The 256,999-nt window shown below is 38.7% G+C and overlaps 2 protein-coding genes, 1 long non-coding RNA gene and 1 pseudogene across 3 annotated transcripts; 1 reads left to right on the forward strand and 3 right to left on the reverse strand.

Annotated features, from left to right (window-relative positions):
* Positions 1 to 36,571: 36,571 nt before the first annotated feature.
* On the forward strand, positions 36,572 to 104,771 carry LOC150002727 (uncharacterized). The gene is made up of 3 exons (XR_016512725.1): positions 36,572 to 36,755; positions 36,912 to 37,064; positions 104,490 to 104,771. It is a non-coding gene; the product is annotated as an uncharacterized LOC150002727 (long non-coding RNA).
* TAF4B (TATA-box binding protein associated factor 4b) lies at positions 50,426 to 186,681 on the reverse strand. The gene is made up of 15 exons (XM_090285690.1): positions 186,024 to 186,681; positions 165,411 to 165,556; positions 164,239 to 164,346; positions 160,105 to 160,254; positions 159,877 to 159,999; positions 150,323 to 150,412; positions 146,464 to 147,078; positions 140,373 to 140,505; positions 139,895 to 140,000; positions 112,214 to 112,383; positions 109,823 to 109,953; positions 102,764 to 102,889; positions 96,604 to 96,660; positions 82,082 to 82,192; positions 50,426 to 50,612 (listed from the first exon to the last, which is right to left on the reverse strand). Exons 1-15 carry the CDS (start codon positions 186,364 to 186,366, stop codon positions 50,445 to 50,447), a joined length of 2,577 nt encoding a protein of 858 aa, XP_090141816.1. The 5' UTR covers positions 186,367 to 186,681; the 3' UTR covers positions 50,426 to 50,444.
* A 15,789-nt stretch (positions 186,682 to 202,470) lies between these two features.
* On the reverse strand, positions 202,471 to 202,647 carry LOC150002729 (small ribosomal subunit protein eS27-like pseudogene; annotated as a pseudogene).
* A 14,612-nt stretch (positions 202,648 to 217,259) lies between these two features.
* On the reverse strand, positions 217,260 to 246,264 carry PSMA8 (proteasome 20S subunit alpha 8). Its single transcript, XM_090285124.1, has 7 exons — positions 246,163 to 246,264; positions 234,236 to 234,362; positions 229,413 to 229,537; positions 226,468 to 226,590; positions 222,712 to 222,831; positions 222,537 to 222,599; positions 217,260 to 217,352 (listed from the first exon to the last, which is right to left on the reverse strand). The coding sequence occupies exons 1-7, from the start codon at positions 246,262 to 246,264 to the stop codon at positions 217,260 to 217,262; spliced, it is 753 nt and encodes a 250-aa protein (XP_090141250.1).
* Between the last annotated feature and the right edge of the window lie 10,735 nt (positions 246,265 to 256,999).

The raw sequence follows: 256,999 nt of genomic DNA on the forward strand, positions 1-256,999 counted from the left end.
TCTCCCACCTGAAACAACTGAAGAATTGGACAAAATATATGAAACAATGGTTTTCAAGACATTGGACTTTAAACACCAGAGGACAGTGGTCTCTGAGAGGTGTGTAACAGTTGCCCTAAAAAAGATTCCAGAAGCCCAACTGTGAAGCCCCACCTGCTGACAGCCTGTCTCCTTCAGAGACTTTGCCTGTCTTAAGGAAACTGTGGACATGCTGAAGAGCCACATTAAAGAGGAACTGATGCAAGGGGAGGAGGCAGGCGGTGTGTATGAGTCCATGGCCCACCTTTCCACAGACCTGCTCATGAAATGCTCCCTCAAGCCCGGCTGTGACGAGGACCTGTACAAGTCCATGGCTGCCTTCGTCCCAGATGCCACTGAAGACCTCTATGTCGAAGTGCTTCAGGCCAGTACATCTAACCCAATCTCTGGACAAGGTTTCTCTTGGGCCACCAAGGACTCTATGATCCGCAAGTTTTTAGAAGGCAACAACGTGGGAATGGCCAATTTGGAGAGGGAGCTGTACCATCATGGTCCAGAAGGTGTTAATAACACAGTGGAGGGTGACGAGGCCTTTTCCATAGACCTGGCCAACAGGCCCCCTGCCCCAGTGCCCAGGCCAGAGGCCAGTGCTTCTAGCACTCACCAGCTGTCTGACAATGAACCATACATTTCCAAAGATTTTGCAGAAAAAAATCAAGAGCAGCCTGGGAATTTCTATGTTTCCTCTGAGAGCATCAGGAAAGAGCCTCCCGTCAGACCATGGAGAGACAGGCCCCAGTCAAATACATATGACACTTTTCCTGGAATGAAAACACCAGGCCAGCAACAGCTTATTACTCTACAGGGGCAGGTGAAGCTGGGCATTGTCAACGTGGGTGAAGCTGTGCTCCACTTCAAAGAGTGGCAGCTCAACCAAAAATGGTCTGAATCTTTTCGTTTCCAGCAGGAAAATCTAAAATGGCTAAGAGACAGCATCACCCGAAGACAGAGAGAGAAGCAAAAATTAGGAAAACAGACAGGTATGTGGCTTTCTGGGGGTGCTGCATTGTGAGGGACTTGGCTCTCCTTTCTGCTGGGACCTGAGTGGGCAGACTGCTTGTCCAGCACCCATCACCCTGTTTACATACCTAGGTCCCCACTCGACTGTGAGGTCCTTTTGGGCCACGGCTTTGTCTTGTTGATTCTGTATGTCTAGCACCTGGAACATAAGACATGTCAGCAAGCAAATGAATGAATGGCTTTAACTTTGTGTCCTTCTACCCTCCCATTCAAAGAGGATGGTAAAACTTTCTCCCCAGGTACCAACTGTCCCCTGGGCATTTAGGAAGATGTGTTTTTTGAGCAAAGAAAGGAGAAAATCCCACATGCAGAATATCAGTTTGGATTCAAGCGGGGAATTGTGTCATCAGTATCTACGCCACACGCTACTCCAAAAGCCCAGGCCCTAGGCCTAGCGGCGCTCCTGTCATGTGTCACACAGGTCCAATAGAGGGGCAAGAATTATGTTCAGTTGTGCACACTGAGGACCAGGCCCCTCTGTCCCCCCAACCCATCTGCCCTCAGGTGCTACCCATGTGGCACCATCGCCCTCAGCAAGGACTGGGCATTTGCTCACTCTGCATACTCCCAATGAGCAGCTGTGGCATGGTGGGTCTCTGTGGGCCACGCTGGCCAGCCTTACACCAAGAGGAGCTGGCAAAAAGCAACAGCATCGACAACAAAAAGGCTTTCATATCTGGGCTGGAGCCTCATTACATAGAATTAAGTTTGTGTACAAGTTCCGTAGTCTGTCTCCCAGTGCCATCAACAGCCCAGCTTCCCATGAACCTGGGCATGCTGCTAACACCCCAGTCTTCAAACAGGACGCCTTCCTGCCACACAGCCGTTGCTCATGCCTCTCCCTCGGACCTCTGTGAAAACTACCGGGTTGCAAGACCCAGCCTGGCAGCTCCTTCTCAGGGAAGCCTTCCTGGACCACTTCAGGCCAATGTTTTCCTTCCTCATTTGAGCATCTGTGGAACTACTATCTTTCCATCCATTGGATACTTCTTTTTTTGCTGCCTCTGATTGCTGTTGCTTCATCCTTCATTCAAACCATCAGCAATTCCCGAATACAACTTAAATCTGCTCATTTCCGACCATCTCCCACACCACAGCTGCAGCCAAACTGCCATCACACTTTTCTGGCTTAATGCAGGAGCCTCTTCAATCTTCTCTTTGCATCCATTATGATTCTTCTACATTTAATTCTACAAACTATAACCAAAGACCTTTAAAAAGTAAACAGAAAGATCATGCTACTCCCTTGCTGAAAATCCTCCAGGGGCTCTTGTCCCACCCAGAGGAAAGTCATACACCTCATTGTGGCCAATAAGGCGCTGCATGGTCTGACCCCTGAGCTCATCCCCCACACTTTGCCCTCCACCCTGTGCTCTCTAGTCGCAATGGACTCTGTTTTATTGCTCTGTCAGCCGAGGGTATTCTCCCCAGGGCTTTTGCACTTCCTGTCCCTCCCTCTGCTTCTGTTCCCACATCTTCACTGGCTGGCTCCATGCATCCTTCAGTGCTCGGCTGTAAGTTCTCTCTCCTCCTTAGAGAAGCCTTCTCTGTCATTCTCTCCAGAGTAGCCTCCTATGCCATGGCTTACCCTCTCTTTTCACACATCACAGACTGGAATTATCCTATGGTCCTGTTCCTGTTCTCATGATTATTCCAGCCCCCTCCCCAACAACTCTACCCCCTCACCTATTAAAAGCTCTGTAAGGGTAAAAAAAAAATAAAAAAAGAAAGATTCCAGGCAAAGTACAGGAAAGGGAAACCAAAGCAGAGGACCGTGGTCTCCCTGAGTTGAAGAGACAGAGCTGGCACTCTAGGAAAGCCAAGGCAGATTTTTCAGAGCAGAATAATGGAGAGGAGAGAGCTACACACACACACACACACACACACACACACACACACACACACACACACACACACAACCAAAGAACTTATGAGAGAATCTGTGGAGTCTTCAGCTAAGTACTTGATCAGTGTGTGTGTCTGAGGAAACTATCCAAAGCTAGGGAAAGAACCACATAGGAGAATTTAGAAAAAAACACCCATAGGTCACACAAGACCCACAAGAGTTCCTATTCCCATCAGCCAGAGTAGAAAACCTCATAACTAATGGGGCATTGACTAGATAACTCAGAATGCCTCAGTGGTGGGGAAAAAATCAGCCCTAAGTCAAACTTATATAACACTACACTCACCTAGCAAAGCTTAAAAGCAAATCTCAAAGGATCAAACTATTTCCAAGTAACTCAACCTCATGTGAAAACGAAGTTCAAGAATATTTTTAAGAATACAAATATATCCAGCACCCCAAAATGCAAAATTCACAGTATCTGGCATCTAATAAAAAATTACCAGACAGCAAAGAAGCAGGAAAATACAACCCATAGAAGAAAAATCAGTCTAAACCAACCTAGAAATAATAGAGATGATAGAATTAGTTGACAAAGACATTATAACAGTTATTAAACAATATTCCACATGTTCAAGAAGTCAAAGTAAAGACATCATGTGAAGTGGTGACATGGAAAAAAAATTTTTTTTTAAATAAATTTCTAATGCTGGCTGGTGTGGCTCAGTGGATTGAGCACCAGCCTGCAAACCGAAAGGTCACCAGTTCAATTCCCAGTCAGGGCACATTCTTGGGTTGTGGGCCAGAGACAACAGACTGATGTATGTCTCACACATCTATGTTTCCTTCCTCTCTTTCTCCCTCCATTCCCCTCCCTCTAAAATAATAAATAAATAAAATCTTTAAAAAATAAATTTCTAGAAATAAAAAATTACAGTAGCTGAAAATTACACCTGATAGGATTAAAAGCAGATTACACATTAGAGAGGGAAAAAAATTACTGAACATAAAGATAGAGCAATAGAAACTACCTAAAGTGAAACAGATTTTTTAAAAGGCTGTAACAAAATGAACTAAGCATCACTGAGCTGTGGGACCACTCCAATCAGCCTAATACACATGGAATTGGAATCCCTCTCAAGAAGAGGGGATGATGGGGGGAGGGAAAGGAACAGAAAAATATTTGAATTAATAATAGCTGAACATTTTCCAAATTTGAAGATGACTACCCATCCACAGATCCAAGAAGCTCGATGAATTCTAAACAAAAGAGACATTGTGGACTTGTAGCATTTATAGAAGTCAATAGCACAAGGAAGGGAGAAATGGAAATACAAGGTTCTCATATGTCAGGTGATATAATATCATTTGAAGGCAGACTGTTGTATGTTGAAGATGAGACCATAAACACTAAAGCAGCCTCTGAAACAATGCAACAAAGAGTTATATCTGGTAATCCCATAGGGATAAAAATGAAATAATAAATAATATTCATTTTGTCCAAAAGAAGGCAGAAAATGAAGGAAAGAAAACAAAGTATGATCAAGTAAGAAAAAAAATTAAAAATAGCACCCAGCTAGAATTGAAACCAAGCGATAGCAATAATAACATTAAATGTAAATGGCTTAATACATCAAATGAGAGACAAAGACTGTCAAATCATATGAAAATATAACATACAACTATACAGTGCCTACAAGAAACCCTTTTCAATTAAAAATGGGTTAAAGGTAAAAGAATGGAAAAAGATATACTATACTAACACTAATCAAAAGAAAGCTGGAGTTGCTATATTAATATCAGGCAGATTTCAGAGCAGAGAATATTACTAGGGATAAAAAGGCATTTCATAATTATAAAGCAGTCAGGAGAAGATGCACCTAGCCATTTTATTTTTGCACATAGCAACAGAGCATTGGGATAGAATATAGGAACTAAAACTTGATAGAATTGCAAGGAGATATAGGCAAATGACAGTTATTAGATTTCAACACAGCTCTCTTAAGAATTGATAGAAAAAGTAAATAGAAAATCAGTAAGAATATAGATGACTTGAACAACCCTAACAACATAAAAAAGAAATGAGTTAAGTCATACAAAAAATGTTCTCTAATGACAATGGTATTAAATTAGAAATCAACAACAAAAGTATCTCTGGAAAATCCCCAAATATTCGAAAACTAAGTAATACATTTTTAAATAATCCTAAGTCAAAGAAGAAATCAAACAGGCAATTAGGAAGTATTTAATAAAAATGAAAATACAACATATCAAAATGTGTTGGATTCTGCTGAAACAGTACTTGGGGGGAAAGTTATAGCACTAAACATCTACATGAGAAAATATGAGAGGTTTCCAATCAGTAACCCCAGCTTCCACCTTAAGAAACTAGAAAAAGAAGAGCCAATGAAATCCAAAGTAAACAAAAAATAAAAGTAATAAAGAAATAGAAGAGCCAATGAAATCCAAAGTAAACAGAAGAATAAAAGCAATAAGGATCAGAACAGAAATCAATAAAATAGAAAACAATAAAAAAATAGAGAAAAGCAATGAAGTTAAAAGCTGGTTCTCTGACAAAATCAGTAGCATTGATAAACCTCTAGACACACCGACCAGGGAGAAAAACGTGAGACAACACCAAGTCAGTACCCAGAAGAGTTAATTAATGAATTAATGAAGGAGTCCAGATTCCACGCTGAGCCTGGCCAACTGCCACACACGTGTCCCATGGACGCCTCAGGGTTCAGAGAGGCACACCAGATTGACAAACAGGCTGGGTGCTGTTTGTGTTGAGTAAGTTTTGCTAGGTCCATAAAAGTGTCTCTAACAAGTTTAATAACCTTCCAAATTACACATTTGCAACCCAAACGCTGCCCAGAAACAGTTTCTGTAAAAAAAAAAAGAAAAAAAAATGTTACTCTCCAGATGAATTAGTAATAAATTTCTTTTAAATTACTTCTGTTAGAAAAATAGTCTGACTTTAAACATTAAAATATTTTTAAAAATAGATTCTTAAATTCTGTACATTTTTAAACTAAGAAGATTTGTCAGAAAATCAAAACTAATTATGGCTTGTATTTCAAAGATGCTTTATGCCTGGCGTACTTGAATCCTAGCTATATCTGAATTTTAGCTAGGGCTGCCTCCTCTGCTTTGAAGCATAGGGAAGTAACTATAGGGTTAATCAGAGTGACTGGATGGGGTGGAGAAAAGAAACTTAACAGTCTGATCATCCCCTGTGCCTCTCCAGTCTGAATGAGGCTGATAAATGAGTTCATCAACCACACAAAATAGCCTTTGTTTTATTCCGTGGCTTACTGGCTTTCCACTGCTGAGAAGAGGTAACATGGTTTGCCTCAACTTGCCTACTTACCACTGGAACTTTTCATTTTTAGGCTTACGATACAGTAGAAGTATTTCCTGAAATTTGCTTTTATTTCAGTGTTAACCACTTTTCCCCACACTTTCATTTGAAAATATTCAAGCCTACAGAGAAGTTGAAATAATAGTACAAATCATACCATACACCCTTCACTTAGATTCATCAGTTATTAACATTTTGCCACATTTGCTCTCCCCCTTCTCTCTGTGTGTATTGTTTTTGCTGAACCAGTTGAAAATAAATTGTAAGCATCATGACAATCCACCCTAAGTATAATACTTCAGCACAAATTTCCTAAGAAAAAGAAGATACTCTTACACAACTCTCAAGAAATTAACCTGATGTGACAATCTCTCTCTCTCTCTCACTGTTAATATTCAAATTTGCCCAACTGTCCCAGTAATTTCTTTTAGAATTGTCTTGTTCCGTTTGCCAATCCTGGACCCAGTCAAGGACCACACATTGCTTTTAGGTGTCATATTGCTGAGCACTTTTGAACCCAGACTAAATGTCTGATTTTCCATTCCCACCAATTAGGAAGTCTCAGATAAATGAAAGCTTGATTTTGCAATTAATTCAGAAGCAATAACCCTTGAAGTAAAGTCCCAGGAGTAGACACACTGTTTCAGAAGGTGGAAGGAGCTACCATTAAATGATTCTTTTGAATAAATGACATAAGTCATTGAAAAATGGTGCAGGGCACTGAAGTCATGGAAAACCCTGTCTTCCAGTCCTGACATCGACACAAGAATCTGGTTCCAACCTCTCATCATCTGCAAAAGTCAGGATCACAGACAAACTGCTCAGGATGACACCCCCCACGGGCATCTTCACAATCACACACTTGGAGCAGGGGGTCACAAAAGATTCACCTCCACAGCATCCCTGCCACGGTCTTCCAGCTTCTCCTTCAGCACCTTGATCATGGGAAGCTCACGGAGTCCATCAGACTGGAAACCAGAACATCTGCTCTCCAGTCTTAGCTCCGCAGCTTGTGAGCTCCGTGACCTTGCAGAGGTCACGTAAACACTCCATAGCTGTTCATTTTCCTTAGCTATAATGAGAGTACATCATCACCTGCCTCAACTCTACCGGAAGGCTGTGTGGGGAACAAACAAGAAAGAGAATGTGGAAGGCAAAGCTCTGCACAAATGATGTCATCACCGCCATCAGATGCAACTTGCCCTTGTTACCTTGGTCCCTTCTCCTTGGCCCCCTGTCCTCCACTGTTTGAAGAAAGTCATTGGATGTGCCCTTAATATTTCCTTCACCAGATTAAGCAGCCCCATTTTCTTCAACTAAAACACCCCTGGTCTTGAAACTACAGTCAAGCATTGAACAACCAGAGGTTAAGGGTGCTGACCTTCCCTTCCCCACAGAGTTGAAAATCCACTATAAATTTTCACCCACTATAAATTTTTGTTCCAAGGGGGATTGGTTCCAGGGCCCCACCTGATATCAAAGTCTAAGAAAGCTCAAGTTCCCTATACAAGATAGTTAGGACAATGCATAGAGCCCCCACCCCCTCCCCACCCCCACCCTGCACCCGCACATTCCCAACCTCAGATTGAAAATACTCATTTTGAGCTGTGATTGGTTGAATCTGTGGATTGGAAACCCAGGAATACAGAGGACCAACTACGTTTATTGAAAAAATTCTCATGTAAGTGGATCCACCCAGTTCAAACCCATGCTCTTAAAGGGCTGACTGTATCCCCAGCTTAATGCAGCCCGAGAAGCAGACACCACCCTGAGCTGGACTTCTAGCAAGCCAGTAATCTTGTATCCCTTGAGCAATTGATCATTTATAACCAAATGAAGAACTTGCCACTGGCCCCAGTGAAATTTCACTGAACTGGTGTTTCATTCCTGCCTCTTACATCTGTCCTCCAGGAGGCCATTCATTCTCCTTTGAGTCTTGAGTCATCTGAGAACTCTGTGAGCATCACCTGTCCATCTCTCCCCAAGCCACTGATGTACCTGTCTAACTGAAGCACACTGTCAAAGTTCTCACTCCGGATGACACCAGACCATTAATCAGTATTCTGTGGGGACAAGTGTTCTCAACAGCTGTGACCTCACAGGACTGTGCTATCACTCCACATGGTTCATTCATTCGTTCACTCAGTTACTGAGCATCTGCCATGTACCAGCACTGCATATGCACCAGCCGCTTGAAGGCAAAGAAGATGAAATTGGTGTCCTTACAGCTTTTCTACAACAATATTCCTGATTATTATGTTTATGTCATTCTCCTTGTCCACCTGTAAGTCCATCAAAAAGGAAATGACTTCTTTTGAAAGGGTTGGGAATGTCTGCTTTCTTGGATAAACTATTAATAAACATTTAGTTCAGAATTTGGTAAGAAACTGGGGTGTCAGTTTAGACCCTGTCCGCATCTGAGAACAGTTCCGTAGCCCTCTTCCCTGTGAATGTATCACATACACACACCCTGTCTGTACCCCACTCCCATTTGTAGATGGAGCAGCTCTTTTTACCCAGGACCCTCATTGCATTGATCAGCCCAGAGTCCTTTACTTTTGGATATATAACCGGGTCTCAGTCTGGCTGGTCTTCCAAGAAGAGTAACATTCATCCTGGGCTCAGCAAGCCACCAAGGTCACTGCCGAGAGAGAGCTGAGAAGCGAATATGCAGCGGAAGCAGCAATGACAGCAACTGATTCCCTGGTTCTGGTTCACTCCAGAGGCCTGTACCCCTGCTCTCCCCTCCGGGACACCACTCTGAACCCCCTAACCTCTACTTTATTTAAGCTGCTTAAAATAGCTTCTGTTATTTGCAGTTTAAAAAATCCCACCTATGACATCAAATAAAAGAATGCCATTAATGGTCCACTTTTAGATGCTTTTTGATCATTGGATATCATTGACATTCAATTTTACACCCTCTCCTCCTTCTCTAGGAAATCTCACTAGCTAACACATCTATCTACAGGTCCTTTCCTTTTCTGGAAATGTGTGTCATCTAAACCAAGAGACTTAAATTCACGTGAAATCGCCAAGGGCCAGCCCACATTCTCACCAGTTCCGAGGTCCAGTTCCTTCCTTATTGTGTTTGTTCTACAACTTCCAACCTGAGGCCCATTTTCTGGGATTAGGAAGGCAGATGTCAAACAGCAGTGCAGTCAACCTGCCTTCTCTCACCCACACGTAGCATCGCACCGACTCCTCTCAGCAGCAGGCCTCCCCCTCCTCTTGCCTTGAGGAGCACTGTGCACAGTGGATCCCAGTGCAGCTCATCCTTGCCCTCTGCTCACGGCTATGTGACTTTGGGAAAGTTGGGCAACCTCTCTGTGCCTCAGAGTTCTCATCTATAAAGCAGGGGTGAGAGCGCTATCTACCTCTTGTGAGGATTTGAATAATTAAATTTAATACATGTAGAGAGGACAAGCCTCATTAAATCTTCACTATTATTTTTTCTCTTATTCTGACTAAAGCTAAAAGATTCCTCTCTTGTGTGTGCATTCAAAGTTCCTATAACCTTCGCTTTTAGTCTTCTTGTCATATTTTCACATTAAAATTTTTTTTCCTTAGTATCTTCCTGCTTTCTTGTGAATAAGAAAATAAAATCACCCTACCTGGGTGGTTCAGTCGAATGGAGCATCATCCTGTACATCAAAAGGTTATGGTTCGATCCCCGGTCAGGGTACATACCTAGCTTCTGGGTTGATCCCTGGTCAGGGCACATATGGGAGGCAATCAATTGATGTTTCTTTCTCACATCAATATCTTGCACCCTCTCTTTCTCTCTTTCTCTCCCTCTCTCTCCCTTCTTCACTCTCTAAAATCAATAAACTTGTCCTTGGGTGAAGATTAAAAAGAAAAGAAGAAAGAAAATAAAACCAAGGCCAACTACTGAGTTAAAAAGCCAAGCCCACAGATAAGAACTCACTCCTGGAATGTCTCACTGCACCCTCCAGATCGGTTCTTGACCCTACATTTGTCTTTCCAGACCACCCTTTCTTCCTGGACGTCACCCTCAGCTGACCTGGGACCTTGCTGCTGCTACATTCCCCATGCCACAAAATTTAGGCCAGAAGGCAGCGCTAAGCTGGTGCAAAAATGAACATTACCCTCCAGGAACCAGGAAAACGATCTCAGTGGGGCTTGTCAGCTTGGAAGTTCTTCACAGAGAAATCGGGGAGTCTCTCATTATACCCAGTTGAACAGCTTTGGTAGGCATCAGAGTTGAGAAGTCTCACATGGGAGGGAGGCTCTGAATTCTCCTTCCTGTTGGCTCTCCTCAACCCCTCCTTCATTTTCTCCTACTGAAGTAAAAGACATAAGTGAAGTAAAATTTAGCAAAACTGGTGCAGAGAAATTGGAGGCCCTAAATGAAGCACCGTTTTCAAAACCACACCCAGTTTTTGTTTACTGTTAGCACTGTCGATGGCACCATTCGACAAGCAGTGCTTGAAACAAGGAGAGAAGGAAGAAGGGAGCTTCATCCGTCCTCTTGCTGACCAAGCACTGAGTGGGGTGGCGTGCCAGGCACATGCTAGACACCAAGGACGCAGGCGGGAGGAGACGGCGTCCTGCCTTTGAGGGAGATGCTCCCAGCAAGCACAGGCGGGTGGGCTCGTACATATGTCGGCAGAGCTGGTAAATGCCTTGTAGGATGACCCCAGCAGGAAGACAAGGGCAGGGGAGTGGGAAGCAGAGGGTTTCCAGGTGGAGGCAAGAGTTCATCAGGGCAAAGCACAGAGACTAAGAATAGCAAGTTCCCTGTGGGCCAGGGCCAGGGCCAGGGGAGAGAGCTGGCGACCCCCCTAGGGCAGTTGGGAGGGGGGCGCTTTTTACTGCAGATCTCCAGACCCCTCTGCCTGACTCCGAATCCTTGGGGTGGGCCCCAGCAATCTACTTCCAGGTGTCCCTAAAGCCAGGGGGCCCTGTGTGGAAACCAGCTTATAGGCATTTTTAAGCAGAAGAGTAGTGTAACTAGATTTGCTTTTAAGAGACACTATTTTTGTGGCAGAATGGAGACGGAAGTACAGCAGACAGAGACCAAAGAGATAAATCAGGAGATTATTCCAGCTGTCTCGGGGAGCTATGATAAATGAAAGCAATTGGGAGGTGGAAAAGGGGGTAAATTCATGATATATTTCCAAGGTAGAAACAACAGAGCTTGATAAGCAATTACATGTGGGTGGTGAGGAAGAGAAAGGAATCAAGAATAATTCCAAAGTTGCTACCTCAGGTTTCCAGATGGGTGGGGAGATCTTAAGAAAAAGAGGGACTGGAGGGAGGCCAGGAAGAGGCCTGCATTTGTAGAGCAGGTAAAGGGGTCTCTCAATGGGGTTGAGTTGTGAGCATGTGGCAAGGAAGGTGCCTGTGGGCAACCAGATGTCCAGAGACGGGGGCACTGGTAGTTACAGTGGGCACTGGGGGGGAGGAGCTGAACTTAACGTGGCTTTAGAGTGGTGACTGACAAGACATTGCCCATGAAGCCACGGAGAGTGTGGGGCGGGGGGTGCAGTCCTTGTCTGAAGAAGCCACCAACTCTTAGAGGTGGGTGGAGACCCAGAAGAAAGAGCCCAAAGGGAGGAGAAAAACCAGTGTCCTATGGAGTAGGATGGATGGAGAATTTCAAAGAGAGAAGAGAGTGTCCAATGTCTGAGAGAAGTCAAATAGGAAGAGGACCAAAACCTCCCTATCAGGTATGGCGAAGACAAGGCCATGGCCAACCCTGGAGGAAACGGTTGTGCAGTGCTGGGACCCAGGACCAGACACAGTAGGCTGAGAAAGGAATCAAGGTGAGGAAGTGAAGGCAGTGGTTGCAGACTATTTATTCTTTTAGATCTTGTGAGGTAAGGGAGAGCCAGGGCAGTAGCCAGGAGGAAATGGCAGAATGACATACACAAATCCTTTTTTTTTCCTTTTAAAACTCTTTCCTTCATTAAAATGACGTGCCTTAACATGAGTCATTTGATAAAGTTACTATTTTCCACATTCTATGACCGAGAATTACTAGAAATATTTTCTACTGCATCAATTCCTGACCATGTCTCTGCAGACCATACAGGCTCAGCAAGTTAGGGTGGTAATAGTTTTCAGTTTGAATATTTGAGAACTTTATCTATTCATATCATCTCATATTTTTGCAGTAAAAAAATTAATACCAGTTATGAGTGAGCTGACCTGATGTTTGTAAGAAAGAATGTAAGTGATAAGAATGAGGTTCAAAATCCATACTTCTTGCATAACTCTTGCACCACAGACAGATGTGTTGCTATGAACAGGATGTGGCACCTTTAATCCTCACAACAGTTCAATAATACTACACAGTATAGCAAACATTTACATAGTTTTCACTATATCCGGGCAATATCCTAAGTGCTTCAATATATGGTTATATATTATATGAATATATGGAATATATATTTTCCCCTGGTTTTTACTGTTTGAGTAACAAGAATTAAAAAAAGAAATATTTTTTGTATATTTTATTGATTATGCTGTTACAGTTGTCCCAATTTCTTTTCTCTTTGCTCCCCTCCACCCAGTGACCCTCCTCCCTCCAGCCGTCCCCCACCCTTAGTCCATGTCCATGGGTCATGCATAAAGCTCTTTTCAACATCCCCCTGTCCATTCCCCACCCTCCAACTGTGCTTCTTAATTTCTGCACCATTTCCCTCCCTTTCCTCCCAGGTGCCCTCCCCCCACATCCTCCCTATATCTATGATTCTGTTCCCACTCTAGTTGTCTGCTTAGTTTACCTTTGTTCCATTCCCTCACTTCTGTTGTTGATGGTTGTGATACTGTTTTCATTTTAATGTTCACAGTTTTGATATCCTTTTTCTTAAATTTAAGTCCTTTTAACATTTCACATAATAACGGCTTGGTGATGATGAACTCCTTCAGCTTTACTTTGGGAAGCACTTCATCTGCCCTTCCATTCTGAATGATATCTTTGCTGGATAGAGTAATCATGGTTGTAGGGCCTTGTTTTTCATCACTTTGAATATTTCCTGCCAGTCCCTTCTTGACAGGAAAGTTTCTTTTGAGAAATCAGCTGACAGTCTTATAGGTACTCCTTTGTAAGTAATTCTCCTCTTCTCTCTTGCTGTTTTTAAGATTCTCTCCTTATCCTTAACCTTTGGCATTTTGATTACAATGTGTCTTGGAGTGGTTCTCCCTGGGTCTAGTTTGTTTGGGACTCTCTGTGCTTCCTGGACCTGTAAGTCCATTTCCTTCCCCAAATTAAGGAAGTTTTCCTTCATTATTTTTTCCCATAATTTTTCAATTTCTTGCTCTCCCTCTTCACCTTCTGGAAACCCTATGATTTGGATGTTGGCACGTTTATAGCCTCTCCTCACTTTTTCTAATTCTGATCTGCTCCTTCTGCATGGGTGGACTGTTTGTTTCTTCATTATGTTCCCATTTGTTGATTTGAACCCTGGTTTCCTTTCCTTCACCACTTGTTTCATATGGATTTTCCTTAATTTCAGCCAGGATAGCCTTCCTTCTTTCCCCATCCTGTTTAATCTTTGTTGTCAGAGCTGTGAGCATCCTAATCACCACTGCCTTAAACTGGGCTTCTGTTAAGTTGTCTATCTCCTCACCCGTTAGGGGTGCTATCTGCTCATTGCTTAGTTGTGTCACTGGGACCTTGATCTGCCCCCGCTGGGTCATACTTCTCTGTCTCCTCATCTTTCTGTGTTTGCCTCCGTGATTTGGGCAAGGGCTGTCGCACCTCTTATGTTATAGGGGGCGGAGCCTTAGGTATTTGTCATACGGGGCAACCCGTTTCACCACGTTGTGGTGCTGTGCGTGGGGGAAGGGTCAGAGAGGGAACAATGCCACCTGCCCAGCACTCGCCCCTTTTCCAGGCATTTCTCCCACTTCTGTGTGGGACTGGCACCCCTCTAGCTGCTGCCCTGGCCATCTGTCCCAAAGTGGGTGGGTCTGAGGACATTCTAGGACCTTGGGGCCCTTTATACAAGCAGACTCTGCTGAGAGACCGGCAGTTTCCTTCTCTGTCCCAACCCCCATGGGTTTGCACAGTCAGAAGCAATGAGGCTTGATTTTCCCTGGTGCTGGGACTGTGATTTGCAGGGTCTGGTCAGGAGCTGGGAATGCTTCCCAGATGTCCCTGCTGACTTTTTAAAAGCGTGTAACTGCACTTTCTTCCGGCCCGCCACTGCTGCCACCACCACACCATGTCCTCTTGCCCCAGCTCCGCCCCTCCTACCTGACTGGATGAGTATTTCTTCTTTATGTCTTTGTTTGTTGGACTTCCATGCAGCTTGATTTTCTGTAACTTCTGGTTGTCTCTAGTTTTGAGGTAGTTGTATTCCTTCTTAGTGGTGGAGGGAGACCCAGCGTGTCTGTCTAGGCCTCCATCTTGGCCAGAAGTCTGAAAAAAGAAATATTAATACCACATGGGGCAAACCCCAACCAAAGTACTCTGAAATATATAGTACAGTAAATCCCTTATTTTTATTTTGTTTTCATTTTGGATACTAGTGCTAAACTTCCAAATGTTGTAATTTAAAAAGAAATTTTATGCCCTTCTTATTTATTTCTAGAATGGGGAGGGGGAGGATAAAATTTTTGCTTTCTTATGTGACTCTCTTTAAAAATACTGCAGTGTAAAGTTTCTCAAATATAATATTTTTACCTTTGAAAGAAAAAAAAAATATTACGTAAAAGATACTACTTTTCCATTTTACGGATGTGGAAACTGTAGCTCAGGGAGCTTAAATACTCTGATCAAGGTCACACATCCAGTAAGTGGAGGTGAATGTTTTAAATGATTTTATTATATTTAGAAATGAAGGGGAAATGGCCAGATGTAGAAGTTAAAAACCCAGAAAGTCCAAAACCTGAAACAATCCAAATGTCCTCCAACAAGAGACTCAGTAAATAAACCGTGGTCCTATTTAAACAATAAAATACAACTCAGTGAGAACTACCAAGAACTGAAACAATATGAATGAATATCAAAAAAGTTATGCTGAATGAAAAACTGGGCAACCGAAGGAATACATGCTGTATGGTAACATTAATATGAAATCCCAGAACTGGAAAAACTAGTTTCCGGGGATAGAAGGCAGAACAGTGGTTACCAACTGTGTGGAGGTGAGAGGTGGGGGCTAGTGGTGAGAAAAGGGCTCGAGGGAACTTTCTGGGGTTACAAAGATGTTTTCTATGAAGGTCGTTGTCCCAAACGTAGTTCTATCTAAATAGACTTTAGAAAATAGAAAAGGATTCAGAGATAATTGATGGAGTAAAGCCAAGAGCAGGCTGAGAGGCTGGGTTAACAGCCAGAGATGGGCTTAGCTCCAGAGGCCTGTCTGGAGGCCTGAGAAGAAGGGAGAGTTAGCTCCATGGCCTGGACAGCAGCCAGCTGAGCAAGTCAGCATCAGAAGGCTCATGCGTCATCCTGCTGGAGGGATGAGCACAGGGGAGAATCCTTTTCCAAGGGCACAGGTTCTGGTGTTAAGGACTTTAGGGTTGGGACAGAACCCCCCCCCCCCCCTTTATAGATAAAAATCCAGGGTTAGTAATTTCTTCATGGTTACACAGCGAATTAGCCACAGGGCTGGGATTAGCACTTAGTTCTTATACATCAATAGGGTAAGTCAGTCGGAGAAGGGTCAGGATTCCTTCACCTCCTACTGCTATTGGGGGTTCTTATCATCACTTACACAAAGCCAGGGATGACTTCCAGTCCTTTTTTTACCAGTTAATAAGCATTCATTAACCACCGACCATTGGCCAGGTGCTATTAGGTGCTGAAAAATCCAGAAGTAAAAAGCCACCGCCCCTGTTCTCAGATAACTCAGGGTTGGTTAGGGGAGACCCACATGAACAGACAACACACTATAGTGTGAGAGCATATGGAAGGGGGATAAGGTTTACTGGTCAAGCAATTCTGCTAAGGTGAGGAGCTGAGAGACTTCACAGAGAAGATGCTAAGCCTTTGAGTGGATGGGGCAGGTCAAGGTTAGGGACTGAGAAGAAGAGTTTAAAAATAAAACAACTGCATTAAAAGCACAGGGAAGCACATGTACAAAGACACAAGAAACTGCCCTCCGCCTCCTCCCTATCCAAGACCCCAGGTCCCAGAGGCATAACCCTGGCGACCTCAGCTGAGTGCACCAGCCCAGGGGACCCATCGTCGCCATCAACCCCAAAACTGCCCACAAAGAGATGGACTTATATACTGAAAATAAATACGGCAGGAGCTCAAAATGCACTGATTCTAAAAATAGAATTTCCACAGCACAGCTAAGACTGAGTTTTAGTGAGTGGAAACACGATGTTTTGAAACACATTTTAACCAACACGATGATCTTAAACAGTCACCTAAACCAGTTCCATGGGCAGTCGTCCGGGGCAGTAACCTGCTGGCTTTCTCAGCCAGTTTCTCCTGCATCCAAGCAGCCTGCACACAGGCTGAAATGCAGGCTGCAGCTGCGCCAGTGATGGATAGCAACACAGAGGCGGCAGTAATGAAAAATTAATGAAAATGGTTCCTTCCATAAGAAAAATGATCTGTTCTCTCCCACCTTTGTATCGATTTTTGGCCAGCCCTGTAATTGGCAATGAATAATTTTATCCTGAGGTAAAGACGGGTGGAGGGGCAGAGCCTGGAATCCAGTAGATGTGGGCAGGCTCTCAGCCACATAGCAAAGCTTTGCCCTGGGAGGTGCACCTCCTGTCCCTCCCATGTTTTCTCCACACCTGAAACCTGTTTATCCCCAGCCCTGAAGCCTGAGTCATTGGAAAGTTACTGATAATGATGGCACTCTAATATTCTCATGTTCCCCCGCCTCTTGGGCTCACCTTTTCCTAGAGCAATCAATTAAAATAAATTCAGCCTCAACGTACACAATGCAGGGAGTCCTACCTCTCTCTCAATTTTTAAGGAATTCCCTGGGAAGTTATTTCTCTTCTGTCCTGTAGTCACCTCCACATCACACTCTATTCCAGTCTCACCTCTCCATCCTTCTTATCGCACCTGTCCTGACTGCCACACTTGGCCATGAGTCTGGATACAGCCCACCTCCTTGCCGCTCCAAGGACATTAACCTAGATTAGGTTAGTTTAAGTTTATTTAATCAGACTTTACTGGTGGTTAGAGGGCAGAAACTTCATTTGCCTTGCTCACCACTGAATCCCACACTGAGTTTTCATAGGAGCTTACAAATAACTATTGACCGAGAGTAGTCAGATTCACAGAAGCACAAAGCCCAGCACTGGCCATTGGGGCCTGGAGGAGCGGGAATTACTGTTTGATGGGGACAGGATTTCAGTTTGAGGAGATGAAAGTGTTCGAGATAGATGGTGGTGATGGCTGCACAACAATGTAAATGAAGGTAGGTTTCACGTTATGTATATTTTATCAAATAAAAAACTGAAGTTATGATATTATAAGTGAGGGTTGCAGCTCAGAATAAGAGGTAACCTAAAATTGAATATCTGACCTGAGGGTTCCTAACTTTCCCCGTCTGTAGCATGGCTGATCCCGAGGACTCCCAAGTGAGTGCTCTAAATCTATTCCTGTCACAGTCCAACTGGGGAGAAGAAAAATTAGAATTTCCATGTGTATATTCTAATTAATTCTTTAAGTTGTTCTATTTGGGGATAGACTTAAATGTACATAGTACAGAATAGCACAGATACACATGTGTATAATTTAAAAATAAACAGACTTACATTAGAGGAACGTTATTGATCGTTTATATTCCTCGTGTACACGCTCAACAACCTCTGCAGACACTTAGGATTACTCTGCATTGTCTGACTCACCCACTTCTTTTCTCCAGCTCTGCTTTTCTCAGATTAATGAATTTTATCTATCTATTTATTTAGAAGATTTTATTATTTTTAGAGAGAGGAAGGAAGAGAGACGGAGAGGGAGATAAACATCAATGTGAGCGAGAAACATAGATCTTGTATGTGCCCTGACCAGGACCAAACCCACAAGTTAGAAGTGCCCTGATCGGGAATCAAACTGGCAACCGTTTGCTTTGTGGGACGATGCCCCATCAACTGAGCCACATCAGTCAGGGAGAATTTTTATTTATTTTGGAAAAACTCTGGATTAGATAATCAGATAATTTTTAATCCTATGAATCTAATTAAAAGATGGTAAGGAGGCTCAGTTGGTTGAAGCATTGTTCTGTGCACCAAAAGGTTGTGGGTTCAACCCCTGGTCAGGGCATGTATGGGGGGCAACCAATCATTGTTTCTCTCACATTGGTGTTGCCTGCTCTCTCTGTCTCTCACTCCCTTCTTCTTAAAATCAATAAAAACATATGTTCAGGTGAGGATTAAAAAAAAGATAGTAAGATGTCTGAACTCCTATCCCAGTGGGCTGGGGGTTCTCATCTGACAGGGAAAGTGTGACAGACAGCCCATAATTCCAGCCCCAAACTCCCAAGTTTCCTTCCCTGAGCTGTGTAAGGACTAGTGCCTGGTTAGTGTGACCTGCAGGGCTGGTGGCTCATCTGCCATACTAGTGGTGCTAAAACACCTCGTTGGTGAAATATCTCACACTTCCATCTCTGCCTGTGACCACTCATTCCCTATCCTCTGGCAGTCAAAAAAGGGAGGAGGGGCGAGAGAGTTAGCTATTAGGAAAAACTTCCCAGTATACATAGGACTACTGTTTCTCACATCTTTTCAACCAATTTCAGCCCAGGGCACAAATTTCAAACAAAGTGGTCTTCAAATGCAATGGCAGATTGGAGGATGGAGGACAATTAGTGCTCACTCTGTCCTTTGGGCCAGGGGCACCTTTTTGCACTCCTCTCCCCCATGACTGCTAATCTGAGCTCGGGACCCAGTGGAAACAGCCTGGTCTGGAAGCGTGGAGCAGACCCAGCTCTTTCATGCATTGGCTTAAAAACCTTGAGCTAATAATTTGCATTCTTAAGCCTTGGTTTCCACATCTTAAAAAACGAGGGCAAATAATGTCCACCTCTCCCACTTCACAGGACCTTTGTAAAGATCGCATGAATGACTGGGTACAAGAAACATATGGAACCACACACTAGGGAGGCCCCAGGGTTATCAGATACCATCTGAGCTGGCCCCTCACTCACAAGGTCCAGCTTGGCAGGAAGGGACCATGCTCTGGACGCACTCATGGACCCCAGGGCGTGAGGTCTTCTGGAGCAAAGCCAAGGCTGTGGGGACTGCAGGTTACTACACAATCCCTCCTCCTATCTGATCCCGGCAGCTAACTTTCACGACTTGCCCTATGCCAGGCAGGTTAGGATGAAAGTGTCCGGGCTGAGATTCCATCCAGATACCACTGGTCCCTCTGTGATTAAACAGATACTGAATCTTACTCCCACAGTTTCTGGAAGGCAGAGCTGGCCTTTGGCTCTACGGGGCCCAAGGCAAGAATGGGTGAGGCCCTTCCTCCTCCTGCCATTCCCACCCAGTGCCACTTCTTTTGGGAACAGCAGGACACAGAAAGCCAGAAAAAAGGCAAAAGTGGAAGGCATAACAAAGACCAGGGAGCATGTGTGGCTTAACCGACTTGGTAAGTAAATGACTCAGGGACATGAAGCAAGGTGCAAAGTACATTTGGAGGCTTACCCTGTTGTTCTAGACTGGAACTCGGGAAACCTGGCTCTGCTCCCTGCTCTGGGTGGCCCTGAGCCAGTCACACCTCCTCCTCGGGTTTCTATAAAGCTGTAAATTGATGGGGCAGGACCAGAATCTCACTTCTTAAATGAGTGCGTTTAACCTCAGCTTACTCAGTGGTGAAAAGCTACAAGTTATTCCTCTTCCCAGAATGCCAATTTTATTTGTAGATTGAGAGAGACAACATTTTTCAAACAACTCTGTGAAATAAAATTCACATCCCACACAATCCATACAATTCAATTATTTTTAATATATTCACAGATTGTGCCACCATCACATATATCCATTGTAGACCATTTCCATCACCCAAACAGACACTACGCGCCCTTGAGCCATCACTGCTGTGTCCCCCAGCCCTCACAGCCCTCGGTGGCCACTAATCTACTTTCCACCTCTATAGTCACCTATTCTGGTCATTTCATATGAATGGAATCATACAATAGGAAGGGTAATATTTATATTACAACAAATGGCTATGTTATGAAAAGCATGTAAAAATACATTCATTTCTAAATCACAAAAGATACTTCCAAGAAATTTCCCTCATATCTGGCAGCTTCGTGTTAAATCTATGTCACTTTCAGGAACAGCAGCCCATGCTGCTCTGCCCTAGGGCCACTTTGCAGAGTCTGGGGAACACTGGACCTAATGATCGGTTATCCCCACTCCAGCGCCAGCCTTTAGAAGATGCCAGGAGAAACTGTTGGTGACTTTGTGTTACCATTTTTTCCCCTTCATCTCCTCATCTTTCCATCTTGTCTCACCTCCGCTCAGAGGTCTACATTTAAAACAACTAAGAAGATAAGATTATACTAATATTTCAGATTTCTATATAAAAGAATAACAGACACATGTTGTCTTCTGTGCCCACTCACCCTGTCCCATTCCCCCAGAGCCTTGGGAGGAGCTATTGATCTGTTTTAATCACTCCATTGTCCAGTGCAGTGCTTTGGAATATCACAGAGGCTCAATAAATATTTACTGGAAGAAAAAAATAGAAGGCAGGAAAGAAGGAGGGGAGGGGAAGCGAGTAAAGAGCCTTGGTTAATATAATCACACATGAAAGTTTGGCCATAAGAGACACTCAATATTAGCACAAGGAAGTTTGGCTTTTCTTCCAGGGTTGAAATCCTAAAGGAACTGACTTTGCCCCTTCAGTTCATCAAATGGAAAAGTAAAAAAGAAACCATGAGTAAAGGAAAGATATAGGAAGACTACACAGATAGGGGACTCCAGAATGCTCCTCAGGGAAGGACTGCATAGTCCTCTGAATTGGAGGAAAAGGAGACAGGCAGGAGCATGCTCTGCCTCTGGTTCAGGACTGTCTAATAGAAAGAGTTTCTTTCCAAGGTAAAGTCCTCACCCAACACGAACAACCCCAGGATGCTTCCTTGCAGACAGGGAAGGAGCTCAGGGCAATTTTGAGACAAAGAACCAACCATTCATCAGAAATACTGGCACAGAAACATGCAAGCCTGGGACCCAAGGGCCATCAAGACCATAGGCAAGTGGCCAGTGAACTTCCATAGATTTGGCCTGTCCTGGTTGCCTAGACCCCTGGCTGCCCAGACCCCAAGCTCTGAAGACAAGACATGAATAAAATGAGTTTCTAAGCCACATGAAATCTGTTAATTGAGACATGAGGATCACTGTTCTTATAAGCAAAGTGCTGCAAACAAGGGATCAGAAAAATAAAGCCCACTTCTCTCCCTTTGTAGCACTCAGCTTTTGATTGGTTAAACAAATGGGTCCCCCAACTCTGAGTCTTACAGCAACAACAGGTTTATTTCTTGCTCACATTTCACATCTTCTAGGGTTCAGCTCAGCTTTCCTTTCATCCCAGAACCAGGCTGGTCTCATGGCAGACAAAAAAGAATGAGAGAATTGGCGGGGACGTGCAGTGGTTCAGAAGTGGCATGTGCCACAGTCTCTCACATCTCACCGGCCAGCATAAGTCACATATGCCCAAGCCAATATCAACAAGGTAGAGAAGACTGATCCTCTCACAGGAAGGGCAGCCGGGCAACAAATAATTGCAGACAGTAGTATCGTCTACTTGCCACTCCACACATTGCCAGGAAGACTAGGCTGAATGTATTGAGGTCCAGAATCACAACTTTTCCTGTACCCCCAGTGCTTAACACAGAATATGGTTATAGTAGTTGCCAGGCTGCCTTTGCTCCAAGAAATCACCATGAGAACAGTCTAGGATTTCACACCGGGTTTATTGAAGAAAGGGAGGGAAAGGGGTTAGAGGTAAGAGGAAAACTCCTGGTCCAACTCAACGGCTCGTAGGAGCAAGGGAAGGGGGAGCAGGGGGGAAGGGAGAAAGAGAAAAAGAGGGAAGGGGAAAAAAAGGAGAAGAAAGGGGAGTGGAGAACTCCTGTTGCCCAGGAGAGCCCGTAGGAATCACCTGCCTGTTCACCTGCAGGCACCAAAGCCACACCTTTCCAAACATACATTTCGGTTAGGGTGAGTTTATACATTCAGCAGGTTATTTACATCTCCCTGCTTTTCCTCCATCAATATGTCATGCTAGGTCCACCAACATTTCTTCTGGGAATGAGCAAAGTCCATTTTTATTTCTTACGGGAGAAGCTGGGACCAGGTTAATTTGCATACAGTTCATTTGCATATGTCAAAAGTCCTCATGGGCAGTCCAGCTGCTGCCATGTTCTGACAGTAGTGTGCACAATAATGAAAGGATAGTGCCCCTTGAAAGGTAGAAAATAAGTACAATGACATTGCCAAGACTAGAAATCAAATATCCTGATAGCAGTCTTCTATCTTCCTATCAACACACCATGATGAAACGCAACCTCCTCAAGGGCTTTGACCTTGCATGTATCAATAACTTTGCTTTTCAGAAATTGTTACTGCCGCAGTCAAGACAACCAAACCAGCTGCTGACTAAGGGATTTAAAGACAAAGAAGGGTGAGTGGGTTGGACACAGGGTGGGGAGGTATTAAACCAGGAAACGTGGCAGTTTTAACTTAAAAAGTACTTTGGCATATATTATCTCATTTTTTCCATCCCAGAAACCTGATGAGAAAGCCAGGGCAAGGATTGTTGAAGCTGTTTGTGAGGAAGAAATCATGCTTATGCAGAATGCAGCAGTTCAATTCATCATTTTTAGACTCCCTCAGCCCAGTTTAGTCATGGCTCCGCCCCTTGTTAGCTGTGTGACTAAGGAAACTGCTTGACCTTGCTCACGCTGAGGGACACAGGCAACCACACAGCATCCTCGGGGCAGGCTGGGACTCACAGGGAGAAGGCTCAGCTAGCACCCAGGTGCTGGATTCCTTGAGCATGGAGCACCATGCTTGTGCTCCAGGGGAGGAAAGCTCCCCCTTTCTATTGAGCATAAAAGCAACCTTGCAGCATGAAGGACAAATCATTCCTGGCTACTAGGAAGTCTGAGCACAGACACAGGCTTTTTAGGGAGGTCCTGGGAATGCTGGTGCCTGGGACCTAGAGACAGCTACCAAGCCAAGACCATGCACAGCCCCTCCCACCTCAGAGAGAGGGGCACCTGGTCCCAGAAACCTGGTTGTTTGGCAACTTGAGGGTCATCCATTAAACACTTCACTAATCTCTCCATAGCCTTTCTGCATCTTAGTTTCCTCATCTGTAAAGTGGGTACATTTGCACCTCCCTGAGAAGAATGTAGTGAAATTAAAATGGAAAGTGCATGTAGAATCTTTGGCCCAGAACTTGGTGTACTCTCACTGCTTGGAAAGACTACTTGGCTACCCACAGCTAGAAGTAGTAGAGTTAGCTCCTAGACCTAGATTGTCTACATGCTGGTCCAGGGCCCTTGCAGTGACACAAGGCTGCCCCCTAAGCCCACTGCACTGTCAGCTCCAAGCACTGAACCTCAGTGGAGCCTGACTTACCTGTGGGCCTCTGTCCCAAGGCACCTGCTGTTCTAGGATACAGGGAGGAGCTCATGAATGTACTCACGAGCCATGGAGAATCTTTTCTGTTCAACACATGCTTCTCAATCCTTCACAAATCCAGGAGTTAAAATGAACATTCTAAAAAAATAATAAATGTACAAATTAAGCTTTCATGATAGGAATCCACTTCAGCAAAGACTCCTGAGAGCTGCCTGGGTCCCCAGGATCTCAGAGGGCATTCATTCCACAGAAGGAGAGTGGCCAGTGTGTACCCTACTCCAGACCTCACCAGGGGTGCTCTTACCCAGAGGAAGTGAGGCCCAGCCTTGGCCTTGTTATTCGAGAAACCCTGGTTCTTCTTGTTGACGCAGTGAAGAATTACAGACCAGTGAGCCTATTAGCATGCATGCAAAGCTTATTAGTGAATGGGAGAGCAAAAGTAAGGGTGGCCAAAGCCTGGGGTGGCAAGCTCACTCTAGGATGGCCAGAGGGCCAAGAGGGCCAAGAGCACCATGAGAGCTAAGAGAGCAAGTCCTTTGTGCTGAGGACTTACAAAGTTCGCAGGATGGGGTGAAGAACTTACATATTGATTGATGGATAAAGGTGGTGCCAGCTTTCCCTAGGGAGTTGTGACTACCCAAATATAGGTATGTATGAGGGGTCTGTTAGCCCAAATCCTTATCTTGGTCCAGGCCCTATTTGTTCATCTTGTTATAAAACAGATATGTGACAGGAGGCAGTTAATTAAAGTTGGGGCAGTTACCTGAAGTCATTTATAGGCTCTTTCTGTAAGCATTAGGGACTCCCTTGTAAAAAAGATAGCAACAGATAACGACCAGAGGTGGGCAATTAACCGAAGTTGTTTTATGGGCTTCTTCTTTGGGTACTGTGGACCTTCTCCTGCCTCGCTGGCCTTGGGATATAAACACAGTTTCAAAGGCTTTCCTTCCCAGATAATGGAAAGGCTACATAGAATTTCAAGGACTTTCCTCTTCCCATGCTAACATGGTATTTTCTTGTGATATTGAAACACCTAGCAATATTGTCAGACCAGGCCCAGGACTGCTGGGTTAGGGAGTGAGACATGTCTCCCTCCGCTTCTCATTCTGCTGTGACAGCCTCAGTGCTGAGTCACCTCAGCGCCCTTAATGGGGCAGGTGGTCACAGAAGGCCTCCATTCCTAGAGCCGTGACCCTAATGCAGTGTTCTCATAGGAACACTGATTTGGTGGGCAGAGGAGTTCTCAGAGCGCTTTCCCACCCACTCTTACTAAACCTTCAAAACTGTCTGGCTTACCTTCTTGCTGCTGATAGAATCTGAGTGCAGAAGTGATATGTCTAAGAACCAGGTAATACCAAACACATAGGGCCTTACTGTGTCTTTAGGGGTGGCCAAGACACCTTCACCTCCAGGGTCCCCTTCCTCCATAAAAAATATTAAAAGTTATGTTTTATGACTACACTGGCATGAAGACAAATATATTCCAGACTGGATTTATAGGTTACATATTCTATATTTATATATTCATTTTTCTTCTGATTTTAAAAGAAATTAAAACATTTTCATGGGTCCTAGGCCCTGTTGTGTGCTGTGCCTAGTGAAGTAGGCCCTGAAACCAGGGAAATTGAAGGGCCTGGTGATACCCTGAGCCCAAAGCCCATCCCCCTTAGGATGAGCCAACCATCTTCCTGAGAGGTCAAGCTGGTTGAATGAAAGACCCCTCCATGCAAAAGACTGCATGAGCTGGAACAAGATACTAGAGAGGGCCTCCATTTAACAAAAATGGGAAGCTCCACTAGGAGACCAGCACCACGAGAAATGAGAAAGGGCAGGTTTAAACAACAGGTTTTGAATCTATTGGTAGCCTCGGTGAACGCGCGCACACGTGAGAGCCTAATGGTTTATTAGCTGGGAAGTGAGTTGAGTTTTAAAAAGGGATATTAAGGAAGATAGAAAAACATCCATCTGACCTGGACGGGGAGCATCGCGTGCCCCCCAGAACGAAGCTTCTTCCGTCATTCAGACACTGGCTGACGCCTGTGGCGTCAGTCACCACCTGATGTTTGGGTGCGGACCGCTGGGAGGCGTGCCTGGAGGGGCTGCGCAGTAGTAGGGACAGGCGCGGAGAATAAGGGTGTCACAGCGCAGATGTGGGAGATGGCACAGGGGTGTGAACACCTGAGCCCAACCAGTGGCCAGCAGGAGGGATGCTCAAGGAGGGTGGAGTGGAAGGGACGCTGCCCAGGCCAGGGTCAAGAACCTGTGTGGGGAGCGCCAGGAGCCACACGCTTGGAAGCTGACCCTGGGTGCATGGATCCTACCCCAGCAGTTTCGGGGAAGGGGAAACCTTGTATGCATATGGTTTTTGTATTATAGCTATTTTACTTTTTCTTCAAATACAAAATTTTAAAATATATATTTTAGTATTTTCTGAGATATCAACATTTTTTAAATGTTATATACATTTAAATACACAAACTATTACACTAATAGAATTTTTTTTCAGAGACAACTTTTCGAGAATCTCTCTTCTCCAGATTGAGGCCTGCCGCCAAAGCCCTTGTAAGCGGTCCAGAGTTCCCCCCGGCGGCACGCAGCTCACTGCTCTGTCAGTCACTGCCTTGACTGTTCTGTGCAGCAACACCTGAGGTTTCAGTTCCCGCGGAGGTGGAGTTTTGAAACTCTCCTGTGTATTTCACAGCAAAGCCAGCCAAACTCATTCCGAAACTCCCTAAGAATTCCCCTCACTACATCTATAGAAGGAAGTAGAGTTGGAGAGAAGAAATCACATTGAATGGGGGTAGGCGAGGACCCTCCTTTTGGGAGCTCGCACACCTTCCGTTGCCCCTGACCCCTGGGTCCAACCATCTCCGTGACCCTGCCAGTGTAATATACAGAATTCCATCAGGGTTCAGGGTCAGACCCTGCATCCCACAGGAGGCTCAGCCCATAACTGAGTTTCCCCTTCACTCCAGGGCTCCGGCAGAGAGAAGATTGCTTGTTCTTACCTGTGCTGAGAAGAGCCAGACCCTCTCCACGCAGGCTGGTATGGAAGAAAAGCAGCAGCCTTGGAACAGAGATGTGATGTTTAGGCTCTTATTTCTCTAGTGCTTACATTTCTGCCTGGAATGTGAGCAAGTTCCCGCAGAAGGCTCCAAACTGGACCCCGAAGCAGAACGCACCTGGGCTTCCTACCTAGCTTCAGGAAGGCTGTGCCTTAGCCTTTTCAAGTCTCCCTTTCCTCATCTGTAAAATGGGCCCAACAATCCTCTGCCACCACAAGCCCCAGGGGTGCCATGAGTATGAAGTAAGTGGACAGACAGGAAGCATTTTCTAACTCTGGTGCACAGGGAGAATCTAATAAATGTTGGTTAACTATTATGATTTCTGCCCAGTTCCCAAAACCAAGTATTCTCAGCCTGGTGGGTTCAGAGCAGTCAAGCAGGTAGAAATGGTCTGCATGAAAGGATGATTTTTTTCCCATGATATTATTGTCTTCACTGCCCCACAATAACCCCTGTGGGATGCCCACCCTGTGGCACCAGCTTTTCCCTGTGAACCCACTCTCCTGGATTCATCTGTCTCCTTTGGCCCCTGCTCATGGCCATGGATGGGATGCCCTGTGATTCTCTTGGGTTTGTCCACTGTCCCCATTGCCCCATGCCCACTGCACACCAGCAAATGTCCTTTAGTTGCCATAACAATGCTAGCTGCTCCCCAAAGAACCGCTTCAAATTTTTACATCCTGAACCATTCTTTTCATGTTTAAACTAACAACAAAATGTCAGCCCACAAAAATAAGTTTTTCCCTTTCTATCAGAGAGAGGCATGAATGGGCAAAAAATTATTTAAAAGGTTTTTAGAATGAACAACTGAGACCTGTCAGTCCTGAGCAGGTTGGCAGGGGAGACTCAGCTTCCCCTCCACAGTGTGCTCTGACCAGCTCACCAGTGAGCTGCTGCCAAAAAATAATGGAAATGGGAAATGTCTGAGATGTGAGAATTTATGAAACTCCTTAAGCCCGACTCCCACAGAGCCTGGCTTGGCTCCTGGAAACAATCCAAGAACTATCACCCTAGCTCTGAAGACTACTAGCAATAAAACAGAGTTTTAATTATAACTGCTGATGTTCATTGTGAATCTCCAGAAAGGGAGAATAACATGCAGCATTTCCCAAACAAAACTCACCACAAAATGCTTTTATTTGAGAAGTTCTGAATGAATGGCTTCCTCAAGCATTGATCTAGGGACGATGACATGAGACAAGAGAAGACAAGCTCCTGGCACAAGGAGAGGGCAAGTCAAGCCATGCTGCCGCCATGCTGAAGTGAGATGCATGACCCTGGAGACAAGCAAAGGGTCATGCACTGAAGTGTATTCCCCTTCCCTTTTCTCTCCCATCTTTCTAAAAGTGTATGCTCCTGGGTATTTTCATTGTTCAACCGCAGCAACAATCTCTAACCCTCTGTGGGGGAGGCTCCAGGCCCTCTCATGGCACCAGACACCTGACCACAGCTCACATCCAGGACCAAGGCAGGAGCGAGCATCCTGAGTTTTGTTTTTGTGTTTTCTATGACTGTTGTTTCCATCATCAAATGGAATTTTTCAAAGTTGTCATTCTTATTGTTTTAAAGGATGATATTTATGGTTTGAAAGGAAGGGCTGCTAACCTCCTAAAATGAGGTTTAGTATCACCACAGACATTCTCACAATTAACCAAATCCCCAAGACCCCTATGAAGGGTGTATTGCCAAGGGCAGAAAAAGATGAAATTCACTCAGCATCATAAAAATATGCAATGAGCTTCACATCCCTTCTCATTTTCCAGTGATAGTCAAGCCAGGCAGGAATTCTTCTCTCACCTCACCATGTCCACTCCCACTGTCCATACCTGTTGGCCTCCACATTAACTGCTCACAGGTTGTCTTCCCTCCGACTCTCAGCTCCTGATAATGTGGACCTGCTCCAGCCCCAGCACGGTCAATGTCTTCTCTTGAATCCTGAAGAATTAGATGAATCTAGAATTTGTTTCTGCACAGTAGGAATAGGTACTCATTAATTAGACCAATAAAGGCTTATATTCACCTTGACCTGTGAGAGGTATGAAAAAAATCTCTTTATAGACTGCGCTCTGCTTTTCAGGCTGTGACCTTGCGAAAATTACATAATTGCTCTGAAGCTGCTCATTTATCTGTTAAAATTTTTAAAAATATAAGAAGGTAACTTCATTATATCATTTCACTTAATACTTACTAAAATCCTATGAGATGAGTGATATTAGCCTCATAGAAGTTGAGGAAAGTGACATTACCCAATCAGTACAGAGCAGAGTTGGGATTCAGATCCTGCTTGTTCTAACTGCAAAATCTATACTCCTTTTCCACATCCCTACACAATACCCTGGGGGATATACAAACTTCTGATATACCAGGCAGTGTACTAGAGAGCTGAGAAAGGAAAGAGACTGGCAGCAGAGACATGGGCAGGGAGCCTGGCATGCTAATACAGAGGTTGAAGTCCTAAACCAAAGGAACAGCACCTGGAAGGGAAAGAGATATTGTAAAAGTTGAACCAACTTGATAGGAGGTGAGGGAGAGAGGAGTAAGAAAGTGGGAGATACTCAAATAAACAGATTTTTGAGTCTAAACAGTAATGGAAGAGATAAATGCAATAAAAATTAGGGAAGGGAGCCATTTTGAGCATAGAAACACTAAATCAAAGTGTCTGGGAGGACTGAGGGATGCAAGATCTTAGATTTAAAGGATATTAGTTTAGCGTCAGAGAATCAGGATGTGAAAAGCAGACTTCCGGTCAAGGTGGAGGCATCGGTAGACACACTTTGCCTCTTTGTGCAACCACAAAAAGAGTTAGATAATTACAACTAAACCTCAAAACAAATATCACCCAGAACCATCAGAAAACAGAACTGTATGGAAGTCTGACAACCAAGGATTTAGATAAGCCACATTCATCCAGATGCATAGGAGGAGCAGAGAGGCGGAGAAGAGGAGGAGAGACAAGGAGATGGGGTGTGGCACAGAGAGGTGGTGGCGGTGTTAGAACAGGCATGGGCGGTCCCACATTCACATGTGGAGGATATCATCACCACGCCATTATTATATGAAATGTTAAAGGGATTTATTTAAGAAAAAGAACATCAAAACTATGAATGTTAAAAAGGCAACAAATTCACAACTGTCAAAAATTGAATCTAACAAACAAAAAAACTAAGCAGACAACCAGAAAAGGAACAGAATCATAGGTATGGAGATCATTTGGAGGGTTATCAGCTGGGAGGGGGAAGGAGGAGAAATGGGAGAAAGGTGCAGGGATTAAGAAGCATAACTGGTAGGTACAAAACAGACAGGGGATGTTAAAAATAGTAAAGGAAATGGAGAAGCCAAAGAACTTATATACAAAACCCATGGACATGAACTAAAAGAGGATTGTTGGAGGGAAGGGGGGTACTAGACAGAGGGGGCAAAGGGGGAAAGAATGAGACAACTGTAATAACATAATAAAATATACTTTTTAAAAAAGATGTGAAAAGCAGCCACATTAATAAAAGCTAAAGTCACAATGGCAGTACAGAGAGAAATGCTGCAGAGCTGACAACAGGCTTAGGAGTAGGGGTGGGCATAAAGGAAGAGCACTAGGGGGCGGGGAAGAACCGGACACAGCAGAATGACCTGGAGCAGAGAACACTATTCCAACAGGGGTGCTCAGAATCTGGTACAAGAAGCCAAGAAGAGGTGGTTGTGGTAATAAAAGAAAAGCTTTCTTTTTTGTTTAAACTGATTGATTTTAGAGACAGAGAAACATCATTTGTTTTCCCACCCATTTACAAATTCATTGGTTGATTCTTGTGTGTGCCCTGACCAGGGATTGGACCTGCAATCTCAGCACATTGGAACGATGCTCCAACTAACTGAGTAACTCAGCCAGGGTCAAGAATTTTGAAAGTTTTCATTTTTAAGAGCATAACCTGAATAGAGAGGTGAGGGTAGAGGTGAGGTTACAGGTGGTTGAAGAAAGACTCAGGGCACCCTGACTTTCTAGGCTAGTGAAAAGCTTGTAGCTTCCACCTTGATCTCTTAGGAACTTTCTCTAGGAGCCCTTAGGTGCATGTAAGAAGTAAGACTACCCTGAGAATGTCAGCTGTAATCGGCAATTCAGGGCAATTCCAGTCTTTCTGCAATCTCAGTAAAGGCACCAGACATATGAATGAGGCTGTCTTGGACCTGTCAGACCAGCCCATCAGCCAGTTTAATTCCACCAAGTGACCCTCAGGAGTCCGTATAGAGCAGGAAAATCCCTATCTTGTCCAGATTCCTGATCTGCAAACTTATAAATTAAAAGACATTACTTTAATCAATTAAGTTTTGAGGGTAGTTTGCTATTCATCAAGAGATAATCAGATCAGTAACCAACTCTAGCACAATGTAAAATCATTATGACCTAGAACATTAGAAAAATCAATTAATATAATTAACTCTATTAATAGATTAAATGAGAAAACAGTTCTCTGTCAATTAAAGCAGAAAAAATAGCTGTTAAAATATTACCATCATTCATGATTAAAAAAACAAAACAAACAGAAAACTCTAACAATCTAAGGATACAAAGGAACTTCTTCAACCTAGATATCATTCACAAATATTAGGGTGAAATAGCATATGTGTTTCCTTTAAAAGTTGTGAGAGTAGACACTCTCACTACTTTTAATTAATTTTCTACTGAAGATTCAAGCCAACAGAAGAGTGCAAGAAAAGTAAGAAGTGTAAGGACTGCGAAGGGAAAAAAAAACCTGTTGTTATCTGCAGGTGGTACAGTTGTCTTTAAAAACAACTCAAAAAATTTAAAGAAAATTGTCAGTATTGAGACTTCTGGCCAAGATAGAGGCGTAGACAGACATGCTGCATCTCCCTCCACAACTAAGAAGGAATACAACTACTTCAAAACTAGAAACAGCCAGAAGTTCCAGAAAATCAAAGTACATGGAAGTCCATCAAACAAGGATATAAAGAAGAAATACTCATCCAGACAGGTAGGAGGGGCAGAACCCAGGTGGAGGGGAAATGGCGTGGTGGTGGCAGCAGTGGCAACAGCAGCAGGCCGGCGGAAAGTGCAGTCACACGTTTTAAAAAGTCAGGAGGGACACCTGGGGAGCGTTCCCAGCCCCTCACCAGAGCAGCTCACTGTCCCAGCACCGGGGAAAATAAAGCCCCATTGCTTTTGACTGTGCAAACCAGTGGGGGTTGAGACGAAGGCAGAAACGGCTGTCTCAGCAGTTTGCTTGTTTAAAGGGCCCCCATGGACCTAGAACATCTGCAGACCCACCCACTCTGGGAACGACGGCCAGGGCAGCAGCTAGAGGGGCGCCAGTCTGGTGTGAAAGTGGGAGAAGTGCCACGAAAAGGGGCGAGCGCTGGGCAAATGGCATTGTTCCTTCTCAGACCCCTCCCCCACTTACAGCGCCACAAGGTGGCCAAACAGGTCGCCCGTTACTGATGAATCCCTAAGGCTCCACCCTTTACAACGTAGTAGGAGCGACAGCTTTCCCTGGGACACAGAAGCAAACAAACACAGGAGACTTACGGCCAAGATGGAGGCCTAGACTGACATGTCCTGTCTACCTCCACAACTAAGAAGGAATATAACTACCGCAAAACCAGCAATAACCAGAAATTTCAGAAAATAAATTGAAGTCCAACATATGAAGTTATAAAAAAGTGGTGCTCAACCGGACAGGTAGGAGGGGCAAAGCTGGGGAGGGGAGTTCAAGCTGTGATGTCCGCGGCAGCAACAGCAACGGCAGCAGGACAGCAGTAAGCACAGACACCCGTATTTAAGGGGAGGTGAGAAGTGCCTAGGGAGCACCCCCGGCTGCAGACCAGACCCGTCAGCTTGCATTTCCAAAGTTGGGGAAGGCAGACCCCCGTTGCCTTGGACTGTGAGGCCCAGTGGGGGTGGGGATGGAGGAGGAGGCTCCCTGTCTCTCAGCGGATATTGAACAGCAGGAATTCATCTTGGACCCTCACCCCTGCAGAAAACGCCCGGTTGTGACAAGTGCACAGGGCTCCGCCCCCCACCCCCCATAGCGTAAGAGGTGTGACAGCCCTGCCCAGGAAGCAAAGGTAAACACAAAACTGTTCAGGATGGCACAGATCATGATAGAGATCCCAGTGATGCTGCTGACCAGACAGCAAATTTCTAATCTAATGAAGCAGCAGATAGAAAATCTTTCTGAGGCACAGTTCAGAGCTTTGCTTATAAAAGCACTTACAGACCTGACAGCAGATCTTAAACAAGACGGGGAAGGAATGAAGGCTTGTCCTGATGAAATGAACAAAAACACCTACGGAACTAGTACTGAGGGCAAGAAAACCAGGGATCAAATCAACAAATCGAAACATAGGGAAGGAACAAACAGTTAACCAGTGCAGAAAGAGGAAACAAGAAGTGAGGAAAATGAGGAGAGGCTCAGAAACTTATCGGACAGGTATAAGTGGGCCAACATCCAAATCATAGGGTTGCCAGAAGGTAAAGAAGAAGAACTAGAAATTGAAAAATTATGTGAAAAAATAATGAAGCAGAACTTCCCAAACTTGGGGAAGGAAATTGACTTACAGGTCCAGGAAGCACAGAGAGTTCAAAAACAACTGAACCCAGGGAGAACCACACCAAGACACATTATAATCAAAATGTCAAAAATTAAGGATAAAGAGAGAATCTTAAAAGCAGCAAGAGAGAAGAAGAGAATTACATACAAAGGGGTCCCAATAAGACTGTCAGCTGATTTCTCAAAAGAAACTCTGCAGGCAAGAAGGGACTGGCAAGAAATACTCAAAGTATTCCAAAGCAAAAACCTACAACCACAATTACTCTATCCAGAGAAGCTGTCATTCAGAATATAAGGGCAGAGAAAGTGCTTCCAGGACAAAGTAAAACCATAGGAGTTCATCAGATCCAAACCACTATTATATGAAATGTTAAAGGGACTTGTTTAGGAGAAAGGATCAAAACTATGAACATTAAAATGAAAGCTGTATCACAACAACAGCAGAAGCTAGGGAATTGAAACAAAGGCAAACTAAGTAGGCAACAAGAGTGTGAAAAGAATTATAGGTATGGGGAATATTATGGGGGGAGGTCAGTGGGGAGGGGGAAGGGGGATAGGGAGGGAGATGGTACAGGAATTAGGAAGCATAGTAGGAGGGAGTGGAGTAGACAGGAAGATGTTGAGAGGAACTATATGCACAACCAATGGGCATGGACTAAAGGGGGGTGGACAACTGGAGGGAGGGATGTCACTGGATGGAGGGGAACAAAGGAAAAAGAAATTGGGACAATTGTAACAGCATAATCAATAAAGCATATTATAAAAAATAAAAAAATTATCAGTATTGATGGAATATGGATGGATAGGAAATCAGTATACAAAACCAAGTTTCTTTTCATCCATTGACAGCAAATGATAGAATACAATTTAGAGTAGCAGCATTCTTCCCATTTTATTGAATTTATTGAGGTGACATTGAATGGTAAAATATTTTAATCAATAAATATCCCAAATTTATTGACAGATTTAGTTCAATTCCAATCAAAACACCAACAGAGTTTTTATAGAACTTGAGAAGTTAATCTTAAAATTTATATGGAACAAGACTAACATAGCAGTCAATAAATTTCTGAAGAATGGGGGAGGACGAGTGCATCATAAGATATCAATATTCCTTTAATACATAAAACAGTGCAGTGTTGGAGAGACAAATTGATCAATAGAGTTGAGAGCCTCAAAGAGACCAATATTATAGATTAATGGAAAGATCAATACATAGTGGAATAATGGCTTATCTATATGGGGGAAAATTTATATTGGACCCTGAACTCACAGCATAAAAAATCAACTTTAGGTGGGCTAAATAGCTGAATGCAAAAGATAAAACTATAAAACTTTAAAAAGACAACATAGTAGACTATCTTTATTAATCTGTATGCAGTAGGGAAGGGTTCTGGAAACCAGACACAGTTATACTAATTCTAAAGGGAAAGATTAAAGTATTTAACTATGTTAAAAGGAATAACCACTGCTCATTAAAAGGCACCACAAAGGAAGTGAAATATAAGCCAAAACTGGAAGCATATATTTACAACATGAATAATTGACCAAGGATTGGTATCCAAAACATATATAAAAACATCTATAAAATCCACTAAGAGAAACAAGCAGAAGATTTGAATAGGTGCTTCACAATAGCTAATTTGCATATTAAAAGATACCTATCCTCATTAACCAACAGTGGAACTCAAACTGAAACCAGCATGAGCTATCACTTTCGCCCACTAGATTGGCAAGCATTAAAAACAACATCAAGCATTAGTAAGGAAACAAATGAAACACTTAGTACATTGTATGGCAGAGTGGAAACTCATCTAGCCACACCTAGTGCATATCCTAGAACTGAGAAATTTCATTTCTGGAGAAAGTCTTAAATAGGAGACATATCTAGAATGTTCACAGCATAGCAAGGAAGTCTGTAATAGTAAAAACCTGAAAACAACTTTAAGTGTTTGTCAGAATCAATATCTCCAATGCAACAGGGAAACCAGAGAGATGCACAGCCACAGCCAAAATGATGTTTATCAGGTGCCTGATGCTGTCAGAAAGCAGCAAGTTTGCAGAAGAATATTCTTCCGTCATGTACAGTCCAGAAACACACAATTCAGCATGAGCCACTTCTAAGGACCCCTGGCTGGTTTAGCTCAGTGGATTGAGCGTCGGCCTGCGAGCTAAGTGTCGCTGGTTCGATCTTCCAGTCAGGGCACATCAGAGAAGGAAAACTCTGACTCCAAAAAACCTCCGCTGCCTTGCGGCATACCTCTTCAGGGGAAAGGCTAAGGGAGTAAACCCCGACAGAAAATCCGGAGCCGGAGTCCCTAAGGCGGTTTGACATTGTAGTCAACACCGGCAACTCCTGCGGCGCACCTGAAGCCAAGCTGTATTGACTCCGTCTTTTCCTTGGACCCTTCAGCTGCGAAGAGAGGGGGGGTCTGCTGCATGGGCAACAGCAGACCCTCCATATTACCCTGCCCAGGCTCTGTAGCTTCAGCGTCATCGCAAGATGTCGATTCAACACGGGAGGAGACAGATACCATGTCACTCCCGAGTCGGACTGCACAGCCATTCTCGGCGGTGCAGATAGACTCTTAAGAAGCTACACCATCGTCTCTCGAGACGGACGGCTGCCGCCGCCGACGACTTCTAAGGAGAGAGAGAAAGGGGCAGAACAAGAAGGGGACCCAGGAGACACCAGAGTAGGAGAGATGGTCTTTTATTTCAAGTGAGTGTGGGGCACATCAGCATTCCCTGAGTCATTAGTCTTTTTATTCTATTCAATCTTATTAAAAACCATCAGTGAGGGTCACGCAGGACTGGTGACTGGCGTGGCCAGAGGTATATCTACAGGACAGCAAATCCTACTCAGCCTGAGCTTCCAGCCAGAGGGGCCTTGGGAAGAATGTGTTGTAATATTCTTCAATCATCCCTCAGAAGTAAGAAAATCTTTTGTTTTTCCTTTTTAAAACAGGTTTTCCACCTGAGCTAGATTCAGGGAAACCTGACTGCTGATTAGGGATTATGTATGTGTGAACCTGTGTGTGGCCGTGGGAGGGGTTGAAGAAGGGGGAGGGCAGGTGAGAAAGGAGGGAAGGGTGGCAGTGCGCTGGTTAGGGCCAGAAAGAGGAGGCACCAAGTGGGAGAGGTTATGGGAAAGCTCCTCTTAGCACCCAAAGGAAAAGGAGGATTAACTCTGAAGGCACCAATTAACGCACATCGCGTGTACACTCAGGGCCTGATGAAACCGGTTTGGTTGTGACCAACAGCCAAGGGAATGAAACACCGCTGGGCCTGATTTCACAGTGCCCTGGGGCAGATGCCTGGTAAATTCTTGAAGCAGAGGCTGTCCTGGGTTAGAGGGAAATGGGCACCTTGGGAGGAGGAATAAAGGGTTATGGCAGTTCCTGCCAGGTTCTTATCCTTGCAAGCTTCTAGCATCAATTAAAAACGCTTCCATTCTCTTGTGCCTGTCTGCCCAGGGACACGGTGGAATACTCGGCCTCACCTAATACTAGGGATTGCTCTGCTGTTGTTTTTCCTGAAGCAAAACTTGGCACTAGCCTCTAGCATGCCAGAAAGACAAGCCGGTCCCTCCCAGGCCATTCACTCTTCACCTCAGCTCCAGCAGGAAGGTAGGTGATGCATGAAGTGCCTCTGGGAAGGGGCTGTGTAGCTGGCCCGCTTCTCCAGGCCCACGGTTGGACTCAAAGGGCAGAGGGGGAGCCACTGAGGCTCCAGTTTGGCTGTCTTCAGAGCTACAGCTGTTGGGTCTTTTTGGTTTTTATTACATTAGTCTTCAAGTTTTTAATCAGCAAGAATCAGCGAAGCAGGCTTTATGGTGCCATAATTCTGCATGTTTTGTTATAAATATCCCCAGGCAAAGTTAAGGTTATTTCATAGGACTATCAAAGTAACACGCCCGCTTCGGTTGCAGCAAGGAATCTGTGAAGACTAGCAAGCAGGAAGCATACCATCTGCATTTTAAGAGGCTTTTGTTTTAATAAAATGGGTGCATATTTTTCTATAAAAGAGATTGACCAGCTTGGCAAATTCACAGCCTGTGAGAAGTAAAGATGCAGATTGGAGCCATGTTATAGTTGAATTAAAAAAAAGTCACCCGTGCACTCACTTCCCAGTAACAGTTGTGGGTTTTGGCGACACTAATGTTTACAATGAACTCTGGGAGCTCAGAGGCTCCGGGTCCAGTACAAGAGGCCTCAACTCTACCGAAGACGCTGACATCTGTGTTTTTATTAAGAGTTAAGACCCTCTCCTTCCCTCCCCTGAAAAAACATCAGATGAAAGTTTGAAACTGTTAAATCCAGGATGAAAACACACTCCCGTGGTTCCGTTTCATATATCGCATTAGGTCTTGCTTACTTAGACCCCGCAGAGGTCTGGCGTGGACACCAGTGAGCTCGCAGAGCGCAGTGCAGAGGCAGCAAACCCCCGTGGCTGCTTCTTTCCGGTTCATGATTACTGATGAGCCTAGGACATTTCCAGATTGTGCTTCCTGTCAGGGAAGATTTCACAATTCTTTTCCATCTAACTTCTCTACAGCCGCAATTCTTGAAGCAAAGGTTGTCCTGGGTTAGAAGGAAAGGTCTAGCGAGTGTCAGGTTTGGTAGGAAGTTTGTTCGCTTACCTGTTCGTTTACTAGCCTAGGCCCTGGTATTTGCATATTTAATCATCCGCCCTTGCACAGACTGACCCACAGAGGCCCGAGAGGAAAGGTGGGTGCCCGGAGCCAGGCTGCTCAGTCACTGAGGGTTTGGGAGGCAGAGCAGACGCAGTCCTGTCCCAACGTTTTTCCACCAAAACCCTTCCTGCTCCCCTCCTTCGGGCCTCTGCCACCCAGGTAGGCACGTTGTGAGATGCGCTGGCACCCATGACACACAGCGTGAACCCAGCCTGGTTCCTCAGGCTCCTTCTTTACTGAGACAGCAGCTACGGGCTCCGATGGTAGCCGCTCATCTAGATTGTGAGTAGGAAGACAGGGCACTGGCTGCGGGGCCAGTGACCCTTTCTGCCCTTTTGACTACGCTCTCCTTGGAGACCTTCCCGAGAGTGCATCCCAGGAACACTGCTGGCCTATCCCACACTCAGGTGCGTGACAAATGTCTTTATTGTCCTGAACTGCTGTCCCACATTTCTGAGCAGTTTGAATCGGGGACCCTTACGTGTGGCCTGTGAGCCAGGCGAGGCCTCTGCCCAGCACTTGTCGCTCAGGTAGCACCCCTGGGCCTGCTGTAACTTAGGGCTTCCCGTCCACCACGGTTGGTGACAGGGCTGTGTGGGTCTAAGGAGAGGTTACTCTCCCTGGCACCCATTAATGCCTACCTGGCCCCTCATAGCTCCTGGGGGCACAACCAGGAGCCAATAGTATTTGGAATAAGTTTCTTCCCTTGAACCCCTTCCTACAACAGGCAGACTAGACTCAAAGACGACAGACTAATTCCCGCAGTAAAACGATTGGAGAGCCTGTTGTTGGTTAACAGGCCTTCTGTTGGGGCCGGAGCGGAAGATGTGGAACTCTGGTTAGAGAAGGGTCTGGAAGTAAAACAGGTTTATCCACCTTGATTTGGAGCTGGAGGCTTCACTCCCAGGACAGGGTGGTGAGAGGGGAAAGCACTGAGCTTCTCTCCTCAGTTCTCCAGTTTGGGGAGAAATGGCTGTAATACCACATGACCATGAACCGCTGGGAGAAGGGGCCGTGGCAGGTGGAGACACAGCCGGCTTCCCGGGTCAGAACTGCACGCTGCTGAGAACGGCTGTGCGGAGCCTGCGGCCCCATGGACAGATGCCTAGGAAGCTGGGGGCAATCTTTTTATTACAGAACACATTTGAAAATGCTTAACCACGGTTCATGGTTTAAATGGCACGAGGCACCCTGCTGGCCGTGGCTTCCAGGAGGTGACTTAAAAGGGTCTGCACTTGGAAGACTCACCTTAGCCCTCTAGGAAGAGCCTGGAGAACCATGCCTGGGACTCAAAGGTGGCCTGTGCTGCCACCAACAGTCAGTACCGCGGGGCCCTGCCCAGCCGGTTTGGCTCCTGCTGACTTTTAGAATTTCCATTCCAGAGGAACAAAAAAAGGATGATAAAATCCCCAATTACGGCTTCTGTAGGCATTTCCTCCCCCAGGCTCAAGCTACCTGGCAGGCAACTAAGAAACTCCCCAGGTGCCGAGTGCCTGGGGAGGGGGGCCCCCACTGGCGCCAAGCCCCCCAGCCTGCCAGGGCCCACTCGCCCTCCCTCAGCCTTCAGACCACTGACCAGACGTGGGGTTCTCTGAAGTGAGGCTGCAGCAGAGGGGCGCTCCTTTTGCCTGTGACACCACTAGTCAAGTAGGGCCTCAGGGGCCAACCCCACAGGTGGGGTCCCCTGTAGACAGCCTGGAGCTGTGTCCCCACCCTCACCAATGTCAACAAAAAGGAGGAAAAGGGGGAGATAGGAACCCCGAGAAAGAGGCCCATGGTTATACAGGGCAGGGGCTCCGTGGGGCCCCTTCAAATGCTGGCTCGGGCAGCTGGGCAGTGACCCGTCTACTGGCCATTCTCTTGTTCTCTTGGAGACGGTGCCTGGCAGGCGGTGGGGCCGCCGGGGGGGGGGGGGGGCCTTAACACTGGACCAGCCCTGTATAAAAGACCACGGCCAATGGCTGTGAGTCAACAGGGGGCAGAGTGAAGATTATAGGAAAGCTGAGGGCCTCTCATACCTAAATTCAAGTGGGTATTATCTCTCATGAGAGGCCTGTGTAACAAAATATATAATGGAAAGGGTTTCAGAGTCGAGGGAGCTTGGGATGCATGCCCTCCCTGTGCGACCACCAGAGGGGTTGGGCCAGGTAGTTTGGTTACCCTGTGCTCCTCAGTTTGACTTACAAAGCTGTCATTCTGCACTTTGCACCTGACATACTCTAGCACTCAACAGAAAAGTAACAATTCCCCAAATAAGACATGTCATGGTAGCTCTGCTTCTTCCTGGACAACCTCCTTCAGCAGCCTAGGTAACTCTTACTTCTTCTTCTTCTTCTTTTTTTAAATAGGAATAACAAGACAGCTTTTAATGACAAAAAGGTAAAAATGGAATTAAAAAAAATAAGACTGAGAAGTCCCCTAAATGTCCCTCAACAGCAGGATGCATACACAGTGGCAAAGTCACACAATGAATGATATACAGCAATAAAAAAGTAAATAAACTGTAACACATCAGTATAGATGAATATAGATGAATCTCACAAATGTGTGCCCCCCAAATGGGGAAATAGACAACTAAATAATACATTATTTATATATAAACTCCTAGTGTTACACTAACACTCAAGTGTTAAAGTTCCAAGTCCCCATCTCTTGCACAGGAGGCCCTTGTCCCCTGCCCACCCCACCCCCAACCCCTGGGGCCTTGCACACCCTGTCACAGTACTTCGCACACCCCATGAAGTCATTTGGTGACAAGTCTCACCCATGTGGTTCATCTCTGTGTACTTATCACTAGGCTTGGGTACAATGGATGTGTGATAAAATAAAACAAGGTATTACTATCCCTAAGGTACATGATATTTATTCTTTTTCAAGAAGAAAGAGAAACTGAAAGAAAGGCAGGAAGTGAAACAAACAGAGCTTGGTGCAAACCACCAAACACCTCCCACTGTGCTTTTTCAGCCTTCACCTTTGCCACACTGAGCTCTGCTCACCTGCGGCCTGGATGTCTCACCTCCTACACAGGAAGCCCCTAGAGGCAGGGCGTCTGTCCTCTCCACCCTGTGATCCCTCGTAGGAGATGCAGAGCCTGGTACCCAGTAGGCAGCAAGCACACGTCTGCTGGATGCATGACAAAAGCAGTGAGCACGAGAGAGCCACAGACAAGAGCAGAGTGGTGCTCATGGAGGAAAAGTGGGAGAGAGCTGACAAACAAGGATCCTGGAGACCTGTAAGGAACAGGGGTAAAGATCTTACCAGGTGGCCCAAGCACATGCCTGGATGCCAGGCTCAAGACCACAGAGAAGACCTGAGTGGCTTGTTGGCTGATTCAGACCTCTGTCCCCTGGGCTCCAGTTTCTGCTTTGCCGTCCGCTATTCATGGACATTATTTTCCTCACCTGTAAGATTAGGTGCCTGTTCCAAGCTCTCTAAAATTCCTCTGAATAATTCATGTGTATAATTCCACCACCCCAAAAGCTCAGTAAAAGGCAATATTCTGTAGGTAAATATTGAATGAACAATGACCATTACAAAATTCAGAAAAATATTTAAAATATTTAAAAATATACTCAATTTATGAATCAAATGGAAAACTCATTACGACACATTTTTCAGAATCATATTCATGTGACATACATAACTCATTCACATAGTGAACCTAAAATGATTTGTTACTATTATTTCTATTGGTGCTATTACTACAAACACCTTTTATTATTATGGTGTCTGTTTAGATTTAAAAAATGGGTGGGCCAAAGTATTCTGATGTGAATCGAACTGGAAATTTAAAATATAAAAGATGTGGGAGCACTTGCTTAGAAATGGAACAAACTTTAATAATCTTTCCTAAGAGAATAAAACCAGATAAAGTGAAGTGGCATGGGGTGGCCTTTCTAAGTGGAAGAATCGTGCTGTTTCTCTTTGGAAATCCTAACTTTTTTCCAACCTTCCACTGCCCTAACCCCTTTAAATGCACTTGTATGTAGTCAGCTTGTACATCCATTGCTTTAATAAGTTCAGGGCTAGTTCTTAAATTTACCTGGCTCAGAAACTGACTCAGCATTCCCAGATTGTATAAAAAAATATATTTTGATATTACCAGTGTTCCTAGAAAATTACATAATTAGATGCATTCTATTGCTGTGCCCTTAGGCAAATCACCTAATCCCTCTGGGCTTTAACTTTTCGTTCTGCAATCTGATTATGTGGCAAAGTTCAGTACAACTTTGAAGTTCCTAAGCCTGGATCTGATCTGACTCACAGGGGTATGCAGTTTAGGCAAACCTAATATACAGAAAAGTCTGGATTTACTAAAAATCAACGGGAGTGGTGGTGCAAGTGTTTTGCAAATTTATAACATATATACAAATACTCTGGGCACCTTGTTAAATAAAATGCAGACTCTGACTGAGCAGCTCTGGGTGAGGCTAAGATTCTGCACCTAATTAGCTGCTGGTGATGCCCAGGCTGCTGGTCCACGGACCACACTTTGGGTGGTAAGAGTGCCATGCTAACGCCTGCCTCCCGTTGAACAACACTGTCAAGGGAATTTCCTTGCACGTGATCTGCCTTGCTTTGTACCCATGACACTGCCGTGCTGGTCACATCTGTCTGCACCAGGGACCAGCACCTGACTCCAGAGTAGCCATCCGCAGGCTGGACCTGTGAGATCCAAAAGGAAGAGTGTACACCCAACCACTTCTTCTCTCTAAGGAGGTTTGAATGGGACATGCAGAGAATTGTGCCCAGATGCAAAAATGCATGAGGCGGCACAGAACAGAGCAAAAGCAATGGCAGGAGAGTTAGTAGGAGGAGCACAGAGCAGCTGAGGCACTGCCACATCAAAGTCCTAGAGCTGAGAGAAAGTGATCCTGACACTGAGGGGCCAAAGGACAAGGCTGCTAGACTGTGTGCTGCACCGGTGACTTTTTGTTCTCCCAGAAGCCTGGCTCCAGGGTGCTGTATTCTGACTTTCCCTGTAAGCTCTGGTTAAACACTATGCATGCAGATGCCTCCAGCATCCCTCTGTGCCTTGGACCCTCAAGGCAACTCTTGCCTTTGAGGCAATCCTTTACTTCCCCAGGACTTTTCTGTAGCAAACACCCTTGAGACATGTTAAATACAACATAGTTAATGCCCAAGTTTCTCAAACAGACAGTAAGGGACCAACTCAGATCATCTTGCCAGAGCCAGGTGACCAATTCCCCTAAAGAGCAATGGCAAAAGAGGGGAGGGGATGGTAGTTTGCAGGGCTGCCATAACAGTATCACAAATGGAGAGGGGGGTGGAGGGGTTGTTAAACAACAGATTTATTTTCTCACAATTCTGGAGCCAAGAAGTTCCAGATCAAGGTGTCAAGAGGGTAGGTTTGAGGCTTCTCCCCTTGGCCGCCGCCTTGCTGTGTCCTCCCAAAATCTTCCCTCTGGACCCACGTGTACCCTAATCTCTTCCTGTTAATGTCACCAGTCATACTGGGTTAGGGGCTGCCCTAATGACCTCATTTTCACTTACCTACCTCTTTAAAGACCCTGTCTCTAAATACAGTCACATTCTGAGGTACAGGGCGTTAGGGCATCAACAAATGAATCAGGGTTGGGGGACACAGAATTTAGCTCGTAACAGATGGGGATCTTCCAAGCCATTGTCATGCTCTCCCTCGAAATGGCTTCTAGGCTGGTTAACCACGTGCTAGGTGGTGCACAGTAACTGAGCACGTTCTCCAGAGCTGCTCATGAATGCTCCAATAGTACTATCAGCTAGATATAGTCACACTTGGCCGTCCAGTGGTATCTGCTAGTTAATTGAAGTTGGAGGCTAGCAAGATACTGCATGATTTTATAGCTGCTTCTGTCTTATTCAAAACATTATGGACAAGTTGAATGAACATAGAAGGCATGCTTACAAGATTTGTGGGAGACACAAGGCTGACAGGAACAATGAATTGAATAGGTAATTTAGTCACTTGAACTCAAATGTTCCAAATAAGTCACAGAATCAAAATTTAAATGATCATGACTGGCTAGACTAATAGGCCAAAACCAACAAAATGAAGCATAGCAGAACACAATAGTGTTTTCCCTGTAGGTTAGTTAGAGAAGTGCTTCCTAAACTAGCGAGTGCAGGGATCAGCTGGGTATCTTGCTAACAGGCAGGTTCTGACTCAGTAGGTCTGAAGTGGGGCTTGAGATCCCATTTCTAACAAGTTCTGAGGTGAGTACGATGCTGCTGGTCCACTGTCTGAGCAGAGAGAGCGCAAAGCCCTGCAGTGATTAGTTAACCGTGAGTTCACACCACCACCATCTGACTCCGCACAGAGACAGTCATGGCATTCTGACCTGAGCAGTAAATGGGCCTGCGGTCCTCCCCCTCTCCAGCCCCACCTGCTGGGTTGCATTGAGCATAGGGAACCACTTTTATTTTTTTAATTTTACTGAATTTATTTGGATGACATTAGTTAATAAAAGCATATAGGTTTCAAGTGTACAATTCTATAATATATCATCTGCATATTGTATTGTATGTTCACCACCCAAAGGGATAGCATATTTTTCTTCTTTTTTCTAGTTATTGGACAGGTTTATTGAAGCTGAGTAGTTTCCCCACAATCCAAATGGTTTCTGGTACAAGCTGTATGATCTCTCTGACCACAAGGCCCCATCACCACATCAGGAAAGATAAACACCTGTTCATTCTGGAATATAATTTGGCATTAAACTGCACCCACACGTGGCTCTGTTTTGGGATACCAATCAGGCTCTCTGGAATGTCTGATTGCACACTTGGCCTTCAAAGAACATTTCCAGGTAGAGCTCATCCTCATCAATCCAATGAATCCAGCCTCTTCTTTTTCTTTTCCCCCTTTGGATATAAGTGAGTCTGTCATTGTCCCAGGTGACCAAGCACTATGCTGCATCTTCTGTTATCCAGGCCTCTGTTATCTTCATCAATTTTTTTTCCAAATTTAAATTGAACAAGGTAGCTCCTTAGGCTATTGAATGTGTGGATGGTAAAAGAATCTCCATTTTGCTCAATCACTTTCTTTAGCTTCAGCACAGAGCTCTCAAAGTAGTCGCTGCCGAGGTCAGCAGGCACGGAGAGGCTGGGGATGACACGTATGGGCCAAAGGGGAATCATGTTTTAAGTATATAGCAGAATATGACCAAGAGAACAATTCGTTAATACTGAGAACTATAATCTACACTGTGGATACTGACTCAGCATACAAAGAGGAATAGTAAGTGTAGCACAGGAAAAGGATAGCTAGGCTTACATACTTCGAGTGCTGTCACACTGGACAGAGATTAGCTCCAAAACATTAAAAAAACAAACAAAAAGACAACACAACACAACCAACCCCTACATCAGTGTAGGGATCTAGAATACAGGGTCTGGGGTTGTACGGACCTATGCTGGAATTCCAACTCCACTACTTTCTCTGTGACTTCCACTAAATTGGTAAACTTAACACACCAGTGTCCTTTTCAGTAAAATAGAAATAATAGTGTAACAGAATCCCTGGGCTTTCCGATTTGAAGCAGAACCCACAGGCTGTTTTGTTAGGGGCCCGACTGCCCACCGCCAGAATTATAACTCTCAATACCAGTTTAGTGAAAAGAAAAATAATAGTTTATTTAATAGTTATATAGATTTAGATTATTTGTGGATTTCTGTAGTTAAGTCTTATTTTCTTTAAAACACCCACAAACACATAATTCAGCCTCCCCTTACCAAATCAGGCTAGTTTTAGAAAAGTTAAGAGATACCATTTCCCTACTTCCTAGACACAGTTCAGCTTTACCGGTAGGTAGCTGCCAATCATTCAGTTCTGACTGGAGGCCTTGTTTGTGTTATGGTGCCCTCCAGCTTTTAATCCAGAACTGTGTGGATTTCCCAGCCTCCTTGTAAACTGCATGGAGTTCTCCCTTCTCAAGCCGCATGGTGTGTGTAGTTAAAATGTCTGCCACTTATTTTTAAATCCCTGACTGCGTCCTGTGACGCAGTGGGCATAGTACCCAGTTCTGACCATTCACAGAACCTCACACAGGCTCTGCGTGCTCTTTCCATACTGTCCCACCGTCCAAGACCCCTCCCATCTCCCCCAGCGTTGGATGCATCAAAGGCATTTGTGTAACAAAGACACCAGCCACTTAGCCCCAGGCATGCAAAGGCATCCTGAAAGCTGCTTCCTTTTCCCTATCCCCCAGCCTGCAGGCTCTGGGGACCCCCAGCCACCCCCTTCTGTAACAATAGCAGTAGCTATCTGTATTAATTAACTTAGCTGCTATAGTTATACATTATAATATAGTTATCATATATATTAATTAACTGCTATAACATATATTATGTTACTGGTTTATGTTAGATGTTCACTTCTCACTTTGTACCCCAAATTGGTGTTCTTGATCAGCAGGCAGTTTTGGCCTAAGCCACAACTCAGTGACCAAGCTCCTTCCTGGTGGCTCTGCCATCTTCATCAGGAGCCCTCTGAGGTCTCTGTGGAAAGGGACAGAACATGAGATAATACACAACAGGTTGAACAGTTTGTCATGAGCCAGCTCTGAAATGTCACACATCACTTCTGCCTCTGTGTCACTGGCCAGACCTCAGGCACACAGCCACACTTAACTACAGGGAGACTCAGAAATGCAGTCCAGCTGCGTGCCCAGGAGGTAAGAGGCAAGACTGAGATGCACAGCCAGGAAAATATTGCCTCAACACCATCTACAGTAAGAGAACTTTAAAAGATGTCAATCTGGCATTCTATTTTAAAGAAGAGTTGCTATTCAAATTGCTCTCATTAAGATTTACCAAGAAAGGCAAGTCCTAAAATGAGTTTCTTGAGAGTATTTTCTCACAAATATTCAGTGTGCAAAGTCTACAGATTTTACACATTTTAATTATACATGTTCCCCTCACCTAACCAGTCAGCATTCAAGTATATGGTAGCAAACACTTGCATAGCACAGGTCTATTTCTCCAAAAGAAAAGTAAGGCAAATATGGTCTGCTGAGGGCCAGCTCCCAACTGGTGTAACTTCAGTGAAAAAGCAAAGGCATCAATGCAATGTAATTGCAGTATATGTGAAAATACTAAGAGATGATTAAAAGTCAGAGAAAAAGATATTGATACCAGATGTAAATCATGCCGACATGTAAAAATAAAAGTTTCAGTCTGGTGAGGCATGTGAAATATCTGGAAATAATGCTAAAAACAGCAAAAAAGGAACAGGCTACCATGTGTTGTATAAACATATGAAATTTTGTATTTATATATCACTGAGTCTTGTTGAGGTCAAAGTTTCATAAACACTTAGTTGGTTCATTGTACAACTAGGTATAAAGTCCAACTTAATCAGCCTGAGATCTTGGTTCCTTATTTTTTTACAGAATATGCCTTAACATTGCTTGTGATTTTTGCTGTAACCATGACATAACTAGTATAAATGGTCTTAATTTTAAGTAAAGTTTTGCCAAAATTCTAATGAAATAAAATTTACCCCATATGCAAGTTTTAAGAAATACAGGCTTGAAAAGAATGTTAAAACTTGGCTTCTTTTTAAGAGAAGGATTTTACAGATGTTCAAGAGACCAACTAAAAGGTCAATAAGTCATAGTAAAGGTAAAATGGATGAAATGGGTAAATTTTATATGTAAAATATGCCTCAGTAAAGTTGCTTAAAAAAAAAAATAGATGGAGAATTCCTGGTAACTTCTTTTACTGTTCATCACCCAAGACATATATTGAAGGCAGAGGGTCACAAAGTTCAATGCTTAAAGGGATGAGACATAAGCCCCCATGTCTAAACTGGACAGCCAGTGGTTGGCTCCAGGGCATTACCATATAAAAGGCTATACTTAGTGATTTCAGATCTTAATTTTGGAAAGAAGTGGAAATATAGATTTTTGTGAATTAAAACATTGTCAACACTGTGTGAGTCACAGAAAATGCATTTGTAGACCAAATCTACTCCAAGGCCACCATTCTGCAAACTGAGCAGAAGAGTACCTTGGATACACTGTATTCATTCTTTGGTACATAAGCTATGCTTCAAGACACAAGATAAGATATACATTAAAATTAGCCCTGACCAGCATGGCTCAGTTGGTTGAGCATCATCCCACAAAGTTAAGTGTCACTGGTTCGATTCCCGAATAAAATCTGGCTCTGACCAGGTGGCTCAGCTGGTTGGAGCATTGTTCCATACACTAAAAGGTTGCAGGTTCAATCCCCTGTTGGGGCATGTATAGGAGGCAACAGATAGATGTTCTTTCTCTCTTCCCATCTCTCTGAAATCAATAAACATATCCTTGGGTGAAAAATTTTAAAAAATAATAAATAAACTTTGAAAAAGAATGCCTTAGTACCTTGATGGTCCAAGAAAAGCTTTTGTAATGAAAATGCTAAGCTTTCTTTGTGAGTCAAATAACATAGCAAGTTTACAACTATTTCAAAGAGAGTGATATAGCGAAACTTAAATCTGAAGTGCAGCTCTGGAACTCAAAAGCTGACACTCCAAAGTAATCCAGAAACAAGAAAGCTCCCCCACCCAGCAGATATGCTGTACTGCCCAGTCCCCCGCTTTAGATCTGACACTAAAGATACCAGCTTTCAAACTCAGACACTGAACAAAGTTATTCTTATAATAAAATAATTATTTTAATGAAGTATTTGAAATAATATTAGATATATGATCAACATGATTATACACAAATATGAGATTATACTACACTTTACCAAAAAATAAAGCTAAGCATTTAAGTATATTTAAATGCTTAAATATACAAAAACAGTTTTACATATAGATCTCTTTGTAAAGTACTCTTAACGCATACATAATTTATAACATTTTCCATAGCAACTTCCTGAAACAAACAAACAAAAAATGTGGCCAATTTAAAACTTACTCGAGTATGGACTATGGCCCTAACAGTCCCAGTGGGAAGAACAGGATGAAGAGTAACATACTTGAGGTGTTTCTTCCCCAGAATTTTTCTAAGAAGCATAGCTTTTCCATCTTTTTAAAACTTTCTTGGAGAACTTATTCTTTCTTTATGTGACTGTAACTATAGCTATTATCCACCACCAGCTATATGCCACACAAGTGGAATAAAAAAAAAAAAGCAGCATTTGTTTTACAAAACATCAGCTTCCTCAGCTGAATATATGTAACATGCTTCTTACAATATATTTAGAGCCAAGAGTCCGAGAGATGCACTTTTTGAGTACAGAATCCAAAATAGAGTCCCTATTGTAAAAAATTTTTAGTCACTGCTTAGGATTTATTTTTAATGCAACAAGATGCTTAAAACATAGGGTAACTAAAAAATTTTACAAAACTGTCCTTGAGATTTAAAACAATACACAAAACAAAAAGAACTTTGTTTTGAAATACTGTAATTTCAAAATGCTTAGTTAACATTTTCCTTTTCGGATGGGCTGCGATTGTTTTCTGTCAAATAAAACATGTACAGTTGCTTTGGCATTCCAATTCTACCACTGCCCCACTTTGGCATATGAAGCGCATTTCCCATTTTATGGTTCCATTTCCATTTTCTCCTCATCAGTTTGAACACAATGCCCCATCATTTCTTCTGATACTTTCCACCTTTTCTCTTTTTCAATGAGGTATATCAGCAGCTCCAATTTTAAAGTTTCCCTAACAAGGATGTCCCCTCATGTGGTGTCAGATGCAGAATATGGTGACATGAACCAGAGACTAGCAACCTCAGGCATAGACTATCCTCATTTGTCTCTGTTTTGACAGCACTGGGACTCACTTGATGAAAGTCACCACAAGCCCTAACTCTGTGGCTTGTCACCTTCAACTACAGAAGGCAACTGTCATAATTAGCTAAGCAACTTCTGATTCCTGCTCAGAAAACCTAACACTGAGACAGGTTCATTATAGGCTGAAATACAATTTCTTTGGTAAGCCATGACTCTTCCTCTCTTTCCCCTGCATCTTAATCCAGGCTATATTAGGGAAAGACACCTCACCTATAACAGTTTGACAAATGAAGCAAGTAGTGACAAATACGACCTTACCTTGCTGTGATTAAACACACAGCTAGGCATATGCCATTTTTGTGTAATCTGATTTCATAACCAATTTTCAGAAGACAAAGTTGAATTCTAATCATTAAGAACCCCCATGGGATGTATAAGTAAGATCGAATAAAAGTATAACTGTAAACAATGGTCTTCCCTACTGGTGATTTTTTTCCAGAAACTGAGATTTCAGGAGAGTGCAACAGTGCGCATCGTGTCTTCTTCGGCAGTCAACAGCAAGGATCTAGACAGAGTGCACTGGTCACTTCAGAAGGGCAAGGTACAACGCTCGAGAATACTTCATCTCCCTTTCTTGTTCCATACAGAATATTAAATCCCTGAGGCAGATTCTCGTGATTCTTGGACGAAGCAACTGTTTGGTGGTTGTCAAGCTGGATGTCCCAGAAGCGAGATAGTTGACTCTTAAGCCCTAACAGAAGAAAGGGAGAAACACGTTTAAAATAAGCAATCTTTCATAAAGGGAAACATGTCAATTCATCAAGTAAAAGCCTATGGCCACAGGGTTAGTACTGGGGATAATATAATGATTCAGGCTCAACCCTGTCCTCCAGGAGCCTGGTCTCTTAAGGGTTGTACGACGGCCGGCACACGCAGTTCATGACCTCATTTGCTCTGTCTCGCCAGGACTGTGGCAACAGCCTCTTAACTGATGTCTCTCCTTCCAGGTTCTACTTTATTCCATTTTTGCTGCATGCTGCAGGCCAGACTTTGCTCTTCAAAGGTCTTAGACAACACTTTCAGGAGTATTTTGATTGTGGTGATGATTTCATAGGTGTATGTGTATGTAAAAACCTATCAGATTATACACGTTAAATGTGTGCGGCCTTTTGTGTCAAAAAGAAAAATAAAAGTAAAATACTTACATGGTTCAGATCCCACTATTCCACGTTTCAAAAATCTTCTGGTTTCATTACAATCTTTTTATAACCACCAAGTTATAATTACTCCCGCTACATTTTTCTTGTTGTTGTTTTTATGGAAAGGAGAAAAGTCATTTTTTACAGCCTCCAAACCCTTATGGTCCAAACAAGTCAATTTCAAAGGCTCCCCATCGTCCAGAGTAGCTACTTGGGCACCTGCTAAGCACCTTCCACACATAATCTCTTTTATATAAAATTGCAGCAATCTACATGGGTAATGTCCCATTTATCAAGTGAGGAAACTAAGCTTTCATAGATTAAGCAACCTGTTCAAGATCACATAGCAATAGAGCTGGGACTCAAATTCTAATCTGATATAAAGGGAGTGCTCTTAGTCACTGTGCTATATTACCCATCACATCAAGTACAAACTCATCACTGGCTTTCCTCCAGCTTTACTTCCCATTGCTCCTTTACAAAGCATCTTAACTCCAGCAAAAAGGCAAAGATTGGCAAAATGCCACTGCAGGCCAATCTACTCAGCTTTTAAGACTCACTTCAAACGGGCATACTTACCCTCCCCCTCTCCCTGCAAGGAATTCTCACTGTAACAATCACCTTACATAGTACCACAGTATGTGCTACTGCAACACCCCACACCCACTAGACATAAACTCTCTGAGGACTGGGACTATCATTTCTATGACCTCTAGGACTTAGTAGAGTACACAGGTGAATGTAGATTAACAGCAACATTTCCTGAATTGAATGCAGTGGTTTAAGACAGAACCAATGTGAGTTCTAACTGTTCTTCGATAGATAAGGAAGATATGGTCATATATACAATGGAATACTACTAAGCCATAAGAAAAGAGGAAATACTATCATTTGCGACAACATGGATTGATCTTGAGAATATCATGCTAAATGAAATAAGTCAGAGAGATGAGGTCAAGAACCATATGATTTCACTCATATGTGGGATATAAAACTGAAAGCAACAAACAAACAAGGAAAAAAAACAAAAACTCACAGACACAGACAACAGTATGATGTTTACCAGAGGGAAGGAGAGTGGGGGCTCATAAAGGGTAAAGAAGGTCAAACATATGGTGACAGAAGATGATTTAACTTTGAGCAGTGGGTATACAATGCAATATACAGATAACGTATTATAGACTTATACACTTGAAACCGATTTAGTTATATTAACCGATGTCACCCCAATAAATTTAATAAACAAATAAATGACACAATATATCTGTATTATGAGTTTTCTAAATGTCAATCAATATGTCTATTTTAAAAATAAGATTCAAGAAATAAAAAATACAGAATATACTGCTGTAACTTATCACCGTCAAAATATTTTCATAAGATTTTTGCAGAACGGGCCCACCAGCTTTGGAACAAAAAGTACATATTAGGAAGAAAGTTAATGAAGTGTGTCATGGGCAGTGAGTAGCAATTTTGTTGTATATAGGACAGAACTTATCTGTTTAAAATTATAGTACATTTAAGTAGAAGCATTTTTCTTAGCCAAAAATTAGATATATTATGCTCAAGATGAAGCTATGTATTTTTACAAGTGTGTCCTACAAAGAGTTTGCCTAAAATCAGTTTAGTGTTTTATATAAATTTTGAAATTGAACATTTACATGAATACATTATGTCCTGGCAATTCTACTTTTGTGTAAATACCCAGAAATGTCATATATTCATCCAAAAACATGTATGAGAATATTTAGCACTACATTACATAACAGCACTTAAACCAGAAACAATCCAAATGCCCATTAAGAGTAGAATAAATTGTGGAACAGTCATACAAATGGAATACTACATTGCAATAACAAACTGAGTCACATGGATGAAAATCACAAAAACATTAAATGGAAGGATGCAGACACAGAGGAATACATATAGTTTGACTCCATTTCTATCTAGTTCAAAAAGAGGCACAGCTACAGAAGTCAGGATAATGATTCCTCTTGAGGGAGAACAGTAGTGACTAGAACGGGATAGGGAAGGTTTTCTGGTGATGTTCTTTCTTGATTAGAGTACTGCATGCATTGGTGTGTTTGTGCTGTGAAAGTTCAGTAAGCTCATGGTTTGTGTACTTTTCTGCATCCATGTTACATACTTCAATTAAAAAAAATAAAGCACTAAAAAAACCTCACTTGGCTAGGTAGAAAATAAAATGGGGAGCAAAGAGGGAAAAAGAAAAGAAAACAAGGCAAAACTGTTAAGCGGAAAAAATTTAGAGACCTAATGATCTGGATAAGTAACAAAGGGGTCACAGTTCATGCCTGTCATGTGACAGGCCTGAAGGATCCAGGGGACAGAGCCATATTACAGCTGCCAGCACAGGGTTGAAAAGGAGGTCAGTCCAACAGGATGCACCAGAAGTCCTGAGGCAATGATATAAATGAAACCAACCCCAAGGGACAGTCAGGATCCCCACAGAAATGTCGTTCATAACGCACAACTTTATGAAGGAGATAGCATTCCCTTCCCGCAAACAGTGACTGACTTAGAAAGTCAATCTTTCTTGAACCTGAATAAACGCCTACTATTTTATTCATGTGCTTATGACTTGGGCAAGTCCACAATCCGACTTGTCGTTTTCACAATGACCTAGCAGAACAGTCAGCTCCCTCTCAATTGACCATGGTGAGAGGGTAGAGCATGCACAGGTAACTTACAGTCATGAAAACGCAAACCTGCCGTTTCATCATCAGTTTTAACTTTCACCCCACCAAATTGTTTCCTCAAAGCTACTTAGGACTGATTTCTGGTCACACTATACTGTCAATGCCAAAGAATGCTAATGTAGTTAAGAAACCAGAATTTCTAAGAAAAAAAAGACTTCTGTGTGACACTGTACTATAGATTTCTGAAACAGTTTTCTTAATCAACTTTCTACATGCCGATATTCCTTAATCTGGATTCTTCACCTGGATGATAAGATGGTAAAATGGAAGATTAAGTTCAATAAAGATGCAAAGAAATAATTCACTTATCAAGTGCAAAACAGATGTTCCTGGAAGCATAATCAAACCTAAATGTTAACATACCTAACACTGTCAGGTTAATTAAGTTAGTCTTCACTAATTTATTCAATTATATCACTAAACAAAATTTCTTATTTTGTAACAAAACCTTTGAGGTACTCTTCTGCTCTAGTAAGAAAAATAAATGAACACTGTCAGTCACTAATTTCAAAGAAATAACACCATTTTAAGATGACACTAAGTAATTAAAAATAACCACTTATCAAAATTTTTATTCCCTCAATTTAATAGAGTAGGTTCTATGACATTAAATCTTCAGAAACTCTTCTATTCCCCTTTTCCACATTTCCTTACATTACTGCTATACTAACTGAGGAGCAGAAATCTCATCTGTATGAGCTCAAGCAGAAGGCTTCGTGAATCCCGCTGAGGTTCTCAGTGACTTCCTATGCGCCTCTATTTCTAAGAGCTGCCATCCAAGGCAACTTGGCTTCATGCCAGTCCCAATTCAAAAGTTATCTGGATCACGAGGCATCTACTATAGGCAAGGAACTGCTTTAGGCAGCATAAGGCACACAGACGGACTGAAGAGTGGTAAACACTAGCTGTCTACTCCATAAGCAACCTCACACAAATTACTTAACTTCTCTGTATCTCAGTTTCTTAATATGCAAAATACAGACAGTAATAGTGATTATCTCATAGGGTTGGCTTGAAAATTAAATGAGAACAGTGCCTGGCATGCAGTATATATATACTCTATAAATGCTGGCCCTTCCTATAATAAATTAATTCATTAGTCAATTGGAAGGCATGGAAGGCTTATACACAGGAAACAGTGTAATCCTAGTTCCAGGCCTTTCCTTCCACCTCTAGTTAAAACTAATTAAACTTTCCTGCCCATGTTATATTCTCCTAAGTCCTAGCTAACTTAAAGAACCAATTTGTCCTACCACACTTGCCTTTTCTGTCCCAGTGAAATTGTTGAATTTAGTGGAGCTTTGAATGCCTAAAGCTATAACGTAGACTAATGGGCATTTCAGACATGTGGCAGGCAAATGAAGGATATATCCTGGGACAGGAAGTTTTTCATAAGCTCTGCCAATCAAACAGTAGAGGAGCTTGCTGCTTTACAGAATCAACCAAGCTTATCAATACTGTCTCTAGAAGCTCACGACAACTTCTTCCACTCTATGCCCGGAATCATAAGACTAAGAAAACAGAAATGTGTCGCAGAATCTTAATAGTTAACTAGAAATAAAAATTGTAATTTTTAATAAAAAGCGGCAAAGCTTCATTGTATTTCTCAGATTACCTACCTGGTTATACTCTAACCCCATGTTACCATGGCAGCTCTAAAGGGATGATTCAAGTCTCAAACTTTAAAGAGAAAATAAGAACTAAACATAGGAATAGGGGGTGAAATGAAGATATGGCTTTAGAAGAAAAATCAAACGTACTCTAAGTCTTGGAAGCAAGGATAAACAAAAAGTACCTTGGTTGCCTGGCCTTGTGTAAGAGGAACTCTGAAAATCTGTATTAGAAAGACCTGAGCTTCTAGGACTGAAGGACAGCAGAGCAGGGAATACTGAGCTTCGAGTCTGACTGCCCTCTGCTGGTCAACAAGCAGAACTTTTGAAGCAACAGAATTGCCTTTTTTCACCTTCCTTTTATTCTTTTTCAGTTATTTCAGAACATTGACAACCCTGCATGTTAACTTCTGCCCTAGAATTTTGTTGCTTCTAAACCTGTTTCAACAGTTTTTATAAAAGTAATATGTCAAAATAGACTATGTGACATGTAGTCGTGGGCTTTGAGTTCTAACTAGTTGCATAATTAAGAGAGCAATCGAGATAATACTGGTTGTCCTATTTTAATGACCATCCCCCATTTTTATTCAAAAGAATGTTTTCTTAAATTCCAGACCTCTTGTTCAATCTCCTAGTGAAGTCTCCAGTTGAATGTACCAGAAATTCAACATGTTTCAAATCATATTCCTCCCCTTCTCCTTTTCCTATTTAAAGGAATACTAATACTAGTTAACTTCCAATGCCCAAACCAAAAAACCAGGTGTCATCTTACCCCTTTCTTCCTCTACATTCCATCCATCACTTATCAGTTCTACTGCCTTAGAATGATTTCCAAATCATCTACTTCTTTCTACATTTTCACTTCCATTATCTTCTGCCTAGACTCCTCCAACAACCTTCTAAGAAACCTACCTATTACCAGTTTTAACATTATTCACACTGTAAATGAGAATGATATTTCTAAAGCAATACATAATCTGATATTACATTTTCCTGCTTAAAATACTCCAATGGCTAAAAACTTCCTACAGGACCAAGTCCAAGTATCAAGTATGACATATGTAGTCACCAACGAGCACATCGAAGTTTCTCCCCAGTCTCATCTCTGTCTCGTTCCTTTCTTCCTGTCTCAAACTGTTAATCATGCCACAAAATATTTGTTTCTTCTTTGCTCCCGACAGTAATTCTCTCCCGGAATGCCTTCTCCAATCTCTGTTCTATCCTTGGATCCCATCACCTAAGTTCTTTAAGACAACACAGGTAGCAGGTTTCCCCAACGTTACAAACACGAACTCCAAGTCTAGATGCGGTACAACTCCTGTGCACTTTAGTACTACTGTACTCTGTATGTGACTTGACCACCACAGGGATTCAGTGTAATGCAACTACCGTTAACTTTCTCACTTGCAAGAAGGATTTTGTACCTCTGAATATTTTATAGTGTTTGGCACTTAGTTGATATTCAATCAATGTTTGTAGTATGATCAAGTGTCTAGCGCCCAATAATGTCACTTATGTGAATGGACAAACCGTGGAAATGAGCCATTTAAATGCTTTGGAGCATTTAAATTAAGATCCTTCTGTCATTCTTAGCTTTAAGTTAAATAAATCTGGAAGAAAAATATAAGGGTAAAGTCTTTCCATGGCTTGTTCCCAAGCATTACTCAGCCCTCTAAGAACTACCTCACCTACTCAGCTCTATGAAGCTGCCGCCATACAACTTTACACTAGAAGCTACAATATATCCACTGAGGGAGATGGATAAATTATAGTGTGCCAATGAAATGTGTAGAACATTTACTAACATGGATAAGATGTACGCATTATATCATTAAGTAAAAATCAGGTTAACAAAAATACTACTATGAATTTCATAAATATGTGATAGGATGTGGATAACTTTAATTTCCTTTTCTAAGTTTTCTCCAATAAACCTATTATTTTGATAAAAATAAACATTTTAAATATAAACACTCATATTACAGAATTAGGGGAGGAATGCTTAAATAAATCTCTAGTCTGAGGAATCAAAAGGTTTGAGGGACAAGAAATGGAAAGGGACCCGGGAAGAGCTGACAGTGAAGGACCCACTGGGAAGAGCAGAGAGGAAGACAGAATAGACTCTGGACACTAGATGAAAGAGAAAAGGGCAGGCGTTGGAGCTCCTGATTAGGGCGATCGAGCAGAGTTACGCTTGTGGAAAAGGGGACAGTTCCCATTTCAGATGAAATGAGGCAAATGTTGCTTTTAAAATCCAAATGTGTCCCTTTCTTTGTGATGGTAGAAGACAGATATAGCAAATCGTCTTTTACTACAGAATGCTCCAAACCACTGGACTCCTAGCAAGTTCACCAAGATGGCAGGCTCTGAATTTTTGTGATTCTCATCCTCTGGCATACATGCACCATACCAAAATGTCTATAGGAGTTATTTCTAGCTCACCAAAAAACCTCCGCTGCCTTGCGGCATACCTCTTCAGGGGAAAGGCTAAGGGAGTAAACCCCAACAGAAAATCCGGAGCCGGAGTCCCTAAGGCGGTTTGACGTTGTAGTCAACACCGGCAACTCCTGCGGCGCACCTGAAGCCAAGCTGTACTGACTCTGTCTTTCCCCTTGGATCCTTCAGCTGCGAAGAGAGGGGGGGTCTGCTGCATGGGCAACAGCTGGCCCTCCATATCACCCTGCCCAGGCTTTGTAGCTTCACTGGAGAGGACACTCCAGCATCATCGCAAGATGTCGACTCAACACGGGAGGAGACAGATACCGGTTATAAGCTCATCCGATTGGCGAAGGAAACGAGCGCCAGGGGTCTCCTCTGACGGTGGGAGAGGTCATCGCACCTCACTGGACAGCTACCGCCCGCCTCAAGCTGGGCAGCCCCCAGCCAATTAGGTGCCGTCTAGCCATGGCTCGCCTGCCCCACTGGGTGCGTGGGGATCAGAGAGGCGTCTCTCGAAAAGTGGGCCACAAAACACTCGCACCAGGCAATTCCAAGCAAAAAACAAGAAAGAAGCCTCCAGCTCTTCGCCTCGCTAGCTGGAACCTCAGGAACATGTGTCCCGGACTTACTGCAGACCTTCCGTGGATCAATGGTGCCAGGAAAACCGCCGTCATCGACAGGGAACTGGCACGACTAAACATCGACATTGCGGCTCTACAGGAGACCCGGTTGGCCGACAACGGAACTATCAGAGAAACCAACTACACCTTCTACTGGCAAGGGAAGTCTCCGGACCAACCAAGACAGCACGGTGTTGGGTTCGCTGTGAAGAACACGCTTGTTAACTCCATAGAGCCACCCACAGGAGGCACAGAGAGATTACTTACCCTCCGATTGTCAACAACTTTCGGCCCAGTGAGCATTCTTAGCGCGTACGCCCCAACCCTCTGCGCCACCACTGAAGAGAAAGAACAGTTCTACCATGCACTGGACGAAGCGTTATCCAAGATCCCCAGAAGTAACGCTCTTTATCTCCTTGGAGACTTCAACGCAAGAGTAGGAGCCGACCACATGGCCTGGCCCACCTGCCTCGGAAACTTTGGGAGAGGAAAGATCAATGAGAATGGTCAGCGACTGCTTGAGCTTTCGTGTCACCACGGCCTGTGCGTGACAAACACATTCTTCAAGTGCAAAGAGATCCACCAGGTGTCATGGAGGCACCCCCGCTCCCGCCACTGGCACCAGCTTGACCTCGTCATCACCAGAAGAACGGATATTGGCAGCACCCTCCTCACCCGCAGCTACCACAGTGCAGACTGCGACACGGACCATGCCCTCGTGGTAAGCAAGGTGCGCATAACGTCGAAGAGGTTGCACCACTCCAAGATGAAGGGTCGCCCACGCATCAACACCAGTTGTGCCAGCAACCCAGTTAAGACCCAGCCATTCATCAACAGAATGGAAGATGCACTCGGCGAGGGAGTGGCGGCAGACGACATTATCGAATCCAATTGGTCACGTCTCCGCGACGCCACATACAGCTCCGCCATTATTGCTTACGGGAAGAAAGAGCGGAAGAACGCTGACTGGTATGAGGCTCACTGGGAAGAAATGGAACCCGTGATTGAGGCTAAGAGGAAGGCCCTACTGGCTTACAAGGCCACGCCCACTCCCAGTACACTTCAACCCTACGGGCTGCCAGGAACAAAGTCCAGAAGACCGCCCGCCACTGTGCCAACACCTATTGGCTAAACCTGTGCAGAAGCATCCAGGAAGCCGCCGATATAGGCAACGCACGAGGAATGTATAAGGGTATCAAGAAGGCAACAGGCCCAATCCCCTCCAAGATCACCCCCCTTAAGTCCAAGACAGGTGAGGTCATCACTGACCAGGAACAGCAAATGCGGCGGTGGACCGAGCACTACCTCAAGCTGTACGCGATGAGGAACACCGTAACAGACACTGCTCTTAACGCCATCCCAGACCTACCAGTCATGGAGGAGCTAGACACCCCACCTACTGCGGCAGAGCTCGGCAAAGCCATCGACCGCCTCGCTTGCGGGAAAGCACCAGGAAGCGACGGAATCCCTCCAGAAATCCTAAAGAGCGGGAAACCAGTCCTGCTACAGCCGCTCCACCATCTACTCTGTCTCTGCTGGAAGGAGGGTTACATCCCCCAGGATATGAGAGACGCCAACATTATCACCATGTACAAGAACAAAGGAGACCGCAGTGACTGCAACAACTACCGGGGCATCTCTCTCCTCAGCGTTGTTGGCAAAGTATTCGCCCGGGTTGCTCTTGCCCGCCTGCAGACCCTTGCTTCCCGCATCTACCCAGAGTCCCAGTGTGGCTTCAGAGCTGGCCGATCAACAGTGGACATGATCTTCTCCCTACGCCAGCTGCAGGAGAAGTGTCACGAGCAGCATAAACCACTCTACTTCACCTTTATCGACCTCACGAAGGCATTTGATCTGGTCAGTCGAAGCGGACTCTTCAGCTTGCTATGGAAGATTGGCTGTCCACCACATCTGCTTGCTGTGGTCATGTCCTTTCACGACAACATGCACAGCACGGTGTCCTACAACGGCGCAACCTCTGAGGCCTTCCCAGTCAGCAGCGGAGTAAAGCAGGGCTGCGTCCTCGCGCCTACGCTGTTCGGAATCTTCTCCATGCTCCTCCAATACGCCTTTAAGGACTGCAGCGAGGGTGTCTTCATTCACACCAGATCCGATGGCAAGCTCTACAACCTGGCCCGTCTATGAGCCAAGACCAAAGTCAAAGAGGTGCTCATCCGTGAGATGCTCTTCGCCGACGACGCAGCCTTGACATCACACTCCGAAGAGGGACTCCAGCAGCTAGTCACTTGCCTTTCCCACGCATGCAAGGAGTTCGGACTAGCCATCAGCCTGACGAAGACGAACGTTATGGCTCAAGGCACGGGGACTCCCCCATGCATCACCATCGATGGATACACCCTGGAGGTTGTCAACGATTTCACTTACCTCGGGTCCACCATCTCGAGCTCTCTGTCAGTCGACTTGGAGGTCAATTGGAGAATCGCCAGGGCAGCCACAGTTATGGCCAAACTGAACCGGCGAGCGTGGAACAATTCCAGCCTCACTGAGAAAACCAGACTGCGCATCTACCAAGCCTGCGTACTCAGCACTCTCCTCTATGGCAGCGAGACGTGGACCACCTACGCAAGGCACGAAAGGAAACTCAACAGCTTCCACATGAGGTGCCTGCGACGCGTCCTGCATGTCGCCTGGCAGGATAAGGTCCCCAACTCCGAGGTGCTGAAGCGAGCCAACATGAGCAGTTTGCATGCAGTTCTTAGTGAGAGACGCCTCAGGTGGCTCGGCCATGTCAAAAGAATGGATGCAGGCCGTATTCCCAAAGACCTCCTCTACGGCGAGCTAGCAGAAGGCCAGAGGATGACAGGGCGCCCAAAACTGCGGTTCAAAGACATCTGCAAAAAGGACATGACACAATGCTCCATCAATCTCAACACATGGGAAGTTCAAGCAGACGACCGCCTAGCCTGGAGGCTTGTGGTCAGGCAAGGTACGTCACGCGCAGAGGCTGCGCGCAACGAGGAGGCGGTCCAGAAAAGATCGAGGCGGAAGCAGCGTCAACAGCAGCAACAACAGCCATCTGCCTTCACCTGTAACAAGTGCGGCAGGGATTGTCACTCCCGAGTCGGACTGCACAGCCATTCTCGGCGGTGCAGATAGACTCTCAAGAAGCTACGCCATCATCTCTCAAGACGGACGGCTGCCGACGACGACGACTAGATCTTGTAAACATGATATCAATATTTGGATTAGCATGACGGCCTGTTGAATGGAGAGGCTATCCAGGTCCTTGAAGACTAGCTTATGGCATAAGGCTTGGTTTAGGGATAGGTTAGTGATAGTATATTGCTGAGCATGCCAGTTGAAAGCAAACAAATTCTGACAGTCTTTACTAATAAGTATAGAGGGGGGAAAGGCATACACCAGAGCAGTATCTGCATACCAAATGCCAAGGTCTGCACTGATTTGCTCCAGCAACAAAACCCCAGCTGGATCAATCAATAACTGCAATTGAAGCCAATATCAGATTAAGTTTATGATAATCAATCCTCCTCCTCCAAGATCTGTCTGCCTTCTTTTACTGCCAAATAGATGAGTTAATGGAGATGTGGTAGGAATCACAACTTTGGCATCTTTCAAATCCTTAGTGGTGGCTCTGAAATCTCTCAAGGTAATAATTTCCTATTTTGGTAGGTAGATGACATTCTAGTGGCTTCCATTTGGCCTTCTCTCACTTCCAATGTGAGAACTCTGGTAGTTGTTAAGTATGTCTATTCCAATTATGCATTCCAGAAATATGGAAATAACCAGACTGGGCCCTACTGTGAGATGGACCCACACTTTAACTCTACTGACTGATGGAAAACAGTGGTGTTATAGGTCTCCAAGAATTCATTAGGTTCAGTCAGTGTTCAGCAAGCCCAAAAAAGTCTGATAATTTTCCCTTCCCCAATGCCCAGGCGCTCTGGTAAATGGCTATAAGTCTTTTGGGGACAGGCTAAAAGGAGAGTCACAGCATAAATTTTTGGTTGTACAGCAGGGTCTTTCCTCAAGAGGACCTCTCTGGGTCTGTGAACTGGCTTAAGTCCATGGACTGGTTGAAGGGCTATAACTCTTCACTGAGGCCATTTAAGTCACACTGCTGGTTCCCCAAAGAGTTAATAATAGGCTGCCTACCTATTCAGTTTTAGGGATACTACGATCAACTAACTAGTCAATGCCAAAGATCCCTGCAACTCAGATTATTCTGATATTAGCGCTTTGGCTTTGCTGACCATTACAGTAACTACACCTAATTTGTCTTCAGCAATTAAGTGCCACCTGTCTCTGCCTCAGATCTGAGATTCTATCACTCTGGCTGAATTTAGAATCCTAGTTTGATGGCAACAACTCCCATCATTACTGGCTTAAAAAGAATAATCAACAGAGCTCTTAAGGATGCTGAGGGTCCCCTCATGAATGTGTTATCTCAGAGCTTAGAGAAAAGGGGTGTCCTCTGGACCTATCCAGGGGACACGTGTGATCTAGTTGTTTTTAACGGAAAACCCACACTAGCAGTCTAATCTCCCTAAGCCTTTAGATAGCCTCCTCTACAGGATACAAATAAAGTTCTAACATGTATCTCAACTTTATTTATGTCGCCTTTCAGTCAATGAACCAACCAAAGTGTTAGAGCTGCTCCTAGCCCTCTGACCTAATTCCTTCAATCTGGAATCTCTACTTATGAGCCCATTTCAATAAATTCAGCCTGATCCAACTTTATATTCTTTCTACTCTGATTCCACACCCTTAGGATCCATTTCCACAACATAATCCAGGTAAATGCAGAAGAATCATGTAATTCTTTTACAATGTATCATACCTCTTTATAGGTAGTAACATTTAGTACCTCACCCTCTGTGGGCTGGTGGAACTTGATACTAGTTATAGCTATAGAAGGAATGAAAGGTGATGAGGGTAGGTCCTGAGAAAATCAGTAGTCTCTTATAGGCCACTGCTTAAGGAAAGTCATGACTGGTTCCTCGGGAGACTAAGCTCCCACAGACGGAGGCAGAAGGACTGGCGAAGGTGGCTAGGCAGAACTGAAGAGTTGAAGGTCCCCAGCTTCACTGGAGTCTGCCCATATTCCCACCCCAATCTTCAGTTTTCTATTCTTTCCTAATGTAATTTAACACAAGAGACTCTGCAAGACTAGAAATTCAATTTGCCTTGTACTTCAGACACCTGCAGGATTAGAATTTGGGTTTGGTTTTCAAAAATCTCTGCTTTGCCTACAAGATGTAGAGTTGTTCTTTTTTTTTTTTTTGGACAATCACAGAATTCAGAATCTAAAGCCTTTTCCTTCCCTAAGTTCCCCAGCATATAATTAAGGGACCAACCTATACCATTCTTTTTATTCTCACTAAAATGTTCTGTGGTAGTGAATACTGTCTCCCAAAGTCTTGTCTTCTATAGCCACTTGATTACTAGTGTTTACAGGTAAAAAAGTAACTTTTTTGCCAGTGCATTTCATGGATCACCAGTGTCCCCTTTGCTACTAGATGAAAGGTCATTAATGCCATTAAATCTAAGTAGACCAGAGAACCAATTGTGGAAAACCCAGAACTAATTCATGAACCCATCATTAAGGTGCTGGTTCTCCGCAGCTACTATAGTATAATCTGCATTGGTCAGCACTTGATCAGACAGCACTAGGGATGATACAAAATACAGCATTATTACATAGATAAGGCCTTATGCGATTGTGAACCTGGTCAAACAGTTTGTATTCTGCTGTTAACTGTGCATCTGATGCCAGGTCTGGCCCAGGGTTAGGAGAAACCAAAAGAGAAGGTCTGGGCAGAGCAGAGGAGCCACACTGCTCCCATGCCAACACCATTTGTGAACTGCAATAGCTCCCAGTGTCCCCACACTGACCTCTGGACAATAAGAAGGATATGGCTGCAGCTTTATTTCTGCCTTTCAAAATCAAAATGCCTCAAGGCCCACACTAAGCAGGAGCTATGAAAGAAAAGGAATTCTGGGAAGCAAAGCTTCAGCTTAGATAACCTGACACAATACAAATCCACCATACCATCTTTGCTCTTTATTTGAGACCTCCTCTTTTTTCCCCCCAGAAAGAATACTCCTAGTCTGTAATCTAAGTCAATTTTAACTCAAATACTACTGAATACAGTATTCCCTCACTTATCACAGGTATTATGTTCTAGACACCCCTGTGATAAGTGAAAATCCATGAAGTATGAACCTTACATTTATTTTAGTATTTATATATATTTTAAGGCTTTATAAACCCTTCCCACACATGTATAAACCATTCCCAGTCCCTTATTAACCTTTCCCACTCCCTTATTAACATTTTCCACACTTTTATAAATGCTTATGTTCTTCAACATATTCTACACTCTTAAACCTACGTAACTTTAACAACATACGTATGCAGTACCGCAAAAATCTCGCGATATAGGGAAAAATCCGCAATAAATAATATAATATTTTTAAAAATCCCACGATACAGTGAGGCTGTGATAAGTGAACCGCGATATAGAGAGGGACTACTGTACTCCTTGTTTTAAAGACTGTATTTATTTATTTTTAGAGACAGGCAGGGAGGGAAAAGGAGAGGGATGGAAACATCAGTGTGTGGCTGTCTCTCGCTTCTGAACCAACTGAGGACCTGGCCTGCAACCCAGGCATGTGCCCTGACTGGGAATCGAACTAGTGACCCTTTGGTTTGTAGGCTGGCACTCAATCCACTGAGCCACACCAGGTAGGGCTGAATACACTTATTGCTATTTTCTTCTCTCTTCCTTACTCTTGTGTATTTATGTCATTTTCACTCCTTTACTAATACTTAAGGGGAATTTGGGAAGAAGAAAAGATAAACCCATATGTAGAATTCAACATATTTCACAGAAGTTCCTGAAGATAGATGACAAAGAGTCAACCTTTAAGTCTCTGGAAAACTTAAAAGACCCCACTAAAATTTAGATTTATGATTAAGTCATTAATGAAAAAGACATATTTATTTATGAAAGTGCCAACAAGATAAATGGTAAAAAACATCACAAAATATTAGGAGCAGTTTCTTTATCTGAAGTAATAACATGCTCTAAATCCTAATGAGTCTACAAGATGTTTACATAAAGTATTAGATGACAATAAATCTGTTTAAATCTCTAGTAAGTCAGCTGTAATTATGGTTCCCCTGTAGCTGGCAAAAGAGAACAGAGGTAAAGAATGGTACTGCCGCCTGTGCCCCTAAAGGACATGAAGATTAAAGTTGTGCCCTTTCAATAACTTATGCACTTTTAGGAATGAGGAATCACCCACTGTGAACCAGAAAGAGAGGTGAATATCTTTCACAAATTCTGTTTGTTCCCTAACAGATTTTAAGCTGTTGAGTTTCCCCAAATCATTTCAGGCTTAATATTTCAATAATAATCTACTCATATCCTCAAATGATGAAAACAATGGTAAACAAAATAACATCTACAGAAGATCATTCAAATATCCATAAGAATTCACCTTGGTTTTATTTCAGAATATACACATTTCTAAGTTATGAAAAAAAACTGTCCATCAATAATTGTAATACTTAAAGTTTAAAAAATCCAAATATTTCTTTCATAGGGTACTAAAGAGTTGTTTGCCATTCTACAACATACTTTCATACAGAAAACAGAGCCTCAGCCTCTGAAGAGGGCGCACAGGAATGGTAGAGATACAAGTAATGAAAAAGTGTAGTGATTAGCACATTTTAAAACAGTTGATCACATATGTTGCTAACAAGGGAAGGGAGAAATACGCATTCACATGGTGGTGGAAACTGGCATGAATTTTTTGAAAAGCATTATGGAAATATCTCTTAAAATCTAACCCATTGACCCAGAAGTTCCACTTCTGAAAATCAATCTGCAAAATAAATTAGTACATGAGGACATAGGATGTTCAGTTTATAAAAAAACAAATGAACATATTCTAAATGTCTATTAAGAGGACCAGTGAATTATGCCACAGAAAGTATTTACCTTTATGGATGAATGTCCAAGCACACTACTCCACAAGTTGAAGAAAAGTACTTTTAGGATCATCCCATCATATTCGTTAACACCAAATTCTCTGGATATGTATCTGGGCTCCCCCCACCTACTAATTGCAAAACTCTGGAAAAGTAACTAATCCCCTCATAACTTAATTTTTTTCATTGACGGAAAACAGTATGATCTTACAGAGGAGTTATGAGGACTAAAAGAGATAGTACAATCTAAGTGTCTGATAAAGTACTATTATATAGGCATTAGAGAGTATATGTGTGTGTATGTATCAGTTGAACTATATAAAATTGTAAATAATAGTTTTTCACCTATAAAAATGCTAAATTCATTTAATTTAACCTAATATATGCATGGACATTTCTGGAAAGGTTAGACTTAAAAGTTGTTTTTAATACTCTTCTATACCATTTAGACATTTTGACCAGAGTTAACAAACATTCCTCTCTCCCAAATAAGAAGCTATCTGCTTTACTCTCCTTGCTTTACATAGTAGTATCTTAAAAGCTATGTCAGATATTGGAGGCCTGCTTCTTCCCCCTGCAAAATCGATAATCATCTGTTGAAAGAGCAATCTATCTTCTAATAATACTCTTCTAGAAGAAGTAATTTCCATTTCAGAGAAATTTAGACTTAAAATACTTGCACTGGAAAGGATCTTAGATATTACATACTTAAGTAAATTCATGCTAGTTTTAATACTGTCAGAAAGTTATCCCTGATATATAATCTAATTATATTCCAAAAAGCTCTGGTTTTAATAATTCTATATAACTATCCTCATACATACCCATCTTTATGTAAAGATGGGTGAAATAGTGAATTAAAGTCAAGGAATAAAAACAAAATAATATTTTCTACCAGGTACAAAGAAATGTGTGGGGCTCTCTGCTTGAGAAGGCCACCACTGGTCTAGTACTTTGGAAGCCCTATCCTGTTCCATGCTGAAATGATTCTTGGAAAGGCAATAATGGGGAAAATAATTAAGTCCAGAAATCCCTAATACCATCTTCTCTGAAGACAAAGCAATGGACTCCATCTCACTCTGTCTCCTGACTTTTCTTCTTATTTGACTCACACACACAGACACACACACCGACACACACACACCATGAGTTTCATCTGTGGTTGAACAGAACACTCTCCAAGACTATCACTGCCTCTGCAGGACATCCCTTCCCTACACTTCATTTTTGGTTATGAGCAGGAAGCTGCTGCTAAGATCTTTCTGTGCTTGTCTTTAAAATTAGATGCATCATTACTTGGCACTTAACTAGCTGACTTTCACTTCTTGGAAGGGGCACACCATCAAAACACAGAAATAATGGGAGGAAGAGAAATAGTATTGTTGTAAGGATTAGTAGGGTGGGCGGAAAATGGCTACCTTCTATATAAATTTCTTCAAAAACCCAGAGGTAGTTCTGGGGCTCCATTAAGTAATTCTTTTATTGAATACCTATGACATCCTAAGGCACTGAGGATATAATATTAAGTCACAAGGAAGAGAGAGGATGTTTCTGCCACTACAACTGATAAATTTTTTCTTAAATATATTTAAATTAGTGGAATGCCCAGGTAATTTTTTGGCTATCTATTAAAGTGACTACGAATATTTTTCTTTTTTATAAGAATAAAATTAAAAATTTCAAAATAGTAGGCACTCAATTTAATTTGCCAAATTAATACAAGTTATTTCTTCTCTGCTATCTCAAACCCTATCATGTACTTGTTATGTAACAAATCTCAAGAAAAAATTTTCAATGCACAATTCATTTTACTACTTTTATAGTGTTTCAGAACTTATTCACAGACATTTGATTTTTCTTCAAATAAACTCAGTTTATTTTCTCAAAAGAGCTTTTTGCCTACATAATTTTAAAAGCTGTATACCTGGTACCAAAAAAAATTGATGGGGTGAAGTTTTGAACCTTGACATATCTATTGTCTAAAATGTATTAAGCATTAATGACATGCTCTGCCCTTCACAGGACCAGGTGTCTAGCAAAACACAACTACATTTTTGTTTGTTTGTTTGTTTTAAGACACCCAGACACACCAAATAATAACCAAAAAACATATGGGAAAAATTCTTGCAACTCTTCTGTTTCCTTTACAGCATCACCATTTATTTCTCTATCATGTTTTTTCTTCTTTTAAATTGCTGTTTGCCTATAAAATTCTGAACTCCTTTCCCTCTGACTACCTCATCTTCCCCAATTAAAACACACTACCTAATGATATAAACATCAAGTCGGAGCGAAAGGGAAATGCTGATACAAAAGGTAGTTGCTAAATAGATGGTAACAAGACATTAAGGTTTATACAAAAAGTTCTAACAATATCTATAGCAAAATGCTGTAGGACAGTGATCTGTGGTACAGGATTTATCAAAAGTCCATCTCTTTCCCAAACAATCACTCTTCTGTAAGCTACAGCATAAACTATCCCTGACAACAAAACTTAACATGTTATTCAAAGATGGTCCTTCTCCTCTTCCTCCCCCTATATTCTTTAACTCTCCTCATAAAATACAGCAATGTGATACCTTCTATTACTAATTCTGCAGCGAGACCATCAAACATAAATGGTTAGAAATATAGATTTAGCGCTCCATAGTAGAAGCGTTTTATAGATTATATCCAAACGTTTTCCTGGTTAATAATATGTAAAAAAAATGCTTGTTTTAAAAATAAATATTTGCGAGAATATCCCAAATGAACTGCCTTATTTTCAAGTCCCATAAATTAAAAAAGTACAATAAAGAAGAAATGCCTTTTAGGAATGGACTCTTAACTGTGGGGAGTAAAAACAATACAATTATCAATATCTGACACTCATCTCTGAATTAAAATTCTACTGTGGAAAAAATACATTTGTCTGAAATCAGAATTAATTTTTCAATCAAATTTTCTAATTTATTGCTAAGCAAAGTTTCATAAAAGCTCTTTTTCCTTTTATCTTCAAGAGTTAGAATTATACCAACGGAGTACTCTAACCTGCTTCTAGATAGACAGTGCATATACTTATCCACATGGTAATTTCTTCATTTCAGTTAGCAAATGAACACTATTTTAAGCAACACAAAGTAGAACATGTATGGTATAAGTATCATGTAGCTGATTTGGTACTGTAACCACTTAATTTTTTTTTAATCAGCATTTTCAAACCGGTTGAATAATTAAATGTTCTCAGGAGGCCTCATTTATTTACACTTGTAAAAAAACTGCATGCTAACATTCCAATATTTGTACTTTCATAGCTCTAAAGTCACTTTTATATGTAATGACATGATTTTTCACATCTATTCAACAAAAGTAAAGAAACATTGTTACCAATGTTGATCATGAATAAGTTATAGAACTATTTGAAAGTGCTGCTAATAGAAAAAAAATGATTTCTAATCCAAGGATCTAAAATTAATATAGGAAAAAGTTATTAATGTCTTAACATTCTAAAAACCCCCAAACACATCACCTAAGCAAATACAGAAACAATACATACATGTAAATACTCTTAATCTTTAAGTAGGTTCTAATTTATTCTAAGTATTTATATAGCCTATATTAATTTCAAAACTATATATATATCTTCAAACCATAGCAGTAAATTCAGGACAAATTCAAGTACTACCAAGTAGTAAATTTTAATTATTTCCCTCCACTACAGCCAACAGGCTGTATAAATATTTGGTTGTATAAATAATTGGTACTTGTTGCTTTTTGCCAGGATAATACAAGGAGAGAGTAGCTAATGCTATTAAACTTTACCAAGACTTCTGAGAATATCAAGTGTAATTCTGTAAAGAGGCTAGTTACTAATACATAAATTATACAAATAAAAAATCTTTTAAAGCAGTTTTGCTTTGTTTTACATAATAGGAAAAAAAACACTAAAGGATGAAGGTCTAAAACTAATTTCTCTGAATTTATTATTATTATTGATTTATTACATACAAAAACAGTAATCTGTGAATGCTTCAAGTACTAAGCTTAATTTTCTGAATTTTATGATTCTTTAAACCACCATCATTATATTCAACCTTCCAAACTGAAAGCTCTTCCATCAATAGAAAAAACCTACATTTGAACTAAAGATAAAGAATTAGTCTTCAAAGAACTAAACTCTACTCCTCCCCCCTCTGGGACTATATGCCTATTCCAGAAAATTTAAATTAAGAAGATAAGATTTCAGTTTCCCGTCTATAAAGAAGAAAGCAAACAAAAAGTAAAGTCTCAGATTCCAAGGTCTAGAATAAAAATATAAATTGTTCCACGCATCATTTTTATATTATTGGTGAGGGAATAAAACAAGTGAATAAAGGGCTTTTAATAACCTTGACGAATGCAATCTAAGTTACTGAAGGAGCAAATAAGTCAGCAGAATTCTTAACTAACACTGAAAAATCAAATAGCAGGTTTCTCTCCATTTTCCCATATTTTAAAAGAAATTTGCCTTTAAAATTAAAACACCATGAATAAAAAAATTAACAAAAGAGATAGTATTAGGCTAATTTCAAAATAAGGGCTATACTAAAATGTCACTGGCTCATTAAAGAAGTGGATGTTTTCAATCAGGGTGGCATTAAAGTATTGGCTGTTGAATAATTCAGTGAAAGTCTGACAACTATCTAAGCTTAAAGTCCAGAAAATACAGGGGAAAATATATATGCTTAAATTCTCAAAACAAAAGAAGCACCAAACAGACAATTCAGTATATTTACATCCAAGTTAAAACACACCTGGTTTAAAATCTGAAGATAATTTTTTCATTTTGATGCTGATATATAGATCATATAAACTGATTTTTATTACTGTTTTTAAGCAGTTCATTTCTCCATTTCTCCACCCCCACCCCCACCTACCCTGTGGACTTTCTCAGATTCAAATATACAATCAATGAAAATACATTTTATAAACTAGAAAATGTTTAATGTTTCTGAAATTTGTGACAAGCTTAAATGAGACAGAAGTGAAGGTCTGGAGAGATTAATGGACAACATTTCAAATTCACTATGGCTCATTAGTACTAGTACAAAATACTATTAAAAGTTAAATAATTTTACTATTACTATGATGACAACAATGTCGATTTATTAAGCCTATACCTTTTAGGCCAGGAACTAACTAAGCACTTTACATAACGCAGGCCTTAAAACATTATAGGCAGGTATTATACCCATTTTCCAGATGAAGATAATTGAGGTATGAGGTTTAAAGAACTTGTCAAAGGTTACAAAACTTAGAGTGAAGAAGCAAACCCAGGTTTGTCTGAGTCAAAGAACATGTACTTATTCAACATGCTATGATAGTTCCTCACAAGCAAACATTTAACAGAATTTGTTGAATAATGCTACCATATAGAAAAGTAGGACAGGGACTTAGAAATCACTGTAGCTCTTTCTCGAAGGAGTTATAATATTATAAATAACAACTATGTGAATGAAAAAGTTACAAATAACTGTTCTTGTCACAAAAGAGAACAGTATGCTAACTAGGCCATATTTTTAAGTACATTTTATTGATTATGCTATTACAGCTGTCCCATTTTTTCCCCCTTTGCACTCCTTCACCCAGTACCCACCATCCCTCCAGTAATCCCTTCACCCCTTAGTTTATGACTATGGGTTGTGCATATAAGTTCTTAAGCTTCTCCATTTCATATACTGTTCTTAACATCCCCCTGTCTATTTTGTACCTACCAATTATGCTTCTTCATCCCTGTGCCTTTTCCCTCATTTTTCCCCTTCTCCCCCCCCCCCCGATAACCCTCCGAATGATCTCCAAATCTATGATTCTATTCCTGTTTTAGTTGTTTGCTTAGATTGTTCTTTTAGATTCACTTGCTGACAGTTGAGAGCTTGTTGTCATTTTAATGTTCATAGTTTTGATCCTCTTTTTCTTAAATAAGTCCCTTTAACTTTTCATAAAATAATGGCTTGGTGATGATGAACTCTTTATGCTTTACCTTGTCTGGGAAGCATTTTATCTGCCCTTCCATTCTAAATGATAGCTTTGCTGGATAGAGTAATCTAATTTGTAGGTCCTTGCTTTTCATCACTTTGAATACTTCTCGCCAATCCCTTCTTGCCTGCAAAGTTTCTTTTGAGAAATCTGCTGATAGTCTTATAGGAAGCTCTTTGTAGGTAACTCTCTACTTTCCTCTTGCTTCTATTAAGATTCTCTATTTATCTTTAACCTTTAGCATTTTAATTATGATGTGTCTTGGTGTGGTCCTCTTTGAGTCCAACTTGGTGGGACACTGTGCTTCCTGGACTTGTATGTCTATTTTCTTCACCAACTTAGGGAAGTTTCCTTTCACTATGTTTCCAAATAAGTTTTTAATTTCTTGCTCTTCCTCTTCTCCTTCTGGCATCCCTATGATTCTGATGTTGGCCTTTTGGAGATATTCCAGTCTTCTTATTCTCTCCTTGTTTTTCTTGAATTCTTGTTTCTTCATTCAGTTCTGGTTGAATGTTTATTTCTTCCTTATGTTCCAAATTGTTGGTTTGAACTCCAGCTTCCTTCCCTTTATTGTTGGTTCCCTGTGAATTTTTATTTCACCTAGTGTAGCCTGTATTTCTTCCCTTATGCTTTTGCCATACTCAACAAGTTCTCTTGAGCATCCTGATCACAAGTGTTTTGAATTCTTCATATGATAGGTTGGCTATCTCTGTTTAATTTAGTTCTTTTTCTTTGGGTTTTGATCTGTTCTTTCATTTGGGTCATGTTTCTTTGTCTCCTCATTTTAGCTGCCTCCCTGTGTTTGTTTCTATGGATTAGGTAGAGCTGCTTTGACTTTGTGTCTTGATAGTGTGGCCTAATGTAGTAGGTGTCCTGTAGGATCCAGTAGCACAGCTTCCCCTATCACCCAAGCTGGGTACTTGAGGTGTGCCCTTAGTGTGGGCTGAGTATACCCTCTTTGGTTGCTGCTGGTCGATCAATGGAAGGGATTTACCCAGGGCAGTCAGCTGCAAGGATTGGCTGTGAACACTGACCACCAAACTCTATCCTCTGTGGAGGGTCAGCTATGCAGGGGCAGGGTAGTGGTCCTGACTTCGTCTGTAGCTGTCCACTGGATGTGTGGGCCTTGGGGTTTTCTGGATGGTGCAGGGTGCAGGCCAAGGTCAGCCCCCACCTGTGTATTGCCTGGGGCACCCTGCCTGAGCTATAAAGCAATCTGAGATGGCTGATACTTGTGCTGGGCTTGGAGATTCCCAGGCAGGCCAAGCTATTGAATCTAAGCTGGCTGCTGCTAGTGCCAGTACTGGGGCTTACTGAGGCTTACTGAGGCCAGCTATTGTTGGTTTGAGAGGATTTAGAAAGTTGTTAAGCCCAGACCAGCCATTCGTATGGAAAAGCAGCTTGGATGGGCCTGTAAATTAGGTGGGGCAGAGTCTCTAGGGATCTTCAAGGCAGGTTAAATAGTGCTAGCCAGGTTGATGGAGTCTCAGATATGGCACCAGCTTGCTGGCTCTGTAGGTGGGGGAGGGCTTAGCACACAGACAATGGCCTCTGCTTGCCTTGATGCCAGGCACTTTAGTTCCTTGTATATCACTGGTGCCTTTCAAGCTGCTACCCAGGTGCTGGAGTTCAGAGGGAGTGAGTCTGAATAAGTGAGTTCATGTGTGAGTTCTTTAACTCTTTGAGTGCCAATGCCACTGTGAGCGATGCTAGCAAATTTTCCCAAAAGTGCCAGCATCGCTCCAGTGACTTTTTTCAATGGCTACAAATGTAAATAACAATGGAATAATTCGTATTTTGTTTTGTTCTCTTTTTTTTGTACCTCAGGTTATATATTGATATAATTTTTTCTCATGTTGATCCAAATTTCGAATTATATATGGCACTCAAAGTGTTAAGAGGAACCTGCTTGGGACTCCAGCAGTTTCTTCCATCGACACAATCCCTGCTGGTTTTTACAGTCAGAAGTTGTGGGGATTTATCTTCCTGGCTGGTGGGCCTGGTGCAGGGCTGGAAATCCTTGATCCTGAGATATCCCTCCTGAATTTTTATCCACCACACGTGTATGTGAGACCAGCATCTTCTGAGTCTGCACCCCTCCTACCAGTCTGATGGATGTGCTTCCTTTAATTCCATAGTAGTCAGACTTCCATTCCACTTGATTTCTGATGATTTTGAGTGATGGCTGTTCTCTATTTTTTGTTGTAATTTTGATGTAGTTGTGCAAAGAGGTGAGCCATGTCTTTCTACGCTGCCATCTTTGGGTATTCCTACCACTAACTAGGCCATATTTACAGGAACATTCTTAATGATGAAAAAGCATGCACAAGTCTTAATTAAACCTTTACAAACATTTATATACAAATAGACCAAAAATAAAGGGCAGTGGGTTGTTCTGTGCCAGAAAAGTAGAAACATAAAAAACTCTCTACTAGCCTAGTTTTACCACATTTTTAAATACACCATATTAAGATCTGGAATCTTGAGGACACTATTCTAAGTGAAACAAACCAGTCACAAAGGTTCCACTTATATGAGGCATCTAAGTAGTCAAATTCATTGACTCAAAATAGAATTGTGGTTATCAGGGGCTGGGGAAGGGGGAAATGGGAAGTTGTTTAGCAAGATGAAAGTTATGGAGATATGTTGCATAACATGTTATAAAACATGAATAACATTACTGTCTGTACATTAAAAAGGTTAAGATAGTAAAAAAGGAAGATTTGGTACTAATACACAAAGAGGCATAAATAAGATATACATCAATTCAGTAGTCCTGCTGAACTAACATAGTAGTTACTAGACATATGTGACAATTAAAATTTACATTAATTTTTAAAAATTAAAACTACTTCTTCAGTTACATAGCCACAGTTCGATTGCTCAGCAGACATATTTGGCTATTCAGGACACCACAGACAGACAACATTTTCATCAAAGAAAGTTCTATTAGATAGTACTGGCTCAGAATATACAGAAACAGATCCAAATACATATGGGAATTTGTATTCAATACGAAATTGTGTGTGAGCATCGGCTTCAGAACTCGTCAAATCCTGTACTCTTCACATTTCGATGAGAAAAAAAGTTTCAGCACTCAGCACTTGCTCGGGAATCATTACACTTGCTAGAATTTGTATGAATCATAATGCTGCCCCACAAGAGAAAATGCTCCATCATTCAGCACTCCTTGGTTTCGGCACTCATCATGAGTCCCAGAACGAATTAATGACAAGTACTGAGGTACCACTATATTTCAAATCATTGGGAAAAGAATTACAGGGTAAATAGTGTTGGAACAATTTGTTAGCCTGGGGGAGAATGAGTGAGAACTGAGGCCAATAAAGGTAACTCTGTATCTCAATGCTTATTAAAAAGAAATTGTGAATGAATCAAAGATTTGTATTTAAAAGGTAAAATAAAAGAAGTACTAACATAATTCTTAAATGGAATAATATGCACACATTGTTTAGCACAGTATATAGTAAACATTCAATAAGTGACACTATAAATAATTAACTAAAGCTGTATAATTATTATTCCAAGAAAGGCATTGACCAGTTCAATGCAGCAAAGAAATAAAGGTGGGTTTAAATAGATATATAAAAAAATGAACTTCTTGCTAAGTGAAATAAATCAGATGGACAAGGACAAGAACCATACAATTTCATCCATATGTTTAATATAAAACAAAAACAACAAACAAACAAATTCACAGACATAGACAACATTATGGTGGTTACCAGAGGGGAAGGGAAAAGGGGGAAGATGAAGAGAAGAAAGGGGGTCAAATATATGGTGATGGAGGGAGACTATAGAGTATGGGTGGGGAGCACACAATGGTGTATATAGATGTTACATTCTAAAGTTGTACACCTGAAACTTATATAATGTAATTAACCAATGTTACACCAATAAATTTAATTAAAATTAAAAAAAACATAATTCTAAAAAAGGTACAAAATTCTAAGAAAGGTACAAAATTCCACTTACAAAATAAATAAGCCTTGGGGATCTAATGTACAGCATGGGAAATATAGTTAATAATACTGTACAGCAGTCCCTCTCTATATTGCAGTTCACTTATTGCAGCCTCACTGTATTGCGGGATTTTTAAAAGTATATTTAATTATCACGGATTTTTCACTATATCGTGGGATTTTATGGTACTGTATACGTATTTATATGCATAGTATTTATGATTTTAATGATTTTTGCCTAAAAATTTTCAAAAAGTATATAAAAAAATATAATAAATGATTCTAACATTAAAAGAATATTAAATCAAAATAAAACACTGCACACGGTTTACAGTATGTATTTTTTTTTTGTGGATGAACACATACATTATGCTGAAAATGAGATGTACGCTCGAGCTTGTTTGCCTATGTGAGACTGTACACGGCACACGATTGGCTGATTGATGGAAGGCGACCAACCAGAGCCTTGTCTTGTGTATCCTGGGTGCTGATTGGCTCAGTAACCATAGCATCAGTCTGTCTGCTATCCCGCACTGTGCGCATATGTTCAGCATCTCGCCTTGTCCACTTCACTCCTACCTCTGATCGCTGTGAGTACTTTTGCTCTGTGGTGTTGTGTTTTATAAAATTTTCCTTAAAGACTGAATTTATTGCAAGCCCTATGATGCCACCCAAACATTCTGCATTTTCTAAGGATTCTAGCAGTGAACCCAAGTGCCAGAGGAAGATGCTTACCATAAAAGAGAAGGTGGAACTTCTCGACATGTTGAAGGAAGGGAGAAGCTATGCATCTGTTGGCTGCCATTGCAGGATCAACAAGTCTACGGTTTGCTATATAAAGGACAAGAAGAATAGCAGGTCTACGGCATCAGTGACTTTCAACAAAACAGCAAAGAGGGTGGTTACTTCCCGCAATAAGAGCATTGTGAAGATGGAGTCTACGGCCTGGCTGCTGTGGCTCAGTGGATTGAGCATTGGCCTGTGAACCAAGTGTCACTGGTTTGATTCCCAGTCAGGGCACATGACTAGGTTGCACATCAGGTCCCCAGTTGGGGGTGCGTGAGAGGCAACCACACAGTGATGTTTCTCTCCCTCTCTTTCTCCTTTCCGCTCTCTCTAAAAATAAACAAATAAATAATTTTTTAAAAAAGATGGAGTCTGCATTAGCTGTGTGGATAAACAATTGCAGAAAAAAGAATCTTGCTGGATACAAACACCATCCAGATGAAGGCCAAGTAACTGATGTTCACGACAGTGTTGAGAATGAAGAAGAGGATAACAATGATGATGATGAAGCAGGACCTTCAAGTGCTTCTCCAACCAGACCAACCCCATTCACTGCCAGCAAGGGCTGGTTTGACAAAGTTCAGAAACGCTTTGGACTCAAGAGCGTTCCTCTGCATGGAGAGGCTGCCTTTGTGGATAAAGCTGGAGCTGAGGAGTACGTGAACAACACATACAAAGACACCATCGAGGAAGGAGGCTATAAGCCTGAACAAGTTTTCAACATGGATGAAACGGGCTTATTCTGGAAATGGATGCCGCCTGGCACTTTCATTATGAAAGAAGCAGCAAAAGCCCCTGGTTTCAAGGCCCCAAAATATAAGGTAACTTTAATCAAGTGTGGGAATACTGTGGGCTTTATGATAAACCAGGGCTTATTTATAAGTCCAAGAACCCAAGGGCCCTAAAAAACAAAAATAAGAATGTGTTGCCTGTGTACTGGATGCACAACCCTAAGGCTTGGATCACGAAACTCCTCACAACTGATTGGTTTAATCAATATTTTATCCTGGAGGTTAAGGTTTATCTGGCAGAGAAAGGCCTTGATTTCAAAGTGCTTCTGACAATGGGCAATGCTGGAGGCCATGCTGTCGACCTGACGTATGATGGCCTCCAGATAGACTTCTTGCTGCTGAACACCACATCGCTCATTCAGCCAATGGATCAAGGTGTTATTCACACTTTTAAGGAGCTCTACACTTGAAACGCCTTGTGAAACCTCATTGAAGCTATGGACTCAGATGACAACTTCTCGCTAAAGGTATACTGGCGTGAATACACAATTGCATCATGTCTCCAAAATATTCAAAAGGCCATAAAGGATATGAAGAATGAGACTTTGAATGCCAGCTGGAAAAAAGTGTGGCCAGAAGTGGTCCATGATTACAAAGGATTCTCTCCTGATGAAATCCATCACTCTGCGGTGGATAAGGCTGTGAAGCTGGCAAAAATACTGGGAGGAGAGAGCTTCAGTGACATGACTACTGAAGACGTAAATACCCTGATCGATGTGTACTCTCAACCGTTGATTGACGGAGACCTGGAGGAGCTGATTAAGTCAGCAAGTGAGAAGAGGATGAGGAATAAGACGAACAATGGGTTGAAGAAGAGGAGGAGGTTGGCCTAAAACTTGATCGTCTTGCAACCATCGTCAGAATGGCCAAAGAACTTCAAGTGGGTGAAGAATGGGACCCCCATATTGTTCGTTCATTGCAGTTTGCATATTCAATCGACAGTGCCGTGTCAGTTTACAAAAAAACATTCTGAATCAGAAGAAGCAGCAGCACCAGCAACTCCCCATAACTATGTTCATTACTCGAACGAAGAGGTTGGTTACACCTACGCCTTTAGCGGAAGTAGAAGTTACGAATGGGGCCGAATAAGCTACTGCACCACCTGAAGAAGCGCCTGATGCAGTGGTGCCTTCAGAAGAGCTGTAATGCTCTTCTTTGCCATGTAGTATATTCATCTCATCTTCATCCCCTTCATCGTCATCAGTACTCCACAGCTTATTCATCATCTTCGTCATTCAAGTTGTAGTATACTTCACAGTTGAGTACCCATATAAAATTTTACAGACTGTATAGGTATGTTGTTAAAGTTATGTAGGTTTAAGAGTGTAGAATATGTTTAAGAACATAAGTAGTGTTTGTAAAAGTATGGAAAAGGTTAATAAGGGACTGGGAATAGTTTATAAGTGGGTGGGAAGGGTTTATAAAGCCTTAAAATATATATAAATGCTAAAATAAATGTAAGGTTCCTACTTCACAGATTTTCACCTATCGTGGGGGGGAAGGGGGTCTAGAACATAATACCTGCGATAAGTGAGGGAATACTGTACTATATTTTTGAAAGTTGGTAGGAGAGTAAATCTTAAAAGTTCTCATCACAAGAAAAAAATTGTAACTGTGTGGTGATGAATGTTAACTTACTAGACTTACTGTGGTGATCATTTCACAATATATACATAGGATATCAAATCATCATGTTGTATATTTGAAACCAATATAATGTTGCATGTCAATTATATCTCAATTAAAAAAAAAAGAGAGAAAGAAAGAAAAAGTAAGGCTTGTCCCTGGCCTGGTAGCTCAGTTGGTAAGTGTCATGCCAATAGGCCAAGGTTGTGGGTTTGAGCCCCAGGCACATACATGAATCAACCAATGAATGTGTAAATAAACGGAACAACTAACTGATGCCCCCCCCATCAATAAATAAAAATTAAAAAAAACAAAGGCTTTCTAAATATAATAAAAGCCCAGGAAACAAAAACTAAAGACTGATTTTTTTTTTAAAGGAAAATAAAGACTTCTAGATAAATAATGCCCAAACTGAAAGAAAAGTGGAGAGAGGTATGGAGTGTTCAATTTTCTTATTCAATTAAAACATATACCTCAGAGGGGAAAAGGAAAACTGAAAGTTCCAATATACATATACATGAAATCATGCTCTACTTTACTCATAATGTAAATACTCTATTAAAAATTCAATTTTTAAGCATAGATGGCAAGGATAATCCCCAGTGTTAATCAGTGTGGGACAAGAGGCACAAACAGATGTAAAAATGGACACAACTTATTCAGGGGGTAATTTTTAAATACTTATCAAAAAATCAAAGGTCAAAATTATATTTATGAATAAAATTATATTAAGTCTAGGATTAACTTTAACAATAACCTGAAGAGTAAAAAATTTACCTGAGAAGTTAGTATAGAATTAAATGAAACAAGATTAGGCATACATTAATAGTATTTGTAGCAGGGTGGAGGGTATAAAGGAACTCATTATACTATGGTCTCCTTCCTTGTATATGTTTGAATTTTTCCAAAAAGTTGTTGCTATTGTCCATACTGGTCAGATAAGTTATATTTATCTAAACACAGTACAGTTGTCCCTTGGTATCCAAAATGGACTGGTTCTATGACCCCCACAGATAGATGCTCACGTCCCTTATACAGAATGGTATGGTATCCACATATAACCTACACACATCTTCCCATATACTTTAATAATCTCCAGAGTACTTAAAATACCCAATGCAATGTAAATAGTATTTAAATAGATGTTATAATGTATTGTTTAGGGAATAATCACAAGAATAAAAAGTCTGTATGTGCTCGGTAGACATGGAACCATCATAGGCCTAACTACATAATACACACCAGGAACAATGTAACATTTTCTCAAGTATTTTCCTTCTGGTTGAATCTGAGGGTGCGGATATAGGGGGCTGACAATAAATCACACTTTTAAAAGTATCAAAGTAAATTATAGGAGGGAGATTATGGAAAAGGGGGGAAATCTGAAGGGCAGAACAATAGGCATAGTCTGATCTCATCTAAGTATAAACAAAATCAAACATGTGGATTTGTAAATGCACATGAGATATATGCCCACATTCATAAGTTTCTTTCGGGCTATGTGAAAATCTTACCAGTGGTTACATCTGATTGGGCAGGGGATGGGAGACTGGAAATTTGTGAGAAGTAAACATTTATTTTTTCAAATATTTTTATACTGTGAATTTTTTTTGTATGTGAACACACACTGCATTCATTACATTTATAATGAAAATAATCCTTTCTCTACTGAGGTGATTGTTATTCATTTAGGAACTATCAATATTAAATGTCAATGCTGGGGAGGAGCTCGTCTCAAAGCACATTTAAATTTTACAGAGCAGACAGATAAGCATGGCTCTTTATTGCTAACCCCATCTCAGGGCTCTCACTGTACCTCTATCTCAGCTCTGATGATCAATCTGAAAATCTAAAATTATATCAAATAATTGTTCTAAAGATGTAAGTAAGGTCCTTCCTGAGTGTTACACAATTAACAATATTTATTGAGTATAGATATGCCCGGTTCTGTGGGGAATACAAAAAATAAGATTATAGTCTTGCTCAAGAGGTTTAAACCTCACACACACAAAAAAAGACATATGCATACAAGGAACAGAGAACAAGGCCACACAAACACTATGTGCTCAGAAAACAAGTCAGTGTGGGAAAGAACAGTCAGAGTTCATGAAGAAATAAGACAGCAGATTTTATCTTAATATACAAGGTGGATTTAGATATGCAGAGGGGAGAAAGGATTACATAAGACCACTAGAAAGAATATACAGAAATAAAAAATTGAGATAGTGAGACTCAGTATGACTAGCGATGGCGAATAGGAAGAAGTATAAAACACATAATAAATAGGAGTAAAGTTCAAGGTGATACAAACCTTAAAAACCTGACAAAAGTTAAGATTTTATGAAATAGGCGAAGGGAAATTTTCATAAGCATTTGGCAGCAATAGTGTGCAAGGTAGGGTAAACTATAATTTGCATATCTTTTCTTCCTTTTGGCTTGCTTTCTTGACATGAAAAGTAAAATAACAAATATATCACTACCTCATTTCCAGACCCAGATTCCAGTGGTCTCTTCTTCCTTGGACCAATAGCAGCAAGGGCTGTGAGGTTAGCATCTCTTTGCTGTATCTGTGCAAGCTCCAACTGCTGTAACTAGAAGATGGAATTAAAAAAAAAAAAAGCAATGTTTACGCATAGTCATGCTCAGAGAGGGAAAGAAACTGATCACTAAGCATAATTCTGTGTTCTTCATCAAACAGGTTACAGTGTAAAATAAACATTAGCTTCTCCTAACAACCAAAGGCACATCATTTCCTGATTCACTTACTCCAACAAAGTCTTTTGTCCTGAATCTCTAAATGGAAGAGGCAGAAGTATAGAATATAAGAAAAAAAGAAGAAAATAAAGGCATCTAGAGCTAAATATCTTAGTTTAAGCACAAATAAGAAATGCTTTGCGAGCCAAGTGTCGCTGGTTCAATTCCTAGTCAGGGCACATGACTAGGTTGCACGTCAGGTCCCCAGTTGAGGGCATGAGTGAGAGGCAACCACACAGTGATATTTCTCTCCCCCTCTTTCTCCTTTCCCCTCTCTCTAAAAATAAAAATAAATAAACTAATTAATTTAAAAAATTGTTAAAAAGAAAAAAAATGCCTTAATAAAATTGAACAGTAAATTGGAGAGAAATTGGCCAAACCATAGTCAACCTTTTCAGACTAAAAGAAAATTACTTAAAAATAAAGTTCTTGATTTTATAGAAAATAGTTCTATGCTGTATGATTTATAAAACACATCACTAAAAATTAACTCAGTTAACTCTCATAACCACACCGAAAGGGATATGTGAATTGCTATAACATATGAAAATTTTACATATACCTCATCCTTTTTTTTTTTTTTTTCGTTAAAGGAGGTAATAAGGCTCTAGGAGGTTAGAAAATCTTCATAAAGGTCACACAAATAGTAAGCTGGAGAAACAGAACTCAGAGCCAAGTGTTCTCATCACAACATTTTCAATACAGCAAACCTTCTCACGGATTTACTCTACATTTATCTTCATGCGAAAAACTGAAAAATGAGTTAATATTGTTTTATTGTATAACTTTCATCATAGTTAACCCAGAATGACCAAATGTACAAGATATAATTTTTTAATAGGAAGGTACTAAACTATACAAGGGTACTCATGAAAGATAACCCATTAAAAGTCAGATCAATAAGACATTAAAACTGAAAAATAAAAGCATAGAACACAATATAGTTTTACCAAAGCAAGTGTCAAATGATATTCTTTCAAAAAACAAGATGAGGAAGTCAAAATAAAATATCACTATACAGGTCCTTAACCTTTTCCAGAAGAGCAAGAATGTTCAATTCCCATCAAAATCTTATTACTACAGAAGGAAAGGAGGAAAGACCCTGGCTCTCTGCTTGCTTGACAAGTATTCAAACAAGATCAGACACCAGGATAGTCAACTGAAAGTAACGTGTTGGGGAACTACACACACACACACACACACACACACACACACATATGAATGTGTTTATACTTTATATATTTATATAGATAAAATATAAAGAATATTTTTAAAAGGAACACTAACCAAATTTTTAACATATTTAAAAAAAGAGCAGGATGAAAATAGGAAAGCGTGTGTGGTAAAACAGGTGGTTTTAAGGAGGTACAAAGTAAAGGTCACTTCAGATTATTTTAGACAACAACAAAGAATAAATCATAACTGAATCTTAAGTAAAGCAGAAAACATTTAACTAAAATAGTTAATTAAGAACCATTGTCTATTTGTCCCACAAATTACAGGGCAGTAATCCTTTTAAATTGTGTATTTACTTATATAAAAATTGCTAGAAATCTATTTTCGAGAGTTGTAAACTATCTTTTATTGATGCTGGCCTTCTTAATAAAACAGTTTTAAAGTCTGATGCAGTGACATCCTGAAATTCTAGGTGACAAGATGGATTTTAGTTAATCTACCTAACAAATCAGACAAGCTATATTTCAGTCATTCTCTGTAAAGAAATGGCATCTGCAAGATAGTCACAGAAAATAAAGTTTTAAAATTGACCTGTGTCACAAATATCTCTCTCCATGTAGTAAAACATTTTCTCCCACTCTGCGAATTATACTTTGGTTGTTTGAAATCCCATACATGATATTTTGAAAAAATTTCAAAACCTTTAACAAAAATGAAACTGATTAGACTTTTCGTTGGCCTTATATTTATAACAAACTTTCTCAAAAACAATTTACCTTGGCCAGCACAGTACAGAAAAACTAGGCACTTTTAACAGGAACAGGAGGAAGTTCTGGGCATTAATGCAGCTTTGACACATAAGTGAGTGAAGACTAAAAGCTCAGTTCAGTAAAAACTGAACTGCTTGCCAGTGGAAACAGGATTGCAAAAGACATGATCATCTACATAGAAAACCTCAAGTGAGCTACAAAAAACAAAAACCCAAATCCTCCTAGGACTAATAAATGAGTTTAGCAAGGTTTCAAGATGCAAAGTCAGCATACTCAATGATTATGAGTACCTCTAAATAACATAAAGGTACAATTGGAAAAATTAATTTTTTTAAATGCCACTTATCATAATAGCTCTTCCCCACATGAAATAGCTTCATATATATCTACCATGTCGTCGTCGGCAGCCGTCCGTCTCGAGAGACGATGGTGTAGCTTCTTAAGAGTCTATCTGCACCGCCGAGAATGGCTGTGCAGTCCGACTCGGGAGTGACACGGTATCTGTCTCCTCCCGTGTTGAATCGACATCTTACGATGACACTGGAGTGTCCTCTCCAGTGAAGCTGAAGCTACAGAGCCTGGGCAGGGTGATATGGAGGGTCTGCTGTTGCCCATGCAGCAGACCCCCCCTCTCTTCGCAGCTGAAGGATCCAAGGGAAAGACGGAGTCAATACAGCTTGGCTTCAGGTGCGCCGCAGGAGTTGCCGGTGTTGACTACAACGTCAAACCGCCTTAGGGACTCCGGCTCCGGATTTTCTGTCGGGGTTTACTCCCTTAGCCTTTCCCCTGAAGAGGTATGCCGCAAGGCAGCGGAGGTTTTTTGGAGTCAGAGTTTTCCTTCTCTGATGTGCCCTGACTGGAAGATCGAACCAGCGACACTTAGCTCGCAGGCTGACGCTCAATCCACTGAGCCAAACCAGCCATATCTACCATGTACAGGTACTGTTATTCTATCAACCATGAAATGCGGATTAAAGTAATAAAAGCAAGCATACATAAGTGGTGAGAAATACTGTGTTCATGGATTGCAAGATACTACTGAGTAAAGTTTTCAATTCTCTCCAAGCTGATCTATAGATTTAACACCATTCCAATAAGTTTTTTTATAAATATGGATAAACTGATTCTAAAATTTATATGGGAAGGTAAAAGAACCAGAAAAGCTAGATCAATTTTGGAAAATAAGAAAAAAAAAAATAGAAAAAAGTACACCACACAATTTTAAAAATTACTATAAGGTTACTGCAATCAAAATAATGTGGGACAAAGGATGAACACAGATATGGGACAGAACAAAGAACTGAGAACTAGAACAACATAAATATGGCCAATTGATTTTTGATCAGAATAGAAAACAATTCCATTGAGAAAACAGTTTTTCCAACAAATATTGAAGCAATTGGACATCCACATGCAAAAAAAAAACTACCTTGACCTCAATATCTCACACCTTATACAAAAATTAACTCCAAATGTAAACAATAAACTTCCAGCAAAAAGCAGAAGAGAAAATCTTTATAACTTGGACCCAGCAAAAGGGATTTTTAGATATGATACTCACAGCAGGGTCCATAAAAGTTTGTTTGTTTTTGACAAATTGGACTTCATCAAAATTAAAAACTTTTGCTCTGTAAAAGAAACAGTTAAGCCCTGGTTGGTGTGGCTCAGTGGACTGAGGGCTGGCCTGAGAACCAAAGGGTCACTGGTTTGATTCCCAGTCAGGGCACATGTGTGTGTTGCAGGCAAAGTCCCCAGTCTGGAGGCACAGGAGAGGCAACCACACATTGCTGTTTCTCTCTCTCTCTTTCAAAATAATAAAACCTTAAAAAAAAAAAAATTAAGAGAACCAAAGTACAATCTATTTTATTTCTTCGTTTCCAATCTATGTGCCTTTTACTTCTTTCTCTTGCCTTATTGTGCTAACTAGGACTTACAATGTAATGTCAAATAATAGTGATAGAAGCAGACATCCTTGGTCTTTTTTCTAATTTTGGAAGAAAGCAATCAGTTCTTTCACCATTAAGAATATTAGTGGTAAGGTTTTAATAGCTAGCTGCCTTTTATCAGATTGAGGAAGCCCCTTTTTATTCCAAAATTCCTGACTTATTATTATTAATAGATTTTGAAATTCATCAGATATACTTCTGCATTAATTAACATAATTACATGATTTTTCTTTCTTTGACTGTTAACATGGTAGATTATGTTGACTGATTTTTGAACATTAAACTGGCTTTGCATTCCTGGGGGAATCTCTAATTGGTCATATTATTTTTATGTATTGCAAGATTTGATTTGCCAATATTTTGTTGAGGATGTTTACATTTCTGTTCATGGAGTTTACTGGTCTATAGTTGTCTTGTTTTGTAATGTCTTTCTTATTTTAGTATCAGGATAATGTTGTCTTCAGAAAATGAATTAGAAGAGTTTCTCTTCTTTTTTCTGGAAGATATTGTGTAGAAGTGATGTTAATTCTTCTGTAACTGGGAGAATTTAATAAGTAAAATTATCTGTATCTGAGATTTCTTTATTGGAAGGTTTTAGCTATAAATTCAATTTATTCAATAATTGCAGAAATATTGAGGCTATCTACTTCATCTTGGCCAAGTTTTGATAGTTTGTACTTTTCAAGAAACTGGTCATTTCATCCAACTTGTCAAACTATTTGCAGTTTTTCATTATAATCACTTCTTATCCTATTGACATCTGCAGGGTCGGTCATGATTTCCCATCTTTTTCTTCTGATATTGGTGATTTACATCTTATTTTTCATTGTTAGCCTTAGGAGATTTATCAATTTCATTGATCAAAGAACCAGCTTTGGTTAATTTGATTTTTTTCATTTCTTTCCTTCTGTTTTCAAAGTCATTGATTCCTGCTTTTAACTCTCATTTCCTTCCCTCTGCTGCTTTGGGTGTATATTGCTTTCCTTTTCCCAGTTTCTTAAGGTAATTTGAGACCTTTCTTCTTTTCTAACGTATTTATTTTCCCCATCCTATTATTTTAACCTATCTATATCATTACATTTGAAGTGAGTTTCTTATAGAAAGATATAGTTGAGTCAATTTTTTATTTACACTTAATGTAATGATTTAGATGTGTTTGAATTTAGAGCTACCATTTTATTATTTGTTTTTTGTTTCTTCCCTCTGTTTTTTATTTGTTTCCCTTTGCCTACTTGTTTGGGGTTATTTAAACTTTCAGTATTTCATTTTTATGTTCCTATTATTTTTACTATGTCTTTTAATATAGTTTTTCAAAAAAGTTTATTGGTGGCTCTAGAGATTACAATATATATACTTTAAACTTCAGTCTACTTGGAATCGATAGTTTACCACATCAAGTAGAATATAGACACTTTACCCATATATGTGTCCTTTTACTCTTACTCTCCACACTTCGTTACAGTTTTTTGATATGTTAAATACACATACATTGAAAATTCCTGACAATGTTATAATTCTCTTTCAATTAAGCATTTTTAAAAACTCAAAAACAGACAAATAGTCTATAATACCATTCTGTTGCTGTCTTTTCACTGATATTTAGAGTTCTTCTTTGGTATTATTACACTTTATTCTGAAGAACTTTAAGCAATTCTTCTAGAGCAGGTTGGCCAGCAACATTCTATTCATGCTCCGTCATCTGAGAATGTCTTTATTTCACCTCCATTCTGCAGGAATTTTTCACTAATATAAAATTCTGGGTTGGTTGACAGTTCTTTTCTTCTAGGATTTAAAAAATATTTTGCTTCTTCCTTCTCGTCTCCATGGTTTCTGACAGGAAATCTACAGTCATTTGAATTATTGTTTCTGTTGAAAAAGTGTCCTTTTCTAAGGCTACTCTCAAATTTTTTTCTATGTCTGTATTTTCTGAAATTGATTATGATGAGAATGAGCCAGATTTTCTTTGTGATTACCCTGTTTGGGGGTTTACTGAGCTGGAATCTTTAGATTTATTGCTTCCTCTAAATTAGGGTATAGCAGACTTTAGTCATTACTTTTTCAAAAATATTTTAGCATTTCACGCTTTATCTTCTGAGACTTCAATAAACCAAATGTCAAATCTATGATTATTGTCCCACTGACCTCTGAGGCTCTGTTTTGTTTTTAATCTATTTTTCTCTCTGATTTTCAGATTAGATAAATTCTATGTATCCATCCATGTTTTATCTTTCCTGAAACCCAACCCAACCAGTGAGCATTTGATTTTGGTTGTCATTTTCAGTAATAAAATTTCCATTTTAGAACTTTCTATTTTCTAATTCTATTTCTTTGCTGGGACTTGCTATTTTTCCAATCATTTCCAGAGTGTTTTCTTTCTTGGGACTTTCTATTTTTTCCAGTCATTTCAAGAGGATTTTAAATTGCTTCTTGAAGCATTTTTATAGTAGCTACTTAAAGTGTTTGTCAAATAACTCTAACATTTATGTCATCTTGGGGTTAGCATCTGTTGTTGTTTGTTCCCATGAGAGTTGAGATGTTCCTGGTTTTTCATGCCAAGTTATTTTGGATCATATCCTGAATATTTTGAATATTATGTTATAAGACTTTGGATCTTCTTTAAACCCTTGGAGGATATACATATTTTTGTTTTAGCATGCAAAACAAGTCAGTTAGGTATAGGCTACAAATTCCAAACTGATTTCTGTGGTCTATCACTCCTATGTCTGTTTTCAAAACGTTTGCAATGCTCTTTGGATTTGTCCCAAACCTGTGCCATTTAGTAGTCAGTTTAGGACTTGGCGGTGGTATTGTTTTAGGTCAGTTCTTAAAAGCCTTTGATATACTGATTAGAATCAGATCTACATGTGACAAATGTGTAGTTCGAGAGTAGGCCTAAGAGTTTAAAAATGATAATGTGGTTGCTTTCCTGATTTCTTCCCTTTCTGAAGTCTTCCCAGTAATTCCTGATTCCCTGGGTTCCTCTTTATGGTCCTCCAGCCAGAAGACTGGAGCTTCAGTTATTACGCTTTGCTGCACACTTCTAGGACCATGCCCATGTCTAGGGCAGGCAGCAGAAAGAATGGGAGTGGGGGACAGGAGGTGGGAGAGGTGAAGGGATGATAACCTCACCAACAGTTCGGTGGTATTTTGAATTCTTATCTTCCCCAATTTGCCCACTGTTTACTTTTCAAAGCTCTCAAATAGCTATCCTAACCATTCTGTCCACGTTTTACAGCTGCATTCAGTGAGAGAGACAATGTGGAGTGATTGAATTCTGTCTTCACTCAAACTCTTACATGCCTGTTTAACCAGATTTCTAACAGGTTTCAGCTAAATTATATTCTAGCTAGATTTTGTTTAATAAAACCTAGGCCTGCTTGCTCACCTATACTAGCAACACACATCTTGCTCCTAACAGGCTTGGCATATTCTTTTTTGAGAGAACCCTCACTCATTCCTTTACGGCTAGTGACAAAGCCTGCATTACACTTATCACAGTCTCTCCGATATCAAATAGAGGTCCCATAAAATTGAAGTCACTGCCCTAAAGCACAACAGAGCAATAGTAGTTAAAGATTATTTTATTCCTGATGTTTAGTACTTGTCTTTGTTCATTTTTAACTATGATAGACTGACCTGAATTAATCAAGACCCAAAACACATTAAAAGATCACTTTAAAGATCACACAAACTCTCAGAGTTTAGTAAAGTTCAATAAAGGTACTTCCTTGATGCAAAATACAGTTTTCAAGAACAAAATATACTGAAAAAAAAATTAAATTAATGAAAACACAAACCAAAAGCATGGGCAGAATCTGAGGAGCTAGATGAAGACTAAGCCAAAAGTCATATAGCCAAATCTCAACAGATACAGAGACATAGGTAAGAAGAGGGACTAAGTTAACTAAAGAACTATGACACTCACAGTATGGGAAATCCAAAAATGTTTCTTTTCCATATTTAAGGAAAGCAAGATATAAAACATGCAGGCACTGAAAGTACAAAAGACAACAGCAGAGCTGTCTTTCACAGTAAATAATCCAAAAAGATGATGGTGTCATTTCAGTCTGATTTTGTTACTAACTTTCAGGAAGTGATAATAAGGTAAAAAGGAAAGGAAAGAGCTGAGTGGTACGTTAACATCTCCTCCAAGGATTATGTGTGCTGTCCAACAATAAATACTTTTTCAGTAGCAATGAAAAACAGCCAAAGCTACCAACAGGAATGTTTGAAAGAATCTAAATGAGAGTAATAAAGTACACTACTAGGTTTTGAATTTAGCATACAAGGACTTAAGAATGATGTCCTGCTTGGATTTCAAAATTAAAGTTAAGTGTACATAGAGATAACAGTGAAAACCTACCTCCAAAAAATAAGACTTATTTTTAATAATGAAAATTTAAATAATTTTTAGCTATGCTTTGGAAGAATTAACTAAAATAAAGTATCAACAATGCTTATAATCACTTCTGAATTACTATAATTTACCAGGGAAAGCAAGGTTAAATGCAAAAATATTATACTACAGAACAAAACAACACCATACCAAAGCCTGTTAACAGATGAGTTTTAAATCAAAGAAACCAAAAAATCAAGTTATCAAAAAAATCACCCCCTCCTCAAAATTTAAGGGTACAAAAATAGAAACATACATCCTTTTCAACCTCTTAAAGACAATTATTAAGCAGGCATACGACCAAATCAAATAGTATGAGGTCTGATTACTTTATTCTCCCAACCACTAAGGCTAGTTCTTATGGTATCAGGACACTGTCGAGGGACAACTGAGATTCTTGGACTTTGAAATGTACACTCTGATGCTTTCCTAGTAGCTTTTCTAACCTATCCTTGTCTTTCAGGAAAATAGCATTTTCCACATAATATGCTGTGCTGTATTCATATTAGATTACAGAACTTTTCCCCCCCAGTTCTCACCATTATATTTTTCTTCTCCTCAATCTTCTTCCCAGTCCTTTGGAATGAAAAATACCTAACATATCCATGGTCAATCTCAAGCTGACATTTAAGAACTCAATGGAATCTAACGTAAATGTTTCTTTTTTTTTAAAAAATAAATTTATTTATTTGTTTATGTATTTATTTTTAGAGAGAGGGGAAAGGAGAAAGAGAGGGAGAGAAACATCACTGTGTGGTTGCCTCTCACTCGCGCCCCCAACTGGGGACCTGATGTGCAACCTAGTCATGTGCCCTGACTGGGAATCGAACCAGCGACACTTGGCTCGCAGGCCGACGCTCAATCCACTGAGCCACAGCAGCCAGGCCATAAATCTTTCTTTAGTTAATGTTTGTAGGCTACTTTTTTTTTTTTTTTTTTTTTTTTTAAAGAATCACTTTATTTTTATCCTCTCCAGAGTACACACTTATTGATTTTAGAGAGAGAGGAAGGGAGGGAGAGAGGAGAGAAACATGATTGGTCGCCTCTTGTACATGCCCCAACCAGGGACTGAACCTGCAATCTAGGTACCTGTCCTGGGAATTGAACCCATGGCCCTTTCATTTACACGATGATGCTCCAACCAACTCAGTCACACCAGCCAGGGGTGGTTTGCATCTTATACCTCACCTTTTTTGAATTATAACAACTGTGAAACACAAGCAGAGCATATATTATTACATTCTTTTTAAAATACAAGATAACTGAGGTAAGTTCAAAGAAATTTAGTTTCCTCAAAGTGATTCTAGATAATGGCAGGCTGAGTCAAGAATCCAAAACTCCTGATTTCCAGTTTAATGATATTTTAAAAATAATATGAACCTCTTCTACCAAGAGGGTAACATGTCTCTCAAGACACACAGATCCTGTACTTCAAAATTAAAGATGCAGGTAACCTCATGAAGCTCTAGATAAAATATTACCTTTTCTATATTAAGGTATACTAACCAAGAGATACAACCAATAAAAATCTCATGAAAATATCTATTTTAAAAACAAAACCCAGTGTAGCTTTCCTGGTTCCAAAAGAGCACCTACTGAAATAGTAATTGGTAGTAACTGAACTATGCCAGCTCAAGATGCCAGCTCTCAGCTTCCCAAATTACAGTATTTTGTTTAAGTTTCTATGACCATTTAGTCAATGGAATATTAACAGCAATAGATTTTAAAGGCTCCCTTTTCAATGGTTCTAAATGTGATCTCCAGAACAGCAGCAGCAACAGCAGAATCACTTGGAAATTCGTTGAAAATGCAAATTCTCAGGCCTCCCCTAGACTATTATCCCATAAACCCTGGGGGCAGAGCCCAGCAATCTGTGTTTGTAACAAGCCCTCCAGATCACTCTCACGCATACCAGTTTGAGAACCATTATCCTAGAGGAGCAATGCTTTGGAACATCTGCATCTATTTCTTGCCATGTATACAAATTCTTTATAACTAGTCTCTTTAAGAATGTCTTCTTCATACTGAATTAATTTGATTGCTAGAAAGTACTTTTAATGACAAATTTCATTTTGCCCTCTCCAACATTTCATGAGTTTTGGCTCATGCAGCACTAGCATAAAGTTTAAATATAAATTGCTCTAATAGTTAGCATTAAATACGTTTCATTGACTCTGTATCTTTTAAAATTTTGTTCTAAGAATATCTCTTGTCTTTTTCATATCTAAATAATATATTTTTCTAATCAGTAATGAGCCTGTTTTTTTTTTCTTGCACAATAATGTTTTATGGAGAATTACATTAAGGATTTTTATATCCTATATTTTCTATAAACAAAAATCCTAAATGCTTCAGGGTGTTTTCTAATCTGTTCTGCATTTTAATCGTTCAGTACTTATTCTTTTGTCCAGTTTCTACAGGTTGCACTGTGAAGCTAAATGTGTCAGCAGGTACATGTCTTGCATTCCTTTTTCTTCCTTCTATTGTCTGGTAACAAATGAAATTGGGTATGGTAGGAACTGTTAAAAAGAAAGTAAATGAATTCTTTGTCTTACTCTTCACAGATGCACTCAACTTCCAACTCCCAAAGGAGAAAGAAGATACTCAAAAGGAAATAAAGTTTGCAATATATATAACAAATGTGTAAGGAATCTGGATGTTTGAACTCCAAGGTCAGATAGCTTGCTCTGCAGAATTCTGGATGATGTGCTAAGAAAGGAAAACATTGAGGGCTAAATGGCAATCTAGGACAAAGCACACATTTCAGACAAGTCTGCAGCTGCATTTAACAAAGATGTGCCTGCTTGTTTGAAATTAGAATTGAGCAACTAGTAATCTATTTAAAACCTTTCTCAAATAAAGGATGAAATGGAAGAATGTCAGTACTTACATTTTAGGAAAGGTATCTAGGAAAATTTTTAAAAAATCAAATTTTAAAGTATCAGCATTTAAAATATAAAGTTATAATAGAAAGAACACATATAATACTTTTTCAGGCAAAAACAGAAAAAGGGAAAAAGCCCCAAAGTTGAAACTAAAATGTCTGAATTACAGGACTATCCACAGACATTTTAGCCAAACAACAATAAGGTTTTCAAAGAGACAGATAACCTGTCAGGTCAATGAGAACAGTATGCAGCAGGAGCTACTGTGCTGAAATGAGACTGTGCTGGAGGAAAACCCAAAGGCAGGCTATTTTTTTCTAAGTGCCAAATGAGAATGACAAAATTGGAAAAAAGTCAATAAAAAGAATTTTAAAAATTATTAAGGCATGTTATAAAAACTAGCCCAATTGAACAGTCTGTCCTTATATCCAAAATGCAAAGAAGAAATGAATACCCTCTAAAACTCTTAGAGAGAAGAAAACCCACAGGGGAAATATGATCAAGATCATAACTCTAGTCCTTAACATGGATTATAAAATTATGTATGAAGGGGATTCAAGTTGTGACTTAGTATTTACATGACAAATATCGTTGCTGAAACATTTCCTAGCAACAATAAAGTCTATAGTTTCTCTAAACAATTCTTCAGAGTTCTGCTTTCATAAAATACTGTCATTAATTACCTATCACCAGCATCGTAGATAGGTAGGAAAAGGAAAGCGAAGCAGTTCTAAATCAAGAATCTATAAGGAATCCATGCTGATTTTCACAAATGAACAAAGAAAACTTCCTCCAAAAATCACAACTAAAGCTTTTTACTTTATACAAGTGTGATAACAATGAGCATATCCCAAATGATAACCTTATAAATTATCATACAAGAGAAGAATTCAACTCTATATTAAGATAGGGTCAGTGATTTTTTCCAACTAAACAAAATATAGTGTCCCTATATGTTTGATTCTAAATTAGAACCCCTTAGAATATTAAAGTTATTAAGAGCTCTAGGCGTCAGGGGATGACAAAATAAGGATATTTTATTTTTATCAAACATTTGCAACTAACATAGAGAGACTCTTCTTGGAACGGGGCTAATGCATTTGATTCTTCTTTTAATCAATTGGATACAAGATAGGAAGCAACTAAAAAACTTTCAAAATATTTTGTAAAGAAATTACGTTGAGCCCATTTAATCTTGCTAGGAAAAAGAAATAAGTGGAGGTGCAAGGGAGAGTGAAAAACAGGTTTGGTATCACCTGCTTTCATTGAGAGGTATTGTTTTTTTCACACTTACTCGTGAAATTATTTTCTTAAAAACTGCTGTCCACCTATTCATCCCTAAGGGAATAATTATACACAATATTAAAAGAAAACAAACAAACAAAACCAATCCATGTAAACCTGAAGGAAAAATTAATCTAAGATTCAGATATTTATGGAGGAGGAACAGACAGGGTAAGCTCTTTAATGACAAAAGGGTAAGTTTTATGATATACAGTTTCCATAAAGGGATACAATTAGAAGAAAGTGCATAAGCATCTATTAGTCCTTAATTAAAACAAAGAGCGATACCCATGACTTGGAGCAATAATAGTAGCCCATCCCTAAGTAATCTATCATCAAGCCAAGCTTGCTTATGAAGGATTGTAAGTACAGTTTTCTTTTTCTTTTTTTCAGATAATATTTTTAGATAGACTTTCAACTGGAAAGAAATTAGTATGAGAAATGTTTTGCTGTTGAAATTAAATGTTCTGGTTTCAATATTTTTAATGTTCTCCCTTTCCAGGTCTCCCCACCCCAGTCCAGAAACCCTGCCATCCAGAGCTCATGTATTTTCCTTCTCCATGTTAGTGAAAGCATATCACATTGACTGTAAGATTCTTACTATATTTCCATTTGTTTTGCCTCAACTCCTACATTAATCCAAACAATAAGGGCCTTTAAAACATTCATAAATAACCTGCTGCTGCTGGCACCTAGAAGCTGAGTGCAGCAATGTTAAGCAAGAACAAATTTCATAGTTCAAGAGGCACAGTTAAGGAAAAAGGTTGCTCAGGAAATTTAGCACAAAGATCCTTAAAAATTGCATGAAATCAGTCGAGTAACTATAGAAACCAATTTCTTCAGCTCCATGTCACACGTCTCACACCTCAATTGTCTTTATTATTGTCTGCTGTCAGATCCTTAATCAGAAATGTGAACAGGCTTGATGATTTATTCAGCAGGGAAAGGAATCTGTAGGTCAAGTGAAAAATTTCACACACACCCATACACACACCACATCTTCAACCTTGGGTACTTTCATTTCCTTCTGTTCTCAGCAGCTCTGGGGGCAACTCCAGTGAGATCCAATATTAAGGCTCAATTAAAATAAGCTCCAATTAGTGGAGCTTTTTTCTCTGGGGCTAGAAAAGTCAGGAAATGGATATTGGGAAATGTAAAAAGTCAGCTACTGAGAGGAGGCTGCAGACATAAATGAACTTATTTGTTGATTTCTACAGTTGCTATGCAGAGGCCTCTGGGAGTAAAAGCTTAACCAGTCTAAGCTATAAACTAAAACCCCTGCAGCTAAACATGAACTGTGTGAAACAAGGGCTCCATTCCAGAACAGAAAACTGCTGGGCCCAGAAAATTAAAAGCCAGAGGCATTTTCCATTTAAAACTAAATCCCAGTACCGCCTCCCAGCCAAAGAATTATAAGCAGTATCAGATTTACAAAACGAACAATTACCCTGGAAAAATGTAGCCTATTGTACAGTCCCAGATGCTAAATCTCAGAAGTTTCTTTCTTTTTTCCCCCTTAATCTCACATTATATTCCTCCAAGTGCGCTGCTGTAGTTTACAAAGAGCCATTTCTAGACAGGCCTAAGCCTTGAAAATAAATTTTAAAAAGAGAGCACATCACTCATTGACCTCATTTGAAGTAGTGCCCTTGCCTTCAGCAGTTCCTGTCCTTCCCCAAGGCTCCTGCAAATGGTATGCAACAGCAAAATAAACCCTGACCTAATTGCCAGGAGAGGGCTGCCAGCCTCCCCTCAAACACAAAGACAAACATGGTAACTTGCAAGTCCTACCTCTTTGGCTTTCTGCTTTAATCTCAGCTGTTCTGGATCTTCTTTATTGGAACGACTCTATCAAAGGAAAAGAAATTTTAATAGAAATTACTAGCATCTAAACACTACAGTTGCCATTAAATATTTAATAAATGACAATCTTCTCTTGTGATTGAAACCCTTAGCTGCAGGGGAAAACGCCTCCATCTAGTCCCCTGCAGCCCCCGCTCTGACCACCCTCCCTCTCATCATCTGGGCCGGCTGCAGTTCTAGCCCGGAGGAAGCTTATCCTGAAAATGACGCTAACAATGTCAGTCAGGTCCAGTTGAGGCATGACGTTGTTCCTGTTGGAACACTACAAATTAAAAACCAATGGCACAGATGAAGGAAAGAAAAGAAGGATAACTGTTGGCTTGAATGAATGAAAACAATAAACACTGGCTAAACCTTAGGTGAACCCATTTTGGAAAAAAAACATGGTGTTTCAAGGACTGTTAAATCAAGAACCTGACGAGCTTTGAACCAAATCTCTCTCTTTTAAAGTGCAATTAAAAAAAAAGTAAGTAGAAAATACATCCCAGTGTTTTCATTAGAGTATCTTATTATCTTTGGGTCCTCTAATAAATGATTATTGAATGTCAATTTCCACACTGACTCAGTTTAACGTTCTAAAAAAGAACAATCTTACAGATTTGCTAATGCTATGATAACACAAAGGGTAAAGAACTTTATTTCTGACACATGAACATGTGTCCACTAACAAACATGCTTGGGATAGGTATATCCTTCTCATTCTAAGAAACCTATCTAACTCCTTATAAATCTGAATATTTGTTCTATAAAATGCAGCATCAGCTAATTAAAGAAAGCTAAAAGTATTTTCCTAATTTACTAAATTTACCTGAAAGATTTACTGGCTTATCAGTACTTTTGTTAACAGAAAATACAAGAAAGAAACTGCTTAGATTTAAGAGTGCCGTCTAATTTTAAACACCTTAGCTAAATACCTACCTAAGATTCTACCGAAAACTAGTAATTTTTCTTCATTTTCTCCCCAAACTACTAAACAACTTAACTTCAGCTCAAATGAAGGCAAACTCCTTTGTTATTCCACCTACAATGTTATGAGAATGGGTACATATATATGTAGTTATATAAAAATATGTGTATGTGTGTGTGTGTGTATAATTTTTGCCATAGTATAAAATAGGTATATTTGGCTATCAAGTCTTTGTCAACCAATATTAATTGATTATCCATAGTACAAATTCTGCTCTCTGTCCCACTGTTCTTGGCCTTGAAGATACAGAAATGAAATAACAAGACGAAGTCCCTGTTTTCAAGTAATTTACACTTTAAGAAAAGAAAAAACAATTTTATAAAAGGTAAACACACATGTAATATGTAAAACAGTTAGGAGGGGGAAAACAAAATACAAATAATAACTGACAGTGGTAAGAGCTACAAAGAAAATAAAATGTGATAGAAAGAAAGAGGGGTGGGGGAAGCACTTCTTTAGCAGGATGGAAGGGAAGACATATCTGAGGAGTTGACATTTAAGTAGAGATCTGAATGGCAAGAAGGAGGCAGCCATGCAAAGATCTGGGGGAAGAACACTCCAAACAAAAGGCACAGTAATTGCCAAAACTTAAAATGGGAACAATCTTGGAATACTTGAGGAAAGAAAGCAAGTCTGTGTCATTGGAACACAGAGAAAAGTTGAGGGAGATAAGGTTGGAGAGCATGTGTTACCTGGTAGGCCATGATAAGGAGTTGGGGTTTAATTTTAATTATAACAACAAGCTACTAGAGGGTTTGGAGCACAGGAGGGAGATGCCACTGACATGACACTTTAAAAGATCACTCTGCTATGTAGAGGGTACATGATAGGCATCCAAGACTGGAGGCACAGATATGCAGAGCAATTAAGAGACTGTTCTAAAACAAATGTTGCAAATGTAAGCCTAGGAAAAAGATGAGGGCAGCTTGGGCTAATGTCATAGAGAAGATGACGGTAAGTGATTAGATTCTAAATATATTTTGGATGTACAGCCAACCAGATTTATTGATGGATTGGCTATGGGAGTATGAAGTAAAAGGAGGAGCCGAGGATGACATCTAGGATCCTGTCCTAAGCTACTGGGAGGATAATTCCAACTCTGTGAGTGGTTAAAGACCACCACAGCAGATTTAGAGAAAGGGAACTCAATGTTCAGTTTTAGTTGCCTAACCAGTAGTCTAATATTCTAAGGTGGGTAGAGAACCACAAGCAGTGTGACTAGAACAGACTCAGTGAAAAAGGGGTGATATAAAGCAAACTCTAGAGAGGGAGAGGGTGCCAGATCATGCAAGGCCTTTGCAAATTTGGTAAGAAGTTTGGGTTTTATTTTAGTGCAAGAGGAAGCAATAGAGACACACATGACTTGTTATGAAACATTAATCTGAAACTAGTATAAAAATGTATTTAAAAAAGGAGGTCAGTTAGAAAACATTATAAAAGTCCATGTGAAAGATGACTTAGACTAGAGTGGTGACAATGGTGATGGAGAGAAGATGGATACATTTAAGAAATAGAATAGACTAGATGTGAAGAGAGAAAGAAAGAGTTAAAGATGACTCCTAGGGTTTTTTTGGCTTGAACTAGGTGAATAATGGTGTCATTTACTGAGTTAAGAAAACCTGTAAGAGTAAAAAGTATTTTGATTGGGAGGGTAATTGAGAGTTCTTTTGGATACATTAAATTTTGGATGCCTATTGGCCAACTAAGGGGAGATTTCAAATAGGCAGTTAGCTATATGAATCCAGAGTTCCAGAATGCAGACTGAGTTGGAAATATAAATTTATGAGGGAATGCAGACAGACAATAAGGCCTAGAACTGAATCCTGAAACACTCCAATATTTAGAAGTCTGGTAGAGGAGAAAAAAAACCAAGAGAGAGTGAGAAGAAGTATAATATATTATATCCAACAATAACTAAACAAGTGTTTAATAATTTGTGACCTTGTTTATAGCACAGTAAGTAGAAATAAAATACCAATAAACCACTTCATTACACTGGCTGTGTACTTGTTTATAATACTTGAGCACTCAGGGAAGAGCATCCTCCTCTCCGAGCTACCATTCCCATTGCAGGAGGGGTCAGCAAGGGGACTGAGACTTGGGGAGAGCAGGAAGCTGCACAGTGACAAGGCTGAGGTGCCCCACATCCTTGTGGGAGATTAGGGCACATGAAGGTATAGACCAGTGGCCGGGAATGCAGGGTGATGAGGGAGACTCACCAAGGCATGGGCTGGTGGAAATGGAAGCCAACTGTATGGACAATGACATGAGGGCAATGGTCACAGGAGTAGCAGACAAGAGGAGTCAGCTAGCATGACTATTTGGGAGATTAGTTACCTGATCAAATCACTAAATTGAGGACATTAAGTAAATATATCAAGGAGCCTGAGAGCCAAGTTTCTGACTATGGAGAAAGTATTTGTAAACAAAGAAAAGTCAAGTCTAAAAAGAACCCTAAGATGTTGATTGGAGTTGGAGGTATCCATGCAAACTCAGTTTTATAATCTATACACACAAATAAAGAAATACAGATGTATAATTGTATATATACACACTTGTGTACATAGCTAATACTATACATGTACTTTCTAGATCTGTCCATTGAGAGGGCCTACAAGTAATGATACCCCATCAACAATGAGTATACAGTACACTCTAAGTGGTTTCTGGATATCATCCTTAACTATAAATATGAAGGATTCCCTTGGAGAAATGGCTGACTCCAGGGCTGGGAAGGAAGAGTAAAAGCTGAGCCTGGAATAACTTGTGCCAGAAAGTAAGGGCATGTTCACTGAATGATAGAAACATGACTAATGGACAGGATTGCCAGATGGAAGAGTCTCCCACTCAGGAGAAATTTGAACATCAAAATAAATAATGATAATAATGGATTATAATCTGTTGAATCAAAGACATCCATGAGCCCATACTGATATACATGAATGCATGTATGAATAAGAGAAAAAGGAAATCTTTTCCATTATAGTAGAGTGCTAATAAGTATGAAAGAGATGATGAATCACCACGCTATTATTATATGAAATGTCAAAGGGACTTAAGAAGAAGATCAAAAGTATCAACATTAAAATGACAACAGTCCCAACTATCAACAACTGAATCTAAAAAAAAAAAAAAATTCCAACTAAGAAAACCAGAACAGGATAGGTATGGGGATCATTCGGAGGGTTATTACCTGGGCAGGGGAAGGAAGAGAAATGGGGAAATGGGGAAATGGTGCAGGGATTAAGAAGCATAATTGGTAAATACAAACTAGACAGGAGGAAGTTAAGAATAATATAGCAAAGGGTGAAGCCAAAGAACATATATGCATGACCCATGGATATGAACTAAGGGGGGTGGGATTGCTGGAGGGAAGGGGGGGTACTGGGCAGAGGGGAACAAAGGGGAAAAAATTGAAACTACTGTAACAACATAATCAATAAAATATACTTTAAGTAAAAAAAGAGAAAGGAAAAAAAAAAAAGGAGAGATGATGAGAATAAAGAACCAGTGCTTGACAAGCATCATAGAGGTAGCTGATTCAGGCAGAAATAACCTCTGAATGCTAAAGTTGATATGCAGAGGTGTGATGAGGAATGGGACATATGGGTACATATAATCTTGGAATACCTTCCTATGAAAAACTCACTAATTTCAAAGGGGAAAATGGCAAACTTAAAATGGAGAGAACTGATAGTCATCCACACAACCAGGTGATCCAGGTTGCCTTTGATATGATCAGCTGAGAAGAATGTAGCACCATTTCTATCTATTCCTGCCCAGAATACATAATCTGAATCATGTCATGAGGAAATATCAGACAAACCCAGGCTGAGAGCCAGCCTACAGAAGGTAAGGTCTATACACTTGAAACTTGTTAAAGAAACAAAAGAAAAAGAAAGACTGAGAAAATCTGCCTAAGGAGTCTGAAGAGATAAGGTAACTGAGTGTAATACATATTTCTGTCTGGAAAAATGGGCCATGAAGAGAAAAGAGAGTTGAGATAGCTAGTAAAATTTGAATGGGGTCTGTGGATTAGATGGTAGTGTTATATTGTTCACATCGTGACTTGGAAGGTTACATAAAAGAATGTCCTTGTTTTCACAAATATATACTGTAGTGTTTAGGAGCAATGGGACATCGTATCTCAAGCTTCCTTTCAAAAGGCTCAGAAAAAGAATAGAGACAACCGTTGCCCAAGATTGTGAATATACAAAAAAAAAAAAAAAAAAGCCCTCTGACCTGAACAGAAAGTGAAAGACTGACGTGTGTGTGTGTGTGTGTGTGTGTTTATGTCTAGAAAGAATAGAGATGAAGTAAATGCAGTAAAATGTTAAAAATGAGGACTCTGGGTAAAGGAAGTGAGAGTTCTTTGTATAGTTCTGGCAACTTTTCTTGACATAATTTCAAAGTAAATAGTTTCTATAAAGTGATTCACATGTGATTAGGAACAAATACTCTAAAAGGGGTGGCTGCCAAGAACATTAGAAATTAAAATTAAGGTGTTTAAAACAGAAAATAAAACTAGTGCCCAAATTACGCACAAAGACCCTAGACCTGCAAAGAAATGTGGAACAATAAAATGCAAACTGTAATGGAATTAGCTTTCACTCCATCTGGCACTAAGAGTCCAGGAAAACATTTAAATAAGGGAGAAAGGAAATAAATAATAACTTCACCTGTTCTCTCTTTTACTCTCTCTAATCCATTCCTGGAATCCTATATTTTGTTCCATATAATCCTAATTACTCTTAATTTACTCATACTCTGCCTGTTTACTTTCTAAACTTTCCTCTCTCAACTTCAACTTGGCACATATCAATCATATTGCTAAAAACAGCATGAAAATTGTATAAAACATTTTTTGGGGGGGAGGGGTAGTATGATGCTAGGCATACAGAAATTGAGAATGAGTAAACAAAAGGTCTCATTAAACTAAATTAACTGAAAGCCACTGTACCATATCGTCCTGGGTGTGAGAGATTTTATTAGGAACTTTATTTAAGATATCCTTCAGAGAAATCTAAAAGCCTACTAAAACCAAGACGATCAATTAATAATAACACCAGTTCTGACCTCCTTGACAGACCAGGTTCATACATAAAATAGGTAAGTCCTTACCTTGGCTGCTTTAAATAACATTTCTCTTTCTTCTAAATCCCTTCTCTGCTTCTCCAGTTGATCCAACTGTTCAAGAAATTTGAGCTGTGACCTGGTATCACTAGACAGGATGTAATTTTCACTTGTCTGGAAAAACAAAAGTCTTATGATGATCCCAGGCAACACATTCTACATTAGGTATTGTTACAAATCAGTTAAAGGCAGTAACACCAACATACATAGGAAGCTAAATTTTCAGGAAGTAATCTCTTTATTTCTGTTAAACAAATATAACAACAAAAAAACTGTAATCACCCTTAAAATTTGAGAAATGATTAAGCATTTAAATTGGGAAGAGCTTTCCTAGTAAGCCTCATGGGGAAGGGGTGGAGGATTAAGCCAAGCAGATACTAAAATAGCAAGTAGAAAGTAAACAGAGTGTAGCATTAGCTATAATCTAAATCTTTTTAGATTATATGATTAATTAAATCTTAGGTCTCTGAAGGGAAAAAAACAAACACGAAACAATCGCTTCACTGAAAAATACACCAAAGATGAAAGTCAATCACCCTTGTTTCCATTGTTGAATTGGTCTGACCTTGTCAAGTGAATACAACTTCCATCAAAATACGTAACAGCATAAGATAAAATGGCAAACATTAAGATCCCAAACCCTGTTTTGAAGTTTCCCTTACTTAAGCTATGACCTTGGGCAGAACTACAGTCAAAGAAATTAAGTATACAATTTATAAATGAGAGCCGTAAGTACAATTATTTGTCTTAATTATTCCATAAAATGATAAAATTTACATTGTTTCATTTATTCTAATATTCTAGAGTATAAAACAGCGCTTTCCAATCTAAATACTTTATTTTCTTCATCTGCTACAACAACCTACCCCTTACTCTCTAACACATATATGAGTGTGTGTACGCTTGCAGGAGGTGCAGTTGAGGGCAATTTTCCCAATCAATATTTAAGACATCCTACCATCTTCTGACCTCAGTAATTCAGACATCCAAGCTATAGGAGAGGGAGTTAGGGAAACTGTATAACTGGAAAACAGAATGTTTTTAAACACTTGGTCCAACAGTCGGTGCCTGGCTTGTATATCATGGGTACAGCACTCCTCCTGTCTTTGTTTTATCCCATGCTTATGGCTGATTCAATTAACTGGGACTGAGAGATTTCATCTGTCCAAGATTCTTTTTAAATTAAATTTTTATTGCTGGCATTTAACTAGATCAGAAGAGTATTACACAGTATAACGAATAAGGATGTATTATTAGTGCTACTGATTTTACTTCATGTATAATACAAGAAGAATTTTTAAATGCTTTTAAAGTTAAATAATACAAGATAGAATATGGAATACATTATAGGCCAACCACAGAGATATAAAGATAATAACCAGCAGTTATTATGTTTATCATCTTTACCATTTCTGTGTTCATATATATTGGAGACAGTTTACTGACAATTTAATTTTAAAAAGAAAACAAACACTAAATCAAAAAGGGACACACACTTTCTAAACTTGAACCCAATTTCATCCCCATGCTAAGAATCCTCTCTCTCTCTCCCAACTTGGATACAGCCACCTCTGGCTTAATGTATGCAATCTTCCCTCACTCTTCCACATACAGAACAAATGAATGTATACCCTACTCCTACTGAGTCCCCAACCTTATTTAAACAACAGTAACCCCTCCCCCACTCTTATCATGTTCCCTTCTGTCTCCCCAGCTGGCCTAACTGAAGTCTTCATGTGCCACAGAGCAATGAAAATATGAGGACCTAGAATGAATGATAACACCATCAAATGAATCCTATCTACAGAAAGCACTACAGCCCCTTTCAATTGGAAAACACTGAAGCTTCTTCTCCACAGCCAATGACACGCAAAAGCCTAGTTTTTCTTCAGTGGGAAACCACCTGGCAGAACGATCAAAAGCTTTGTCCACATGTCACTTTCTATTTCTTTACTGAAATCTCAGTTTATGAACTGTGACTAATTAGAGAACTATATTTAACGAGGTAAAAGATTATCAAAAGTAGATAGATATCAAATAGAAAAAAAAAGGTGAGATTTTGCTTTTAATAAAAATGACTCATTTTGTGAAATTTATGGAGTAAAATTTCCCACACTGTAGATAAAAAGAAATCCTGTCAGGAATGACCTGAAATATAAGGACAGGGCCAAATCTATGACACAAAGATTATTACAATCAGAGTCTACAAAGTAAGCATGATTTTGAAGTAGATCCCAATCTAACTAAATGATTATTGCTTCTGTTTAAAGAAGTATGATAAAAAACACAGGAGACTTCTGGCCAAGATGGAGGCCTAGACTGACACGCTCCCTCTCCCTCCACAACTAAGAAGGAATACAACTACCGCAAAACCAGCAATAACCAGAAGTTACAGAAAATAAATGGAAGCCCAACATATGAAGTTATAAAGAAGTGGTGCTCATCCAGACAGGTCGGACGGGCGAAGCCGGGGAGGAGAGGTCAGACTGTGCTGTCCGCAGCAGCAGCAGTAATGGCAGCAGGACAGCGGTAAGCACAGACACCCGTATTTAAGGGGAGGCGAGAAGCGCCTACGGAGCACCCCCGGCTGCAGACCAGACCTGTCAGCTTGCAATTCCAAAGCCGGGGAAGGCAGATCTCCATTGCCTTGGACTGTGAGGCCCGGTGGGGGTGGGGACAGACGGAGGAGGAGGCTTCCGGTCTCTAAGCGAAGAGTGAACGGCAGGAATCCATCTTGGACCCCCACCCCCGCAGAAAATGCCCAGTTGTGACGAGTGCACAGGGCTCCACCACCTATAGCGTAGGGGTGTGACAGCCCTGCCCAGGAAGCAAAGGTAAACACAAAACTGTTCAAGATGGCACAGATCATGATAGAGATCCCAGTGATGCAGCTGACCAGACAGCAAATTTCTAATCTAACGAAGCAGCAGATAGGAAATCTTTCTGAGGCACAGTTCAGAGCTTTGCTTATAAAAGTGCTTACAGATCTAACAGCAGATCTTAAACAAGACAGGGAAGGAATGAAGGCTAGTCCTGCTGAAATGAATAAAAACACCTACGAAACTAGTAGTGAGGGCAAGAAAACAAAGGATCAAATCAACAAATAGGAACATAGGGAAGGAACAAACAGTCAACCAGTGCAGAAAGAAGAAACAAGAAGTGAGGAAAATGAAGAGAGGCTCAGAAACTTATCGGACAGCTATAAGCAGGCCAACATCAGAATCACAGGGCTGCCAGAAGGTTAAGAAGAACTAGAAATCGAAAAATTGTGTGAAAAAATAATGAAGCATGAAGCAGAACTTCCCTAACTTGGGGAATGAAATAGACTTACAGGTCCAGGAAGCACAGAGAATTCCAAAACAATTGGACCCAGAGAGAACCACACCAAGACACATTATAATCAAAATGTCAAAAATTAAGGATAAAGAATCTTAAAAGCAGCAAGAGAGAAGAAGAGAATTACATACAAAGGCGTCCCAATAAGACTGCCAGCTGATTTCTCAAAAGAAATTCTGCAGGCAAGAAGGGACTGGCAAGAAATATTCAAAGTAATGAAAATCAAAAACCTACAACCAGGATTACTCTATCCAGGGAAGCTGTCATTCAGAATAGAAGGGAAGAGAAAGTGCTTCCAGGACAAAGTAAAACTGAAGGAGTTCATCGGATCCAAACCACTGTTATATGAGATGTTAAAGGGACTGGTTTAGGAGAAGGAGGATCAAAACTATGAACATTAAAATGAAAACTGTATCACAACAACCAACAACAGAAGCTAGGGAACCAAAACAAAGGCAAACTAAGTAGGCAACGAGAGTGTGAAAAGAATTATAGGTATGGGGAACATTATGGGGGGAGGTTATCAGGATGGGGGGGAAAGGAGGGAGATGGTGTAGGAATTAAGAAGCATAGAAGGGAGTGGAGTAGATAGGAAGATGTTGAGAAGAACTATATGCACAACCAATTGGCATGGACTCCGGGGGGGGGGGGGTGACAACTTGAGGGAGGTATGTCACTGGGTGGAGAAATTGGGACAACTGTAACAGCATAATCAATAAAGCATATTTAAAAAAATTAAAAAAAAGAAGTATGATAATGTAGTTACCTTTCTATATGTACAAATTCAGACAGTGGCATTAGCTATATTAAGGAATGAATGTGGGGAAAGAAATGAGAAGGGAAAAATCAATCAGGATAGGCTGTGTACACGAAAGAAGTTTAAAGAGGTATTAGCTTTAAGCTAAGCCATTCAAGGAGGTTCCAGATGAGGCAGATTCTGTCCATTTTGCGAGGGGTAATTAAATCCTTGGAACATTAAGCTACTGACATCCAAATTCTATCTGAAGGCTATACACAATAGAGTTTTGGATACCACTCAGAAGAGTAAACTCTACCTGGAAAAGTTCCATGCCATACTAAACTGTACACATTACATTCTGTATGGTAACTGCCCATTGTAATAGAAAGTACACTATGTATCTCTGAAACAACAGCGTGATTGAGGCAGGAATAGGGAGAATCCAAGTTTGAATAATTATAAGATTCTTTAAAAAGTTACAGTAAAAAGCCAAAAAGGAGGACTAAGTCCCTCACATCCCCAAATTGAAGGTAAATTGTTATCAATTAAAACTAGAATATTATAAATTTAGGATGTTAATTGTAATCCATAAAGTAACCACTAAGAAAATATATAAAAATATATACACAAAAGGAAATGAGAAGTACACAATAAATAGATCAACTAAAAAAAAAGAAGGCAATAACAGAGGAAATAAGAGATTAAAAAAAACCCTATAAGGTGTACAGAAAAATAGTTAAATAGCAGTTCTTCCTTATGGTAAGTACTTTAAATATAAATGGATTAAACTCCCTAAAATCAAAAGGAGACACTGCCAGAATGGATAAAAAATATAATCCAACTATATGCTTTCTATAGGAGATTCACTTTAGATGAAAGCACATAAGTAGGTTGAAAGTGAAAAATGGAAAAAGATATTTCATGTAGGTAATAACCAAAAGGAAGCAGGCAAAATAGCCTTTAAGTCAAAAACAGTTAAGAGAGATAACAAGAACATTACATAGTGGCAAAGAGTCAATTCATCAAGAAGATATACACATTAGAGCCCCCAAATATATGAAGCAAAATTGACAGAACTAAGAAGAGAAATAAACAATTTTATAATAATAGCTGAAGTCTTCAATATCTCACTTTCAATAATGAAGAGAATATCTAGAAATAAGATCAGTAAGGAAATGGAGGACTTAACACTATAAAATAAATAGATCTAGCAGACATATATGAACACTTGATCCATGAATAGGATAATATACATTCCTCTCAAGTGTCCATGGAACATTCTCTAAGACAAACCATAAGTTAGACCACAAAACAAGACTCAATAAATTAAAAATTATTAAATCATACAAAGAATCTTCTCTGAGCACAATAAAATGAAGCTAGAAATCAACAAAAGAGGAAAAACTGGAAATTTCACAAATATGTGGAAATTAAACAACATACTCTAAAACAGCAATTTTTAACTTTTTTAAATCTCATGGCACTCCTAATTACTAAAATTCTGTGGCACACCAAAAAATATATTAATTTATTTCCCAATAATTTTGATTCATTCACACCAGACAGCTATTGTTGTGTTGGCTGTTGTCATTTTTTATTTGACAATCTAAGGGAGAAGAGGTCAGTGCCCCTGACTACAGTCAGGTATTGCATGCTTTAAAATTCTGGCGGCCCACCAGTGTGCCTGCTGCAGCACACCAGTTGAATATTGCTGCTCCAACACAACCACCAAATCAAAGAAATCCCAAGGGAAATTAGAAAACACAGACGAATGAAAACAAACACACAATGTGTCAAAACTTACAAATACAGTAAAATCATTGCTCAGAGAGAAGTTTACAGTAGTAAATGCCTACGTTTAAAAAAGAAAATCCCCAATCATTAACTTACTTTCACACCTTAAGGAACTAAAATCAAAATTAAAGTGGAATCATTATGGACCTTACAGATATAAAACAGATTATAAGAGAATACAGTGAATAACTGTAGACCAGCAAATGAGATAACTTAGAAGAAACAGAGAAATTCTAGAAATATACACAAAGAAATACTGATACTGGTTGTTTTTAAAACCTTTTTCTTCCAATGACCACATATTTTTAAGTCAGTCCAGCAAATTCTCACAAAGATTTATACAAGTGAGGACCACAGCAACATACAAATAGCCCTTCTAAGGTTCTATATGACACAGAAAGGAGAGAGAATAGAATGACCCCTCCAGGGAACTACCGGTGATATGGTAGCTGATACTGCCCTGGATTCCATTTAACTTGAGGCTAGGACATCATCACAATGACCATTCTTGCTAACTCAAAACCTCAGGAGGTTACCCACACACCATGTTGTACAAAATCTGGCTATAAACATTCCTTGATATAGAGGGGAACGGTTTATCTTTTCTCTTTCTGATCCCTCATCACCTCTCCTCCAAAACATAATTCAAATAAATCAAGTGCTTTCATCTTGATGATGGCAAGTGATTTGATTCACACCATTAGATATAGACAGACTATTCTTGTATTTAATTTTTTTATAAAAGCAGTCACTAACAATAATGAGTGGCACCACTTTAGCATTTACTGCAATTATTTAACTTATTAAAAGGAACAGGAGTGTTAGCAGAGTACAGATCACTGAAGAGAACAGAACTATCCTATATTCCATACTAACATATCCTCCTTCCCAATCAAAAGCTTTAGGAAGAGAAGCCTCGGGCATAACAGATGCATATTTCAATTTAAACTGACATAGACGCTTTGGATACCATTTTAAGCTCTATTTTAATTTTATTTGTCATGTAAGCTTATCTAAATAAAGCAAATTAGGAATGAGACTGATTTTTCTAGCAACATGAAATATGTCTCAACCATTTCTCTAAAAATATACTTAGAATATTAATCCATACTTAAAAAACTATACTCAACATGAAAAAGAAGAGAAAGAGTCTGTATTTCTCTAATGATTTCCTTTACCTTGTAAGTTGTCATTCGATGCTGAGCAATTGTTGTCAATTTTTCTAGAAGGCCTCGTAATCGTTCCTGTGTTGCATGGGAGATCAAGTTCACAGCATCAGAGTTAAGTTCCATAATGTCATGCTTTTTACCTGTGGAAGCAGAGAAAATCCATTACGTGTTTTAGTGGAGGCTGATAATTGAAATAATTAGCACAGCAGGTATTCTGTTCCCCCTGGAAGTCATACCCATTATGAATAAAGGTTTGGAGATTATGATTTTCCTGGTAAAGTCACAACTTCAAAGATCTAAGACATTATATTAATAAAACCTAGCCTGAAGCCTCAGAAAATACAGACATTGTTTTACTTAGCCTCTAGAATCCTTCTCCTTGCAAGGTCATTTATAGGACAAAGTTAATAAGAACACAAATCAAACCTAGCGTTCAGGGAGAAAAATGGTAACTGCAGAAATCAGTGCGATATTCTGTTAATTTTAGTAATTAAAAAAATAGAAAACTATATTTATTCCTATTTGACATTGTTAACAGTTTATGACATTTCAATGAATTCAGATTGTGAGTCTCTCTTAATGTCCTGTCTATAGACATACCCATACTCCTTTTGTCTATTACCAATCATGCTTATGCTCAGATAAATTGATCTGGTAATTAACTTACAAGCAGAAATGGGTTCAAAGCCTCATCCTTTCACCCATCCATTTGAATAACTTCTCTTTCACTGTATCTCCTTCCATAAATAAACTAAATTTTTATTTTTCCTTTTGCTAACTAGGAAGAAACTTTTAGGACAACAATATGGACCACATAGCTAAAGGCAGAAGCTCATTTCTAAATCAACCTTATCACTATTTAAATAGTAATTGTCCAGCTTAGTGAAACCACCTATATCAATAGAGACCTAAATGTAAAGATATAGGCAATTAGGTAGTCCAATTTAAATGAGCTTTTAATAGTGTTGTTGTGTTCATTTTAAACAAGGCATATACACAGAAAATTTTAAGATACCACTGTTTGATTTTGCACTCTATCTGAAATATATTCATCAAAGTATGAATGAATGTAACCAAAAATAAATTTTAATTAAAAGCCAATAAGTCTTACATACATTCTTTACCTTATTCTATAATAAATGTTAAACTTTAATTCAAAATGAGGACTACAGTAAACCAGACAGGAAGAAGGTATAAAATTATCCAGCTTCTCCTAAGCCAAACCTTCAAAAAGTAGTTCATTACTTTTCAGCAAAACTGAACTCATTACCAATTTTAGATTCAAGAGAGGAAAACACAAAAAACTACTGTCAAATCTACTTTACTAAAACCATCAGCATAAATAAATAGTGGGGGCCTTCCACAGAAGAGAGAATATAATTTCAAAACAATCCAATGATTAAAATTACAATTAAACATAGGGTAGATAGGGAATAACATGCCAGTTTAGGCTTAAATTAAGACAGTGAAGATTTTAAAATATTTTGTTTTGAAGGGAAACTTTGAAAATAATTTTACATGTATTTATAAAACAGATAATTTATCCTATGCAAAAGATCATATTTTTAAAATATTAGAAATAAACAAGGCTGGGATTTGCAAACTATTCCAGGGCTTAGTAAACAAGGAAATGTTTTAATATCTTCTCTAAACCTATAAGAAAATGACAAAGTTACAAAGTGAATATTGTAAGAAAAATTCCCACTTTTAAATAAAACACTTTAATAAAGTCAAAACTGATTAAGGAGATATATTTGGTGCTTGCAAGATTGCCATGTGATTTTACAGAAAGTCTGTGCAATTTAATTTAGGCAATTACAAAGAAGAGAAAATACTGGTATGTTTACTTTTCTAAGATGTTTAAGCAGAAAAATCTTCTTCCAAAAAATTTTTGGGGTAAATATTATCATTTCAGTTATTAAGGAGTGGTCTTAGTTTCTAACTGTCCTGTAAAAATAGAATTTTACTATAAATGGAAAACATGTCTGGAAATACATAACTCCATCCACTCTACAGTCCTTTTTTTAAAGTTTAGATAATTCATAAGTAAGAAGTTTTGCAATTTCTTGTCATATTAAAAGAGAAGTTTGTGTTTCATCAAGAACTGAAAAGTATAAGAGGCAACTGATTGATGTTTCTCACATTGCTGTTTCTCTCTCTCTTTCCCCCTTTCTTTCTCTCTAAAATCAATAAACATATCCTGGGGTGAGGATTAAGGAAGATAAATAACAAATAATAAAATAAAATACTTCTTTCTATAACACCCATGAAATCTTGATATTTCCCGAGTCTCATGTAAGCCTCAAGAGTTTCAGGAAGACCAACCAAGACTATTTCTTGATAATATTTTCTCTGGAACAGGCAGTCCTATGAGGTCAATAATCATAAATTGGCACTTACCAATGTCTAAAATTCTCTTTTGTAGAGGTCCTGTGAAAAGAAATGGTTCATCTTTACATGATTGAACGAGTGTACCAACCAATTCAGAATTTGTTGCTAAGATGCAGGCATTTTCTTCAGTGAGATTGACCCCTGCCATGGAAGTCACATCATTGAGGTCATCTTCATCTCTAATAGAAAAAAAGATACAGCTTTTTGGTAGGGGTGGTGGTCGTAGTGGTGTTCATGTGTATGAGTGATTTAAGAGAGCAAAGAATTATAGATCTCTCCTTATAGCAAGAGATATGATTTTACTCATTCATCCAAGCAAGAGAAGAAATAAAGAAGGTCTGCTATCTTTCCCTGTAAGCCTTCTAAATTAATTGGTACTTCTAACCACTGTGTACATTTAATATCAGAAAAATAAATCAGAGGCAACTTTTTCTTCTAGTGCAGTGGTCTCCAACCTTTATGGCACCAGGGACCGGTTTCGTGGAAGACAATTTTTCCATAGACCATGGTGGGGGTAGAGAGGGAGACAGGAGGCAGAGCTCAGGCAGTAATGCTACCACATCCAAGGACAGGGAGCAGGGAGGTCGGGGACCCCTATTCTAGTTCCCATCTATCACTCTCTTGATTTAATACACGGCGTAGACCGAGAGGAATTTCAAAGTTATACTAAGTTATTCACAAATCACCTACAATGAAAGACACAAAAGTGAAAACAAGACTTGTTTGTTTTCATCCAGGATGACTGAAAGCCCCTCGAATTTCCCCAGTGCACTCCACTGTTCCACTGAGGGGACAGCAGAAATTACCCAGCCCTGAAACGTTCATGCCCACATAAAGGCCCTTGAGAAGAAGCTTTGTTGACTAGCTACTCTGAAACCAAATGGTTAAAACTAGTTTGTTTTGTCTGCTTCAGACGTTAAGTGTGCTCCATCTGAACCAATTGCATTCATTAAACCACAACCTTGAGCAAATGGCTGCAAAGGGCCTACATATAACATAAAAACTATACACACACAGGCATAAAAGACACACATATCAAACACAAAATACATTTGAGTATCTTTTATTGCACCACCAACATTAAGTAATTGTTTTTATCTAATAAAACTGCTACATGGCTACGGTACTCAGAACAGAATATATGTTTAAAGGGGAGAGGGAGGAGAGGGAGAGAGAGAAACAGACTAAAACTCCTTCATGGTGCTTTTGTCACCATATATAATAACAAGCACATCACTGCTCATAACATACACCAATGCATAACATAATTTACACAAACATGATCATGTAAAAAGATGTTTTTCTTTATTGCATGAGCCAAATGGTATATCATGTGGTCTCATGTCAACAGATTTAAGTTATGAATCTCCCTGTGGTAATTCACTGTGCAGAGAAAAGGGAAATAAATTATAATAGTCAAGTGCTCAAGAAATAAAGGCCTCTAATGTTTAAAAAGCAGCACATTGGGGCGTGGAAAGGTTCATACTCAAAACATAGATAAGAGATGCAAAATAAATGAATGAAAGTACAGTGCTAGATACAACAGTTGAAAAGTAAAGAGAAAGAACAATGGTTTTATAATCAAAACAGGATATTTAAAAGCTCAACACTAAAAGGTGTGTTTCTGCAATGAGGAAAAGAAAAAAGCAAAAATAAAAAGCAACACCTCGTACCACCAAATTAAATATGGACTATAAAAAAACCATACACCTTATCAAACATCAGAGGTATTATCAGAGGTATGAGAGGTATAAGAATCATTCGCTATCTGTGTAAATTATATAAATAAAATAATATGTCCAGAAATATCTAAACATTTAATCATCTAAAGAATGGTGGACACCATCCCAAAGATGAACCAAAATCTGAGTAAAAAAAAATGTTTTAAGAGATTTGAGAAGTTTTTTTAAAAAACCAAGTACCAAGAAAATGAAAACAGTTCTGGCAGGATTGATCAGTTGGTAAGAGCATTGTCCTGCTATACCAAGGTTATGGGTTTGATTCCCAGTCAGGGCATATACAAAAATCAATAAATAAATGCATCAATAAGTGGAACAACAAAATCAATGTTTCTTTCTCTCTCTTTCATTTCCTCTAAAATAAATACATTTTAAAAATTATTTTAAAAGAGAGAAAGACAAGCCACAGTCTAGGAGAAAATATTTGCAAAAGACACATCTGATAAAGAACTGTTATCCAAAATATACAAAGAATTCTTAAAATGCAACAATAAGATAACAACCAAATTAAAAACTGGGCCAAAGACGTGAATGGAAACCTCATCAAAGAATACAGATAAACAGATGGCAAATAAGCATATGAAAAGAGGATCTACATCTTATGTTAATAGGGAAATGCAAGTTAAAACAATGAGATAGCACTACACACCTACTAAACAGTCAAAATTCTGAACACTGACAAACCTAAATGCTGGTGAGGATGTGGAGCAATAAGAACTTTCACTCACTGCTGACGGGAATGCAAAATGGTACCGCAACTTTGAAAGACAGTTTGGGTAGTTTGCTACAGAACTAAACATACTCTTATCATATGGCCCAGCAACTTCATTCCTTGGTGTTTACTAATAAAGGAGCTGAATATTTACATTTACACAAAAACATGTGCATCAATGTTTGTAGCAGCTTTACTCATAATTGCCCAATCTTGGAAATAATCAAGATGTCCTTCAGTAAGTAAACTGTGGTACACCCAATGAAATATTATTCAGTACTAAAAAGATAGGAGCTACCACACCATGAAAAGACATGAAGGAAACTTAAATTCATACTTCTAAGCGAAGGAAGCCAAACTGAAAAGACTACATATTGGTAATTTCAACTAGATGACATACTGAAAAAGGCAAAACTATGGAGACAGTGAAAAGACCAGTGACTGCCAGAAGTTAAAGAGGAAGAAGGATGAATACGTGGAGCACAGAGTATTTTCATGGCCGTAAAACTACTATGTGTGACACTATCAAGGAGGATGCATGTCATTATACATTTGTCAAAACCTACAGAAGGTAAGATCCATAATTTAAGCTATGCGCTTTGGGTGGTAATGATGTGTCAATGCAGGTTCATCACTTTTAACAAACGGACTACTCTGGCCAGAGATGTTGATAATGAGGAAGGTTGTGCATGTGTGAAAGTAGGGGGATTTCTCTACATTCATTTTATGGTGAACCTAAAACTGTTTTAATAAACAAAGTCTATTTTTAAAAGACCAAGGATGCATCAATGAAAAGTCAGTTCACTCCAAGATGGAGGCTTAGACGGACACGCTAGGTCTCCCTCTACAACTAGAGAGGAATACCACTACTTCAAAACAAAGGATAACTAGAAATTCCAGAAAATAAAACTACACGGAAGCCCAACATATGAAGTTATAAACCAGCGGTGCCATTTGGGCAGGTAAGAGTTAAAGAGGGCAGCGCTGTTTGCAGTCAGCGGTGGGGCAGCGAAAAAGCCCGGAGGCAGTCAAGTCCCTGGCAGTGCGCGACCCCAGCACTGAGGAAAACAGTCACCGCATCGCCTTGAACAGTGAGGCCCAGGGGGGCGGGAGGACGGATCCCGGTCTCCTAGCTGAATAACTGTGTGAATCCACCTTGGACCCCCGCCCCCAAAGAAAGCACCACAGGGCTGCGAAATAGGTCGCAGACAGGCGCCGGTCGCTGATTTGTGACGCGTACACAGGCACTGCCCCTTACAGCCAGCCCAAGAAAACAAAAAGCATCTGTCAAAATGAGGCAGACAACTATAGAAATCCCGGTGACACAGCTCACCAGGCAACAGATAGAGAACCTGACAGATGAACAGATAAGAAACCTGTCAGAGGCTCAGTTCTGGGCCATTGTTATCAGGTGGCTTACAGAATTCACAAAAGAGCAGGAAAAAGATATGAAAGAAGCGAAAAACATTCATAACGAAAGGAACAAAACCACATACGAGACAGATGGTGAGGAAAAAAAATCCAGAGTTCATTTCAACAAACTGGAATATGGGGAAGGAACAAGCAGTCAACCAATGCAGAGAGAGGAAATGGGAAGCAACAATGAGAGAATCAGAAACCTCTGGGACAGCTATAAAAGGCCCAACATAAGAATCATTGGTTTGCCAGAGAGTGAGGAAGATGAACTAGAACTTGAAAAATTGAGTGAAAATATAATAAAGGAGAACTTCCCAGACTTGGGGAAGGGAATAGACTTGCAGGTCCAGGAAGCAAGGAGAGTTCCCAAGAGACTGGACCCAGGGAGAACCACTCCAAGACACATTATAATCAAAATGTCAAAAATTAAAGATAAAGAGAGAATCTTAAAAGCAGCAAGAGAGAAGAGAAGAATTATGTACAAAGGGGTCCCAATTAGACTATCAGCTGACTTCTCAAGGGAGACCCTACAGGCAAGAAGGGACTGGCAAGAAATATTCAAAGTAATGAAAATCCAAAACCTACAACCACGAATACTCTATCCAGCGAAATTGTCATTCAGAATAGAAGGACAGAGAAAGTGTTTCCAGGACAAAATAAAACTGAAAGAGTTCATTAGATCCAAACCACTGTTATATGAGATGTTAAAGGGACTGGTTTAAAAAACAGAAGCTAGGGAGATGAAACAAAGGCAAACTAAACAGGCAACGAGAGTGGAAAAGGAACTGTGGGTACGGGAAGCATATTGGGGGGAGGTCAACAGGGAGGGGGAGTGGGGAGAGGGAGGGAGATGATATAGGAATTGGGGATCATGGTAGGAGGGAATGAAATAGACGGAGAGAGGTTGGGAGGAACTGTATGCACAACTAATGGACATAATCTAAAAGGGGGGGACAACTGGAGGGAGGGGGGCCACCGGGTGGAGGGGAGCAGAGGGAAGGGAAATTGGCACAAATGTAATATTTTAATCAATAAGACACATTAAATCTGGAAAAAAAAAAAAAAAAGTCAGTTCACTCCAAAACAGACTCCTAACCAGTTATTTTTAATCTATAGGACTCAATATTTTCCTCCTCTAAAAAATGAATGACTTAAAATAGGTGCTTTCTAAGGTCCCTTTCAGCCACTTAAAAAAGGCAGTTCTCTCTGACCTAATATAGACCAATCACCAAGGTGTACTGCGAAGGGGAAAAATAAAACAAGGTGCAGAATACAAATGTCGTCGTCGGCAGCCGTCCGTCTCGAGAGACAATGGTGTAGCTTCTTAAGAGTTTATCTGCACCGCCGAGAATGGCTGTGCAGTCCGACTCGGGAGTGACACGGTATCTGTCTCCTCCCGTGTTGAATCGACATCTTGCGATGACGCTGGAGTGTCCTCTCCAGTGAAGCTGAAGCTACAGAGCCTGGGCAGGGTGATATGGAGGGTCTGCTGTTGCCCATGCAGCAGACCCCCCCCTCTCTTCGCAGCTGAAGGATCCAAGGGAAAGACGGAGTCAATACAGCTTGGCTTCAGGTGCGCCGCAGGAGTTGCCGGTGTTGACTACAACGTCAAACCGCCTTAGGGACTCCGGCTCCGGATTTTCTGTCGGGGTTTACTCCCTTAGCCTTTCCCCTGAAGAGGTATGCCGCAAGGCAGCGGAGGTTTTTTGGAGTCAGAGTTTTCCTTCTCTGATGTGCCCTGACTGGAAGATCGAACCAGCGACACTTAGCTCGCAGGCCGACGCTCAATCCACTGAGCCAAACCAGCCAGGGTGGAATACAAATGTACCTTGAAAAAATTATACACACACACACACACACACACACGAGCATAGCATATTTCTAGAAAAATACATGAAAATTCTCCTCTGGAGAAGGAAATAGAGAAGCAGAGATAGGAAGATTTATGCCATATTATATACCTTTCTACCTTTTGAATGTTGTATTTACATGGATGGATTACCCAATCAAAGTCATTAGTGATATTTCACAAAATAAGTAAACGGTTAGAGAAAATAACTGGAGATAGAAATTAAGGGGAAATTTACACATAGAACCTTATTCTTCCCCTAAAAATCAAACCAGAATGGTATAAGATGTTAAATACCTGGTCTTTATACACATGCACACAACACTGACGTTTATAATCTCAGATGTGCATCAGGTACACAGGCCCTGGAAACAGCACCTTGCTTCCATGGGAGAGTTCCTGCACAGTCCCTGTTAAGATCTCATACATAGGCTGGAGAGACCAAGCCAGGCTCACTAACTACCAGTACCTAGCATAGTACCAGAATGCAACAGAATTCATCAATGAAGAGACAGTCCTCTTTGAATTAATAGCATCTTCTTGCAGCCCTTTTCTGCAAATAAGTAGGGAACTAACCACCCATTAAGATTTGTTCTTTCCTGTCTTCCATCCTCATATTTGGCCCTAAGCAGAACACAACTCCCTCTAGTACAGCTGTCAGTTGCTATGGTTACAGAGAACAGCAGGAGTAGAGGAAGACCCCTCCTGAGAGAAGAGGAAAAGGTGCCACAATAAATAGTACCCAAGCCATTTAAAACTTCCTCTAAGAAAGGAGGCAGACTGAAAGAAAGCAAAGACAAAACAGTGATAAGCAGCATTATCAATAAGGCTAAGACAGACCTGGGCAGTAATACGGGTTTTGATGTTGAGACATATTTGTGATTCTGGTTTGATTTTAATTTTAAAGAAGAAAGTGAGAATCTTAGAACTGCATCTTCAAGTCTTTTGGTCTACTGCAGCGCGTTTTGATGAAGGCTCCGTGAAAAACAACGTTTTGTTTTAAAAAACATACAAAAAGGAAATTTAATATTGCCTCAATAAAGGCTTCTAACTTAAAATTCTGTGGAGTGCAATAGGATACTATGTATAAATTAAAGAAGTATTACCTAATTATCATTAATACTTTGCATTCTGGCTTCTGAAACTGATCTAATTCTTTAGCTTTTGATAAAACTAGCCTCTTAAAATAGATAATAGCACCAGCTACTAGTTCTTCTGAAGTGGAGTGAATCACATCACTTTCTTGTTCGATACCTTTCAGGTTCCCATGAACTTGACCTGATTTCAAGGCCTCCTAGGACTTTAACTAGCCCTCTACCTTTCCCTCATTCAGCTATCAACTAGCTCCCACTGATTCTGGCCTTTCCTCAGGCTATTCCCTTTCTGTTCCAGTCATCAACTCCTCTTGCTTTGTTATTTTTCCGCTGTCAAAGCCCTATGTATCTCCCAGGCCAACTTCAAATGCCTACCTTAGAATCGCTGGTTTAATTTGTTTTTATACTTCTAAGGCATTCATCCAATTGCTACAACTTTTGAACTTCTGAGAACACTCTTTAACTCTGTTATGGTAGGTTTACTCTGTCTTCTAATAACCAATGTAGTTGCCTTAAACTCAAAGTAGAATAATTTTTCATTGATCATATTAAATGATCTTTATTACCTCTCATTCCTGGCATAGTATATAAATTACTTAAATGGCTGAAGTTTTTCTATGTACTCAGTGTGCTGTTCATCTATTACAATGTACTGGGAAGTAGAACAGCCAGTAACAATGATGATGGCTCTTAGTCAAACTGCATACCACAGAATACAGACTCTGCCACTTACTATCTATGTGAACTAAAGCAAACTAATTAACCTCTCTAGATTTGCATCTTCAGTAAAATGGGGACATTATAACCCCTACATCTTAGACTAAGGATTGAAGGAAGTAATTCATAGCAAAGAAAAATTATTACCCTAATATTATATATAAAGAGCGCCTACAAATACTCACGGAAAAGACCAAGGGTCCAATGGGAAAAATAAACAAAGCATATGAATGTTTAGTTAACAAAAAATTTGAAGTGAATGAAATAAGATGTTCTACCCTACTCATAAGAGAAATATAAGTTTTCACCTCTTAGACTGACAATATTTTTAAAGTTTACTAGAACATGTGAAAATATGCTACCTAAAGCTTTGTTGGTCAGAGTATAATTTGTTAACACAACCCCCATGGAGAGTAGTTTGACATTATCTGACAATTTAAAATGAATACTTTTTCCCAGCAATTATGTAAAATGACAGTCACTGTAGCGTTGTTTTCTTTGCACATAACACTGGAAACAAGCTAAATGTCCACCATTTTATTTTGTTAAAAACACAAAATCACAATGACTATGTTCTGATTTAGAACTATCTCTAAGATTTATTACTACCAAGTTGCAAAAACCAAAATGTAAAACAATCTGTGCTGAAAACTTTATGTATGAGTATATCTAAAAAGATGCGTAGGCAACTGCTAACAGCAGCTAACTCTAGGCGGGGCCTGGGTAGCAAAGTGAAAGAGCACCAATGGAGGACCTTATTTTTTCACTCTTTATCCTTTTGTACCTACTGAATTGTATAAAAATGTATATACTACCTAATCAAATAAATACCATAAGTTGCTTTAAAATTTTTTATTGAAAAAAAAAAATCAAGTTTTTCCCTTAGATCAGCAATTTTCAACGGGTGTGCTGTAAGAATTTTTAAAACATGCAATATCTGACTCTTCAGGGGCACTGACCTCTCTTCCCTTAGATTGTCAAATAAAAGAATGACGGCAGCCGCCACAACAACAGCTGTCTGGTGTGAATGAAGCAAAATTATACCTATTCTTCTCATCAGATCGGCAATTTTAGTAATTAGTTTATGTGTGCCACGAGATGAAAAAGGTTGAAGATCACTGCCTAGAGTACTAACTTCTGGTAAAGAATATTCAGCACTCCTTTCCCAGCACTCTCGGGCACAGCCTCCTACGTACCACAACCAGTATGTAAACTCATCCAGCACCCTGTTTTTTCCTCCTTCTGTGCCTTTTTTGAAGTTATTTTTCTCGTGGGAAATTGTCTTTCTTCCTATTAAATCAAATGTAGCATAGCATATTTTAGTACTTCTCAAACTTTAGTGATTTTAGGAATCACCTGGGAGTATATTTAAAATGTAGATCTTACACTCAAACACATACTCACGCAGCACCCATGATTTTCATTCAGTGGCTCTATGACAGAGACCAGAAACCTCAAGTTTCCTAACAAACACACTTAGGTGACTGATGGAAATAGTCTGCGAACTGCACAACCTTGGAAAAATACTGAGCTAATAAACTTAAGAGTACCAATTCTGTAGTTAAAGAGTCCACCATTTCAGTCCCTGCTCTGACAATTATTAAAAGGATGACATGAACAAGTTTCTTGCCATCTCTATTCATCAATTCCCCTATGAGCAGAAAAGAGGTGAAAACTGTACCTATTATATAATTTGGAATAAAAACTGTATTAGGAACTAAAAATGGGTATTATTTAGTCATTGAAATAAAATGATTACATGTTAACAAATAACATTTTTAAGAAAATGAAAGTTATCAAAATTTAAAAGTAATCAGAGTGGGAATTGCTTTTTTTGTTTTGTTTTTTGTTTTTGCAAATCTTTAAAAACCCATTGGCCCTCTTCATTTTGAATGCATCTTTTCACTGATGCATGGTCTTATAACAAAACGGGTTGGTAATTCAGAAAATATTGGTTCACTGAGTAATACAGATCTTTCAAATTTAGACTTATTACATATAATTCAAAGTCACATATTAATATCTGCACCACTCGAATCAGAAAGTCTAAGTCTGGGATGTTCTTAAGCCCATGGTAGCAGATACAAGTTTTCCAAAATTTTGTTTTTTTTCTTTTAAAAGCTCAAACGTTATTGGCAAAAAATACTGTCAGTTGTGTTCCCTGAAGTGAGACTGATTTTTCATTGTCAAGAAAATGCCTGTCAAATTCCCAAGTCTAAGTAAACAGTTTGTCAGTTGTTCTTTGCTCTTTCAAGTGAAAGTTGTGCTCCATGAGAAACGGGGTTAGTTCGGCTCTCACTTGAAACAGAAGGGCAAGTTCTTGAGGCAACCACAGTGCTCTGACATGAACCAAAAGAAGAGCTTTATGCAAACTTCCCATTTTGTCATAATGAGTATTAAAAAGGTGTATACTCAAGAGCTGAGAATTTATAAAAATACTATATGTACTGCTTCACTGAAAACATTTTTATAAAAAAAACTTGCTTGTTTTCTTTTTATTTCCTGTGAGTGTGTGAGGTTATAGAACAAATGACTAAAATATGTTTTTGTGCCCTGTCTTGATCAATGATAAGGTGCCAGCTCTCTTACCACTGTGGCTTTTAAACCATCAATGCAAATAATAAAGTGAAAAGGGTAGATAACATGATGATGACGATGATGATTGATGAAGAAAACTGTTTTGATCTGCAAATATCCCAGAAAGAGTCTCAGTTTCAAAACTATTTTCTATAGATCACAATTTGAGGCCTGATGGTCTGTTCTTAACAGTCCTAAACCTATACTGAATATAAAAAGATACCAATTAAAAGTACAGATCCCTGTCTAAGTCCAGTCTCCAAAGATTTCATTCTGGATGAACCCACAATCAAGAATTTTAGCAAGTTCCCTGGGTAACTCTGAAATTGTTGGTCTCTATTATACTAGAAAGTATTTATAAATTCTTTCAAAAGTATTTACTATCCCTTCCTTATATTTTATATTCTTAATTGAATGATTAATCCTGTTTACAATACGTCATACCATAGTATTACCACTGTCTCTTACTTTGATCCTTCTTGAGGATGCCCATGGCATATGAAAAGATATGGCCTGTCTCCTGTCCTCCGAACTTCAACTTTTACTTCGTGGTGTATCTACCTCTAAAGCTTTTCTTTCCCAGCTAATTCTGCATAAAAGTAAAAACATAATTTTTCCTAAATAACATTTTTCTATGACAAAAATCTGGCAAAAACTTTGAAAGCTGTCACAATCTCATCTCCAAGTCTTCATTTCTATAATCTCCTTGTGAGGAATGTTTAATAACCTATTTTCTAACAAGATCTAGCATGAGGCAACTCCTCCAAGAAGACTTTTCTATTTAATTTTGATCCTAGGTTTAGTGTTAATCTGGGCACAGGTCACATGGATGCCTATCCGCTGTCTCCTTAGTCTTTCTAAGATGAGAGGTTTTTGTTGTCAGACTGTTTTCTCTTTAAGTCTTTACTCTGTAATGATTTAACCACATATACTATGCCATACAGTATATACCCAATATGTATTATTGATACACTTGTACATTTAAGGACAAACAGACTCTTAATAATACATCAGAACAATGAATTACATATGAAGCAAGGTACAACACATGTTTAATCTACATTAGAGATTCTGATTCCTGCAATATGAAAAAATGGGCATTGAAGATGGTGGAGTAAATACCATCTATGCAAATAACATGTACCCTTGTCCTATATTATTTTCTAAAAGCAGCTTTTAAAGAAAAGTTTTAAACATCACATTAAACTCCTAGTTTTAAAAGACCTTCACTAACATAAGTAATATACAAGGGATGCCCAGAAAAGGTCCAGCCATTGTTAATATAACAAGAATGGTTTGCATGAGATCGATGTAACCTGGCAGACAAGGAGAGTGGACTGGAATATGCATGCGTGAACAATGATGACTTCACTGTACTAGTCAGTGGGGGTGGTAGATGCTGTTGAGTGCGTATGTGTACTGTGTTGGCCACTGCATTCAAAATAACTGAGCAAGTAGAGCAATGAATCTGCATCAAATTTTGCCTTAAGCTTGAACATTCCTCCATAGAAACTATTCAGATGATTCAGAAGGCCACAGCTATGAGCAGCTTCATAACAACAATGTGCCTGCTCACACATCATGTCTTGTGCAGAGATTTTTGGTGAAACATCAAATCACCCATGTGACTTAGCCCCACTACAGTCCAGATTTGGCACCCTGCGACTTCTGGCTTTTCCCAAAACTAAAATCAGCTTCGAAAGGAAAGAGTTCAGATCGCTGATGAGATTCAGGAAAATATGATAGGGCAGCTGACTGGGAGAACTGTGTGAGGTCACAGGGTGCCTACTTCGAAGGGGACTGAGGTGTCATTGTCCTATGTACAATGTTTCTCATATCTTGTATCTTCTTCAACAAATGTCTCTTTTTCATATTACATAGCTGGATACCTTCTGGACAGACCTTGTATATTCATTATTCATCCATAAATATTTTATTACTTCTCTCTACAATATAAGGACTCTAAAATAAAGTTTAACCATCAACCATCATATTTTCAAAAAAAAAATCAACAATAATTCCTTATTATTTTCAAATAGCCAGTCAATTTAAATAGGCCTAACTACAGAACATGCAGAAGCTGCAGTATTTGTCACTTCTGAAACATTAAGAATAAAACATGAATCTCTGGCACCCTCTGGTGTTTCAGAACTATATAGCTTCCCTTACTCGTTCCCGGTACACAGAGAAGCAGAAGAGAAAACATGATTTTCTAAGTGGAAAACATTTTTTCAGTTAAAGAGGTAGTTTTGAAAAAGTAGACAGATATCACTTGGTTATGACATCTTATTCAGTTAAGTCAAGAAAAGATTTAATGCCACACAATAATACCTCCTCTTATGTAACGAAAGAGTCAGCATCAAGGATCTATTTCAAGCTTCATTTCAATAATAACTGAAATGATATTGATATTAAATATCTAAGAACACACTGAAAATAAAATTATCACTCTAAAACGATGTATATAAAACCACATATGACTCAATTTATTAGACAGCATCATACAAAATGGAAAACTGTAGCTTAGTGTAAAAATAGAAGATATCAACTTTTAAACTGAGAGTCTAGGGAATATCACACCTAAAAAATATAGTGGGAAACAATGAGTGTGTTTAAGAACAGAAAGAATGAAGCCCTGGTTGGTGTGGCTCAGTGGACTGAGCACTGGCCTGAGACCCGAAAGGTTGCCAGTTCGATTCTCAGTTAGGGCACATGCCTTGGTTGCAGACCAGGACCCAAGTTGGAAGCATGCAAGAGGGAACCAATCAATGTTTCTTTCTCTCTCTTCCGCTCTCCTAAAAGTAAATAAAAGCTTAAAAAACAAAATAAACAAGAAAAAAAAACGGAAGAATGCAAACAAGGAACCCAGGTCCCTAAAACCACAAACCATTCATTATACCTGCAATGGTCTAAGTACTTCCAGTTTGCCTGAATATGAGAGATTGTCTTCTATTTTGCTTATACCACTGTTTCTTAGTTTTTCTGTTATCTACAACTAGGGCTCAGAAAATAGTCAATTCTCCCCAAAATTAACCTAAATCACATAATACAAAATTTTCATAGTACTCTGTTCTAAAATTAGTGTGCAATAGAAAAATAACAAGGAAAATCAAGATACCTTTAATTTAAAAAGGAATAAAAAGACAAATACAATCAGATATTAAAAATATTGAAGTTATAGTAATTAAAAATGCACACATAGCAGCATACATAAAACAAAAACATAGCACCAAAGTGAAATTCTTTAAATGTACCCTTGTATAACTGAGAATTTACTATAAGGTAAATGGTAGCATTTCAAATTAGAAAGGTAAGGATGAAGAATTCTTCAGTAACTACTTCTGAGATGAGCAATCCAATTGGGAAAGATTCTTAATTTCCTTTGTCCAGAACAAGACTCGACTCTGAGTCATTATTTGAATAGAATTCACAATCTAAAGTCATTTTTTCTTCACAGGAAGCTGCAAAATGGCAAATATTAAGTCAGTTGTAAAGAATTTGTAGCATAAGACATTTACAAAGATAAAATCAAGAGTTACTGAGGCAGATACTGAAGATGGCAGTGGAGTAGGCAGCAGTGTTGTTTGCTTGCTCCCATCGCGGAAAGGCTTGGAGTATAAACACGGAGACAAGGGAGTGAGTACAGATTTCAGATAGCGCGAGCCGGGAAGGAAGTGTGGGAGCCCGTGGAAGAGGGCAGAAGGCTCGCCCGCGCTCTCAAGCAGGGTCGCTGGGCCCCCCAGCCTGGCGCCGCTGCCGCACCGCACCCCCGAAGGGGCAGCTGCAGACTGGCTCATTGGCCGGGATCTGCTTGGAAACTGCCGCTTGCCATAGGCGCTGGGAATAGCAGGCGGAGTCCTGCAGGGAGACAATGGGAAGGTTTCCATGAAACAGCCAGAGGTGTGGGAGGACAGGGAGCCGCCTGGACTGTGGGAAGCTCTACGAACTGAGTCTAGGTGGGGACATCATGGCACCACTAAAGAAAAAGAACGAAATTGAGCTGGGGAGAGGGGCCATACAGGAGAGCTGCAGCGGAAACACAGACTCAGTGGCGACCCCAGGCAGGAAAGCAGCGCACACAGGTGAACAGTGAGACACTGCCAGCTGCCAGCCAGGGACGGATACAGCCCAGTGCTGCAGCTTGGAGCACAGAGTCTCCTTGGGAGGAGCGAAGACAGAGCCTAGGGCTGGGCTGGTACTAGGGACATGGGCAGTGACTTGTCAGCAGAACAACGTTGCTAGAGAAGCCTGAGGATAGCTGGAGGGCGCAGCAGGACAAGTGGGGAGAGACCCAACTCAGTGCAGCTCACAGCAGATAGTTGCAGCAGGCCCACGAGTGAGAGAAAAGCAGCCACAGAAACCAGCCAGATCTCCTCACAGCCAGCCAACCAGAAAAGATTTGAAACCCATGGAATTCTGACCAGGTGTGGATCCAAAAAAAGAAGACTGCGCCCAAAGGTTGAACTGAGTAAAAACTCTTCCCCCCACCACCTTTTTTTCTTCTTCCTTTTTCTCTTCCTTAAAAAAAAACCTTTCTTTTATCTGTTTCCCACCTTCTCTCCCTCCTATCCTTCTTCTTTAACTTTTATTTGTTTGTCTGTTTTGTTTAGCCTCCCTTTCACAGTAAACATATAGCATATAACTGCTATATAAACCTAATACTATACACTTCCACTTTCTCACTTTATTCTGCATTCTTCCCTCTCTTTTTTAACATACAACCTACATAGTACTTACTGTCTTGCACAGCCTTGACCCTACTTGCTACTATTATTCTATCATCTTCCCTCTCAAAAATCATCTTTCTTTGATTTAAAACAACTCTTATCTCTTTCACCTATAGTATAATAGTCTTAACCTCTCTATATTTATATTAATACTGGCTCATTTGCTGCCGATAGTGGGATTATGGATGGGGGATATTTTTGAGGGTGTGGGTTTCTTGCCTGGTTTGTGTGTTTATGTTTTAACGGCATCTCCACAAAAGAACTCAAGACAAGGTGGGCAGTGACTCTCAATCAACTAGCCAGAAGAAAGGATCCACCAAAGAGTAACTAAAATACAACAGGCAGCTTCAGCAAATGGCATAAAGGGCATTCCAAGAGCATCATGCTCAGGAGGTCAAAGAGACTGTACCACTGAATCCCCCAGGTCTCCTATAAAGAATCTCATACCACAAAGGCAGGAAATCAAAGCAGACAAATCTAATAAACAAAACAAACAAGAAGAATCCAACCTGGGAAGACACAGAAACAACCTCCCAATGAAAGGAAAAGAGGAATCCCCAGAAAGAGAGATAGATGGAATAGACATAAGCCAACTATCAGACATGGAATTCAAAAGAATAGTGATGAAGAAGCTCTATGTATTTAACAATCTAAAAGAAAACTATGAGAAACTCCAGGGAAATTATAAGGAACTCCAAGGAAACTACAAAGAATTGCAGGGAAGCTACAAGGAACTTACAGAGAACTACACCAGCATAAAAAAAGACATAGAAACTATTAATAAGAACCAGGATGAAATGAAGAATAAATCCTGAACTGAAAAACACTGCAGAATCAATCAAAAGCAGGCTAAACGAAGCAGAGAATTGGATAAGTGAGTTAGAGGACAAAGAAGAAAAAAATTCCCAGACAATACAACAAAATGAAAAACCATTTATAAAGAATGAAGAGGGTTTAAGAGAACTGCAGGACAACATGAGACTAAACAACATTAGAATCATAGGAATACAAGAAGGAGAAGAGGAGGAGTAATGGATAGAAAACCTGATAGAAAAAGCAATGACAGAAAATTTTCCTAACTTGATGAGAGAAAAAGTCATGCAAGTCCAGGAAGCACAGAGGGTCCCAATGAAGATGAATCCAAAAAGGCCCACTCTAAGGCACATCATAATTAAAATGGCAACATTAAAAGACAAATTGAGAATCTTAAAAGCAGCAAGAGAAAAACAGCAAATAACATACACGGGAGCTCCTATAAGGCTATCAACTGATTTCACAACAGAAACACCAGAAGCCTGAAGGGAATGGTCAAAAACATTTCAAGCAATGAAAAACAAGGGCCTACAACCAAGACTACTCTCGCCAGCAAGGCTCTCATTCAAAATGGAAAGTGAAATAAGGAGTTTCCCAGACAAAGAAAGACTAAATGAACACATCTCCACCAAACCAGCATTGCAAGAGATGCCAAAGGGAATGCTTTAAGAAAAAGAAGAAGAAGAAAAGACAGAGAGAGGAACAGAGGTACAAAGGGAAATGAATAAATACCTATCAATAATAACCTTAAATGTAAATGGATTAAATGCTCCAATTAAAAGACACAGGTAGAGGAATGGATATGAAAGCATGACCCATATATACGCTGTCTATAAGAGACACACCTCAAAACAAAAGATTTACACAGACTTGAAGTGAAGGGATGAAAAAAAGTATTCCAAGCAAATGGACATGAAAAAAGCTGGGGTAGCAATACTTATATCAGAAAAATGGATTTCACAGCAAGGGCGATAAAGAGACAAAGAAGGACATTTCATAATACTTAAGAAAACAATCCATCAAGATGATGTAACCCTGGTAAACACATATGCACCCAACATAGGAGCACCCAAATATATAAGAAAAATACTAGACGACTACAAGAAGGATATCAATAGCAACACACTCATAGTAGGGGATTTTAACACTCCATTATCAACAATGGACAGATCTTCGAAGCAAAGAAACACCAAGGATATTGAGGCATTGAACAACACAGTAAACCAAATGGACTTAACTGATATATATAGAACTTTTCACCCCAAAGAAGCAAAATATACATTCTTTTCAACTGCACATGGGACATTTTCAAAGATAGTTCACATGGTAAGACACAAAACAAGCCTCAACAAATCCAAGAAAACTGAAATTATATCAAGCATCTTTTCAGACAACAATGCCTTGAAACTAGAAATCAACCTCAAGGAAAAAACTCAAAGACATCCAAACTCATGGAGAATGAATAACATGATATTAAATAATGAATGGGTTAACAATGACATCAAGGAAAAAAATCAAGAAGTTTCTGGAAACTAATGATAATGAACACACAACAGCCCCAAACCTATGGGACACAGCAAAAGCAGTCCTGAGAGTAAAGTTCATAGCAATACAGGCCTACCTGAAAAGGATAGAAGAATCTCAAATAAAAAATCTAACCCTAGAGCTACAAGAACTAGAACAACAACAACAAACAAAGCCCAGAGCAAGTAGAAGGAAGGAAATCATCAAGATCAGAGCAGAATTAAATGACATAGAAACTAAACAAACAAGTCAAAAGATCAACAAAAGTAGGACTTGTTCTTTGAAGAAATAAACAAAATCGACAAGCCTCTAGCCAGACTCATCAAGAAAAAAACAGAGAGGATCCAAATATACAAAATCAGAAACAAAATAAGAGAAATCATGACGGATATCACAGAAATACAAAGGATTGTAAGAAATTACTATAAACAAGAGCATGGCAAGAAATTTGACAACCTAGATGAAATGGACAAATTTCTAGAAACATATAAACTTCCAAAACTGAATCAAGAAGACGCAGAAAGCCTGAACAGACCAATAACAAAGAATGAAATTGAAACAGTAATCAAAAATCTCCTGGCACACAAAAGCCCTGGACCAGATGGCTTTATGGGAGAATTTTACAAAACATTTAGGGAAGAACTAACTCCTACCCTTCTCAAACCATTCCAAAAAATCCAAGACGAGGGAAAAATCCCAAACTCTTTCTATGAAGCCAGTATTACCCTAATTCCAAAACCAGGTCAAGACACAACAAAGAAAGAAAACTACAGGCCAATATCACTGATGAATGAACATGGATGTTAAAATTCTCAACAAAATATTGGCAAACAGGATCCAACAACACATTAAAAAGATCATACACCACGATCAAGTGGAATTCATCCCACGGATGAAAGAATGGTTTAATATTCTCAAATCAATAAATATAATACACTACCTAAAAAAAATGAAACACAAAAATCACATGATCATATCAATAGATGCAGAAAAAGCATTTGATAAAATACAACAGCCATTTATGATGAAAACACTCAGCAAAATGGAAACAGAGGGAGCATACCTCAACATAATTAAGGCCATATACGAAAAACCCAAAGCCAACATCATACTCAAAGAACAAAAACTGAAAGCATTCCCCCTGCAATAAGGAACAAGACAAGGATGTCCACTATCTCCACTCCTATTCAACAGTGTTGGAAGTTCTAGCCACAGCAATCAGACAAGAAAAAGAAATAAAAGGCAGTAAAATGTACATTATTTGCATAAGACATGATAGTATACATATAAAACCCTATAGACTCCACTAAAAAATTACTCAACATAATAAGCAAACTTAGCAAAATAGCAGGGTACAAATAAATATACAGAAATCCAAGGCATTTCTGTTCACCAACAATAAAATATCAGAGATAGAAACAAACAAAAAAAAATCCCATTTAGTATAGCAACAAGAAAAATAAAGTACCTAGGAATAAACTTAACCAAAGAGATAAAAGATCTGTACTCGGAAAACTGCGTAACACTGAAGAAAGAAATTAAGAAGATACAAATAAATGGAAGCAAATACCATGTTCATGGATGGGAAGAATCAACAGCATTAAGATGTCCATGCTACCCAAAGCAAGCTATAGATTCAACGCAATCCCTATTAGAATACCAATGACATATTTCACAGACCTAGAACAGCTGTCAGCAGCCGTTCGTCTCGAGAGACGATGGTGTAGCTTCTTAAGAGTCTATCTGCACCGCCGAGAATGGCTGTGCAGTCCGACTCGGGAGTGACACGGTATCTGTCTCCTCCCGTGTTGAATCGACATCTTGCGATGACGCTGGAGTGTCCTCTCCAGTGAAGCTGAAGCTACAGAGCCTCGAGAGACGATGGTGTAGCTTCTTAAGAGTCTATCTGCACCGCCGAGAATGGCTGTGCAGTCCGACTCGGGAGTGACACGGTATCTGTCTCCTCCCGTGTTGAATCGACATCTTGCGATGACGCTGGAGTGTCCTCTCCAGTGAAGCTGAAGCTACAGAGCCTGGGCAGGGTGATATGGAGGGTCTGCTGTTGCCCATGCAGCAGACCCCCCCCTCTCTTCGCAGCTGAAGGATCCAAGGGAAAGACGGAGTCAATACAGCTTGGCTTCAGGTGCGCCGCAGGAGTTGCCGGTGTTGACTACAACGTCAAACCGCCTTAGGGACTCCGGCTCCGGATTTTCTGTCGGGGTTTACTCCCTTAGCTTTTCCCCTGAAGAGGTATTCCGCAAGGCAGCAGAGGTTTTTTGGAATCAGAGTTTTCCTTCTCTGATGTGCCCTGACTGGAAGATCGAACCAGCAACACTTAGCTCGCAGGCCGACGCTCAATCCACTGAGCCAAATTAGCCAGGGTTAGACCTAGAACAAATACTTCAAAAATTCATATGGAACCCAAAAAGACCCCGAATAGCCAAGCAATCTTGAGAAAGAAGAATACAGCAGGAGGAATCACAATTCCAGACATCAAACTATACTACAAAGCCGCTGTGATCAAAACAGTCTGGTACTGGCATAAGAACAGACATATAGGTCAATGGAACAGAATAGAGCCCAGAAAGAAACCCAGGTCTCTATGGTCAACTAATATTTGACAAAGGGGGAAGGAGCATAAAATGGAGTGAGTCAACAAATGGTGCTGGGAGAACTGGACAGGGACGTGCAAAAAAAAAAAAAAAGAAACGAGACCACCAACTTACAACACACACGAGAATAAACTCAAGATGGATCAAAGACTTAAATGTAAGCTGTGACACCATAAAAGTCCTAGAGGAAAACATAGGCAGGAAAATTTCAGATATTCCATATAGCAATATTTTCACCGATACATCTCCTAAGGTAAGGGAATTAAAGGAAACAATAAACAAATGGGACTATATCAAACTAAAGAGTTTCTGCTCAGCAAAAGAAAACATTAGCATATGGGAAAACATATTTGCCAATGATACCTCAGACAAGGGATTGATCTCCAAAATATATAAAGAACTTACACATCTCAACACCAAGAAGACAGACAGCCCAATTAAAAAATGGGCAAAGGACCTGCACAAATACTTCTCCAAGGAGGATACACAGAGGGTCCATAGACACATGAAAGAATGCTCAACATCACTAACCATCAGAGAGATGCAAATAAAAACCACAATGTGATACCACTTTATACCAGTCAGAATGGCCATCATCAACAAATCAACAAACAACAAGTGCTGGCGAGGATGTGGAGAAACGGGAACCCTAGTGCACTGTTAGTGGGAATGCAGACTGGTGCAGTCACTATGTAAAACAGTATGGAATTACCTCAAAAAACTAAAAATGGAACTGCCTTTTGAACCAGCGATTCCACTGCTAGCATTATACCTGAAAAATCCTGAAACCCCAATTCAAAAGAACTTATGTACCCCTATGTTCATAGTAGCACTGTTTAGAATAGCTAAGTGCTGGAAACAGCCTAAGTGCTGTTTAAAAAACTGGTACATTTGCACAACGGAATACTATGCAGCAGAAAGAAAGAAGGAACTCCTGCCATTTGCAACAACATGGATGGAACTAGAGAGAATTATGCTTAGTGAAATAAGCCAGGCAATGAAAGAAAAATACCATATGATATCACCTAATACAGGAGACTAAGGAACAACACAAACAAAAGAACTAAATTGAACAAGGAGCAGAATAACAGTTTTCAGGAGGGAGAGAGGAGGGAGAGAAGGGGGATAAGTAAGGGACGGGTTTAGTCAAAGAACATGTATAAATGACTCATGGACATAGACAACGGGATGGGATATTACTGTGGGAGAAAGAGTGGAATGGTTGAGGGGATCAATGGGGAAAAAATGAGACAATTGTAATTGAAAAAAAAAAAGAATTACTGATTATGAAAAGGTATGTGTGCATATATGAGGTGTGTGTGTATAGATGTCTTGAAAAATAATATCAGATCATATCATTATAAGTCAAGGATAGGGAAGGATTTCTTAGAATAAGGTAAAATTCAAAAGCCTTATAGAAATCTAATTGTGACAAAATCTTCATATAACAAAAGACACTAAAAACAAAGTTACAAGTTAAACCACAGATTAAATATTTAAAACATATACAACAAATAATTATTCACACACATACACACACACACACACGTATATGAATCTGAAAAGCAATAAGCACTCAGTAGATAAATGAGCAAAAGTAGTAAGCTAGGAATTTCCCAAAGACACTTTTGCTTCAGGCAGTTAAGTGAACTAGATTTACTGAGGAGAAATTATATGGCATTACAACTAGACTGGTATAAAACATTTTCATTCCAGTGTTGGGTGCACAGTAGTTGACAGTAAAAATAAGCACACTGCAAAAGTAGAACTGCATTAGGGGCAAATGCCTGTGGCTAGTGTTAGTTCTTGGGCCTCCATTTAAGTGTAGAAACTTTATCAAAGCCAGGTATCTAAGAAAAAGGCTAAAGTAGTCTCCAGTCAATAGTCATCCCTGTTTGCTACAAAAAACTTATAAATCCTCTCTGGAGAAAAGCAAACTCGATTTAGGCCCTTGGGTTTAATCTGATTTACCTATCCAGTAAGGTTTTAAATTCAACAATTACATTTTTTCACTTCTCAATGTCTTATTTGGCTCTTTTTCAAATCTTTGTATTCATTTCTTAATAAATAATTGTTACATGCTCATTTTCATGGTTCCACTTTTTTTTTAAACCATGTTATAATATTTTTTAATATTGAATATATGATCATCCAGTGTTTGAAGTCATTAAAGTTCCCAATGTGCTGCTGTTGCCCTGTAGTTTAACTCAGGGTGACTTTTAAAAGTGGACACATACATGGATTCCAGAAAACAATAAAAAGACATTTTTAAAGTGCTGAAAGGAGAGAGAAAAAAGGTAACCCATAATTATACTCTTACTCTTGACACTGTCTACATAAATAACCCAAACAATCTAAAAATTATCAGTAATAAGAACTTAACAAGACAGTTGGCATTATGAGTTTTTTTAAAAACCTGCTCTCTATATATTAAAAACAGAATAGATAGTTACCAAAAATATCAACTGTAATAGCAATAAAAAGTTGCCTAGGAATAAACCCAACAGATAAATAAACAAATTGTGTAGAACCTGTACAGATAAAATTTTATCACTTTATTGAAACACAAAGAAGACATGCAGAAAAGAACAGAGGAGGGAGAGATGAAAGTGGAGGAAAGGAAATAAAGGAGAGGTAAGTAGGAACTATGCCTTAACAGATATAAATTTTATTTTAAAGTTATAGTAAATTGAGCAGTATACTGCTACTGAAAATGAACAAATTAACCAATACGATAAAATAGAGATAAAAATAAGATAAACTAAGAGTACATAGCCCAGAAAAGATCCATGCATATATGACATAGAAGACACTGATCAGCGAGGAAGGACAGACTATGCCTTAATGCTGTGGGACAAATGGTAATACAGTGGTACCTGGGTATTGATCAGTTTCAGAACTCATCAAACGTGGTACTAGTCACATACTGATGAGAAAAAATGTTTCAGCACTTGGGGCTTTCTTGCCACTCGTCACAGCTGCTAGAACTCTGTGAGTCACGATGCCACCCACAAGAGAAAATGCTGCATCAATTGTTGCTTGCTCGCCCCCACTCATTGGAATAAATTAACGACGAGTACCGAGGTACCACTGTATTTATGAGAATAAGTGAATTACTGTAGAAAAAAATTTTCAACACTTATAACAAAGACTTAAATACAAAAAGTAAAATTTCAAAACCTTTAGAACACTATAAAGGAGACTCTCTTCATGATACAAAGGAGAATAAATAAAACATCAATAAAGAATTCATAAAATAAATTGCTAAATTCAACTACTTTGAAATTAGCAACTTCTATTCATCAATACCATAAAGTGAGTTGAAACCACTAACTCCATATTTGCAACACACAAAATGTATATAGAGGATTACACAAGAAATTCTGCTTGTGTTGTAGACCATCATTTATAATAGGTAATTGTCCTGATCAAGAAAAACTAATAAAGCCAGAACAATTATTTTAAGTTTGTTAGAGCCCTGGCATGGTGGCTCAGTTGGTTAGAGAGTTGTCCCATGTACGAAAAGGATTGTAGATTCAATCCCTGTTCTGGGTGCATGCAGGAGGCAACCAATCAACATTTCTCACATCAATGTCTGTCTCTCTGTCTCTCTGCCCTCCTACCTCTAAAATCATTAAACATACCCTTGGCTGAGGATTAAAAAGAAAGTTTGAAGGCAGAGAAGTGCCAAGGAAACCAGGTCTTAATGGACAATAATCCCACAAGGAAAGAACCTCACTGAAGGAATCCCAATGTTCTCCATATTTTTCCATTGGTTATGTGCTAATCCTGATTTGGAACAAGATACTAAGAAGCCATGGGAGAGGGCAGCTATTAAGAAGTAGAAAAGCCAAGAGAGCATTAGGCAATCTCATGAGGAGAGACAAAAAGTTAAGAGTTTAAGGCTTCCCAGGCTGCTGAGACTTGAGGGATGGGCCATGATCCTATCCAGAAATGAGGGACAAAGCAGTAGACCTGAAGTTTTTTTTTCCCTCAAGGTATTCAGCATTGAAGCTCTGCAGAATTAAAGTCAAAGAAGCGAAGCAAAAAGCCTATTGAAAAGCATTCTGAGGAGGAAGATTCTGGAAAGATGACGGAATAGTAAGCATCAGGAGTCTGTGTGGTATAACATATTAGAACTTTGGAGTCTGTTGAAGGATTGCAACTTCCCAGGGAAGGCTTAGAAGGTCAATTGTAGTTAATTCCGGTTAATTTCAGCTGTTAGTTTGGCAGGCGCTATCAATCCCCCAGACCTGCGGGAGACAGCTATGCAAATGTATTGGAGCCTTTTGCACACGCATGTAGGAGTTAGGATGGACAAAAAAGACCAGTTCCTCAAATATCAGGAATATGTGCTCTGATTGTTGTTTCTTATCTCAGAGGAGCAGACAACTAGGTGAGAAAAAGAAGAGGAAAAGCAATAAATTGAAAACTTATTTGAAAAAATAATGAAAGAAAACCTCTCTAATTTGGTGAAGGAAATATACATACAAGGCCAGGAAGCACAGAGTTCCAAACAAGCTGGACCCAAAGAGGACCACACCAAGACACACCATCATTAAAATGCCAAAGGTTAAAGATAAAGAGGGAATCTTAAAAGCAGCAAGAGAAAAGCAGAGTGTTACCTACAAAGGAATTACCTTAAGACTATCAGCTGATTTTTCAAAAGAAACTTTGCAGCAAGAAGGGGTGGGCAAGAAGTATTCAAAATGATGAAAAGCAAGGACCTATAACCAAGATCACCCTACCCAGAAAAACTATCATTTAGAATGGAAGGACAGATAAAGTGCTTCCCAGGCAAGGTAAAGCTAAAGTTCATCATCACCAAGCCTTTATTAAATGAACTGTTAAAGGGACACATTTAAGAAAAAGAAGATCAAAACTACGAACAAGAAAATGACAACTCACTCACAAATATCAACATGTGAATCTAAAATACAAAAACAAAAACAAGCTAAGCAAACAACTAGAACAGCAACAGAATCATAGATATGGAGATCATATGGAGGGTTATCAGTGGGGTGGGGGAAGGGAGAGAATGAAGGGTACAGGGATTAGGAAGCATAATTGGTAGGTACAAACTAAAAGGGGGATGTTAAGAAATGTAAAGGAAATGGCGAAGCCAAAGAAGTTATATGCATGCCCCATGGACATGAACTAAGTGTGTGTGTGGGGTGAGGGTGAGGTTCTGAAGGGGTGGGGGAGTGTACCAGGCAGAGGGGGCAAAGGAGGAAAAAACTGGGACAACTGTAATAGCATAATCAATAAAATATATACCTTTTTAAAAAAACAGAAGAAAAGTAAGTCCAGTGTTAATTATCATCAAAGAAGCATATTTTCAAATACAAGTGCAAATCTCTTTAAATTTAAAAAAGAGGTTTTACAAAAAATGTCACAGAATGCTAATGCCTAGAGACCATATTTGTCAAATCCTTCTTCTTAGAATAGGGACTCGAAGATTCTAGGAAGTTGTATAGCTTGGGCATGGTAGAGAGCAAAAGAGAGAGAAGGACCTTTAAGTAAAAGAAAATTTAGAGTGCTGCAGCCAAAAGAGAATCAAAAAGGTTTTCACGGGCAAATAGATGCAAATAAAACCCTACTGAGAGTCAATTAAGAAAGGTGGAAAAATAACTAAGGGAAAGAAAATGAGATCAATAAAAAGATCAGAGACAAAATAATGGAAATGAAAGAGAGGTAAAAAGGAATAAAATCTATACTATTACAGTCCCTGAAGAAGCATAATTGGTAGGTACAAATTAAAAGGGGGATGTTAAGAAATGTAAAGGAAAGGGCAATAATGCAAGAAAATGCTCCAAAAATTTCAATAACCAGAATTATTAAAAGGATCAACCTGGAAAATTAAGCCAGAATGATCAATGTTTCACAACATATCCTAGTACAAAATTAATAGATTTCAAAGATAAAGAAATTCTTAATGACCCCCTTCCCTGGCACCAACCAATCAGTGAAAACGACAACCCGAAAATACACACCAGAAAACAGATGAACAGTCTATTGGGATCCACCCTGAGACCTCCCCTAAGATTCCTGCATACAAGAGAGATATTAAAAACCCTCAGGACAAAGGACCCAACGTGCTTTCCCTCTGGGAAGCATGCCGAGGCCTTGCCCTTCCCCCTCAGGCATGCACCTCCTAACCTCTAAGGGACCCCACAAGACTTGCAACGAGGGGAACAATGGGAGTGACAGTTCATCCCTGTCCAAGCCCCTGAAATTGTCTCCTAGGCACCCTTTTCACTGACTTCTCAGGGAGCGAAAGTAGCCCAGCCCTAGGCTCTCCTGTTGCTTCTTCTATGCTAAGCCCTTCTTCATTTCACTGTCCTGAGATGTGCTTTAGTTTCAGCCAATAAATTCTTGCTTGCTTTATAGCAGTTTGCCTCTTGATTGAATTTTTTCCTTCAAGAAGATAAGAACCAAGGTTTGGTTGTCTCACCAGTAACATGCTGTCAGCAAATATGCACTAAAAGAGATGCTCAACATCTTTTGTTATTAGGAAAATGCAAATTAAAACCACAATGATAACCACAATACACTTACTAAGATGGTAAAAATCATAAGAACTGAAAATTCCAAGCATTGCCAAACATGGAGAGCATCTGGAACTCTCAATGCTGGTGGGAATATTAAATGGTACAGTCTGTTTGGTAAACAGTTTGATAGTTTCCAGATGCCCCTGGACTTATGATGGGGTTCCAGTCCAATAAACCCATTACAAGTTGAAAATACTGTAAGTTGGAAATGCATTTAATACACCTAACCTATTGAATCCAACAGCTTAGCCTTGCCTACCTTAAACATGCTAGGAATACTTACATTAGAGTAGAGTTCAGCAAAATCACCTGGCTGTTGCTGCCCTGCACTCCAAGAGTATAATAAAGCATTTTGCTAGCCCAGGAGATAATAAAAATTCAAAATTTGAAGTACAGTTTCTATTGAATGCTTTCAAACCACTGTAGAGTCAAAGAATCGTAAGTTGAACTGCAGAAAATCCAAGACTTCCTGTGGCTAAACACGCAGTTACCTAATGACCCAGCCATTGTACTCCTAGATATTTACTACAGAGATTATGTTTACAAAAAGTAATCTGTAACTATATGTTTATAGTGGCTTAATTTAAGATTTTATTGATTTATTTTCAGAGAGAGGGGAAGGGAGATAGAAAGAGAGGGAGAGAAACATCAATGTGTGGTTGCCTCTCGCGTGCCCCCCAAATGGGGACCTGGCCTGCAACCCAGGCATGGGCCCTGACTAGGAATTGAACCAGCGACCCTTTGGTTTGAAGGCTGGTGCTCAGTCCACTGAGCCACACCAGCCAGGGCTATAGTGGTTTTATATATAATTGTCAAAAACTAGAAACAACCCAATGTTCATGAACAGGAAAAAGAATAAACAAATTTATATTCATACGACAAATACTTTTCCCCAATACAAAGAACAATCTTCTAATATTCAAAATGATATAGGCTATGAATCTCAAAAACACAGCGAGTGAAAAAAGTCAGATGCAAAAGAGCAGATAATGTAATGTTTTTATTTATGTGAAGTTCAAGAATAGACTAAAATGACTGATGGTGATAGATATAAAAATAGTGGCTGTTAGAGGCAGACGTTGGGGATAACTGATTTGAAAGGAGCATAAAAAAGTGATGGATATATTAAACATCTTCATCTGGATTATGATTACACAGGTATAAGTTTGTCCAAATTCATTGAGATGTACACTTATAATCTGTGCACTCTCTTGTTTATAAATTATACTCAAAATACTGTTAGCTTTTTAAAAAGACAAATATATTTATTTATTGTAAGTATTATTCTGACATTTTTCTTTTTCAAAAAAATGTTATTTTCTTAAACAAAACCAAGTTTTAACTATATTTTTTATTTACCTCAAGGATGTTGTTCCATTCTCTTTTATCTTATTTTTCTGAATAGAAGATCCTTGAAGTGACAGAATTTTATTTCCTGGCAGGGTAATTTGCTTTAGAATGGAAGCTATAAAACAAAGGAAGAAAGAAAAAATTATAATGATTTTTAAAAATGGCAATCACACCACATTAGGAAAAATTCAGGAAAACAGCTTTTAATATACATAGAATAAAAAATTTTTTAACTGCCTTAAAACTATGTTTAAATTCAAATATGACAATGAATTTATTCCCTACACACAAAATCATCTACTAAAATCAAGACTGCCAGCCTTCAAATTGTCTAAAGAATTACCAGCACTAAAAAATATTATTAAGAAAAGGTGACAGAAACATGTTAACAATATATCATTTATATTGGCAGACTGTTAAAATGCATAATAAAAGTAGAGTACAAAACCCCATCATGTTTCAAACTCTGTGACAGGTCAGAGCCTACCTGGAGATGACTGAACAGCAGCTACTGCAGTGTTCCCTGGCATCTTCTGACCAGGTTTCTGAACTGTCAATGCTGAGGAATGGGAAAATGTAGCCACCTGTTTTGCAACACCTCCTGAAGGATGCTGGACTACCTGAAACAATGAGAACTATCATTATAGTCATTCAATCAAACCTGCTTCAATTGGAACAATAGAAATACGAACTGTGTTCAACTAACTATAAATATACCTTGATCTTAGCATAACAAGAAAGCCTAATTAAAATTTAAATTTGTATGTAGCAAAATTAATTTGTTCAAAAGTGAAAAGCATGAGTATCTCAGTTTATGTGTTATTTTTTAGAATAAAATGCAAAATTATATTATATACTGCCCAATTTAAACCTTCACATGAATCCTTTCTTAATTTTTTAACTTTTATCATGGAAAATTCAAAATATATACAAAAGTGGAAGAAACAATAACATGAAACCACCTATGCCTTATTATCCAACTTCAACAATGATTAATTCATTACCAATCTTGTTTCATCTATATCTTCATCCACTTCCCTTACACCCTCAATTATTTTAAAACATATTCAGATATATCTTTTTATCTATAAATATATCTCCAAAAAGATAAGGACTTTCAATGGGGTGTTTCTAAAAAATATCTGGAAAATGACAATGCTAAACGCATTCTCCAAAATAAACAGTTCAAAAAATCCAAAGGGTGAGGTTTGGGGATAAAGGAAGCAGCAAAATTAAGGTAATAGCAGGGCCTTATTTTTAGCTTCAAAGAAGGGGAAAAAAAGAAAGAATAACAGGGCTTCATTATTTTTTTTCACTTGAAAGAAGAAAAACTGTCACCATGTATCTGAGCCAGCTATTTATAGTGAATTATTTATAAGTCCTTAAACTCATTTTTGGCTAATATAAATGAGCAAGGAGACAAACTCCTAAACAGAATTTTGAAAGTAAAATTTATTCCATACTTTAATTTTTTTGTAAATGAAATTTAAAATCCAGTGTGGAACACTAAACAAAACTCATAAGACACTCAAAATGCCCCAGAAAATAATCCTATAGGAACTAATGCCTCTAGAGAAGAAACACAAATTAGAATAATTCAATTCCCATCATCCTAAAAATATCGACTCTTGAAAGATGAAAAAACTGTTGAAAGCAATGATGTATTTCAACAAGTTGATATCATACTTATTCATTATAAGATCCGAGGGGTTAGATTAAAATTGTACAAAGTAAAACATATAGTTAGTCTCATTTATGCATTCAGAAAGGAACTTAACAAAAATACTCATCAACAACTCTGGCTTATTTCCGCATTGTTTACATTTTCTTCCTTTATATCCTTTACTAGGTATTCTTTTCAGTATTTTAATTATGAAAGACAGTAATAAAACATTAGGAACTTGTTTATGAGTTAGTTTTCATATTATTTTTGATGAGTATTCAAAAACATAATGGTCTGGAAGTCCACCCCTCAGATGGAGAGGGGGGTGGGGCTCCACCCCCATGAACCAGGAAGGAGGGATGGGGATGTGAGGGGTCCAGCCCCCACTGGACCGGATACAGGTTGTATCAACCTAGCACAGAACAAGCTTGGGAAGCTGAGCCTCAGTGCCAATTCACATCCAGAGCTGTTCATGCCCTGGTCTAAAGACAGATCAGGGTCAAGTTCATGCCAGTGACAGGAGGCAAATGTGCCATTAAAAAAAAAGATACATATGTAATAAGTAAAATGAATGATACACACACACACACACACACACACATATATAAAATGAAAGGTATGGAGTGTTTATATATATCACAAAGATTTGAGCTGGGATTAACAATCTTGGGTTCCCATCATTGCTCATTTTAATAGCTGTTAACTCTTGGGGCAGCACGTGTGCAGCATATTCCTGCACATTTGATGAACAAAGTAAAATTATGAGTGAAAATGTATGAGAATTCATTAGTGTTCTTTCAAAGAAAGTACCATTTAAAACACAGTATGTGTTAGTTGCCAAGTATTTCTCAGGAACAGCCAATGTGTGGGTCTCGTGGCACGATTCCGTATCTTCTGGGACAACAGCATAGTCCACTAAATGTCAGCAATTCTATGTGCCCACATCCAGCCTCAGAATATCTCTCAACACAGAGCTCAAGTAAAATCCTATAATGGGAGTTGAAATTAATGTCATGCCCAATTTAGATTAAAACTCACCTTGGTAAACCTCAGGATATGCTGCTTCTTTAATTTAAACAGCCTTCTAAACACTTTTTAAATTTTGCTCAAATGAATTTTTTAATTATATTACCAGCTTTTAGGAATCAGTAAATGTTGTTTCAAATCAAAAACCTATAAAGTTCTGTTTAAAAAACTGAAATGTGCTTATTGTATTATTTGATTTATATGAAGTTCTAGAACAAGCAAAACTAATCTGTGGGAGAAAATTATCAGAGGAGTCCTTGCCTCTGGGGAATGGGGCTGGGAACTGACTCGGAAGGGACACAGGAAACTTCAAGTGATGGTAACATTCTATATCTTGATAGGGGCTCTGAGTTATATGGAAGTACGCACTAACTCAAAACTTATCCTATGGTACATTTAAAATTTGTGCATGTTACCCTGGCTAGTGTGGCTCAGTAGATTGAGTGCTGGCCTGCAGACGGAAAGGCTGTGGTTTGATTCCTGGTTGGGGCACATGCCTGGGATGCAGGCCAGGTCCCCAGTGGAGGGCATGAGAGAGGCAACTAATCATTGTTTCTCTCACACATCTTGTTTCTCTCCCTTTCGTTCTCCCTCCTTCCCCCTCTTTCTAAATATAAATAAATAGAATCTTTTAACAAATTTATGTATGCCAGTATATGTAAATTTTAGCTAAAAAGAATAAGAAAGAGTACATAATACTAAGAAATTCTAGTTCACTTATTTATGAGAGCTTGAGAAGATCCCCAGAGGATAACATACAATAATCAATAACATAAATCCAAATTTTTTAAATATCGGGAAGGATCTTTTTAATCTGGAAAAATATATATAATTTAATAAGATAATAATAATAACTGTATAAAACCTAAACCCAGCAATGGCAGAGTGACAGGATTGTTCTAACTTGAAAGTGTGATATTTAAAAGGTCTTATCCAGAAGGCAGGAAACCTATATACACTTCTCTAGCAAAACCAGTACAAGCTAGAATAAAGTAGTAAGGGAAATTTTTAAAATTTGTGTTCAATTATTAAAGGAAATCACACAAATTTTAAACCTAGCACTGAACAAAACAGCCGTACTTGTATTCTTCAGACCATTTTGGGGGACTGCATCCTGAGTTGCATGAACCACAGATTGGATTCAGTGCAGCAGCAATTTCCATATTTTAAATCATTATTTGCCATAATTCTTCTAAGATGCATTAATTATTTTCTTACGTTTCTAGCACCCTGAGTGTTTCTCCTCACTTATACCTAGAATTACACTGGACTATGGTTTGCAATGGACTTACTGAAGATTTTCTTAATTACTGGAGATACACTAAATCAAATTTAAGCCTAGATCAATCCTCTCTGTGGCATTACACACAGAACAGTTTATGTTGTTTTGTGCCCCAGGTAAAAATCTGTTGTAAAACAGGGGAACTAGATGAAAGAAGGTAAAAGAATCAGCCAAAGAATATACTATATATGCATAACCCATGGACACAAACTAGAGTGTGGTGGCGACCTAAGAAAAGGGAGGGCAAGGTCTGTGTGGAGGTGGGCAAAAGGGGATAAAATACAGACATCTGTAATAATGTAAACAATAAAAATAAAGTTGCCCTGCCTGCTGTGGCTCAGATGGTTGAAGCATCGTCCTATAATGCTAAAGGTCACAGGTTCAATTTCCAGTCAGGGCACATGTCTAGCTGGCAAGTTGGGTCCCTAGCAGGGCCTGTGAAGGAGGCAATTGATCAATGCTTCTCTCACATTGATGTTTCTCTCTTTCCCTCCCTTCCCTTCTCTCTAAAACCAGTAAGCATATCCTCGGGTGAGAATTAGATAAATAAATAAATAAATATTAATAATATTATTATACAAAAACCTATTGTAAAACAGATTACAATGCATAGGCAGTGTCTAACTGCTCTGGTTTTTGCCATTTTAAATTGGAAGGTATGAATACTGACACCAAATTTCTTGACTAAAATTGAAGTAAAGGCTAAACAAGAAAGCAGAATTCACAAGTAAACTTAAATTATTACACATTCTTGCAGAACAAAAGTAGGTATTTTTAAAAAATCCCTAATATTTACCATTGAATTTTGTTACATTTTTTAATTGAAATTATTTCTGAAGTATAACATATCAAAACTACAAAACATAAACAGTGCCAAGACATCATTACCAGGCATTTTTCTGTTTCAGGACACTCCAGAAATCTAGAAGCTCTTGCCATGTGCACCATAACCTAATGGGAAGGACACTGAGTTCTAGTCTAAGATCCATGACTTATATCGAGTGCCAGAGGATGAGTCCCTAAAATTTCCAGACTCTTAGTTCTCTCCTTGACTTTTTGGCATCACAAAATTATTTTAAAATCCACAGTGCATACATGACATACTTTTAAAACTCTATGTAGCTATAAGTATTATTTCATTTCAGGGACCAATAGGCTACAGATGTACCATAAAGATGAACACTGATTCAAGAATCAGCTACAACCCAGGAAAAGGATTTCAATTCTGTCCAAAGCTACCAAAAAGAGGCCTTTCCTTGGGGCAATTACTCTGTTCTAGTGGTTCCCAAATCAGGCCAATGTTTAAGAATCACCGCTTCTAAAAAGGTTTCATCTCTGAGATTAAATTCAGACGCCCAAGAGAAATTCTGCAAGGCAGGTACACTTCTCCATTTGAAAATCAAGACTCAGGAGCAGAAAGAGACGGAAAAGATTAGTATCCAGAAAATGACTATTACTTCCCACCTACCCAAGAGTGTGATGGCTGTCTGAATTAATCTTTCCCCTTTCATTCTACGCTCAAAGCTGTCCTCTGCCTCAAAGATAATCACCCACAGATACTAACCTCTTCTCCTGATCACACAAACAAGGCTGGAAGTTTACGTAGATTTTACTATTCCAAGCGGCAGAAAAAACTAAAACAAAGAGATTCAAAACATAGCCTTTACTATGAAGGCTTCCAAAAATCAAAAAAGAGCTAGCTTAATTATCATATAAGATAGGGGAGAACTTTACTCAAGGAAAAAAAGAAAACCTACCTGATTTTTAATTAATTCACCAAGTACTATCTCACACAGGTTAACAATACTTTCATAGTTTCCTAATAAAACTTTGTCTTGTATAAAGTACAATGTTCTAAACACTCATCAGTTGAACAGCTCAGATTTCTTTCATCCAAGAATTTCCCAATCCACCAAATTTAGGAAACAACACAGCTTCTTATCTACTTTCTTCACCCTGTTCCTCCCTCTCCCCTCAGAACATTTTAAAAAAGAAATGATACCATAATATCACCTATGTAATCACCCTGCTAAAATATTTCATTTGCATCTAATCTTGAGGAAACAATCAGACAAAACAGAATAAAAGACATTCTGCAAATAGCCCAGGCACTTAAAATGTTACAACATAATAAGCAACCACAAAAGACTGGAGAACTGTTCAAGAATTAAAGGAGTCTAAAGAGAAATGACAAGTAAATGTAATACGTAATCCTCTATCAGAAACAATATCAGAAGAAAAATTGCTATAAAGGACATTGTTGGGACAACTGTGGAAATATGTATTATACCAATATAAACTTCCCACATATGTTATACTTCTGTTTTTGTTTTGTTTTTTAAAAAAGGCTTTTCCTTAAGGAATACCCAGTTGGTAAGGGTGCAATGTCACAATTTCTGCAAGCAACTCTCAAATGGTTCAGGAAAAATTATGTGTGTGTTTCATAGTATGTGAATAGAGAGAGAAAGAACAAATGTGGTAAAACGTTAGCAACTGGTCAAACTTGATCAAGGGTACACAGGGGTTCATTTTACTAGCCTTGCCAGTTTTCTGAATGTTTGAAACTTTCAAACTAAGAAACTGAGGAAGGAATGAAATGTTACTCACTAGGTGTTTGACTTTAACTGCCTGTGGAAGACCAGCTGGTTGCGAAAGGATGGGTCCCGGCTGTGTAAGTTTGATCTGGACTGGAGCGCCAAGGGCAGGCTCATCAGATGTGGTCCCCGCAGAAGTAACAACAGGATTCACAGATGGAAGACAAATAGCTGATGCTGAATTATCTCCAATAGTTACTGAGGGAAGGGCCAACGTCACTCCTGCCCCAGATATTGCTGGCTTTTCAGGTTGAAGTGAGACTGCTGTAACTGTAGTTTGCATAGATGTCACAAGCGGTTTTGGGGTCTGAAGCAAAACAGTTTCAGCTGTTGATCCTCCCACTACAGCAGCCGGACCCACAGAATGAAGGGCTACAAGTCCAGTTTTCGCTCCCCCTGAACCAGCAAGTGAATTCAGGTTCTGTACTGGCACAGTTCTGGGCGTTGTTGCTCCAGAAACAATGACAGGCTTTTCAGACTGGAGTGAGGAAACTGTTGTTGCCACCACCGAAGTTGTTACTGGTGAGGTACAGGTAGCAATGACTACCTTGCCAGAAGTCTGCTGAACACACTGCTGAATGAAGCTCTGGGAGTTAGGCATGAGTTGTCGTAAGGCACTCACACTTTTCTAGAAAAAGGGAAGGGAAAGAAAAACACTGATAACTGAATAAATTAGCTACTAGTACAGTAGAAATATCATACTTTGTATCATATTGTTACAACATAAAATAATTCAAAAGTACATCAAGTGTTTCAGTTGAGAAAATCTGATATCACTTATTTATATCCTGTCAATATCTAAGATTCAGTTAATTTAAAACCCAAAAGTGCTTTGCTTTTCAATACAAAATTATGTCTGGGGATTAAGCTTATTTTGTATACCAGAGAATCAATTTGTCAAAATAAAACAGTTTTTCCCTGACCAGTGTGGCTCAGTTGGTTGGGCATTATCCTGCAACGCGGTAGTTCGTGGGTTCAATTCCAAGTCAGGGCACATGCCTGGGTTCTGGGATTGGTCCTCGGTCAGGACATGTGTGAGAGGCTACCAGTAAATGTTTCTCTCTCATATTGACATTTCTCTCCATCTTTTCCTCTCTCTTTCCCTCTTTCTAAAGATAAATAAATAAAATGTTAAAAATAAGTAAAATAAAGTTTCATACTTGTTTGTATCCATCTAAATCCCATAATAAATCACTAATAACTTCAGTATCTGTAAATATGTTTCAATAAAAGCAGACTAAAAAAATTTTGCTAAATAACTTTAAACTTTTTTTTTATCCTCACCCAAGGACATTTTTTCATTGCTTTTAGAGACAAAGAAAGAGAGAGAAAGAAACATCAATGTGAGAGAGAAGCATCAACCAGTTACCATCTAATACGCACCCCGAATGGGGACCGAACCTGCAACATGGGTATGTGCCCTGACTGGGAATCGAACACGTAATCCTTTGGTCTAGGACACTCCAACCAACTGAGCCACTCCAACCAACCAAGCCACACCAGCCAGGGCTAACTTTCAAACTTTTGATAGAAATAGTCTCAATATCAAAATAAAGCTAATACGAACAAGGTCAAATTTCTTAATTGAGCTAGAATATTTTCTGACTGAATTTCAAGTTGGTGTTTATCTTTATATCCTGCTAAAAGATTTAAAGACAGTTCAAGCTAAAAAGTAGAAGGTTCTGCCTTTCATCCCTGAGGTTTTTGTTTTATTTTGTTTTGTTTTGTTGGAGTAAGAAAAAGTAAGTGGATAGTAAGTTATCTTGGCAAGTTCATGGGCTGTTTTGAAAGATTTCCTTGTTTTGACAAATTGTTTTAAAAGCAAATGAGAACTACTGCTCACAAAAAAAAGTAAGAAAGTCTCTCATAATCCTTTTCCAAACTTTAAAAGTAGAAAAAAATATGCTGCTTTAAAAATAAATGAGCAAATGAAGTCATTTGATTAAAGTTAAGCTACAGCCCTGGCTGTTGTGGCTCACTGGACTGAGCACCAGCCTGTGAACCAAAGGTTTGCTGGTTAGATTCCCAGTCAGGGCACATGCCTGGGTTACAGGCCAGGTCCCCAGTTGGGGGTGTGCAAAAGGCAACCACACATTGATGTTTCTCACCCTCTCTTTCTCCCTCCTTTCCCCTTTCTCTAAAAATAAATAAATAAAATCTTGGGGGGGGGCATAAACTTTAAAAATAAAATAAAGTTAAGCTAGAAATCTAAGATGAGAGAGTCTGGAGAAAAACACAATTGGAAAGAAATATTAAAAGTAGTAAGATTTAAAGAGACACTAAATTATCTCTTGATGCCCTGTTTCGAGTTAAAAATAAAGGCTGCACCCCTCATCCCAATGGAACACTGAACCCCCAGAATCTCCCCCAAATGAGAAAAAATTATCAAGAAAATGCATAAGGCTCACTACGTCCTTAGAAAATAGATAAAAAGTGCAACTAGTTTACGGTAATTTTTGGTAACTTCAAGGTAGTATTTTCTAGCAAGTAGAGTCCAGCTAAATGCTGGATCTGTGAGTTTGACCTAAAGTTATTCAACTTACACCATTTTCTCACTCCTAAATGGAAAATACTACCTGCAGCTATTCTCAAAATACTGATATAAAAATTAAGTGAAAACAGTCCAAATTAAAAGTAAACTATCTACCAAAACATCAGACACTCAGTAGGTGCTTACTAATTTCTCTCCTTCCTCCCCATGGTGTCTCCAATGAGTATGAAATAAAAATACAGTGATACCTCGGTACTCATCATTAAGTCATTCCGGAACTCATGATGAGTGCCAAAACCAATGACTGCTGAGCAATCAACAAGTGATGAAGGTTTTTTTCTTGTGGGGTGGCATTATTAACTCATACAAATTCTAGTAAGTGTGAAGAGTCCCGAGCAAGTGCCAAGTGCTAAAATATTTTTTTCGTATCAAGTAAGTGCAATGAGTAGAGTTTGACAAGTTCTGAAGCTGACAAGTACCAAGGTATGACTAAAAACTCAACAGAACTGTCAGTGTCATGGAGAGCACCTGTGGCTCACAGAACCTTTGCACAGAAAGGGACCCAAGGAAGACTGACTCTTAACTTCTCAATCAAGAGGGTCATCTGAAAACACAGCACTAGACACTTCAGGTTAGATATTATGTTGACCTTCAGCCTTCCCTTTCCTTCTGAAAATGTGGTGCTCCATCTCCCTTCCCATTCTTTTTTCATGTGGCAACCAAAGAAAGTCTTCCACTATGAGGTCTCTTTCATGTCCCCTAGATAATTAAGTCAAATTTTTCTAAAGGCAATGCCTTATTCCATTATTTCAAAATTTATGGATGAGTCTTTGGTTTACTACAGTCCCAGGTCTTCAACGACTTTATAAATTTCAGTTGAACTTGGACACTTATGAGTATCCAAAAATATATATTTTGAGCCTGCCAACCCAAGTTCTTGTTATCAAAATTATTGTTCTCCATCAAAATTCTATTTTAAGAAATCTTAGAAAAAAATATGCCTACTAACAAAATAATTAATTTTTTAAAATGCCTTTTCACTAAATTTGACATTATATGGCTTATTTCTAAGAAAATATGAATCATTAGGACAAAGCAGAAGACCCAATTGTTTTTAAATATCAAGAATTTTTCACATACAAGCATTAAAAAACATAATCAAGTTATATTCATGAATTGGATGTTACTTCTGTTTTCCCAGTGTGTTCCAATCCAAAGAACATAAATTATCAATGTGAGTTACAGATTACAACACTGAGGGGTTTCTCGTACATTGTTAGTTGTCTTCACCTTAAGTTGCTGTCATGATGAAATATTCAGATTTTAAATTATTTTAAAGTAAACAAAGAATTTCTTCAACATAATAAATATATAATTATACCTTAAGAAAAGGAACTAGGTGAGGCTGAGGTGAAGACTTGAGTTCAACATAAAGTTGTCTAGTAAATTCTTCTGCTTCAATTTTTGCATCCTGAGGATGGAAGAAAGAAAAACAACACCTTTAAGTCTACAAATATTTTAAAACAGAAGCAGTATGATATTCATGACTGTAGACATAACAAGCTGTGAAGAGTGATAATGGAGGCATTTTTTTTCATGTCACTTGTGAAATGAATAATCATAAACAGTTGAGTTTGTTCATACAGGAATGATCCCAGTAAGCAAAATAAGAGTGGTGCTGGCAGCCTGAATAAAGCTATTGCATTACAGTCTGTTAAGAACAATTAGGAAGTCCTAGAGTCCTAAATTTCTTATGGTAGAAGATAAGAAGTTACTTGGTTTGGGGGCATTGGGGTTTTTTGTTTTACTCTTTAAATTTTGAAATTACCTGAATCAGGATAAGATCATATGTTTAGATTATTATAAGGCCATAAGAACAGATATATTATTGTTCCAAAGGACTTAGGAAACCTTCCATATAACCCTACAATCTAATTATTTCAGGGGTCTATGAGTCCTACGTTATTTTCATATTAATACCAAAAAGGGTTTTTCTTTGCCTTTTTCATTATGCTGAGATTTGCAGTGATGGTACAAATGCAACAGTAGGTAAAACTGTTGACAAGAAAGGCAATGGCAACAAATTTAAAAAGGTGTCATCATGTTCTCCATCACTAGGCACTAGTGGTAAAAAAAATAAAGAAGAGTCAGTTTCATTTTAAACTGTGCTCAATGAAGCAGTAAAAATTAATTTACTAATACTCAACCCTTCAGTAAACATCTTTTTAAAATAGTGTATAATAAAATAAAAACCACACATAGAGCATTTCTGCTACAAATTAAGACGCTCAAGAAAAAGCACTCTGTGATTTGAGCTGCTAACTGAACTAGTTGATATTTTTCTTTTATTGGAAAGAATGTCAAACCAACTGTGGTTATTCAGAAGACTAGGGTATTTGATTGACAGGCATTGTCTCAAAAACCAACCAACCAAGCCTGTCACTGTAATAAAAAAAACTGGTAGTATTTGTTGTTAAAACTCAAAATTAGAATCTTGGATGGCTTCTACACCTTGGTTAAGACAAGTATAGTAGTATTTTGAAAAATTTATAACCATGATCCTGAGTTTGACAGCTTCCTAGAACTTAAAGAATTTCCTCATGAGATTGTTGGTCAGATTACAAGTATAATTTTTGAGTAACTTTTTAAAAAACTATATTTTACTGATTATGTTGTTACAGTTCTCTCAACTTTTCCCTTTGTTCCCCTCTATGCCTGGTACAGCCCTTCCCTCCAGCAATCCCACCCCACTTAGTTCATGTCCATGGGTTATGCATATAAATTCTTTGGTTTCACCCTTTCCTATATTATTTTTAACTTCCCCCTGTCTATTTTATACCAACCAATTATGCTTCTTAGTCCCTGCACTATTTCCCCATTTCTCCCACTTCCCCCTCCCAGCTGATAACCCTCCAAATGATCCCCATACTATGATTCTGTTTCTGTTCTGCATCTTTGTTCAGTTTGTTTTTTAGAATCAACTGCTGATAGTTATGTATTTATTGCCATCTTAATGTTCAGTTTTGATCTTCTTCTTTTTCTTAAATAAGACCCTTTCACATTTCTTATAATAATGGCTTGGTGATGATGAACTCCTTTAGCTCTACCTTGCCTGGGAAGCACTTTATTTGCCCTTCCATTCTAAATGATAGTTTTGCTGGGGTAGATTAATCTAGGTTGTAGGTTCTAGCTTTTCATCACTTTGAATACTTCTTGTGAGCCCTTTCTTGCCTGTACAGTTTCTTTTGAGAAATGAGCTGATAGTCTTATAGAAATTCCTTTGTAGGTAACTCTACTTTTATCTTGTCGTTTTTAATATTTTCTCCTTATTTTTAACCTTTGGCATTTTAATTATGATGTGTCTTGGTGTGGTCCTCTTTGGGTCCAACTTGTTTGGGACTCCCTGTGCTTCCTGGACTTGTATGTCTAATTCCTTCACCAAATTAGGGAAGTTTTCTTTCATTATTTTTTCAAATAAGTTTTCAATTTCTTGCTCTTCTTCCTCTTCTCCTTCTGGCACCCCTATGATTTGGATGTCGGTACGTTTAAAGTTTTCCCAGAGGTTCCTAGGCTTCTCCTCATTTTTTTTCTTTTTGCATTGTTTCTTCTTTCTGTTCTGGTTGAATGTTTATTTCTTTCTTTTGTTTCAAAGTGTTGATTTGTATCCCATATTCCTTCCCCTCACTGTTGGTTCCCTGTATATTTTTACTTCATTTTGTGCAACCTTCATTTCTTCCTTTATTTTTTTTTGCCAAACTCTGAATTCTCTTAGCATCCTCATTACCAACATTTTGAACTTTGCACCTGATAGGTTGGCTACCTCCATTTTGCTTAGTTCTTTTTCTGGGGTTTTGTTCTGTTCTTTCATTTGAGCCATATTTCTTTGTCTCCTCAATTTGGTAGCCTCCCTGTTTGTTTCTGTGTATTAGGAAGAGCTGCTTTTACTCCCTGTCTTAGTAGCGTGGCCTATGTAGCAAGGGTACCTATAAATTGTGTGGGGTGGAGCCTTAAATAATTGTCAGGGCAGGGCTACCCATTTCAATGTTTTGTGGCTCTGTTTGTGGTGGGGGGCTCAGAGAGGGGACAATGCTGCTCCCTGGCTACTAGCAATATGCCTGGCTCTCGCCCCATTTTCAGTCACTTCCTGTATATGACTGGCACCCTTCCAGTTGCTGTTCTATGGTTTGGGTATGTTCTATGGCCATGTGGGCCCTTTAAGCAATGAAAATCTGGCACTTTCTTCTGCCACCCTACCCCCACTGGTTTTTACAGCCAGAGATAAGGGGGATTTATCTTCCCAGTGCTGGAACTGTCAGCTGTGCGGTGTGACTCGGGGCTGGTATTGCTCACTTCAGGTTATACCTCTCAATTTTTATCCACCACAGTGAATGTGGGACCACTGTTCCACTGCCACTGCCGTTTGTCTGAGCCACACTGCCTAAACATCCTGTCTATACAACTCCACCCATTCTACCTTTCTGGATGAATGTGGCTTCTTTAAATCCTTAGCTATTGGACTTCAATACAGCTCAATTTTCTGACAGTTCTGGTTGTTATTTGTTTCTGAGATCTGGTTGTAATTCTTTATATGGTTACACAAGGAGGCCAAGAGTGCCTACCTACGCCTCCATCTTGACTGGAAATCTCATTTTGGGGTAATTTAAATAACAAATTCATCAACATTTAGAAGATTTGCACAACTCAGTGAAACAACATTTTCCAAATAACCAAAATGCATTCTGTTACAATAATCATACATGAGTAAAAGATCCACTTAGAGTACAAGATAAACCAGCAGATCTGAAGATTATCCACAACTACAGTAGTCCCTCTCTATATCGTGGTTCACTTATCATGGCCTCACTTTATCGCGGGATTTCTAAAATATTATATTTAATTATTTATCATGGATTTTTCGCTATATCGCAGGATTTTGCGGTACTGTATACATATGTTGTTAAAGTTACATAGGTTTAAGAGTGTAGAATATGTTTAAGAACATAAGTAGTGTTTATAAAAGTGTGAAAAAGGTTAATAAGGGAGTGGGAAAGGTTAGTAAGTGTGTGGGAAGGGTTTATAAAGCCTTAAAATATATATAAATACTAAAATAAATGTAAGGTTCCTACTTCACGGATTTTCACCTATCGCGGGGGGTCGGGGGGAGTCTAGAACGTAATACCCGCGATAAGTGAGGGAACACTGTATCTGGCAAAAAGTTCTTAAAATCCTCACTTTTCTAAACACCTCTCTGCATGAGACTGAATATTTTCCAAATACTTCAACCAAAATAACATATCGCAAAACAGAATAAATGTAGAGGCAGATATTAGAATCCAGCTACCTCTATTAAGCCAAATATCAAAGGAACTTGCAAAACTATAAAGCAATGTCACTCTTTTTCATTGAAAATTTTGGTTTTAGAAACTATAGTTTTCATTTACATGTTGTTTATATTAACATGTCATGGGGCTCATTGTTATTTTTAAAATCAGTAAATTATTTTAAATTTCTCAGTTTTAATTCCTACCCCACAACAACAAAATGAATTGAGTCCTCAATTTTTAAAAATATTAAAGTATTCTAGGACCAAAATGTTTGAAAATTGCTACCTGCTATTCTAAAATAAGTAGATTTTATGCTAGAAAGGATATATGATTAATTCCTAACTGCTTCTAGTTGTCCACATATATACAGAAATTCTTTGCACTTAGAAATTTGTTAATGTTTTTCTGAATACATGTTCCTTTTCATTATGCCTCCTAATTTAGAGTATTCCACCTCAGAGAAACAAGCCACCAGATCCTCTTTTAAAACAAGTATACCTAGAAAACGGAAGATCAAAAGCTCAATGTTTACTTTAAAAAGACGCTCAAAAGTTAAAAACTTGTTTATATTGAAATAGGGATGGGTTGGGCCATGTCACTGGGAGCTGGGGAACCCCGATCCGGGCCTGAGAGGTGCGCTTCCTGGAGTGGAAGAAGGGTCTGTGAGAAGGCAAGAAAGCCTGCTTTCCCTGAAGGGGAAAGGTCACAGGAAACCACAAGGTGGCAACGACTGAAGACACAGCTGGGGTGTGCCATACACCCAGGTGAGGGTGAGCAAACTGTGCATGACACCCCACCGTGGGGGAAACACTGTGCCTCTGTGGGTGGCTAGAAAACCATCCTACCCACTTCTAGATCACGACAGCCGGAGGAGGAGAAGAGACACTGTGTGAGCTAATGCACGTGGCAGACATTAGCCTAAATTGGCTAACAAGCTGGACACACCTAAAGCACATAAGATTTGGGGGCAAAAATTTTAAAACAAAGAACACGCAGAAACGGCCCTTTTTACATTCCCCTCACCCCACCCGGTCAGGAGGGACTGGACTCTGGGCCCCGTCCCCGCAGAGTCAGGAGAAGGCTCATGCAGGCCTGTGGGGCACTGTGGCCCCGTGCTGAGTGGCATGGGTCCTGGACCTCTCCCGGTCTCTCTCGGAAAGCGATGCACAGATGCTCAGGCCAGGAAAGCTCACCATCACAAAGGGTATGAGCAACCTTGAAGGCCGGGGCCCCATGGATGGAGCTGCAGCAATCTGGCAGTGCATTCCGGTCTGGGGAGTGGGAAGCAGCTGAGGCAAAGCAAGAGACACTGGCCTCACCAGTGCACACTCCAGAGATAGAGGCTGGAGCTGGAGAGATGGAGACCCGTTCGCTTAGCAGCCTTGGACTAAAAGAGCACATAAGAATGGAGGGGATCTCTACACATGGATTTGGATTTAAGTCTTTTGGGGAACAAAGGGATTTCTCTGCTTCCCAAAAGAGAATGACTTGGAGCAGAGGAGCCCCCAGCTCTCCCAAACTGGGCACCTTGTTAATAAAAACCTTTTTCCTTCTTCATCAATTATTGTGTTATATGTGTGTACAGTGGCAGGCAGCTGAATCCCACTTTGCTGGGTAACAATATCACTTACAATTTTAAATATCTAAGTTTTCCCAAATAAGAAACTAATCATTTCAAATGTGCTATATTGCTAATAAATTATAGGCAGCATAAAAAAGGGTAATAAAGAAGGTACTTTTAATATTTATTTTTTTGTACAGTATTTGAAATACAGTTGACCCAACAACACGGGGTTAGGGGCACCAACCACTGCACACTGGAAAGTCTGCGTATAACTTTTGACTCTTGCATCCTTGGGTTCAACCAACCCAAGGTATTTAGGAACTGCAGTGGGGGATGTGAAAATACTGTTTTCAATAGCAGTTGGTACAATCACAGATACAAAAACCACAGATACAAAGGGCTGACCATTATTTACTGAAAAAAATCTGCATATAAGTGGACCTACACAGTTCAAACTCATGTTGTTCAAGAGTCAACTGCATTTCAACATTTCCTGCTGAAAAAAGTAACCATTTTATATGAAAAATAGACAAAGATTATCATTATATGCTCAGAGGAATCTGTATATTTTAGTAGTTCAAAAAAAAACCCAGGTAGTATTTGAGATATTGCTCCCTGGCATGTCACCAGTTTAGCTAAAATAAACTCTTATAAAAATGTTCTACAGGTTTAGACATTTCTTACATCACCATTTACTTGTCAGAAGCTTACCCGGGACGACCGTGCAAATATGAACTGGTGAGAGGCCCACCAGTTCCCGGCTGTGCATGGTTGACCCTGGATGAGTTTCTCAAGATATCTGAGCCTCTTTGTTTAAGTAGCAGGCCATGATGTTATTTGAGCTGTTATTAGAAAAATCCTCAAGATGGATAAGGTTTGGGATAACCCAGGAAAAAGAAAAAATAATGGGTTGCTGCTTTTAATTTCAGCTGTTAATTGGACTGCCTACTTTAGAGTCTGAACAAAATCATTGTTGGGTAAATGACAGACTGAACTCTCTTTAGCTTCAAAGGAGAAAAGACATTTGCTTCCAACTCCATAGCCAACGGGGTAACAACAGTTGTTCAGGACCCTGAACCTGTAGTAGCAGAGATGGGTGCCAGGAGCTGTATAGTGTGGTAGCACAGCCAATCCTGGAAAAGCCTGTGGAAGCCACGAGGAGAAGGGCAGGGCACCCTGGAATGGGTTCATTCTGAGAGAAGGGCCAATGCCTTGGAAAGCATTGTGGTTCCAGCATCCCATACAATCTTGCTGGTCCCTGCTTGGGTATTCTTAGATGACTAAGAATCTTTGTGGGGTTGCATGAGGAAAACTTTCCTCTAGGGTGTAAAGCGGCCCTTATAGAGAGATCCACAATGTCTGGCTTGTCTGTTGACATGCACTTAAGGACTGTTTTTCCCTATAAATTTGTTCAGGCTCTACCACTCCAAATTAACATGGGAAGTTGCACCTCAGAGGCTGGCAAGCTCCATGACATACAGTTGCCAGACTCCCATTAATATTAAGATGGTTGAGAGGAGGATCCTTTGATACTTCTAAATTAAACTTTTGTGCACACAATTTGAAAAAACTGGCTATATATTAGGCAGAATGAATACAAAACATAATTGACTGGTCTCTCAAAGCTTCAAAAAAGGATTACGATAAACAGATCAACCTATGATGTCATTTAGGTATCAATCCAATGAGGTATTACTGGCTGTCCTTATTTTAAAAGGGGGGAGGCCATTAGGAACTTGACTTGTCAAAGACAGATATAAATTGTAAATACCTGGAAAACAAAATTTGGATGAAACTGTTTATATCTGTCTGTGTATCTCTATATATGTGTGTGGTAAATGTAAGATAATTTTCTACCTCCAGATTGTATTGTTAAAAGAAACACTTGTAAGGATTGGGTACAGTATTGTAAAATTCTCAGAAATACAGAACTAACTCAAATGTTTTCCAGTTCACATGAACTAAGATTAGTCCTTAGTAAATACTGGGTTGGCCAAAAAGTCCAGTTAGTTTTTTCTGTAAAATGAAAGACACATTTTTCATTTTCATCAATAACTTTATTGATTTGAATATTTTGAATATGTCAGCTATCTCCCACTATTGGCTTCAAGTGTGTAGAGGCCAGGGGTGCTGCTAAACATCTTCCAATGCATAAGGCAGCCCCACAGCAAAGAATTACTTAGCCAAAATGTCAGTGGTACCAAGAAACTTCACAAACCACTTTTGACATGTTTGATCAGTCACAACACCTTCTCCATATACTCCACAAGTATTTTTTTTTTTTTTGCGTTTCAGTTGTATTTTTACCCTTCTTGAAATAACAAAGCATAATATGCTGAAAAAGTGGCATATCTTCAATATTAAAATAGCTGCACAAAAATTCACTAACTTTGATGAGTTTTTTTTAATGCACACTATTATGACAGCTGTCACAATACAATCAAACAAAATTGTTTCCAATGAAATTAGACAACTAAGTGCTACTAGAGCCATCGTACAAAAAAAGGTAACGGACTTTTTGGCCAACCTTATAAAAGCTAGCTTAAGTTTGTTGGTATAAGTAACAGATATCTTTATTTTGCCTGAGTTTTAGAAAATAAATTCATGTTAGTAATTGACTTCGATGTCTATGAAAATGTTTCTAGAGTTTATAAAATGTCTAAGCTAAAGAATATTAATTGATTACATCCTAGGTTTCACTAGAAATTGAGGTTTTAAGGGTTAAAAATCTCAACTTATGTAGAAATAACTTTGTGGTGTTTCAGAACACTCAAAATATTTAAAACTGCATGAGAAGCATTGTAAAATTAGTTCTGAAAACTTCTAGTATATATCATATGGATAAGCAAGGGCTGTACATTAAACAAATAGTTGGGGCTATGGCAAGTCCAAGATGGCTCCTTGGTTCTTCCCTGCTCCCTGGCTACCCATTTTTTGTTTTTTTGCACTCCTCCATGCATCACAGTGCATTTTAGCTATACTTAGATGAAGAAACTTATGAGCTGACATTTTTTAAATGGGAAATCTTACACTATTACCAAGGTGTGATAGAGAAAAAATGCCAAGTTGGTAATAACTTCCTTTTGCTAGGTAGAAGTTTAGGAGAAAAAGGATTGGGAGGGGGTCCATAGTACTTGCAGAAGAAGTTCATACATAGATCTGATTAACTGCCTCCCGTCACATATCTGTTTTTAATAGGATAACAAGAGGTGGTCTGGAGGCAAAATAAAAATCTGAGTTAACAAACCTCTGCCCATACTAATGCTTAAGAGGTCATGCCCTCCCTTGGAAGAGCAGGCACCACCTTCTCCCACCAAAACAACACACAAAACTCAAAGGAAAAAATAATAGGTTGTATAAACAAAGCTGCAAAACTGTTATTCTCCAGAGCATTTGGAATCTTGCTCCTCAGCTTATGTCATCGATTTGCCTCAAATAAACTCTTATGGCTTTTCTTTTAAATCGAAAATTACACATATCTGTCATACCCCCAGCATATTTCTTAAGCACATAATATGCAATATTTGCTAATTTCCGCCTTCAACCATTTTTTAACATATCAAAGCATTTTACGTGAAAAAGGATAGAGGAAACCAAGGATGTGTAATTTGGTAGCTAAAAGACACAGCATTTTGGCACTAACATAAACCTCAAGGATCATCACATTTATTCTTCTCATCTTATGAAAAGGAAACAGACATGAGGAAGTTAACTTACTTCCACAGGTCCCAGAGTTTGTTGTTTAGACAAACACAGCACTGAAGTCTATTATTTCTTAACAGCCTGGCTTTCTGGCATTTACAATTCTAATAACTTTTTAATTGACCAAACAGTCAACCTTCTCTCCAAGGCCCTTTTTAGGCTAAGGTAAGCAAGACTGACAGAAAGTAATATACTACAACAGATTTCCTTGTCTAAGATTTATGGTCATTACAAAGCTTTCAAGAAGCAAAAGTAAAGTTTATCAAAAAATCCATTTAAAATAAACTTCACTTAAAATATTTATTTCCCACTTAAGACTTGCTCTACAGATTCTTACTAACTTACCAAAAGTTGTCCCACCAGCTTCTTCACACTCTGCCCCATTTCTGGGGACTGTGATCCACTACATGCTAGTTTTATTAACATTGCAAGAAAGTTCTTACATTTCTTCACATTTTCTAGCATCATCTAAATATAAAAATATAAACAAACATTTATAAATGTTAGGTAGAAAACCGAGTTAAAAAAAATTGTAAAGAACTGTATTTATGTAATGTGGAAGTGAGAGCTTACCGGAGAAAGATTAGTCTGAACAGCTGCTGAGTTCTCTGCTTTGAGAGTGGGCTCACTTAAGGGGGTATGTGATGCTCCCAAACCTGAAGGCTGCAGAGTAGTTACCGTATTCAATGGCTTTACAGGAGTAACTGTGACAACACTAGTTGGCTGAAATTAAAAGTAGTATATATTTAGATATGTATTACTATCATATGTGTGATAGTGGGTACCTCATTTCCCACTTATCAGACTACAAATGGACTTGAAATCTCTGCTTTTATTATGCTCTACTAGCCTAAGGCAATGTAATAATTATATAAGCTCTGGACTCAAGCAGATCTGGGTTTCAGTCTCACCTACCTACCTACCTCCTTTTCATTAATACCTACTAAGTGTTGACCTCAGGAGACAAGTTACTTAATCCTGCTAACCTTCTCATTCCTGTTTAATTTAAAACAAACAAACAAAAATAGCAATGACACCTATCTTAAAGTTGCTGTGGAACACAGTGCCAAGCACACAGTCTTCACAAGATATTATTAATATTTCTCTAAAAACAATTTGAAATAGTAAGCCTTTATATGAAAATATAGAATTTCTATTCTGTAATTCTCTGCTTTTTCGTAAGTATAAAGCAGAGAGATTTACTGGTCATTTTATATTCAAATAAGCTGCTTTTATGCAGACCATAAGAGGAAGCATTATAAATATTTCGGAAGTGCTATCTCATTTTCACACTGAAAAGAATTTCAGATGTTTCTTCCTCTATTGAAATGAGGTATGATTATAGCACCACCTTCAGGATAAAGTTTCATATAAGAAATCACAAGTCAGGTAGTAATTTAGAAAATCATAATGAGATTAAGCAACAATCTTATTTTAAAGACAGACACTAACGTTACTAAATGTGAGTAAAGTTCGGGGCTATAGAGAAAACAGTATTTACAATTCACACAGAAAACTGAACATTGCACCATTATTTACATTTAAATGCTTGTGTTCTATAGGCATATAGCACAAAAAGGTCAGGCTGCTATCATCGTCAAGTAAACTTCCTTCTGTAATAATAAAGATAGGTAAATTTGTGCCATTTTAGAAAAACTGGAGCATGTATTAGACAATGTTTTGAGGGTAAAATTGTGAAAGAAATTTAAAATACTGACTGATGAGGGTGCTTGGCCTAATGATGAAATGTTAAGGGAAAAAAAAAAAAGAGGGGGGTAAAACAACAAATTACACCTAAACTAGTACAATTTTATCAAGTATGACCAGATGTCAACGGCAACAATGGAAATGCCATCTCCTTCCTATCCTATCCTTACTCTTGCTGTCCAAGGACAACTACTGTACGCCTTTCCTCTGAATCCTTTTGGGTGATTTTTCTAATAAACTTTATAGCTCTATGTATAATAAATAAATACTCTTCCTTCAGTGGGTCTATTTTTAACTCTTTGTGTTACTATATTTAAGAGGTGTAATCTGGAACTTTAGGTGATGAGTATGATTACCTTTCAACACTGGTAAGAGGGAGTTTTGTCCCTCTCTCTTACAATCAAAATAAGGCCCAATGAAATGTGAGCACAGGAAAAAATGTCCTGTTTTTTGGAGTAGAGGAAGCAGTTACAGCATTTCTACATTTCTTGTCAATGTTATATTCTGTGTCTGGGGCAAAATTTGTTCTTCATGACCCTACAAGATACATGCACTTTCCATGCAAATTTCACCTCTTAAAAGGCATGGAGAGGTAGGTACACAACCCCACTGTTAAACTACATAAGCTCACTATTGTAATGGATGAACCACCTTAAACTCAACCATAACTCTGCCTTAGACTCTACAGACCAGCCAATGGTACTTCCATACTTTGTAAGATTGCACTGGCACTGACGAGGCGTATCTGGGGAACAGGAAATTTAAAAAACAAAAACAAAAAAACCCTGGGATGTATGTGAAATAATCTGTGAAAAATTATTTATACATAGAGCCAGTAAAATGAATTGTATGCATATTTAGCAGTCTAAACTGCACTTCAGCTTTAGGTTTGTTCATTTGTAATTAGAAATACTAATTCTAAATGCAATCATTTGCACATTATAATCCAACCTTACAATGGGTTAAGCTATGTCTTCATCATTAATACAATATAAAACTGAACGAAGATTTCAAAGTAATTACTGTGTTATATTTAATAGAGCAGACCATGTTTTAAGCCATTTTAATAAACATCAATACCGACAAATAGGAACAAATAATTCTTAAAATTTCTTAATACACATTTGCCTTTATTGCCAAACAGTCAAGGACAAAGAGTTCTATCTTCTCTCATTTCCAAGTTCTATCTCCTTATTTCCAAGAAATGACTAAAACTGAGATGCTTTACCCCGAAAGTGAACACATATATTATTCATTAATTCCACTCTTTGATAATTTCTACTGCTTTAGCCTACCATGGAGGAGCAGCCCAGCTTAAAATATGCATTGATCTATAGTAGAAAAAGTTACAAACAATCCACATGGAAATATCCAAGAAAAATAACTAACAACCCAGATATATCATTTTAGAACAACTATTAAGTATTAAATCTTTTAAAAAATAGATCCAGTGAAAAACTCATATACTCAAAGTACAGCTTAAGTGATAAAACCTTTCCATAAAATATTCATATAGTAAATTCTTTAAACTTCCTATTTTGCTGATGTTTCAACATCCCCAGAAATAGTCTCCAAACACTCCATCCAGGTGACTAGGTGTACCAATGTGATAAAGTTGGTTCCCGCCTGTCTCCTTCTGACGGTGACCTAGTGACATTCAAACACACCAATGAAATATCCTCATGCCTTTTGCTTGTGTACCCTCTACCAGCCCTCAATAGACACTTGCCCCCTCAGCTTCCCACCTGTTTGGCTGAGCTCGCTATCTGGGTATTCCACCTATATGGCCACCACAGGCATCACACGTTCACCAAAGGACATAGCAAGAGTCCCTATAAACTAGATGCCATGGCTGCCTCCTGGGCACTTCTGATTCCTTGTGTCTAGACCAGCAGGAAAGTGAAGATTCATTATCTAATGATGGGGTATCTGGCCTGACATCTGGAATAGGCAGAGTTATTATTACACAATGGAAGTAAAAAAGAAATACGTGCGGTAGATACACGTGATCCACTTAAGTGTCTCTTGGTATTTCCTTGTCCAGTTGTGATGATAAATGGACAAGTGCAGCAACTCTTGCCTCAAAAGAGCATGGTGATTAGGACCTCATATCCCTCAGGGATTAGGGTCTGGTCATACTACCAGTTAAGCTATCATGAACAGCAGAGTGGTAGTTGAGAGTAAGGGGACTCTGGATAATAATGAAAGGAGATGATGAATATTAAATGAGTAATTTGTCCTACAAACTTCCTTCATTATTTCCCCAAGGAAGTAATCCACTAGAATTCCAAAAGAGCAGGTCTTCAAACTGTGTGATGAAGCAGATCCCAGTAATGCAGGCAGTATATTGTGACAGGCCACCACAAAGAGAGATCTGTGTTTTCCTAGCTGCTGGGAATGCTATTAGAAAACCTACAGTTGTCAGTTCCTTCAGGTTTTAACTCAGCTGTAGAGAATTACCTTGCCCTAGAGCACAACTGTCCCTGGAGAGTTCACATCCAATGACTGATCACAAAGGGGAGATTAAGGCCCAGCAGACCATGCGGGCACACAATGGGACAGCTCTCTGACAGATCATATTTGCTCTAAAGTTCTCCACCAGTTTCACTGAGGTTTTACTGGGACATCATCGAGTTCAAACTCTAACTTACCCTCCCCCTTCCCTTCCACAGGTATCATTTCCCTAATTAATATCCTGTACACCAAATTTGGTTTCAGCACCTACTTTCTGATACTGTGACGCATGGCTATTTGATGCATTTATATTAAATTAATATTTTCAAGTATAACTGATATTCCAAAAATATACTTCGTGTTTATCTTGTGTTTTCCATACCTCCAATAGTTACCGGTTTGATAAGTGTCATCACATGTCACTGAGTTATTCTCTTCAATGTCACAGAGTCAGCAACTTATACATCTGGCAGAAAATAACTAAATAAAAAAGGAAGATGAGGGAACAGCCAGTGCACACATGGCCACAAGTCTGTCACAACTTACTTGTACTGAGGAAGGCTTCGGAACAGTGGTTACCACAGTAGCTCCCATTTGTGCCAATTGTTTAGTAGGTGCCACCGCCACTTTCTTGATTAATTGTGAATTAGAATTCTGGGAGGTTTGGGGGAATAATATAGTCATCGGCATTAGTAATCTAAAATCAATCAGTACTATGGCAAACATTAAAACACTTTACCATAGCAAATTTCTGTGTTATAACTGGATTTATAACCTTAAAAATTGTATGTACATTCTCTACTATGAACCTAATTGGTCAACTGGCCAGCTGACACTCATTTCATATACCTAAGGAGGCAACTGATTTAACAAATAAATGTCACAGTATTTTAGCATTAAAATCCTGAACTCTACTCTTTGGCACATACAGAAACATGGATTCTCATTTGCTATCTAATTATAAACAAAAATCTGCTAAACTATCTTCTCAACCCACAGCAGTTAGATAAAGCAAACTAGTAACAAGAGAAAATCTTTGGTTGAGAACCCAGAATCAGATTAGAAGAGTACAAAATCAGGTTGGAGGGATTTTAACTGGCAGGGGATGATATTAACCACAGAAAAATGCAATCTTTCTTTAGGATGAGCCTGACTCATCAAGAAAATGCACTATATTCAGCATTTTCTGTTTAATCAAAGAAAGATGCCCCCCACCAAAAAAATTTTTTTAACTCTGGCACACAAGATAAGCTTCAGGTACCTAGAAAGATCATAATGTATGTAAAATAAATAGCTCCTTAACAATGCCAAATTAATAAAATATTAGAGCAGAGTTCTGAATTTCTTAAAGGTAATTCTATAAGATATGGATAAAAATGAATACTAAACTATACTCTTAATATTTTGCGATAAATTAAAATTGAAGCAGAATGGTTTTCTTTCCATTTAGAGATGCAAACAGCCCTGTGAACATTCCCTTGAGGACTACAAAATCCTTGAGTATGGAGACTGAACTGTCATTGTTTTAGCAATCACCAAACAAAAAAACCAAATATCTTGATTAAATTAACAAGTAGCTTAATTGAAAAAGTTGAACAAAGCCATCCCCTGGAATATTTTCATTGGCAAATACATACACATTTATAGGAAGATAACATTTAAATGAAGATAACAGCTGGAAAACTAAACAAGATGACAAATAATTTAAGGTATATTACCGGCATTGTACAGATTTTGACTGTTTGAGTATTAGTTGGTACAGCTAGCCTTGAAATTATGTTACTTGTGGTCTCGGCTCTTGTTACAGCTTGCTGAGGAGATACCAACATCAACTGACCGCTGTTACTTTTGATCAAAACTGTTCCTGTATTTAAAAAGAAAAAAAAAAAAAGTGACCTAGCTAATAAGTGAAGCATTATCATCATCTATTTCTTCTCTTATTTCTTCCAATAATGTAAGTGGTCTGAATAAGTGATTAGTGCATACTAAATCCCATGTCTACCTATTATCATATATAATGTGAAAAAATGTTTTTACTCAAAGCTACTTAAAATCTTAGAAGTCTAAGCATATGGCGGAGATACTCTTGGAGGAGGCAAAATACTTTTTCTTTATGACATGAAACTATAAAGCTACAGTAAGTAAAATGGTATGGTAAGGGCACAAGACTGGGCAAACTGACCAACAGAATAGAGAACCACAAAATAACTCATACAGATATGTAACATCAAATTTTCCTAAGAGGCACTGCAGATCAACGAGAAAGAGAGACTATTCTATAAAAAGGACTAGGTCAATGACTTATCTACATAGAAAAGATGGAAAGTTTCACAGCATACACGAAAACCATTAAAGATACAAGAGTAAAAAAAGTAAAACTTTTTAAACTCTTAAACAATGTAGAAAATTATCTTTCTTAACTTGGAATAAGAATTTCTTAAATACATAATATTTGATAGATTTGAATATATCAAAGAACTTTTGTTTAGCAAAAGGCACCCCCAGGTAAAAAAAAAACCACAAAACAAGACAAAATTTTAGTTCACATATATTAAAAGGACAAGTACTCAAAATGTACAAAAGGAACACACATGCCAAAGACAGGGAAAAGTAAATTATGACCAGAGTGAGGTATCACTTTATCCTACCAGACAGGCAAAAATCAAGTAGTCCTATGACAATATTGAGTGTTAGAGAGATGGGCAGCAACAGGAACTTTATTTTGACGGTGGTAGTATAATTTGGTACAGCTTCTTTGTTCAATTCTATGATTGTGCCGTATGAACTTCCATTTTCATAACCTTTAACCCAGTAGTTCTAAATCTAAAGAAATTATTCTCCATGTCAGTAGAAGACACAATCAAGAATATTCATATTCCAGACTGTTAGCATAAAAAGCTCAGTAAATCCATTCCCCAGCAAAACAGGTATAACTGGTAAAATTTACTTTTAAAAACAACAAATTAAAATCTTTGAAAGTTGCCCTAAGGCATACCAAAAATGGCTATATGATTATTAAAGAAAATCTACTAAAACTCAGTAAGAACAGCAAGATCTGTCACATCTGAACCACAGCTCACCTTCCCTTTTGAGCTCAGCACCTCAGGTAATTCACTCCAGGCAATGTGGCAAGTGCAGGGCGTCTCTTATCTCCACAACTCCCAGTCAAGGGCTATGGTACCTTCCTGCAAAGAGAAGCCCACCAGCTTTTCTCACCTCCCCCACCCTAAGCTGCAAATTGCACAGGACAAATTTTTCCAAGAGTGTCCACCTTATTTCACCCAATCCCCACTCACATATGGAAGATTCTATGTTAGGTATGGAACAGAGAATACTTGGGCCCTGATTGCCCCCACCCCAAGTCTTTGGTAGGGTGGAGTTACCATGCTGGGAAATGTAAGCCGAGAAGACCAGAGACTACCATCTATGCCCAGTACTCACTTCTAAACCATGGGTATCACTTTTAAGAGAAGCATGCCACAATCCCGGTACCTGCTCCAAATATCTCCCTAGAGAAACTTTTTATTGCAGAGTGTGGGGAGGCTGAAGGCTAAGGACACTCTCAAATCTAATGGAACAATTTAAAAGAAGGCTGGTAGCTTCATGACAGATACAAACTAAGCCACAGGCCTAGCTGTAGTTTACCAGAGAGAACCAGACAAAGAGACAACTAAGAAGAGCCCTCCAGGGATCGGAACAAATATCAAACAATGACCTTAAAAACTACCCCTGTAAAGGAGACCAAATTTTAATTAAATCAGACTATGAAGCAAGTTAGGCTCTAGGATATGGTTGAAACAATAGAGAAATCAATGAGGAGAGACCAACAGCTGGGCCTGACACCAGCAGAGACAAACAGCTTTCCAAAGACATCAAAGAAAGAAAGCCCTGCCACAACTACTGCCATCCCAGCCAGGGTGGCTGTGCTAATGCCCAAGGCTATGTGCCCTCTAAAAAGGAGAAACATAAAAGGCTTCCCATTGCTGAGAAAAGAGGCTTCACCAAAATAATTAAGCCAGACATTAAAAAAAAAATAAGCAAACAATAATATACTCAAGGTGGCAGGGTCCAGGAATAGATTGTTATAATACATGAGCTCTGAAAAACAAATAACAGGACATGCAAAGAAAAAAGTGTGAGGGGGAAAAATAGGGCAGGAACAGCAACTACCACTGAGAGGGACTAGATGTCAGATTTAACAGACTTCAAAGTAACCATTATAATTATGCTCAAAAGACTAACAAAAACCATGATTACAGTAGTAAAGGAAGGTATGATGACATCCTGTCAAATAAAGAAATACCATCAGAGGCAGAAATATAATTTAAATAGTTAAAAAGTACAATAACTGAAATAAAAAATTCACTACAGATGATGAAGTTGAATGAGCAAAAGAAGGATCAATGAGCTTAAAGACAGATTATGACCCAGCATTCCACTTCTGGGAATATATCCGAATAAACTCAAAACACTAATTCGGAAGAATATATGCACCCTTATGTTCATTGCAGTGTTATTTACAATAGTCAAGATTTGGAAGCAGCCCAAGTGCCCATCAAAAGATGAGTGGATAAAAAAATCTGTGGTACATTTATACAATGGAATACTACCTGGCTATAAAGAATAAAGAAATCTTACTTTTTGCGACAGCACGGATGGATCTAAAGAATATTAGACTAAGTGAAAAAAGCAAATCAGAGAAAGACAAGTACATATGATTCAACTCATATATAGAATCCAGTAAACAAAATAAACTAACAAACAAAATACAAATAGACTCATAGATACAAAGAACAGCTTGGCAGTCTTGACTAGTGTGGCTCAGTTGGTTGGGTGTTGTCCTGTAAAGCAAAAGGTCCCCCGTTCAATTCCCAGTCAGGGCACATGCCTGGGTTGCGGGTTCAGTCCCTGGTCAGGGCACATATCAGGGGCACCCTATCAATGATTCCCTCTTACATCAATGATGGAAGGAGACTTGACTTGGGGTGGTGAATGCACAATACAATATATAGATGATGTATATACACCTGAAACCTGTATCATTTTACTAACCAATGTCACCCCAATAAATTTAATAAAATTAAAAATAAGTAAATAAAGCCTAACAAAAAAAGATATATTAAAAGATTAATAGAAATTATGCATTTCAAAGAACAGAAAGAAAAAAGAATTAAGAAAATAAACAGAGCCTCAGAGAAACATGGGCCACAGATAAGGCACCAACATAAAAATAACATGAGTATAAGAAAGAGGAGGGAGAGAGAAATATATAAAGGTGCAGAAAAAACATTCAAAGAAAAGCCAGCTGAAAACTTCCTGAATTTGATAAAACGCAATCTAGACCTCCAAACAGCTCAACAAACTCTAAAGAGGATTGATTCAAAGAGATTCATCATAAACAATGGAGGCCAGAAGGCAGTAGAATGAAACATTCCAATTGCTAAAAGAAAAAAAACTGTTAACTAGCTATCAGATATACATAAAGATATCTTTTAAAACTAAAAGCAAAATAAAGGCATTCCCAGAAAAAATTGAGAGGATTGGTTGCTAGGAGGTACACCATAGAAGAACTACTAAATAAAGACTTTCAGGCTGAAAATAAGTGACCCCAGACAGTACTTTGAATTCACATGAAAAAAGAAACAGTAATAAAGGTAATTACGTAATTTCACAATATAAACACATATAACTTTTCCATTCTTCTTAGTAGCTTTAAAAAACAATTATATCGATATATATATATATAAGTAAGTTGTATCATTGGACCTACAACAGTGACATAGAAATGTAATATATTTGTAGATAACAGCATAAAGGAAGTGGGTGAGAGCAAAGCTGTACTGCACTAAGGAAGTGACTCCTGATGGTAACTTCATCCATAGCAACAAATGAAAGAAACCAGAAATGGTAAATAAGAAGGTAATAAAACAAATATTACAAATATATCCTTGCTCTTCTTTCTTTTGTCATCTTCTTTAAAGATAAAAATTACATAGAGTAATAACTACAACAAGGAATTGCTGGGTTTGTAACACATCTAGATGCAATATGTAGAACAGTAACAGCACAAAAATAAAAATAAAACTGAGTTAAATGTTCTTATATCTCACTGAAATAAGTTAATATAAATGTGAAGCAGATAGACATATATTATAAGCCCTACAGCAACCACCAAACAAAAAAATACATACATGTACTTATAATTATAAAGGAATTAAATGTTACACTAGAAGTATTCGCTTAATGAAAAGACAGCAAGAAAGAAGAAATAGAGGGGGAAAAGGAAACATATAGGAAAAAAGTTAATGACAGACTTAAACTCAATATATCGATAACATAAAACATGAATGGATTAAATAATCCAATCAAAAGGCAAAAAAAATGTTAGGCTGAATTTAAAAAATAAGATCCAAATATATGCTACAGGAGACATACTTTAGACTCAAAGATGCATAAAGAGTTGAAAGTAAAAGGACAGTGAGAATATATCATGTAATAGCAACCAGAAGAAAGCTGAATTGGCCAACTAATATAAAACTAAATAAACTAAAACAAAAAATATTACTAAAGATAAAGGGGGCATTTTATAATTGATAAAACTATGGATCAGAAAAATGAAACAATTCTAAATACACACAGGGTGGGGCAAAAGTAGGATTAGAGTTGTAAGTATGCAAAACATAGAGCTTATTTTTGTATTAATATTCATGAATTACTGTATTATTTTCCATATGAAAAACTGTAAACCTACTTTTCCCCCACCCTGCATACAACAGAGCCAAAAATATATGAAGCAAAAGCTGAAATGAAGAGAAAATTTTGACAATTTGATAATACTGCTAATATCTACCTACACTTTGAATAAAGATCAGACAACTAAAAAGATGATCAACAAAGAAATCAAGTACTTCAACACTATTAACCATATTAAGCATAACAACACATGCATCAAAGGGGTAACAGAAGAAGAGAGCAAGGAGTCAAGAAACTATTTCAAGAAATAATGACCCAAAACTTCCCTAACCTGGTGAAGGAAAAAGAAATGCAGAAGAGTTCCAAACAAGATGGACAACCCAAAAAAGCCCACACCAAGACACATCATAATTAAAATGGCAAAGGTTAAAGACAAAGAGAGAATCTTAAAAACCACTACAGAAAGACAGTTATCCACATGGGAGCTCCCATAAGACCTGTCAGCTGATCTCGCAACAGAAATATTTCATGCCAGAAAGAATTGGCATGAAATATGCAAAGTGATGAAACCTGAAGACCTAAAACCAAGACTACTTTACCCAGCAAGGCTATCATTTTAAATTGAAGGAGAAATAAAGAGTTTCCCAGACAAGAAAAAGCTAAGGGAGTTTGTTATCACCAAGCCAGTATTACAAGAAATGTTAAAGGGCCTTTGGAGGGGGTGGGGGGAGGAAGGAAGGAGGAGGAGCAGAATGGAGAGGGGTGGAGGAGGGGAAAGAGGAGGAGGAGCAGGAAAGGGAGGAGGAACAGAGGAAGAGGAGAGGAAAAAGGAGTGGAAAAAGGAGTAAAAAAACAGGAAGACAGTTAAAAGAATTAAAAGGCAATACATATGTACCTATCAATAGTCACTTTAAATGTAAATAGCTTAAATGTTCCAATCAAAAGACAAAAGGTAACTGAGTGTATAAGAAAACAAAGTCCATATATATGCTGACTACAAGAGACCAACCTCAGAATGAAAGATACACACAGTCTAAAAGTAAAGGGATGGGAAAAGATATTTCATGCAAATAGAAGAAAAAAATAGCTGAGGTAGCCATATATATATCTGACAAAACAGGCTTAAACATGACTATAGTAGGAGACAAAAAAAGTGCACTACATAACGACAAAGGGAGCAATCCAACAAAGAGTATCACCCTTGTAAACAGTTATGCACCCAACACAGGAACACCTAAATATGTAAAGCAAATTTTGATAAATATAAAGGGAGAGACTGACAGTTGTACAGTCATAATTGGGGATTTTAACACCTCATTGACATCAATGAAAAAGAAAACAATGGCCTTCAATGACACATTAGATCAGATGGATTTAATTGATACCTTCAGAGCATTTCATTCCCAAACAGCTAAATATACATTTTTTCAAGTGTATGTATAACATTTTCTAGGATAGACCACATGTTAGTACACAAAACAAGTCCCAATAAATTTAAGAAAATTGAAATCATATCAAGCATTTGCTCTGACCATAATGGTATAAAACTAAAAATCAATCACAATGAGAAACTGAAAAGCACACAAAGACATGGAGGCTAGATAACATGTTACTCAATAATGAAAGGGTTACCAATGAGATCAAAGAAGAAATCAAAAGATAACTTGAAAAAAATGAGGAGAGCCCAAAAACCCAAAATCTATGGGACACAGCTACAGCAATGCTAAGAAAAAAATTCACAGCATTACAGGCCTACCTCAGGAAACAAGAAAAATCTCAAATAAACAATGTAACTTTACATTTAAAGGAACTTGGGGAAAACAACAACAAAACCCCAAATGAGTAGAAGGAAATGATAAAGATCAGAGCAGAAATAAATGAAATAGGGTAAAAAAAACAACACAAAAGATTGATTAAACCAAGGGCTGGTCTTTGAAAAGATAAAAAAGCCCTGGCTGGTGTGGATTGAGCACCACCCTGTGAACCAAAAGGCTGCTAGTTTGATTCCCAGCCAGGGCACACGCCTGAGTTGTGGGCCTGGTGCCCAGCTGGGGGTGTGCAAGAGGCAGCAGAACGTTGTTTCCCTTCCCCTCTCTTTAAATAAATAAAAATAACACTGGCAAACCTTTAACCAGACTCATTAAGAAAAAAAGAGGACCCAAATAAATAAAATCACAAACAAAAGAGAAGTAATAACTGACACCAAAAATATATAAAATACTGTAAGGAAATACTACAAACTATGTGCCAACAAATTGGACAATTTGGAAAAAATGGATAAATTCCTAGGAACGTACAATCTTCCAAAACTCAGTCAGAAAGAATCAAGAGAATCTAAATAGACAGATTACAAAAAATGAAAATAAAGCAGTAACCAAAAAACTCCCAACAAAATTCCTGGACCAGATGGCTTCACAGGTGAATATTACCAAACATTCAAAGAAGAACTAACACCTATCCTTCTCAAACTATTTCAAAAAATTCAAGAGTGATGACTCCCAAGCTCGTTTTACATGGCCAGCATTATCCTAATTCCAAAACCAGATAAAGATACTACAAAAAAAGAAAAGTACAGGCCAATATCCCTAGTGAACATAGATGCTAAAATCCTCAACAAGGTATTAGCAAACAAGATCTAGCAATATATTAAAAGAATCATACACCATGATCAAGAAAGATTTATTCTGGGATGTAAGTTTGGTACAATATCCACAAATCAATAAACATGGTATACCTCATAAACAAATTGAACGATAAAAACCACATGAGCCCATCAATAGATGCAGAAAAAGCATTTGATAAAATCTAGCACCCATTTATAATAAAAAACTCTCAGCAAAGTGGGAATAGAGGAAACATAGTTCAACACAATAAAGTTCATATATGACAAGCCCACACCTAGTGTCATAGCCAATGGGCAAAAACTACAAGCATTTTCCTTAAGATCGGGAACAAGACAGGCATGTCCACTTTCACCACTCTTACTCAACATAGTATTCCAAAGCCTAGTCACAGCAATCAGAAATAAATAAATAGATAAATAAATAAATAAATCAGGCATCCAATTTGGAAAGGAAATAATAAAACCGCCATTATTTGCAGATGACATAAAAAAAGAAAACCCCACTATTACTGATAAATACATTCATTCAAGTGGTATGATACAAAATAAATATCCAGAAATCAGTGGCATTTTTATACACCAATAATGAACTATCATAAAGGGAAACTCAAAAAACAATCCCATTCACAACTGCTTCAAAAACAATTGAATACATAGGAATAAATTTAACCTACACTTGGAAAATTATAAGACAGTGAAGAAACTAAAGAAGATACAAATAAGTAGAAGTATATAACGTTTATGGATTGAAAGAATTAACATCATTAAAATGTCCATTCTACCCAAAGCAATCTGTAGATTAAATGCAATGCCTATTAAGATACTAACAGCGTATTTCACAGAAGTAGAACAAATATTCTAAATTTTATTTGGAACACAAAAAAACCCCAAACAGCCACAGCAATGTTGGAAAAGAAGAACAAAGTTGGAAAAATCACACTACCCGATATTAAACTATACTACAAAACCATAGTAATCAAAACAGCATGGTACTGGCATAGAAAGACAGATCAATGGAACAGAATGGAGACTAGAAGTAAACCCATGCCTTTAGAGTCAATTAATATTTGACAAAGGTGGCAAAAACATACAATGAGATAGTCTATTCATAAATGGTGTTGGGAATACTAGATACATGCAAAAAGATGAAACTAGACCACTTTCTTACACCACACACAAGAATAAACTCAAAATGGATTAAAGACTTAAAACCATAGACTCAAAAGCATAAAAATCCTAGAAGAAAACATAGGCAGTTAAATATCAGATGTTTCTTATAGCAATATTTTTTCTGATATATTTCCTCAGGCAAAGGAAACAAAAGAACAAACAAATGGGACTACATTAAACTAAAAATGTTTTCACAGCAAAGGAAACAATCAACAAAATAAAGACAACCCACTGAATGGGAGAACGTATTGGTCAATGATACACATAATAAGGGGTTAATACCCCAAATTTAAAGAATTTCTAAAACTCAACATCAAAAAAAGGACCTGAATACACTTTTTCCTAAAAGAAATTACAGATGCCTAGTAAACTTATAAAAAGATGCTCAGCATCACTAATCATCAGAGAAATGAAAATTAAAACTACAGTGAGATATCACCTCACACCTGTCAGAATGGCTAGCATCAACAAATCAACAAACAAGTGCTGGTGAGGATGAGGAGAAAAGGGAATCCTCGTGTACTGTTGGTGGGAAAGCAGATTGGTACAGTCACTGAATGCACAAATAAGAGAAACATCAAAGTGATGTTTCTCTCTCTCAAATCAAAAAATTAAAATTTAAAAAACAAAAAAATGGAACTGCCACTTCTGGGAATTTATCCAAAGAAACCTGAAACATTCGTTTGAAAGAATATGTGTACACTTATGTTTATTGCAGCATTATTTACAACAGCCATGATTTGGAAGTAGCCCAAGTGCCCTTAGTACATGAGTGGATAAAAAGGCTGTGGTAGAGTTACACAATGAAATACTACTCAGCCATAAAAAAGAAAGAAATCTTATCCTTTTTGACAGCATGGATGGACCTGGAGAGCACTATGCTAAGGGAAAAAATATAGTCATAGAAAGACAAGTAACATATGATTTCACTCCTATGTGGAATCTAATAAACAAAATGAACTAATAAGCAAAACAAAGACTCATAAATAGAGAGCAGGGCGACAGCTATTGAACGGGGGCAGGTAGAGAGACCGAGGAAAAATTCTTGGACATGGACAGCAGTGTGGTGATTGTGGGGGTGGGGAGATGGAGCAGGGCAGGGGGGTGGGATAAATGGTGATGGACAGAGACTTAACTTGAGGTGGTAAATACACAATACAGTGTACAGATGATGTGTTGCAGAACTGTGCACCTGAAACCTGTATGATTTTGTTAAACACTGTTAGCCCAATAAATTCAATAAAAAGGAAAAAGATTAAAGGGAGCCATTCTCTATAACATAAAAGTGCAAGCTGAAGCAGAAAATGCTGACGTAGAAGCTGCAGCAAGTTATCCAGTAGCTCTTAGCTGAGACAATTAACGAAGAGGGCTACACTGAACAGCAGGTTTGCAATGTAGACAAAAGAGCCTTATATTGGAAGATGCCATCTAGGGCTTTCACAACCAGAAAGGACAAGTTAATGCCTGTTTTCAAAGCTACAAAGGACAGACTAGTTCTCTTCTTAGGGGCTAATGCAGTTAGTAACTTTAAGTTGAAGACAATACTCATCATTCCAAAAATCCTAGAGTCCCTGAAAATTATGCTAAATCTACTGGACCGGGAACAAAAAGCCTGGATAACAGTACTACTGTTTACAACATGATTTACCGAATATGTTAAGCCAACTGTTGAAACCTATGTCTCAGAAAAGATTCCTTTCAAAAAAAATTATTGCTCACTGACAATTCTCCTGGTCACCCGAGAACTCTGCTGGAGATGTACAATGAGATTAATGATGTTTTGGTGCCTGCTAACCAAACACCCATTCTGCAGCTCATGGATTAAGGAGTAATTTCGACTTTCAAGTATTGTTATTTAAGAAACATATTTTGTAAGACTACAGTTGCCACAGATAGTGATTCAGCTGATACATTTGGGCAAAGTAAAGTAAAAACCTTCTGATGACATTAAATACATTCCTGATTCATGAGAAGAGGTCAAAATATCAACATTGACAGGAGTTTGAAAGAACTGATTCCCACCCTCATATATGACTCGGAGGGCTAAGACTTCTGTAGTGACTAGTGACTGCAGATGGGGAAATATTACAGCAAGAGAACTAGAATTATCTAAGCAGAGCATGAAGATATGAGTGAGTTACTGCAATCTTATGATAAAACTTCAACAGATAAGGAGTTGCTTCTTATGGATGAGAAAAAAAAGTGGTTTTTTGAGATGGAATGTACTCCAGTGAAGACTGTTGAAATGACAACAAAGGATTTAGAATATTACATACACTTAGTTGATAAAAACAGAAGCAGGTTTGAGAAGGGTGACTCCGATTTTGAAAGAACGTCTGTGGATAAAATTCTATCAAACAGCATCACATGTTGCAGAGAAATCACTCATGAAAGGAAGAATCAATGCAGCAAACTTCAAAGGTGTCTTCTTTTAAGAAATTGCTAGACACCCAACCTTCAGCATCCATTACCCTTATCAGTCAGAAGTCATAAACATCAAGGCAAGATCCTCCACCAGCAAAAAGACTTGACTCGCTGAAGGCTCAAATGATGATTAATATTTTTTAGCAATAAAGAATTTTTTAATTATGCTATTGCGCACTTAATGACTATAGTATAGGATAAACATAACCTTTTTATGCACCGAGAAACCAAGATTCAATGTGACTTGTTTCAATGCAATATTCACTTTATTGTGGTGGTCTGGAACCAAATCTGCAATATATCTGAGGTATGCCTGTAGAACAGAGAATAAAAAATAATTGAGAAAAGTCAAAACAAATGCTGGTTCTTTGAAAAGATCAACAATACTGACAAACTTTTAGCTATAGTGACAAGAAAAAAGGAGAGAAGGCTCAAACTACTAAAATCAGTAATGAAAGAAGGAATATTACTACTAACCTTACAAAAGTAAGATTATAAGGGAATACTATGAACAGTTGTAAACCAATCTATTAGATAACATATGAAATGAACAAATTCTTAGAAACACACAAACTACTGAAACTAATTCAAGAAAATTGGCATTGTAATTAGACCTCTAACAAACAAAATATATCCACAAGAAAAGCCCAAGTTCAGATGACTTGACTGGTGAATTCTAACAAACATCTAAGGAAAACTAATGCTGATACTTCACCAACTCCTCCAAGAAATAGAAGGGAGCATGTTCCAACTCATTCTGTAAAGTCAGTATTACTCTAAATACCAAAACCAGACAAAAACATTACAGAAAAACTAGAGACCAACATACTTTATGAATATAGGTATAACAGTTCTCAACAAAGTATTAGCAAACTGAATCCAGTATCATATAAAAATATGAAACTCTATAACCAAGCGATGTCTCAGTGTAAAAGGTTAGTTTAACATCTGAACATTAATTACCGTAAAACACCCTATCAATAGAATAACCACCAAAAACACCACATGGTGATCTCAGTAGATGAAGAAAAAGTATTTGACAAAATCTGACATTTTTTTTTTCATGATAAAAACACTCAACAAAATAGAAAATGAAACTTCCTCAAACTCATAAAGGGGACCTAACAAAAGACCCACAGTTAACATCATACTTAATGGTGAAAGACTAAATGCTTTCTTCCTAAGAACAGGAATAAGACAAAGATATCTGAAATAAGGAACGAGATATGGATGCCTACAATTATCACTTCAACACTGTACTGAGAGTTCTAATGAGGGCAATTAAGCAAGAAAATGTATCTAGATTAGAGATAACTAAAACTATTCACAGTAATATAATCTTGCATATAAAAAATCATAACAAATCCATGAAAAAAATATTAGAACTAATAAACAAGTTCAGGTGGGCAACCAGATACAAGATCAATATACAAAAAGGAACTATTTCTATACACTTGCTATGAATAAGAAAACAATTCTACTTACAAAAGATCAAAATGAATAATACACTTTAGAAATAAATTAACAAAGTAGGTACAAAACTAATGCTTTGGAAACTACAAAATATTTTTGAGGAAATTAAAGAAAATCTAAATAAATGGAAAGACATCACCATTATCGAAGAGACTTAATACCTAACTTGTAGGATGGTTAAGGGGATCAAATGAGACAATACGTCTGAGAAATAGTTCATATTTTAAAGGTACCAGTAGTTATTAATGCCGAAAGGCCCACAATCCACACTTCTCTTCAACAGTACTCAAAGCATCACTAGGAGGGGAGATTAGAGTAGCAGCAAATAAGACAATACAGTAGTTGCTCCGTTATCCACAGTTTCACTTTCTGCAGTTTCAGTTAACCAAAGTCAACAGTGGACCAAAAACATCAAATGGAAAATTCCAGGAATAAACTATTCTTAAGATTTAAACTGAACACCATTCTGAGTAGCATGATTAAATCTCACACCTTCCTATTCAGTCCCCTCCAAGACTTGAATCATCCTTTTGTCCACCATAACCATGCTGTATACGCTACCTACCCATTAGTCACTTAGTAGACATCCTGATTAGTAGATTGACTGTCACCATATCTCAGTGCTTCTGTTAAAGAAACTCTTACTTTACTTAATGGCCCCAAAGTACAAGAGTAGTGATGCTGGCAATTCAGATAAGCCAAAAAGAAACTGTAAGTGTATGTGTGTAGGAAAAAAAAGTGTGTGCGTGTGTGTGTGTGTGTGTGTGTACACACACACTCACACACATATCTATATAGTGTATACAGGGTTTGGTACTATCCATGGTTTCAGGCATCCAGGTCTTAAAACATATCCCCCCTCAAATAAGGGGGAATTACAGTACTGAGAACAAAATAAGTAGCTCATCTGAACTCTGGATATTCTTCTGACTGAAGTGTCTATTTATCCCAAAAGCCCAATTCCAATGGGCAACAACCTAGTAAAAAATACTTAGAAACATAAAAAGGAAACTGAACATTAGTCTCTTTTCTCAAGACCAACTACCAAGTCTCTTTGAATCCAATCCTGATAAATATCTGAGATTCCTTTCTTCTAATACAGCAGTCCCTCTCTATATCGCGGTTCACTTATCGCGGTCTCACTGTATCACGGGATTTTTTAAAATATTATATTTAATTATTTTATTGTGGATTTTTCGCTATATCGCAGGATTTTGCGGTACTGTATATGTATGTTGTTAAAGTTACATAGGTTTAAGAGTGTAGAATGTGTTTAAGAACATAAGTAGTGTTTATAAAAGTGTGAAAAAGGTTAATAAGGGAGTGGGAAAGGTTAATAAGGGACTGGGAACGGTTTGTAAGTGTGTGGGAAGGGTTTATAAAGACTTAAAATATATATAAATACTAAAATAAATGTAAGGTTCCTACTTCGCAGATTTTCACCTATCGCGGGGGGTGGGGGGTGGTCTAGAACGTAATACCCATGATAAGTGAGGGAACACTGTAATGAAAGAAGAGCTACCTTTGCCTATTTATTCTACAGACATGTTGAAAGAAAATAATCTACATTAGGTTACAAGGCACCTTTCTTCTAAAATATTAAGATATTAAAGTATATAAAGGTCCAATATCCACTCTCTAATCTGGTACATAATTTAACACACGCTACTTTTCTGCCAACTGAACTGCTAAGTCCCAAGATGCCTTTCCTACTTTGTCTTGGTGGCAAGCTAATCTGGATGCTCTGGTTTCTTCATATTCACAGCACAGTAAATATTTACCATGAGGAGAGCAGACCCAAACAGATCTAAGAGCAGGAAAGACTTTAGAATTCATTGATTACAATTTAATACCTATACATAAATGCCTGATGACCTTCTAGTCTTTAGTCAAGTAGGTCCATGGTTAGGAAGGCGGAGATGTAAAGGGTCACTCTTTCACAAGCAGACAAGAAATACAAAGTTCTTCCTTGATATGGAAGCAAACTGTGATTGCCATTAATATTCATAAATGCAAAGTTCCCTTGTTCAACCACTATAATAAGTTTATTTTCATTTCCATAGGACAGTCCTTTAAACAATTAAAGGTAGCTAACATATCCTAAGTTGTTTCTTCCTCAGGCACCTTGGGCCCAATCTATCTAATTTGCCAAATGTCATAGTTTCTTCTATTAAGCTTAAAGTCACTTAAACTTCCCTCTTCCCTTTATCCTCATAATTTACTGAGTAAATGAAAGAAAAAGTTAAGCTAGTTGACAAATTTTAATCCCAAATTCTCCTATTACTTATGGTACATATCTCCCTCACCCTCCATTTATACAGTTGATATGTCAAAACAGAACTTCTAACTTCTATTTACGCCTATTAAATTTCATCTTTTAAAAGTAGGACCATAGCATTTCAGGTGATTTTTACCTTCATTTTAACTTTCCATATTTCTATTGTTTTTATGTATACTTACATTAATTTACAAAGAATAAAGGATTGTTGGAGAAAATTAAGCTTAGAGTATTCTAAGAAAATTCTACAAATCTATTTGGTTTTCAGGACGGGAATTTTGTCTACCTCATTTACCTCACCAGAGGACTTTTGTTTCTTTTCTTTTTCATTGCTGAAAGAGAGACAGACAGATAGACAGACAGACATCAATGCAAGAGAGAAGCACTGACTGGGTTGCCTGGTCGGGGATCATACCAGCCCAGACGAGATCAAACCTGCAACCTAGGTATGTGCTCTGACCAGAAATCAAACCTCCAACCTTTCAGTTACCAGACTGCACTCCAACCACCTGGGCCACACCAGCCAGTGCTCTAACTTATTTACTACTTATATCCATGATACTTTGCATAGAATTTAGCATATAGTTAGCCCTGAAATGTATGAGGACATTAAAAAAATTTATTAACTTGAAAATGCTCAAATTTCTTTGATCAAGAAATTTCAATTCTTGTTTTCTGTCCCAAGAAAATAGTCAAGTTACAAACTATAACTACAAAAACATTTGGTTTACTTTTATTTATAAGTTAACTTTTTTTTTATTGATTGATTTTAAAGAGAGAAGGGAGGGAGAAAGGCACTTATTTATGATTCATTGGTTGTGTTTAGTATGTACCCTGACCAGGGATCGAACCTGCAACCTTGGTGTATCGAGACAATGCTCTAACCAACCAAGGTACCTGGCCAGGGCATAAGTAACTTTTTAAACAAAAGAGCATAAGCAACCTAAATAGATAAAATAAAGGAATGATTAAATGATGGATTATGTAGCCACTGACATAAACTTTGGATTTTATAACATACAACATTATCACTATCTAATGGTAAGCATAAAGCAAGATACAATAATTACACCATAGACTTCCAATTATGTAAAAATAGAGTAAGTATGCATATATACCCCTGTCCCCTGCCAAAGAAACTAAAAGCTTTTGGGGAATTAAATGTTTTATACAGTTTGGTTGCAGTGGTCGCAATACCTTTGTCAATGTTTTCAAAACTGTTAATAGTTCCTTTAAAAAAAAAAGTTAACAAAAATTGTAGTTCAATAAAGTTGGGATTAAAAAAAAAGAGACTAAAAATATACTCAGTATATTTTGGAATAAGTCTTTTAGGTTTTCCTAACTTCTTAAAACAATTATCATTTTTCAAGTTTAAAAAATAGGGAAAGGCAAGCCATTGAGGTTATTTAAATATCTGTCCTATTGAGAATTTTGTCAGTGCTAATACTATAAACATATAGCAACTACAGAGTACCTAGAGCCAAATGTTATACAGGTACCTTAAGTATTCAGGACATTCCTGCTATACAACAATGTATTCCACACAAGTGGCCTGCAATGTTTTATGACATGCAGGCCTATATTTTTATTGTATTTAATCCTTATCATATTTCTAAGAAAAAGGTGTGATTCACTATTAGGACATAAGAAGAGGTTTGGGATGAGACGAAAAACGTGCCCAAGATCACAAAGCTATTAAGGTGAAAAGCTGAGATTCAAATCTAGGTCTGTTGATTCCAAGGCCAATATTCTACTCTATAAAGCTACATTCCACTACTTTCTCCAAAAGGCTAATCCTCCAAGCCCCTTGGTATCTACATACTTGATTAGAACACCACCTAGTCCTTACTTTGTGTCCCTGAACTAAACCTTCCCAGCTACTATGTACTACTTTACTTCAAGCTAACAAGAGCCCTCTTAGGCATAGTTATTCAGTAAGTAACAAATCTATATATCATCATTCAGTCCACATTTCTCTATATTCAAAATCTTTCTCTCTTCACTCAATTATAAAACTCACCTCTTACCTTTAATTAGAATTAAGCCTGAGTCCATTGGTAGGTTTTTTACAAATTAAGTATTAATGTAGTTAATTATGTACTTAAACAATCTTTTGGGGGTAAAATTTGGCAATACCTATTAAAATATTACCTTTACAACCAACAATTCCACATCTAGCAATTTGTCCTATAAAAACATGTGGTTACAAAGCTGCACAAAACATACAAAAATGTTTATTATAGCATCATTTGTAATAGCAGAAAATAGTGCACACAATAGACCTGGTGGCTCTGGCTCAGGAGTTTGGGTGTAGTCCCACAAATCAAAAGGTCACTGGTTCAATTCCAGGTCAGGGCACATGCCTGGGTTGCAGGTTCAGTCCCTGGCTGGAGTGTGTACTGAAGTGAGCCAGCCAACTGATGTTTCTCTCCATTTTTCTCTCCTCTCCCCTCTCTCAAAAGTCAAAAATAAAAATAAAAAAGACTATGAATAGGAAAATGTTCCCCAAATGATGGTACATCAATACAATGGACTACTAAGTCATTCAAAAAATGAGGAAGGTTTCTAGGAACTAACATAAAAAGATACAACAAAACTGTTAGTAATACACTGGTGAAGTCAATATTAATTTCAGAAATTTTTCTTACATGAACATATACCACTTTTATAAGCAGAATAAGCAAAGAAATAAAAAATAAAATGCACTGATATGTGTGAGGGCCCTTGGAATCCTTTAAGGGATGCAGTCTGATTACCCCCTACTCTCTCCACATATACTCATGCCTGCATTCAAATACTTAGTGCCTTCCCTGGGCCAAGAAATATACTAGACCCAGTGGATAACAAAGTCAGCAACATAGAGTCCCTACCTCACTGTGAAACTGACAATCAAAAGGGAAGCAATAAAACTGAACTGTGAGAAGCATGGTGGTAAGAGTACAGAGTGCAAGTGAGAACACAAAATCGGATTACCGAATCTAGCCTTGAAAAAAGGCTGCACAAATGGAGTACCAGCACTCTCACCTGAGGGGTAACTATCCACAGACTGAATAACGCCATTGACATTAACGGGGATAAGCTGACTCCCACTGCCTTTGAAATCCCAAGAGCCGATGGCGCACAAGATGAGCACTGAAAAGAAGAGTCTCTCATTTCATGAAACCCAGCAGCACTGTGACAACTGTGGAAGCTGATGATCATGTAATATCCCTTCAATAAACCTGGGGTGGAAACAAGAACCACTAGCTCATCCAGGAACTAGTTCAGGAATTTGAGAATGCATGCAAATCCCATGCCACCTCTCAGCATGAAGGAATTGATGAAAAAGGACCTCAAAAGTCTCAGCAGGAACTTTCACAAACTTCTGTACAGTGTGACTGTCAAGCAAAATTTACCACAGCTAATGACATAAAAGAAATAAACAAGTCCTTGCTCATCACTCTCAAACAAATGATAGGAAAGACACAGAATACTAAGAAAAGAGCCACAGTCTGGCCTAAAATCCCACATGTTCACAAATAAAAAAGACTGAAGAAGTTACCAAAAACATTCAACAGAAGAATAATTTTCAGCTTCACTATAGTTTCTTTCATTTCTTCAGAAATGTCCCCTCCTTTTTAGTTCCAGTCCCTATTAAACTATAAAAACCTGTGGTGTATATTTACATTTTTAAAACCAGTTCTGTTCACAGAGGAAATTCTGAAGTAAAGAGAAAAACAAATACTTAAACTATAAGTATACTATACTGAAAGTATAAGATGTCTATATAATTAAAGAAAGCATCATTAAGTACTCAATTGCTAATGGTCAATATACAAAAATAATAATACAGGAATCATAACCTTTTAAAAATGCTTATCAGTGTTTCCATTTCATCCTTCCAACTATTGGTTATCTTCTGCATCAATGAGAACACAAATGTTAGTATGCTATTCTGCCACACATCAGAAATTTCCATAAGCTGTTCCTCAAAAGCACCTTCCCACCTTCTTTGTTAACTAACAATTCCTGAAGGAAATTTATCTCCTCTCTTTTATGGGAGTTTCTCCATGGTCAACAGCATAAAATGTTAGCGCCATGCATACTTAGGCTGTGGTCCTGGTTTACTGCTATTAGCTCTGGCAAGTTTCAGTTTGGTTTCTCCGTGTATTAAAAAGTTTAGGCTCTAAAATCACCCTTTAGCCTGATACTCAATGAGGAATACTGTACATACATGTCAAGTGGTAAGCACAGTGTTGTGGAAAAAGTAACGTAAAACAGACCTGAGTTCAGATTCCCTACGACACCTGAGTTTTGCATTGGGCAAGTTACTCTTAGAGAAATGTTATTTGCTACCTACCTATTATGACCAACAAAACAAACGAATATAAATAATGTATTAAAAGTGCCTAGTCCTCAATAAGTGATCAGTACACCCTCCACAAGTGATCAGCAAGTTCTCACTCTTGAAAGTTCTCCCGTTTTAATATATTTTTAAATTGTTTATAAACAAACTTCAGAGTACACAGGTGCTTAGTTTTAAAAAATTAGAGGGTGACTTAAAACACATTCATAACTACTTTATAAGAATGCATGCAGAATGACAATTTAGAACTGGCAGAAAGTGTAATCCAGTGAGTGATGTGCATAACTTAACAAGCATATGTACCTGTGTACCATACAAAGTTCTGAGACAACTTTATCAGAAGAGAAGAACGTAAATCTTTCTGCAATGTTCATGACCAAATAAAACATTAGCTACAAAAGAGTCTCCATCATTTTGCTAGGGGATCCTGAAATCGTTTAAATCAAATGCTTTGACTTCTTTACCATCTTGGCTTGTCAGAGTTCCAATTACTGCAGAGCAAAATTCAATCCGAGGAACATGTGAGATGTGCTTTCTGCCCCACCCACTGAAATCCCAAGAGTCCTTCAAGCTGAGGAAACAAAGTAGAACACTCAAATACCTTTCATTATATTTATAATATTTAAATGATCACAGAGCAAAATTCTTGCATAAATCATGAAGAAAAACCCCACAGTGTAAACTCTAGAATAAAAAGAAGTCGCATACTCATAAACTGTAACATTCATAGTCCTTCAAATAGCACAATCGCATTGCTCTAATCTACTTGTCAACTCTGGCACTTTTTCCCTGGAAGAGGGAGTATTCTAATCACAAGTTACATCACACATCTAAAGACTGTGCACAAAGCAACATTATTCGCTTCTGGTGCTATTCTTTGCTTAAATTTAAATTTTTGACTTGCTTCAATTTAAAATCATCTTTGCCTTAACACCCAAAAGCCATTTAAATACACTTTTTGTTAACATCATAATGTGCGGATATATAAACTGATCCTTTCTCCACATGGAAATAAACTTAGCTATACTTCCCCAAGTAGGAGTCAGTGCCTCAAAGGCCTTCCAGAATATGCTGCCCCAGCTTTTACTGTCAATTAGGTGCAAAATTCCTTCCTTAAGTATGTAAAGAAAAACTATGAGTAAGGACTCAAAGAGGCTATATCAATTGCCAAATCACTGTCCTGCAAAGTCAAGATTATGAAAGGTTCTCTTGGCCGAGATATTTTTGTAAAGCTACCAGGAAGAAGGCGCAGTCCGCGGCTCTGACGTTTCCTGTGTCACCGCTGACTGGACTGATGGATAAACTGGAAAGGGGGATCAACATACCTGGAGGAAGCTGAAAATTAGCAGGCAACTGGATTGTTGTGGTGTTGGGGGCTTTCACAGCGACTATCTGAGGAGCAGGCAGCCGAGGAGCACTGCTGAGTTTAGGAAGCGCATTGACAGGAGCCACTTTGGTCACCAGGGTCCCCACAGGGGACCGTAGGGGCTGGGACACCGTGGACTCCACGCAGACATTAACAGGAGCCTTAGTCATTGCGCCCAAAGCCACGGAAGTGCTTCCCACCCGGCCCGGCAGAGCCCCGGGAGGGGCCCCAGACAGGGTCCCGGAGGCGCTCACACCAGCGGGGTTAACGGCGCCGGCCGGTTCCGTGAGACCCGCGGGCATCCCCCAGGTGGATCAGTGGCAGCTGCAGCACTTGCGTTCCGGGATAACAGGCAAGCAGAGGCTTGACAAACGGCAGCCGACTCCAGTGAAGTTCCGGCTCCACAGCATCGCTAGGAAGAGGCGCAGGAACCGCGACACATAAGTCAATGACAGGCGCCGGCTGGGAAGCAGGACACACGCGTCCGGGACCTTCCTCCCGTCCGCGTGGCCCCGCCGCCGCTTCCTAAGCGGCGCTCCCACGTGTGCTGCCTCAGCCCCGCAGCTCAGCCTCGGGTCCCGCTGCAGCAGAGCTTGGGGCTGTGCTGCTCCCGGAAGGGCGTCACTTCGGCTCTCACATCCCAACTAACTCTGCGCCGGAGTTACCCCGTCAGAAATTTCAAAACCACAAACACGAGCAACCAAGAGTACCTTACGCACACTCCGCACAACCCAGCCGAGCTACCCGGCCAGCCATGTTTATATAGCCACGCGGAGACCTCGCGCACGCGCACAGGCCACCATCACCGCCCCGGGCTTTCCCCGGAATCCGGGCGCGTGATTGGCCAAAGCCTGGAATCGCGCTCGTGATGTCACTAGGGACTGCTCCAGAGGGGCGTTAGAATCTTCCCCAGAATTCGGAGACTGGAGGACTCAGTTGCTGAAAGTCTAGAGTGTGGGAGGAGCAACCCACACTCCGAAAACTGCGGCCTCCGCGCTCCCCTCTTAGATATCTCCAATTGCGTGTACCGTAAAAACTAGGACAAGACTTTCCACAGGATTCTACTTTATAAGCAAAAATTGGAAAACAGTACTGATTTTGGAAAACCGTAACTTAGTAAAAACCATCCCTCTTCTTCAGTGTTCTACGGGCTTTGCACTAAAGCATCACTAAAATTAGCATTACAATTGACATTGTGAATTTTTAGATGTCCTTCCCCCCCCCCCCCCGCTTTAAATGTTTAAGGATATTGTATAGTCTGTAGAATGTGCCTATTTTCATGTAATTTTAGAGTTGAGCTGCCCCCAGGGAAAATCTATTTCTTCCTTCGTGCAGTAATAGATGTCTTTATCACCTCTAAACTTATTTAAATTATTTGTTTCCATGTCTGTTTCCTTGAAAACTAGGACAGTATTTTGACCTCTACGTCCTCAAAACGAACAGATCTTAAGCGCAATACTTACATTCTTTACATAAGTTAAAAGTGCTCGTTGAATGAATCAATAATAAAGTCCCACATGGAAAAACTTGCCCGTTACAGATCTCTACAGAGAAGATGTCTTGATTTCAGGCTATTGCAATAATACTACATATTTGTAGGAAATGATACTTAACTGAAGGAGATTTTACAAGTAGACATACAACCTGACGTTTACAGCTTCTAGTTTTCTTTCTCCACGTAAATATCAATGGACAAGATCTACTCAGTCCTCACAGCTTACTGTCTCCCACATCCCAACAACTCCAAATCAAGAACCTTTCTTCATGACCCAAATCAATCGCATCCTTCCTCATTCCATGAAGACTTACCTTATCACTTTCTTACCTTCTAGAAAACTCCTCAAAGTGGAGTTGGAGGGAGTAAAACTAAATTAACTGAGCACCTCTTAGTGTGCTGATCACTAAGAGACACATTTCCTTGTCTCTTGTTTCCCCTAACAACCGCTTCACTTTACCGACTTAAAAACTGCAGTTAAGAGTAATTTATCCAAGAAGCTGTATTCAGTTTGTATGATGTCAAAGTACATTTCTTTCCACTACTCCACAAATGTCTGATTCATCATATATCCCACACTGCCCCTGGCAAAATGCCTTGCACATAAAAGGTACTTAATAAATATGCGCGAAACGAATTAATTAAATGGAGCCATGGAACATTTTCAGTGAAATGGATTTAAAACCTAGATCTGCTCTTCACTAGTTGGGCAAAGTGTTTAGCTTTGGTGTTTCTCTCTCCATACAGGATAGTTCAATAAACACTCGTGGAAGGAAGACACAGTTTACACTGAGAGCTCTCCATTTTCAAACTTCCATTAGACCACCACTCCCAATTCACATATTTTGTTTAGGTATGTAAATAACCTCGATCAAGTTACAAAGAAGCTTTGTAGAGTAAGTATACTTTCTCTTTAAGGCAACCTACCATATTTTTCTTATAATTGTTTTTTTGCTTTATAATTTGACTCACTGATGGGAATTTTAATTTCCTAATTGCAAAGAATATATTCCTCCTTACTCAGCACAGGTGATAACTACTGTCTTGAATTTAGAGTTTAGTAATAATTATGTTTACTACATTGCCTTCTTATAGAAACATATTAATAAAGCAGGGTATGTAAGAAGGCAAAATACATTTTATCACTCTATGTAACAAAAGAAAAAATGGAAGAGAAAGATTATACCTTGATTTTATTATGATTATCTGTTAAAATATTGGTAAAATTAAAGATAGTTGAAAAATATTTATTTATAATACCTTCTATCTTAGTCCATTTGAGCTGCTGTAACAGGATACCACAGATTGGGTGGCTTATAAATAGCAGAAAGTTAACTCACAGTTTTGGAGACTGGAAGTAAGATCAGGGTGCCAGCATGCCAGTATGGCCCGGTGAAGGCCTTCCAGATTGATGACTTCTCCAGGTGACCTCACAAGGCAGAAGAGAGAAGGGATCTCTCTTGAGCTTCTTTTTAAAGGTAATGATTGTATTTATGAGAGCTCCACCCTCAAGATGTAAGCACCTCCCAAAGGCCCCACCTACCAATACCATCTCCTTTTGGAGTTAGGATTTCAATATTGATTTTGGGAGTGACACAAACATTCATACCATTAAATGAAGGACTTTAAATTAAGGACTCCATCATTAACTGTCCAAAAATTCTCCTCATCCATTTAGGTAATGAAACAAAACTATGAACAAATACAAAATTTATACTTCCAATATTTCACTATTTTCATACACACACGCACACACAGAATACAATTTAACTTAGGCAAAACCAAAGGCTAAGGGTCTAATTATTGGGTAGACAATGTAAATTATTCTTATTGTCCTTATGATTTTTCAAGTGTTTACAGTCTCTTCAGAAAATAAATAAAAGCTTACTACTACGTAATAAATGCCTTAAAGTTTTATACCTTGAATATAAAACTTTTCTCCAAAAAGCAGGTAAATGTATGTTCATAAGAAAATCTAGGTTATATACCAAACTGTTAACAGAGAACATCTCTGTTTGAATAAAAAATGAAATTATAAAAAAGTATGTAAAGCATTTTATTTTTTGTAAATAAAAGCTATTCTCCAATAAGAAGATAAATATATGTTCATAAGAAAATCTAGGTTACATACCAAACTTTATGAATTACTACTATGTAATTTAAGGAGGAATCTCTATTTATCTGTGACATCAGATTAGCTGAAAAATCTGCCTGAGAAGATATAACTATTTGGCTAACATAGTTATGGCCTCAGCTTCAAAGTAATCCAGAAACAAATGCCTTCAAGTTTTATACCTTGAATATAGTATAATATCTGTATTCCTTTGCATCAGAGCATTTAAAATTTTCTGCAACAGAACACAATTCTACAGCACCAGTCTTTCATTTTTTTGTTTTTAACAGAATGCAGCTTATACTTTTAAAAAGTTCTGACTTTACTAATGACTTCCATTTTTTAAATTTTTACATACTTTTATCATATATTTTATCATTTTTGTTGAGATATAATTGACTTAATGTATTAGTTTCAGGTGTATTAACATAATGATTAATATATGTATTAATGTAAAACCATGTTGATGCCTTCATTAATATTTTAATGAAGACTGAGACACTTCTTAAATTTTTTAGTATTTAAAAGCAATGATCCTAGAGAAAGTGGATACAACCAACCAATCCTAACATAAGAGATCCATTCTAACTAGGAATACTAATCAGCCATTAAGATTTACACTGTAGCCCTGGCTGGCGTGGTTCAGTGGATTGAGTGCCAGCCTGCAAACCAAAAGGTCATGGGTTCCATTCCCGGTCAGGGCATTTAGGCCATGTCCCTGATTGGGGACATATGGGAGGCATCCAATGTTTCTCTCACACATCAATGTTTCTCTCCCTCTCTGTCTCTCTCCCTTCTGTTCTCTCTATAAATAAATAAATAAATAAATAAATATTTACACTTATAGAGGTACATTTATGATGTGGAAAAATGACTATGGTATATACTGTTAAGTAAAAATGAGATTAAAAAATAGTATGTAAAGTATGATTTTATTTTTTGTAAATAAAAAACTTTTCTCCAATAAGCAGATAAATATATGTTTATAGGAAAATCTAGGTTATATACAAAACTATTAACAGAGAACATCTCTGTTTGGAGACATTCTAAGTGGTCATTTTCTTTTTATTTCTCTGTATTTTCTAATTTTTTTACAATGGATTAATAATATTTTCATAATAAAACTTACAAGTTTTTTTTAAAAATATGTGTTCTTAGAAACATTTCTGTAAGTATAGCTAAGTACTCCCTACTCTCCTTATAAGCACCCGAAAAACTTCACTCAACTTCATGAAGCCAGGCAAATATATTAGCCTGCTCAAGCTATGCCAAACAAAAGCTCACTACAAATGCTGCCTTAACCTAGGAAGATGGACCATTTTCTAAAAGTGTGAGTATTCATTTCCTTTAATTTCATATTAAGTATAGAAAAAGTAACAAGACTGCTCAAGAAGCCGTAATCCCAGAAATAATCTTTTATTTTCTAGAAGATTGTACAATCACAGAACTTTATACTTGCATTGCCTATCATAGCACTCATTTTCTTAAATTATATATTCTTAGAAGTCTCTCCTCCACACTTCCCTTCAATCCTTCATTCACATAACAAATGTTTACTGAATGTTTACTATGTGCTTGGCAGTAGAGAATATATCAATTAAAAAAAAAAAGACAAAATTCCATTTCCCTGTGAGGTATACATTTCAGTGGAAAAAGACAAAATGAAAAGTAAATTATATTAGATGATGATGTCATTCAAAAGAAAATAAACCAACAGGATAGGAAATACTGTAGGAGTATGTTGAGGAGGGAAGAGGAAGAAGGCAGCAAAGTTATACTGGGCCCTGATGGAGATGGAAAGGCATTGGAAGATTTTGAGCAGCACAGTTACATTATCTGACTTATATTTTTTTTCCCAGCTTTTCTTTATTGATTATATTGTTACAATAGTTCAAATTTTCTCCCCTTTACTCCCCTCCACCCAGCATCTCCCTCCCCCAGCAATCCCCCCCAAGTCCATACCCATGGTTCATAAAAAATAACTATCCATCCCTCTCAGATATTAAGACTCTTTGTAATCTTGTAAAGGACAATGGGCGAAGGTCTCAAGCTCCTCTAGCTGCTTCAAGCTGGACATGGTCGTTGTCCTACCTACCCTTGGGTCCAGAAATCCCTAATAATAGTGGGGGTGTGGAGGGGAGGGTGGCCTTCCCACATGGGGAAGGATCGTGCAGACTCCAGGTCAGTTGGCTGTCTCCAGTCAACGGCGTGCTTGGTTTAACAGGCTGGCATCCTTGTTGTGTTCTGGGGGCAACAGATTTGGCGAAAAGGGTTAAAAGACATCATTCAATCCATAACTACTAGATGACAAAAGGCAGGGATTAATTTTTCAATGTTCTACATTAGGGGGGAAAAAAAAGGGCTTCTTTGGAGGAAGGTGTGCTAGGCACATCTCGCCTGTCCAAAACCCTTTTCCCCATTGTATTTAGTTTGGGCTGAGGGAAATAGTTTATGTTTCCCCCCTCTCAGACCTCTGGGCCCTTTCTGTCCAAGCCATTAGGATAGAAAAGAGAAACCAGTTTTAAAGTGAAGCCCACAGACCACCCCATTCTTCACCAACCCAGCCATTTAGTTCAGCCAAACCATTGAGTCTCAGGAGGCAGCGCTGCAGAGAGCATTAAGTGAGGCTTATGCGTACAGACAGTCACTCAGGTAATGCAGTCATAGGCTTATGCCCTTTGAAAACAGAAAACACATGTTAATTTATGTAACATAACCAACAAACAAGTCTTTAAATCTGTAAGACTGTCTTATTGGGAAGACATCCAGTTGCAAGGCACTTGACATTCTACTTGCCTGCAACTTGAATCTCTTTGGTGATATCACAGACATAGTTTAATTTTCAAATGAAACCATATTTTAAATGAGAAGAAACTTTTAAGACGGTTAGCTGCCCTACTTTTCAGTCTACTACTGATCATTGTGATTTTCCTTGAATAATGATTTTTCTCCCTAAGATTACCCTCCTTGTCTTTAAAGGGACTACATTAAGTCCATTTTTAATTTATCATGTTCATTTGCATAAACATAACAAGAGCAGCAAATGATCACTTATGATCTTTAGTTCTGCTTTGCTGGAACTTACCCAAGGAACATTTAGGGTGACCCTCAGTCTGCTCTTCAGGGCACAGAAGCTGGGCCACATTCCTGGCATTCATCCTTGCCTGTACACACCTGTCCTTTCCAAGTCTTTCTGGTTTTTCATTGTGCCTTAAGGTCCCTTCTAGCCATCTTTCAGGAAAACAACCTTCGTTCCTTCCCTGGAGAGATTGCTGCAGACCGCACAACCAACCATGGTAGCAGGCCTTTTATCTCGCGGGCTTTTATTACCTTTGAAAGTCATTCCCAGTTCCTCAGGGCTTTTTCATAACAACTTGAGCCCAAGTATGTCTCCTTTAGGCTTGACATTCCAGTCAAAGAGTTCGTCAAAAAAAAGGAACCTCTATTAACAACTGGTCTTATTAGTTCTATGCAAAGAAACTTAAGTCATTACTTACTTGTTTAGAATGCCAAACTCTGGAGAGATCAAATAGGGAGAAAAATATACTACGTGAAGGAAAATCTTTGTCATAATATTCACTGAACTGGCATTTCCATTCTTCATATTTTCATTTTTCTCCCACTAAAAAAATTTTTTTTGTTTTTCCATTATAGTTGTCTCACTTTTTCCCCCCTCTTTGCTTCCCTGCACCCTGCCCCTCCCTTCCCCCACGTTCAGTCCCCACTCAGTTGTCCATGTCCGTGTGTCATTTATACATGTTCTTTGACTTGACACTTCCCCTTCTTACCCCCTTCTCTCTCTCCCCCCTCCCCCCTTGTTACTGTTAGTCTACTCCTTGTTTACATAGCTCTGGTTCAATTTTGTTCATTTGCTTGTGTTGTTCATTAGTTTCCTGTAATAGGTGACAGCATAACGCATTTTTCTTTCGTTGCCTGGCTTATTTCGCTAAGCATAATTCTTTCTAGTTCCATCCATGTTGTTGCAAATGGTAGAAGTTCCTTCTTTCTTTCTGCTACATAGAACTCCATTGTGTAAATGTACCACAGTTTTTTGATCCACTCATCTACAGATGGGCATTTAGGTTGTTTCCAGCACTTGGCTATTGCGAATAGTGCTGCTATGAACATTGGAGTGCATAGGTTCTTTTGAATTGGTGTTTCAGGATTTTTCGGATATAATCCTAGCAATGGAATTGCTGGTTCAAAAGGCAGTTCCATTTTTAGTTTTTTGAAGAAATTCCAAACTGTTTTCCATAGTGGCTGCACCAGTCTGTATTCCCACCAGCAATGCACCAGGGTTCCCATTTCTCCACATCCTCGCCAGCACAAGTTGTTTGTTGATTTGTTGATTATGGCCATTCTGACTGGTGTGAGGTGGTATCTCATTGTGGTTTTTATTTGCATCTCTCTGATGGCTAGTGATGTTGAGCACACTTTCATATGTCTATGGGCCCTCTGTATGTCTTCTTTGGAGAAGTGTTTGTTCAGGTCCTTTGCCCATTTTTTAATTGGGTTGTCTGTCTTCTTGGTGTTGAGTCGTATGAGTTCTTTATATATTTTGGAGATCAATCCCTTGTCTGAGATGTCATTGGCGAATATATTTTCCCATATGGTTGGTTTTCTTTTCATCTTGCTGATGTTTTCTTTAGCTGAGCAGAAACTTTTTAGTTTGATGTAGTCCCATTTGTTTATTCTTTCCTTTATTTCCCTTGCCTTAGGAGATATATCAGTGAAAAAGTTGCTACGTGGGATATCTGAAATTTTCCTGCCTATTTTTTCCTCTAGGACTTTTATGGTATCACGGCTTACATTTAAGTCTTTGATCCATTTTGAGTTTATTCTGGTGTGTGGTGTAAGCTGGTGGTCTAGTTTCATTTTTTTTGCATGTCCCTGTCCAGTTCTCCCAACACCATTTGTTGAAGTGGCTCTTTTCACTCCATTTGATGTTCTTTCCCCCTTTGTCAAATATTAGTTGACCATATGAACCTGGGTTTATTTCTGGGCTCTCTATTCTGTTCCATTGATCTATATGTCTGTTTTTATGCCAGTACCAGACAGTTTTGATTACCCTGGCCTTGTAGTATAGTTTGATATCAGGTATTGTGATTCCTCCTACTGTGTTCTTCCTCAAAATTGCTGTGGCTATTCGGGCTCTTTTTTGATTCCATATAAATTTTTGAAGTATTTGTTCTAGGTCTGTGAAATATGTCGCTGGTATTTTAATAGGGATTGCATTGAATCTATAAATTGCTTTGGGTAGTATGGACATTTTAATGATGTTGATTCTTCCCATCCATGAGCATGGTATATGCTTCCATTTATTTGTATCTTCTTTAATTTCTTTCTTCAGTGTTATGTAGTTTTCTGAGTACAGGTCTTTTACCTCCTTGGTTAAGTTTATTCCTAGGTGTTTTATTTTTCTTGTTGCTATGGTAAATTGAATTTTTCTTTCAGTTTCTATCTCTGAGTTTTTATTGTTGGTGTATAAAAATGCCTTTGATTTCTTAATATTGACTTTGTATCCTGCTATTTTGCCGAATTCACTTATTAGGTTGAGTAGCTTTTTGTGGAGTCTATAGGATTTTCTATGTACACTATCATGTCATCTGCAAATAATGACAGTTTTACTTCCTCTTTTCCAATTTGGATGCCTTCTATTTCTCTTTCTTGTCTGATTGCGGTGGCTAGAACTTCCAAGACTATGTTGAATAGGAGTGGAGAGAGCGGACATCCTTGTGTTGTTCCTGATCTCAGGGGGAATGCTCTCAGTTTTTGCCCATTGAGTATGATGTTGGCTTCAGGTTTCTCATATATGGCCTTTATTATGTTGAGGTATGCTCCCTCTATTCCCATTTTGCTGAGAGTTTTTATCATAAATGGGTGTTTTACTTTATCAAATGCTTTTTCTGCATCTATTGATATGATCATGTGGTTTTTGTCTTTCATTTTGCTTATGTGGTGTATTACGTTTATTGATTTGTGAATATTAAACCATCCTTGCATCCCTGGGATGAATCCTACTTGATCGTGGTGTATGATCTTTCTAATGTGTTGCTGGATCCGGTTTGCCAATATTTTGTTGAGGATTTTAGCGTCTATGTTCATCAGTGATATTGGCCTGTAGTTTTCTTTCTTTGTTGTGTCTTGACCTGGTTTTGGAATTAGGGTTATACTGGCTTCATAGAATGAGTTTGGCAGTCTTCCCTCTTCTTGTATCTTTTGGAATAGTCTGAGGAGGATAGGAGTTATTTCTTTCCTAAATGTTTTGTAGAATTCACTTGTGAAGCCATCCGGTCCAGGGCTTTTGTGTGCTGGGAGTTTTTTGATTACTGCTTCAATTTCACTAGCTGTTATTGGTCTATTCAGACTTTCTGCTTCTTCTTGATTCAGTTTGGGAAGACTATAGGTTTCCAGGAATTTTTCCATTTCCTCTAGGTTGTCAAATTTCTTGCCATACAGTTGTTCGTAATAATTTCTTATAATCCTTTGTATTTCTGTGGTATCAGTTGTGATTTCTCCTCTTTCGTTTCTGATTTTATTTATTTGGGTCCTCTCTCTTTTTTTCTTGATGAGCCTGGTTAAAGGCTTGTCAATTTTGTTTATCTTTTCAAAGAACCAGCTCCTACTTTTGTTGATCTTTTGAATTGTTAGTTTAGACTCTATGTCATTTAATTCTGCCCTGATCTTGATGATTTCCTTTCTTCTACTTGATCTGGGCTTTGCTTGTTGTTCTTCCTCTAGTTCTTGTGGCTGTAGGGTTCAATTTTTTATTAGATATTCTTCTAGCTTTTTTAGGTAGGCCTGTATTGCTATGAACATTCCTCTTAGGACTGCTTTCGCTGTATCCCATAGGTTTTGGGTTGTTGTGTGTTCATTATCTTTAGTTTCCAGAAACTTTTTGATTTCTTCCTTGATGTCATTGTTAACCCATTCATTATTTAATAGCATGTTATTCATTCTCCATGAGTTTGAATGTTTTTGAGTTTTTTCCTTGAGGTTGATTTCCAATTTTAAGCCATTGTGATCTGAGAAGATGCTTGATATAATTTCAATTTTCTTGAATTTGTTAAGGCTTGTTTTGTGTCCTACCATGTGGTCTATCTTTGAAAATGTTCCATGTGCACTTGAGAAGTATGTATATTTTGCTTCTTTGGGATGAAAACTTCTATATATATCGACTAAGTCCATTTGATCTAGAGTGTTGTTCAGTGCCTCAATATCTTTGGTGTTTCTTTGCTTCGAAGATCTGTCCATTGTTGACAATGGGGTGTTAAAGTCCCCTACTATGAGTATGTTGCTGTCTATATCTTTCTTGGAGTCTTTCAAAATTTTCCTTATATATTTGGGTGCTCCTAAGTTGGGTGCACATATATTTATAAGGGTTATATCTTCTTGATGGATTTTTTCCCTTAAGTATTATGAAATGCCCTTCTTTGTCTCTTTTTATGGACTTTGCTGTGAAATCTGTTTTGTCTGATATAAGTATTGCTACCCCGGCTTTTTTTTCATGTCCGTTTGCTTGAAATACTTTTTTCCATCCCTTTACTTTCAGTCTGTGTCGATCTTTTGTTCTAAGGTGGGTCTCTTGTAGACAGCATATATGTGGGTCATTCTTTCTAATCCATTCAGCTACCCTATGTCTTTTAATTGGAGCGTTTAATCCATTTACATTTAAGGTTATTACCGGTAAGTACTTATTCATTGTCATTTTTCCCCTTTGTACTCGTGTTCTTCTCTGTTTCTCTCTGTTTCTTTATCTTCTTAGAGCAGACCTTTTAGCATCTCTTGCATTGCTGGTTTGGTGGAGATGTATTCTTTTAGCCTTCTTTTGTCTTGGAAGCTCCTTATTTCACCCTCCATTTTGAATGAGAGCTTTGCTGGGTATAGTGTTCTAGGTTGTAGGCCTTTGTTTTTCATTGCTTGGAATATTTTTTGCCATTCCCTTCTGGCTTGTAGTGTTTCTGCTGAGAAATCTGATGATAGCCTTATTGGAGCTCCCTTGTATGTTATTAGTTGTTTCCCTCTTGCTGCTTTTAGGATCCTCTCTTTGTCTTTGAATGTTGCCATTTTAATTATGATGTGTCTTGAGGTGGGCCTGTTGGGGTTCATCTTCATTGGGACCCTCTGTGCTTCCTGGACTTGCATGACTCTTTCTCTTCTCATGTGAGGGAAGTTTTCTGTCATTAGTTTTTCAAAGAGGTTTTCTATCCCTTGCTCTTCTTCTTCTCCTTCTGGAATTCCTATGATACGGATATTATTACGTTTCATGTTGTCCTGAAGCTGTCTTAGAACCTCTTCAGTCTTGTTCAGTCTTTTTTCATTTTGTTGCATTGTCTGGGAGTTTTTGTGTACGTTGTCCTCCAGCTCGCTGATGCGATCTTCTGCTTCCTCTAGCCTTCTTTTAATTCCTTCTACTGTGTTCTTCAATTCAGAGATCGTATTCTTCATTTCCTCCTGGCTCTTATTGATAGCTTCTATGATTTTTTTCATGCTGGTGTATTTCTCAGTAAGTTTGTTGTAGTTTTTCTGCAGTTCCTTGTAGTTTCCCTGGAGTTCTTTGTAGTTCCTGCTGAGCTCATTGATCTTCTTCATAATCCATGTTTTGAATCCCATATCTGATAGTTTTCTCTACTTTATTTCATTTAGCACTCTTTCTGGGGGTTCTACCTTTCCTTTCAATGGCGTGTTGTTCCTCTGTCTCCCCATTTTTGTGACTCCTATTGTTTGCTGGTGCTTCTTAGAATGATCTGCACTTTCTGGATCTGCCTCTGGTGGCGTCAGATCCTGTACCAGTCTGGCCCTAGGCAGCATGTTGGAGAGTTCCAGGGATCTACTGCTGTTGTCTGTCTTCTTTAATTGTTAATCTATTCAATCTGTGATTAGCTGTCAGGCTTAAGGACCGTGGGTGTGGCAGCTTAATTCCTGTAGGCAGGGCTTTTGCTTCCCCTCAGGCTGACGCCACTTGGAGGGGAATGGTCTTTCCGCAGTACTGGGGATGAGTCAGCACTGGGACCCAATCAGCTGCTCCTCCAGTTCTCCCCTCAAAGCCACCGTGCCAAACTTTCCCCAAGTGTTTCCAGTCCTCTCTGCCTTCCCTCTGCTTGAGCCCAGGGTAAGTGGTGGCCAAAATATTTTCGTATGTGATCCACTTAACAGTTCTTTTTCTCCTGCTGTTTCTCTCTGGCTAGCAAGAAACCCTGTGGCTTTTCGCTTTTCACAGCTGATACTATTTTACTTTCCACTCTGTTGCTGTAGGCTGGGAAGCCCACCTGAGGGTTTAGACCCTGCCCTTCTCAGGGGGGATCCCCGGCTGCTGAGCTGTTTCTCAGTCCCTTCTGCAGCCACCCGTGTGAGCCCAGCCAGCCCTTCCGCGTCTCCGCACTCCCTACCGGTCAAGTTGTGATGTAGCGGCCTTTTCTGTCTCTCCGTGGTTATAAGACTTTTTTCCAGCTAGTGTTCGATTGGTTATTCCAGATGATTTCTCCAAAATTAAGTTGTAAATCCAGACTGGTCCTGGGAGGAGGTTAGTGTAGCTTCCACTTACTCCTCCGCCATCTTGGATCAACTCCTGACTTATATTTTTAAAACCTCACTATAGCTGCTGTTTGAATAGACCAAAAGGACAATGAAGCCACTGAAAAATTCAGTGAGAGATGATGGCTTAGACTAAGGTAATGCCATTCGAAGTGGTAAAAAGTGATCTGGGAAAATTTTAACAATAGGTCCAATAGATTTTCCCGATGGATCAAGTGTGAGGTATAAGAGAGAAGGAAAGAGTGAGTCAAAGGTTTTTAGCAAACTGGAAATATGAGTTGCTGTTCACTGGAATAGAGACAACTGCTGTGAGGGTTGGAGAATTAGGTGCTGAATTTAAAATGCTTAATGACATACAAACAGAGTATGGAATCGGAAGCTGGATATGCAAACTCAGAGTTCAAAGAAGTCTAGGCTGAATACACACATATATTCAAAGCATATAGATAGTATTTTTTAATGCCATTGGACTCATGTAGAAAGGGTGTTTAAAGATTTTATTTATTTTTGAGAAAGGGGAAGGAAAGGAGATAGAAGGAGAGAAACATCGATGTGTGAGAGATACACCAACCAGTTGTCTCTCACATGCCCCCAGCTGGGGATCTGTCCCATAACCCAGGCACGTGCCCCGACTAGGACTTGAACCAGCGACCATTTGGTTGCCAGGCTAGCACTCAATTCACTGAGCATACCAGCCAGGGTGAGAAAGGGAGTTTAAATGGAGAACAGAAGAGGCCAGAGTCCTAATCTAACCCATATCTCTCACTGTTTCTAGACTGATCTTCCTAAAATGCAAATCTACTTATGTAACTCTCACACAACTTTTTAACATCCTCCCATTACCCACAGGATAAAATCTCAAATAGCTATCATGGCATATAAAGTTCATTACCATCTGGTACCTGTTAATTTGCCCAAGCAATACCATGTTCCCATATGCGTATCTATTGAGTACAGGACCCTACTAAGTCAACAAAGCTCCTTTACCTCCGTTAAACCCCTATGTTGAGTATTTATATGTCCCGCCAACTTCCAAAACAGAAGTAATACAAAACAAATCAAAGTTTAACTTATATAAACCTGCTACACATACCCATAAATGACTTATCTATTTACTTACTACTCGTATTAATAATGGGACACTATCACTTTAATGATTCAACTTTCCTTAGACAGCTACCTCTCTAGATCTGCCATACCATCCCCAACTTTTTTCTGAAACTCCTATTTACCGACAGCGGTTGATACAGCTTAATAATTAAAGCAAGGCACTGAAAATGCATAGAGGAATTTACAAATTCCATAAACAAATAGGTTTGGTCCCAGCCTTATTAGTTATTAGTAAGATTACACGTGTAAGTATCCACGCCCCAGTGAAAATGCCCTCTAAGTCGTTTCTGATAAAAAGGAGCAGATATCAAGCACACTACAGAAGCTCATGATGCCTTGCTTAGCCACACCCCCGCGGAAAACAGCAGTGATAAAAATTAGGCCATAAATGAAAGTTTGACCAAATTATACTATTTAGGGTTGGTAAACTTCGTGCCAGCCACCGTGGTCATACGATTAACCCAAACTAATAGAACTACAGCGTAAAGCATGTTTAAGCATGATCTAAAAAATAAAACCAAACTTTAACTAATCTGTAAAAAGTCTTAGTTATTGAAAGAACCCCGATGAAAGTAGCTTTAAAACACTGACCCATGACAGCTAATATCCAAACTGGGATTAGATACTCCACTATGCTTAGCCTTAAACCTAAAAGGTCATAATCAACAAAACCATTCGCCAGAGTACTCCTAGCTAAAGCCTGAAACTCAAAGGACTTAGCAGTGCTTTACATCCCTCTAGAGGAGACTGTTCTATAATTGATAAACCCCGATAAACCAACCCTAGCCAATTCTGCTTGTATACCACAGTCTTCAGCAAACCCTAAAAAGGACTAACAGTAAGCTCAACTATAATACATACAAACATTAGGTCAAGGTGTAGCTTATGAGTTGGAAAGCAATGGGCTACATTTCCTGATCACAGGTTACCACTTACATGTAAGTCTTTGTGAAATCAAGAACTAAAGGTGGATTTAACAGTAAACTAAGAATAGAGTGCTTAGTTGAAAGAGGTCATAAAGCATGCACACACCACCCATCACCCTCCTCAAATACCAATGATAGTTCCTTAGCCTTATTAACAAACCATTAAATGTACTAGAGGAGACAAATTGTAACAGGGCAAGCGTACTGGAAAGTGTGCTTGGATAACCCAAAGTGTAGCTTAAACCCAAAACACCTAGCTTACACCTAGAAGATTTCATGTAAAATGACCACTTTGAGCCGTATTTAGCCCAAACAAATCAAACACAACTAGTACTACCAAATAAAACAAAACATTTACAACACGAGTAAAAGTATAGGAGATAGAAATTTTAGCTGGTGCTGTAGAGAAAGTACTGCAAGGGAACAATGAAAGAAAAGACTAAAGCAACAAACAGCAAAGTTTACACCTTTTGCCTTTTGCATAATGATTTAACTAGAGTAGCTTAGCAAAGAGGACTTAAGTTAACTCCCCCAAAACCAGACAAGCTATCCACAAACAGCCCAACAGGGCACACTCGTCTATGTGGCAAAATAGTGAGATTTCTGGATAGAAATGATAAGCCTACCCAGCCTGGTGATGGCTGGTTATCCAGAAAAGAATCTCAGTTTAAACTTAAATTTATCTAAAACCCAATAATTTTAATGTAAATTTAAATAATGATCTAAAGAGGTACAGCCCTTTAGATGTAGGTTACAACCTTTACTAGAGAGTAAGCACAAAAATTACTACTTCCCACTGCTGATTATTCCCATTGCCATTATAGATAACTATAGGGATTTCCCCAAATATCCTAAACTTTCAAGTTTTTCCTTTTCATACATTGTTTTACCTCCCTTCAAAGACCTTTCCCATCTGAAACTCATTTTCTACCTGGCCTATTTCATTTTGGCCTTCAAAAGGCGATAAACTACACTAGATGAATTCAGTGCCTCTTTTTCTTCTTCCATAGCACTTTACCATAGCACTTATTATATTATAGTCTTAAAGTTGTTTTTCTTTATTGTTTTCTATAATCAACACTTTATTGAAAAACTGACACCAAAATAGGAGATCATTGTTGTATACTTACAAAATTAAATGTAATTACATTATCTTGGTAGATTAACTAGAATTACTGAACTGATAAGCCTTTCTGTGATATAACACAAATTTAGGAAGCTGTGTGGATCATAAGTGTTGCTTTCTTCTAAATGAGCATGCTTCTGTGAGTCTAGCCTTTCCTCCCGTCTGCTGGCACAACACTGTTGAACAACCTACACAAAGAACCACCGTCTGAGCATGGCTGAAAACCTTGGTGATCTTGTAGCAGCATGGACATTTTACAACCATAAAATAAGAATTTAGACTTTGAACTAGCCTTTTCTTTTTATGTCTTTTTCTTTTCCTCTTCCAAGGACAGATGTAGTAAATCTCTAGCCAAAGGCATGTTGATCCTTTCGCAAGGCCAGTCTGTCAAGATCTCTGAGGCGACAACCTTGGTGAGCACACGTGATCAGGCATGCCTCAACTTGTTTTTCTTGTGTATGCTCTCCTATTAAACTGTGAACTTCCTGATATCTGAGGCTGTCATGTTATCTCAGGATCAGAAGAGAGAACTTAATAGTAGATAACTTGACAAGGAGCACTTCTCTGACTCCTAAATCACTCTCAACCTCTAGACTGGCTCCTAGGGGTAGGAAATCTGTCTTGTCTGTGTAACCCTGGTGTTTAATGCAATACTCCATGTAATAATAGGAGTTTACTATTTCAGTTTCCTGTTTCTAGTCTATACTTTCTTTGGGTGATAATTTTCTCAGTTACAGCTTAATTTCAGGCTCTATGATTATGACTTTCACATCTATCTATCTTGGGCCCAGATTTCTCTCCTGGCCTCCAGACCTATGTAGATAACTGTCTACTATTTCCATATGCATGTTCCGCAGACTCAAAACTAAACTCATTATCTCATCTTCAAACCTGTTTTTTCTCTCATGATCCCTCTTTCAATGAGCCACTCAACCTCCTTCCAGTTGCCCAAGATGTAAAATTAGAAATTAACCTTGAATTTTTCTTCTTCTTCTTCTTCTTTTTTTTACAACTACTTTAATAGTCATTAGATCCTGTTAAACTTAGCATCATATTTGTAATATCTCTGGAGTCCATTGATTTCTCTCATTCCCATTGTCACTCTTTTAGTTCATATCCAAGTGAGCTCACTTAAATTATGCTAACTGGTCTTCCTCCATGTCTCCAGCCTTGTTTCTCCTTCATTCTGTTCCTAGTTTGCAATCAGAAAGGTGCTTATTCAAAATGTTCCTTTAAATGTTAACATTATAATTTTATCATCATTCTTTGGTTTAAGATTACTTTTCTTTTTTACTGAAAGGAACCTAAAAGGACAATAATTTATATTTTTAATTATTTATAATTTCATCATTCTGGCTGAATTCTCATTTTTGCATATTACTGTCAAATCCCTTGCCCATTATGTTTGCTAGTATGTGAAGTGTATGTCTGATTTTGCACATAATTTAGAACTTAATTTTACCTAAATAATTTTTCATGCCTAAGAATTTAAGTCAGATCACTTGCATAATTTCATATTTCTAAAATGTCCTCATAATTATCATTTTATGCATGGTATTTAATAAATAAGAACACAACTGCTGGCATACATAATTATAAATTGTGGTAAGTGCTACAAATGAAAAGAATAAGATGCTTTAAAAGAGGATAATGGACAAGAGCTAATTTAGCTAGGGAGCTAGGGAAGTGCTCCAGGAATTAAAAGAATGTCCCTGATGCGGGTGCAGAGTGAATGAGAGGAAGAGTGACCTGAAAGACTGTTGGAAAGGCAGAGAGGGGCCTGACCACTTCAGAGTCTTGTGTGACATGCAAATGCAAGCAATTGAAGTGTTTTAAGCAGAGGAGTAAAATAAATTTATTTATATTTTTCAACATTTTATTTGGAAATATAATAGTTTCAAACTTAGGGAAGAGTTACAAGACATAGTACCAACAACTCCCGTATTGCCTTCATCCAGATTCACCAATTTTAACATTTTGATTTATCATTTGCTCAATCTCTTTTTGTATATGTTTGTGTGTATGTGTGTGCACATACACTCTTGATCCTCATTATTTGCAGATTCCATTTTTGTGTATTCACCTACTTGCTAAAATGTACTTGTATCCTTAAAGTCAATACTCACTGTGCTTTCAAGGTCTTTTGTAGATATGTACAGAGCAGCAAAAAATTTGAGGTGCCAAAAACTCACATTCCCAGCTGAGGCTGAACAAGGTGGTGCTCTGCCTTTTTGTTTTAGCTCTCATACAGCAAAACAGTGTCCTTTTTGCAGTTTATTTAGCACCACATTTTCCCTATTTTTGTGCTTTTTGTTGGTAGTTTTGCTGCCTAAAATGGACCCCAGGTGTAGTGGTGAATGAAGTGCTATTAACATTTCTAAGCACAAGAAGGTTGTGACATGCCTTACAGAGAAAATATGTATTAGATAAGCTTCATTCAGGCATGAAGTATAGTTCTGTTGGTTAATGAATCAACTATATATGTTAAATAATATGTCTTTAAATAGAAACACATAAAACCAGGTTATATATTGATGGGTGTTAACACAAATGTCAGCACTAGAGAGTTATAGGACCCTAACCCTGTATTTCTCCTACGAGCAATTGTTGAGTATTTATTCATTCAGTTCTGGTGACTTAGTAGAACATAATTACTGCAAATAATAAGAATCAACTGTATATATCCTTTCCCCCTTAACTACTTGAAAGTTGCCGATGTGCCTTTTTTCCCTAAATACTTCAATGTATATTTCCTATAAACAAGGACATGTACTTACAATACAATGAACAAAATTAGAAAATTTAACATTGATATAACTATTTAGTCAACAGAGCTTAAAAGATCTTAATTTTACCAATTTTTCCCAAACAAAAGAATGAGAGAAATCCCCAGAAAAAGAATTAAAAGAAATAGTTGAAATGGAAGAAACCCAAATACCAGATATAGAGTTAAAAATAATGGTTATAAGGAAGCTCAAGGACCTTAGGGGAAGAATGGATGATCTCAGTGAGAAGTTAAACAAAGAGATAGTAAGCATTAAGAAGGACACAGAAACCATAAAAAAAAGAACCAGTCAGAAGTTAAGAATACAATATCCAAAATGAAGAATACACTAGAAGGAATCAATATCAGGTTAGATGAAGCAGAAGATTGAATCAGCAAATTAGAAGACAAGATAACAGTATCCACCCTAAGAGAAAATGAAAACATAAACAGATTTAAGAGAAACAAGAAAAGTCTAAGGGACCTCTGGGGTGTCAAGCATAACAACATTTGCATCATAAGGGTACCAGAAGGTGAAGAGACTTGTAAGGGATAGAGAACCTGTTTGAAGAAATAATAGCAGAAAATTTCCCTAACCTGGTAAAGGAAAAAGTCGCAGAAGTTCAGGAAGCACAGTCTCAAAACAAGATGAACCCAAGGAGACCCACACCAAGATACATCATAAGTAATGACAAAGGGTAAACACAAAGAGAGAATCTTAAAGGCAGCAAGAGAGAGACAGTTACCTACAAGGTAGTTCCCAAAAGGCTGTCAGCTGAGTTTTTTAACAGAAACACTTTAGGCCAGAAGGGATTGGCATGAAATAAAGTGATGAAAAATAAGGACACTCAACCAAGACTACTCTACTCAGCAAGGCTATCATTTAAAATGGAAGGTGAGGGACAACTGTAATAGAAAATCAATAAATTAAAAAAAAAAAGGGGGGGGGGTGAAATAAAGATCTTCCCAGAGAAAAGAAAGCCAAAGGAGTTTATTACCACCAAACCAGCATTGCAAGAAATGTTCAAGGGTGTGCTTTAAGAAGAAAAAATAGAGGAACACAGGTACAAAGAAAAAATGGCAATCAAGAAGTACCTAACTGTGATAACCTTCAACATAAATGGATTAAATGCTCCAATCAAAAGACATAAGGTAGCTGAGTGGATAAGAAAACATGACCATTATATATGCTGTCTACAAGAGACCCACTTCAGAACAAAAGATTCAAACAGGCTGAAAAAAAAAAAGATATGGAAGAAAATATTCCATGCAAATAGAAACCAAAAAATAAAGCTGGGGCAGCAATATTTATATCTGACAAAACAGATGGCAAAACAAAGGCCACAACAACAGACAAAGAAGGTTACTACATAATACTAAAGAGATCAATCCTGCCCAGGCTGGTGTGGCTCAGTGGATTGAGTGCCAGCCTGCAAACCAAAGAGTCACCCATTCGATTCCCAGTCAAAACACATGCCTGGGTTGCAGGCCAGGTCCCCAGTTGGGAGTATGCTAGAGGCAACCACACATTGATGTTTTTCTCCCTCCCTTTCCCTCTTTCTAAAAATAAATAAATAAAATCTTTAAAGAAAAAAAAGAGATCGATCAAACAAGAGAATGTAACCCTCGTAAACATATATGCATCCAATATAGGAGCACCTAAGTATATAAAGAACATCTTTTTGAGCTTTAAGGAAGAGATCGACAGCAATACAATCATAGTAGGGGATTTTAACACCCTACTGTCATCAATGGAAAAATCTTCCTGACAAAAAACAAGAAAACAGCAACCTTAAATGACACAATAAATCAAATGTATTTAGTTGATATTTACAGAACATTTCATCCCAAAACAGCAGAATATACATTCTTTTCAAGTATATGTGGAACATTCTCAAAGATAGACCATATGTTAGGACACAAAATAAGTTAACAAATTCAAGAAGATTGAAATTATATCATGCATTTTTCTCAGATCACAGCATGAAACTAGAAATCAACTTCAATAAAAATACTCAAAAACATTCAAAGACATGGAGGCTAAATAGCATGTTATTAAATAATGAATGGGTAATCAATGAGATCAAGGAAGAAATAAAAAGTTATTTGGAAACAAATAAAAATGAACACAGAACCCCAAAACTACAGGGCTCCCCAAAAGCAGTCCTGAAAGGAAAGCTCATAGCATTACAGACCTACCTCGAGAAGTAAGAAAAACCTCAAACAATCTAACCCTACACTGAAAATTACTAGAAAACAACAACAAACAAAGCCCACAGTAGTTAGAAGGAAGGAAATAATCAAGATCAGATGGAAATAAATGACATAGAGACTAAAAAAAAAAAAAAAATTAAAAAGATCAATGAAACCAAAAGCTGGGTCTTCGAAAAGATAAACAAGATTGATGAACCTTTAACCAGACTCATCAAGCAAAAAAGAGCAAGGACCCAAATAAATAAAATCAGAAATGAAAGAGAAGAAGTAACAACTGATATCACAGAAATACAAAGAGAATACTATGACCAACTATATGACAAGAAATTGGATAATCTGGGGAAAATGCATACATTTCTTGAAACATACAATCTTCCAAAACTGAATCAGCAAAAGTTATAAAACTTGAATAGACTGATAACAACTAATGAAGTTGGAGCAGTAATTAAAAAAACAAAACAAAACAAAACAAAAAACCTCCCAATATACAGAAGTCCTGGACTAGATGGCCTCACAGGTGAATTTTACCAAACATTCAAAGTAGAACTAACACCTTTTCTTCTCAAACTATTCTAAAAAATTCAAGAGGAGGGAAGACTTCCAATCTCTTTTTATGAGGCCAGCATTAACTTAATTCCAAAACCTGATAAAGACTACAAAATAAGAAAATTATAGGCCAATATCCCTGATTAACATGCTAAAATCTTCAACAAAATATTAGTAAACTAGATCCAGCAATATATTTAAAAGATCATACACCATTATCAAGTGGGATTTATCCAAGGGATGCAAGGTTTATACAATATTTACAAATCAATAAATGTGATATATCACATAAACAAAGTGAAGGATAAAAATCACATGATCACATCAATAGATGCAGAGAAAGCATTTGATAATATCCAGCACTCATTTATAATAAAAACTCTCAATAAAGTGGGAATAGAGGGATCATACCTCAGCATAATAGAGGCCAGATATGAAAAACCAACAACTAACATCATACTCAATGGGCAAGAACTAAAAGCATTCCCTTTAAGATCGGGAACAAGACAGGGATGTCTGCTTTCACTACTCTTATTCAGCAAAGTACTGGAAGTCCTAGCTGCAGCAATCAGATAAGAAGAAGAAATAAAAGGTAGAAGTAAACTGTCTTTATTTGCTGATGACATGCTACTGTATATTAGAGCCCTATAGACTCCATCAAAAAACTACTAGACCTAATAAATGGAATTGACAAAGTAGCAGAATAAAAAAATAATATTCAGATTTTGAAGGCATTTTTATACATCAATAATGAACTATCAGAAAGAGAAACTAAGAAAAATATCTCATATATAATTGCAGAAACAACAACAAAAAGATAAGAAACCTAGGAATAACTTTAACGAAGGAAGTAAAAGACCTATACTCAGAAAACTATAGAACACTGAAGAAAGAAATTGAAGATATGAATAAGCAGAAGCATATATTGTGTTCATGGATTGGAAGAACTGACATCATTAAAATCATATTACACAAAGCAATCTACAGATTCAATGCAGTTCTTATTAAAATACCAATGGCATATTTCACAGATCTAGAACAAATATTCTAAAAATTTATGTGGAACCAAGAGACCCTGAATAGTTTCAGCAATCTAGACAGAGAAAAAGAAAGTTGGAAATAACATAATACCTGATATCAAACTATACTTTAAAGGCCCCTTAATCAAAATAGCCTGATACTGGCATAAGAAGAGGCATATGGATCAGTGGAACAGAACAGAGAGCCAAAAAAAATAAACCCACACTTTCATGGTCAATTAATATTGACAAAGTAGGCAAGTAAACACTGTTTATACAGTAAATGGTGCTGGGAAAATTGGATAGGTAGATGCAAAAAAAAAAAGAAGAAGGAGGAGGGGGAGGGGGAAGGGTGGGGGAGGGGGAGGATGAGGAGGAGGAGGAGGAGAAGAAGAAGAAAGAAAGAAGAAAGGAAAGAAAAGGAAAGGAAGAAAGAAAAATAAAAGGAAGGAAAGAAAGAGGAAGAAACTAGACCACCAGCTTACACCATAAAAATGAGTAAACTCAAAATGGATAAAAGCCTTAAATATAAGCCGCCAAACCATAAAAATCCTAGAAGAAAACATAGGAAGTAAAATTTCAGATATCTCATATAGCAATATTTTTACTTATATATCTCCTAGGCAAGGGAAACAATGGAAGAATCAAGCAAATGGACTACATCAAATTAAAAAGCTTCTGACAGTTAAAGAAAGCACTGTCAAAATGAAAAGAGAACCCATTGTATGGGAGAACATATTTGCCGATGATAAATCTGATAGGGTTTTAATTTCCAAAATATATAAAAAACTTACACAGCTCAACACAAGGAAGACAAGCAATCCAATTTAAAAAATGGGGAAAGGACCTCAATAGACACTTCTCCAAGGAGGACATACAGATGGCGAGATTGGGGGACTAGGAATGGTGGGACACGGGGGTTATGCTGTTTTTTGGTCAAAAACTGTTGAACGCTAAGCGCAGTGTGGGCAGGTGTGCTTGTAAATCATCCACCATGAAATGGGCAAATGTATTGAGTCATCAAAAAAATTTCACTGAAGCTGAACGTGGCCTCCCACAATGCCAGCTAGTACACTGATATAGATGGGTTCCTAGAACATTCCCCAAGCTGGGGGAGCTTGTATTACAAGGGGCCTGCCCTCCAGAATATAATTCTGGGTTTTGGGGGGTTCCCCCTTATATGCACCCCTATGTTCACAGCAGCATTATTTACAAGATCTGGAAACAGCCCAAGTGCCCACAAGTAGATAAGTGGATAAAAAAGCTGTGGTACATTTACACAATGGAATATTGCACAATAGTAAAAAAGAAGGAACTCTTACCTTTGCTACAGGATAGATGGACCTGGAGAGTATTATGCTAAACGGAATAAGCCAGTCAGTGAAAAATACCATATGATCTCACTTACAGATGGAATCTAATGAACAAAAGAAACAAACAAAATAGAAACAGAGGCATAGATACATGGAACAGATTGACAGCTGTTGGAGAAGGTGGGAGGAGGTGGGGAAGGAGGGACTGGAAGAAAGAAGGTGAAAGGATTAGCCAAAGAACGTATGGATACACTCATAAACAATACAATATATTGTAATTATGCATGCTTTTAATTTTTCTCACAGTGTGCTTCTTGAGGACAAGGTATGCATGTTTAAATTTTCTTAATTTTTTTCTGCATTGAATGTCTTGTTGATTTACAATTATGAAATACATAATGAGTACAGACAGCTTACTTTAGAGAATAATGAAGTAAACATGCACATACTCACCATGCAGCTTTACAAAAGCGTTACTGTTTCCTGTGCATTCTTATCCAGGGCTCCCAACAGAAGTACTAATCACTATCCCGAATTCTGCAACAAATGTTCCTTGCTCTCTTCAGTTTTACTTCAAACATTGTGTCTTTTAAATACTACATTTAGCTTTGTAGGTCTTTAAGCATTCTATAAATACTACATTGTGTATGCTTTCTCATAACTTGTTTTGATTTTTGCCTATAAGCTGTTTTTGAGACATATCCAGGTTAATACAGGTAGCTGTAGTGCTTTTTCTCCCCTGCTATATGGTATGCTACTCTATGAATAAATCAGTTTACTCATTAATTTTGCTGTTGATGAATATTAGGTACTTCTAATACTTTTTGCTCTCACAATGCCTTTGTACATGACTATTTTTATGCACATATGCTAGAGTTTCTGTAAGCTTTCTCAGAGTGGAATTGCTGGCTAAAGGGCAAATGCCTCTGACTTTGCTAAAAATATGTATTTTTTAAATTTACATTTTCAGGTAGTTGAATTATCAATCTTTCCCTTAAAGTTACCACTTTTTGTATCTAATTTAGGAAATCTGTCCTTATCAGCAAGGTCTTAAAGTTATTTTTCTTTATTGTCTTCTAAAAGTTTTATAGTTTTCTTTAAAAAATAAGTTTTATAGTCTTATGTTTAAGTCAATTCATCTGAAATTGTTTTTTGTTGTTGTAGAGGTCCAGTGTTCTTTCTTTTCCAATGCATAACCAGTGGTCCCATGACCTCTTATCCTTTACCACTGATATGCAATGCTAGCTGCCATAAATCAAGTACCCCAGTAAGGGTGTTTCTAGGCTGTTGTCTCATTTGAAGTTTGCTTATTCCCTGTGTCTACACAACCTCCTCCAAGGCAGCACCAGCATCTATTCGAATGCCTTCTCTTATTTTTAGATCACTGTTTTTGGCCTCTGGGTGTTTCCCTTACTTCTTATGAGTTCAGTTATGCCTTTAAAAGGATGTTTGTTAGAATTTATCCAGCATCTCTACATCTGCAGTGAGAGGTTTTTTCTTTTTTTTGTTTTGTTTTTTCAGACTGCCTAGTTAACCATTGATGGAAAGAGAAGTTGTTTAACTGATTCCTAAAGCCAAATGTTTGTGATGACCTCACCTGGAGGACATGAGCAAGAAAAAAAGCAGTGTTTGCATGTTGGGGATATTTCTCTCAGCAAAAGAAGTAAAAATGTTTAGGTATGTTTTGGTTAAAACTTCACACTAAAATTTTGCTTTGTGTAGGTCATTGCAACCTGGCCAGAATAATATTTAGGTTTTCAAAAGAAAACACAGAAGTCAATCATCAGATTTTCATACCTGTCACAGGAGGAATAAGGTCAGTGAGCCATAAAAACTCTTGCCTCTCATGAAACAACCTTGGGGAGGGAGAGATTTGGGAGAAATGTGTCCATTTTGATAGTGGCAAAGCACTATAGGCATCAATATAATGAACATAAATTAGGTAATGTGTCCAATGAGAGTAAAGTGAAGGAATGAGTTAAATTTTGTAAAGCGCTCAGAACAAGCTGTGGTACATTTACAAAATGGACTACTACTTGGCCATAAAACAGAAGAAAATATCTTAACCTTTGTGACAGCATGGATGGACCAGGAGAGAATTATGCTAAGTGAAGTAATCCAGTCAGGGAGACAAATACCATATGATCAAAGTAAACAAAACAGAAAAGGATTCATAAATACAGCAAACAGACTGACAGCTATCAGAGGGTAGGGGAGTTGGGGAGCTGGGTGGAAAAAGTGAAGGGATTAAGCAAAAAGAAAAAAAAAAACTAAACTAAAAAAACCCCAAAACCTCATAGACATAGTGTGGTGATTACCAGAGGGAACGGGGAATCGGGGCAGGTAGAAGAGGGTAAAGGAGGGATAAATGGTGATGAAAAGAGGTTTGACTTTGGATGGTGAATGCAGAGATGATGTATTAATAAAATTGTACACTTGAAACCTATATGATTTTATTAACCAATGTGACCTCAATAAATTCAATAAAGGCCCTGGCTGCTGTGACTCAGTGGATTGAGTGTCGGCCTGCGAGCCAAGTGTCACTGGTTCGATTCCCAGTCAGGGCACATGACTAGGTTGCATGTCAGGTCCCCAATTGGGGGCGCGAATGAGAGGCAACCACACAGTGATGTTTCTCTCCCTCTCTTTCTCCTTTCCCCTCTCTCTAAAAATAAATAAACAAATAAATATTTAAAATAAAAAAATAAATTCAATAAAAATTAAAAAAAACTCAAAACAGTGTCTGGCATGTAGTACTATGTACTTGTTTAAAAAAATGAGTGGAATTATAACCATGTCATTTGGATGATGTGTTCCTACTCCCCTTAGATAAGAAACATGGGATCCACACAGCTGAGCTATAGTGCAGAAGAAAGTCATTAACATTTTATCTATTTATAGCTAAATCCATCCAGAGGTATAGAAAATCCTGTCTTCAGATCAGAGGTGGAAATTGAGGCAGAGGTATACCCACTTCTTTTATTAATACAAAAAACAGTTCTCATTTCTTTTTTACAAGATCTATGCTACACTTACTAGAGGAGCTTTTATTTCTTTTCAGACAGAGGGGAAGGGAGGGAAAAAGAGAGGGAAATACCAATGCACAAGAGAACACTGATCTGCTGCCTCTTGCACACCTCTTGCACCTGGGGACGATGCCCAACCAAATGAGCCACACTGGTCAGGGCTTACTAGAGAAGATTTAAATATGTTACTCAGAAACCATTAGCAACTAATACATTCACAGACTGTAAGGGAGCTACACTTTTCATTATTCATAAAACTTGTAAGAATGGGCTCAACTATTTGGTAGTACGACCTCTTTTAAGACAAATCCATCTCTTGTTCATTTCTGGTACCTGGGGGAAAAGGTTCAAACAGGGATGAAGAGTAGGAGAATGACAGCTTCAAAGGTTCCCCAGGGTCATACTGTGTTGCATAACAACAAATTCCTTGGGGGTGGGTGGAGGTGGAAAATAGTGTAAGAGGGACAAATGGTAATGCAAAAAATACAATCAAAAAATTCTGTTTTCCTGAAAGTCCCCCATTTTTATTAACCAGGGTCTGAATCCAGTTTCAGGGGCTCTGCATGCAGTATAAATCCATTGACTACTGTGGTGTCTGCCCATTGCTATAAAGTTCAACAAGCGCCAAAGAGATTAGGAAACTGACTTCTATGCCAAATGAGAGATTAAACTACAGATGCTCCTTGATTTATGATGGGGGTTTGTCCTGATAAAAACCACCATAAATTGAAAATATTTATATTAAGTTGAAATGCTTTTAATACACTTAACCTACCTAACATCATAACTTAGCTAGCCTACATTAAACATGCTCAGAACACTTAAATTAGCCTACAGTGGGCAAAATCATCTATCGGCAGCCGTCTGTCTCGAGAGATGATGGTGTAGCTTCTTAAGAGTCTATCTGCACCTCCGAGAATGGCTGTGCAGTCCGACTCGGGAGTGACACGGTATCTGTCTCTTCCCGTGTTAAATCGACATCTTGCGATGACGCTGGAGTGTCCTCTCCAGTGAAGCTGAAGCTACAGAGCCTGGGCAGGGTGATATGGAGGGTCTGCTGTTGCCCATGCAGCAGACCCCCCCTCTCTTCGCAGCTGAAGGGTCCAAGGGAAAGACTGAGTCAATACAGCTTGGCTTCAGGTGCGCCGCAGGAGTTGCCGGTGTTGACTACAACGTCAAACCGCCTTAGGGACTCCGGCTCCGGATTTTCTGTCGGGGTTTACTCCCTTAGCCTTTCCCTGAAGAGGTATGCCGCAAGGCAGCGGAGGTTTTTTGGAGTCAGAGTTTTCCTTCTCTGATGTGCCCTGACTGGAAGATCGAACCAGCGACACTTAGCTTGCAGGCCGACGCTCAATCCATTGAGCCAAACCAGCCAGGAACAAAATCATCTAACACCATGAATATGATGCAGAGTATTAGTGGTTTTCCCTTGTGATTGTGTGGCTGATTAGGAAGGAACTGTGCTTGCCGCCACTGCCCAGCATTACGAAGGAGTACTGTACCACATACCACTAGAGTGGGAGAATTCTTAAGTATGGTTTCTATCGAATGCATATTGTTATCACACCATTGTAAAGTCAAAGATCGTATGTTGAACCATCATAAGCAAGTTGCAGACCATCTCTAGATGATTCGTCTCCCCCTTCCTCTCAATATCTGATATTTGCAAGTATCTGCAGGTTAACCCAGCTCAACAAGTATGTACTGAAGTTTTCACAACAGGCATGCTGTGGAAACACAGATGAAAAGATCTGGGTCCCAGCCCTGCTTCCTGAAGAGCAAGTTTAGTAGGGAAGACACTAATCCCAGCACTAACCCCAATTGTCATTATAATTATTTGGGTTTAATATCTGCCCTCTCACACAACACAGTAATGAGGACAATAACTGAGTCTACTTTAATACTATTGTAACAGAACCCCTGGGCTGCTCCGATTGAAACAGAACCCACGGGCTGTTTAGTTAGGGGCCCGACTGCCCACAGCCAGAATTATAACTCTGAATACCAGAGTTTGGTGAAAAGAAAAAGAATTGTTTATTTACACATGGTTCTGCCTCCCTCTCCTAGACCTGGCCAGTCTTAGGAAAGTCAGAAACACCGTTTCCCTACTTCCTAGGCACAGTTCAGCTTTACCAGTAGCTGCCAATTACTCAGTTCTGATTGGGGAGGTCCTTTCTGTGCTGTGGTGCCCTCCAGCTCCCAATGCAGGACCACCTGGATTCTCAGCCTCCTTCTAAACTGCCTTCTTCCTGCAAACCACATGGATCTCCTCTCCTTCTCAAAGCAGCCTGGGAAGAGCCTCTTTTTAAAGCAGCCTGGAGATCCCTTCTCCAAGCCAGATGGAGGGAGCCCACAAGAGCCAGAGAGAGAGGGTGTGAGGGCCAGAGAGAGCCTGAGAGAGAGAGCCTCCTAGAGCCAGAGCCAGCCCAAAATGTCCACAGCTCCTCTCTCTTCCTCCCTGCCTCCTCTCTCTCCCTGCGTCCTCTCACCCAGTGGACTTTGCAAACCGTTCTGACCATTCACAGAACCCTAGGTAGGCTCTGTCTGCTTCTTCATACCAGCCCACAGTCCAAGATCCCTCCCATCTTCCCGAGTCTTGGAAGTAAAGCGGATCTTTGCAATAATGTTTCCAGCCACTAGCTCCAGGCATGCAAGGGCATCCTGAAAGCTGCTTCCTGCTCCCTATCTCCCAGCAGCAAACTCTGGGGTTTGTTTTTGGACTCCCCTGTTTCTGTAACACTATATCTCTAGCAATTAACACAGTGTCTGTCACTTAAGATTCAATATTTATTAGAAAAAGTGGATCAAACAGATAATTGCAATACTGTATGTGTGCCAAGAGGCGTATGGAAGAGGCTACGCCATTTATGCAGAGTACCAAGGATTTACAATGGGCTCATTGGAGTGCAGAAGCATAATATGAACACCCTGCCCCTCCTGAGTGTTGGATGCACATCATATTGAGACATATCTTCAATGGGAGCTGATCTGATTGTCAAAAGTTGTTTGTTTGTTTTTTTTCCCTGAAGTGCCAAAATTTTGTTTAGTGAGCCTTCTGCTTGGGAAGCACCTTTGCTTCTGGACAGCTAAGCAGGGCCAGGAGGTGATAGGAAACAAGTATTCAGCTTTAATTCTAAGTTTTAAAGAGGAGAAGTATAGAGAGCAACGAAATTCCAGGGTTCAATGAAATCAGCAGAGTGGAATACAGATTGCACATTCCGCTCTAGAAAAAGCCTACAGTCTTCACGTCAGAGTAAGTGAAGTGCAGCACCAGGAGGCCACAGGAATTTGGTCTGCAACGAAAACCAGTGAGGTGGCCTTATATCTCTTAAAATTCTGATTCTGCTCTTTCCTTTGCCCTCGCTTCAGAGCACCACCACAAATGGGTTAGATCTTATTATAACTGCTTGTTTTCAAATTGATTCTTTTCTTTACCATCTCCTTTGAGTTTTTCATTCCTTTGCAAAAATTCAACCTCCTTCATTTTCAAAAAGAGCATTAAAAAAGAGACAAAGCTCTGAAATAATAAGGCAGATGAGGTTTTGTTTTTATACCTGTTAATATCTTTTGCTTTCAAAAATATAACTTCATTACAGGCTTTAGCACATTCTTTTTATTGGCCAGTTAAACTCCCTCTGTAGGGAGGGATCATCTTATGTTTCTTTTATTCCACTCAATACCCTAGCACAATGTAGTAAGCACTCATATATTTGATGGAACAGTTATATGAAAAAACATAACATACTGGACAAGTTATAGGTATCATCTCAGGCTTATGTGGAATTATGACTGCTTTCAACAATTACTAAAATATTTTCAAAGAAAATCTTCATACTAATGTATGTCTGTCCATGTAATAGACTAAAGAGAGCCACAAATCTGGCGTTCTCAAAACAGTACCTAACTACTAATGTAATGCAATAAATCAACTTATTTCCTTTAAAACTTCACTTAATAATTCCAAGAAGTAAAACAAAACATTAAAAGCTCCCAGTCTTCACACTAAGAATTAGGTAATCTTCTTTGATTTTTTCTTCTCTGCTTCTTCCTTTTCCTTTTCTATAGCAGTAACTTGTAGTTCAATTTCTTTGGCACTGAACATCTAAAAAGAAATAAATAAAAACAAATTGCAATTATACCAATAATTTCTAAATGTTTACAATATGAAAGAAACCTATTACATCTTATAAATTTCTATTTTCTATTTATAAGTTTAACCTCAAAAATATAATTAAATGTTTCAAAAGGTTCAACAGTAACATATTTGTAACTATTATGAACAAAAACCAGAACTCTGATATTTCCACTATCATTAGGCTAAAAAAGAAAGCAAGGTAAAATGTGATATTGAATTACATATCCTATATAAAATATAACTCTAAAACCATTTTAATGCAAGACTTATTTTATTCATGAGCAAATAACTCACTACTGAACTCCCTCTAGCCCCACCCTACTGTATGATTCTCTGATAGGGTTTGACTTTTATCAGCTCAGAGAATAGCCATAAAAGATAAGGAAAAGATTATTTGTACTGCTTTATTTACAACTCCTTCACTAAATACAAAGCAAAAAGTTTTCTTTTATTTAAATCATTTTTATTGGGCTGGCCGTTAAATTCATTATGTTTTTTCCATATGATGACTTCAGTAGTACTTAGTTGTCTTTAACTTCATTTGAAACAATTTTTTTTTTATTTTCTCAATTATATTTTATTTTATTTATTTTTTTTTCAGATTTAATGTGTTTTATTGATTAAAATATTACATTTGTGCCAATTTCCCTTCCCTCTGCTCCCCTCCACCCGGTGGCCCCCCTCCCTCCAGTTGTCCTCCCCTTTTAGATTATGTCCATTAGTTGTGCATACAGTTCCTCCCAACCTCTCTCCGTCTATTCCATTCCCTCCTACCATGATCCCCAATTCCTATATCATCTCCCTCCCTCTCCCCACTCCCCCTCCCTGTTGACCTCCCCCCAATATGCTTCCCGTACCCACAGTTCCTTTTCCACTCTCGTTGCCTGTTTAGTTTGCCTTTGTTTCATCTCCCTAGCTTCTGTTTTTTAAACTAGTCCCTTTAACATCTCATATAACAGTGGTTTGGATCTAATGAACTCCTTCAGTTTTATTTTGTCCTGGAAACACTTTCTCTGTCCTTCTATTCTGAATGACAGTTTCGCTGGATAGAGTATTCGTGGTTGTAGGTTTTGGATTTTCATTACTTTGAATGTTTCTTGCCAGTCCCTTCTTGCCTGTAGGGTCTCCCTTGAGAAGTCAGCTGATAGTCTAATTGGGACCCCTTTGTACATAATTCTTTTCTTCTCTCTTGCTGCTTTTAAGATTCTCTCTTTATCTTTAATTTTTGACATTTTGATTATAATGTGTCTTGGAGTGGTTCTCCCTGGGTCCAGTCTCTTGGGAACTCTCCTTGCTTCCTGGACCTGCAAGTCTATTCCCTTCCCCAAGTCTGGGAAGTTCTCCTTTATTATATTTTCACTCAATTTTTCAAGTTCTAGTTCATCTTCCTCACTCTCTGGCAAACCAATGATTCTTATGTTGGGCCTTTTATAGCTGTCCCAGAGGTTTCTGATCCTCTCATTGTTGCTTCCCATTTCCTCTCTCTGCATTGGTTGACTGCTTGTTCCTTCTCCATATTCCAGTTTGTTGAAATGAACTCTGGATTTTTTTTCCTCACCATCTGTCTCGTATGTGGTTTTGTTCCTTTCGTTATGAATGTTTTTCGCTTCTTTCATATCTTTTTCCTGCTCTTTTGTGAATTCTGTAAGCCACCTGATAACAATGGCCCAGAACTGAGCCTCTGACAGGTTTCTTATCTGTTCATCTGTCAGGTTCTCTATCTGTTGCCTGGTGAGCTGTGTCACCGGGATTTCTATAGTTGTCTGCCTCATTTTGACAGATGCGTTTTGTTTTCTTGGGCCGGCTGTCGGGGGCAGTGCCTGTGTACGCGTCACAACTCAGCGACCGGCGCCTGTCTGCGACCTATTTCGCAGCCCTGTGGTGCTTTCTTTGGGGGCGGGGGTCCAAGGTGGATTCACACAGTTATTCAGCTAGGAGACCGGGATCCGTCCTCCCGCCCCCCTAGGCCTCACTGTTCAAGGCGATGCGGTGGCTGTTTTCCCCAGTGCTGGGGTCGCGCAGTGCCAGGGGCTTGACTGCCTCCGGGCTTTTTCACCGCCCGCCGCTGACCGCAAACAGCGCTGCCCTCTTTAACTCTTACCTGCCCAAATGGCACCGCTGGTTTATAACTTCATATGTTGGGCTTCCGTGTAGTTTTATTTTCTGGAATTTCTAGTTATCCTTTGTTTTGAAGTAGTTGTATTCCTCTCTAGTTGTAGAGGGAGACCTAGCGTGTCCGTCTAAGCCTCCATCTTGGCCGGAAGTCTCCATTTGAAACAATTTTTTTAGATTGTATTGTGACAGCTGTCATATCGCATGCATTTTTTAAAAAACATCAAAATTGGTGAGTTTTTGTGCAGCTATTTTAACACTGAAATAGAAGATGTACGACATTTTTGGCGCATTATGCTTTATTATTTCAAGAAAGGTGAAAACGCAACTGAAACGCAAAAGATTTGTGAGGTGTATGGAGAAGGTGCTGTGACTGATTGAATGGGTCAAAAGTGGTTTGTGAAGTTTCTTGGTACCCCTGATGTTTTGGCCAAGTAATTCTTTGTTGTGGGCTGTCTTATGCATTGGAAGATGTTTAGCAGCATCCCTGGCTTCTGCCCACTAGATGCCAATAGTGGGAGAGAGCAGACATACTCAAAATATCCAAATCAATAGTTACTGGTGAAAAGAAAAAATGTATCTTTGATTTTATGGAAAACAACATTATGGACTTTTTGGCCAACCCAATATTTTACTTAAAAAATGGGAGGACGTTGCTCAAAGTCATGCTGTTGAACAAACTGATCTGTTAAAACTTAAATTCAGATCTATCCAATTCCAAAGCCTGTGCTCTATTTGCCACACAGACTATTCTGAAATATCATGTGGAAGGATAGCATAACTTCGCTGTCAGGACACATATCATCCTACCACTCATAAATAAAAGACATGTATATAGCTGGGGGTGTGTGTATGTCTATCTGGCTGTGTATATGCATATGTAATGGCACTGGAGAGGTGACGCTGGTCTCAGTGGTTCTTTGTCCCTGGGGTGTTGGCACATGTATACCCGGGCTCTTGACAACCTGGCACAGTTCTAATCTCCACATTCTGTATTCAGTATCCTGATTATTTAGGTGGGGCTGTGTAGGGGAAGATCCCACCACCCTGTCCCTATTTCTGTAATTCACTGAAACGTTGCTGCTGTCCTGTCCTCATATCCCCATCCACTGGTTAACTAATAAAACATGGGAATGTAGTGTTATAACAACAGCAACAAGTTCCTCCTCCAAAACAAAAACAAAACTCCATTGCTCCACACAGCACTGATTTCAATACTACTTCCCTTTGAAATGTTTCCCCCCACAAAAGCTATGTATAAAATAACTTTTTAGCACACTTTATTCATATAGTTTCCCAAAAGGTTTTGAGTGCTTTTGTATACTCTCAAATAAAGGGAGTTAGTTGGCAAACTACACTGTCAAGTTCTACCTAGTGAGCTATAATGAACCGTGTTTCAAGTGTTCTTTAGCCAATGAGTCCTCTGTTATAAAATTCATAACAATTTATCGCATTGTTCTGAACAATTTATTTTGTGGCCCAGCCGTTTTAACTCATAATGGCTAATAAAAGGTAAACAAGTAATAATGTTAGACTCACCACAAAGAAATATGGAAGGGTTATCATACTAGATGTTAAAATTTAAATCTTAAGAGTGGCTCAGGGCACTTTTAAGGAGGAAGTGGAGAAACAGATAAAAACCAAGAATGGGTGGGGATTTTTTGACATCGTCGTCGTCGGCAGCCGTCTGTCTCGAGAGACGATGGTGTAGCTTCTTAAGAGTCTATCTGCACCGCCGAGAATGGTTGTGCAGTCCGACTCGGGAGTGACATGGTATCTGTCTCCTCCCGTGTTGAATCGACATCTTGCGATGACGCTGGAGTGTCCTCTCCAGTGAAGCTGAAGCTACAGAGCCTGGGCAGGGTGATATGGAGGGTCTGCTGTTGCCCATGCAGCAGACCCCCCCTCTCTTCGCAGCTGAAGGATCCAAGGGAAAGACGGAGTCAATACAGCTTGGCTTCAGGTGCGCCGCAGGAGTTGCCGGTGTTGACTACAACGTCAAACCGCCTTAGGGACTCCGGCTCCGGATTTTCTGTCGGGGTTTACTCCCTTAGCCTTTCCCCTGAAGAGGTATGCCGCAAGGCAGCGGAGGTTTTTTGGAGTCAGAGTTTTCCTTCTCTGATTAGTTAATATTACGTAGTAAAAAGTAGGTGTTTGTTAATTGTTAATTGTGTTAAGTGTTAATTGCAAACTTGCTAATTGCATAAATAGCGACTATTTTCTAACATTCCATCTTAAACTACAGTTTAGAAGGCTACACATAGGTTTATGGTTTATACATACCTATCTGCTGGCATTTATGTGGGCCAAGCAAAGTCAGATCGGGCTAAACCTTGGAAAACGTAAATATATTTATTCTCCTTTTATTACATTGTCATGGTCTTGTGCTCCTGACAGCTGTAACGGTGTCTGCTATTAAATCTCGGCAAGACACCATTGGGTGCTTCTCAGAATGTGGGTGTGCCTCCAGTAACCTGCATCCAAACCCCCAGCAGTTAGGCCCCACGACAAACCTGCTGAATCAGAACTTCAGTTTAAGAAACATTGTACCTTCAGGGGCTCCTGCTCTTCCCTACCCATGGTCTTCCTTGGGTTTCACTTTTTTGAAAGATAATATTATGTTAGAAGCCTGGGGGCCCAGCTGGAAGTATATCTTGATTTCAGAAGATTTAAAAATATAGGAAGAGTAACTGCTCTCTGTATGGTGCCAGGAATGAATCTCCACAGGGAATATGCTATACTGATACCATGAGGGACTGACTAAGTAGGGGTTTCTACTTATAAGAACATATACTAAATGTGGTAGGTCTATATATAGAGCTCAGCACCTCTAGGTCTTCAGAAAGGATTAGGGGTGGGTAACCGCTTGCAATAAGCACATACAAATTAGTATCAGCCTACAAAAACAAAAGAGAAGTTGTCATGGTGTCAATGGATGTTAAGGGATATTTAAGGCTTATGAAGATTCATATGTGTCAATATTTTAACTTTTGTCAAAATATAGTACAGATATTTCTTCCTATTTGGTTAATAACTTACTTTCAGAGGTTGGTTTCTTCTTATTATAGCAAGTTCAATATTTTTTCCACCAGACTGGACAACCTAATGTAGAACAAGTACAATATTAGAATTCAAGAAATTCTGGGTTTTAATAAACAATTGAATGCGGGGAAAAACCCATGCTTTTCTGAATATGCTTTTTTAGATCACTTACTTCTAATAAAGCTTTTATTGCTAATTTGATAGCTTCACTGTCATTTGCTATAGCATCTTCTGTGTAATTCTTTTCTAGAAATTCTCGGACAGTTTTAGCACTTCGGCCTATTGCATTTGCCTTGAAAAATAGAAGATAACTCTTAATATCACTGCAATGTAAAGGAAATTATGGTTACTAAGTGAAGTTTAAAGGTTTACAGTCCACTCCAGTTTTCTTAGCATAATTGCTGAATGAAAATTGTAGGTTTGAAAACCTGGCCAACATTTCAGCAGCTCATTTGGTCCTATATGAATACTCTGTAGTGATGGCATGAGTAATTTTTCAAATATACCAATGCTTTATACTGGCCAATGTTTTCTATTGCTTTAATGGTTCCCCAGTTCTTGATAGCCAGAAGAGATTGAAAGAGAAGAAACTCCAAAAGATGTGGGGAGGAAACAAGGCATGACTTTGCAATATGGTGCAAAAATAAGACAGAGAAGAGAAAAAAGAAAATCAACATGAAGAAGAAAGCTGTTTACATGAATTTGATTGTACAACATTTTCTTAGAACTTAAAATAAAGCATACTAATTATTAATTCATTATCTTCTTTGACTCTGTAAGCAAGAAGAGCTTCTTCTATTCTATTCCCCATTTTTCTATATTCTTCAGAATTTTTCATCAAGTGGAGAAAAAGGCAAACAAGCTTCCCTGGTTGCATGGCTACAGGTAGTAGTCTAAATTCCAGGCTAGTACTAGTGATGATAAGGGTGATAATAATAGTAATTTACATTAACAGAGCACTTATTTGCCAGGCAGTATATTGCGAATTTTACATGAATTATCTCACCTAACCTAACCATTCCCAAAAACAGTGAAATATGGAATATTACAAACCCCAATTCATGGGTGAAGAAATGAAGGGCTGGAAAGGATAAAATCAGTTTTCTTAACCTCAACACTATTGACACTTTGGGCCCAATAATTCTCTGGGAAGGCAGGAGGGGGTTGGTGGAGGTCCTATGCATTGTAGGATGTTTAGCAGTCTCTATCCACTAGATGTCAGTAGCACCGCTTATCCTAATGGTGACAGCCAAACGTGTTTTATATATTGCCAAATGTCCCTCACAGGGACAAAATCACCCTATTTGTGAACCACTGGCTTAAGTAATCTTGCCCAAGATCTCATAGGGGATAAACAGAAGAGCTGATCTTTTAAACCAAATAGACTGAACTGACAATCCAAGCTTTGAACTCTATATGCTATGCTGCCACATATTCCTTTGCTATGATGAGTGGAGAGAACCAGTAGAGGACAGAACTGGTAGAAAGGGCCATCCTCCCACTGAAGGATCCTGGCACCAAATGGGGACTGTCTCAGTCCCAACTGCTGAGTATTATGGCTATAGGGAAGATTCTCAAAGAAGATGTCTGGGAAGTGAGCACATCTTCTGTACTACATGAGAGCATTATTGTTCTGCTACTTCAAATATTTTTTTTCTATTCCTTTATATTTCAGGGGGTTAAAACAAAGAGCTGTAAAATTTTAAATTGATTTTGTGGCCTTGAAATCTCACTAAGATCAAAGGTAAAACCTTCAGCCTGGTAAAATTTTGGAGTTTATTAGCTACTAGTTTTTTGGGGAGCAAGGAGAGGGTAACTAACTAGTTGCTCCCAGAGGGGAAGTACATAAAATGTGGTTTATCCAAAGAAATCTCACCAAGCCTTTAAAGGTCACCTTGTAAATTCCTGGTGACTTTCCTGTCCACTTCTTCCAACTGAAGATGTCAAAATTCTTTAACTCTTACCTGCTTGACTGGGTTCCTAAAATCTAGTTGCTTCTTGCCACATTCATATTCTCACCCTCCCTCCAACTCCATCACTCACCCCAGCCCACTTCAACAGACTGATGGTTTTTGAATGTTCTTCCTTTCTATCTAGATTAATGATGAATTTCTTTGGTAAAGAATATTAGTTGCCACCACCAATAACTATTCTTCCTTTGTGATAGGACTCTATGTTATTTACTAGCCTCGATTATCAAAAGGAATACAGAAGTGGAAGTAACTGGATGGAACTTCTTGGAATCTTTGCTGTCTTGAATGCAGATATGTTGGCTGGAGACCTAGTAGCCACCGAGAGCATCATGGGAAAAGAATAAGATGATAACAGACACAAACAGCAAGTGCCTTCCTTCAAACTTCTCATTATGTGAGAAAGATAAGTGTTAAGAATCATCACATCTCTGCTGGTATGAGTCAAAAACAATACCTCACAGATACACTTCTGGGTTGATCTTGTGACACACTATCTCATTCCCCTTCAGAAATAAAAGAATTATTCCTATAGCTGCTGGAAGTGCTAAATCTATACATACTCCAAAACATTTCACTTTTACTCTTTTCTTTCACATCTTAGATCCATTAAGAAACCCACACACCACTCATCTTGCAAAATAAACCAGAATCTAACCACTTCTCACCATTTCTAGCACTATCACCTGGCTCAAATCACCTGGATCTTTTCTTTTCTTTTTTAATTTTATTTTTTGGTTTTTCTATTACAGTTGTCCCATTTTTTTCCTCATTGCTCCCCCCGACCCAGCCACCTGGATCTTCATTACATTACCTGCATTCATCCCTGCCCTCTCTCCATGCCCTTTTCTTATGGTAGGCAGATGGAGCCTTTGAAAAAGTTACTTAATGCTTCTGTTTTGCTAAGACTGACTTCCAGTCCTGCTCAGAGTAAAATTCACAATCTTACAAAAAAGTCTGATATTTGCAGCAGGTAAATTCATAGCTTCTGATTATCATTTTGATTGTCCAGGTATCTTAAAAGAAGATGCACAGCTAACGCAAGTATTCAGATCTTTGTGGTAAGAATATAATCCACTGTTTTTACTGGCTTGGTTAATTGGTTTATAAAATTCTATGACTATGGTCAGCTCAAATCAAATACTTTAGTTAGCACAGGCTTAAAAATCAAGGCAATATTTCCCAATGAAGTTACCTGGATGTTAATAATAGTAAAATAAACTCTTCCATAAAATTATTTTAAGACCTAAGTATTTAAACTTTTAATAGAGTCAAGATCATTTATATTAGATTCTGTAATGTAGTCTTATTCTTACATATGAGAATATACAAAGATTCACTTCTGAAAACTGCCACTAGTTTTGCTAGGCCCTAGATTTCTGTGCACCATAAACAAAGTTAGTTGTTGGTACTGAAACAAGAATAACGGCTTAACCAGAAAACCCAAACCATATCCTAGGAATTATGTGTAGATAATTGCAATGTACTGAAACATAAGAATACATTCTTAATTTGGGGTGCTATGACTCTCCTAGAAGATGTATTAAAGATTTCAGTATGGCATTTATAAGCTCACTTAATACTTTGTTAAAAGACGAAATACTACACACTTCTACTCTAAGCAAGCACACATATGACGCAGTACTCATTTGGGAGAACGAACAATGAACAGGAACTGGATATTTCTCTTATTTGGCCATTCGTATACACTTAGGTTTGTCACATCTTTTCAAACATAAGGAGAAGACCCTGTGATTAATAAGGCAAAGTATTCAATATTTCTCTATCCATCAAAAATAATCATAACTGCTGACTAGCTAAATGGTTACATAAAGTTTCTACTGCCAGAAGTATTTTAATGTAACAATTTTTTGACATGTCCTTGAAACCGATAAAGCATTTACAGTGAATACATTCATTCAACTTTAAAGAAGGTATTAAAAAAATTCATGATTCACCTTCCAAGCATGATAAGTACCAGAGGGGTCAGTCTGATATAATCTTGGGATACCATCATCATCAAAACCTACAATTAAGGCAGAAATACCAAAAGGTCTTCGTCCATTGCTTTGAGTGTATTTCTGAAAAATAAAATGTTTTCGTAACTACTTTCTGTATAGGCCATACAAAGGCCATATTATTACTTATCAAATAATAAATTCTAATAGTAAAGTATTCTTGCCAAAATGATATTTTTACTGATTCTTATTCTATATATCATTAAGATCCTCTTCCCTGACTTTCTGGACTAATCTCAAATCCATGATGAAATCACAAAAAATTACACAGTCTATAAAATAAAATCCTGTTTACTTTTATATGTTCTTGAAGTTCTTTTCTTGTTTTATATAGCTTTTGGTAACATAACCAGATTGCAATCTTTTTAATACAGCAGAGAACTGTATGTCACGCCATTTTGGTTCCCAGTAAAGTTGATTTTAGCAAGCTGTGCTTTGGAAGCACTCCTTGGTTTTCTTTGGGAGACACTACAGTTGTTATTATTATCAAGTGTTCTTACTTAATACTGTTTTTATCAGTATATTTTGTCCACCATATACTAAGGTTATCTCTAAATAAAATCCAACTAAGACATTTCTTTCAGTTCCCAAACAAGGAAATCTTTTTGTCTCTTGAAGAAAAAGCATCTTTTCCCTCACAGACAACAGGGCACTGGAAACTACTTGTATTTTTTACTTCAGTGCCAGGAACTTCCTAGATTTGTGCTTTAGGGAGTGGAATTCCCACCAATTTTGAGACTGGGGCTCCTAGAAGTTGTGCAGAGGCAGCCCTAACAGAAAGCTCAAGATCACATTTGTGGGCAATTTTAGAAATTTTATGTATAAAACTGTGACTTGAAATAGCTTTATACTAAGCTTTCCTCCTGGACTTGTCTATGTATTTTATCTTTAACTTTTATTATATACGTATTATAATAAGCCACTTCAAATTATATGATAGATACAAATAACTGGGTTACACAAATATAAATACACTCTTAAAAAACAAAGTTTATGTTTTAATTTCTTTGTATCTCCTAATGTTCCTAGATCACACTGAAGTATAAAGAAGGTGCTTTGTAAATATACCTTAGAGGACAGACCCTTTTACTTTACTTGCTTAAGCAACTATTTTTAAAAATAAAAAGTAATACATGCTCATATTAAAGTAATTTAAAAGTACCAAAAGTGTATCTAAAGCATATCACTCTTTTGCCAAGAACCCAGGATCCTCCTCAGTAGGTCCTTCACTGTTAGATTTAAAATGTGCATTTCTATAAATGTTCTATGCATAAACTTGATATTTCTAGAAGAAAACCTAAAAATTACAATTGGGAATCTTGTATACACAATGTTCTACACCTTATTTTTTGGTGGATAGCTTTATAACCTCTAGGAAAATCAAAGCAAATTAAAAAAAGCAAAAAAATAGAAAAATGTTGGACTTTCCTGCAACATAAATTAAATGTAAAAATAGAACAATTTTTAAATAAGTATGTAATTTAAAACTTTAATATATAGACGATATGCTCTATAAAAAATCTCTACATGATCAAACAGTAAAATCCATGCCAGAAAGTGTTCTAAATGTTTAAAATGTATTAAACCACTTAATCCAATTCAACAGAGTAGGTTTTACTGTAATGCCCATTTTATAAGTAAGAATATTGAGGTAAAATAGGCTAAATAGTTTGCCCAAAGCAGGAACTGGGAAGCAGCAAAGCCAGGATTTAAATCCCCAAATTCTGGCTCCTGTGGACACATTTTTAACCATCAGTGTTTGTCTAAACGAAAAATGGTTTATGCTAGGAGAAATGAAAATAATGAACCAACATATAAAAACAAAACCTTCACTACTAATTATAAAATATAATTTAAAACAACTATACAGCACTATGTTATGCTTATTTGCAAAATAAAACAAAAAACCCAATGCTAATGATCCTTCAGGGATATATTTATGTATTGTTGGTTGCACAATAAAAATTGGTTCAATCTTTTTAGAAAGTAATTTAGCTATATGTAACAAGAGTCTTAACCAATTATGATCTCTAATCTAATAATCCCATACTGAAAATTAATTTAACAATATAATTCAAAAAAGAAAAATAAAAGCTCTTTCAAAGATAGAGTAATGTTATCAAAGCAGCAGTCTGAGAGCCTGCACATGAGAAGGAATAAGAAAAGGGGAGAGACGAGAAACAACCTGAAGAATTACTGATAGCAGCTAAAAAAGAGTATTATAGGCAAACCTCTGAGATATTGCAGGCTGGGTTCCAGACCACCAAAATAAAGAGACTATATCACAATAAAGCAAGCCATAGCCTTTTTGCTGGTGGAGGGTCACACTTTCAATTTGTAGTAAATGCAACATCCATGAAGTGCAATAAGTGAAGTACAATAAAAGGAGGTCTGCCTGTATATAGTTATGTAAGTATAAGAACTATGCTGACATATATAAAGAACTCATAACATAGTAAGTGAAAAAAATACTTGTATACATCACAATTACACTTAATGTTAATGTACTTACTCATGAATTCAGAAATGATACCTCAACCTGATCAGTTGTGTTTAGGTTTGTAGGTGAAAGAATAATGGGTACTGCTTTGGTAAACTCTAAAAAATGGTTCTCATTACTTGATCTCCAGAAATGAGGAAATACCCTTAAGAGATTAGATTTCTTGCTCTTTCAAATTTTAATATAATTCTCAGAACTGATAATGATTGGGATTCCTAGTGACCAAGTCAATTTATTCCACTGGAGTAAGAGTGTGAATATGAAGTGTGAGAAAGAATAAGGAATTTAATAGGTTTAATAGACTAAATGGCTGAAGTATTTCTATGATTAGACCCATAATGTTAAAGGAGAACACTTAAAGCAATTTGTTGCTATACTGGCTTACCTGTTTTAAGGTTGCTATGAAGCGCGTTATGTATTCCACAGTGACTGGGTCCTCAACTGTAAGCTTATGGCTCTGGCACTCCACACGGGCTCTGTTTATTACTACTCTAGCATCAGCAGTCAGTCCTATAAAAGTAGTTGATACATTACAAAAAAGAATGACCTCTTTCATTGTCAAAAGGGTGTTACCATAAAATCTTTCTTATAATGTCCTTTGTTTTTTTAAAATATATGCCTATTATAAAGACTGTAGAATTCTTTGTGAACCACTCATTTGACATTCAAGACTTAATCTGATGCATTCTTATTTACTTTTTAAAGAAAATGGCTGTAAAGAACAATGATTAAACAGTAATGTTAAGTAAACTATTTCCCAAAGATGAAAATAGTTTCATTCACAGTAGCTAGGCTGATTATTAGGGTTTACTAAATTTTTTTTTAAGTCTTTGTAGTCATATTTTTAAAAACTTTTTCGGGGGGAAAAGATCAATGGCAAACTGTTGAAAGGTTGATGGTCTATCCTGATTCCAAAACCAATATACTTATTAGCTAAACCATGGAGTAAGCTGGATTTCTTATTATGAAAACAATGAATATTACACTCCATTATCAAACACATATCATTAAATTCAAACTTCATTCAATATAACTGTGAAATATCTCTTCTCAGCTTTCTGCCTAAGATTAAGTATTTGAAAATCAAAAATGTTAAAACAGAAAAAAGAAAACATATTGTCTTACTTTTGTCATACCAAAAACATTATGTAATTAATTTCTATCTCTTCTGTATGGAAATAAAATGCTTCCGTTAAAAAAAATAACGAACTGGGACTTCCAGCCAAGATGGAGGTCTAGACAGACATGCTGCATCTCCCTCCATAGCTAACAAGAAATAGAAATACCTCAAAACTAGAGACAACCAGAAGTTCCAGAAAATCGAGCTGCATGGAATCCAACAAAGAAAGATATAAAGAAGAAATACTCATCCAGACAGGTAGGAGGGGTGGAGCCAGGGCCAAGAGGATGCAGTGTGATGGTGGCAGGAGTGGCGGCAGCGGCAGGCCCGCGGAAAGCGCAGTCACATGTTTTAAAAAGTCGGGAGGGACACCTGGGGGGTGCTCCCAGTGACAAACCAGACCACACAGCTCACAGTTCCAGTGCCGGGGAAAATCAAGCCTCATTGCTTCTGACTGTACAAACTGGGGGGGTTTGGGGGAAAAAAACTGCCGGTCCCTCAGCAGAGTCCGCATGTTTAAAGGGCCCCGATGGACCTAGAACATCCACAGACCCACCCACTCTGGGAATAACCACCAGGGCAACAGCTAGAGAGGCACCAGTCCCATATGGAAGTGGGAGAAGTGCCTGGAACAGGGGTGAGTGCTGAGCAAGTGGCATTGTTCCCTCTCGGATTCCTCTCTTACATACAGCGCGCCACAACGTGGTGAAATGGGTCACCCTGTACTGATGAATACCTAAGGCTCCGCCCCTTATAACATAACAGGAGCGACAGCTCTACCTGGGCAATTATCATCATCCATTTCTAGGATTTTATCTTCCCAAACTGAAACTCTGCATTCTACTCTCTTTAGTTATGAATCTGACTCCAGGTATCTCATAATTGGAATCATATAGTAATTTTCCCACTGTGAATGTTTATTTCACTTAGTATAATGTCTTAAAAGTGGACATCCTTGACTTATCTTAGAGTAAAAGCTTTCAGTGTTTCATCATGGAGTATGATGGTCACTGTGGGTTTTTCCTATGCAGCCTTTATTACGCTGAGGTAATTTTCTTCTACTCCTAGTTTGTTGAGTGTTTCTATTATGAAAGGTGTTGAATTTTATCAATATTTTTTCTCTCCATCAATTGAGATGATCATGTAGTTTTTCCTTTTATTGTTAATATGGTATATTACATTGACTGATTTTCATATGTTGAATAATTATTGCACTCCAGGAATAAATAACTCTTAATCATAGTGTATAATCCCTTTAATAGTTGCTGAATTTGGTTTGCTAGTATTTCGTTGAACATACTTACATCAATATTTACAAAGGATATTAGGCTATAGTTTTCTTTTCTTGTAGTGCTTTTGTCTGGTTTTGGTATTAGGATAATGCTGGCCTCACAGAATGAATTTGGAAGTGTTCCTTCCTTTCTGATTTTTTGGAAGGGTTTGAGAAGGATTGGTATTAACTATTTAGATGGTTGGTAGAATTCAATAATGAAAACATCTGATCCTGGACTTTTCTTATTGGGAAGTTTTGGATTACTGATTTACTCTTTACATACTATACATCTGTTGAGATTTTCTATTTCTTCTTGATCAACTTGAAGTAATTTGTATGTTTTAAGGAATTTGTCCATTTCTTCTAGGTTATCTCATTTGTTGGCATATGACTGTTCATAGTGCTCTTTTGAGTCTTCTTTTATTCTTAGTCCATCTGACTAAAGGTTTGTTAATTTTGTTAATTTTTTCAAAGAACCAACTCTTGGGTTTGCTGCTTTTTCTCTATTGTTTTTCTATTCTTTGTTTTATATATCTCGGTTCCAGTCTTTTATTATCTTCTTCCTTCTGCTAGCTTCAGGTTAAGTTTGTTCTTTTTCTATTTCTTAAGATATAAAGTTAGGTTGTTGAAGTCTTTTTTTAATGTATGCATTTAGAGCTATAAAATTCCCTCTTAACACTGCTTTTGCTGTATCACATATGTTCTATATGTTTTCATTGATATCAAGATATTTTCTCATTTCTCTTGTAATTTTTTAAGGAGTAGTGTTTAATTTCCATGTATTTGTGGATTTTTCAGTTTTCCCCTGCTATTGATTTCTAGTTTTATTCTCTTTTGACAGAAATGATACTTGGCATGATTTCAAATTTTTTTGTCTTCCCACAATGCCAGGTTTATTAAAGGGAGATCTCCCCAATCGGCCAACAGAGTCATGCGCAGGTTACATGCAGAGATGGGTGCTTATGAGATAGAAGCGAGCAGAGCAAGCATCCGGGTGAAGTCTGGATCACTGATGGTGTGTGTGGATGAAGAGGTGAGTGTGGGTCTCAAGTCAGGTGGCTACAGTGGCATCATAGGTCTGGTGGGATGGAAGTCCCACAGGGCTCATAACGTGACCCTTGGTACAGACAAGTTTGAGCATTGGGTGTTGGGAGCTCTGAGTTCTTATTCAATCTTTTAAACTTTATTAATACTTGTTTTGTGGCAAGATAATTTCTTTTTTAAAACAGTAAGATAAAGATTATTTTTTGCTCAATGAAGTTTTTAAACTTCAACATAAAATTAGAACTTGAAAAAAAATTTTTTAAATGAGCAAAAAAAAAAAAAAAAAAAAAAAAAAGGATGCTCTTCTCCCTGGGAGCAAGCCTGTGCCCTTCCTCTCCGCTTTTCCTTCACTCTCAGGCTTGCATCTTCTAAACCCTAATGGGCCCAGGAGACTTGTAACCAGGGGAACAATGGGCAGAGGCAGCTCATCCAGGCTAAGCCCCTGAACCTGTCTCAAAGGACTCCTTTTCCCTGACTTCTCAGTGAGCAAAGCAGCCCTGCCTAGGCTCTCTCCTGTAGCTACTTCTATCCTAAGTCCTTCTTTGTTCCACTGTTACCAGTTTGAATAAATGTACCCTCAAAAAAAAAAAAAAAAAAAAAACCACCAAAAAACCCCAACATGACATGTCTTATTTTTTATACAGATGCAACAAAGTGCATGAAAATACATTCAACATCATTAGCCATGAGGCAAATGCAAATTAAATCCACAATGAGATATCACTACACACCTATATAAATGTCTAAAATAAAAAATAATACCAACACCAAATGCTGCTGAGGACGCAGAGAAAAATGAATCATTCATATGCTGCTAAGAGTAATGTAAAATAGTACAGCCACTCTGGAAAACAGTATGGCAGTTTTTCATACAACAAAGCAAGTATTATCATATGAACCAGTGATTTTACTTGAGCATTTATCCCAGAACAACGAAAATCTATGTTCACATAAAAACCTGTACACAAAAGTCTATACTAACTTTATCTGTAGTAGGCAAAAGCTGGAAATATCTCCTTCATTTCATTATAAGTGTGGTACATCCATATCATGGTGTATTATTCAGCAATAAACAGCAACAGACTATTGATCTATGCAACAGTCTGGATGAATTGCAATGGAATTATGCTGCATGAAAAAAAAATACTGAAAGGTTATGTAGCATATGATTCTATTCATATAGCGTTCTCAAAAATGACAAAATTATAGAGATGGAGAAGACATCCCTGGTTGCCTGAGGTTAGAGATATAGAGGAGGAACAGCATGGGTAGCCCTGTGGTAATGTAAGAGTTGTGTATCTTGATTGTGGTGATGCCTCTGTGAATATAATAAAACTATACACACATGTAAATAAGTGCATGTAAAACTGGTAAAAATCTCAAAAAAATCTGTGGCTTGTAACAATGTTAATTTACTTGGTGTTTGAAAAAGTTACCAGTGTGGTAAACTAGGTAAAAGATAAAGGGGTCTACTTTGTATTGTTTTGCAATTTCCTGATCTAATATAAAAAATTAAAAAGGAGACAGCTACCTAAAATTACAATTAAGATAATGTAATGTATACTTTCTGACATTTATGTCTACCAGAAATCCTGGTTTACAGAGTTGAGATTTTCCAGAAAAGACAGGGTATATTGTTTGTATTTAATAAGAAATGGAGTATCACTCCATACGTTGTATAAATATAGCAGCACAACAACTGTAGTGGGGCCAAATGGGTTACCCTACAACACCAAGATATTCTGTATCATTATTGTAGGTCCATAAGTACCTGCAAAAGCCATGCAGACATGGTCATCAAGGGCACAAATTTTCCTCACAGTTCTTTCATCTTGAAGCTTGGCAACAGATTTTTTTTCCACCCCAAGTACTACTATATTGGTACCACGAATTCCAACCTGTCAAGTCATTAAAAAAATACAATTAGTTGTCAGTTTTAACACTAAATCAAATTATTCTAAAACAAGACTTATAGGGAAATGGGTTTCCTTAAACATTCAATAAAAGTGAAAAAGTAGACTTCAAAGAAAACTCAAAACAAAGAAGACATAGGTAGAAACTGGAAGGATATAACACAAATGCTGAAACTCTAAGGACTATCTTAATCTCATACAATGTACTTGAAGATTTGCTATCTAAATAGAGAACAATTTTAACCAAAATGAAAGATGCTAGAAATCCACATGGATTCCTTATATAAAGGGCAGTACCAGTCCTGGTAGTAGTAGAAATAGTATAGAAAGTTAAGTAGATGCATTCTGAAAGCTCTCCCAGGTATCTCATAATTTAAAGGGATAGGGACTGGAGGTTATAAGCAGCTAAGAGAAAGACCAAATGTCCTCACCCTAGATCACTGATAAACAAGCCTCAGTTCAAACAAGAATATAACAAGAAGAATCACTACTGCTCCTCCCTCCATCCCTTCTCTTGGGAAGAAAGTGGAAAAAAGTCTAAAGAGTAATGTACAACAGTAGTAGTTCTCAAACAGGGACTTCTGGGGAAACGTGGCCATATTCTCAGGGACTCAAGAGTAATCTATGAGAATTATTATTCTGTATTACAATGGTAATCTAAATATTTTGATATTGGTATTTGTGTTTATGATTGCCTTGTGGTCAAGTGTGATCATATTGTACTGCTTTATGCAACATAACTAGGCAAAGAGGTATATTCTGAATTAGTATTCTTGAAGTAAAAATATAGAACAGATTAAACATAGAGCTAACCATGAGATTACATCTTTCAATTAAATAAAACGTAGGCAGCTTATCAAAGCCTTTGCTCTACTTGTTCCCTCACTTCATTCTGTCAGTTTATCCAAGAGGCCTTCCCTGACCATCCTATCTAATAGACACGTTGCACTTCATGTCCCATAAGGAACATGCCTTCTTACCAAGTCATGGGGCATTATAACAATTCCACATACATCGGGACACAAAGAATAACTCAATATATTCCCCAAATTGAAATAAATCCATTTAAATTCATTGATCACAGACAATATAATAAGTTTTATCTCTCACCGAAATACTTTTCAATTAAATAAAGACATTAAAACTGCCAACAGGGTGGGTCACAAGGTTGGGTACCTCTTCCAGCAGGGACCACCACCGCCTGGGGCTCGTGTGCAGAGCTGACTTTCGGAGGGTTGAGTTATAGGCAGCCCATCTCATCCTAGAGATGGCATGGAAGGGAGGGAGGAAAGAGGAAGAGAAAGAAAATGTAGGAAGAGAGGTGTAGATTTCCATGGCTGACTGGTCTCAGAGGGAGGCGCAGAAATGCAAGTTAAACATGTATGCAGTGAAAGCCCTTGGTGCCTGACAACCCCCACCTCAATCACCTGCTGTCCCATGGGCTACCCCGCTTCCTCTTCATCTGCCCCACCCCATTACCTACACAGGTGACCCAAATCCAAAGCATTTTATCTATATAATCTTTTTTCTTTTAAATTATATTTTATTGATTATGCTGTTACAGTGGTCCCCATTTTTTTCCTTTGCCTCCCTCCACCCAGTATCCCCCTTCCCTCCAACAACCCCTCCCTTGTTCATGTTCATGGGTTGTACATGTAAGTTCTTTGGCTTCACCCTTTCCTATACTATTCTTAACATTCCTTCTCTATTTTTCTTTTTAAAAAATGAAAAAAACCCAAACCTGCCAACACATATTATCTAGAAAATTATAGCCCTAAGTTAATAAATTTGAAAACCTGGAAGAACAAAAGACTAGAAAAATTAAAAACTGCCCATATTCACTCAAAAAAAGAAAAAAGGGAAAAAAATAAAAATAAAAACTCAGTCTCACTAACAAACATGGGATAATTTTGGAAAAGAACTATCCCACAAAAACAAGTGTCAGGCCTAGGAAGCTCATGAATGAATTCTTTCTAATATTCTGTTATGGCTAATTCTCTTGCTATTTAAGTAATTCTATGGTATAGGTAAAAATGGAAATGTTCCTAAGTTTTTAGGAAAGCTATGTAACAATGTTGAAAGCTGGCAAACATATCATTTTCTAAATAAAGAAAAACACCAATGATTTTTTACTCAGAAAAGCTGATGCTCAAAATTCAAAACAAAATATTTACAAGTATAATCCAGAGTTACAGAAAAATAATAACATGCCACAAACGAGTATGGTTCCAGGAATTTTAGGAACATCAATAAAAGTAAATACTTCAATATAAATGTTACAGCGGGTAACGGAGACCTGTTATTTTTGACCTGATTACAGCACTTTAATTGTTCTTAGAGAAATACTGAGTCTTCAGGTGGCGCTGTAATATACCCTAGTCTAGCCAAAATAGAAATCCTTAAAGTTTTACTGGAAGTGTTTGGAAGATAGGATAATTCTCTGCTGTAGCAGAGCTGGGAGCCTGAAGCCTAGGGCTATTTAGGGAATCAACATGTAAGGAGGTCTTGTCTGAGAGTGAAAGTAATAGGGAGAGAAAGCATGACATGGAGAGGGAAGGGGGAGAGGAAAAGAGACATACCAGTTCTGTTAACATCATTTAAGATTCTAGTAGCCATATAATTAAGTCTAAAAGCAAGGTTTACCCCTGCTCCCTTTGGATACTTGATTCAATAGATTCACTTTTTTGCTTAAATTATTGTGAGTTGGATTTCTGATGCTTGCAACTTAAACAGACTTAACTAAGACAATTATACAGTAAAAAATTAAAAGTAAATGCTAAAAGCTACAAAAGCAACGATAAAATTCAATACCCACACCTACTTTTAAAACACCATTGGAAGAGCAGCAAGAAGACTATTTTACCACTTGTTAAAAGTATTATAAACCAGCAGCTAAATCGTCTCAGAAAATGAATTACCATCCACTCAACTGTTTAAGCCAAAAACCCAGTTGTCATTCTTTATAGCTTCCTTTCCCACACCATCCATTGCCAATCAATTACCAAGTTTCTGTCAATATTACATGTAAAAGCTATCTACACCTTGCTACCACCACTCCAGTACAAGCGACTATCATTTCTTGCCTGGGAAACCTAATAAATCTTCCAGTTTCTATTCCAGTTTCCCACCTTTCCACCTCCCAACCCAACTCCCCGCACTGCACTCCCATCTAGTCTCCACAAAGCAGTCATGGCGAGCACTCAAAAATGTCAACAGGCTCAGTTTACTCTCCAGTTGAATATCCTTCCATGGCATTCTGCCTTACTTAGAAAAACTGTTTTCAGCCACCTTAGTCTTGCTTATAAAGCTGGGCATAATCTGGACCCTGCCTACTCTTAGTAGTATGTCATTGCTGTTAATCAAGCACCAGCCATGCTATCTACCCTCTTTATTTTTTTAAACATTTTTTATTGTTGTTCTTTTACAGTTGTCATATTCCATCCCCCCTAACCCCCTTGCTCTCCCCTTCCCACCCCCACAGGCAGTCCCCACCCTGATGTTCATGTCCATGGGCCATTTACACATGTGCTTTGGCTAGACCCTTCCCCTTCTTTGCACAATTATTCCTCTCCCCGCTTCCCTCTGGTTTCTGTCAGTCTGTTCCTTGTTTCCATGCTTTTGGTTCTATTTTGCTTGTTTGTTTTGTTCATTAGGTTCCTGTATTAGGTGAGATCATATAGTATTTGTCTTTTGCAGCCTGGCTTATTTCACTTAGCCTAATACTCTCCAGTTCCATCCTTGTTTCAAGGCTTTCTCAAAAACAATTATGTGTCCCTCCTCTGAGCATTCACATGTGATATTACTCTGACTAGAACAGTTCTCTTATTTCAGGTCTCAATTGAAATCTCACTTCAAGGAGTCCTTGTCTACAACCCTATAAGCAGCCTGTTATGTTCTTGCAATCAGTACATTTATTATTACTTTTTTTTTCATTGTGGTTATCTCTCTAACTAGTATATTCTATGAGGGCAAGGAAACAATTAGACAAATCTAGGAAGTGGGATACTCTACCCAATTAACCTGTCTCTTCAAGATGTCAACGGTAGGAAAAAAAGAGGGGATGTTATTCAAGAACATACCTCACAGCTGAGTGCAAGGGCCTGGACTTCAGATTCAGATTTAAATGAAATAACTACAAAAATATATTTGTGAGCAATAAGGAAAAATAGAAATGTAGACTATTACAAAGTATTAAGGATTTTGTTAATCTCATTAGAAGTGATAATGGTTTTTAAAAATCTTTATTTTTTAGAGATGCATAATGAAATATTTACAGATGAAATATCATGTTATATGGGTATAAAATAAATGAAATATCAGGTTATCTGGATGTCAAATAAATGGGAGTGAAGCACTCCACTAAAAAACAAATTCTGACATAAATCTTATCAAAATTAACTCAAAATGGGTCAAGACTTAAATGTAAAACTATAACCTTAGAAAAAAGAAAAAAACAGGAGAAAATTGTTAGGACCTAGGCAAAGAGTTCTTAGATTTGGCATCAAAAGCATGAACTCTAAGAAGAAAAACTGTAAAATTGGACCTCATTAAAACTACAAACTTTTGATCTGTGAAAGTCCGTATGAATAGGATGAAAAGAGAAGCCACAGACTGGGAGAAAATGTATGCAAACCACACACCTGACAAAGGGCTAGAACCTAGAACACATAAAGAACTGTCAAAACTTAAGAGTAAAAAAACCAATCCAATTAGAAAATAGACAAAACACATGAAAGACATTTCATGGCACTACATACACAATGGCACCCTGCACATGAAAATATGCTCAACATCATTAACTACTAATGGCTAGTTTTATTAAAATCATGAGGTACCACTACACACTTACCAAAATGACTAAAATGAAAAACAGTAACACCAAATGCTGGAAAGGACTGTAGAAACTGGTCAATCATACACTGCTGGTGAAAATGCAAAGTGGTACAGCCACTCTGCTCTGAGCAACAGTTTGGCAATTTCTTACAAAACTAAACATGCTATTACCATATGACCCACTAATTGCACACTTGGGGCTTTATATCAGATAAATAAAAACTTATGCTCACACAAACACCTGCTATGAATGTTCAGAGTATTTCTATTCATAATAGCTCCTAACTAGAAACAATCCAAATGCTCTTCGACAGTGTACAGTTAAACATTATGATACATCCATACCATGCAATACTACCCAACGACAAAACCTGCAACTCCTGGGATGAATCTCAAGGGGAAAAAGCAAATCCCAAAAGGGTTCATACAGTGTGATACCATTTAATGACATTTAAAAATGACATGATATTAGAAACGGAGGACAGAAGAATGCTGCCAGAGATTAGGGCTATGGACACTGAGGGTATGCAGGTGGGTAAAAAGGTGTGTGTGGTTATATAAGAGCAACATGAGGGATTCTTCTGGAGTTGGAAACTGTTCAGTATCTTGACTGTGGACACAGAAATATATATAAGGCAATAAAACATGACAGAATTTAATATACACACAAGACAAGTAAAATGGAGAAATATGAATAAATTAGGTGGCTTTTTATCATTATCAATATCCTGACTGTTACATTAATGTCAGGACATTATATCACTATCTTGAATGAACCATAGTTTTGCAAAATGTTACCACTGGCAGATAGATAGTGGGCAAAGTATACAAGTTTCTTACAACTGCATGTAAACCTACAATTATCTCAATAAAAATTTCAATTAAAAGTACTCCATTGGGAAAGGGTAAAAGTTGGTAAAGATAAAAAAAAAAAAAAAAAAAAAAAGACTAGCAAAATGCTCGCAACTGTTGGAGCTGGGTAACTGGTATATGGAGGTTCAGTAAACTATTTCCTTTACATCCATTTTTTGATTAAAATATTCTATAATAAGAAGTTAAAAATAAATCAGATCAACCAAAAGAAAAAAAAAAAACAAACAAATAAACTTCAACTCTGTCTACTGGCTTTTTCTCACCAAAATTGAAACACATGCTAAAGTTGCTCTTATCTTAAACAAAATTTTAAAGACCACTTCAATCTTACCTCTTTCTCTCAAGCCGTTAAGAGCCAAATATTATAGTCATCCCTCAGCTCACAGCAACCTGGTTTTTACCCCCACTTCTCTCAGAGTTTGGCCAAAGTAGAGTATACATTGGTCACTAAGGTCCCTCAAGGCTATAGGCTATTCTCTACATAGTGCATACAGTCTATGGTCTTATTGTCTTCTTGAGTGAAGAAGAGTACTCAAGAATACTCATTTACTTGACTGTCAACATAGGTTTTAAGAAGAGGGGAGAAAGGACGCACTTCAAAATTACTATGTCCAGCCCGGATCAATCTCCTAAATTCCCAACATGTATATTCAGTTGCCTCACACTCTGTGGATCAGGAATCTGTACAGATAGGCTAAGCCCTCTGGACCAGGGTCTCTCACAAGACTATAAACAAATTGTCCCACATGGCTGCACTCAAATTAAGGCTCATGGGGGAGAATGCATTTCCAAACTCCCATGGTTGTTAGCAAGATTCAGTTTCTCATGGATTGTTGGACTAAGAACCTCAGTTCCACTAAGTTTTGAACAGAAGCTTCCCTCTGTTCCTTGCCACATACACCCTTCCACGGCAACTCACAACATGGCAGCTGGGTTCTACCACCATGAGCAAGTCAGAGTGAGGATGGGCATGTAGGTCACCATCTCTGTGTAACCTAATCTCTGAAGGACATCCCATCACTTTTGCCTGTCCCATCCCTTAGAAGCAAGTCAATAGTTTTTGCTCACACCCAAGGAGAGAGAATTATACAAGGGCGTGAATGCCAGAATGTGGTAATCACTGGAGGCTGTTTTAGAGGCTGCCTACTATAGCTCCCATAAAGCATCTCAGCCTCAGCAAGTACAAACTTCAGCTAGCTTTCCCCCAAACTTAGTTTCATATTCACTAAGAAAATGACAGTGCCATTTAGTAAGAGATGAAATCCAGAAACAGGCACTATTGTTGACTCTTATCTCTTCAATAGCTTCTTTCTCTCCTTCCCCTGCCCCCAATATCACCCAAATAGTAATTAAATTGTATCAATTCTACTGTTAAAAGTTTCTCTGGCTCTGGCTGATGTGGCTCAGTGGATTGAGTGCCGGCCTACAAACCAAAAAGTTGCCAGATTGATTACCAGTCAGGGCACTTGCCTGGGTTGCAGGCCGGGTCCCCGGTCGGGGCATGTGAGAGGCAACCACACATTGATGTTTCTCTTCCTCTCGTCCTCCCTCCCTGCCTCTCTCTCTAATAGTAAATAAATAAAATATTGTTTTAAAAAAGTTTCTCGGTAATCTGCCTTATTTCCATTTCTACTCAACCCTAGTAAAAATGACTAGCATTTTTCATCTAGACTACTTCATAGACTTCTATGTAGTCTCCCTGCTTCCAGTCTTAATTTCATCCAGTTCACTCACTGACCATACTGTAGTCTGAGAAATCTTTGAAAAAATAAAAGTGTGAAAAAGAAGAAAATCTGAATGTGGCATTCCTCTACTTAAAACCTGTATTAGTAAGGACTAATTTTCACTAGGCAAATTAAGAAAGCATAGAGCTGGCTTGGAAACAAAAGAATCTAAAGATTGTAATTTTACTCTTCATAGAGAGATACTTTCTCTATATATAAAAGAAGATGGCCACTGGCAATCTGGACTCACATCCTAAGAGTCTTCCAGAGAAAAATGTTACCACTATCTCTAGTTAGAAAAGCCCCAAGAATGGATTTATACCGGCTAGATTTGAGTCACACACTCATCACTGTGGCCAGGAGGATGAAAACAGATTCTACTTGGATCATGGGAGTACCTCTGTGGTTGGACAAATGCAGACTGTTATTAGAAAGACAAATAGCAATAATCTAGAGCCTGACCATAATAACCACACCAAAACTCTTCAAGGCCTACTATTCCCTTAAGGGCATTCCATGACATGGCCCATTTCTAGCGTCATCTTCTCCCATGTTTCCATTGCTTCAGCAATCCTGAGTGCCTTCCAGTTCATAGAACATAATTGTCTTTCACAGCATGGTCTTCCCACATACCATTTCCTTTGTCTAAAATACTCTTCCCTCTTTCCCCATGGACTTTTTTTACCTGGTTATCTTTCATCTCTCAGATATCTACTTCAACATTATTTCCCCAGGGGGACCTCCCTAACTCCTAGAGTTCACATAATGCCCGGTACTCTCCTCACTGTAATACTAATTTAGGCTTTGTTAGGACTATTTATTTGATCATTTAACATTCCTGCTAGGTAGTAAGATCTCCAAGGACAGGAATGAAGTCTTTCTTGCTTATTGTGAAACCCTAGGGCCCAGCACCGCATTTGGCAGATGTAAGGGTTCAGCAAAAATGTCTTGAAATAATAAATGAGTGTGTTGGAAGAACCATAGACAAAATTGAAGGAAAAAGAGAAAGTAATAATAGCTATCATTTATTGTAATAATAGCTACCACTTATTAAGTACTTGCTGTGAACCAGACACTGTATAAGATACTTAACACACATTACTTCATTCAATTATCCCATGAACCCTATGTGAACCCAGGTGCTATTGTGATGCCTATTTTACTGCTAAAGAAACTGAAGCTGCCTTGACTGGTGTGGCTCAGTGGGTTGAGCCTAGTCTTACAAACCAAAAGGTCACCAGTTCAATTCCCATCAGGACACATGCTTGCTCTGCAGGCCAGGTCCCCGGTTGGGGGCATGCAAGAGGCAACCAATTGATGTTTCTCTCACACATCAATGCTTCTCTCCCTCTCTTTCTCCCTCCCTTGCCTTCTCTCTAAAAATAAATAGAAATTTAAAAAAAAAAAGAAACTGAATCTTAAAGAAGTTAATGGCCTTATATGAAACACATCTGCATTTCACATTCATGATAATAATAGACTAATATACAAATATTTATTGAATAAACTGCATCATACTGCAAAAAGCAGAGGCTTTGGAACTAAAAAATTTAAGTGTGAATATGGGCTCCATCATTTTTTAGCTGGGTACTTTCAGCAAACTTTGAAAGCTCTGAATTATAGATTCCACATGTATAAAAAGGGGATTAAATACTGTCGTTAACATTAGATAATGTACATAAAATACTTGGCATTAAATAAGGATTACTTAAGTGTTTGTTTACTCCCTTCCTAGCCCCTCCACTGTATACCACGCAGTGAAAATAAAAAAGGAATTATATCATCTAGATTCTCAAAGATCTTACTATCCAGTTGATGTAGGAAGACTATTAAAGAGAATATGAGGCCAAATAGTAAATGCTGTATAATGCTCTGTGTTACAGATTATAAATTCAGAAGAAGAAAATATCCATGATGACTGGAGTGGATCAGAGATGCTTTTATGAAGGAGCTGGAATGTCTGATCTTGGAGGAAATGTAAAGATAAGAGTGGCAGAAAGAAAGGTAATTTCTCCTCTCCCTTCCTACAAAGGCAGAGGCATATATTAGTGAAACCATGAAGCTGCCCCCTTAATTAAAGAGGGTGAATAAGGATTATGAAAGACTTTGATGGCCCAACTGTGGAGCTGAGATTTGATAAAGTAGGAAATATAGAGCTAATAACAATTTAGGGTCAAGGCAAGGACAGAATGAGGAATGATAATAAATCTTATCTTTTTCATAAGAATATCATGAAGAATTCACATTTTTCCCAAGAAGAAAGGTATTTCCTCTCTAAAATGTTACTCAAATATATTTTTCATTTATAGAAAAGGAAACTAATAAAAAGAAAATAGGCCTCGTGTCTCACTTCATGCTGTAAAATAATCATCAAGCAGGAGGTAAAATCCAAGGCCTCTAATTGTGGTCCATATAACTTTTTGAATTACTAAATAATATCACATTCACATACTGGTCAAACAAGTATGGCTTATTTATAACTCATCATATCAATATCATTTATAGACAGATTATTTTGTGACATATTTTTTTAATAACAGTGCCACTATAAACTTTATCCCATGAAAAGGTCACAGCACCCTCACGGAAACACAATAACTCCATACAAAGATGCAAATTATAATTTCAGAATCCTGAGACAAACTGTCTTATCCTTCCAATGTATCTTTAAAAATGCCCACTATAGGTAGCTTTATATCCTTACCCTTTTACAGCTCATTACAAAGGAACTATCAATCAATTCTATATCATTTTAAAACATTTTAATTGAGCCAATGTGGTTTCTTATTATACCCCAGTTTTCTCCCATTACTCCCTTTATTTTAGGCTTTAAAACTTGGGCATTATTTCTAACCATATGCTTCATGCCAAGCTGGGGATTATATAACTTTTTGTTTTTAATCAAAATGGTACCCTTTTGGTTTAAGCTACCTCAGGCTTTTCTTAAATTTGCAATTCCAAAAACATTACTTACAAAACAGAAGCAAAACTAGTGGGTCCCAGTAAGTAGAAAAATATATATTTTTTAAATGATAAGATTCCAGTGGGTTTTTTTTGCCACTTTATATTTGATAGATTTATAATAAAAGTGAACTACTATTTTCTTCCATAACTAAGTTAGTATGAAAAGTGACAGAAAATACAGTCAGTGCTACACTTAGAAATGAACTGTGTATCTCATAGCTGATGCCTAAAATTCCACAACAAACTGGCTCATGAAATTTGAGAGATTAAAAAAATGGATCATTCTGCATTAAAGGCTAATACTTGGAAGAGTTGGGATAATCGATCTTTGGCTATCAGAGCATTTTGTCATTTTTAATTTTTATAAACCATAAAATTATTAAACATAAGTAAAACTTGGCAATAGCAACATGGGTACCCTGAGTAAGTTTTTCAGAAATATGGCTAGGTAAATTTAAAGTACAGGATAATCTCTCAAAGAATTTCAGTGCTGCTGTGGCCCAGTGGATTGAGTGCCAGCCTTTGAACTGAAAGGTCACAAGTTTGATTCCCAGTTGGGGCACATGCCTGGGTTGCAGGCCAGGTCCCCAGTGTGGGCGTGCTAGAGGCAATCACACAATGATGTTTCTCTCCCTCTCTTTCTCCATCCCTTCCCCTCTCTCTGAAAATAAGTAAGTAAAATCTATTTTTTAAAAAATTTCAGTTATTATTTAAAACCAAGACCAAAAAAAAAAAAAAATAGAGAGAACTGTCCAAAGAGAGGAGATGCTTGGAGCTTAGAGCCTCTAAAAGGTTGCCAAGTATTCAGGTACAAATAACAGGACAATAATTTTTAACAAGTGAAAGTGTTTGATAAGTGGTTTAGCTATTTTAACCATAATCTCACCAACAAGGATTTAATTTTACATTGATTTAGTTTGTATTTCAGGGACAGATATGATCAATTTTAAATTTTTATTATAATTATGATTAAACAACAGCTCCTCACATAAAGAAACGGTTACTTTTCCATGCATATGTGAATTCCTAAGTGGGGCATGCCCATTCAAATATGCTGTTAGAGGGCGAAAGAAACCTTTTTTCCCCTTACTGTCAAATACCGTCAAGGCCCCGACATACACTGACGGCACGCACACACATTTTGCACCTGTGGCTATCGTTAAAGGCAGTTGCACAACAGAAGCCTATGAAATCTACCAACTTTTACTCCATTACCTCCAGCCAAAATTTTAGTCATCTACCTCAATAAAAGGTAGCCGAAGCAATGTTCACAGGTGGGAGACGCCCCTTTCCTGTCCACCAACACCGACACCGAGTGGTGGGCTGGGGCAGCGGAGTACGGAAGGCCTGACACAGGGCGGGGGGAGGTGGTCAAGAAATTGCTCGCTCACCACGGTGGATCCTTTCTTCACCGCTTCCTGGGCATATTCCACTTGGAAGAGGTGTCCGTCTGGGGAGAAGACTGTGATTGCCCGGTCATACCGCGACGACATCTGCAGCGATTTTCACTGTGTAGCGGATTCTACAACGGCAGAGGCCGAGTGAGAACCCACTCCTGCGGCCACGTGCTACCCGGAAGTGGTTGATCAGGCGCCTCCGGGACGCTGCCCGGAAGTGCCCTCTCATGCTCTTGCACAGGCGTCCCGACATCATCGTGCCCACCCGCCTGTGCGAGGTTATTCATGCAGGTTGGCAGAATTTCTCTGCCACCCCTAGTGCCTGGCGCGTATGGTCCAGTTTTCCCACCTGTGTTGCCACAGGGGTGGTGTCTGGTCACTCTGGCTATAAAAATGATAGCAAAGATTAGGGCTCAACGATGAGAACTTCGAAGAGCGTATATTATTGCTTTCTCAAACCTGTGGTAAGTTCCTTTGGCTTTAAATTCTACATTTCCTTCACTCTCGTTAGCATATGTCATTTCAACTTAATAGAAAGACATATTTCCAAAATAGTGTTCTTCTGTTTTGCGCCTTGTGACAAAGATACAGCAAATGTAAAAGTTATTTAATGACAGGAATTAAGATAATGCTATTTTATTCAAAGAAATATTCTAAAAGCCCAAAATATACTATTTAAAAGATATCTAAAAATTTAAGTACGTATAGTAGAAAGCTAACCTGGTGCAATTATTATTACCTGTGAAACAATTCTTGTCTCTTAGTCCTCATTGGTAATATAGAAATATTTAAAAATTAGTAGCAAAGTGTTGTTCTTAGGCTTAACTGTTCTTATAGGCATGAATAATTCAAAATGATGTCAGGTGTATAGTAATGTCCTGGTAAGTTGAACTATTATTATTATTTCCATATATTGTTTAATATATGTTATTTTCCACTGGGAAACATCATAACTAGGAAAAAAGAAAAAGAAAAAGAATACCCCCAGAAGAGGAAAACTCTATTTCCTCTATTATAAAATACTCAATTTAGGATCTTATTTGACTACCGAAAGCAATTTGTATATACATCCCATCTTTTTTGTTTAGTATTATAAACTTTTGAAAAGTTTGGTCCTACTGAGAAAAACAATAATTCCTAATCAAAATAATTCACTCTTGAGGGGTTCCTGTACAATAGTGCAATAAACCAACATTTGCAAAAAGCTGTTACTTAAGAAGTGTTTTAGTGTTCTTGTTAAGTAATTATAATTTCTTATTTATGTCGAAATAATCATAGGTCACAGGAAGTTCCAAAAAAAAGCACAGAGAAGTTTCCTGTACCCTTCACCCAGTTTCCTCCAATGATAATTTCTTACATAACTACAATACAATAACAAAACCCCAAAATGACGTTGGTACAAGCCACAAAGCTTATTACAATTTTACTAGTTTTACATGCACTCATTTGTGTATATATGTTTAGTTCTGTGCAACTTACTATGTATGTATAGATTGGCAAAACCACTGCCACGATCAAGATACCGAAGTGTCCATGACCACAAAGATCCCTTGTACTGCCCACTTATAGTCATACCAGTCTCTTCCCAGGACATATTCTCTGGAAACCACTAATCTGTTCTCCATATCTATAATTGTATTTAAAATTTTTTATATATCTTGAAAGTTCTCACTACAAGAAAAAAATTGTTACCATGTATGGGGATAGGTTTAAACTAGACTTAGTGGGGTGATCATTTCCCAGTATATATAAGTGTCCAATCATAATGTATACCTGAAGTTAATACATTATTTGTCAATTATATCTCAATATAAAATTTTATGTAAATGGAGTCATACAATATATAACTTTTTTACTTTTTATTTAAAAATAATTATATAAACATAGGATGTTACAATGATAGTACAGAGTGGTCCCTTTTATCCTTCTTAGTTTACCCAGTTTGTTACATCATATATAACTATAGTACAATATCAATACCAGGAAGTTGATATTGATATAGAATTGTGTATTTTATTGAAAGGCATTTTGAAAGTGTTATGATACAGTATAACCTATTTCAGATAGCATTAAAATGAATATTGACAAGGATTAACACATTCAGGATTCATATTGACAATACAGCTTAATAGTGTGGCTTTGGGTAGGTATATTTCACTTTGTTAAAACTTAATTTCCTGACCTATGAAGAGGATAGGAATACCTACTCCACAGGATGTTGTGAAGAACAAATGAAATAATGTATTAGAAACATGAGACTGTGCGTTTTGATGAAAAGATTTCATCTTTCTACAATGAAGAGCGGAATTTTTATGTTTATGGAATAAGAGGCCACTTAATGGGGGTAGGTGTTTAACTTACATATATTATGACAACTTTTAATTTGTTATTGCCATAAATACTGTATCATTTTACTATGTCTCTGTACATATAGAAGTGCTCTTAATGGATTTAGTTATTTGGAGTAAACTGTACTATAATAGAAGTCTGTTTGAAAATTAATTTAAAACAGGGTGTTTTCTGATCAGTTTTTTGTTTTCTGCTTACTCTGTTATTGAACTGTTTTATATACTTAAGATTTTTTTTTGATTTTTTGTTTTTTTGTTTTTTTTCTGGAACTAAATTCCAACAACTAACTGGTGTGTAAAAAAAAATTAAAAATTTCCTTATCAAGGTTTATTTCCCATTTTTGTGGGGAAAAGGAGTCAAATTCATTACTTTGCCCTTCAGTCTTTTAAACATTGATAAATGTCTGAGTTGTATGGAAAACAATAAATATGATTTAAACTTAAAAATTTCAAGTGCCTAGCACTTGACAAATAAGCACTTGGAAAATGTTAACTGTTATTATCAATCATTTAGTTAACTAAAAAGTTCATATTATTCTGTAAGAGTAATTAGGAAGAGTGAAAATAGCATGAACCCACTGCTAGTTTGCAAATGTATTTATGTACAAATATATATTTCTAAATCTATAGAGAAAAGAGTAAAAGGACATATACCAATTTGACAAAAGTGGTTTTCTTTGTAGGAGGCCAGGGAAAGTGACTGGTGAGACATGATAAAGAGAGGGAAGTTACAGTTTTAAATTTTATATATGTATCTGTATTATTTAGAAAGTTTACATAAGCATAGTTTGTCTTTATACTTAAACAGTAAAAAAAAACAAACAAACAAAAAACAATAAATAGTTTAATGTCTTGAGACTTCCAGAAACGGCAATCTTGATGGTTTGAGCCAAATCTCCTATTGAGAACTAGAAATACTGGGCAAAATATATTTTTAAAAAATATATGCTAAGTTCAAAAAGGAAAGGGGATTTGTGGTATCAAGATTCATAAGAGAAGAATATCCCAAAGGGTAAGTCTAATATTTTCCCTTTGAGGTACTTAATACCTATTTCCAAAGCCTAGATGAAGCAGATCTTTGATACACAAAGATCGGAACGCAAAGCCTGTCAAGGTATGGGGGTCATGGGAAACACTTAGGCTTTTGTTTGGTCCCAGAGGACCACACCTTGAAACAAGAGTGAACCAGAAATAGGCCAGTTCTCATAAGGACTAAGGCCAAATTTGGAATCATCTCAATCCACGATTGAGGTAAAGAGGTAAAGCAATTTCTCACACTGTGGTCCATAGATCTTCAAGGGATTCACAATATCAAAACTATAGTGATAATATTAAAACAGTATTTGCCCTTTCACTGTATGGATATTTACAACGATAGTACACAAGAAATGGGTAAAACTGCTGGAATCTCGTCGTCGTCGTCGGCAGCCGTCCGCCTCGAGAGACGATGGTGTAGCTTCTTAAGAGTCTATCTGCACCGCCGAGAATGGCTGTGCAGTCCGACTCGGGAGTGACACGGTATCTGTCTCCTCCCGTGTTGAATCGACATCTTGCGATGACGCTGGAGTGTCCTCTCCAGTGAAGCTGAAGCTACAGAGCCTGGGCAGGGTGATATGGAGGGTCTGCTGTTGCCCATGCAGCAGACCCCCCCCCCTCTTCGCAGCTGAAGGATCCAAGGGAAAGGCGGAGTCGATACAGCTTGGCTTCAGGTGCGCCGCAGGAGTTGCCGGTGTTGACTACAACGTCAAACCGCCTTAGGGACTCCGGCTCCGGATTTTCTGTCGGGGTTTACTCCCTTAGCCTTTCCCCTGAAGAGGTATGCCGCAAGGCAGCGGAGGTTTTTTGGAATCAGAGTTTTCCTTCTCTGATGTCCCCTGACTGGAAGATCGAACCAGCGAAACTTAGCTCGCAGGCCGACGCTCAATCCACTGAGCCAAACCAAGGCGGCAGTAGTACCAAACTGTACCAGTACACATTGTATTCTTTACCACACTGAGCACTGATGAAAAAAATACCAATTTCATTTTAGAACATCATTGAATATGCAGTAAATTGTCGATTTTATTAAATCTTGACTCCTGAGTACCTATCTTTATAGTATTCAGAATAACAAAATAAGAAATACATATAAGGCATATCTGCTGCCTTCAAAATAAGATGGTTAGTGACTTCCGGCCAAGATGGAGGCATAGACAGACATGCTACGTCTCCCTCCACAACTAAGGAATACGACTACCTCAAAACTAGAAACAAACAGAAGTTCCAGAAAATCAAACTACATGGAAGTCCAGCAAACAAAAATATAAAGAAGAAGTACTCATCCAGACAGGTAGGAGGGGCGGGAGCTGGGGCAGAGAGGACTCGGTGTGGCGGTGGCAGCAGCCGCAACAGAAGCAGGCCAGTGGAAAGCGCAGTTACAGGTTTAAAAAAGTCAGGAGGGACACCTGGGGAGCGTTCGCAGCCTCTCACCAGACCGCGCAGCTCACTATCCCAGCACCGGAGAAAATCAAGCCTCATTGCTTCTGACTGTGCAAACCAGTGGGGGTTGGGACAGAGGCAGAAACTGCCGGACTATCAGCAGACTCTGCTTGATTAAAGGGCCCCCACGGACCTCGAACATCCGCAGACCCACCCACTCTGGGAACGATGGCCAGGGCAGCAGCTAGAGGGGTGCAAGTCTGGTGCGGAAGTGGGAGAGGTGCCTGGAAAAGGGGCGAGTGCTGGGCAAGCGGCATTGTTCCTTCTCAGACCCCTCCCTGCATACAGCACCACAGCATGGTGAAACAGGTCGCCCGTTACTGATGAATATCTAAGGCTCCTCCCCTTACAATGTAGTAGGAGCGACAGCTCTACCTGGGACACGGAAGCAAACAAACACAGGAGACTTCCAGCCAAGATGGAGGCCTAGACTGACATGCTGTGTTTCCCTTCACAACTAAGAAGGAATACAACTACCGCAAAACCAAAAATAACCAGAAGTTCCAGAAAATAAATGGAAGTCCAACATATGAAGTTATAAAGAAGTGGTGCTCGTCCGGACAGGTAGGAGGGGCAAAGCCGGGGAGAAGAGTTCAAGTTGTGCTGTCCGCGGCAGCAGCAGCGATGGAGGCAGGACAGTGGTAAGCACAGACACCGGTATTTAGGGGGAGGCTAGAAGCGCCTGGGGAGCACCCCTGGCTGCAGACCAGACCTGTCAGCTTACGATTCCAAAGCCGGGGAAGGCAGACCTCCATTGCCTTGGACTGTGAGTCCAGGAGGGGGTGGGAATGGAGGAGGAGGCTCCCGGTCTCTCAGCAGAGAGTGAACACCAGGAAACCATCTTGGACCCCTACCCCCGCAGAAACGCCACAGTATGGTGGGACGGGTTGCCGGGCTGTGACGAGTGCACGGGGCTCTGCCCCCTATAGCATAGGAGGTGTGGCAGCCCTGCCCAGGAAGCAAAGGTAAACACAAAATGATCAGGATGGCACAGATCATGATAGAGATCCCAGTGATGCAGCTGACCAGACAGCAAATATCTAATCTAACGAAGCAGCAGATAGGAAATCTTTCTGAAGCTCAGTTCAGAGCTTTGCTTATAAAAGTGCTTACAGACCTAACAGCAGATCTTAAACAAGAGGGAAGGAATGAAGGCTAGTCCTGCTGAAATGAACAAAAACACATACAAAACTAGTGGTGACGGCAAGAAAACAAGGGATCAAGTCAACAAATCAGAACATAGGGAAGGAACAAACAGTCAACCAGTGTAGAAAGAGGAAATAAGAAGTGAGGAAAATGAGAGGCTTAGAGACTTATCAGACAGTTATAAGTGGGGCAACATCCGAATCATAGGGCTGCCAGAAGGTGAAGAAGTTAGAAATTGAAAAATTATGTGAAAAAATAATGAAGTAGAACTTCCCTAACTTGGGGAAGGAAATAGACTTACAGGTCCAAGAAGCACAGAGAGTTCAAAAACAACTGGATCCAGGGAGAGCCACACTAAGACAGATTATAATCAAAATGTCAAAAACTAAGGATAAAGAGAGAATCTTAAAAGCAGCAAGAGAGAAGAAGAGAATTACATACAAAGGGGTCCCAATAAGACTGTCAGCTGATTTCTCAAAAGAAACTGTGCAGGCAAGAAGGGACTGGCAAGAGATATTCAAAGTAATGAAAAGCAAAAACCTACAACCACGAATACTCTATCCAGGGAAGCTGTCATTCAGAATAGAAGGGCAGAGAAAGTGCTTCCAGGACAAAGTAAAACTGAAGGAGTTCATCAGATCCAAACCACTGTTATATGAAATGTTAAAGGGACTTGTTTAGGAGAAGGATGTTATATGAAATGTTAAAGGGACTTGTTTAGGAGAAGGAGGATCAAAACTATGAACATTAAAATGAAAACGGTATCACAACAACAAACAACAGAAGTTAGGGAATGGAAACAAAGGCAGACTGAGTAGGCAACGAGAGTGGGAGGGGAATTATGGGTATGGGGAACATTTAGTGGGGAGGTCAGTGGGGAGGGGGAAGGGGGAAGGGAAGGGAGATGGTACAGGAATTAAGAAGCATAGTAGGAGGGAATGGAGTAGATAGGAAGATGTTGAGAAGAACTATATGCACAACCAAGGGACATGGACTAAGCGGGCTGGGGGGGCAAGTTGAGGGAGGGGGGTCACTGGGAAGATGGGAAGAAAGGGAAAAGAAATGGGACAACTGTAATAGCATAAACAATAAAGCATATTTTTTTAAAAAATAAGATGGTTAGCTTAGAAAATGCACTTTTGTAAATCTTTGAGTTGCTGGCTAAACCAACCCCCTTTTCTCATGAAACACCATTTATACTTGAAAGAATGACTGACAACGGTGGTTATTCAGAGTTATATGTTTTGGCAGGCTTTTCTTGAAAATTAACACAATTAGCCTGTTTATTCAAGAAAAGTAACAGGCATTATATGTTTCCAAAGATAAAATTAAAGCTTTTAAGCAAAAATTAGAATTTTGGAAGACTTGTATCCATCACCATGAACTTGACATTTTCCATAATTAGACTTTACTGATAAGATTGGTGTTATTAAAGTGTGATTTTTTAAAATATAGTGCTACATTTGGAAGAAATGCATAACTCAATGACCAGTATTTTCCAGTGACTAAGGCATGATATAGAATTATGCATAAATAAGAGACATTCAAATTGCTATATAGATCAATGGATTTTAACGTAATAGAGCATTAAAAGTTCACTGATATGGTTTTCGATTATAACTTTTAAGAAAGTACAACCTTTTGAGTATTGGTCTAGTATCAAAGAAGATGTAATAATTGAAATCACTGAATGACTGATCTGAAGAGATCAAAAAAGGCTATTTAAATACTCTCTAGTTCCAATACATACCTTTGTAGGTTTTCCCCTATACTTCAACCAAAATAACATATTGCAACAAATGAATGTAGAAGCAGATATGAAAATCCAGCTGTATTTTCTACTAAGCCAGATATTAAATAGTTTTACAATCTCATTCTTCTATTTTAAAATTTGGAAAGTATGTTTTTAAAATAGAAATATATGAAATATGTCTATATGTAATGAGTGTAATTATTTTAACATGCATTAATTACTAAAACATTTTACTTTTAATTTATAATATGTAAATAATAATTCACATAAACAAAAACTTCTTGAGGTCTTCAATACTTTTTAAGAGGTTAAAGTGTTCTTAAGGCCAAAAAGTTGTAAAGTACTGGGATGAAGTATTGCTCTTGCCCCTGGTTGATTAAATTGCCTGCTAGAAGCAAAAGTAAATCCTCTATAGTGGAAGATAATATCATGCAGAACCTTAAATAATTATGTTGCAGTTTTTCATGCGCAATAATATCCTGTGCTCATACCCTGGCTGGTTTAGCTCAGTGGATTGAGCGTCGGCCTGCGAGCTAAGTGTCGCTGGTTCGATCTTCCAGTCAGGGTACATCAGAGAAGGAAAACTCTGACTCCAAAAAACCTCCGCTGCCTTGCGGCATACCTCTTCAGGGGAAAGGCTAAGGGAGTAAACCCCGACAGAAAATCCGGAGCCGGAGTCCCTAAGGCGGTTTGACGTTGTAGTCAACACTGGCAACTCCTGCGGCGCACCTGAACCCAAGCTGTATTGACTCCGTCTTTCCCTTGGACCCTTCAGCTGCGAAGAGAGGGGGGGTCTGCTGCATGGGCAACAGCAGACCCTCCATATCACCCTGCCCAGGCTCTGTAGCTTCAGCTTCACTGGAGAGGACACTCCAGCGTCATCGCAAGATGTCGATTCAACACGGGAGGAGACAGATACCGTGTCACTCCCGAGTCGGACTGCACAGCCATTCTTGGCGGTGCAGATAGACTCTTAAGAAGCTACACCATCGTCTCTCGAGACGGACGGCTGCCGACGAATATCCTGTGCTCAATCAAAAATTAAATATTCACACAAAAGAAATGGTGTGATCAAAGAACTAGAGAAACAACAGGATTGGAAATAAGCTAAGATCCAGATAATGGAGTTATCAGATGCAAATTTTCAAAACAGATAAATAACTATATTTAAAGAATTAAGGGCAAGATCAAGATTTTCAGTGGGGACTAGAACTATCAATAAAGCACCTACTGGAAATGCAGAAATGAAAACCACAGTAATTGAGATTGAGAACTCAATAAATGGATTAATTCATTATTATCAGCACCACACTCTAATCAAATGAGCTAACTGGCCACTCTAAAATCCATTAATCAGATTAGACTTAGTTGAAGAGAAAAATGGGAACTAGAAGATAGTTTTAAAAATGTATATATACACACACATATATATACACATTATGTATATATAATTTCCACGTCAAAGCGGAAACACTTGTTCCAAGTGTCATCACTTGTGATTCCTAAGAAATAAATAACACCAATCTTACATAAAGCCTTCACAAAAATAGAAAGACTGCTTCCATACTTGTTTTATGAAGCAGCATAACCTTAATAACAAAACCTGAGTATTCACTAATAAAGGAAAATTCCAGGCTAATTTCACTCATGAACATGTATACAAACATAAGCAAAATCCTAAACAAGTATACACATCACATGTACATCACACCAAGTTGAGTTTATTCTAGGAAGTAATCAATGTAATTTACCACATTAAAGCTAGGTGTTGGACATATAGTGTTAGTGGTGAACAAGACTTAGTTTGTTCTGAGTTCAATAGAAGTTTTTACAATTTGATGTCATTTTATTAAATCCATATATACCAGAGTGTTTCTTTCAAAGCTTAGGAGAGTGAAAGACAACAATTAAATTTATAATAATTACTATTAGTAATATAAATTGTCTTCTCTTTATTCTTAGGATGGCTTGAGTTTTTTCATCCTTTAGGTCTCAGTTTAAATATAACAAAGACTTCCCATCTTAACTAATGTGAGAACCCCTGTCATTCTTTCAGTCCCTTGTTTGCTAGCCCCTTTTTTTTTTTGAAGAAAAAAAGGTTTTATTTATTTATTTTTAGAGAGAGGGGAGGAAGAAAGAGGGAGAGAAACATCAGTGTGGTGCTTCCTGCGCAGCTTCAACTGGGGACCTGGCCTGCCAACCCAAGCATGTGCCCTGACTGGGAATCGAACCTGCAACCCTTTGGTTCATAGGCAGGTGCTCAATTCACTGAGCCACACTAGCCAGGGCTGCTAGCCTTTCTTAAAACTACATATATGTATACATATTTGTTTCTGATGTCAGCCCTATCAGAATATAAGCTCTTGAGAGAAGGTCTTATGTCCAGCTTGTTCAACTGTATCGTAGGTACATAGTATAAAGCCTAACATAGAATTTGCTCAATGAATAAAACTCATGACTATTTTTTTGTGAACATTTATTTAAAACAGAAAATGTAAAATACAGATTTCCAATTTATTTTATATATAAACCGAGAAATATATTTTGATCCTCTTTATATAAACTTTTCCTTTGTGTTAGATAGAAGTTAAATTTATAGAATTTAAAAAAACCACCACCCCACACCCACACATTACGCACATTTTCCCATGATCCTTCAATAAGTTGAGAACTTTGGTTTTTTTCCTCACCCAGATTTGAAGCCTGACCGCTTTAGGCCTAATTTACAAGGCACTAAACATACAATTGAAAAAAAAAAAGAGGGTGCCTTGTTTCAAAACTTAATTCCAGAGAGGCAAGTGAGACGAACTCGACCTCACATTTCTACTAAGAGTTTGTACCAAGAGGCGAACTCCTCTCCTCTGGCTCGCTCGCCCAGCTGGCCGTCTGCCCCTGAGTACTGGACACAGCCCTCTTTTTCCGAGTTTGGGTCAAGCGTACTTTCCAATTGTTCGGCAAGACTGCGTGCTTGCGAGACTGTGGACTCCGAAGGGCGCGTTTGGGGCGTAGCCGAGCCGTTTAAACCAGCGAATCCGCGTTTACCTAGTCCTTCCACCTCTGCCTCTTCGTGGCAGATGCTCCACGGGTTGGCACCAGTTCCCCGGTC

Source organism: Furipterus horrens, unplaced genomic scaffold, assembly GCF_987537825.1.
Source record: "Furipterus horrens unplaced genomic scaffold, mFurHor1.1.pri manual_scaffold_8, whole genome shotgun sequence".
NCBI lineage: Eukaryota > Metazoa > Chordata > Mammalia > Chiroptera > Furipteridae > Furipterus > Furipterus horrens.

Coding starts and splice junctions, on each gene's coding strand:
- TAF4B (XM_090285690.1), bottom strand. CDS start 186,366: ATGCCCGCGGGTCTCACGGAACCGGCCGGCGCCGTTAACCCCGCTGGT. Junction 109,954..112,213: donor AAAGAGAATTTTAGACATTG/GTAAGTGCCAAT, acceptor CTGCTTCCACAG/GTAAAAAGCATGACATTATG. Junction 50,613..82,081: donor AATCTGGGTCTGGAAATGAG/GTAGTGATATAT, acceptor TTCTTCTGTTAG/GGCTTAAGAGTCAACTATCT.
- PSMA8 (XM_090285124.1), bottom strand. CDS start 246,264: ATGTCGTCGCGGTATGACCGGGCAATCACAGTCTTCTCCCCAGACGGA. Junction 229,538..234,235: donor TGTCTGCATGGCTTTTGCAG/GTACTTATGGAC, acceptor CTACTTTTATAG/GACTGACTGCTGATGCTAGA. Junction 217,353..222,536: donor GAAGAAACCAACCTCTGAAA/GTAAGTTATTAA, acceptor ATTTCTTTTTAG/ATGTTCAGTGCCAAAGAAAT.